This window comes from Ammospiza caudacuta, chromosome 1 (assembly GCF_027887145.1).
Source record: "Ammospiza caudacuta isolate bAmmCau1 chromosome 1, bAmmCau1.pri, whole genome shotgun sequence".
In the NCBI taxonomy this organism is placed as follows: Eukaryota; Metazoa; Chordata; class Aves; order Passeriformes; family Passerellidae; genus Ammospiza; species Ammospiza caudacuta.
The window spans coordinates 27,606,727-27,858,699 of NC_080593.1; the positions used below are offsets into that span (position 1 = coordinate 27,606,727).

At 36.3% G+C, this 251,973-nt stretch overlaps 2 protein-coding genes across 6 annotated transcripts; one reads left to right on the forward strand and one right to left on the reverse strand.

The window, feature by feature from the left end:
* Positions 1-52,862: 52,862 nt before the first annotated feature.
* NDUFA4 (NDUFA4 mitochondrial complex associated) lies at positions 52,863-56,835 on the reverse strand. The gene is made up of 4 exons (XM_058814919.1): positions 56,636-56,835; positions 55,931-56,019; positions 55,551-55,611; positions 52,863-53,082 (listed from the first exon to the last, which is right to left on the reverse strand). The coding sequence occupies exons 1-4, from the start codon at positions 56,678-56,680 to the stop codon at positions 53,026-53,028; spliced, it is 252 nt and encodes an 83-aa protein (XP_058670902.1). The 5' UTR covers positions 56,681-56,835; the 3' UTR covers positions 52,863-53,025.
* A 21,381-nt stretch (positions 56,836-78,216) lies between these two features.
* Positions 78,217-239,727, forward strand: PHF14 (PHD finger protein 14). Of its 5 annotated transcripts, XM_058800772.1 has the most exons (20): positions 78,217-78,358; positions 78,846-78,956; positions 90,924-91,570; positions 95,803-95,947; positions 105,277-105,436; positions 110,847-110,958; positions 113,128-113,265; positions 115,109-115,255; positions 117,840-118,110; positions 118,678-118,784; positions 120,122-120,217; positions 121,755-121,858; positions 123,278-123,409; positions 131,681-131,849; positions 145,861-145,911; positions 146,069-146,190; positions 184,705-184,822; positions 205,916-206,029; positions 207,674-207,756; positions 238,937-239,727. In XM_058800772.1, coding segments are annotated over exons 1-19 (2,817 nt in total). In that variant the 5' UTR covers positions 78,217-78,357; the 3' UTR covers positions 207,746-207,756; positions 238,937-239,727. The 5 variants fall into 5 exon arrangements, with proteins under 5 accessions (XP_058656755.1, XP_058656746.1, XP_058656762.1 ...); XM_058800763.1 differs by lacking the exon at positions 207,674-207,756; XM_058800779.1 differs by lacking the exons at positions 205,916-206,029; positions 207,674-207,756.
* The last annotated feature ends 12,246 nt before the right edge of the window (positions 239,728-251,973 follow it).

The window sequence follows — 251,973 nt, forward strand, 5'->3', positions numbered from 1 at the left end:
TTTTATATATGCTACTAGTTAAGTATTTATGTCGACTAGAACATGATGCACAGTGATCTCACATATAGAAAGAAATAGCAATCTTAAAAATTTCCATAAAAATTATAACAAACAGGTCAAGTATAGCTGTCGAATATAAAATCTTTTTCCTTTTGCTGTCTCATTCTTCATTTCCTTATCATTAAGAAAAATTTCTTCAGAGAAAGGCTTGTTAGGCATTGGGACTGGATGCCTGGGGAAAGGTTGAGCCACTGTCCCTAGGATTTTTTTTTAAATGTAGCTGTAGCACTTAGAGACATGGTTTAGTGGTGGATATGCCAGTGCTCAGTGAATGATTAGAGATCTTTTCAAAACTAAATGTTCCTATGATTGTGTTCCATCATGCTTAAATATCTAAAGCTGGACAATCAAGTCTATCAGATGCAATGTAACAAGAGACACTGGATGAATTCGTTAATAATTACTGAAACAAGAGATCTAAAAAAAATCTTTGATGCCAAAAATAGTCATAACATGCACTTCTTGCACCATGTGCCAAAGCCATGTCTCTAAAACCTTTGTTTAATACCTTTACATCTGACATCATCCCCAAATCTCAGTAAGCAACTGGTTAGATTAGAAAGTTCTCTGGGCAGTGGAATTCTGCTTTTGCACTTGCATTGAATTATTCCAGTGTGGGTATCTAGATCCTTTCTAAAGGCTAAAGCTGGAAGCTTCACAGAAGGGCGAAAAACACTTAAGAGTTTTCAAGCTCATGGAAATATTCAAGGGAAACACAGCACATGGCCCGCCTATGCTAACACTTATGCTGAAATATAATAGTAGTAATACTTTTGGTTAAAATTCTTCTTTTAAAAAGAGAATAAAAAAATGCACAATTTTTTATTAACAGACAAGTTTATTTAAACTTAACCCTCATAAATTGCATCAGGCCCAAATTTTTCCATCAAGATTTTGGAGTCTCCATGAAGCTAAATACTACTGTCTCATCTATTGCAGTATTCAACACTTTAATTAATATTATTAAAAAATCAAACGTCAGGCCAAGGGCTAATTCTAGGACAACAGATACTTACTCTCTCATTTTGCTAAAAATGATCATTGAGCTTTATTCTTCTTTCTTGTCTGCCGAAAAAATCAGAATAATTTCTCCTTTTATCTCATATCATCAAACACAATGAATGTCTACATGTCTTCAGTTCTATTTTCTCTTTTCTCTCCAATTTGTAAATTAATCTGAATAATTTAATTTACCCCACTCACTAATTTTCTATGTTTCATTTGCTTCTGGTTTCTATATTTCCTCCTCTTTACAGGAGATTAATATTTCCTATTTTGAAAGCATCAGCCATATCTCTATATCAGATTAGCAGCAACAGACTACATTGTTAACATGCAGGTAACACAACATGGTGCCCTAACTACATCCAAAAGTGAAAATTCATCTCTTCTGCACCAAATATATTCAATTCTGTTCATCCTTTGTGATGCATAATGTGAAGACAAATATGGCCCATTGATTACCTGGAAATTATCGAATGCTAAACTTTCTGTTGCCACAGTAATATTATTCCAACTTAAAATACCTGCTACATATATCAATATGTAGACATATTAATTTATGTTATGTGACATAAAAGCCTTCCTATGCTGTATTTCTTTCTTTTGAAAGACAAAATTAATAAAATTGCCTTATATAAAGTCTTAACTAAATAGAGGTTAAATATATATACATGTGCAATCTAGATTTCTCTCCTTTACTTCAGCATCACTGACCTATTATATAGATCCTTGCCTTTTCTTCCAGTGCCTTCTGTTCCTTTGTTTCTGGCTTTGGATCTCATGAATGGCTATGCAATTTCCTTTGCTATATTAAAACTTGCCTCTTTTTACCCTCCTAGTGCAACACAACCAAACAAAGGACAGTACAAGGACATAGAAACCATCACAAAATGCCTTTTATTTCGCAGCTCTTTTCATCTGCTTAACAAATAACAGAAACCACGGTTAATCATTGCATACTTCTGGTTCCCTGGGCACTCATGGAGCTCTCCATATGATCTGTTCAAAATGGAGGCACTTGCATATATCAGATCTAAATTATGCAAAAAATGTGATCATATAGTGGAACAGAGTAATAATAGAAAAGATACCTACTCAATAAAAACAGAAACCTAGCTAATAATCACTCTACATTTCCAAATCCCAGGGTAGTAGAACATTGTACTAAATACATAAATCTCTATTCTGACATTAATTTCATAATATTTAAAACATATTCACTCTTGAGATTTATATAATGTTCCTTCATGCAAGAAGCCCAATAGCACAATAAATTGTTTTGTGTTTTCATTCCTCTCCTCTTTTTGCCCTTTTATTCACCTTGCTCTTGATATGACCAAACTCTTATAGGTTCTCTTCTTTTTATTTACCTTTTCTTTTGCTTTCCATTCTCATTATTCTTTTCATTCTTTATTATTTTACCACCTTTTTTTTAATGATCATGGCCTAAGATAAGCAAGGAGTCAAAGCAAAGATAATATGTGATTATTGTCTAGAGAGAAAAGTTGAAAAAATTTTTGCTCATGTGCTATAGGCCTTGCGTTGAACAGTCTGTGGAGAAGGCTACAGGTGCACGTTTCTGGTGAGCCAAAGTTGTTGTCATTAAACTCTTTTTCTTCATGTTCGCTTTGCTTCAGGTTTTGATACGGTAAATTTGTATTTTGAACCTGGGATACTATTAACTAAAGAGGGCAGGCCAGGACAAATAGATGAGTCCGTTCCTGGTGGGCAGAAGGAGACCAGGCTCATAGCTGGTGTAAAGAAGCATCCAGTCATTCTCAACGCAGCTGCAAAGTTGGATACCAGGCTTTGTTATCAAGGGCAACTGACTGATGCAATCACTGCTAGACATTAAAAGGAAATTACTATTAAAAAAGGAACATGGAAGAATAGTCTAACTGAAAATTCAGAAATCAAGAAATGACAAAACTAAGTTTTCCTTAGTTTGGTTAATTCAGCCTGCACATGCTATAGACTTGAGGCTTAGTAAGGTTAGTGTCAGCACCTAGCTCAGCAGGATAACACTTTGTAGGCTGAAAAGGTGTGTGGAAATATTATGTGTACCTTAATTAGGAAAGTAGCAAAGACTGAATTTTCCTATAGAGATAACAGAGAACATGTGTTATTGCAGGGTCTCAAATGGTGTAACCACATACTATATCCCATGGAACCTAAGCCTTTTTCAAGACATGAGATGGACAGTTGCCTGTACATGAACCAGAGCTGGGCAGTGGTAAGAAGAAAAAATAAGTGAATACAGCTAAACCTTGTGTCAAATCCAGCAGATAAGCTGGTGCTTTGAGATTTAAAGGTCTAGAAATAGAAAGGTTAAAACAGCAGTTCCTCAAATACAAACTTGCTGTTGAATACCTACTCCACACTGACAAAGGGAATGCCAGAGATGTCTGCTGATAGGATTTATTCTGATACATTTTGAAGATGTTATATATGTGTTTTAATGAGGTAGAATCTCCTATTGTGTTAGAACCAGCAAGGTTAGCTTGTCACTTTTGTCAGTGGGTTAGGCAACATTGTACTAAATGAGACAAGGCAAATTCCCTGCTTTTTATTCCTATGGCCTTGTCGGGAGATGCCATCACCTGATGAGTGCAATTAATTAATTGTTTGTGCAGCCCAGCCCACTTTCAAGAACCAGGAAGGAAGTTTCTGAAACATCTCTCAAATTGGTTTTGATGTTGATTTATTAGAAAATATATATTAAATTTTGTATACCTGTTTTGCAATATTCATAGATTTTCTTGTTTTAAAATTCCATATTAGAAAAGTAGACTTTAGTTTAAATAAGTTTATATTGGACTTGAAGGTCTAAATCATAGTGTAATTTTTTTCCTAACCCAAGTTTCTTGATAATGGAAGACATTAATTTAGGATTATGTACTATTAAATAGTAATTTATTAAATAGATTTACACAGTAAATCTGAGGCCTTATATAGTCTAGCACGTATATTCAGGAAATACCTGGGTAATTTTCTTTCCCTTAACAGCTTTTAATGTGAAACTTTTCTTGGTACTGCCTGAAAAAAATTTACCTAATTGTATGCATGCATGCATTGTTTTGTTTTGATGGGAACTTATGATTTCAGGAAGCTAGAACCAGTTTTAAGACTTATCTCTCACAGTGTCCCCTCATCCAGTAGAAAATGGAAGAAAGACTTCCTCCTTTTCCATTGGATGCATCCTGCAGTTCTTCCTTTTACATTGGATGCATCCTGCAGTTCAGCCTCTCAATGGATAACTCCATAGCCTTGAAATGCAGATTCACTGCACTGGAATGTACTTTCATTAGCTGTTGTATCTGTTTAACATGTCCAAATAATTTTTACATGTTTAATTTTAAGCTTAACTATCATTGGCACTAAACACAGATAAGACAATTCAGTTAAGACTTTAATAAAGTAGGTCTAAACATGCAAGGGACTTAAATTGGGAGGTTCTTTTATTTAGATTTGGTTCTTCAGCATTCAAATGAAAGTTTGAATTTCTTATCCTCTGCTTGGTACAATGCATCTTTCTGTCTCAGGGAAGTTTGGATCAGCTTAATTAGACAAAAAAACCTGTATTCTCATGAACATCACAGTAATGTTGTCACATAGTTCCAGTCCAAGACTAACATATAAAGAAAAAGTCTGCCTACTAATATTGCAGGTTTTACCAGGTATAGTATTAGTACAGTTTGTTAAATGCAGTTATGTCTGTAGACCAAGGGATTATTATATAGCTTAACCAGAAGCTAGCCCCTTTGCCTTAAAATATGACTAAAAGAACTGTATCCAGTCCTTTATGAGTTGTTTTTACTTCCATTTTCCCTCTGTAGGATTATCACCTTTTTGTGTGTGAGCAGGAGCCATGTTCCACGAGTGTCTGTACCCACAGCCAAACAGACACATGGACACACAGACACTCAGACAGGCACAAGCACACACACATGCACACATCCCTCATATCAACAACAAGAATGTGGAAGCAGAGAGACACCATGGGACTCCACAGTAAATCCCCAGCTCCTCTCCCTGGCTGGAGCTGCAGCCCCCTTGCAGCACTCTCTATCCTCTCATCTTCCTTCTTCTCACCTACTTACATCTATCTGTTTATCTGAGGTTGATTGCTTATAAGCCATTTTAGGAAATTAATGTTATTTCCTTTTTCAAAAACTTCCTATGGGACGTTCCTCTGCTCCAACATGGTAAAAAAAGTGGATATTGTTTCCCACCTGGTTTTAACCCTGTGACTCTCTTTTAGGGGCCCACATATTTCTCTACATGAAAATAGTCTCGGAAAGACATTGATTTCCTAATTACTCTGTGCATTTTGTTTCAAACTTCTGAACTGGACATGACAATACTAAAGAATCAGCATGGAGCTGAATTCATTAGAAATATGCAGATATATACTGACTAGGACTGCAAATTGCTACATTAGAACTGAGCCGGTATTTTAGCCAAAAATCTACTGAGACGGTGTTTTAAAGACCTTTTTTTTAAAATATATTCTTTATTAACAGAAGGAAATGTGCTTTATTAGCAAAAGGAAGATAAGCCTAAGGTTCTCAGATATGAGTTTTAAGAAAGGCTATGGTTAAGAGGGGAGAAAACACAAAGAACTAATTCAAGGTGAAAAAACCCAGGCATATGGAGCCATATGGAGGATAGCCTAGATAAGAACAAGAGAAAAAATTCAAAGCAATTAGTTGTGAAGCTCTGGGAGAACAGCATGGATATGAATTTCTGAATGTTGCTTGTCTCAATCTCAATTTGAATTCAATTTATCCTTTATCCCCTTCTCTTCCTACTTGCTTCAGTAGTGCAGAATAATAAAAAGAAATAAATCTTCCTACTCTTTTTCTATTTTGAATAGGAATTAATCAAATTGACCGGTTGTTCTGCATAATACATTTTGTTGTGACTATTTTCACCAACACATGCAGATTTGATGCATTGTGTGATTACTGTTTCTGCAAATCTCAGACACCTAATCGTTTCTTTCCTTATATATAGTCAGAAGAGATAAGATTCAACTAGAGTCCTAAGAAAAGTATGTGAACTTGAGCATGTTTGGTGCAATGCTTCAATATTATACATATACATTCTATACATATGTGACATGCTTCACTGGAAAAGGGGCCTGAATCTTCTTCTACTGTTAAATTGATGTCAGGAAAAGCTTTTGTTGAGCTGAATTTAAAAGAAGTTCCAAAACTAGCCCATAGGTTATCAAAATATTGTTGTTAAATTATACGTATCCTAAGATTGAAATTTTCATATTGGCTTAACAAACTCAATTTTGATTGAAAAAACCCAAAAAAAGTCTATACAGAATTGCATTAAAACAATCAAATCTGTTTAAATTCATGACCTTTGCAATTTCCATCATGAGTTTGACAGGCTCTAAATCTAAACACAACAAAAGCCAGGATAAAGGAAATGGAATACTGCCAGGAAAGGTACAAGTTCAGTTTCTAGTTATCTTAGAAACTAACTGTGTGGTCTCAAAATATGCATAACTAAATGGTACTTTCTCAGTCAGTCCCCTGTTACCCCAGGCAATTGTGTCATTTGGTGCCTATGACAGACTAGGTGATCATCTTTGCCTCTAATTTTATTTACATATAAACCTCAATAATTCTGTATACAAACATGTCAAAAGGTTTAAATAATATCTGAAAATGTTTTGAGCTCTAAGATTACGGGTACTAAGGAAGTCCAGAACATTTCAGAGTTGTAATAGTGTTGTGTTTATCAGTGTTTTTCTCTTTACTTTGATCTTCAGAGTCACTTTCCATTTCAAAGCAAAAAAAAATATTGAACAATTCCCTCAGAGGGAGGTTTCTGCATAAGAATTCTCAGTTCTTTCTGAGACACCCTGCACTGACATGCCAGCCAGCATTGGGATAAAAATGGCAGATGGCTGAATTGTGATCAATCAGAATTGTATAAATGAAATCAAAAATATGACAACTGATTTCCATACGTGCTCTGTATAAAGTCACAGTTAAGAAAATAGCTCGCATTTCTCTTTACCCAAAATGGGATTTGACCAGGGGTACTAAGCTAAAGAGCTGCTTAATTGCTTGGCTAATCAAGACATTAGGTATATAGCAAAATAGAAGACAATAAAGCTGTACAACAACATGCCTACATTTCCCTTTGTATTTGCCAGCCTCCATATAAACTTACAGCTTACCAGAGACCTCTTGTTTTTTGTTTTGGATTCCCAGACAATGGTTGTGACGAATTCACTGAAAGAGCAAATGTCACTCATTGTTATTGCCTGTGTGGCTCCATTATTTTAAATGGACGCACTTACATATGTAAGGTAAGAAGCATTTGGCCCATAAACTGCTTACATTCAGTACAATAAATCTTTAATTTTTCAGGAGTGGCTCTACTAACACACAGAAAAAAGAGAGTTGTATTCAGATATAATATTTGCATACTATGTAATATATTTGCGTATGTTCATTTTCAGTTGCACAGATAGCAAAAATGAAGATGCATGTTGCCATAACAGTGGCAATATTGGAATATTTCTCCAGCTCACTCCAATGTCTGTATTTAAATGCAGAGGAGAAATATCATAAATACACTTCTTGAAATAGAATGGCACATCAGTAACAATGTTTAAAGAGCCTCTGTTGCAAAAATGAAATGTTCATTTCATTTACACTAAACCTGAGGTGTTTTTTTGGTTTTGTTTTGTTAGGAGGGAGGGGGAGAAAAGAGGGAATGTTGCCAAGTGAGGGAAGATGGGGATGGTTGCAAAGAAACATTTAGTCAGTAAAACACCATGCTTTCTCATAATGTCATGCATCTCACTCACAATAATTCTTTCTTATTAACTGCTTGGGAACAATTTATTTTCCTCTCAGGCTATGAAGGCAAGTGCAAGTGTAGCAGACTCTGGTTGGAGCTGATAAGCCATCCTATAGAAGCAACACTGCTGGCATGATGAGATTTGTTAAGAGGACAATATCCCATTGGCTCAGACAAACCATGCTGTATATCAAACCTATCAACAATAATATCTGCAGAATAATGCCTTTATGTATCTGCCAACTGCCACAGAAAGCTCTCCAGCATTCCCTTGGAAATGTGGTTTGATTTTTTAATTTTTGTTCTATTTGTGCCACTGATGTGTACAACAGCTGAAGGCTCACCTAGTCTAACTTAAATTTTACAGTATTTTAAACCCCATCCTCTAAAGACACTAAGCAGAAAACTGCACTAAAGAAACCATCAAGTGATCAGTCATTGATGTAAAAAAATCAGTCTTTATGATAAAATCATAAACAAAAAGACCCAACATATTTGCGTTGTTAAATTATTGCTATCTCAGTGTTTAGAATGTTTTAACTTTCTAAACACAGAGCATAAATAAAACAAATAACTTTTAACCTCATGATTAAAACTTTATCTCCTTTATCATCATCAGTGGTTTTGAAATAATTTTTTTTTCTTTTTGATTGATTCTGTTTGCTATTCATAAAACTGTTTCAGATGTCATATGTTCAAACACTGTCCTTCTTAGATTTTTTTTTTATATTAAAAGAACATCCTCAACTGTTTCTAATGAAAATTTGTGTTGGTCAAGGTCATTGGGGAAATACAGTTTTATTTTGGGAAAACTACTATCAAAGGCAGTAGAAGTTTGGTCATAGGAAGTAAATTTGCATCTCAAAGAGTTATAAAAGACAAAAAACAAAACTTAAAGTTATCTAAAACTACAGGCAGAAGATTACTTTTATGTACTCAATATTCACATTCTGGCAGGAAGAATAAAGATATCATAAAATTTCTGGGAGATTTTTTCCTGCTAAATCAGTTGGTAAGTCTCAAGCTGAACCGTTCAATAATTGTTTGAGTGGCAATGTCATGAACAATGCAGACAGAAATTCTATTTCTCTCTCTGCTTGTTTCATTACAAATATTTCTAGGAGATCAGTACTTAGCTGAGTGGGCTGCTCAGCTTAGATCATGAATGCTGGACTCCCTGTAGAGATTAAATTGTGTAAAAATAAAATCCTTACTGCAAACTTTGCTTTCCACTCTGAAGGGCGACTTTCATATCTATAAAAGGGGAATAGGAGTATTTTTGCACTGGAGAGTAGAGAGGGTGGATGTGAGAATTCAAGTATTGGATATACAAAGAATTTGTCCCACTGTTCACCAGGACAGTGGAAGAGCAACCTGCAGGTAGATGGACAAGCAGACATGTACGTCCTCTTGCAATGAAAATTAAATAATATTTTGTTCTTTGTCAGACACAGTTTTCCCAGGGTGGCCTGAAGGTGCCTCTCATGACAGTACCTGAATTCTCATTACAGTATTGCAGCTTCTCTCCAGTTCCCAGATGTCCCCTGACAAAACTCATCAATCAGAGTGAAGCTGCAACTACTTGGATCTATGTAAACAGGAGATGAGGAGTCAGGGATTACTGAAGAAGTAGGACTAAACACACTCCTCAGCTGAAATCCTATAACATGTCACCATTCACACATGGAAATATCTGTGCTCCTGTTTTTCAGTGATCACTGTGGAAGTCAGCCACACTGACAAGGGCCCAACTAAACAAGGTGTCAGGGGCTGTGTATGCAAGCTGCTCTTGCACCACGCATGGAGAACACAGGAATGCACGCATGCACAGGAGAGGAAGATGGATAAGTTCCAATAGACAGTCACTTCAGCAATTTTCCTAAAAGAGAAATACTTTGTTTTCCTTTTATTCTTTTTGTTTTAAATTTAAAAACTGGTAGGCATCTCCATGGTTACAGCTCACTGTCAGTCCTCTACATTGAACCTTTTATGCAAATCCATTCAAACGCTGGAAGCACCTCTAGCGCTTTCTTATTGTCCCTCCAGTTCCAGCTCCAACAGTATGCAGGGCTGTTTTACGCAGGGAAGAGCATGCATGCCATAGTCCCAGCCTTGCAGAACATGCTGATAGCTGCTTCCACGGAGCTTGCATGCCCACAGATCAAAGCAAAATAAGGTCTGCCCTTTCCAGTGGTCCCAGACAACAGGTTTTGACCATCGGCTCAAATGGATATGATCCATTTAATCATGATGCACAAGGACTGAGGCACTCAGCTCATAGTGTTTCACACAGCCCATAATGTGAAAAAGAAGAAAAAAAAGAAGAAGCAGTGCTGCATGAAGTTCAACATTTACACTGCTGATTCAAAAGCTGCTTTGTCCTGCTTCTCCACAGATATCCAACACTCAACACATAACAGAGCCTTAGGCAGCTCCACCTCCTCCTAGTGGGATCTACTTGTTGGAAACTGTTATTAAGAAGCTTTTAGCTCCTCTCAATATTTGCGCTGTGATCTGCATCCCTCTTTACATGGGCTACTCAGACGGAAGAGGTTTTTTTATTTAACTTAATAAATAAATAAATGCAGTCTTTTCCAAAAATGAAGCTTAGCTACTAATTAGCACTTTTTGATTAATGCAAGCAATTTATGAAGATTACACTCACAGCGTTCAGTTCAACAAAACACTTAAACTCATGCCAAACTTCAAATTCATCTCCAGTAAAACATCTTAGGAACCTTATTTCCTTCCTGTGGCAGAGCTGATACCAAGAAGTAAAAGCAAAACTCCCTCTTTTAAAGGACATCCACACTACAGGAATACTATTGACAGCAAGCATTTATGAGCAGATTGAAAATTATCTGCATAAAGAGATTAAAAAAAGTTAACCAGCAAAATATTTTTTTAACAATCACAGCTTGATATGACTCAATGCACTGCAGCCAAATTCTCAGCACAAAATAACATTGGGAGATGGTGTGGAATACATGTTGCTGAAATCATGTATTGAATTCCTTTCATAAAAGTACAGCCTATGCATTTAGCTTCAGAAGAAAATATTATGAATATTCCCGGACCCCAAAGCTTGTGTTTTGCATTTCTTGTAAAATGTTTCACACTGTCCACAAAATACAAGCTGTCCTTCCTACTCCTAAAATATTTCTTAGTTTTTACTACTTGTCTATAACATCTTTGGCATTTATGTCAGTAAGTAAAAATCCCAAGAGGTAGGCATTGACATCTTCATTACATCATTCAAGCAATGACCTCTGCAGAAGAGACTCTATTTTAGTGCCATGCTCAGACTGCCCACCCGCATGTATCTCCAGTTTATCCCAAGACCCAAAGAATTGGCATACAGCACTGCTAACAGGCATACTGCCACACTGACAGATGTGTATGAGCTTAAGCAGCCAAAAGATGGGGTATGATCTCTAATGTTCATTTCAATTGCTGCTTTCCCAGCCAGGAATATCATATCTGCATCTTGTTCACAGGGTTTATGCCTATGGCTAAGAGCATAAACCAGCACTAGCTCAGCTCTGAGGTATATTCATTCAGAAAACTAATGTCTGTTGCCCCTGGCATGAGACACGGTTTCAGAGATCTAGTGTTGGCTTTGTATTTGAGTCTCTATCAATGGGTTCCATTGAACTGTCTGGTAAAACCTATAGTACATCAACTGCGAATGTGAAGAAAGGTGTCCAGAAATACTAACATAAAATTGAGCTTTGAAGCAAAGCTCTGAATGAATAGTGTGATGCAAAATCCTTAATATGCCATCAAATCACAAGGAATCACAGAGAGCCTGTTAGGATTGGATGGACCTCTGGAGATCATTCGGTTCAACCCCGCCCTGCTTAAGCAGAGTTAAGTAAAGGTAGGCCAGAACCATGTCCAGACAGTTTCTGACTGTCTTCACATCATGTCTGGGCAAACTGCTCCAGGGTTTGACCATAATCACTCATTTCTTGTGTTCAGATGGAATTTCATATTTCTTCATTTTGTCCATTGATTCTTGTCCTGTTACTGAGAAGAGCCTGGCTTTCTCTTCTACATTGTCTTATATCAGTTATTTTGCACAGGGATAATGTCCTTGAGCCTTCCCTTCTCTAGGCTAAGCAGTTTCAGCTTCCTCAGCTTTTCCTCACAGTAGAGATGCTCCAACCCTGTCATCATCTCTGTGGCACTTTGCTGGATTCTCTCCAGCATATCCATGTCTCTCGTGTACCAAGGAGACCAGAACAGGAACCAGAGCTTAGCATGCTTCCTCACCAGGGCTGAGTAGAAGGGAAGGATCACCTCCATTGACCAGCTGACAACATTCCTACTGATGCAGCCCAGGATGCTGCTGGTTTTCTTTGCCATGACTGTGCAGTGCTGGCTCACAGCTTGTTCATCCACCATGATCCCAAATTCCTTCTCTGCAGAGCTGCTCTCGAGCTGGTGGCCCCAGCACACAATGGCACACATTCTTCCACAGATGCAGAAGTTTGCAGTTCTTTCTGTTGAACTTTAAAAGGTTCCTGTCAGCCCCAATCTCCAACCTGTTGAGGTTCGTCCAGATCACAGCACAACTCTCAGCTGCATCATCCACCTGTGGCAGCAGCTCTCTGGCCACAGAGAGCCATGCACAACTTCCCAGGCATTGTCCTGGGGAAGGCTGTGAGAAGATCAGAGAAAAGAATGATAAATAATTCTTATCTTCACTTGCTGCTCCTGTTGTTGTGAACGCATGGAATGTGTTAAGGAGATTTGTTTGCCAAAGGGTGATTTCTTGATTGGCCAATGGTGATGGTGTTTAGATTGAGGGATCAATTAGGTCCACCCATGTCATGACTGTCTGTAAGGGCAATGGGTTTCTTAATAAGTATAATGAGGGGATTGATCAGCCTTCTGAGAATCATGGAGTCAATGCTAATTCATACCAGACTGGGGACCTGAGGTGACATCCACCCATCCCAGATTTGTTTTCTGTACTAACTTGCTGAGGGCACATGCTGTCCCATGCTCCACATCACCGAGGGAGATGTCACACATCACTGGTCCCAGTCCCAACCCCTGTGGTACACCACTAGTGCCTGGCCTCCCTGGGCCTGACCTCGTTCAGCCAGGTTCCATATCTAACATCTGCTTGTTTCCAGTGAAGGTTTTTAGAAGCAGGGTCCTACACTCTACATAGAAATTTGTATAGTCGGGGTTTTTTCCGGCTGCGGTATACGCATCTTCAGAATTTAAGCCTTACTACTGAGTCCAAGCAATGCATAATAACATGATTGTGCCAAGATGTATCTTTATAGAAATAATTCACTTAATTCCTAGTTTGTAGTTATTCTAATTCTGTTTTCTTTCTTCATATACAATTGTGCCAAAGTAGGTGGTAACTGGGTGCAATTTAACTTTCCATCCATACATGAGAATAAACTAGAGCAAACAGTTTCATCCCAGAGAATTTGGATTCAGCTGCCAAACACAAGTGGAAAATTGTGAAATGTGATTTGCTAAAACAATTTCAGTAGAAAAAGATTAATTATATGCAAAATGAAATTTCTGATGGCTCCCACTAACTAAAACTCAACCAAAGGGTTGTTATAGCTCCGAAGAACTTATCTTTCTCTTTCAAATTTAAACTGAAATAGATAATTTAGGTGACATTTAAGAAAATATTATTTTGTTTTTTCACCAGATGAATAACAGTAGAATTATAAGGATACTATGGACTCAGTAATGCTGCCATACATATCACTAATTTTGAAGATACCCATCAAAACGTCAAATTTAATACTGCTATTCTATGCTTTGGCCATGGGTTGGGTTTTGGGTATTTTTTTCCTGAATTTGAATTCATGAATGCTTTCTGAAACAGCACTGTTGTTTGTTTTCAACTCTCTGCAGCTCTGGATCACTAGTTTAATACTCTGCACTGCTTTAATAGGAATCCACATCAAAGTGGTAAGATTCCTTCTGCTGCACCAGACAATGGAGTTGCTAAACGTTAACAATGCCCCCTGGGAAGGAAGGGAAAACACATTCCTAAACTCTTGTAAGTCAGACCAAAATTGTAATATTCTCAGTATTTGAAGGCAGAATAACATCAAGAAAAACTGTTGGAAAGGGACTTGTCAGATACCAAACACAAAATTCAAGGTATCAGGATAAGAAAAAGTTTTATTTCTATTTGTTACAATTTCAAAGCAAATAGCTCCACAGGGTTAAGAAAAAGCAGCAACTTTTAAATGGGAGAAGAAAACCCCGTATCTGGTGAGTGAGTGTATTTCTTTTTTACATTATACTTGGTAACCCATTTGAACACACAGTGTTATAAACACATCGATTTGTCAAATTGTATATATCAAAGCAGTCAAAATAGTCCTCCACATAGGTCTTTGAAATGATAGCACATTGTATAGTATTTCTTAAATGTAGCAAAAGAGACTTTCCATTTTTTTTTCTGCTATACTAAATCAACAGCTCTTAATTCTTGAGGAAAACCTTACAAAAGACAAAGCTGCAAGAGAAGACATAGATTCCCATAACCCTTTGTCCATCTTTAAGCTTTCAACCTTCTACTTCTTTTTTTTCCCCTCAGATGAAGTGAAATGTGTCAAATCCAGTTCAGTTTCTGCCTTTTGAAATACCAAAGGTGAAAAACAGGGAATCTGTGGATAATGTGGTAAGCCAAAAAAAAATCTCCCTGAGAAGGGAATCTTTGTTCTGCATCAGCCATTGCCAGAATAGAGAAGATGTTCAAAATGAGAAATGAGGGGTTACTTTTTCCTTTTAAATATAAAGGACAATAAGGTCTACAAAGGTGTATGTGTGATATGTACATCTGCAGTGAAAAAGGTAGTGTAACAGAGGCAGGGAACAGGGATGAAGATGGTTATGGTGATAGAACAAAGGCAGAATATTGCTCATGGATACACACATCAGTGTCAGTCGCTCAGACAGCACCAAAAAAATACTTAGAAATTACATCTGAGGATAAAACACCATGGGTATTTTGCTAAGCAGTTAGCAATAATTAAGGCACTTAGTGGCTAAATTTTTGCTAAGATAAATGCTTCTGTGTTTGGCTGCTACACTCACATTCATTTCCAGTCTCAAGGAAGGTCCTTTACTAGAGAAGACTCATATAATCTGAGCATTTGCTGCAGCCCTCTCTCTCATCAGCCTGACCTTTCTTATGGTTAGTCAATCACATTCACTGCTTTTAGATACTGTCCTGTTCTCCATCGTGCTCTTCAATGAACAATCAGGTCAATTAGTTCAATTACCATCAGAAAACCCTATCTAATGGCACTAATCTCAACTCTCTTCAATATTCCAGCTAAGCTGGGTTCTGGTTTTTTTGCTATGTGTGGATTTGCACAGATTTCCTATCACTTCTTATAAGAACTTTGTCTTCCCATATTGACTAAGCAGACAAAAAAATCAAGTCCCTTTTATTTTCATGTACTTGCCTGCATTTCTTTTCCTTAGTAAAATGACCAAGTCCTGGCCCAGCATAATTGAAATAGTGCCTTTTTTTAGTATTTAAATAGAGCTATAATTCTCCACTAGCAGAGAATGAGAAGAATTCTACCTCTTTATCCATGCTTAAACTTCCTTCCTCACCAATTTTTATAAGTAATTAATAGTAATTGATAGCAAGCTATCTCAGTATTGAAAATGGGTGGTATGATCACACATTAAGGCTTGTCCATAATTTGACAACCAGCCATCAAACAAAAGAGAAATGTTTTTCTTTGCTTTTGCAGCCTTTTTTTGAGCTGAAAATACACAACCCTGGCAATTCAATCACTTTAATACGTGCTTATAAATTTTTTTTACATGTCACAAATTACTGCATGGAACCTTACTACCTGTTTTTGAAAATGATATAATAATATGTGCATATTCTGGTTATACTTACTGTTCTCAGGTAGCTACTGAATTTGAGCATCTTCTGCTGGAATTCAGGTTAATTTTACAGTGATATAACATATTGGCTTTCTAGGATGAACCACTCATTATAAAAGGACCTCAGAGAATGGCTGTTATTGAGCATAAACAGGAATGGAATACCTTCCCACTTGTTCCCTTTTTTCTTCCCTTTTTCAAAACTAAGTATATAGCCACTTCTTTTTGAAGGGTACTCATGTTTATTTTCAAACCTCCAAAAGGCATAAAATCAATGTGTAGAGATTTTGTTTGAATTCTCCCTTTGTGTGTTTAATACTTTAGTGGAATTCAGTGGATTGATACCAGAAGCTTTTTTGTTTGAACATTCCTGATGCCTTTTGGAATTTGTCAAAATTCGGTTCCTCAACACAGAGCTCACCCAATGGTTGTTCACCCTTACTGAGCTCTTCATTAGAGCACTTGTCAACATACCACACCACAGCATTTTGTGTTGACATGTATTCTATTCATGTGATAATTATTTTTTTTTGTCCTTTATCAAGCTTTTATATTTTAGATCGTCTTGCCTCTATTCAGTGACTTCCCTGTAGAATGACCTTACATTATTGGGGTTCCTGCTCCACCTGCTTTATCGAGCTAGGCAAGTGCTGTCGTTTGCATCGTTCTATCAGTCTCCTGGCATTTGTTTTATCTTGATCATATTCATCAGCAGGAGTCTGACTCCTGTCCTGAACACATGCTGGTCTTACACCGTTGGCAGACTGTGTACATAATTAACCTTTTGCCACTCAGTTTTGCCCACAAAAGCAGCTTCAGAAAGCATTTACTCTCCTTCCTTTTGCACTTGCCCAGAGCACAGAAATCAGAGCCTGGATGTCTCTGCTAACCTTCTCACAACATGATACTAGCCACACTGGAATAAACCAAAGTTTCATCCATCAGCCTGATCACAGAGCAGAGGTTACATGGGCTTCACGAGGCACCCAGAATCCAGACAATGCCAAGTGTGAGTTTTATCCCTCTTTCTATTTTCAAATTTTAAGCGGAGAAGCAGCTGAGTAATTTTTGGCCAGCTGTACCTTCCACAGGTATCTTTCTGTTTAACTACAGTGCAGTTTAAAGCATACAATAAACCCTTCATCTGTTCAGACACAAACCTATGAAGTAACATGCTTTTCTGCTCTTCCCCATATTTCTACCTAAATAGATTCTGGAACTAAGGATGCAACGTGGCTTTCCCTAAATAGAGAGTGATCTTCACATGGGATATTAAAGCAACACAGTTCTACTGATACCACTTCTGTCAGCTGAGAATCTGGCCTTTGATTCTTTATTGAGACATGAGTGTAATCAGCGCCATTAATATCTTGCCAGAAGGCATTAAACCTTCTTTTACAGTTTATTGTTTTTGTAATTTTTTTCAATTGTCTTTGCTGCTGATTGGAGGAGGATGTTTGCATTAGTGATTTCAATAAGGCTTAAAGGAATAAGGAAGCAACAAAAGAGGCTCACATGTGGACATGCTTCTGAATTTATAGTAGATTTGTTGGTTCATCTCAACTACATTTGAGAGGGTGAATTTGTCTGTAATTTGGGATAATTCTGTGAGCCACTTGTGCCATGCATAATTTTACCATCAGATAGAATTGTTCTTTACAAAGTTAGAAAGCCTCACACTCTTCTCCACTTATTTAACAGGCAACAGTAAGCAAATGGAGAAAAAAGCCAAGTGAAATATTAAAAAAAAGCCAAACAGGTTATTATTCAACTAACAAGTTAACAAATGAACATTATCTAAGCACAAGTATTGTAGAACAACAGAAAGATGCTGCTGGGTAAAAAATAGTTGGTTTATGGATAGAATTGTACTCTGCATTGTTCTGCAGCACCCTGACCTTAATTCTGCCCTTTTTCCTTTCTGCCTCTAATCTGATGTTCCCTCTGTAAACGGTGGATAAACCCCATGTTGTTTCTTTTGTTTTTTCCCTACTTTTCCTTTTCTTCCATCAAAACTGAGTATATATCTTGATTTATCTTCATTACATGACCAGTTTTCAAATGTAAGCACTTTTTTAATGCCGCCGTTGTTTCTGTATAGTGGCATTTTCACTCTCGAACAAATGAGGTTGCACTTGCACTACCTGGTTATAGTCAGAAGTAGGAAACTGAAGATGACAAGTCCTAAGAGGAAGACAGGAAATCCTGCAGACTTTCACAGGATCTGTTGCCCTCAGAATAGCTGAAATAGCTGAATTTACTCAGTTGGTATGAAAACAAGGTCCTGAGCATGCATATTTCCCTCCCCACAACCTACAGCACCCATGCTTAGAAAATGTGGGACACATTTTTCATGGAGAAATGCATAATGTTCCTACTAAAAAGGTCACCATTTTCAATCAGTTTGAGCTCTGGATCTCCCAAATTTCATCCATGACAGGCAGACTGCTAACCAGAATCAGAAAACATTTTTTTGCTATTGTGGACTTTACCCAGTAATATCCAGCACAAATATCCAGTACCTTGTTAAAGTACTAGCAAAAGCAACATGTTACCTGGTCCACTTTCTTGAAGAATACTGTGAATTCCTCTGGAAGCCCATGAGGACTTTCACTGGTATTTAATTAATTTCTCAGTTTGCTGAAATGGGGCAAAAGTTCAACAACTCAGCTGTAATCCAGCTGTTTAAAATACAAAATTGTGAAGGATTTTTCTAAAAATCATATAAACATATATATATAACACAGTAAATGACGCCAGCCTAATTCATGTTCTATGTTCTCTGCTAGGAACACTGTGCCTTTCCCCTTTGATTTAATGGAAATTAGTTTCAGTGACATACAGTGAAGTGGAGACACCAGATTCTTTCTTAAATTGGGGAAAATATGAGCCCTGTTACCTTTACATTTTATGAGCTGGTTGCTCTTTAGTGTTTGGCAAGACAAATAGAGTTACACACTGTGAGTGACTTGGAACAGAACTTCACTATCAATCACCTGCCTGACTCTGCACAAATTCTGTAGGGCATTCAGGACATTTTGCTGCCTATGAATATTTCAGACAAGATGAATCCCTAACAGATTCCTGATGGATTAATACTGGAAAGCAAGACTTTTTCTTGTTTTATAGCAGTTTGTCAAAATACTATTGCCACTTAGGCTCTGCAGCAGCATGTCTCTTTAAAGAATAAACTAACCCAGAGGAGGGAGTATCACTGACTGCCTTTATCACAAGTCATTTGAAGAAATTATATTTAATATATTAATACTGTATGAACTGCAACAGCATAAAATGAAGAGCTATGGTGTTTGTTTTAGCTTTTAAGTCTTTAATTTGGCAGTAATGAAAGTGAATTACAGTGGATGCTTTAATAAAGGCAGCTCCTAGGCAGAGTCATCCAAGGGTGCAGGCTATGGGCCTGGATCTCTGGTAAACTTCCAAAGGTCCCCAGTGCTGTGGGAGAAGGGTGTCTAATACTGAGAAAACTGTGGTTCTCCACAGTCTTTTCATAATGACAAGCCATCTTTCACTGCTAGAAACTCTAGAAATGGACTATTCTATATAGAGAGATGATTCTGATATCTCCTACTCACATGCTCATCATTCCAAATTGCATATTATGGAGAATTGTTCTGTGAACACATTTACCTGCCCAAAGACCTCCAGTCACTACTGCAAACAAGACCTCCAAAATGTTTAAGATGCCCCTACCAATAGTGAACTTATGATAGGAATTTACCTTATCTTCTCTATTGACATCTTATTACCTGAGCGCTAAGATGACTGCTTTATTTTAAATACATATTGATTCTGCTCCTCCACGCATCCTTAAGAGACTTTTGCAATACTAGTGGTATAGATTTATTCTGATTTGTGATTCTTTTCTCACATTAGGGAAATCAGAAGAATCTGTTAAGTACACAATTTTTATAAAAATAAAATTTTATTTGCATTTGATTAATTAATTATATGTCCATCTGAGTAGATTGAAGGCATCTATTAGTTGTCTGTTTTTCTAATCAATCTGCAACAAAATACAGTTATCATAAGCCACACACATGAAATCATAACACAGTCACAGAGGATTTGACCTAATGTCCACCTTCAACTAACCTTCAATTCTATACTTTTACTACAGAAATTTCCTCTTGATTTTAGCTCATCTTCAGCCTTAAGCTGTGCTTCCACCTCCTGTTAAACAGCTGCTACATGCCAGGCCAAGGACAGCTGCATTTCAATTCATGTGAAAAAATCCTTTTATCTCCCATGACTACTTCTCCAGGTTGTTGTATTAATTAAATTTTGCAGAGGACTTTGAGGTATTTGGATGCCTGCAAAGTGTCATTAATTACAATCTCATGCTATAGGCAAGTATCTTCAGGCTTACACAAGGCCATATGTGCCTAAGTATTCTTGAACTTTGCAGTATTCACAAAAATATATGAAATTTGGAGGTCAGGCTTACCTTCAGTCAGAACCTGAGCCTTTGCAGAACAGAAAGAAAATACACCAACTTTTCTCATTTCAGACTTTGTCAAATGACAGAATATTTTTCTTTATTAGCACAAATATTAAACATGATCTGACTAATATCACTGCAGTACATCTGCTGTTGTTATGGATATGAGTTTGCCAAGCTCTTCTCTCATTTTTTGTAGCAAGAATAAAAAGCCCAGCCCATTAACAAGAATGGGGTAAATGATCTCACTTCATCATTTTCAGAGGGACTGATGGAATATGAAATGAGCTTCATGGTAGTAAAGCATCACAGTATTACAGGATTGTTTGAAATTACATAGATAAGTGGACAGATAGCTGCAAAGCAGTCCCTTGAACATTTGAGCGCCTACATATTTATATACGTCTGCATATCTATACAGGTGCACATTTATATTTACATTTTAATACAGAAATAAAAGAGTACTGTTTCACTTTTATTATTTATACTCATGACCCTGTGTATGTCCTTACCAGACACATACTCATCCTGTGACAAATCAGGTTGGTACAACTGTTGTTTTCATCTGCCAAGGATCTGGCACTGCATGTGGGCACATATGAATGTCTATATATAGATATAGATGATATAGATGATATAGATAAAGGTGCTTCTGTACAGAAATGTATAAGGAAACTGGAAGCAAGAGCACCTTTGGTTGTCTTTTTCCATTATAAAATATTCTATGGCCTTTTTATATCTTCTACCTCCTTTGATGCAACATGAAAATACCAAGAAAGCAAAGAGAAAATCCTTAGGGGAAAAAGAAAAAAAAAAAAAAGGAGATTGCTTTGAAATAACAACCTTAGCTGGATTTATTTCTTTATTTATAGAACATGGGTAAAATCAGGGTTTGTCTTGCAATGGCTGGATTCCTCATAAAACTTTGGGCTATCTTCCCAACAAATGTTCCAGAACTCGTCCCCTTATTTCATGCCATACCAGGGATGCTATGAAATGCTGGAAGTTCTACAGCATTTCTGGACACAAACCCAGGCTTGTTATCCCTTCAGAAAAAAAATTGCCTTTTTTAGATTTAAAGTGATAAAAGGTGCCAATTAAGGTTCTGGTCATCCTAACATATTTCCTGCAAAAATACAATGAAATACTAGCTTTCCCTTGGCACGTGGTTGGAATACTGAAACTCAGCCCAAATGGGTCACAGCTTTCAAGCTCATAACCAAATGAGGAAAAATAGGATTGTGCAGTGGTTTGAAGTCTTTCTTTTTAAAAGAACTAAAGAAATAATGCTTTAAGTTTTGCTGTAAACAATGGAGGGCTAGTTTTCAAAACCACTGTTTCATGTTTTAAAAGTGCCGAATGTGCATTTTCTGCTTCTTTATGTAAAAATCTAATGATGGCTTAACCAATTTTACATTCTTTTTACATAACACTTTGTCTTTCTTCCATGCCCAAGTTGTTCACACAGGGAAGGGGAATGAGGCTAACAGAAGCAGCTGAAGTATCTTAGCGCACCCCAATTTCCATGAATGTGATTTTGCAATCTAACTAATTTTAAATAGATTTCCCCACGGTCTTACATGTGGCACAGCATAAATGCCTCTCACATCCTGCTTTGCTGCTGGCTCCCTGTAGCTCAGGGAGCAGCAGGCCCTTGCTGTGCCCTGGCAAAAGGGGATTGATAGCTGTGAAACTGGGATGGATGCCTCTGGCAAATACCATGCTGAGCTTTAAAGGTCACCAAAGAAGAATTGCATTCAGATTCTCGCTTGATAATCTAGCAAAATTACTTGTATTTGAGTAAGAAAAGTACTTTTCTGTTAAATCTGTTACCTTTGTTTAATTCAGATTCCCATAGAACTCAATGAAAAATATGGAGATTTTCAGGAGATATGGCCAAAGAAAGGAAAAGAAAAAATTGTTATTAATAACAAATTGTAATCAACACTTTAATGCTAAGATAAGAAACTAGGTAAACACCTTCATGCTAATAGAAGATAATGTCAATATTTTAGACAGGTATGCATCAATTTTCAAGATGCAGACTATAATCTACCAAGTGTAAATGTGAAATGATCCCCTATTTCCTAAAAATTATAGCTGTTCATTGCAGCATACTTCATGTCACATGATTTATTTTCTAATATTTTGCAAAGTAAATGTATGAATACATATCCTTAGTTGTAGTGTTGAAGATGTGAAATTATTCCTCTATTTGCACGTGGCTTTGATTGTTGGGGATTTAGAATATCCTGAAGCTTAGCTGGGAAAAAAAATTGCTACAGTTGAATTTATTACTGTTGAAGTAATTATTCAACTGAAGTTGAAGTAATCCATACAAAACAAGAATAAAATTAAATAGGTTTTTTACAAAATTTACTATGCAAAAACAAACAGTGGTTTTTTTAAAAATACTGTTTTGGGAATTCAATGGATTTTTAAGAAACCTTTGTTTCAGAGACTAAGCATGGTAGTGTGTTTCAGTTCTCATAGTGTCTGAGCCTCCTTCACATTGCAAATTCTCCATAATAACAAGATTATTTTGTTTACAAAACCACAGTATTGCAAAACATTTGCATCACTAATGTAATTAAGTACTTGTGCACATGCTAATGTGTTCTACCTAATCTTAGGTTTGCAAATTTTCAGTTCTGTGTAAGGGGTAGAATTATAATTTTTTCCTTTCAGTAAAAGCTTCGGGGTTTAATGACAAAAATTAACCGGATAGCATTAGTATATTCCAAGAGACAAAGAAAACTATGCTGCAGGAAATTATCCTGCCACAAACAAACAAAAAATTTTCCCATGTAAATTTTGTGACTAATGTTAAGCATGCATTGAGCTTTTAAGCAATTAAAATGTTGTGCTATGTTCAGCCATCATTTTATGCCCTGAACACAGATAAAGAGAATAGCTGCTGATCCAATAGTCCTAATCCAAAGCTGATTGATGTCACTGGAAACACTGTAGTTATCTGGCCTCCTAAGAAAGTGTAAGAAGCTCTTTAAATGCATAGGCTAAAATGTAATTCCATTTGAAATGTTTTTATTGAGTCAAGGTGCTGTCTGTTAAAGCAAATTAATTTTAGTCATCTGTGCTACACCTTAAGGTGGAATACCTACTCATTGTTATATTAAAAGCTCATGAGTCCTAAACAGATCTTTCATTAATTACTGCCTAAGAAAACAATTGTCCTGAGCCAGAGAAAATGCAGATTAATTATCACTGCTCAGTCACACGTAGGACTGGATCCTCAGTCTCAATGTGGCTATATAATACACTGCTAATGAGGCTTCATTAGAAAACACCCTGTCCCAGTCTAAATAATTTCTTTTATCACATTTATTATAAAATAAACCCTGTTTCTTTGGTTTTCAGACTAGTCCTTTCTGTATTTTTACCTATGAAAATCCTAAGCCTCCCACTTATTTCTGCACATTTATTTACATGTAACACTTAAAATAGCTGTCATTTACCACACAGGGTAATTAAGAAGAAATGGATTACTTGTCCATATCTTCTTTGTCTTATTCTTATAATAAAGAATTTCCACAGTAGGGGTAGCAGTCATATAACTAAAACATGATAAACCTATTAGCAGAAATAGCAGAAAGGAGAAGTCTCAACTCTTCCATTATTACCAAGCTCTAATCCATGCAAGGAGTGAAGGAACAGGATTTAAAGAACAATAAACACAACTACAGGCCACCTCTAGCATTTCTTGTTTGACAACCTAAAAACAAATATGTCCCATGTAGACTCCTTCCCCAGTGCTTAGCCCGCCTGGGCTGGAGATCAAATGACTGGATTTGCATCTCTTCAAGATGTCACAGTATCGGAGTAGCCAGAAGACAACTTAGAAATCCTATTTTCTCATAGACTTACCGTCTTTTATTCATGAACTTACAGAGACAATTATTGCCACACTAACAGTTTCTGAAGAATTTTAGTGCCATGTCCTGGCAAGGGAGCTTCTAATGATTTAATGCTTCTGAAGATGAAAAGATTATCTAATGGTTAAATTTAGAGACTAAATATTAAAAATCCATATTCATAAGAATTTTTGAACACTCTCAATTGTCCTGAACATAACATTGATGTTTCATTAGTTGCTAGAAGTGAACACTTTCTGAACAGTTTTTTTCCTGGTGTGTGTGCTTGGTCTTGGTACAAAGCCTCAAATCCACATTCAGATGTCATCCACGAACCAGGATAGTCTCCTGATTACTGACTACTCCTTAATCCAATCTATTTTCTTTCTTGTGGTTAAAATGGTACCTAATTCAGGTGCAAAACCACTGCCACTTTAGTTGAACAATTGATTAAATTTCTAGAATTAATATTAGCAGTGTACATGACTGAACTGCGTTCCATTTATTACTAATTATTTTAATTTCCAGAGACTGCTAAAGCAATACATCATACCATCACTAATGACTGTTAGAAAGGTGACCACTCAATTGCTTAATAAGTGACTAACAGCTGAAAGGGGGATAAATCCCACTGCACTCTGGAGTGTCTTTACTTGCAAACACTTGGCTTTATAATCTCAGCATTGTTGTCTTAACATCTTAGATTTTTTCTGTAGAGTTTTATAATGAAGATTCTTCTTGAATATTTAGAGCTTGTCATATCCACTTAGAGCATACTTAGGTATACTTCAGGCCACAGCTGTATTCATCACACTCTAGAAGTGGAAGACAAGTACTTAAGGTTCAGTAAAGGCAAAGCACTATAAAATTGCCACTTTTAAGAAGCCCATATGAAAGGAAAAAAATTTAGTATAACTCATATTTTAGTAAAAGCTGCTCTCATAAGATATGTACCTCTTCTTATGAACTTAATTTAAATAAGAAATAATTTTTATAATAAATTTATTTATTATTGAAGTAGAAAAAATAACCCTCCAATAAGACACCAAAAATATACTACTACATCAACATCAGCATTTCACTGTTCTACTTCCCTATGCAGTGATGTTAATAAAGAGTAGATTTGTGTTCATAAAATGGAGTTCAATATTTCGTTAGTTTCTCTGATGCATGCAGTTAACAATCAGTGCCAAATTAAGATAAGCTTCCAGCCTGGTTTTTCCCATTGATTCCTGGGAAAAAAGTCCCACTGTTATCTTTCACTGCTTTGCACTATTCACCACAACAGTAATTTTCCCATTTGTATCTTCACAAAAGCCATATAAAAAAAAAAGTCATGAAAATTTATGATGTTTCCAAAATGAAACTCCAGTGCCCAGTTCATATTTGCTCTCCTCCCTCCTGTAGTTCTTGCTTACAGTCTTCTCCATAACTCATTTGGCAGCCTGGTGAATGGGATCACCCCTCTTAAGGTTTCTGCCATGGCCCTTGGAAAAGCCTTCATGCCCCTGCAGAAAGGAAAAGACCTGTATCTGCAGCAGACTGAGAAAACCAGCAGGTTCAAACTGGATCTTGGGCAAGGAGAGAGGAAAAGAGAGAAAATGAAAGGCCCTGTAGGAAGACATTTGCACAGGCTCGGAGCAGGAGATATGTGCCTACACCAGGCACAGCAGCTGTGGGCTGACCCTACACCGAGCTGGGCATCTACATGAGCACCAACACGGTGTTAGAAAATCCCCCTAATTCATGTTGTTTGTTTTATATTTTTTGAGAACAGAAAAATCTTAAGGAAACTTAGAGCACTTGCTTTATACCTCATCTGTTATATATGGTTTTCATTATTCACTGCAGCTTGAAATTCCTGTGTCAGACTCTTCAGGATTGTCTCTGCCTTTTAGAGCAAAGAAAAAGCAATGCTAATTGTAAAAAAAAAAACTTTCATTATTCAGACATCCATGCAGAAGTTGATTTATTTTTAATAGAACTGCTGTACTTTAGGTTTAAATCATATTAATGTAAAAGCATGTTTCCTAGCCCATTAAAGCTTAAATTGTGCAGATTAATATACTACATCTACTGCTGCTCTATTTTGGAAAGCAACTAAATTGAAAATGCAGTTCAGTCTGAAGCAAACATATTTTTATTATCATCTTTGATATAACTGGCCTTGCTACAAACAGTATATATTGCCAGTGTAATTTGAGGCAATTGAAACAAATGAGGGTATAGTTATGCCAGATAAAATACAAGACCATTTCGTTTCCTCTGTGAAATGTCAAAGTTTATGATTCTGATGTCTAGAATAGAATAGAGTTGAGATAACCACAACCCACACACCAGTTTCATTTGTGGATTGCAGACACTTCTTGATCTGTGCCAACAGATTACAGTAGTATGTTTTTAAAGAGCTCATCATTTATATAAGAAGACAAGAGTTGAAATGAAAATGTGTAGATGAAAACAGCCTTCATAAAGTGAAAGAAGCCCAAGATAGCTGTAAGGTGACATAACATCTATCAGTGAAATGGAACAGCTGTCTCAGGCAAGACAGATAAAAGTAAATGACTTCAAAGCAGAGGAGGAAAGTCAGGACCAACCCTGGATTCCTCAATCCAGAGAGATATCCATAATGGAGAAGAAGGTTTGAGTATTAAACATAGGATTTTAAAACCACTCCACATCTGGAGCTGCAGGACAAGTACTGGAGTAGTTTGTGCATTACAGGGATTCAATATGGTAATTTTTGTCATTCTTTGTGGGTTTGGTATGTATATGACAAATCAGATTTATTAGAGAGAACTTTGAAGTTTTTTTAAAATATCACACAATCACAACAAATGTTGCAAACATTTCAAGCATTTCTGAAAGTATGTTTTCACCTAAAAAACCTCTCTGTTGGTGACAGAACAATATGAAAAAATATTCAATATCTGTCTTAAACAAAATAGATCATCATGAAAATTTGAAAATTACTGCTGAAATTTTAAATATTTAAATAGTACAAAGTTGTAAATATTGGCATTCCAATTCAATGAAGAATTAGTGCCTGTTCCCTTAGTTTCCCTTGAAATTAAGCAAGTGAACAAGAACTAATGCAGTCTATCCTAGCAGGAAATATAATTTTTAATACCCTGTAGCTGATCAACCAAATATTCCCATTTCAAACAATGTCATTAGAGTTGATTGGAATTATTATTTTTTTATTGGGCAAAATATTGCCTCACACCAAAGTTAATTATCTGCTCAGAAGGAATAAAGGAATGAGGTTTAAAATTGTTGTAGGGTGTTGGGTACCATTTTTATGTAAAGTGAAAACTGTGCACTTACAACCATGTTTTATATTTCTCATTGTATGAAGTCCTGATCTCCTACATTTGCATGTGAGCTTAAATTTCTGACAAAGTTCTGAACACCCACTGATGAACAAGTTCACCATAGCTTGTATAAATAAAAATGAAGGTGCTTGAACTCTCCATAACAGTCAGAGAGATGCAATTAGACCTGCAGCACAATGCGCCAGGAGGGGTCTGATTGACTGTGAGTTATAACACAAGTATTTTTCTGTAAACAGGCCACCAGATCACTGGAAACAGTAGTTAAAGGTGAAAGACTTTGTTTGCTTTATTCTACTCTTGCATTTGTGCTGGAGGTGCATTTTGCCAATTAATTTTGCGCATCAGTTATTCTTCAATACAAACATAATTTGCAATGTTCACGCAGTGTCATATATTCATAAAAAGGAAATTTAAAGTATTTTTTTCTTGGAATTATTTTATTAAAGGCAAGCTGCTGTAGTAGCATGGCCCATTTTTCTAAATACTGTCTTGCATATGAAGAAATTATTATTTAAGACAAGACAACTGACATAGCAGTGGAAAATTTTGTCTACAAACCAAAGGCCTGGTGCTTATGGACCAGCACATGCTAGTGCTGTGACATTGCCAGTGAGGTTCAAGGGGCTTCATCTGGAAAAAAAAGCAGTAATGTGCCAGTCTCACAATCTCCACCCTTGACTGACTTGATTGGGCCTTTACTCATCTGAGGAAGATAGTGATGAAGATGATGATGACTGTTCAAAAAAAGGCAGCAAGAGAGCTCACTGTGAAAACTTCACTTCAGGCAGTGCGTTTCATAGACCAAGCAGCTGCTCTGCCTCCATGCAGCCAGATTCCAAAAATCCTGCTGATGCTCCTCCAGCCTCAGCATCTTCTGTGAGGAATACTGTCCCCATCAGATAAAAGACTGCATATTTGCCATCTTGTTGTTTGCTAATGTCTTTGATATCCTGAAGGACAATTCATTGTTTTAATGCATGATGTAGTGCAATTCATCATGCAGCAAGAACAATGCTAATCCCCTTTCCTGTTTGCATCAGCCATCACTCTCCAGCCCCTATTGTATCTGAATCAATCTGAGCTCATTTATATTAATCATGAGTTGTTTGTACAGAAAAAGGCCAGTTGCAAATTGTATGCATAGGTACCATACAGATGAGAAATAGAGACAGAGTATTACAGAAGACAAAAAGAGGAAATGAAAAGTGTTTTATTTTTTATGTTTATAAAGCAAATAAAAAGGTTAATCAAACAGTATATAAACAGATATTACAGAAAAATAATATTCAGGAAATAGAATGTGAAAATGCAGATAAGCTTATTTAAAGGAGATTGAAGGAGAACTTTCAAACTGCCAGAACACTTAAAATTCCCTTACAATTTGCACTCTTGAAGAACAGCAACAGTAACACTGTGATGTTGCAGATACCTTCTCAAAGGTATAGTCTCTCTGGTACAGTACCAAGTTGAATGTTTTTGCACTGAAATTTACCAATCTTCCCTCCTAAGTATGCAAGCTGACATTTGTCATTTCCATTATTAAGGGTTTCTTAGGTTGTGCATCAGCTGCTAGATTGGCTTTGACTCTTCAGTTTAGAGTTAAGCCTAAATAGAAATTATTCTTGCATCTATTTGTTACAAAACACATGCATTTGTTACAAAATTGTGCCTTTTTAAAAATAATTTTTATAAAATAATTTTACATCCAAAATAGTAACATTCAAGCTAGGTATACCATCAGAATCAAACTATATTCTGAAGTAATTCACTGATTCATAGCTATCATATTTTTCCATGGACATAATATATAACAAACCAGTATATTTTAAAAGTTGACAGTACAAAATAATCTACATAATATGCCATATTAATATTTCTCAAGGCACAGGAAAAAAATCCAGGTGTAAAGATGCCATTTATTTATTAAATTTATTAAATTAATTAAATCAGAATTATTTTTTTCTTTAGCTGTAATATTTATTAACCTTTCAAGTTGGAGGCAAGCCAAAGGTGATTTGTGTATTTCTACTAATGACTAAGGAATTTTCTTTTCCAGTCTTAAATCTTAGAATTGAATAGCTCATACACAGCAGTTTGAGACAAATATAGGAGTAATCCAAAAGTACAGTTAAGCTACAACCATACTTTTTACATCATCAGTCCTGTTCCAAAGGATCAGTTCCCCCAGAGCATTTATAAAATTCCCTGCAAGGTTAATGTCTGTTGTATTCTTGTTGTATTCATATTTCTCAAGTCCCATACTGTACCAAGCTGTTCTCTACAGCACAGTCCTTCATGTGTCTTCTCAGGGGCTCCTCCTGGGCTCTCAACCCACCCCTATTTATTCCATTTACCTTCACGAGCTGCAGCTGCTGCCCAACTAAGGACTTTGCAGCTGTAGCTCATTTGGAGCAACTCGGACCCACACATAGATCTTACAGGGACTCTCTCCATAAGGACCCACTTATTTAATACATAGATCTTAACAGGGACTCTCTCCATAGCAATACATATATTCAGGCCCCCACATTTCCCCCCTTTTCTTTTAACAATTATACAATTACAATATACATACAGTCCCAGCTCTCAGGCTGCCACAGCTCTCAGCTGTCTTTAAACACATACTAGTCCCTAGATGTTCCAAGGCTCTTTTCCTTAAAGGCCATATTCTTACAGCTTTCTGCTATTACAGCTCCTTAATTCAAAAGCCATATAATATTCTAAAGTCCCAGCTCTCTGGCTGCCACAGCTCTCAGCTGCCCTATCTTCTATGTTGTCAAGGGGTTCCATACCTTCTCTCGATGTTTGGCTGCACGTTCTTCATCATGTCGGGGTCACCAATTGTTGTATCCTTGTTGTATTCACATTTCTCAAGTCCCATACTGTACCAAGCTGTTCTTCTCTACAGCACAGCCCTTCATGCATCTTCTCAGGGGCTCCTCCTGGGCTCTCAACCCACCCCTATTTATTCCATTTACCTTCACGAGCTACAGCTGCTGCCCAACTAAGGACTTTGCAGCTGTAGCTCATTTGGAGTAACTAGGACCCACACATAGATCTTACAGGGACTCTCTCCATAAGGACCCACTTATTTAATATATAGATCTTACAATACATAGATCTTAACAGGGACTCTCTCCATAACAATACATATATTCAGGCCCCCACAAATGTCCACTATCTAATAGGTAATTAAAGGGGGTATACAACCAGTCTTGATATCCAGGCAATATTTATCAGAAATCTAGTCTAATGTATAGCAGAATATTAGCGTTAAAATAATTTCAAGAAATGAAAGAAGGAAAATGCACTATTTAAGTACTGACATTTAGCTAACCAGATGTGGTCATGGTGTCACTTTGAGTGCTGTGAAGATACCTTGATTCTTTTGGGTAATTTTTCATTTACTAAACGGTCACAAGATACAGCTACTTCAAAGATATTCAAATCTTAAATTTTTACCTACGTGTTCTCAAATACGTGATGCACGTAAGATAAGGACTCAGACTAGGTAAACTACCGGAACCCATTCATACTGGAAATCTGGTACTGCAAGGATTGTATTTTTGTGTAAACTACTTCATGAATTTTTCATTATTTGTTTGTTTGCTTTTGGTGGTTTTTAATGCAGAAAGAAAATAAGAGGCTGTTTCATTACTGTGGTATGTGTGAGGCTGAAGAAATAACATTGGCAACTGCCCTCACACTGAGGTAAATAAGAGTGGTATCTCCAACAGTATGATTACACTGGACTTCATCTTAGGCTGAAAATGTCAAGAAAACAGTAATAAAGGCATTTAAGATGCAGCTACAGTCTCATCTACAGGTTTCCTGGCATGACTTATGGTAGGTAGCAGACAGTTAAGTCATGCCCTGGCCTTTTTCATAAAAACAAAATATCATAAATGTTCAGGCAAAAAAGACCTGGTCTGAGAGGTATGAGTATTGATAGGAATTATTGAACACACAGGCAAACCATTAGATTATTACAAGATATAAGAAAGTCTTTAAAGGATTCATCCATCTGAAACAGGATCAGAAAAATATTGCTGAAGACACACTTTTTGAGCTGGATATATGTTCTGTAATATGATTTATGGAATAGGAATTCCATCATCCCTTTATTGTTCTGCTAGCTAAAAAAAATTCTTTGAAATGGCAGTTTTCTTCTAAAATTAAGATTTATTGAAGGGATAATCAGAAAGATTAGACTTGTCAATGTCTGCTGGATATATGGTCTAAGCAACTCATTTTTCATTTTGCTAAACAATGCTTTAAGCTTATAACAAGTTTTCTAAAAAACACCCTTCTTAGTGTGAAGCCTTATTTCAGTAACTTTTTCTTAAGAGAATAATGAGGCAACCACCAGGTTTCTAAACAATCAGAAGCAATCCAAGACTCCTAAGCTTTCTTATGTTGCTTGCAGAATTATAACATGAAAACTTAGCCCTTATTCAGTATTACTTCTAGTAATTTCTATATTCAATAGCTTTATGTAAATATATATATAAGAAGCCTTGATAAAATTACATGTTGTATTTCTCAAGTAGGACGAAATTCTTCTGGTATCCCCGCTGTTTGATGCATTGTATTAATTAATAAGTCTTGTCACATAGTAGTAGCCCTGAAACACGACAGGAAAGTAAATTCCTCATTTTAATTAGTGGCAGGATATTTACATATTTATCCAATTTTTTTTCCTCTTGTCTATAAATATATTCTTGCTTTACATGAATTTTTTTGTTTATAACTTGCACATAGTGTTTCTGCCTGAATATCAGATAAAAGCTTAAAGGAAGGCTTGGTCTTTTAAAGAAAATCTCTTTTCTCACTTAGCAACCATTCATCATCTAAGCCTAGGGCCTCCTGAAAGCTGCTGCAAAGAAAAGGGTGGATGTTCTGTTTTTTCACTTGCTTTCTGCCTGTCATTTTTTTATTAGCAGCACTACAGGGGACCAATTATACCAAGAATAAACAAGATATCTACTTGGGTATTACAGCGGCCTGAGTGGGTCGCTGCTGGTGAGAGAGAGACGGTGAATCTTGTATCTTGATCAGAAGGCTGAATTTATTAATATATGATATATAATACATTATTACTATACTAATAGAATATAGAGAGAGGTTTGCAGAGCTGCTAGCTAAGCTAAGAATAGATAGAAAAGAAGAATCCACAACAAAGTTGTGTCCAGGGACTCAGTCCCCTGGCTTGCACTGATGATTGGCCCTTAATTATAAACATAGAAAATGAGCCAATCAAGGTGAATCCTATTGCATTCCACAGCAGCTGATAATAATTGTTTACCTTCTCTTCGGGGGCCTCTGGCTCCCGAAGACACAGAAATATGAAAGAAAAGGATTTCTGTGGAGAAATGTCTGCGACACTTGGGTTTTTCATTATTTGGCTGCTGAAGTTCCTTTTCCTCCATTAGAGATTTTCAGCAGAAAATACCCCATGGTTTTGTCTATAAACAGGATTTTGGGAGCATATTTAGAGTAATAGTATTCACTGGTGCAGAATAAACACAATCATAATGTTAGAATTATAGAAATTTCTCTGGGTTTGTGTCTGCACAACTCCAAGCTTCAGTGTGAATTTCAGTCTGGCTGCACCTTATATTACCCTTAAAAGAATAATAGCAATTCTGCCTTGTTTCAGAAACTTTGCCAGAAGAGAACAGCTTTAGCCAGTGGTCCCTTGCAGAGCATTCAGGAGATGTACTTGAGTTAAATAATAGCTGTGCCCATTTGTGTAAGTCAATGTTGTCAAATTTACAGCCTCTGACAAAGGCAAGGCCAAGTCTTGGCTTTGTTGGCCCATATGACTTATGAGTTACCTTGGATATCCTTATGGCTTTACAGTATTTGTCCTACTATAACAACCTTGGCAATGAGGGAAATCACACAATGCACTCAGACAAAAAAAGGAGTTTAAACCACATTAAACCACATTAAGCCACAGGCTAGTGAGTGGACATGAATATTTGGAGATGGACCACAAAAATGAATTAAGTTGTTTGTTATTTTGACACTGAAAACAGATGCTGGATGCAGTCCCAAGGTTTGTTCTTGCCAGATATGTTTTTGATGATTGTGATTTCAAACACAATTTTCTGTTAAAGCTCAAATATGTAATACCATATGGAGAAGAACTGAAAATAAAGGCAACTACTCACACATCTATTCACAATAATTAACACTTAGAAGATATGTGAGAGCCTTTGAGTAGAACTCTTCATTTTTACTTTCATCTTTATTTTTCTTTTTCCATTAAGTTCTCTTGCTTTTAATGCTTATAGGCTTGCTGAGTTAGCTTGTCTCAGAGCTATGTTTCTCTATCTGTGAAATATCTTCCTTGCCTATATATGTAGAATTATTTCCTCAAGAAGACCAAAAACACCAACCTACTTATCATCTGAGTATTAAAAAACAATGACAACATTCATATTAAATGTCAATAATAATGTGAGCACTAGGATAAATTACTGTCCTTGTTAAATGTAATTTCTTATCCCTCACATGTATTTTATATATGTTATAAATCTTCTGGGCATGAACCCTTCCTCTGTCTGAAAAAAGTGAAGAGTTGTAGCTGCATATTTGGATAAATGTAGGGCAAAGATAAGAGTGAGAATGGTGCTGTGGATGTGCTCTGCACATCACATTTTTTGAGTATAAGTTGAGAGCTGATGGTTTTGTTGTGGTGTGTATGTCAGACTGGACATGCACATACAGTGTAGGATGCCTGAATCTGAGCTAAAACTTGTGCAGGGAATGATGATAGCCTTGAGGAATTTCAGCATATTTAACTACTATTGAGCTCTGCACTTGCTTGAAAATACTTGTTTCTTTCCAACTTATTATAGACTATTAAAATAATATTTTTTCATAGAAGCTTCAATACAAATAAGCATTTCTATATTATTTATTTTTTGTCAAGTAGACTTCACATTTATATTTCACAATCTCTACAACCTCTATACTTGATGAAAGGCATGAAGGAGTACAATGATTCTGTTTCAAATCCATTTGAAATTCAATCCAGCATTGAACTTCACCCAATAGCACTTACTAAGTTTATGAGTGGGCTTAGGGAGTTAAAAACTACCTGATCACGGTATTACCACATGTTTGTTAAGTCCTCTCTCTGACTACTCGAAAGGAGGCTGTACCAATGTGGGTGTCTAATTCCAAATCTGAATTGCACTTTCCCCTGATGTTTCTCACTATTTCTGTAAAGAAGAAGGAGTCTAGACGGATCAAAAGCTCTGAGCTGCTTTGAGAATGACATTCTGGAGTCCTTCATCCTGAAAGATGGGTATTTTATATTGTACTTAGAGAGGAGACTTTTGTACAAAAAATTAATCAGTGAATTCCCTGAACAATAACAACAAAAAATGTCTATTTGCAGTTTAAACATTGCAGACTAAACATTGGTATTTCCGTAAAATAATCAAAATAATCAAAAGATCAATTATTTCAGTACTATTTTGACATGAAATAGAACACTTGGTAGCAATGATCCATCAGAATACAATAAAGAACATTTTTGCTGATGTAGGAACTCTTTTTCTCCGACAAAACTCTCCAAAATATATTGGTCTGATGCCTCATGGATGGCCTCATGATTCAATTAGAACCAGGGGTCTCCAGGACAACTCATAATAGATTATGAGCAGTATGATGCTGCACTAGTTCCTGAAAGCTGAACGAATGACAAACCTTTACCTCCAGGTAAAGGTCCATTGGGACAGAAACCCTGTGAAGTATCCTCCAGTACAGCAAATTTCACACAGCAATATGTTCTTATTACTATTCCTGCTTTAAAATCCAAATCTATTAGACTCTCCCCACTGCTGAGAAGCACTTTCTTATTCTTCCAGTGCTTAAGAAGTACTACCCTGCTTGATTCAACTTAAACAGTGCCTAAATAAATAAAATCTGTCTGGTAATCAATTGTGCTTTGTTTCTAATCAACTTCTGAAATAGAATTAAGGTTTCTCATACAAAACAAATTATCACCTTGTTTCTATATCTGCCCATCTCTTCTTCTCCACTAAAATGTAGATCTGTTGATCCACTTTGTTACGAGACTGAAGACTAGCTTAAGTTTCTACAATGATTAAAATACTACAAACTTCATGAAACCTGTCTGCTGGAAAGAGGAGACCCAACCAACATCTCTGAGGTTAGGGAGACAGGAATTCAGGCAGGAGGAGACAGTTGTTGACTGTGGCTGGAATCTGACAGATGGCTGCACAAGCACACATCTAGGACCCTGGCTAGCCACAGCACGTGCTCCTGGTGCATGTCATGAGATGATGGAAAACTTGTGCTCACTTTTCTTGGAAGAGTTAGGGGACAAGATTAAAATCTGTACAAAAGGAGTTATTAATAATTCTATGACCCACAAAATAAATTGCTTTTATTGTGTTTATTCATGCACTTGAAAGTTCAAAAATGTTAGGGAGTTTTTTATTTCAATGTGAATATTTGTTACAAGTGCATAGCAAACAAATAAAATGTTCCTGGAATAAGTGGATTTCAATGGGGTACTTTCAGATTCACAGAAAAAGTAATTCCTAACAGTAAGTAGAGACTGTATAAAAGAAAAGAAGATGTTATTTTCCCAAAAGAGAATTCTCCATCTCCTTTCCTCACTGCAGAGCTTCTGACTGTAACCTTTCCCACACCTCCTTCTCCCTAGTTCATTACAGCAATCTTAACAGAGTCAGGCTGATCCTTTTGTTTGACACGAAAATCTTTTGAGATAAATACTGAATTAAAGAAAAAAAGGAGAAAAATTTGAGGGGCAAGTTTGCTTGACTATTACTAATATTATTTTTACTACTATACTACTCTTATAGCTGCTTCATGCTAAGAGCTAAATAGATAATAAAGCAATTTCTGGGAAGAAAGCCCTATTAAACAGGATTTTTTTTTCAAATAATTCACCACTTTTTTATGTGTAATATAAGAAAAGCTTTAATATCATTATATATATGGAACATCGATCTACTCATATAGGACTAGGAAATTAGACTATAGGCTGCAGCTCTGACTTATTTCCTTCCTTCCTTCCAAAATGCTGAGATTGGTGATGAAGCTACCACTGTCTCCCTAATGTGTTCCAGTATGATCATTCTCATGATGAGGCTATCTGACATAATTACTAAATTTCCAAGGAGTTGCTTTGGATTTAGAAACACTGCTCTCATTGCTTTTAACAAGATTACTGAGACTACCACATGCAAATCTTTGAAAATTTAATTAATTACATTAATGACTACAATGGTTAGACTCAAATATATTGAAACTATTGAAATAATATTACCATTGTGTGTCACCAGAATTCTATGGCAGTTTTTTAAAAAATAAAGAGTAATTTCTCAAGGACTTTTATTTTGTCTTTCCTTCAAATATTCTTTTTTGTTGTCACCTGTCAGTCATGACAAACATTTCCCACAGTTCACTCCATTGGTGTTGTAGAAATGGGCGTTATTTTGTTTCATGCTCTTTATAGAGAATTGCAGGTATTTTAGAGCTCTTATAAGCTATTATTTAAGTGTTTGTTACTGTGGTATTACAGTTAGTGGTTGGTTCTAAAATATATACGCATATGTGTAATATATATATATATATATATATATATATATATATATACGTACATATGTCTTGAACTTTGAGGAAATAGAAAAATAATGAAGGAAAAATGAAAATTGGTGAATTAGTTCTAAGAATATTTGTCTTAATGTTACAATGGATTATAAGGACGGGATTGGGAAAATTTGTGGGAAGAGAGTACTGATTTTTTTGATGAAAGGAAATAATGAAAAAAAACCGAATTGGGGCAACAAACCACAGTGTACAAATCTTGAAAAATAAATGCCAGCCTTTACTCTGATAACTGAGAGGAGACAGAACCATGGTCACCAAGAAGTCTGGAATCAGAGATCTTCTATGCAGGGCAATGGGAATTCCGCAGTGAGATGCACACATCTGACTGCAACAGGGAATGAAATAATGTTGATCCCAGTATGGAGCTAGCAAGGGAAGAATAAAAACAGCCCAAGTGTCCATCTTCTGTTCTGCTCATCTCTGCCTGCTCTTGTCCCTAACACCTCTCTCTAATAGCCTATCTGTGGATACTTCCTGAGAAATCTGTAGCTATCAGCTGGAAGTCTTCAGAAGTAGAGAACAGGAAACCTGTTGTGATTGCTCAGTGGAAGAGGTGTATGGATGGCACTGAGGAAAATGTAAATACAGAAGAAGACGATGACTTGCTATGCTGTTGTTTGCTCAGATGCTCTGCTCTCTGATGAAAGCATCATGAGCTCCAGTGCTCCTACAACAACTTGCACAGAAGAGGATTGACTTTTCAGGGATAACAAAGCAATTCAAGCCAGCAGAGTTTCCTGTGCCACTAAATAACTGCACTGCAAATTTCACATGTAAAATAGTTGGAAGAGATTGCAAACTAAGTTCTCTTGGTTGACTGCTCAGACATGGGGAAGCAGAAAAAACCGTGAACATTACATTATTACACAAATATATCTTTCATCCTTCATTTTCTGAGCTTTCATAGGAAGACATCTTATTAACACCAATTTTTAAAATTGCTGTAGTGTGTGACACATATAAAGTGCTGAAAGTCTCTTGTGGAGGGTGCAATGATAGGCAGTTTGAGAAGACAGTTTTGGGTGAACAGCACAAATGATTTTCAACCACTTCAATGTTTCCATACTCAACAACCCTGCTCCCTAACCTGTAATTCATCACAAACCTCTACAAATATTTGAGGCACTGCTGATTTGCTGCTGGGATTTATGCACTGAATGATGGGATGCACAAGCTACATTGTGCTTCATGGCAAAAGACATTCTTTATCAAACAATTACATGAAATTTGTAGTTGGAACCAGCTGCACAGTAGCTACACTTCAAGGGTTTGATCCTGTGGAAACATACCCGAGCAAAGAACTTGCCTATTGATGTAAGGGTGCATGTGTTGGTTACAGAGAGGCTAGTCACACAAGCAAAGCTGTGCCCATTGTTTTGCATATATTAACTTGGATCTCATGTCTCAGTTATTTCTCTCTTCATACAATATACTTAATATTCTTGAACAGTGTTACTGGTTATACAAACCAAAGAAAAAGCCACTTTACAAAATAAAGTTCCCCACATATATTTCTATAACTCAGCTAAATTTCAAGTAGCTGGCTTCCCTTCCCCACTTCTGTATTTGTCATTTAAATAAGCAAACAAACAGAAAGCATTGCTTCTGGACTTCATTTTTCTGCAATTTTTCATCTTCTAACAAGGATGCTTATGTAGTTTGGTAAAAGTTTGGCAAAAAGATGCTCTAATTGGTGCAGATGGATAGCCACAAAACCATCAGTTTATCTCCACAGCCATCACTAAACAAGGGAGTTTATCTATAGACTGCAGTGTTTCCTCCAGAGTTAGTTTCATTCTGACATTTATTTCCATTTGTACTCATTTTGCTTCTCACTGACTAAATTATTTCCTAAATCATCTTATTTTTTCCTCATAATTTCTTATAGTTAAGCACTACTCAAAAAATTGGTTTGGTTCAATTTACATACTAAATGCAGTAAAATGCGTTACCCCAGAAGTACATGCCTCAGTATGTGACAACCTGAAAACATGTAATTTTCTATGTTAAAGTGGGTTCAAAAACTGTGAAGTGTTTGTTTTTATTCCTTTTTGCTAGGCATATGAATTTGCTCTATTTTTAGTCCACCATAATAATTTCTTGAAGTAATTTTTAAGCATTTATCTCACAGCAAGAGAAATGTTTTATTTTAAATAAGTTAGGCTTTTAAGTTAAAAATTGTCCATCTTGGCCTAATTATGTGGTTATTCAAAACACTCTCAGAACAAGTCAAACTGGTGAAATTGCACTGAAAAAAAGCAACTATGCTTTAACTTGGCCAGAAAACTAAGTGAAAACTGTAACTTCACTGTTGAATTTAATACAAACTTCTAGGTAAAATTCCCAATGTTTCAGTGCAAGTCAGCTAATTTGAGTTAAGCAAATCCATTTAGAACTTATCATTATTAAATTTCTTTTGATAGTGTAAGTACATCTAAGACGCTGGAGACCATCGGGCTCATCACCCCATTTTTTGGCTACTCATTCTCAGTCTATTTCATGTAAGAAGGATGTGCCTGCTCCTATTTGGGTTTGAACTACAAGACAGGAGCCATTTAGGGCTTTAAAGTACCTCCAAACCTTTAATGATGACCCTTCAGAGCACTCATATTTCTCTAGCCCTGTGTTAGGCTTATCAAAAGAAAGGTCTGAGTGTATCTGGACAGTGTGGGCATTTGGTGTGATTGGCAGGAAAAGGAAGTTGCACTGAGACAAAACCAAGATGCAGAAGAATGGAAAGTTGTGTTATCCCAAGTATGAAAGATAAAAAAGAAAAAAATGAGTTAGCAACTTTTCTTATTTAATGTCAACCTCTTCCTTCAGACAAAATTCTACTTGTTCTATCCATTTCTAGAAGCAAGGCTAACCTGAACCTCAGCTAACTGCACACATCCAGGGCCCCAAATGTTGTATACACAGTGTATTCACTGATGGCAATATATGTGTATATATTTTTACATATCATTCTAAAGAGAACTTTAACAGAATCTATTCACCATTTTCACAAATGCAATTCCTAATATCAGACATGAAATTAATAAAGTGAATTCCTTTCACTGATTTGGAATTACCTTGTAGGTATTTAGTAGATCCACAAGTTTCAAAATTTTAAGCTGTGTAATGTTTTATTAAGCCACACTAAACTGTGTAAATACATAGTGAACTCAGTGGTGCTAAGGCTTACACACAAAAACTGACCCAGACAGATACAGTTCACAGGATACTCATATATAGACAAGTAACAAATATCAATAAGTTCTGGAAACAAAAAAAAAAAAAAAAACAAAAAAAAAAAAAAAAAAAAAAAAAACCCACCAAAATTATTGAGTTCCTTAATAAATTGACTTCCATTAATTGGTTACATTACTATTGAAAAAGAGCACATTTATTTTTAGTATCTAAGTATTTTGGTTTGAATCACAGCTAAAACAACACATTTTTATTTTGTAGTTTTTGTAGTTTTTGTACTAATATTACCCTATTTCCTGTTTTCCCTTGTGCATGGTATAAAGTGGAGTGCTTTAAAATACTTCAACAAATTATCAGAAGTTGAAGTTCTATATTGCCTTAAGTTTATCAGGAAGAAGTATACCTAAAATCACTGCTTAATTAGAATTCAATATACAATTCCTTGGGATTTCTCTTAAAGGAGTAAAAACTCACCACGAAGCTTTCAGATTTTCCATTTCTCTCACAAAGAGAAAGAGTCATTGAACAGAAATTTATCGCACTTTTCCCCACCTTGACAGCCCCTGGAGATGGAAAGCAAGCCCTTGAGCCTGGCCAGGCATCCAACAGCTCTGCTTATCGTGCAGTTTTCTCCTCAGCTCCCTCTTCCCACAGTGCATAAGGGCAAAGACTATCTGCATGCAATTACAAATTTTGGCATGTCTTACAGAGACTTTGGTTTTTATGTGCCTTGTTTCAGGTGCATAAGGCTAGTGGAAAAATAGTCAACTTCCTATGTCTGTTGGACCCTTGACAAATAATTCTCAGCTTTCCCCACAATTTATTAGGTACTCCAGTTTATACTTTGTAAATGGCACAGACACTAAAAGAAATGTTTTGAACATTTTCTTAATCAGCAGACTTTTTACAACTTCATATTCAAGGTCTAGGAGTTTTTTTGTTTCTGCAATAGTAACTGGGTTTCTCTGTAACATAACAATGCAGTTCTGGTTATTGTCTGAACAATTTGTACTTAATTAGATATAATACTTTAGTTTTTCCTCACAGAATGAGTTGCTTGAGATAAAAAATAATGCAGCGCTAGAAAAGGAAATGTATATGAGCTTTGTAGAGGACTTAACGCTGTGCAGGGGTGGTGCTGAGCATAACCTTCATGCAAAAGGGCTCTTCACAGTTCCTGTTTCTTAAATAGAACCTCATTTTATTCCTCTGCAGGTCTAGAAACCCTTTTCAACATCTATGCTATCAGCTGGATTTTTGCTGTCTGGCAATTAAGAAATTGCTTAAAATCAAGTATAAAATAAGAAAATACTCATTTCTTCCTTTCCCCCCCTCCCTTCCACTCACTATACTTGCCTCTGTATATAATCTATTTAATTTACTTTTCCTATTCTTTTTATTCACACTATGTCCACAATGCTGAGTTTAGGGTTGAGGCAATTTTACAATGTTTATCAGTTCTGATGTTAAAATGAATTGGACCAACTTGGTGTTTTCAGCTGTCAGAGTTCAAAAGTGAGAATTATAACCATCCATGCTGGGAACCAGAGATTTGGTGAACTCTAAGCTTTTCTTCAGGCAGAGGAAGCTACACTCGTGCTTGTCAAGGAGATTAAGGAGAAATCTGATTGAGTCTGGAAGACTATTGCTGCAGTGGATTACAAGTTTGATCTTCTCTTTTTTCAGGGATAAACAACCTCAAGGGCTAGGACACTGGCACAGAAAAGCAGATTGTATCACTGGCTGTGAAGAAAAAGTGTGGCCATATGGCAGGCCCAATAAATGAAAGCAAATGAAAGTGAAGCAATCAATTCAATAAAAGAATGGTTGTGTGCTGTTGTACAAAATTGACACTTTTATTTTTGTATGTGTAGATTAACGTGCACTCTTTCTCCAGCTCCTTTCTATCTTATTTATTCAGACTGTATACTCTTTTGGAAAGGTCAGTCTAGTATTAGGACTATGCATTGGATCCTGGAGCTGCCATAGTGCAAATGTTTAACATTGAGTCTTTGAATAATAGATTGAATAAACACAGGGATAAAGATTTATAGCTGCTGGTAGAATGTGGAATTTCTAAAACTGCATAGTACACTATACAAAAAGGAGGGAAATTAAGGAGAATTTAGCCGCTGATAAAAATACATGCCCTCTAACTCTTTGATCTCAAGGACCACAAGGATATTCAAAGAAAAATTAACAACTAAAAAGATCATACAAAAATTGATATTAAGATTGACATAATTGGAAATTTCCCTCTATGTGTTATTTTTTCTTAAATAGGTCTTATTTGTGAATATAAAAACAAACAAACCCCACCAACCTAGAAACAACAACAAAAAATAATGACACAAAAGTATGATTTCAAAGTTCTCCTTTGTAATATTTATTATATTCAAAAGCTGTTGCAAGAAAAAAATATCACACATACATGTATATATACTATATATATTATATAGATACTTATTTGCAAAAATAGGGCTATCCTAGAGCAACCAGTAAGTAAAGTAAACCACAGTAACATCCAACAGCATTAATTTCAGTGATAGCACATCTGCACTAAAAGCAGCTTTCTCCCTTCTCAGTGTATGCTTTCTGAGCAAGATCAAGAAAGGATTCTGATGGTTTTAACTCTATCCTAAAGCAAGATAATCACTAAATCAGATAAACTATTAATCTGTTTAAAGCTTGTTACTCCTGTTTTGCCAAGGCTGAGATGCTTTGCAGAAAAAAAAGCAGCCTGGTTTCTTCCTGCCAAGAATCAGACATCTCATGCATGTTTCATAAATGTTTCTCCACTGAAAACTCAATGATTAAGCAAACACTAGTTCAGTTTGCAAAAGCTTCCACTAATGATTTTTAAATAACTCAGAAAGAAATCTTGGTCTCATTTAAAGCAACCGTAAATTTTACCTCTATCCTTTAGCCACAATACAAACCCTTTCAAATTTTTTTCATCTTTCAGTGCACTGAATATGCTGATAAGTATTTTTGCCAAAACTGTTAAACTCCTAAATACCTAGATATATGGCTTTTTACTATTAAGTAAAATCTCCTTAAAATTTATATAGAATAATCCATGCTTACGCCTGCATTGACTGTTCATAGAAAATATTCACTTCAAGAAACTAAGGTTTCATAATAAAGCTTTGCCATTTATAACATCACCACACCCTAAAATTTTGTGTGAAATAGATCAGCTCTCAAGTAGGCACCTTTTATAGCAAGATGAAAAACATTTCCGCAGAATAGCAAAATTGTGTATAAAAGAATGTTGATAAACAGTCCTCTTTTACTTAGAAACTCATGAGCTTCATGCAAGAATGGAGAAAGATTAATAAACACCAGCAAGATTTACTTTTCAAGTATGCTGGAATACCAACATGGAATATTAAAACACGCAAAGAAATAGGCTTATTGCCTGTAATGCATTATGAGCATAATCATTACACCTCACACACCTCACACAACTGGGAGCTCAGTGGAGAGGAGATAAAGAGAAATTTTCCTTTCCAGGCAATGAAATGGCAAGAGAGCTGCTCACAAACAGCCCCTGGGTGAGTGCAGTAGCCTCTGCTGCTGTAATGATGCACAGATGTAGGTGCAGCTGGAAGGGCTTGAAGGGCTGGCACAGTGCAGTGCTCGGTGGACCATTTCCAGCCCCAGCAACACAGAGCTCATCTGAGAAATCCTGCCTTCTGCTTCCCCAACATGAGGGACTCTCCTTTAAGGACTGATGACCCAGTAGAGATTCAGCTGCAAAAGGACACACCATGCTTATGAAGTAGAGAAAACCATATGCCATTTAATTATCACAGGGTATGTAAGCTCTGTAGTGGCTGTGTTAATTAATTAATGTGGAACATATCACCTGAAGGGCAAATATTAAAAAGTATTTCATGTGTGTACTATATCTATATATAAAACATGCCCTGTGTGCATATATGTGCACACTTTGGTAGAAAGTATTTATACTCACAGCTGTACAAAAAAATCACTTACTTGTTATGAATGTTCTGTATCCTGTTTGCATTTTGTAGTTTGCAAGCATAAAAACACAGAATTCCCATGGTTCTTTTTTCATGAATGGGTCTAAATCCCTCAGTCTTGCCCTTTAAAATCATAAAGTGTATTCCAGACCACATAAATTCACAAGACAGAGGGCAGTGCTGCACTGCAGTAATTGAGATGGCTCTCAGAAAGCCTGGACACAGCAGCCGTGGCCCTATGGCAGTGTGAGGTGCCTGTGCTGGCTTGAACAGATGCCGTGTGCTGTGGTCATGGCTGGACTGCTACTAGTGTGAAAAACAGGCTTGTTTGCCCAAAGTCACACTGCTGTGGGGCACAGGACTTTGCTGAACAAGTTTCCTTAAGGCTTAGGGTGTACTTGAAAGCAAGCTGTGTGGTCTTTTAATTGACAGCATTAGCCAGAACATCCAAGTACACCTCTCACTAGAAATCCCAAGTTAATTTTTCTTCTCTGTTGGAAGTTGCATGCATTAATTATTCCTAAGAAAATTATTATAGTCAGGATTGCTTAAAAAATGCAAGGTTTATTTGGCTTAGGAAACAGAGATAAAATGCAAAATAGTATGCATTCTACGGAATTAAAATCACTGAATCAAAAAATTGTGTGACAACTGAACTTGCTAACGTTAAATGTATTTGTGTGCATGCACAAAATAGTAAATATATGAAGTAGATCTAAGAGTCTTCTCTGACACCTTGCATTTGTAAAGCAGCTTTTATGAACCATCTCTACCTTTCATGGGTTTAACCTCAGGTGGCAACCAAGTCCTACACATCTCCCTCATTTTCCCTTGGTGGGATGGGAGAAAAAATCAGAACATTTAAAACAAAAAAACTCATGGGTTAAGATACAGACAGCTTAATAGGTAGAACAGAAGTCACAAAGAAGGAATTCATTCACTGCCTCCTTGGGCAGGTAGGTATTCAACCATGCCACAAGAGCAGAGCTCCAGCCCACCTAACCATTACTTGGGAAGATAAACACTACCCCTCCAAACATCCCACTCTTTCTGCTCCTTCCCAAGCTTTACAAGCTGGATAGGATGCCATATGGTGTGGAATACCCCTTTGCTCAGGTCAGATCAGCTGTCCCAGCTCTGTCCCCTCCCAATTCCTTGTGCATCCCCAGCTCGCTGGTGGGATGAGGAGCAGGAAAGGCCTTGACTGAGCAAGCCCTGCTCTGCCACAGCTAAAACATCCTTCTCAACGTTGTTTCCAGCACAGATCCAACACACAGCTTCATACTAGATACTATGAAGAAAATTGACTGTATCACCACCAAATCCTACTGAAAATCCAGTCCTAAAGGGAAATGCTGATCTCATTGTACTACAGTGACATATGGAAATGTCATCATTCCTCACAGAACCCCAAAATAGTCAACAAGCTCTTAATACAAAGCCTGCTGCAGCTGATGGGGAACTGTCTTTTAATTTCAACAGGTACCTCATACAATAATACAAAATCTGGTTTGAGACAAGAAACACCGTATGTGTCCCTTCTGGATCTACAAAGATTTCTACTTGGTATTAACAGTCTTTCAGTAGAAAACAAAACAATACAGAAGACAGATATCTTTGTGTCCTTTACTCTTGCATTTTTAAATAGAATATTTACTATATTCTTTCTGTATATGGCACTAAATTTATTTGGTTTTATGCTACCAAATAGCACACTCATACAATCTTGAAAGAGGTGACAATGTTTTATCTGTTTAATGTACAGTGATACTGTTCTTCCCAGGATATGAGATCTCATCTCTTTCAGAGAGATTAGGCTTCCATCAGATCATCCATTTGTTGGTAAATATTTTAGAGAGGTTTCTATTGCAAATTCTAAAAAGTTTTATTTGGATCACTTAACTTTTCTGCTTACTCAGAAATCCATGACACAGCTGTAATGAGATGTTGATGGGGAAAGGTGCTATTTCTTTTTAACACAAAAGTAGCCAGTGATTCCAGCATGTCAGGAAATAGCATAGCCTCACAGAAGGAAAGCTCCTGACAAGAGGAAGATATATGAGTGAAGTGGATTTCTCAGGGTAGTAAGCAGAAACCCTGGCTATCTAGCTGAGGAGAAGATGAGAGAATAAAGACTGAAGACAAGAAAAATGGAGACCTTAAGCAATATACCTATACACATTCATATACTGCTGTCACTGAACTTTTCTCATTTTCAATAAATGCAACATACAAACAAAAAAATCCATCCAATTTTCTATGTCAGAATTCATGTACAAAAACATTTCCCTGTGACAATAATTTGTAATGGAGAAATTCATTATGCTTCCACTGCACATTTTACATCCTCCGCTTTCCTATGCCTGAGTGAGTAGGCTGCTTGTTTCTGTCTCTCCATTCTCCTTGGTTTGGATGTAACAAATCTCTCTTTCTAGGGCCTCCAAAATCTCATTCTTCTTTCACATAAAAGCTCTCTGTAATGACAGAGAAACAGTAAAACACATCCAAATAGAATTTCAGATACAATACCAGACTGTTTATTTTGCATTTGATGTGCACACAGGTAGATAATGGAATATTAAGCTTCATTCAGAAGAGCTCCACTGTTCCTGAAGCAGACTGTTGAAACTCCATGAGGCAGTAAATGCAGCTACGTGACTTATTTGACTGCTGGGGCAAGCACCTACACTTCAGGATTAGGAGGCCTACTGCTAGGTACAGTATAAATCATGTCTGCTGCCTGACCACTGCATACTGTGCTCTGTGGTCAAAATAGTTATTTGGCAAAGTGCTCTAAATTTGAGGATCTCATTTTAACTTTGCCCATGGTTCTCTATGCATTATCAGCCCAACACAGGTTAATAAATTGTAGAATTTGTAAAAACTCAACTCTTTGCTCCCGCTACCAGGCCAGCTGTGAAAGATTTGCTTTGATATGAGAAACAGGAAAGGTTTGAGTCATCTTTTTTATCCTCACTCTGTAAACACTGCTTGGCAGTCTAGATCACTTTTAAGTACCCAGCTGTTGTAGTCTGGGCCATTAGTCAACCCCTGACCTTATTCCCCTCTGCCAGGGATTGACAAAAGCAAACAATTGCCAGGGACCTGGATAAAAAGGAGGTCAGGTAGTGGTTCTTCAGAATCCATCCATCCATCTGTGAAAAAGAGTACTTTCATATTTAGGTGTTGTGCCACCAGCATAAAACAGCTCCGGGAAATTTTCTCTCTCCTTATTTTGGGGAGAGTCATACTCAACTGCCTCCTTTGCTACACTTCATTACAGAAAAAATGAGAGGGTACCTGCTCCAATGCTTTGAGTAACAATCTGCTGAAAAACTCTTTCTGGTGATGCAGGATTTAGTTTTCATACATAAAAATAAAATTAGATTTAAGATGAAAGATCTTCTGAAATCCTTTTGTATTTGAAAGCGTAAGACAAGTTTTGTCCAGAAACAATAACATAGGTTGAGACGTAAAATACTATGAGCTTAAACTAATATAAATGGTTACTGAGAATTAAGTCATTATGAGAAAGCATAAACTAAAATGCATACAGTTCAGACACAGTTCATGTGTTTATTTTACATTGTTGGAACATTTTCGAAACTGTGCTTCTATGAGGCAATGCAGAAAGAAAGAATGCTATTTTCAAAATGACACATAAAATTGTTTTTTATTTTTATTTCACACTATGGCACTAATACAAACTTGTCATTAGTAATCTAAATTCAGAAGACAGTGCACCAGATCTTGTTCTGCAGTTATTCTGCTACTGCTTTATTATTTTGCACAGTAATTTAAACCCATTGGAATATCATGCTTTTGTCTTTACTCTCAGCCTAATTCTCACTGCATCCTAATAGGCCAAGCAGTCATGGCTGGTGTAATAAACAACTTCTGCATTGACAAATGTATGCAGAAATTGAAGGACATAAACTAAGAAAGCTCCTGCACTAAATCCAAGAATTTACTGTAATTGATGTAAAACCTGATGCAGTTCCATCTGTCTATCCCATCACATGTCTGTTGCTCTTTTTTTTTCCTCCTGGAATACTTCCTGAACTTACCTAGCTTTCATAAGGGGGTAGGAGAGAGATGACTTTCACATGAAAATTTTAAAAAAAGGCTTCAATGATCCTTGGTCATTTTAAGCATATTATCTTTATTGCTGGGCTGAAATTTTCTCCCTTAATCTTCAAAAAAATCTAGGAAGTTAAATTTGTTTGACCTAACATGAAGAACATCTGAAATAAATCATCATGGAACTAGACCAGCAAGTTTGAAACTGGGATGAAATCCCACTTTCTTCATGTTAATAACAAGTTCTATCTTCCTGCTCTCAGTGTAGGGAGGAAAAAAAAAGCTATCAGTACTGAGGAAATCTTATTAGATTCAACCCTATTTTTAAACAGCTGGGATCAAAATCTTTATTCAGACACACTGGTGCCACTCCATTAAATTCCAGCAGTGGCACCACTGGTAGAAAAAGAATGGCACTCAAATTTTTCACCATTAAGTAATCTGTTTTCATTACCTTCTCAGCAGTTTGTTTCATTTGCCTGCAGTAGAGAAACTAAAATTAGAAAACATTTCATGTTCATAGTTAGTTTGCTTTCAATGTGAAAAAAACAAGTCTATAAATTTGTCTATTGGATTATGGCTTGTGCAGTTCTCTTGTGAAGTTGTCTTTACATTATAGTGATGAACTGTAAATGGTGTAGTGCATTATTTTGTCCAAAGTAATTCAAATTAATGACCCTAGAAATATTATTTTAGGTGACTGTTATAAAGCATTGACAATACCCATGAATATTTCCAGCAGAATTTCTTTTCTTCTTTGCAATGTATGCATTGCCATGTCTTAATAAGCTATTTTCTGATCATCTTCAGAACTTGCTGTCTCTTGCTCTCTCTTCCACTTGCCAGTCTTGTGTCAATTCTAGTAGGAAATGAATGTCAGGTAAATGCTGATAGTAAACCATCAAAAGTTTGAATATATTTTTCTTGCCTTTACTTGCATACTCATGTTCACATTACCTAAAGCACCACTGATTCTGACTAAAAATAGAAAATTGAAGAATGGTGATCTCCTAGCCTCTTCACCTTGTTTCTGAGAGAATTATGTTAGCTTAGAAAGTCTAAACATTACTTTATATTTTCGATTAAATGAAACTTTCAAAAAGGAGAAAAATAAAAAAAAGCAAATTATATTTCTGCTTCAGATAAACATTATTCTGGATGCTAAAAATGGATTTACTTCTCAAGAATGGAAGAGGTTTGTATCTCCTTGCTCTATACTGGTTCATGTCATCCTTAGAAAGTGTTAAGCCTTACCAATCACAGATAGTAGCACTTTGAAATTATTGGGAAAAAAAAAACCCAAAACAAACACAACAAATTTCTTCCAAACTGCACAGCACCAGGACCAGCACACATTTGGGAAATATGGCATCATAGCAGAGTCCAAAGACAGTCTTAAGAAGCCTAAAGATCAGAGGAGGATATGAAATGATTTGAGCTTCACAGAAACTTCTCATGGCTAAATACTGATTTCAAGACTACTTCTAAGGAAAAGTGAATGGAACACAAGAGCAACAAGTCAACCAACTTCTGGATTTCAAAAGAGAGGACTGAAGAGTAAGTTTTGTATTAAGTAATATTTAAAAACCCTACTGTGGCAACAATGTTAATAAACACCTCTTTTCTGTAGTGGTCACAGACTTGTTGGGCTTCACTTTGTACTGAAGAAATGGTTCTACAGCTCATGCAGCTGCATCCATAGTAAGGCTGGCCAGTCAGTAGAAACAATAACTTTGTCTGCACTTGCACATCTCTAATTTTTTCAATTAGCTCACTCAAAATACATTTCTAAAATTCCTGTAATAACTTCTCAATCTTTCTTCCTGACAAAGTTTTAAAAGTGAGTCAGCATTAAACATACATTTCCTTATTTTAAAGGTCATTCAATTGTCACACTCCAAATTAACTTTAAAGGTAAAGCAGAGGTTGAAAACAGATCTGAAATGTATTCCTCAGATGACATTTGCCTATAAATCCTACAAAAAAATTAAATTATTCTTTTAATATCAGGCACGCCCTTCTAACTTCTTAGAGGCAGCTAGATATTTTATACTTTCCTTACTGCAGGCAAATAAATTTTTGAAGATGTTGTATAAAATATGTGTGCCTGTGCCAGAACAACAGAACCCTGTAAATTTTTCTATCCTAGATGGGCAGAATTAATTTCAGATTTAATCACCCTGCTGCATAATCATGATCACTGATAAGGAGGCACAGAATGACTCTGTTAACAGAAATCTGATACAAGCACAATGCTGTAGCATGCACAATGCTTTAATGCAAAAATAAGAGATGACTCTTCTGTATGTGACTCATGAAAAGGACATGAAGACGAAATCTACACTCACCATTCCAAAAAAAATGTGCCACAAACGAAATCAAGCAGCTGTATCCATCTCAGTTGAAATCTAAGATAGCAGAATATCAGCCTCTTTCAGATAACACATCTGCTCAACAAAATTACAAGCCATGACGTTAATGAAGGATTTAATTTTTCCTACTAAAGATGGGATTTCATTGTTTCATAAAAGTTAATAGCCAAAGGTAAATGTAAGACGTAACCCTAAGATTCCAAACTGCAGTCACTTCTTCATGGTGTTTTCAGGGAATTCCATCTTTGGCTTCATGAAGAAAGAGGTAGGTGATGGTTTTAAAGAAGCAGTTCTAAAGATCCTTGAGTATTTTAATGCAGACAAAATATTGCCAAGCTGGCTCTCTTTCAACAGCATGCTACAAAAGAAAGGGAGGGGGGGAGGGAAGGAAGGAAATGAAGGAAAGGTTATTATAATATTTATTACTTTTAAGTTTGGCAAATAATGGCAACTATTATCCACTATATTTAACATAGAACAGAAGTATACCCCTACAAGAAAAAGGAGGAAGTGTCCCCTCAGATTAATAACTTCTAGAATAATTAAACTTAGAAGACTTTAAGTTTTGTGTATTTTTAGGAGCAAGTATGCTGTAATAGGCAAAGACAAGTAACACTGAATTAATTGCTTTTTGTTTTTTAGTCTATCTGTATTTAAAGATTTAAATACCTTAAGCACTTGTTAAAATATATTTTTAATAAGCATTGAAGTGCCTTTATTAAGAAAGACATGAACCTCTGCTTTCATCAGCTGTGTACAAAAGGAATAACCTTTTCTCACCCAAGAATCAGATTTACTTCCTGAATATTGATCTTTCTAAATGTTCAGAGAATCTGTATTTGAAGGGATAAAATTCAAATGAACTGCCAGCTATCAAGTTATAAAATACACTTTCTGTTTTTACAACATACTTTTAAAATTGAACAAGTGTTGCAACAGTTCTATTTGGATCCAGAGAGGCACCATTCCCCAATGACACCTACAGGCTTTGCCCACCACTGTAACCATGCCTCTTGTCTTAACACACATTTTCTTATTCAGACTTCATGAGGGCCTTTCAAGCAAATGAAAACTGGGAGTGAATCCAGTGGTTCAGTTCATAACAAAAGGAAAATATGAACTGCTACCAAATAAACCACATCATTTTACCTACAAGGTCGTTCCATATAAAATATGAAGTCTTTGCAAATATCTGTTATTTTGCAATTACCACAGCATAGTCTTGCTTCTTCAAGTTCTTGCTGCTTGACTTGACTTTATTACTTGCAATAGTTGCTATAGTTATCTATATTCTTGGAGTCAACTTTAAGCAGAGAGTATCAAGAACAGCTGTACTCTGTCAGAGAGTCCAGAATTAGTACCCCTTATCCAAGGAAATAAAGCACAAAGAACCCCCCATAAGTTACAGACTTGAAAAGATATTTTCTTTTAGTCTCCCTATAGCAAGACTCAGCCAAGTACTAAAGTATAAAATTCTGCCCTTTCTAAAAGGTGTTTTTTGTTCTTACATAAATAGCTAATTATTTCCCAAAACCTGTACCCTCTTCTGCTACGTGCTTCCCTTCATTAAGGGGAAGCATTCATTTCCTGATCCACAGGAAACCATGACAATGTTTTGTAGAAATTTTTTTTTAAATATTGAAAATTGTCTTTCTGTTTATTAAAAAAAAAGCTGCTTAACTTGAAGAGAAAAAAGAAAGAAAAGAAACACAACCTTTTGGAGAGTTCAGTGTGGTTTTTTTCTTCCCTCCAGCAACATATGGCAACATCTGTTCCCTCCCTGATGGATAATGACTTGTTGGCATTGACTTTTCTGCAATCACAACTTCTTAAAAGGGCAAGTACATAAATTTAGGTATATTGAAAAAATGTATATGCATACATATAAATACATTCTTTCAAGTTCTTGAAGTTTGGTATAGCTGCATGGGTATGCAGTTATTTTTCTGAGATCAACACACTGAGCATAACTTCACACCAACTTTGATTTCTTGTAGAGGAAACATGAATTGGCTTTTGCTTATTGACAAACCATACAGCAGAAACTGGTAACAGGAGGATATTGTCATTTTGCAAAATGAAAGAGCAGACACTTCAAGTTTTAAACATTTATTAAGCCTCATCAAAACACTTTTAAACACATGACCTGGTGCTGTGTGAGGCAAATTTACTTATTTCCTGGATGATTAAACATGACACTTGTGCGAACAGCTTCCGGAAGACCTTTCTGTGCAGCTTATGGATATTGTTGTGTTTTCAGAAGTCAGGACGGTCCTTTTTGAGGCGACTGTAATCCATATTAACCGCGACAAACTAGGAAAGAGAAGGGAAAGAATATTAATTAAGAAGTTTGATTGCACATTTTCCCTGGTATTTACTAAAAATATACATCATTGAACTTACACCAGGAAACTGAAAACATTTTTTGAGTCTGTGAACCGGGCACTAATAAATAAACAAAAACCTTTGATAAACAGTAACTTTTTACTATTTATTCTATACCCAGTATTAGAAGCTCTGCATTTAAAATGAGTGGTCATGTCTTCCACTAGAAGAAACCAACAGTGTCTCCTCTTAACCCCCAGAATTAGAAGCCCATTCAGAGGAACTTTTTACAGTACTGATGAGTTTATCCATTTTGCTCAAAATCTATGGCTCCTGTATACTGAAGGCAAAAGCCAGCTTGCCATGTGGTGCAAAGCACAGTATCTGTGAACAGACAGTGGCACAAAGGAGCATTTAAAGCATTGCTACAAAAGCCAAGTTTGGCTTAGGTAGCTGCATCTAGAACTGCAAAGGATGACAAGGAGGAATTAAAGTCAGAATGGATCCTCTCACATGCTCAGTTTATACTATTATAATTGGATCCTGTTACAAGCAATCCAGAACAACCCAAAAAGTGATGGACGACAATGAGTTTACTAACTCATATGCATGAGAGACTAACTGCAGACAAACTGCCTATTTTGGCATCCCAGCCTGACTTGACAGCAAGCATGTGATAGCACAGTTTTTCTAAAAAAACCAAAAAGATGAAAAGCACATAACTATAATTTTGATTATTTTTAGTTACACCCAATTTTTAATATTTTTAAATTTTCTTAAAGAAAACACAACAGCCTACAGCACATTCAAATTACTGCTTTGTCTGCAACTCCTACAGTAATGCTCAGGTCATCAATTCTTTTCTTTGGAAGAAGAGGGAGGAAGTTAATATGACAAAGAGAAGTTTACAATAGAAAAAAAATCCCACCAAAAGCAAGACTTGTATTGCAAGAACTTTTTACTAAAGTCATCCTCAAATTAGAATATATGTCCTTTTCATCTCCCACAAGGCAGATTTGGAAAAAATGTCCCCAATGATTCTCACACCCAAATATGGCAAACACTGAGGCTGTGTTTGTATGTTAAGGCAGAAGGGGAATGCCACACAAGTCATGCAGTCTTTAAAAGAATTTGTGCTGTGCACTATGCAGGATTTGCCAAGTTTAGATATTTACAAACCAGCAACATTCCAGAACTGGCAATGAAAACAAAGAATGAAATTTTATTTTTGGACTTTTAAGGGAACTGCAACCTGTCTTATTTTGTAAGTGTGGGATTTTTCTACTTATTTCAATGATTGGCGTAGTAGTATATGGTACCAAACAAGACACTAGCTTAGAAAACACAGTAGGTTTGCTTTTTTTGAAGCTTGAAAATAATCTTAAAATATTTTTAACAGCAATCAAGTAACATAGCACTTCTGTAAAGCATGATTAAAACATGATTCATGTCCAGAGAAGGACAATAAAGCTGGTGAAAGGTATAGAGAGTAAATCAAATGAGGGGTTATCTGAGAGAGCTGCTGCTGTTTAGCCTGGAGAACAGGAAGCTCAGGGGAGGCTGTCACTCTCTACAGCTCCCTGAAAAGAGGATGTAGCCAGGTAGGGGTTGGCTTCTTCTCCCAGGCAACCAGCAACAGGACAAGAGGAGGTTCATGTTGGACCTCAGGAAGAATTTCTGCACTGGAAGGATTGTCATACATTGAAACAGATTGCCCTGGGTGGGGGTAGAGTAACCATCTCTGCAAGTGTGGAAGAAATGACTGGACATGGCACTTAGTGCTATGGTCTAGTTGACAACATGGTGTTCAGTCAAAGGTTCAACTCAATAACCTTGATGGTCTTTTCCAACATAAATGAGTCTACGATTTCAGAACACCTGTAAACTACCAAAAGTGTCAGACATCTTTGCACGCTTCCTCATTAGTTCAATGAAATTAGCTGAATATCAGCTAAGGAACATTTATATTGCATCCAATTACTTACTGGATATTAATTTTGTTAACATTGTTTTGTTTTCAAAAAATCAAGACCTGCAGACCTGAACTCATGGTTACATTAAACACTGACATTTTCCTGCACTGCTTCTCATGAGTAAAGGCCAACAGCTTAGAAAACTGTAGTTCAGTTCTTCTGGGGTTTTGTCCTTCTCCCTGTGGTTTATTTCTGAGCATTAAGAGCCAGTAAATTCTTTCTCTCACTTATAGTTTCTCTTTTCCTTACAGTGCAATAAATATGACTATTTTCATACATTCGCCTTTCACCCCATTATCAACCACCATTAGGAGAGTTTTAAACCTCAAACTCAGCCATCTCTGTTCAGAGTTCTAGAGACAAATGCTGCACAAAAGGAATGCATCACTCATCCAACTACTTTCCCATATAATCAAACATCCTATAGCAGTAGGCTACACCTCTAATATGATGCTTCCTGCAAATCTGTATTTCGCATTTTACCTTGTACTGGTCATTGGGAGCCATTTTGTTCCAAGGTTCTGGGTTATTTTTCTTGTCCCAGCTATTGAGAGAAATGCAAGATGTGAGAGAATATTAACACTATCTTCAAATTGCAAAAAAAAAAGAAGTATGTACTGTGGTTATTAGGTCATCGAATCACCCATCCAAGCAAGTTTCCGCAGAAAAAGGCACTGTCCTTTGTCAGCAGTCTCTAGGTATCATGGTAAACAAAGAGATCTCCAAATCAAGGAAAGCTCCACACACCTAATGCCAGGTGATACTGGACCAAGACTTAAGTTGTCCAGAAACACAAAACCCAAGGCAGTGGAGAGTGACATATGCAGCATGAGGACTGGCACTGGGAATTACTGAATACATACCTGACGTCAGGGTTGAACATTGCCAAACGCATCAGATACAGGCTTGCACCAACACCTCCAGATCCAATGATCACAAACAGAGGGATCAACTGGAATAACAACACAAAAAAAATTAAGTATCATCCTGCAATATAGCAAAATAGTATTGATACACAGCACTCCTGGCATCAGCTATGGCAGGCTAAAGAACAATCTTACGGATTTTACAAACACGTGGCCCTCTAAACCCCTGGGATAAGTTCCCTTTTCGCAAGGTATCCCTGGGGTCATTGAAGAACTAGCAGCTATGAAGAGGCAGGGATGAGAAAAACAGTCCTACAACAGAGACGCCAAAACAAACCAAAAATTCCGTTACATCGCGTTTCTGCAACAGACAACCGTCCCTTACCGCCAAAATGGCCCCTACCGTCTGTGCTCGGATAACAAAACCAAAAACACGACAGGGCGAGAGTGGGGGGAAATGGTGGGCAAGAAGATCGGAAAAGGCCACCTCAAGCCTTGCAGCACGAGCAAGGCCGCAGAAACCGGTGGATCAAAGGGACCTGGCCGTGTCTGCTCGGCCAGCTCCGGGCAGTCCAGGGGTTCGACACGCACAGGAATGCCAGAGACGGATGGGCCAGGAGGAGGCGACCGGCGCGGCCGGGGACACCGAGCCACGGCAGAGAAGGGCGGGCGCGGGGCCGGGTATCGGGTTCAGGTACTCACGGCCGGGTGCTTCTTCGCGTGGGTGAGGATGGTGCTCAGCACCATGGCGGCGGTGTCGGGGTGGTGGTGGTTTGGTGGGTGCGGGCGAAGGTCTCGCTCTCTGCGGGCTCCGCAGCGCTGCCTCCCCCTTCAGCCACCGAGCCCCAATGTCACCGAGGCCCCCGCCGCGGCAGGTGCCGCCGCCGCAGCCCGGATGTAGCAGCTCTGGCGTTCGCCTGCGCGCCCTCCGCCGACTCGCACCGGCCGCCGCGCGTAGCGGAGCCCCGCGCCGGCCCCGGCACGCTCCCCGGCCCGTGTGACCCCCGCGTTAGCGCGGCCCCGTCTCGCCGGCAGCGCGGGCACCGCGGGCGGCGGCAGGCACCGACCCGGGCACCCCGGGGCAGCCGGGCAGCGCCGCCCCACGCCGGCCCCTGCCGCGCGGGCAGCGCCTGCGCCCGGGTAGCGCCTGCGCCCGGGATGCCCGCGGCAGGCAGGGCCCGGGAGCCGCGGCCGCCCGGCGCGGAGGGTCACCCGCCTGCTGCCCCTGTCACAGAACGGGACAGGTTGGAAGGGACCTCAGTGGGTCATCTGGTCCTCCCTGCCGAGCAGGGTCATCCTAGAGCACATGGCACAAGATTGCATCTCGACGGGTCTGGAATATCTCTCGTGAAAGAGATTCCACAACTGCTCTGGACAGTCTGTTCCAGTGTGTGGTCAACTGCACAGTAAAAAAGTTTTTCCTCGTATTCAGGTGGAACTTCCTGTGCATCGGTTTCTTCCCGTTACTTTATATCCCATTGCTTGGCACTACCAAGGAGAGCCTGGCTCCATCCTCTAGATATCCCTTATAGACGTCAATTAAGTTCCCTTTCAGTCATTCTGTTTTGAGGCTGAACAGGCCCAGCTCTCCCAGCCTTTCCTCTTAAGAGACGTGCTCCCCTAATTGTCCTCAATAACCCTCCACAAGACTCATTCCAGGAGCGACCTGTCTTCTACTGAGGAGCCCAGAACTGGACACAGCATTCCAGGTGCAGCCCTCGCCAGGGCTGAATAGAGGGGCGGGATCCTGTCCCTCAGCCTGCTGGCAATGCTGTTCCTAATGCACGCCGGCATACCGCTGGTCTCCTTGGCCGCCTGGGCACGCTGCTGCCTCATGGACAGCTCGTTGTCCACCAGGACTTTCTTGGTGCTGCCCTCACACCGCCCAAGAGCTGCTGCCTCTTGGGGCAGAGCCTGCCATGGCCTCGTGAGGCGCCTGCCTGCTCCCTTCTCTGCAGCCATGGGTACCTGCACGCCTGTGTCTGCCCTCAGCTGGGCTCCCTTCACAGGGCCTGAGCACTCACCAACCTGGGTTAAAACTCGAAAGGGTGGTTTAAAGGTGAGGCAAAACAGTTAGGTTTTTGGTGTTTTTTTTTTTTTTTTTTTTTTTTTTTTTTTTTTTTTTTTTTTTTTTTTTTTTTTTTTCAGATTGCCAGAGTTTAACCTGGATCACAGCTAAGTTCAGGAGCTTGTACAAATGGATTTGACAAGTCATTGTGTGTCACAAGAAAAAAAATAGTTTTAACAATGTTATCTTTGGAGCAATGCAATTCTTTTGCTTGTCTCCTTCTTTTGTTTCAGAGTTCATAAACAGAAAAAATGTATAGTTGGTGTGCTCCAGGAGTCTGTTACTCTGTTCCAGTCTTCATTATGTCACGACAACAGTACTTTTCCATTTTTTTTAATGGAAAGAATATTTTGCCTATGTTAAAACTATGAAAATAATACTATTGCTGCTATTCTTCTATAAAAGAGAAATGCATGAAAGAGTAACTTGGAAGGTTACAGTGCTGCCTTTCTAGCAGAGTAGTTGAACTTTTCACCATATACCTGGATTGCAGGAGATGCCAGTTGCTGCAGGAAAACCAGGGAGCAACCAAAGGGTAGATGGATAACCAGAAACTGGGGCTGCTCAGCAAACCTCTGCTCAGACTGCAAGAGTCTGCTTCCTTATGCACAGCCAACATATGGCTAAGTGGGAAAATTTGGAGACTACAAGTATCCTGTTTCTACACTACTAAGGGAAGAGCATCAGAGGTGCATTATTTCCACTAGGCTATGTCTTGAACACATATTTTTAGGAAAGACATTATGATTTTTATATGCTTTTCAGTATAATTTTTTTCACAGTGATTTATAGTTTTTCCTGTCCTATGCTTTTATGAATTTAAAGTGGTGTAGTACCTGATCAATTTGCAACATTTGTCATGTATTTCATGGGCTTTCATAAATTTTTGTCATTTTGTATGTCAGCTTTTATTGCCTAGGTCTGTATGGCTCAGCTGTTTTGTTGTTCATATACATGCCTTATTATTTATAACACCTGGAATTTTGGGTACGGGAATGCATTTTGCAGACATAAAAAAATTACAGTTTAAAAACAATCAGAAATCAGATATTTTCATTCTAATTTTGAAAATTGCAAGTTAATATTTTTAAATTTCACACAATGCGGCACTGCTAAAAATGCAAACCCTCACTTGCATCACTTGGCAAAATACAGAGTATAAACTCAAAGTACCTCATGGCATCTTGATGATGGATCCGTGGTTCTGAGAAATACCTACTCAGCTGCCAAGTTTGAGTGCTTGTACTATGCTATGGTTATATAAATTGTATGGGTCAATTTATAGTAATGCTGTCAATAGATTAGCCATACTTGAAGATTAGCAATTTTCTGTGACTTATCAACCCTTTCCCAGAAAGACAGTGAAACACTGGATAAAGGTGGATAATTTTGCCACTCTCTTATCTGTCACTTAGCTACACAAGCTGAAAGTAAACACATTTATTCCTTCTTAAGGTTTTGTACCTTTATGTTCACACCTGACAATTAAATTTATTAATAATAAATTTATTATTAATAAATTTAATAAATTTATTAAATTATTTATGTCTTTACTTAGACATGTTGCTTCCTTTAATCTAAGTAAAGTTATTTTTGTGTAGATTTTTGCTTTTTAAATAAGTGGATGCATAAATGCTTCAGGTAGTTTGGCAAGATTTTGTGATGAACCAGCCCATTAAGAACTAGGGGCTAAACGTGCAGTAGTGCTCAGCACTGCTCAAAAATCAAGTCCTCAGGTTATTCTGATGCTTTGTCATTTATTTTTTCCTCTTGTCTATTGTTCTCCTGTACAGCCTCACGTCATGGCTTCTGTCTCCCACTGTCCCTCCTTGATTGTCACTGTACCTTGTTCCTGTGCTTAGGCTCATTTGAGCTTTTGACTTCTGAAACTTTTCTTCTATTCCAGATGATTTGTTTTAGTTTTTGGTGGTCTTCCTGTTTCTAAAGTCTTAATTCCTCAAACCTTACCTGCCAATATGAATTGATTCATAGAAATCTGCAGATTTCTAATCTGTTTAACAAGTATGGTATGTCTCATTTTTCTTAGTTTAAGGCAACTGATTTTAGCCACAAATGTAATCAAGTCTGATCTCCCGAAGAACAAGAATCAGATAATAAAATCAGGTTACTTGAAGAATTGCACTTTTAAGGTTTGACAAAGTCAGTTCATTAAAAAAAAGGACAAAATTATAGTCAATTTGAAGTTACTTATTTTACTTGGAGGAAAATAGGAAGGAAAGATTAGTAGATTTGGAGATGTTCCAACTGGTTAGTGCTCAAGAAACTAAATTCATTGTGAATTGTCCTATAGCATCAGGACATTTCTCTGTTAATCTGAACAATAAACTGAGGATTTCTGTAGGCCTCACCAGATTTTTTAAAAAGGCAAAGACTTCTAATGTTCTTAGCAGAGAAAAGGAATTCTAGGAGAACAAAATATATTAAAAACCCTCAAAAATATGTAAAAATGTAAAGCGTAGCTTACCTGTGATAAATACACAGGGATTTTTGTGATTTTATTTTATTTTACTGTTTTTATTTTATTTTTACTGTCTGTTCCCTCTGTTGTACATACTTATATTCCTTTCTCTGTACTTAGCAGGAGGCAACAGCAGAACAGGATCTATGTGTGCAGACCTCTGCCAAGCCCATTGGGGTGACATCTTCCTTAACATCTGACTCATATTTGGGCTCTAACTCTGAAATGGAATGGCTGCATATTCTGTTCTTGCATGCTTGGTCTAGTGGCCATAAGGAGACATGGGGGACATGGATGGATGGATAAAGGCACTAACATTTGAATATAGCAGTTTGTGATAAAATCTTCCATTAAGTGTAAACATTGCAATTGTTCTGAAAAAAAAAGGCTTAAGAATTTCATAATGTTAGTTAATTGAAATGCTATGCTTATAGGAAAGAAAAAGTAGAAAGAAAAAAATTAAGATTAGAAACAAGATTTTTTTTTTAAACTGCAACAAAAATATGTCTAGCATTTAAGAAACTACGGTGAAAGGAAGCAAACTACTGGAAATTTGAAAACTAACAGCACAAGGGATATAACAAAGAAGAAATTAAAAATTATTGGTACTGAGATATAGTATGGAAATATTCTACTTCTCTCATTTATGTCTGTCAAAAATATGTATTGATAAAGGTTCCTGTCTCCATATATCCATTAAAAGTGCACAAAATAAAGGACAGGGCAAAAGAATAATAGCCAATAATCAAATACTTAAATTAATTGTGGTCCTTGTTGTTGCTTACTTTCTAGGTTCAAAATAGCAAACGAAAACAGCTGATGTTTATATTTAAAATATACTTTGTTTTAAGTTATATAATCTGCCAAAACTTAGGATGCAGAAATACAGGCCTCACACAGCTTTCACCCAACTGGATGGCTTGAATGTGACCAGAAGACTGCAAAAAATTACTGGAATGGTCCCCCTAAAAACTACACTGATCCAGTACCCTTTTACAGATAATCTCTTTCATGGAATTGCATCCATAAATGGTATTTCCCTGTAAGCTTATCTTGTGTTTGATTTAAAAAACTATCTGGACTCTAAAAATAAAAGATGAGTTTAATGGATCAATAGAAATTCCAAATCTTCACTAAAAATGTAAGCAGGACTGGTACCTGAAACTCTTTTTAACTAGATGCTGCTTCAACTATTCAGCAACAGCTTACTGGAGGTAAATTAAAGGTGCTTCTAGTTCCTGTCATTGTCTCAAGGCTTTTGATCTTTCATCTTAATACAGAAGGTTTAAGTATGCTTTTTAGTTTCTGCTATGGAGTAAGGAGCAACATGCTTGAGTAATGGTTCAGGACCATTCTGGGTAATTTCTTCTACATATGCTGGAGAAGAAATAGATAGTTCTTATGAGTCCTCTGCTCTCATTTTCAAAACTTAAGCTGGCCTTTGGTTCATCTTTTGTTTGCTCATAGTTTTAGCAAAATGTACTCTCATCTCAGCTGGTGGGGTTTTTTTGGTAGTTTTTTGGTGGTTTTTTGTTTTGTTTTGTTAAATGCTGGGAATCTATCCAACTGAGACAAGTCATGGATTTCCAGGTCTGGCATGACAGTGTGAGTGACACTAATAAAAACTATCATATTTCATCAGCTATTGGCTAATGATTTCTAAAACTTTGATCAGGGTTAGCTCTTTGATTAAAGCTGTTCTCCTTTGCCAGAAAATAATAGTTTGGTCTTGACAGCCCTTTCCAGGACGTAGTGCTGCTTAGGAGAAACTGCTGCAGATGCCACAGGAGTGACTCAGACAATCTGGGAACAGAGCGAACTGCTTACAGGCAGCTTCTGAAATGTAGAAATACACACACACACAGATACAGAAAGTATAATTGTGCAGCAGGAATGATACATGAGGTCACAAATTCACTATACATTCCAAATATTAAAGAGAACAATATAGTATTAACAAAGAAACATGAAAACTGCATGTTTATAAAGTATAGTCTTATTGCTGTGGGACTATCTGCAAAAGCTGTGCCAACAAAGGATTATGCAGTTAGAAAAGAATAAATAGATTTTGTATTCTAATTTATTTTCCTGTATTTTTTAATGCCATGGAGAAAGCCAGTACTTTTAAAGGAACCACAATTTGTAGAAAGAATAAGGCTTCGAAATCTAACAGTTTCAATAAGCCAAAACTTGTTCTCATTTACGACAGTGATAGAGCCTTTAGAGGACAGGATGAGACATAATTCTGATCAAGCTATTTTCCACAAACCTAGGCTGGAGAAAAATCTCATCTGTCTTCCACTAACAAGAGCTGCATGCTTTTGGTTTATCTATGGACAGGGTAACAAGGGATTCTTGCAATTTAAGAACAGGACAGATACTGCTATTTTGGAAGTAAGGATGTTATTCATGTACATTATTTGCCACTCTTTTCTGCTGTATGTTTAGAAGGAGGTTAGTATTTACAAACTAGACAGGATTACTGAGTAAATATCACTATAGAATGTTTTTCAGGTAGTTGAGAAATCCAGTATGTTTTATGCATTGCAGCAAGAAGAGATAATAATTCCAGCTGCTAATACCAGATGACAGAATTATTATTGATTACTTTAGGAGTCTTTGGATCATGTTGCAGATCCTGGCACTGTTGGGTAGCACAGAGCCATCTGAAAAGGATGGGTGTGGAGTGTGTTTTGCATGTGTTTCAGTGAGTGACAATGCACTGGGGGTAATGCATTCTATTAGAAATGCAAAAGTTAGGAGTTTAGTTTAAGCAAGTTTGCTTCTGAAATCAGTAGAAAGATATGGGTGGTTCCCAGAGGCAATCCAAGGTAGAATTAGGATAAATCACTCTTTCAGGAAGTCATATTTGGCCTTTGCCAAAATCACTGGAGATAAAAGCTGATGCACAGGGATAGACTTCTATTGCATTTGAGAAGATGTTTCTGGGTAAATCTCATGCTTACATTATGCTTCAGAGCAAACCCAAGATATCTGCAGTATCCTGATATGAACCTGGGGAGACTTGGAGTGCTTGTGCAGAACATCTAATAATATCTGTTTCTTGCTATTTTCACATGGTTTGTGCTGTGCAAAAACATTGGTTTTAGGGTTCCTCCTATGAGGGCTATGACATCAGACACTGCAATGGCTGATGAGTTTTGTAAGAGGCCTGATTTTACAGACATGGCATATAACTGGGGAAAAGCAATTGGTTAGCAATGTTAGCAATGGTTTAAACCTTTCTGTGGCTTTGCCAGATGAAGTATAATTTGGACATAAACAAAATTGGCATGGGAGGGCTGTGACAAGTTCTTGTAAAGAAGCTCTAAGCCATTGTTTTTTTTCAATATCTCAAATTATTACGTTTTTTTGAATGGTTAGTACTTTATGCAGATAATTTCTGGCATAGTGGAACATGAAATCCAGCTTGTCTCCTTTCTGGGTAAATAATAAATAAATAAATAAATAAATATGCTGTACTCTCTCTATTTGGGAGAAGGAAGATAGACCATGTTTCAGCCTGGATGCAAATTCAAGTGCTGCATCCACATATTTTGAAGAATGACATTTTTTGTCTATGCTTTTGTCTAGATTAGTATAAAACTTAATGTTCTAATCTTAAGAATACAAAGTATCCCAATATCTCTCCTTAATAAATATATCAAAAAGTGCATGAAAGTAATTTTTCTGGTTATTCTTGAGTTTTACTTACTCTTTTTTGAAACTCCTACTTGGTTAAAAATGTGTGATGTACCACTTATCGAGAAGTAGTATTTCCATACTATCCTTTCTTTAAATACAGCTTCATTTCAATGTAGGAAATTGTGTTATTATATTTATGGGAAAAGGATAATAATGTGCTTTGATGTCGGACTGAGCTCATCCTTCTCCTTTGAATAATGTATACAGCATATCTGTAAGATTCACATTGTGTGATTGCATGAAATATATAACTGTAATCAGACTTCTGAGCAGGAATTTATTTTATTTGAACAGCAGACTGCTGACTGAAATGAAAATTATGTGAAGGGGAAAACTACAGCATGTCTTGATATTTCTTCTTGTGTGTACTAAGCCATCAAAATTTTTCTTTGGGAACGGGCAGAACATAAGAGTTAGCATATTTAACTACAAAGGAGTTTCATAGCACACTTTTTTTTTTCTGTAAAAAGCTGTTTTCTCCTTACATTACACAAGAAATCAGATTAAAGACAACAGAATATTTTGTTTGTTTATTGCTGGTTTCAGAACATATGTGGTCCAGAACAGTTGACTCCTGTCTTTCACTAACCTATTTATTTGTAACCTGACAAACTTACAAGCTTGTATACTTTGAGATGTTACTCCATTGGTGCTGTCTTTGCCCATCTGTTTTTCCACTTTGGGACTTGCCCTGAAGAAACACCTCTTTCAGGCTGCCTTCCTACTTAAGGAGACATAAACAGAATAGTAACACTATGTGAAAGAACTGTCTTAACAAACACATGTAGTACCCTTTAGAGGACAGGATGAGACATAATTCTGATCAAGCTATTTTCCACAAACCTAGGCTGGAGAAAAATCTCATCCAAGCACCCAATACTTTTGACTTTTCTCAGTGGAATGCAGAACAGATGCAGATGAAATTAATAAATTTTAAAACCTGGTATCTTCTGCAAGCATAATTTAAAAATGCTGGAGCTCTAAAAAGTAATAAACTTGTCAAAAATATAGGGATATATTTATACAACCTCTTCTCAGCAGAAACATTAACTAATTTAAAAAAAAATCCTGCAAGAGGCCAGTCTGGAGATGAACTATTTTTTTAAAACTAAAATAAATAAGTCCTTACAAGAACAATCTGTCTAATCAAACTTGAATTCAGTATATTTGTTGTTTCATTAAAAGTTGGCCAAATTGAAATAACTTGTGATTTTCAAATCAGGACATTCCAGTGCAATGAGTCTTAAAAGAAGTAATCCACATTGCATTTTTAAATAAACAAATCAGTACAGTGGGAATTTTTGCTCCATGTCTCTACGTCTCTGCTCTCCTATTTGATTTGGAAGGGGAAGTAGAATGGTTTTCACAGTTGTATTTTTTTAGATTGATTTGCTGGTATACAGTTTCATGACTGCAGAATCTGGAAGAGAAAGAAGAATCATTTGAGGAGCAGTAGAAAAGACTGCATTGTGAGTTTTACAAATCATTTTTCTTTAGAGCCACCTTGAGTCACAGAATGCAAATAAATAATAGTGAGAACACGGACAGGTATGCTTTTATTAAATGGAACAGTAAAAGATGCAATGAATTGCTTAGGCCAAAGTGACACAGTCATTTTAATTCACAGTAAGCTGAAAGTGCTACTTGGAGGTAGTTTTATCTATCCTTTGACCTTGGATGCTCATGTTTCAGCACCAGTTCACATAAGGCTGTGCAAAAGAGATGAACAAAAAGGTTTTATCTGGACCAGTTCCAGGTCAGTGCTAATTGCAAATGTAAAGGACATAATTGCAGGAAACATGCAGGAGAAGTGAATGGGAGGGGGTGATGGGGTTGTGTTGTCTCACTGCAGGCCTGACTGGTCTGCCCGTGGAGCTGCCAGCAGCTCTGTCACCTGATCTGACATGGGCTGCTCTCGCCCTGGGCACTCCTGGCTGCTTCCCTCTCATGTTCCTGACCCTGTGTCCCTGCCCCTGGCTTGCACTGGATCACTTGGTCTTAGACCCACAGGGCTCCTTGGTAGGGTCAGATCTCAAACTGGCTCAGTGTGTGGTTTGATAATTGCAAAATTTGGTATCAGTGAATGGGAGGAGGCCATGGGGTCACGTTGTGAGAATGGAAGATACCAGACTTCATATGAAACTGCACCCTGCCATCATTGGGACTAAGAAGACATCTTTGTGGCTGGACATTCTCATTAAAAAAAAAAAAAATCATGCCAGTGTAAGTGAAAAGAACCTTTCTATTTTAATTTTTACAGAATTTTTAAAGTCTGAAAAATAATTAAAGCAATCTGGAAATCAATTCCGTTCCCTATAATTGTCATGGTTACTAAATCTGTAAAAGCATAAAAATTATCTTTGCTATAGGATGTTATTTAGCATGAAAGTATCTTCATGGAAGAATGGAGTAGATTCTTATTGCTATAAGTCTTGTCCAAGTTTGGGACTGGCGATGTTCATGTCTCTTCAGGATTTCTGCGTAATAAACTGTCACCGACATCTTTTTGTGAAAATCCTTTCTTAGGATTTTTTTCCCTTCTGAGAAGCTGAGGCCTCAGAAACAAAATGTAAACAATGTTTGTCTGCTGCTGTGGAATGCAACAGGTGGATTTTTTGATTGGCCCATCTTGGATGTTTATAATTAATGGCCAATCAAGGCTGAGCTATCTCAGACAGAGTCCGAGAGAGCTGCCTTTTGTTATCATTCTTTTCTCTTCTATTCTTAGCTTAGCTAGCCTTCTGAGAGGGAATTTTCTTTCTATTCTTTAATATAGTTATAATGTAATATATATATATCATAAAATAATAAATCAAGCCTTCTGAAACATGGAGTCAACATTCTCATCTCTTCCCTCATCCAAGAACCCCTGTGACCACTGTCACAATAAACATCACAATTGCAGCAGATTCCCCATCCTTCAAAACGGCATACTGCCAAGCTAATTTCAAATGAGAAAAAATAAGTATATTTTTTACATCAAATGGATCATCACTCTTAATGTCTGGTTCAAGCAATATGACAGTATGAAAGAAAATTAGCAGTTCTTTTCAGAAGTTCTGCAGCTGCAGGATTTCATCACAGTTCTCAATAAAAACTTGAGACCAACCTGTAAAAATATTATTATAATATTATTTATAATAAAATTGTTGTTATTATTAGAGTATTATTTCTCAAACACTTGTACACATTTAAATGCTATTATTTCTTAAAGATTTACACCTTGAGAGTTTTATTTCACAGTAGCACATAAACCAGAATTACATCAAGACCTCTGAAGGTCCTGCTCTAGCATGGACTCTTCTGGGGGCTGTGCCATCACTCAGGAGGGTAAAATCTCTTTCTCTTTCACCTTCCCAGATCTGTTTTCAGGAACTTGTGTTTCTTGCCGAGCCACGGATGGTCACAGGCTGTAAGAGGGGCCTTCACGGTAATCCGTTTTCTCCCCAGCCCCAGAATGAGCTCAGATCTACCAGTTCTTGCTGTGTTTTCCAGGCAAGGTGCCAGTAACTTTGCCATATGCTGCCAGCAGGGAACCTGAACAAAGACATGTCTTGGCGATTGCTTTTCCCTTTTAAAAGACAAAGGAAACTGTATATATGTCTAGATGAAGGGGAGCTCTAGCATAACTGATTGTCTTTTCTTCTGCAATAAATTGGATCTTAAATCAGCTCAAATTCTTAAAATACAAATTTCCAAGAAAAAAACCTGCACAATTCGGCAAAACCAGATTAAAAAGAGATTAGATGCTATAAAATGTTATAGTAAAAGACATCTTCTGTGTTTGCTAAACATTGTGCTAATGAGTGATATAATGAATGTTAGAAAAAACAGCAAATTGATTCCTAAATGTCACAATTACATTTTAACAGAGGACATTAAAAGCAGTTATTTCCTTTCTTGATTGCTTAGAGGTTTTATTATTTCATTATAATTTATCATACAAATCCAAGCCAATCAGCTTCTTTGTTTACAGATAATAAGTAAATAGAATTTAAAAGGAAGCTATAGAAACCCCTTCAGTAGAATTTATTTTACAGCTATTCACAAAGATTTTTGTCAGAACAAGTGAACCATTTTTTGTCCTCAGCAAGACCAAAACAAGATTGTATTGGAAAAGCTTTATGTGAGAAGGGCCATTGGCACTCACATTCAAAGTAATTATTCTTGTAAAATTAATTAACTTTTTTTTTTTAATCCAAACCCTTAGAATACTTCCCATTAGTAACAGCAGGTCTGTGCTTTTTATGTTCATTGTGGCAGATGTTCTTTACATCCCAGATTTCCTCAGAACAACAGAATGGTTTGATGGATGAAAGACTACATCTGGAAAAAGTGTATCCGTCAGCATCATTAAAAGCCTGAGCCAGAGCCCACTGAAATCAGTGGGAATCGCTGGCTTATGTTCACATTTTTCATATCTTGTTAAGAGGCAATAAGTCTTGATTATTAAAAAATAATGGAATGACATTCTTTACTTGTATTGCCCATAAGTTCTTTCTCCAGCAGTGAGGAAGATAAAGGTTGTATTGGCAGAAGAATCTGTCATGGCACTTATGGACAGCTAGGCTTGGGATCCCATGAGACTTTCAGGTTTGCACAGTGACTACCAGCTGGCAAACACCCTTGGGGAGTCTGCAAAGGCTCCTAAGACCTGCTGGGAAGGTGTTAATCAATATTACACCACTGCCTGTGGTGTACCAGTACTACTGACAAAAGGGAAGAACATTTAAGCAAACAAGGAAGCTAAAGACTCAGGTTTCTATGACAGCATTTTGGCCAGGCCAGGGGTAGTTTTTGAAGTAGCCAGGAGGAGGGATGGCTAGCATGTCGGGAGTTTAGTTCAAGCATGGCTTAAAGAAAAAGGCCATGAAGCCATGCAATTGAGAGAAAAGTAAAAGGTAGTTGCAAAGCAGTTCCAAAAGCAGTTCCCAGCCTGATTACTATAAACAATTAGACTCTATCAGGCATCACTCTATAAACAATAAGGTTCTCAGACAGTCTTCCCATAACAAGTGTAACACCCTCTCTGGGAAAAGATGGCACCCTGGGAACAGATGTGGAAGTTTTGGGAACCTTTCATATCACAGTGGGAACACTGGTTTAGTTTTGTGTAAACAATTATCAGTATTGTAAAACAAAAGGAGTGGTTAGAGTTTTCTCTGTCAGCCTATCGTAAACCTGGATTTTGGAATATGCATGAAGTTAATTAACACTGTTATTTAAAGTGACTGATCGATCAATAAATCGGAGTTCGATGCATTATAGGATGGTCGTTCTCCCCCTCACTTCAACACTAGCACCTGAAGGTTATTCTGTAGCACCTCACATTATTTTCTGGAGACTGAGGAAGGGTCTCACTTCCAGGCTGGGGAAGTATGGTGTGGTCGGATTGGGCCCTGTGGTGAATGTTTTGCACGTGAATCACTCATCTCTTTCTTGTGCATTTTTTGATTAATATTGTTGCTGTTACTGTTTATTTTCTTGTTTCATTGTTGTTTCCAGTAAATTGTTCTTATCTCAGCCCATGATCTCTACTTCTTGTGCCTCCAATTCCCCTTTCCAAGGATAGTCCAAGGAATAAAATTCTGATGGGCATGTAAGCTACTGGATGACACTATACTGGAATCACAGCATTAGTGTTTACCACCTATGGAAATGAAAGAGGAAATATAAAAGGAAGCCGAAATCACTTTTCAGCAAAGTTAGGGAGACTACTGTGAGCAGGAAGGAATCTTTCAAATTGTATTTAAAACAAGAAAATTAAAAGAATATAAGGTTTAATTTATTAAATGTCAAAATATGATTAATTTGTCAAAATGGAAAAACAATTTGCGAATCAACAAGATAAAACCATCAGATTTAGTCATAAGATATATTTGAAACAGGAAAAAAAGAGGCAGCATTCATTGCCCCAGCAGATAGTTTGTATGAAATGTACTCAGAGAGATTAATTTTGTCCATCAGTATTTTTCATGAAAAATAAATGAAGATGTTCCCATGCTAAAGTACAGTCCTCTGGGTGGAGAGGGCTCAGTGGACAATCTGTCTGAATTTGAAGTTATTGTGAAAGCAGCTACAGATAAAATATTTAAAAAAAATATAAAATGGTCTCATAAAATACATAGAAACCAGCACAACCACAAAAACTCTAAAAGAGTTCAGGAATAAAGTGGTTCATCTACTAGTGATGTAAATTCTTACTTGACTGGACAGTAAATAAAATAGAAGATGAAATTCAATAAAGAAAAAGGCAAAGGAAATAAAGTGCAGTATAGATAATGTGAAGAAACCTATGCTTCTGAAGACAAGAAATCCTAGCTTTGCACATAAAATGACGATCTCTGAATTGACTGCTTTGGCTTAGGAACAAGACCTTGGGATCATTATGGTTTTATGGAAGTGTCATTTCTGTGCAGTCAATGTTCCCTTAATGCCCCAAGAAAAAAGAATCTAAAAAAATCACATGGAAGAAACAGAGAACAAAAACCAGATAACAAAAGAGAAAACATTATTATTAAACTGAATAAATGCACTATTTGCCTGCATTCCAGTGCTCTCCTCTCCCTACCAAAAGGCTGTCTATATAGATGGGAAGAGTTCATTGAAGGAACTTCAAGGCATTGGAGGAATTGAAGACTATCTCAGACACAGAATTGACTGTGTTGGCTGGGATTCTTTAGCTTGGGAAAGAGATGACTTGAGAGGTATAGTATAACATGAGCCAGGTTCAAAGCAAACAAAGCAATGTTTTCAAACAGAAAATAGTAGATTCTGTGTAATAATATTGAGGTATTAAAGAACTCTACATGGGTTACAAGGGAGAATGGACAAGTTTTAAAAGAAAGACCCATTACAGGCCACTAAATGGACAACCTACAAAAGAAACAAGACACAACATAGAAAACAACCAGAAGTTGAGAAATTACTGTATAATATCATATATACTTGCTCTGTTCCTACTTCCCTCTGGCTGTCCACTTAGGATAGATATACCTTATAATCTGAACAAGAAAAACACCTGTATAATTTAAAATTTTCATAATACTTTGTTTTGTTGTTGTTATTTAGTATTCTAGTCTCTTTATACAGTGTCCCAATATTTTAGGACATATTTATATTTTTAAAACAAGAAGAACATGGCTTATTGGATGAGCTCATTGTCTGAAAGTCACATGACAAAATTATTAATATTCCTCTTATAGCTTTTATGTCTGGGAACTTTAATCATGACTCAAAATTCTGCCACATCTGATATAAATCATAGACAGAAAAACTATACAATAATTGAAATACTAAGTCTGCCCCAAATGGTTTGGTAATACACACACAGAACAAGAATCAGAAACTGAGGCAGCTATAGCAGCATATACTTGCTACACTGCTACATTTGTATAACAGCTCTACAAATAAACGATGGGACAACATGAGACACAATATTCATTTGGTTGTACAAAATTGTTAGGGAGCATGGTGGTAGAAGGGTATTTGTGAGGAAAAATGAATACCAGTTTGCAGGTATTTACACATTGAATACATTTTAAATATGATGAACGATTAGAAAAGAGCCCACAAATTTCAACAGCAAACTAGAGGCTAATATATTGTGTTAAACACATTTATATGGCAAATCTCATCTGCTGTTAAGAAATGGCAGATGTAAGAAGGAGTAATCTGTGAAATGTACTGAAATCAAACTCAAAAAGTTTATGACTGATGTAGCAGAGGCAGATTCACCAGAAAGATAAAAATGGAAAAGGAACATGGTAGAAGCTGAGGAGAATCATTACAATAGATATGGCAATATCAGAGCTGCATTTTTGAAAACCAGAGAAAGAGAAGATTGATGGAAACAAGAAGGGAGATGAGCCTAGACAAGAATTTTAGCTGAATGGGAGATAGGAAAGCTGCATGTGAGGTATGTTTTACATGGAATGTTTCAGGCATGACTTCAGTGGCAGAATCTGCAGTGAGGTTTGAGTTGAGGATGATGTCCTCTGTATGGGTATGAGTGACAGTGACAGTCTCATAGTGGCTAAGTAGGTAGGCATACAGCCAGGGTAATATGTATGCAAATATATCTATATTGTTCAGAAAGCTTTTCTACTGAAGATGCATACTGTTGGGTTTTACTGGGTTTTTTCACTTTTCCTGGACTCTTTTACATGTGTACCATGTAATCAAAACCCCCTCATAATTAATTGACTGAGGCTGAGCATTCCTTAGGAATGCAAGAAATCTCTCAATGTCCGATGGGAACTTTTCCTGGTAGTGTTTGACTGAAGTAGACCTTGTCTGCACTTTATTTCAAAGTCTTATTGTTCAGAGACTGTTCATACTGAATTTTCTCCCCTTTGTAATTTAAAAAGCAAGAACATCTGATTCAGTCTTTTTCTCTTTATATTTTACCATATAATACTAGACAAAAGTGATCACTGAAAGACTTTGCTGTAATGGCACAGTTAAAGTGTAAAAGCTGTAAGATTTCTCTTTGGAAAGATATTTGAAGAGGTCAGTCTCCATGCTAAGCATGGTGATGTTTGGATAGACAAAAAAAAGAGTCTGCCATTTGGATTCAGACAGGTAGGTCATGGCTTTAACTGTCTGCTCACTGAAAGGAAAAAAAACAGATACAAGATTTCATACTATTATTCTCCATTTACAGTTGGCAGATAAGTTAAAAACAGACTTACTCTTGAGTTTATCCCCTACTTGAGGAAATACTGCACTTTTTCCTTTGAAAACTCACCAATTTCATTAAACTAAGAATAATTTATTTGAGTGTGACTGTATTTTCTGCTGACTTGCTATTGTGTAAGTCCTTCTAAAATAGTCTTTATTGAGCCACAACAAAGATTCCTTTTTTCTTAAGGCAAAAGTACATGCAGAAGATACTGTTTTCTCTCCTTCTCCAGCAGTTGAACAGCAGCACTGAAATGAAAATTCAGATATCTACTCTTGCAACAGGCTGCACACTGAAGGCTCAGCCTGAAGACAACCACTGGAATGCTGAGATAATTCAAAGACTTGATGTGTTTGACATGACCTGAAATACTGAAATATTTCTAGGCATTTTTTAGGCATTATGTTAGTGATGGAGCTCCCATGACATTTTCATACTAGATATACTATTTCAGATCTTTACAATATTCCGCTAAAAATTCTCTTTTGAGATGAATTTTTGTATGTGCATGAGGGTAGTACTTGAAGGTGCTAAACTGGCAACACTTAGAATCTATTTAATGGATATATATAGCAATGTCAGCTCCCAGCAGTTTGCCAGTAATATCACATTTCTTCTACCAAAAAGGCAACTGAACATTTCAACATCCCAGGGTTTCTGCTGAGAATGGCAAAGGCCTTGCAGAAATAAAATCAGACATTCTGAATGTTTCTTTTATTTGGAGCATGAATTTTGCCTTCTTTTTCCCTTACTTGAAATAATCTGACTCCACTAGCATCTACAAAGGGGGAATTACATTTTAATAGTTGTTTTAATAGCCAGAAACTTCCAAAGAATGATGAACAAAATACAAACTGGTAGTTCTACTTAATTTCTGTGTTGTATGTTTTATTTACTTCTAATTACTACATTTGGATGATTTGTTAGTAAGCCCTGTCTTTGCAGTGCTCAGAAGGTTAGAGAAACAGTGAATAAATTTTAGGCACTTTACAGTTCTTTTCATTTTATTGATGTGGGTTTTTTTCCTGTTGAGGAATGAGGGCAAGCATGCAAGCTGACTACAGAAGATAACAAAGAGTGTGTGTATGTTATTTTCAGAAATGAAAGTGTGAATATGCCTTTGGGGAGGGAAAAAAGGAGAGGGAAAAATATTTGGGACAAGAAAAAGTAAGACGGGCTAAGAGGGCTTGAGTCATGGGACAGAGTACAAAAGAGAAAAGGAGGAAGGAGCAGTTTAGGAATGTGAGGTGCTACTGAGGAGCAGAGGCAGGCAGCCATCAATTAACTTCTGTTTGATTTTTGGAAAAGAAATGAAATTTAGCAAAATGTTTAATTATAGTGAGTTGTGTGTGAACTGGTTTGTTAAAAAGTAGTTTTGTAGCCGTTGAAAGTGTGTTGGGTTTTGTGTGTAACCTAGCAGGTAGTCTTAGGGATTTAATAAACATTTAAACTAGTGCAGGAAAGTAAGAATGCTAACCTGTCTGGAGGCAGCATACAATGCTCTTAGAATAAGATAAGCAGAAGATTAATGATCTTGTTTGTGAACCAAGGAATGTATCACAAGGGGTCAGTGACCAGGCAAGGGGAATGGGGAACTGTTTCTTGGAGACTTTGTTGTGAATCGCACGTATAAGAGGGAAGCACCCATACATGAAATCGGGGGCTCGGGCTTTGGGACGTGAGTCCCCCAGCTCCCTGGGCCCTTAATAAAGCACCCACAAAACTTAGCCGAGTTTTGTGTCATTTATCAATCGGGCAACATGATCACCTATTCCTGCCAGAACTATATCCTTAGAGTCTGGAATAATCCTAGCATTGCAGCCTGTCCCAGAGGGCTGAACTGAAAGTCCATACATCTGCTTTGACATTCTTATTTAAAGGATTCATAAATTCCTCCATTGTTCTACAGGGTGCTCCTCTCCCACTGTCTGTGCTGAAAACTCTCATTCATTGAAGCTGCCTGCACTGCTCAGCCTGAGCTTCTCTGTGGGCCAAATTTGGAGGCAGTTCTTTTTACTGTTCCTTCCTATTATATGTGATTTGGGCTGTCGTGCCAATCAGTGTGCATGGGACAAAAGCAGAGGCTTGTCCATTGGCAGGGAGGAGATTCAGCAGAACGTGCTGCTGCACAGTACGTTCCATTATCATGGATCTGAAGAGTCTCAACAAAAGGATTGAGCCCTGCTACTTGTCTCTGAAGATTGAAATGGTGTGTGAAGGGAAATAGTAGGATAGGGATTGCCAGTCAAAAGGGAAAAAAAAATACACAAGGAGTGAAAAGCTGACATACACAACTCCTCATTGAACAGGAAAGCTGGTCAGTTTGGAAGAAAATACTAGAGTTCATTGGCCAATAGCATATTTGGGTAGGGCTGGCAAAACCAGATTCAGGAAAATAATTCACTTTGCAGCCACACCTCCTATGTAGCCAAAGAATTGATGGAGGGAGCAGGAGCAGTGTGAACACATCAGCTGTGGATGTAGTAATATGCTACAAAAACTCCAAGAAACTCAAGCATAGAATTAAAACAGAATTCACACTTACCTTTGGAATTTTCTGTCCTTCCAAAATACTCAAAGTCAGAGACACAGAAAATTATTGTTGAAAGTATTTCAGCTGCATAATTATATCATATACTAACCAGCCATCTCTGTGCTATATTTATACACCACCAACAAGCTTACTCATCTTTGCAATGCCAGGAGGAGTTTTGGCTCTGGTACATGCAGCACTATGCTAAATGTAGCCCAAGCTCTGGCCACAGAACATATACTTGCCAAACTTTATGTCCCCTCCACTCTTCACCATGATAGGGAAGATGTGTGCTAATGTCTTTACAAACAATTCCATGAGTGAAGGTATGGGTGAATTAGAGATTTTTGGAGTTCACTTGAATTAGCAATATGAATTAACATCTTTGAAATGGGTCTTAATGTCTCTACTAACTTCAAGCACGGTTTTGTTACAAAGCCCATTCAGCTTGGCTCCTGGAACAAGTGGGAGTTTCTGAATTGTTGTAATGTGTTGTTAAGTTTTTTGTATTGCTCCCCCATTTTATGTATTGTTTCCCCCCTTTCCAATGTAAGATGGTTCTGTCCTCCCCAGTTTTCCCGCCACAGCCCTCCTGACAGTTTTGTTGCTATGGTTACCCCTGCCCATGGGTTTGTCAGTCAGTTATGTGATTTCTCCTCCCTTATTTCTCCTTATAAGTAAACTTTTTCTCCTCCCTGGGCCCAGTCAATCACCCCCCACTCCTCCTAGTCTTCGAGAACCTTCTTCTCTCTGGGGGTTGTGGTTGGCTGTGGTCCCGGGGCCCCTCCTTTACTTTGTATTTATTGGATATTTCTGTATGCCCATTATGTTAAGTTCCTCCCTATACCTTTCCCTATTGGTCTGCTGTGAATCCCTCCCTTATCCACCCCCCCTATCTTTAAAACCCTACTTCTCCCGCTCCTCGGGGCCATTTTGCTGGTTGGCTGTTCCTCGGTTGGTGCCCCTGTGTCATCGAATAAACCGACCTTCGCCCCCAGCAAGGTGTGCGGCTCCTTCTTCTCATCCTTAAGCAGTGAGTCCAGTCCGCAATCCAGCCCAGCCTGAGGCCAGGACGCCAAAGGGGGTTGGCACTTTATGCAGTTGGGGTGTCGGCCACCTCAGCTAGCCGGACTTCGCCTTAGTGGCCACATACACACCGCTGCACTGAATTTTGAGCAGCAGATTTGCTACAGAGCCCAATTTGACTCCTGAAACAGAGAAGTCGGTCTGCACAAACCTGAACTTCTGAACTTTGGGGTGAAATGACTGGTTCAAGGGGGGAATGTGTGGTAGGCAGTTGTACCTCCCTAGTACCTCAGCCAATGGGGAAAGGAACAGAGCAACACACAGCTGGGAGTTTAGGATAAGAGGACGCTGTGCCCTCTGAAACCCTGAGAGAGAAAATCCTGCGGGCTTGTGTGCCCCAGTGGACTGTCTCTCTTTATTTGAATAAAGTTACAGATTCCTGTGTCTCCTTTATGGATACTGGCTTTTCATAGCGTGATTTTCCGTACTGCCACAGAACGAGTTTGGCCCTACATTTATCCATCATTAAACATGTTATAGATGAGTGATGAGGCAGTTGGCTCTCACAATTAAGGGGTGAACATTATATGTATTTAAAGAGAAGTTTTGTAGATGCATAGTTATGTTAATGTAATATGTCCTTCCCCCTTGCATTGTTATCATGGGATGGCTTTGGTGGTAGGGCATCTGGGGAGGGTTGGCTTGTTACTATAGTAATATCGACCTCCAATCAAGATGTAAGAAAGTGATCTCCACCACTAGACAGCAAGGAAGGAGTCAATTGGCAAGACTTTAGGAGGGGCTAGAGGTATAAAAGGCGAAACATCCATTTTGAAGAGCATGTGGCTGAGTCAGAGGGGCTCCCTGCATTGTAATTTTCCCTTATTTAGTCTTTTTATTATATTTTTTGTTAAGGTTTAAAAAAAACCTTTAAAATTTTAAAAAGTGAGCAGTCGTTTCTCAGACACACATTTTCCAATTTTAAAGCTATTACAATCCTATTGGAAGCTTTCCTGTTTAGTACTATTCCCAATTCTCAAGCTCTTAAAAATAGCTGTGAGCCAGAGCATCAGTTCCTTTAAAACTTTTGTGCAGGTGGCTCATTTTGGTGGTGTGCTGGGAGAGGCAAAGGGGACTCTGGAAAGTGTGCACGCAGGGGCCAGAGACAGCCCTGGCAACCGAGGCAAAGCTGGGACTCTTGCAAAGGCAATGGCCCACATTGCTGGCTTTGCTGTCCACCTCTAACTGTTTTGTGCTTTTAAATTTCCAGACTCATGTGATGTGGTCAAACAATTTGTATTGTCATAGAATCACAGAACGATTTGGGGTTGAAGGTACACTGAAGGTCACCTAGTTCCAACCGCGGGCTAGGACACCTTCAAATAGACCAGGTTGCTCAGTGCCCCATCCAACCTATCTTTGAACATCTCTTCCCAATTTTTTTTTCTCTTCCCAATGCACTGGATTGCTGTTCTTCAAAAGTTCAGGAATGAGCTTGCCAATGCAACAGAGCCCACGAGAAACTCAGCTCCTCGAGCAGGGGATAAATGAGAACAGCTGTTTTAACGCTTTCTCGTTTCCACACGGGGAAATGGAGCAGTGCCGGGGTGGTTTTTAGAGCTGTTTTTGACAGGCAGTGCCCTGACAATGAGCGGTTCCGCGCTGAGCGTGTGCGATCAGCGCCGCTCCGGGCGGCCCCGCCGCCGCCACCCCGCCAGGCCGGGCGGGCCCGCGGGCACCGCCGCTGCCCGGCTTCCCCCCGCTGTGCGCACGCGCCCGGGCGGCGCCTGCGCGGCGGGGCGGGCGGCGGGGCGGGCGCGGGTCTGCATCCGGGTCGCCGCCGTGCCCATTGTCTGGGGAAGGGGCCCGGGGCTCGGCGGCGCTGCACCCGAGGGCCCCTGCCCGCCCGCCGCCCACCCGCGCAGGCTTTAGTAAGTGATCCGCAGCGGTTCTGCCGGCCGCGCCCCGCGGGGGCGCCGCCGTGCCCGCGGAGCGCCCCCGCCCCCGGGGGAGCGGGCGCATCGCCGTCCCTTGGGCGTCCCACGGTCCCGGTGCGCGTCTCGCTGCGTCTGGTGCCCGGCGGATCCCGCCGCGGCTCGTTCCCGGTGGATGCTACTACCATGCTTCTACCATGTTCCCCAGCGCCCGCGCAGCCCTGCCGGGGCCGCGGCAGCCCGCGGTGCGCGGAGCCGGGTGGTGCGGGGCGCCTGCAGGGAGCAGCCGCGCTCCGCCGGCGGGGCCGACCCTGCCCGGCCTCACCTGTGGCGGCGGCTGTCCCCGGACCCTGCGGCTGCATCTGCCTCCCGCTCTGGGACTGCCCCTGCCTGGCACGCCCGTGCTGCCTGTAATTTAAATGCCCTTAGCGGTGCTGAGCGCTCTCTATGCCAGCCAGTAACAACACTGTTTTTTTCCCTGCAGTGGACCGCAGTTCGAAGAGGAGACAGGTGAAGCCTTTGGCAGCTTCGCTGCTGGAAGCTTTAGATTATGATAGCTCTGATGACAGTGATTTTAAAGTTGGAGATGCTTCAGGTAAATATGTTTTCTCATCTCCTCTCTTCAGAATTATCTCATTTTTGGTTTATGGTTGCTCATTTAATATCATTTAGGAGGCAGAATTGTAGTGAGTCTGCTGGGACTTGGAGCCCCTTGAAGGGAGTGACTTGACTGGATAACTGGGAATCAATACTTCAGTCGTGATTATTTTTTTACAACAGAAACCTCATGATTGTGAAGCAAGTTTTGGTAGAAACATTTGAGTAGCTTTTGTGCAGACTGCCTTAACTGTATTTGCTGCTTTTGGGTTCTTCAGTGTAGGGAAGTTTTTGGAATAGTCACTGTATTTAGTATTGAAATAAGAACCTAAAGCCATTTTGTTTTGAACAAGTCTGGATAATAGTTTGTTTTGGACTTATGAACTTGACTTTTTCTCAAGGTTAATTCTATTCGGTGAGTAAGAACCTAAAGCAAAAAGATAATCTGTTCTGGTTTTTATTGTTTTTTTACAATAGACTAACTTAAGATGTCCATTCAGATAGAAATATGCAGAAAAGTGTACACATTTCATACTAAAAGGAAGTCCTTATCACAGAGAGTTGTTGCTTTGCAGTCTTCTCTATATGTGCAGATTCCTATATCTGCAGTGAGCATTCACAAAAACTGAAAATAGACAAGATGGCCAAAATAAAATCAGTAAACTCAAGTATATTGAAGGAAAGGGGAGGAAGGGATAGGACCACGTTGGTCAATAAACTGCACATTAGATGTTCTGTGGTGTATGCTGAGGGAAATTAACAAGAATATGCAGGATGTATAAGATGTGAGGGAAGCGTTACGACAGCTTATCAGATAACTTGACTTTGTTATTTCTGCATTTGGGATGCTGGTGTATCTTTTGTGTGAATGTATAGTGCAAAAATATTCCCATTTAAAGGCTTATTCTTTAGCATTTGGCAGGTTCCTCTGCATTCCTCTGATGAAGTTAAAAATTCTTAATAATAATTCACCCAATGTCAGGTTTAAAGTATGCCCTAGTGCTCCTTGTTTGTTTTGGTTTGGGTGGTTGGTGTTGTTCTTCTCAGCCCCTTTTCCCCTAGACTTAGATATATTTCCCTTGGTTGTTCTGGTAAGCAGGCTGCAGTGGCTTAAGAGAGTAAAACTGATGTCATCTTACAATTTCATTTTCAGACTTTTGGGGGCTTGTTTCATCTACTCTTTTAATTCTGTTCTGAGGCTTTTTGATCCTTTCTTTTGAATTAGGATATAATTTGCCATGAAAGAAAATGATTTTTAATTACTAAAGAAAATCTCTGTGTTTTGGAACAATAATGTAGGCAGGATTTAAGGGAAGATGAGGATTGGAAAGGGAGTATGGGTGATGAACACATGATTCAGAGCAGTATATTAGTTGGTCAAAGGACAGTAATTTATTAAAAGTAATGTGTACAGCTTTCTGACTCAACATTTTGTGAGTGCAGAAAATTAATTTGTAATTGCTATCCTTTTTGACTTTTAGGACATTGTATATGTACAGAGGGGGCTGGTCAGTATCTAGCCTTGAGTGTATTTCAAAATCAATTTCATTTTGAGGAAGTTGAATGGATTTTCCTTTAAATATGCAACACTGAATTGAAACAAGCATATGAGGAAAAAACCAAGTTCTACTAAAAATGTTTTTTCTAATTGCTGTTTTGCATTGCTATATCTCATGAAGTGTTGTTTTAGCATTTCCAAACATATATCTGTCATTTGTAGGAGAAATTAATGTTCTGTCTAATAACACTTTGAAACAGCAAGAGAATTTGACATCTTATACTTTATATGAAGATTATCAGTGTGGAAAAGGAAATTTGTGAGGGCTTGGAGAAGTTGGGGGATAGAAAGTTACTACAAATAAGAGTTTCTTACATGTAATACAAGTTTAAATGAATAGTTGCAGGAAATCTGAATCAGAACATCTGTACTGGTTTAAAATGAAGCTGGTATAACATACTTTTAAATTTGTTTACACTTAGTCAATTTCAATTTGGCTGGAGGAAGTGATTAAATAAAGGGATTTTCTTACACACACACACATACACATATACACACACACATACAAATATAGGACTCTCCATGAGCAGTCTGTTGCAAATCAGTGTTTAGTATTTGTTTGAGTTCAAAATGACATTGTATAGTTTGCTTACAAAAGGAAGTGTGTCAGAAGTAAGAAACAGTCTGCATTGAGTATGAGCATTAATTATACTCTGGTAATTCCACAGGTCCATGACATAGGTTTATGTTTATTTCATTCACAAATGCACGTATAGGTGTTTAAAACAACAAAAAAATTTGAAAATTAGGTTAAAGGATTATTTAATTATGGAGTTAAAAGAATTCTGAAGTTGTTTTCTCCCTGATGTCTGTGTTGTGTCCATATGTGTGAGCTTTAGGATCTCCTAAAAGTGATATGTACTAGTAAATGATACTATGCAAATGTATAGGGACCAAACCCAGAAGACCTCAACTTTTACACACCTTCATTGTTCTGCCAGATTTCTGGCAATATGCAAGGCAGTAAGGTTTGGAGAAGTTGCTATTAAGTATTTTTAGGAAGCAGCAGGCATTTCTGATTTTTTGTTTTCAGAGTCCTGGCACCTTGGTACATTTTTTCATTATAAAAAATATATCAAATCACCTAGCCCATATTTCCACCAAAAATTCCACAGGCAACATGGACTTTTGGTTTCAGTGTAATTAATTTCTTTTCTTTTGGATTTAGGTCATACCAGCAATCAGTTGGCCTTTTCTGCTTAAAAGATCTCAACATTCTGACATCTCTTTATAGAAATTGATTTAGAACTGTTACATTCTTGTAAATTTACTTAATGTAAATAGTTTTCAAGCCTCTGGGATTTTCATTATGTTTATACTGAACAAAGTAATTTTTAATGGCTTCTCTGTTCCATTAGTGATGCCATATTCTGAAGTGGTTTCTGTAAACATTTTGAAAAAATTGTTCCATTAGAAAAACTGTCCTATGTAATCTTAATATGGGATCAATCAAAAGAACTGTCCCTTTGGAGTAGGAATGTACAAACATGTGACTTGAAATGGTGGTGCTGAAATATACTCAACCTAAAGCTTTTAATAGTATCTTTTACAATACATGTCAGTTATTTGAAGTTTTTCTTGTAAGTTAACTACAGCATGCTTTGGGGAGTCCTTTTTTTTTTCCTGCATTGCGAGCAGCTGGAGATACACTGATGTCAGAAATCAGAGTACTGGTTTAGAGTAATTCCCAGCAGGATTGCAAAGCAAGAATTTACCACTTTTCTTCTCTCTCATCAGTAAATTCAGTCAGTTTTCTCAGTGCATTTACTGAAATTGAAATCATACAGAGGAATGTAGTGGTCCCTGAGCAACAATCACGCGTGAGTTTAAGGACTGGTTCCTATTGCAGTGTAGCTGAGAAAAAAATAACTGAATGTTGCCTGTGAAGAACTCAATCCTGTCACTACTTCTGCTACTAGACTTGTTGACTAAATTTTTTTTTTTTTGGTGTTGAGTGTGAAGCCTGATATGCATATATATTATGTACTTATGTACTTTTCTTGCAGTTGAAGTCAGTGGAAGATCTGTTTTTAAAACAAGAAATGATCTACATAAATGCATATATTATCTATTTTAAAAAACTGTGTCTTGATCTAGAAATAAAAAGTTGCAAATATCATTATCTTTATGTAACTTGTTTCCTTTTAGCACAGTGGAGATTACACTTTTCCTTTCCTATGCAGAATATTGTAATATAAAGAAATGATTGTGAATGATCAAAATACTGTAGTGTTTAACAGTACTGAAATCTTGATGAAGAAACAAATATATTTGTTTTTTAGACTAAAATGTTAGGCAAGAGTAAAGTTGCAAGGTGTTTAATAGACAGTGAAGTTAGAAGAAGATATTGGCCAGTTAATTGTTAGTAAATGATGATGTATTTCCATATTAATGTCTAGTTCCTGAGGCTGGAATTCACAAGAGTTTTTTCTAATTGAGAAAATGGAAAATATCAGCATATATGTTATTTTGGAGTATCTTCATTCCAGGTAAAACTTTTGTCTGTACCTATGTCTGCCACTCTTAAGTAAAACTTTGGAGTCACTGACAAGATTTTCAGCCTCCATTTTCATTGTAAACACTGAGATTTCTGTTATTCCAGGTGCTTGCTGACAAGCAATTGGTAGGGAACCCAATTTCATCAGTGTTCTAACCTTGTAAATGAGGCACTTCCTAATGACTTAAGTCAAAATTGGCAATCTTTAGTTTTGAGTGGTTTTCAGTACATCTACTGAAATGCCATGTGACATAATTACTGCTACTGTAAAAGTGAGGAAGCTGCTTACTAAATAACTTTCCTTTGTTCTCTTTCCATCATTTTTTCTATAAAACTAAATAGTTGTTTTCTGGGATGTGTAATTGTGGTTCCGTGGTCAGTTTCATCTCCTGCTCTGCCCAGTCTCCATCTGCAGTTAATAAAACTTAGATACTTCTTTTCAAAACATTATTTGAGAAGAAAGTTTCTCTCTGTAGGGCTGTAGCATCTTAATCTATAATGCTTTGGTTTTGTGTGTTTTTAATCATGTTATTTTGGACAGTTCAATTTTTTTAGCTGCCAGCACCACTGATGTTGAATTGCTGGTAGTCTGCCAGTGTTTAATCATCATATGCAGCAAAATAGCATAGAAAGCCAGGGGCATGTATCTAACTGGTGTGTTAGATTCTCTTTCTTGGAACTATGTTGCAAGTGAGGTATTAAGCCTTTAGTTCTTGCTTATAGTTTTATTGATTGTAGCATAATGGACCTCTGTGTCGACTAGTCAAATGTAGTCACGATTTTACCAGTTACACAACTCTGCCTTTGGTAATTTAAAAATTCTTTTTTTTCCATACATGACCTAGGTTTTCCTGCCTCCTTTTTTCCCAGTTATTATATTGTAGCTTTCTAGTTAGTTTAAGCATTTCCTTGAGGTATTATGGAGTCTTTATTTGTGATATCTAGATCAGATGTGTAGGAAGTATAGCTACTTTTGCATGTTTGGTATGGCATCTGTGCCAAAGATATTTTGTGGTACTGGAGCTGTTTTTCTGTAAGGAAATTTATGGCCATAGGCTGTTGATAAACACTTCAGTAGTGCTTTCCACATTTCCCATCCATCAGGATGCACCTGGGTGGGGGTTTGTACGTGTTGCTTGACATGGTGTTTTAGCAGAGATCACCAGGTAATTTCACATATCTTGTCAAAGGCTACTTGTTTGCCTTGTGGTGGGGGAAAAAGAGGGTAAAGGACCAATAGATAAGATGGTGGTGGTGGTGGTGTGACATTAACCTCACCTGCATCCTGGTTTTTGTCATTACTCTCAAAAAGGGAGTGTAAGGCCACTGTAGCATATTTGTCACGTGGTAGCTGGATTATTATTGAATAATATTATTTAGCAGCAATAACTTGGTAGTTGCTTTCTGTGTTGCATGATGAACTTTTCAACGTTCCAGGATCCTTGATTATATTTGTTGTAGGTAGCTTTGAGAACTTCGGAAAGACTCAACCACATAGGATTTGGTGCCAATAAAAGAACTTCCTAAAATGATTCCAAGTGCTTCTTGTCTACTATTTGGAATTTGTTAAGCTTTGTTAGTGGAAGAGTCAAGTCCAAAATTGAGTCCATGATTGCCTTTAACCAGCTTATCCTTTAGAGTTCACTTAAGACAATCAATAAAGCTGTTTTTCAAAGAGCTGCTTATTAAGCTAAATACTGCATTGAAGAACCAGACTGTCTCCTGTGAGTGGTTGGCCAGGTACTTTTGGAGTGCAGCTCTTGCTTTCTGCATGCATTAATTTTCTTAGAATGTTGAAAAAATACCTGGAAATTGTGGGGTGTCATATTTAAAATTATAAAATGGTCCTGCGAAAAACCCTGGGAGGATTTTTTTTGTTGAGTCATGTAATGATTTCAGTAGGTTTACCCTGAAGTCTTGTGCCTCATACATGTTATATACAAGACTCCACAGCAGAGCAGAGTGTTTCTTTATTACACTTCTTTTTTTGCATGTTAGTTCTGTAGCATAATGTTCTGTTCTTTTCAGGATTATCCTCTTTAGATTTGAGTGCCACCTGCTGTTGTGCTTAGTACAGCCAAAGATACGAAGTATAGAGGAATAAATGATGTCTTTCTCCCAAATGTTATCTCTCCTATTTGTCCTCAGTGGAACTCTGTATTCTTCACTATTTGATGGTGTATCTAGCCCCATCTTTCACTTAGAGTAGCTTTACTTCTCTCCTATAGGGAATGACATGATATGGTTGCCAATTTGAAAGAGCCATTCTTTAAGCATTTCTTTCAAGGAGAAAATTGTATACTGCAGCCTCTTCCTCAGTAAAAGTGCAGCTGACAGAAGAAGACCTGCAAAAATTGCTGTTATCACAGAATAGCTCTTTCTAGAAAAGCACCTATCACAGTGGATGCATTCAGATCAAGGAGAGATATCTCTTACTATAGATATCTCTGGTGTGTCTATGAATGTATAAAGGAGAGTAGAAAGCAAAATGTGCAGGCAGAAGGCAAGAGAAATTGAAGGAGAGGAGTGAAATAGTGCTTATTTGCTCTCTGCTTTAAATTATTGCATTGTGTATTGTTGATGTACATGAATCAATGTTAGTAAATTAGAGGGCTGTTAGAGGTCGAACTATACCAAGCTATTCCCTCCAAAACAAAATGAAAGCTTAAATTGACAAGAAATCTAAGACTATTTAGAAATGCATCAGCACAGTTAAAGCATCAAAACAAACGTCTGTCATAGATTTACAGTGGGGAAATAATGAAAGCTAAGTTAAAAATTTCAGTTAAATTTAACGTGACACAATTTTGTATTACCTTATTTGCAGTAAGGCAAATAGTGCACATAGGCACTTGGCACCTGTGAAATGAGATACAAAATACACTGTGCTTTGAGCATACAATCTGTGATATGTCTAGTCTGAGAGTATAGCTTTAGGAGTTACTTGTAAAATGTTTATGGGAACTGGCGAGTATCATAAAATTTTAGAATTGTGTACTCTGGAAAAGACTTTTTGAGGTAGAGTCCAACCATTATCATAGCACTGCAAAGCCCACAACTAAATCATGTCCCTAAGTGCCACATCTACACATCTTTTAAATATTTCCAGGGTGGTGACTCAGCTGTTTCCCTGAGGAGCAGCCTTTTTTGTGAAGTTTTTCCTAATAACCAACCTAATCCACCCCTGTTGCAACTTGAAGCTGTTTCATATTGTTCCATCATTTGTTACATGGGAGGAGAGACTGACCCACCCCTTGCTATGCCTTCTGTTCAGGCGGTTGTAGAGTATGATAAGGTCTTTCAAAAATCCTCCTTTGTGCAAGACTTCTGCTCCAGACCTTTCACCAGCTCCACTGTCCTTCTCTGGACATACTCCAGCACGTCAGTGTCTTTCTTGAATTGAGGAGCTCAGAACTGGACACACAACTGGATTTGGGGTGTGGTCTCACCAGTCTGAGTAAAGGGGACAGCAGCTGCCCTGGTCCAACTTGCTTCACTATTGCTGGTACAGGCTAGGATGCCACTGCCCTTCTTGGCCACTTGTGCACATGCTGGGTCTTGTTCAGCCAAATGTCAGCCAGCATCCCCCACGCTTTTCCACTGAGCAGCTTTCCAGCCCCTCTGCCCCAGTCTGTTGTGCTCTGTAATCTTGATGGCATTCAAGATGATGTGCTTCCATGACTTTCCAGGGTCAGGCTGGCAGACTGACTGGAGTTCCCTGGATACTCCTTCTTGCAATGGGTATCATATTTTTTTTTAAACTCCTAATCATGTGTAACCTCCCTGGTTAGCCAGGATTGCTGGTAAATCATTGAATGTTGCTCATGTGGGCCCACAGATGTGTGTGCATCTGAGAGATGTAGCAGATCACTGACCATTTCCCCTTGGGTTGTGTGCTTCATTGTGCTCCCCGTGTTGGTCTTCTAGTTTAGGGAAATGCATATGCAGAGAACAATGGGTCTTGCTGTTAAAGACTGAGGCAAAGAAGGCATTGAGTACCTCAGCCTTTTCCTCGTCCATTGACGCTGCTTCCTTCCTCGTTCAGTAAAAGGTGGATATTGTCTTTAGTCTTCATTTTGTTGATTATGTATTTATTATCTTTTGATTATGTATTTATTATCTTTTATAGCAGTAGTCAGATTAAGTTCTAATTGGTCTTTGGCCCTTCTAATTTTTTCACTGAAAATAATGTTTCTCTCTCACATCATTCCTGTAGTCCTCTTGTGTTGCCTGCCCCTTCTTCCAAAAGAGCCAAATTCTCCTTGTTCTTCTGAGTTCCAGTCAAAGCTCTCAGCTCTCTGTTCAGTCTTCCTCACTGCTGGCTTATATTTCAGTGCATAGGAATGGCTTGATCCTGTCCTTTCAAGATTTCCTTGAAGAATGTCCAGCCTTCCTGGACTGCCTCCCAAGAGACTGTGTGCTGACCAAGCCTCTCAACAGGGCATCATCTCTCTGAAAGTCCAGGATAGAAGTTCTGCTGACCCCTTGCTTGCTTCTCTGAGAACTGAAAATTATCATTTCAAGTTCACTCTGCCCAGAACACCTTCCAGTCATCACATCACCCACAAGGCCTTCTCTGATCACAAGTAACAGGTCCTGTGGGCAGTCTTTGCTAGTAGGCTCCCTCATTGTCTATGTCGGGCAGTTACCTTCCACATGCTCCAGGAATGTTCTGGACCAGTTCCTCTCTGCTGTATTGTGTTTTCAGCAGACATCTGGTAACTTGAAGTCCACTGTGAGAATGAGGGTTAGTGGTTGTGAGACTATGGACTGCTTATAGACTATTTTGCTTTCCTCTTCATCCTGGTTGGGGTGTATTTAACAGACTCCCGCCAGTATTGCCTTGTTGGACTTTACTGAGTCTTGCCCTTAAACAGCCATATTGTTCTTACACCCTAGACAGTCAAAACACTCCCTAACATATGGGGCTACCCCACCACCTCTCCTTCCTTGCCTGTTTCCTCTGAAGGGTTTATAGTCACCCAGTGCAGCACTCTGGCTGTCCATGTTATCTAATGTCTACTGCGTGGCAGCTGTGTCATAGGTTTACTGGTGCTCAGTGGCTTTCTGCTCCTCCTGTTTGTTACCTATGCTGAGTATGTTGGCGTAGAGGCGCTTCAGCTGGGCTACTGATCTCTCCAGCTTTTTGGGGGAACAAGCTCTAAGTCTTACCATGATCATTTTCAGTAATTATCAATCTATGATATTTTCTAACATGTAATAACCCTTGTGTCTTTACTGCTGGAGGGATCTCCATTCCCTACCTCCACTGAGGTGACAGACCATGCTAGACCTTTCTAGCATGTTGTTCCCCAAACAGTGGTGTGCTGTCCCCAGGCATATCTCTAGGGAACTTGGATTTACTCCTTTCCCCCTTCAAGTCTAATGCAGCCTTTCAGTGAGCCCTGCTAACTATGCAAGGATCCTTTTCCCCCTCTTTGTATCTGGTGTGCCCTGTCTGTTGCCAGCAAGCTTGGTATCCTATAAACTAACCCATGATCAAAAAAACATTAAAGATGAACTGAGTCAACCCCCTGCCTTGGTCAGAAACTTACTTCACTGACCAGGTTGTTTAAAGCCCCATCCCATGTGGCCTTGAATATTTTCAATGATGGGACACCTACAACTTCCTTGGACAACCTGTTACAGTGTCTCACCATGCACATTGAAATGTTTATTGTGTCCAATCTAAACCCTACCCTCTTTCAGTTTAAAACTGGTTCCCCTTTTACTGTCACCACAGGCCTTAGTAAAAAATCTCTCTCATAAGCTCTGGTCTCCCTGGAGCCTTCTCTTCTCCAAGCTCAACCACCCCAACTCTTTGAGCAGTTAGACTCCTAAATTTATGTCTTCATGGTGTGTTATAGCCTTCTCACCATTTTTGTGGTGTTTCTGTGGAGGTACTCTCTCTTAATGAGGAAAGGCTGAGAGAGCTAGTTCGGGTCATCCTTAAGAAGAGACGACTGAGGGGGAACCTCATCCATGTCTGTCAGGATCTGAATGGAGGGGGTTGAGGATTGGCCAGGCTCTTTTGTGTGCCAAGCAATAGGACAAGAGGCAATGGGCAGAAACTGATCCACAGGAAGTTCCACTTGAATCTGAAGAAAAACTTCTTTAGTGTGCAGGTGGCTGGGCACTGGGCAGATTGTCCGGAGATGTGGTCTTCCTCACTGGAGATACTCAAGAACTGTCTGCATGCCATCCTGGCCAGTGTGCTCTGGGATGACCCACTGTGGTCCCTTCCAGCCTTACTCATCCTCTGATTCTGTAGCCAAATAAATTATTGTAACTTGAAAGCAGTTATTTTGGATTGCCTGTTAGTTAATACTGGTTTTATTTCTTGTGTATGCCTGATTCATGTTCTACTCTTTGAAAACTTCTCTTAATTATCTTGTACTTTGATTACTACAATTAAGGCTAATAGGTATGGAGAAATGACTGAGTTATGTTTTTGTCAAAGACTGTGGAAAAAACTTGTGTTTTTTCTGGATCTCTAAATGTTAGAACATATGTTGGAAACTTCTAGTTTTTATTAGATGGTAAGGGGATGGATAGTTTTGTTGTCCTGATCAGTAATAGTAGCACTTAGGGCTTTTTTTTTTTTTGTCAGTAGTTATATAATCTCCTCACTGAATGCTTCCACATTCAGGCATATGCAGAAGCAGGCAAAACTGACCATTATTTGGAAGTAACTACTTGCTAATCATTGGCAATGTTCTTTGGGGTGGAAAAAAATGCCATAGGAAATGACACACTGTGCACACCTACCTCAGTGTCTGTTTATTTGGATTTATACAGAGCTGAGTGTACAGAGAAATTCTCTGTGTAAGGTGATCCTGAGCGGTGGAGATTTTTTGGGTTGCAACTATAGAAATTAAGTTTGTTTGGTTTTTTTTTAAATTTGTGAGTATCGACATGTCCCATCTTTGCATCTGCATGACAGTGGATCAAGAACAGTGCTGGCTTTGAGCAAACTGAAAACTGTAGCCACTGCCTAATTAATCTCTGCATTGGATCAAGAAACTATATTTTCTTTTTAAAATTAAAAAAAAAATATTTTGAATTTTCCTTCATTAAAACAATACTATGAATGAAAAACAGTAGATTCATATAAGATGAGAGATAGCAAGGTGGATGCTGTTTATAAGGTTTAACAAGTTCACATGTAATTTTTCAATATTTTTTACATATGCTTTATAGTAAAAATGTCTCTTTTTTATAGAAATAATTTTCTCTGTTCTTTTCTGTTGCTCATGTTGGTGTGTGTTAATTAATGAAATAGTGAGTACATGCAGAATAGTACCATATGGGTAGTGTAAGGTTAGTGCATTGTAGTGCAGCTGCAATGTTGAGTGAGGCATAGTTTATGTGGGATTAATAAGTGAACTAACCTTAAAAATTAAACGAGCCCTCAAACCCAGAAAAACAAAGATGTATTAAAAATTAAGGTATGGGATTATCTGTATTATTATTAGAACTAGCTATATAATCCATTCATTTTGTAATTTCAAACCTCTTCTATTGGATAGCTCTTTTATTTTGAAGATGTAGAAAACACCTCCAGAAATTAAAAACTGGAATGTTCTTTCTTTAAGATGTGACTTCACATGGAAATTACTGCTACTGCTTTTTGTTAATATGAGCTACAGTTCAAAGGAACATACAATGCTCATTTAATAAGTTCTACCATCTTTTTTTTTTTTTGCATCTTAAAGTGCACACATGTTTAACAGATTCTCAACATAGCACTCGAAATAGCAATATTTGGACATCAGCTGAAAAAATAGGTGGAATACCTTATGAGGGAGGAACATGCATCATTCTTTTGTTTAACAACTTGCTTCAAGAGATTTTATTTTTGGGGGTTCATTTGTGTCGGAACTTTTTTTAAATTTTCATATGCTCAACAGATTCTGAAGGAAGTGGTCATGGGAGTGAAGATGCATCTAAGGACAGTGGTGAAGGTTCCTGTACTGAATCAGAAGAAAATATCTTGGAGGAGGAACCGGCCGAAGAGAAAGTAGAAGAGCAACAGCCGAAAGCCTCCACTGAAGAGGTGCCAACAACAGACAAAGAGGTAATTAAAACTGAAAAGAAAGAGCAGGAAGATGAAGAAGAAAAGCCAAAAAAGAAGAAAGAGAAGGAGAAAGCAACTGAACCCGATCCTGTGGCTGATGAGCAAACAAATGAACCAAAAAAATGGAATTTGCGCAGGAACCGACCGCTGCTGGATTTTGTATCGATGGAAGAGCTGAATGATATGGATGACTACGACAGCGAAGATGACAATGACTGGCGGCCTACTGCTGGGAAAAGAAAAGGAAAGAACGCGCTGAAAAAAGAGGGGAGTGATGGAGATAATGAAGATGATGAAGATGACGGGAGTGGAAGTGATGAGGATGACAATGATGAGGAAGCTAATGAGGAAGATAATAGCAGCACGGCTAGTGATGGCGGATCCAAGAAGAAGAAGAGTAAAGTTCTTAACAGGAATAATGCAGATGATGAGGAATTGACAAATGATAGCCTGGCTCTTTCACAAAGCAAGAGTAATGAGGTAGTGCAACCAACTTTCTATAATATATCTGTTGACAAATGGAAACTACTCCCCAGTAGCTATGCTGTTAATATTAGGAGTTAAACTGATTAGCTGGACTTGTGTTCACACAATAATAAGTGAATAATAAGTGAAGCAGGAAAGATTATGCTAAATAGGCACTGCATATTAAATAACCTTGCTTGGACCATTTGACCAATCTAATGCCACTAAAGTCAGTAGTGGGACTTCTCTTGGCTTTACAGAGATTGGACTAGTACTAAAACAAATAGGAGGTCCAGTATGCAAACCAACATATGTTAGCAAGTATTCTGGTTCTGTTTTAGTATAAGTGTTGTATATGAAAGTTAAAAGCATCTGTGACATAATCATAAAATAGATGAATGAGGCATTATTCTTTGCGACAAACATCAAAGTCTGAATAAAGTTCACTTATGGAAAAACGCACACTAGGTTTAAAATCAAGTAGAATAATTACGATAATTTATGTTGGATTTGCTCATAATAGTCACAAATGAACTAATATCTTACCATACTAAAGCATTTGGGTACTAGGATTATTATATTAAATATTTTCTGATTGCAGAATGTGAATATTATATATATGTTTAATAAAGTAACCTTTTTTTCCCTGTGCACAATTACAATTGCCCTGAAGATTGTGCCTGTGGAAAAATTAAGATACCAGGTTGTCACTGTGGCTGACTTCATGTTCTGCAATAGCAAAATTCTGAACAAAATAAAAAGAACTGCTATAAAATCTATATTCAGTTTTTGGGATATAATCACAATGTCAACATAACCTTTGAGAAATGATAGTGATATGATATTATTAAAGGTTCTGCAGTTCCCTTTAAACTTTATTTTAATGTGTAAAATGACAGGGAACTAAACAGTGTTTGGATTTGGTCCATTTTAGATAATTTGATAGGTATTATATATATTTATATTTATTTATTATTGCAAGTGAGCTGAGCTGTTTTAGCTATTAGTAGTAATTGGGATTGAAAAAAAAGGATGATTTGTTTGATTATTTTTTTTCTTTTTTAAACTTTTTGTATAGGCATCTTCTTTCCTTATCTTCTTTCCTTCTTTCCTTAGGCTCTGTGATTCTCTTATTATTTCCTCCATTTTCTTGGCTCAGGAGCTGAAAGTACTCTACCAATACTAATGATCAGAACTTGTAACAGAGAGAGGCAGTTTTCTTGTAGAGTTGCTTCCCATATCAAAGTGGAGATGTGCAACTACATTTTTAGTGATATATTCTTCAGTTTAATTTCCATTGGCTTGGAAAAGCAGACCTGTTTCAGAAACCCAGAGTTGTCTCTGATGTATCTTCCTTGAAGCTTCTTAGTAGATGCATCGATATCATATTCTGTTCATGCCTTAGATTTAGAACAGTGATCAGAACATAAAATCAAAGTTGAAATTTTGAAGTTCAGATTATAGTTTTGTAACTGATAATTTATCTTTTTTGCATGTTAAGTGCTGTACTGTGTATATCTGTAGACTGAATTCTAGACTGGAAGGTTCAGATTTCTGATACTCAGTAGACTGTATTGCAACAGTATACTCTCCACTGCTACAATATTTTAAAGTAGTAAAAATGGAAAAGAGTAAAAAACATCTTGTCTAGCAGATATATCTATCAAAGTCTCATCACACTGCAGAAACTGAGTTCTTAGAAAACTGAGTTCTTAGTCAAATCCATAATAAATTTAGGAAAGAATGTCCAGGTAATTAGTTCTGAACATATTGTAGTGTCCTTTATATGCATTCTTCCTTTCTTTCCTTGGCTTATTTTTGGAGGATGGAAACCAGGGAGGGTGTTGGGGAGGGGTTGTTCTTGTTTTCCTGATGTTTTTATTTGTTTTCATATTACAAGAGTATTTTGATTTTAATGTACTGTAATTAAATACTACACACTTCTCTATTGTATTTTGCACAGAATATAAACTTAGCTTTCTTCCCTAATGAGGTCAAGCATCATTAGTAGGTAAATGGTGCTTTTCTGTTTTTATAATTATGACCACTTCATAATTATAGGACCACTTCATATAAAAATAGGACTCTTCTATTTTCAGCGAGGTGGTGGTTGTATTTTTAATTTTTTCCCCTTTAAAGTTAAAAGTCTGTGGGCATATAGCTTGAAAGGCTCACTTTCTTCATTAATACCACAGAAATGGGAGTTACTTAGTGATCCAGCTGAAATAATTTCTCCCACTTCAGTAGGGAGCAGGACTTGCTCAGAAGTTGCAGCAGTTACTGTTATATGTACAAGTTTCCATGTTTTGGATGAGTCTCAGGTGCTTATATTGACTAAAAGCAGAGGAGAGCTGCACACTTTGCAGATCATTCCCTCTCCGTGCCTGCATGAAAAAATAAGCTGCTCAGCTGGTTTGTTTGACCTGGGGTAGCTGTCTTCCCATGAGGTGAACCTTAATGGCTGGGGATCCTAACATTAGAACAAAAATGTGATGCCCTTTCATCATTGCTTTTTTGTTTAGGTTTTTTGGTCCATGTTTTTTGGCCCATGTTCTCGCTGCCTATACAGCTGGTGTTATTTCAGTGTTTTTACAATGCATTGCTGTTTCTTAATTTAAAGTAATACTTTGGTTTTTTTTTTTTTTTTTTTTTTTTTTTTTAATTACCAGACCTTGAGCTTCTATAACAGTAGAGATTACCAGTGTCTTTTAAACTTCTCTCGGTGAAGCCAAATAACAGTTTAAATCAAAGTTACTCTCAGCAAAAGCTGATCTGAGTTGTGACATGGGTCAGAGAAATCTGTGCCATGGCACAGTTAATCTGCAAAAGTTAAGGACATGCACTGCCATTTTCCCATCTGTAATGTGGGTGGTAAGCTGAGCATGGGTATTTTGGGTAATGATGGGCTGCAGTAATGTCCAGGTTTATTTCTTTCCTCAAAATGCTTTGTCCTAAAAGGAGGATGTTGGGAGAGATGCTCCATAAGTCTGAGCTCCATATCAGGGACTCTTCTGTTTTTCACTATTAGTTGCCTTCCTGTAAGCAATGTGACTCTGTGGATGTGGATGTGGACTTCTTTTCTACTTATACATCAGCTCCTGTTCCCTGAGGCATAGTGTTGGTGCTGTATTTTATAAATGGTGAGGTGGAAACAGAAAAAAATGTTTGAGAGGGCATCTTTCACCCTGATTTTTTTTTTAGATGCCACAGCAATTGTGGAATATTTTCACACATTTTGAATGTGTGAAAACTCATTCAAACTCTCAGCCTCTGCTTTGAAACTATTACTGTTATTTTTCTATTTTTCTATTTTTCTACCACAGTGGTTATTTTTCACTATTGTGCTTATTTTCGTACTTCCTTATATGCCTTCATATTAGCAATAAATGTAGTTCAAGCTCAAGTATAAAAATAAGTGAATATGTATGGAGGCCATGAAACTGCAGTAGAGACAGTGGCCCTGTCTCACAATGGTAATAGTAAGAAGGCAATGTTTATTAAGAAAACTAATTTTACATTAAACTTTGGTTTATGAAGCACTTCTCCACGTTTTTTTAGAAAAATTCCCCATGAAAACCCACAATCTATTTAAGAGCTGTGGTTCATATTGTAGGTTGCCAGAACAGGGCAAATCCTTACTCCTGTATATGTAATCGGAAGAAGAACGTATAGTTTTAACAGATTATTGTATGGTTTTGCACAGATATGCATAAATTTGCATTAGAACAAAACCATACAGAGTCAATAATTTGTTGTATTTTTGTAAGTGAAAACTTGGCAGGTTTGCATTAGCTGTGTATTCTTGGATTTTTCAGAGCCATGTGATTTTTTTTAAATTTAAAGAAGATGAAGCAACTTTTCTGAATGTTGGAACTTTGGCCTTTTTAAAATTTTGATTTTAAATGGCTTCTTAGATATTCCATTTTGTAGACTATAAATGGTTCAAAGACATACATTTCTGTCCTGAGGATTCTGTATTGAGGTTTCTGTCTTGACTCTCCTCTGAGCTCTGGATCTTAACAGGTCTATAGGTTGCATTGACATCCATGTATCCCAGCTCTTGTATTCATGGAGGAACTGTTTGAGCATTTTGACAAGAAAGAAGCTTCTAGCCTTTGAAAATAATGTTCCATGGTTTTTTGATTGTTGTTTAAAAATTGAGCAAATAACAGCTCTTCTGCTTGCTTTAAATAAAATTGAAATTCCTGACATAACCCATTTTCAATATCTCCATTTTTCAATATCAGGACTCATTGATCCTTGAGAAGTCTCAAAATTGGAGTTCCCAGAAAATGGACCATATTTTGATTTGTTGCGTTTGTCTTGGAGATAACAGTGAAGATGCTGATGAAATAATCCAGTGTGACAACTGTGGAATTACAGTGCATGAAGGTAATACAACCCTTCATTCTTGTTGCAGAAGGAAAGCATATGCTTTGCTTTTAATAAAATTTTGACTCACTTTCTTCAAACAACACCTTTCAATACTGGGGGGTATTTTTTTGTCATACTGTGTTGATTTTTTTAGTGTTATAACACCCATCTTCTACTTGGCAATGCAAATATAAGAACCTGTGGGATGGGATGTAGTCTACAGATACTGACACAGTGAATGACAGCGTGCAAATATTGGAGCTATACACTGTATTTTCTCTTTAGGATATTCTATTAATGTGTTTTGTCTTACCTGTTTTAGTATATGAATTTGATAGCATAATTACAAAAGGTAATTATGCTATCAAATAGGAGATAGGAGAATAGGAGGCCTTCTTAATGGAAAGGTTATTTCACCTATATTTGTGCTATACCAAAATGGCATAGAGGAAGGGAAGAAGAAGGGTATTCTCCATGGCATGCATTTATAAGTGAAAACAGCTAGTCTTCAACTTCCTCATAATTTCCACTGACATTGTGAAAGAGGAGAATTTTGAAGTTAGAACATATTCAAGGTGTTGTTTTGCTAATTCCTTCAATATCTGGACTGTGTGTGTAATAAATGTAGGTGATCTGGTTTTACAGAAATACTCTAGAATAATAATTTAGGTGAATGTATGGAATTTTAACAGCTTTATGTGGAAGATAAGACTGTATTGTGTGTTATTGCTCTTTCTCTTGAGGTTGGACGCTAGAGAGACTAACACAGAGAGGCACATCTTTTTTGTTAAAAAGCAAAATCTTTTTTTTCCATTAATCAGGTTGGGGCTTTTTTCCTCATATCCTGTACATTTCAGGCCTTCACCCCTTTTTTTAAGTTTTCCCAGGAAAATGAGATTAAACTACTTCAATTCTAGAAATAAAAAGAAAATAGGCTTTTATTTTTCTGAAGCACACAAAGCATTCATTTAATGTGACTCCCTTAATTTATGGGTTTTTTTACCTTTTTAGAATGTCTTTCTAGGTAGGAAGTGGTTTTATAAATCCCATACTCACACTTCAGTTTTCTCATACAAGATAGAAAACTGTTTGAGAACAGTAGCTGTCATGCATTGGGATGTATTTCAGTTCTTTGCTTGATGTCACTTAGGAAACCAAGGATGGAATTCCTGTCCTGTTGTTCACATGCCCTACATTGTGTGTCCATGTGTGCTTCTAGCTCTTGAACCTGTTGTGGTCTTTTGAAGAGCTAATCCATACTGCCAGTGTTACTTAGAGAGCAGTTGACACCTACTTTATGATGAGCTGGGTCACACTCCAAGTGCCTTTGAGGGCATTAGTCAGGTCTTACTGCCTTCTAGAAGTGTTGGACTTCTGAACTCCTAAATTTATGTGTTGTGCAGAATTCCTTCTTCTGTATCCATGAAGTTTTTTGGAAAGTAATGTGTAGAATATATTTCATCTGAGATACAGTAAATATCTAAAAGTCAGTTTTATAGAATCTTGATAGATCTTATTTTTCCCCTAGCACAGTCTAATATTAACTCACAAGGAACAAAAAGAGGATCTTTTGCTGATAGTTATAAATGCATCCTTGAGAGTTCCCCAAACATTACATCCAGTCTATACATCCAAACTCTAATGCTCTGGAGCTCCCTGAAAAATTTTCCATAAGATTTATTAAAAGATTGTAATAATTACTAAAGTAAAGAATGATTGTGATAGAAAAATAATCCTTTGCCACTTTAGAATGAAATGATGGCAATTTTTTGTTTTTATTCAAGAGGAGTACTTTAAAAATCTCCAAAAGATCACGTCCTCATTTTACTTAGTTTACTAAGCTTCTGTGCCTACAAAAGTAAGATTATAGCTGGCTTTCCTCTAGACGAAAGTAGTCCCATAGTTCAAAAGTCATTAAAATTTTAGTAGTTCAAAATCTGATTAAAAGTAATTGCTGCTCTTCTTTTTCCAGTGTTCCAGGCAAAGATTCCCTGTAGTCCCACTGATACAGAGAGTGCAATGTGTGTGTTTCTTTTGTTGTCATTGCAACAAAGTAAAATAGATTAATTAAAAATATTTAATTTTAGTTTGTTCTGATAAGTTCTACAGTGTGTACCAGGTAATTGGCTATACATGTTGGTTAATTTTTCACATTTGTGGTCAAATGTTTAGTTAGCTCTTTGCAATTAATTTTAACAATGAATACTTGAAAGTGTATATGAAGCAGTTGCGAAGTTCTGTTTGAATAGGTGAAGTCTTAGAGAAAAATAAGCGAGCTGTATATGTGAAAGTAAATGATGACTGTGATATAAATGTAAATTTCCACAGCAACAATTTGAAGCTGAGCAATTTGGAGTTTTACTTGACACTTTGTGTGTGTTTCATTGCTACATATGTATGACTGTAGTGTCAATAGAAATGGACAGTTATTTTGCTGTGTTTTTCTGTACTTGAATATTTTATAATGATAAGTAAGGGCAAGTGCTATTTTAAATCTGAGCTTTTTTCAGTAATTTTTTTAAATATTTGCTTGCAGCAAATAAAAATATTCCTGTTGTGTTTAAACCCCTCTCAACCACCAAGCCCAATACAGCCACTTCCTCATTTCCCTGCTGGCAGGATCAGAAGATAATGTGAAGGGTAAAAGCTGGAAAATTTGTGAGTTGAGTTAAAGACCGTTTAATAGAGGAAGCAAAAACCATGCACACAAGCAAAGCAAAACAGGGAATTAATTCACTGCATCCCATGGGCAGGCAGGTGTTCAGCCATCTCCAGGAGAGCAGGGCTCCATCACATGTAACGATTACCTGGGAAGACGAACTCCATCACCCTAAACATCCCTCCTTTCCTCCTTTTTCCCCTCACTTTGTATGTACTGAGCATGATGTCACATGGTCTGGAGTATCACTGTGGTCACTTGGGGTTACCTGTCCTGGCTGTGGTTCCTCCCATCCTGTCATGGACCCCCAACGTCTTTGCTGGTGTGGCAGTAGGGGAAATAGAAGAGGCTTTGGCACTGTGCACATCCTGCTCAGCAATAACAAAAGCATCTCTGCATTATCATCACTGTGTTCAGCACAAATCCAATACATAGCCGCATGTTTGCCGCTGTGAAGAAGATTAATTTCACTCCAGCCAAAAGCAGAACAGTTATTAAAAAAAATGGAACCTTTGAAGCTTTAGTTTGACCAGTGGCCTTATATATACACATATGTTCAATGACTTGGAGATTTCTGCACTCCTGTCCAGTGGTCACTGACTGACTATTTACTTCTGAAGACAGCCTGTCATTAAGAAGTTGGAGTCAAAACTAAAATGCAATGGAGCAGTTACTTTTTGGTCCTGTCTGCCTAACCATTCAGTTTTGCTGATTTCCAAAATAAATTGAAAAGTAATTGAAAAGGTAATTACTATCTAATCATATAAACATGGCTTGCAACTTTGAGAATTATATTTTTTAATGTTAATAGAAGCAAGGTTTACTCTTAATAGCATTGGCTTTGATCTGTACTTTGGAAATGTATACCCAGACCACAGACATAGACTGTATTTATAGTCCTTTGTATTCTCATGTGCAGCTGCTTGGTAGTTTGAAAAATAAGTTCCAGAAATGAGCGAGTGTGTTTTGTAAACACATTGAAATCCAAGAATTTGGTTTTATTTTTTCCTTTAGTAGATATATTGCTGTGGCTGCAGGTATCATGCTGTGTCCAGAAATTTGTTAAAATATTTGAGCTTTTGAATTTTTCAGGGCACAGCATTGAGGGAAGAATCTCCTATTTATGAATTGGATAGAAATCAATGTAGTGATGTTTACCTGTACTTAGGAAGAGAAATATGCCAATTTCCTGCAATCTGATTTATTCCAAAATGCCCAAAGCAAGCTGGTGGAATACCACTGGGGTTTTCTTCATAGTTTTTATGTGCAATTTCAAGTTGTGTTATGAATGAGCCTGTTTTCTCTTCTTCTCTATAGCATGGTAAATAATTATGTCCTTTCACACCCTACTGGTGTCCCACCCAGGGTCCCACATAATGATGGTATTGACAATTTCTTGTTCTTCCCCTGAAAACCTTATTTTCTCCTTCTCCTTGTTGACTGCTATTTTCTTCACTGGGAGGGGTTCCTACATGCTTGACTTACGCCTTGGTGCTCTGTTCAAGTGAAAATTTCTGTCCACATAACCTTTCTGGTGACTGAGAGAGATTTTTCTATGACAGCCACCTCAGTTTTAAAGTGAAGTTATTCATTAGCTGAGAAAATACTCCTCTGAGTCAAACCTACTTCTTCTGGACACCAGGGCTCCCTCCTGGGTATTTGATGCTACCACCTTTTCCTTTTGAGGGCCTGGTGCAGCAGCTGCCTGTTGAGTTGTGACTTGTATTCCTGTTGGATTGCTTGCTTGCATTGATGAGCTGTTACATAAGGTCTTCCATGGAAAAAGAGGGATGATAGCTCCTCTGGGAACATGTGTCAGAGCTTACATGGAGGGAGCAACATGGCCAAGAGTTCGAGGGGAGTTTTCATTCAGACCTAAAGTCATGGACCTTTAATAAACCTTTACTTGACTTGCTGATTGAATAGTTCTGAGATTGTGAGAAATTCACTTTACTTTCTAGTACAACTGTTTACTCTGTGAGGTTCATATCACTTGCATGGCCTCCGTCACTTGTCCAAAAGCTGTCTTTGCACTGCAGACATGTGTCCAAAAATCTGTGGTTAGTGGAGTAAATAACTGGTTTGAATTGTAACTGCCTTTAAAACTGCATAAGTAGCATATGTGTAATACTAATTTCATACCCACTCTTACACAATGCATTCATCTGTTAGTTTTAAAAGCCTGTAATTAATTAATAAGTCCATCAATTAAAAATGTGTTCTCATTTCACATATCAGCCTATCGCTGTCACATCTTCCCTCTCCCCCCACACAAAAACAAGAAAAAAAAATCATTCTTACTGAATTTGTATAGTTGCTTTTCAGAATTTTTACTTCTGTATGAAGATAATTGTCATTTCTTTTTATAAAAGTCTTCTTTAGACACCAGTCTGTCATTTTGGATAAACGCATTTCTGCGAAGATCTTGTAATAACAGGACACCTCCAACTGTGTTGTCAGTTTTTTTGACATCTTGATTGCAGTGTGTCTGAAGATGTCTGGCACACATCGTAGCATGTGGCACAAGTGTAGGTAGCATGCCTGCCAGTTGTTGTCCTTGGGTTAGTTGCTGTGAGTTAAATGAGAAAAGTTCTACATTTTTTGAGCGCTTTCTTTTTCATCTCCTATCTTTGTTTCTTACTGTACTTTGATGTGTATGTCAGAGACTAAAAATTCTCTTGCTAAAAGCGAGTGTAGTTGCCATATGCTCTACAGTGTAGTAAAACATTTCTGCATTTTAATTTTGCCCCTTACTGTGGTCTGCTGCTGTCTGGTATAAAAATCCATTTTTCAAAATCACATACTTTAGTACTCTCCATTTACTAAATAAAAATATTGTTCTGAATTTATGATGTGTGAAATTATTAATGTATTTATTTTGTACTGTTGGTCCAGTTAAAATTTGAATGAAACATATTTTGAATACTGTGATCTCTCAACATTTAATTCTGCAAACGTAGGGTTTACCGTAGAGTTTGTGTTTCAGAGTATATCTAGATGTAGTTGGTGCATATCCTCCTTGGCAAAAAAATTACCTTCCCAGAGAAACAGAGGACAAGCTGCAGCCACAAAAAGAACTAGGTCTCTATTTCTGTTTCTCTCAGTGCTATAAATTTCAGAACAATTGTTTTATTTAATGGTATTATTTTGGAGTGTGTGCAATTTCTTTTTATTGACAATCACATGAAAATATAAGCTATTGGCCGAGTAAAATGACATCAAAATTAGGGAATAAAAAGGTCTGTTTTCTGTATCTAATGACATACATTCAACAGACAACTTGGCTGTAATTGTAATATATAGATGGCATTAATGGAACTCTAGTAAGTGGTGTGAAAATTTTACCTTCTTGAATTTCATGTATTTGAATTCATAGGTTAGTATTACGCTAAACTGGTTTTATTGTTTAGTGTTAATGGTGTTCAAAGAGGTGTCAGAAATGGATTTATGATGCAGAAATCTAAGAGTATGCAGGCATGAGGATTTAATGAACTTAAGTTCAAAAGGAGCTTCTAGGGGTGTTCTGCAGATCCAGACTTCAGAATTTTTGTGAATGTTAAGGAAAGGCAGCATACATTTCAAGCAAAGTTTTTAAAAGTTACTTCATTTTCTTCAGCATATTTTCCAGTCAAAGGGGCAGCTGGTTGACTTAATGCCAAATAGGTCAGAGGTGCAGTGATAATACTTGAAACCAAAAATGTCCTTTACAGGTTCTGTATCCTTCCCCCTTTGTCCTTTCAGGCCTGAAGTTGTCACACTGTCTGTACAACTGGGTTACTTTTAGAGGGAGCCTAAAGATTACCTCCTGATGCTTTTACTAAGTAAGCCCTTAGGTTGCTTTCTGTTCCAACACTAGCAATTCCCAATAATTCATTCAGAATCATGGGATTGATCAACTTTAAATTGATCTTCAGTATAGGATGGAATGATTTACCAAGTAGCAGCTTTGTATTTGCATATCTATGCATTTTGAAGTCATGAAAATAATACTTTTTAAAATTTTGTTAATAGGAACAAAATAATTTTTCCAGCATGGCAAAATAAGGCAGGTAGTAGTAAGTTGAACCTTTGTTGTATTCAGCATTTTAAGGGTTCTAAAATGCTAAATTTAATTTATATTTATATTAATGATTTATTTAGACTTTGGAGGATACTGAAATTGGCTCTTACCAGAAGTCACTCAAGAACAATTACAAAGTATCTTCTGTGAAACCTAGCTTTAGAGCCAACAAGGTTTTATATTGTTTGATTCAGCAACTTTATATGGCAGCATACACCAGGTCAGCAACAGTCTTACATGCTAGATTTCCTTTCCTTCAGCTTTGTGGTTGGACCAGATTGTTTTGATGTTTTTATCAGCAATGGTTAATGGTAATTTAGTTTGTTTTCTCCAGCTAAAGACCACTCCTTTTAGTTGTAAGAATGTGGTGTTTAGCTTTTACTAAATGCCACGTAGGTAGAAGAGTAAATGTCTCCTTATCTGTCAGAGATCTTAAATTCTTTAAAGCTGACACTAAGATTTATATACAAATTGGGGCAAAAAAATTGGGTTAAAAATATGGACTTTTTTTTCCCCCCACTTTAAAAACTGAAATATGTTTATATTGTTATAGAAATAATGTTTAATGCCAGCACATGTGATAAGGATCTAAATAATTGCAGCACATTTGTGTCATTTTCTAGGAGGAAAGATAAAAACGATCAGGTATAAATGACTGATAAGTATTATAAAGCAACCATTTCAGAATGAAGGTAAGACAGTTTGGGGAGGTCATCATTCTAATTTTAGTAGACTGATGGCGCTTAGGCTAGAAAAGCAAATCTAACTACTTTCAATTGGTGAAGAAGCATCAGCGTTTGAAAGAAACTGATTTTATTTTGCCATGTGGATTGAGGACAGAATTGCTTCATTGGTAATGTTAAGAAATTTTTAGTGAGTACTTTTAAGAAAATGTTAACATGTTTTGAAGTCTAAAGGAATTACTAATAGGTTCATTAGCTCTATGATATCAATGGACCATGTGTTTGTACATTAGTGTTATTGCTGAAAAGGAGATTTGCTGGCATCTATTCCAAATTGTGTTATTAGAATTAAAAAAAATACTTTGTGGAATGTTGCTTTAAGCTGATACCACATTATAAGGAAGATGGAGTGACTCTATGCATGAGCTATATGATCTTGAATATCCCTAATGAAATTTGTCTGTGAATGCACTTCTGCACATGACTTGTCCTTTCATTCTAGGACACTTTTTATTATGAAAAGAAACATTCTGTCATCTTATTTTAATTCTTATTGATGAGGCTCATCCTGTAATGGAAGACTATGTTTCTTAAGTGGTTCCTGCAGTGTTGCTTATTTCAGAGTGTGGTTGCAGTATATTATGCAGACCTCTGTTTCTGTCCCAAGGGGAGCTGGAGCACTGTTGCTATTTTATTACAGCCAGTGGGTAATGAAACAAAGTAAAAAATCATGTTGCTATTTAATTGCACAATTGAGTAATTTTACTGCTTTGAAAGCACAAATTTTGTCTTGATTGCTGCATTTGATAAATAGCTGAATGTAATTTTTTAGTAAAGTCTTCACTGTGTTTTAAGTGTTGACAATTAGGTATTTTTTCTCTTATTGAATAGCAGCTAAATGTTCAAAATGTGGGATATGAAAAAACAGTTTTGTGGTGATTAGCTTTAGTATCTTTTTGTCATTTGTAGTAGTACTAATACAACTTTTGCACTTGTGCAAAATTTAAGTAACAAATCATTTTAAACAATCTGTTTTCCTAAATTTGTGGTAATTGAGCATGCAGAGGTGCCTAAGCAGTCATAAAGAATACCCTAGTTGTACTGAAGAGGAATGGAGGAAGTGAATGATTGAGCCTAGCTATAATTTAAAACCAGGTATAAATGAGAGTGCTTAAAAAAATATATATATTTCATCAATCACCATTCTGGTGTCTCAGAATTGTAAGTTTGTACTCCACAAACTGTACTCTGGTTTTGAAATTGCACAAGTGTTCTTAAGGTCAGTTCTACAATTCATAAAGTAGGTAAATAGTCTTTATTTCATGTGTATATTCTTTTGTAGTTGATTTGTGTGCTGAATGCAAAGTGGAAAAGTGGAATGCATATTTTTGACTGGATTCTACTGACATAATGAACCTCTAGAAGAAAATCCAAGCACTCTTCCTTCCCTCCATAAAATGTTCATTTTCAGGGAGAAGAGCTTGTTGCTTTTTTCTTGAAATATATTTCTTTACTCATAAAATGCATTGAGTTTTTAAAAAATATTTAGTTGCTTGAAGACTTGTTTTCTTACTTTTCTTCCTAATGGATATTCTGTAAGAACACAAAGTGTAGCTAGAAGAATAAAGTGAAACAGTCTTCTTTCTTCTTGTTTTTTAGTTGTAATCTAATACAATCATATAAAACAGGTGTCTTTTTAATGTAAAGGAAAATGTAAAATTTTTAATGTAAAGTAAAATGTAAAATCACTTTAAAATGTAAATTTTGCTCTAACCATAATAATTTCAAAAGTAATTGTAAACTTTCTTGAGTATCTCAGTATTTCTCTTGAATTGTTCCCCCAAATCTGTGTATGTGTATGTTTCCCTCTGAAGTTATAACTGGCAAGTGGCTGCTTCTGCAATTGTCTCTTCTTGTATTGATCTTCCATTTGTCCTGTGTGTAGGTTGCTATGGGGTTGATGGAGAGAGTGACTCTATCATGAGTTCAGCTTCAGAAAATTCCACAGAGCCTTGGTTTTGTGATGCGTGCAAATGTGGTGTCACACCTAGCTGTGAATTGTGTCCCAACCAGGATGGCATCTTCAAGGAGACTGATGCAGGCAGGTAAGACTGAATAAATGATGTTTTGAATTTGGTGTCATCTAACCCTTAAAATATTGGGTTTTTTCCTATACCTTGTAGAGACTCTGCTCATCCTACTTTCAAGTACGTTCCAAGTGGGAGAAAAACTGCATGTTTTTATTTTAGTAGAGCAAAGGACTGGATCAGTAATGCCAGGCAATGAGAAAAAGTAGCATAACAAAATTATATTGAGAATGTGCTACAGGTATTCAGACAGATCTTGTATATTATGATTATTTAGAATTATGAAGATTTTATTCTTGATTTTTGAGAATATTCTTTACTTCTTTTTAGGATTGAATTCATGTCTAATTTGAGAATAAGCAGATTAATTCTCATGATATCTTCAGTTCCTGTCACATTTGAAAATAAGATATACATATTAATGATAACTAATTATCTGTACTAAAGGCAAAAGCTGCATTATCAGTGCTGGCTGATTTATGCTTAGTGTTGCTAGGTTTTGCTGCATGGTTTCATGGGTGTGGTTTTTTTAAGGGTTTTTTTTGTTGTTTTTTTCTTTTTTGTTTTTGGTTTGCTTTGGTTGGTTTTTTTCAATAGACCATGAAAATTAAGTTTTTTTTCCATACACTTTATTGTTGTGTAAATTGCTTGTGTGTGGTAAAAAGCAAAGTTTTCCGGTGCTGGGCTTTTCATAAGCTTAAAAAAAAGTTACACAAATGAGTCAAGGTTTGTAGTGAAAAATTTTGAACCTTGGAGGTATTAGTGCTTTTTTAATGCTTTTAAAAAAGCAATAAATAGGTTTTAGGGTTCAGATCCTTGTTTCTGGTCTGTAGTAGGTTTAAGAATGTATGTGCATCTTCCTTATAAAGCCTTTACACAACTAAGCAAGTTGTGCTTTTCCAGTTGTTTTCTGTTTTGATAATAATGCTTCTATAGGCAAGAACATTACTCTTAAAGCCTATAAGTCAATTGTGTAACAGGAAATGTGAGACTTGATATCAGCTGGCAAATTTTATTTCAACCTTTTTATTCCTGTGTTCTACAAACAGTTTAAGCCCTATAAATATAGCTTTCCATGCTATCCTAGTAGAAATTATAAGTCAGCATTTTAACAATTACTTAAATTTTTTCCTTGTGAAGGGGTAGTATTCTTTTAGTTAACCTGGAAGTATTTTCTTTGTTACATTGGTTGTCTGTGCAGAAGCACATGCCTGCTTTGGTGACAGTGGGCATTATCACAGTATTTTATTATTGTTATTGTATCTTTATTTGGTGGATAATAATGATATTGCTATCCTGGGTAAGTTTATTCTCCCAGATGAAAAGGTTATATACTAGAAAAAAACAAATATAATTTGCTGTTTACTAGTTGAAATGTGAAAATTCCTGTGCTCTCTTTTTATTATTTATTTATAAATTTGGATTCTCAAGGGTAGGGGAGCACCATAGACTAGGGGTAGGGTCTTGGGGCAGTGTCTATTATGCTTCCATTATATTCAGTTAACTGTAATCCAATTCAGTGCTATTCTTGATGTGTTAGGAAGGCACTGCTGAGTAACAGATTCCTTTACCTCACCATTGCTCTTCATCCCCTTACCACCTTTTAAAAATAAATTCTCCATACGCATCAGTGCTCAAAATAACACAAACCAAACCTAGTCAGTTTCTCTTCATAATTGAATTGGAATAATTTCTGTCTTTTTACATGAAAGGTGAATAATTAGAATAATGAGGTGCTTAATTTCTTAGCGGAAGTCTTTTCACATTAATCTCTCAGTTTCACAAGTATAAATGTGAATTTATGAAATTTTACTTCTCAAAATGCTATTATCCAAAAATATAAATTCTGTCCTTGTTTCAGTGTGGAGTTTTTCTTCCTTCCTAATCAACATCTGTCATCATCGCTCCAAGCTAAATGGATGGTAAAGTAACAAGGAAGATTATTCTTCTTTGATTACCCAATTTGTCTTAATTACAAGCTTCTAAAACATGTGCAGCTAAATAAATGAGCAGGAAAATATTTAGAACTGGTATTAAAAGCAGCTGAAACTGCCTCAGCTGTGAACTTGACTGACTTGTGTATGTTTTTTAATAAAGATTCAGGTCTGAGTTCACATATAGGTGGTTAAAGAAATGAGGCACTTGTGTGCCAATCACACAGAAATGGCAGTTTAAATCTGTAGTGCTGCAATACTTGGGTGACATGTACTAAAACATTTTGAGAAGGTCAGTATGAAGCAAGCAGCCAGTTGTTGGGTTTATCATAGATAAACTCCTACAGAGTGCAGCAGCATTAAATACACCAGTGGAGCATGAAAAAACTGTGCAAATTAAATTGAGAAAGCAGCTGCTTGTAGATGTGTATCTTTATATTGAATTTCAGAGAGTATGTTTAGTAGACCGTATTAAAACTTACTATCAAAAATCTCCAACCAGAACCTTGGATTTTTGTTAAGAATAATAATTGTGGGAGATATAGAACTTCTGTTTATAAAGATTTGTTCTGTATTACACACCTTAATTTAAAGGAAGAGTATAGAAAAGAAGCTGTACAGAATTCAGATGTTTTTATTTACAAACAAGAAGTCTATTTATCTCAAGGTTGCAGGTCTCATTCTGTGTGTTATATTTTGCTTTTTTTTTAAATTTCCTTTTAAAAGCAAGTACAATATGCCCATGCCAATGAGGTATTTATTTTAGTAAATCATAATGTTTACCAAAATGTGCATTTAAGCACGTACATATGCATTTTTTAGTAGAGGAACATTTCATAAAAGTATGGCGGTGATTTAGGCCAAGCTGTTGCCACTCCTGGATACAGCATGGAAGGGCAGAGGTGGTACCTGGTGCTCCATTGCTCCCCTGCAGGGATAGGTTGTGTCTCCACTGGTTTTCTGGAGAGTCAGACAGAAGATGTACTTTTTATCTACTAATGAGAATAATCTGATATTTTACATGTGACATTGTATTAAGTTAGAGATTTGTGGGGGCATGCTGGAGTCTTTCTACTGTAATAAAACCACTGATGAGGTTTTCTCCCTTTCTGAGCAGCAAGAAGTTTGGCAGAACACTTGAGTGTCTCAGCTTGTTCTCTGGCAGCTAGCAGGCTGCCATATTTGTACTAGATTGTTTAAACACAAGGTTGTAACTCATCTTTAAGTTTTCTTTGCTTCTTCCTATGGTAACAGTGCTGTGACCAAATAATTTTGTGGATGTGAAGAACACTAGTAAAATTTGTGGAGGCAAAACAATGCAGTTCTTGCATATAAATGTGTATTTGGGATATACATCATTCTAATTGTTTTAAGTTTATATGTTTTAAGGCAGTTTACTACTTAGCATCCCACATGTGAGTGATTTAACCACAGAATAAATACTTGTTTTTAAATACACAAGTGGAAAGAATCTTGTCAGATATGACACAAGGGATGAGTCAGTGTTGAGGCTTGTTAGATTTACTGGGAAATTTCTTACAGAGTGAAGCAATTTAATGGCTTTTAAGTAGTTTCTTACTGTTACTGGGATTTTTCTGTTATCCAGTTAATATCTTGGACTGTTTTGGGGGAAAATGGTAAGTAAAGTCTATTCACCAATTTTGTAAATTGAAAGATCATAGTTTTCTTTTGTAAAGACTGAAATATAAATGTATTTTTGAGCTTGCTACAGAACCTTTCACATTTTGGTTTTTTTTAATTTCTGACGGGATATGTGATTCATAAATAACATGAAAATTAATAAATCTGAGTGTGATAAAGACCAGCATTGTAGGTCTAAGGATCATTGATGAGAAGTGTGCTGCTTAGGGCTACATGGAGCTCCTGAATTGTATAACCATAAACTTCAGTATTTCTCTCCTCTGTAAGCATCTAGTTAATAACAGCAGCTGTTTTACATGCACTTGAACCCAGGATGTTATTGCTGAATAATTCAGTATAACTGCATTTTTTAAATTGACGTATAAAGGAAGGAGGAGGGAGAAGACATAGGCTAAACAGTGGTAGAAGATTGGGAAAAAGAGCACAGCAGCACAGGTGCAGATTTTAGCAGGTAGTAACAGGTCTGTACTGAATCCCTGTAAGAGAGACAAGGGAAGAAGTGTTTCTCACATCATCATGAGTCTTCTTGAATACAGGGAGTAGATTCTATTATTTGATTAGAACAAAAGAGAGTTTTAGTCTTCACTAGTGTTACATTTACTGTTAAACAGTAATGACTGGGAAGATTGTAAAGTGCTGAATTAACACACTTGCTGAGGCTATTTCAGCTCAGTTATGTCTGAAGTCTCTAGTTGTATTATATATCATGTGAGACTTTATAGGTTCAGAGTGTTAGCTACAATGTCTGCAATTGAAAGGCCATTTTCTTGCATATCTTAAAATAACAAAAAAATAGCAATCTTGACCCTCTGTCTATTAGTTTTTTCCCACCTGATGCAATGAGTAGCAAATGCTTCCTGAATTTTGATAAAACAGTAAGATTATTTGCAGTAGTTTGTCTCAGTTAATTTGAGTCATGCATGCTGTGCAGAACAGATTTTGAATTTGTTGCTAACTGATGGTTTGTGACAGTGAGAGCTGCATCTTTTAGAAAGTGTTCATTACAAAAACAATGGAAGAAGAAGACTAAGAGGAAAATTTTTCTTCTGCTGCAAGGCTATTTTTGAGTAGCTGAGAGCTTCAGGAGGTAAAGAAGATGCCTGTCAAGAACAGTCCTGAGGCTAAGTCTTTACCATTGTGTGGCATTTGATTACTATGCTCTGAGGTCCAGATTCATTTTCTGCCACTCAGGGCTGAAGATTTAGACCTCCTACTCCCTAGATTTTTATGGCCAGTGAAGAAGGGAAACTAAGTCTGTTTATCTGAGTTTCAGATAGGCCTTTCTGTTATACTACTCAGATGTGTTTATTCCTGAATGCAAGTCTTCTCGATGTTGCTTAAAACTAGTTTGTTTTGGTGAAACTAACAAGTGCAACAAACAGTGGAAAGTCTGTATTCTAAGTGCTTCATGGCTAGCTGTGACTACCTGTATAATTTTGTTTGTTCCCTTTCTACCCCCTGCCACATTATGAAAATATCTGTCTGCCTTAGCTTTATAAGTAATATCAAAATCTTAATACACCTTTCATGTTCCTTGAAAAGTGTGTGGAGCCCTTGGGAGAACCATCAGAATGTAAAGGTGGTGGTAGCCCAGCCCTTGATCCAGACAGGCAGAGCAATCCCAGTGCCTTTGAAAGGCCTTACTCCATGGTTCAGTGTCTGAGCTCCTGAATTCCAAATAGGCACTCCATCCCTGCTTTTAATCTACTTTCCTTCAAGTCTTTCAGCTAGCATCTGCAACATTTACAAGGCACTTTGAAATCTGAAAATGGTGAGTATAATATAGGATCAAAATGTTGGTAACAGTAACCTAATTTTGTCTGCTGTTTTAGGTGGGTCCACATTGTTTGTGCCCTCTATGTTCCAGGAGTGGCATTTGGAGATATTGACAAGCTGAGGCCAGTAACACTAACAGAAATGAATTATTCCAAGTATGGTGCAAAGGTAAGTTTAGAAGAGATGTAGTGGCAACAAGTAGCTATATTTTATGTTTTTGCATGTAATAGAATAAAATGCATCTTCCCAACTTTATTTTTCTTTTTTTTGGTAGCAATTTTGTAGTGTGGTTAAGGACTAAAAATGAGATAAAGTTTATTAAATGGTTGTTATACCTACAGCCCACCTGCTCTTCCCTCTATCTGTTCCATTCTCCATAATTTCTGTCACTGTTTTTGCTCAGTTTCCCTGATTTTTTACAGAGGTGCTAATTTCTTTTGAAGTCAGTGGCAGATTGACAAAATGTGAATGGAAAGCGAGGAGGATTCATAAGATGAGAAGTGGGAGGTTAAGTTGGTTAAGAAAAGGGCAGATGTACTTCGGTAAGAATGACTTTAGAGTTTATATGTAAGCCAGTATGCATACAACAGGCTGTTCCAAAGCAGTGTTTACCAAAATCCGCAGCAACACAGGGCCCTCAACTTCAACTGATACATGGTTCTAAAGTTAAAATTGTTTTACATGTAAATGTTTTCAGTCCAGATCAAAAGAAGTAATGAACAAACCATACAGAAAATCATTGTGGTGGGCAGAGGACATCACTCATTAGTTTGCTAAATACTGTTTGGCTAATGGAGACAGTGTGGAGAAGCCATGTCTATCAGGCCAATGTGAGGAAATGTGGTTGGTTTTGAGTCTGCAGCTCTAAAGCTTCATTTCTGCCAAGTCACTTTTGTTTTCTTGATTTTTTTTCTACTTGTTAAATAGAATACTAAATGAAAATATGTAGTGCAGTTTTAAAAATGGATACAATATATAAAAAAAGTAAAACACTTTGGATTGCCCGTGTACAATACATCTGTATCAGGAGCCTGGGCCTGCTGAGGCATTTAGCCTTGTTTAGAAATGTTTGTAAAAGGTTGGGGCAAGCATGCCAGACTCTGCCAATTGTTGTTGAAATGAATGATACTCTTTTTTTTTTTAAATAAGTGATGTATAGGATCAGGGAAAAGAATTTGGGCATCTTTTCTTGCTGTGAATAAGGTGAGAGTGACCTGTACAGGTGAAGAAGACTCATTGCTGTTGGAAAGCTGTAAATCTTGTTTGCTATATTAAGTGTGGAAGTTACAGCTTATTTTGCTACATTCCCCCTTCAAAACCAGCTTAATATATTAGGTTTTTTCATTTAATTTCTTATCTGTTAAGTGTTGCAGCTACACAGCTAAAGGGTGCCTTTCTAGTGGAGCATATGTGATGTTTTGAGATTCTTCAGTCACTGAGTTTTCCTTACCATTCCATTCTGTTGTTTAACTTTCTGCATGGAGATATTTTCTCTAGGTGATAGACAGCTTTGCTCTCTATTCAGCAAGTAGAAGTCTAGGAAATGCATGCCTGTATATTATGCACTGGATAGCAGCCCTGCTCAAGCAGGGTGTGTTCCCATTTCCTGCTTATCTGCTCATTTCTCTAGATTGCTGGCGCAGGGATTTGTCTGAAATTGTGGAGAAAGACACTGAGGAATTGATCTGACTGAAAAACAAGTTAATTGTTTTTTTCCACGTTGCATTTGGGGACGTCAGTTGGTTGTTTTTCAAGTGACTGTGCCTAGAATGCACATATCTGAAGCCACGGTTTCTTAATTAAGTGAATCACATCCATCCGTACTGATATTTATGATTTTTGAGTGTTTGTTTCTGCACTGTCACTTGTTTACGTCTCTGTCATTGCTTATCAAGGGACATGTACATAATTATCTATGGTTTCCAGTCATTCAGAGCTCTGCTCTTTTATTTTTGTTTGTCTTCAGAACTCGTTGAACATTTGCTGAGGAGTGGTGGTTTTTTTATACTGTGGTTATACAACTAATTGTGCTTGAATTGCTTTGATGGTATTTTGTTGGTTTGTTGAAGGGGCATGCAATACATGCAGCTTAATATAAAAATTCATCCAACTTGCTGTTTAGATTATTTAAGCATTGTTGAGAATGAAATTAATAGTGGGAGTTGAGAAAGCAGAAAGCTTTAAGTAGTGTCAGCTGTTGGGAGCATACTTGGTTTCTGTACCACACAGGAGTCACCTACCAGTTTAGTTTTTTCTATATATGACGTAAATGATCAAATCTTAGGCAAAGTGCACCTGAAAAATTTACTGTGGCCTTTTCCATTCTTCTTTATGAAGGAGTGCAGCTTTTGTGAAGATCCTCGTTTTGCCAGAACTGGTGTTTGCATTAGTTGTGATGCTGGGATGTGCAGAGCTTATTTCCATGTGACCTGTGCTCAGAAGGAAGGCCTCCTCTCAGAAGCAGCAGCAGAAGAGGTAGGTATGGAAAAGATAGAATCAAAGATCTCTATTGAAAGCTTATGGAGATGACTTGAAATGGTAACTGTTTTGTTCACAGGTCCTGAACAAAGTTTTTAAGTAGGTAGCAAGTGAGGGAGTAAGGGAACTGCTCAGGGAGAGCCCTCCACCAACTTGTCCACTCTGAGCATTTTTTGAAACAAACTGGAAAAAAAGGACAGAGAAAGTTAACACAGAGGTTGGCTTAAGAGACTGTCAGTCAATACAGACAGGCATTCTATTTCCTGGACTTCACATCAGGTGACATACTTACCTAGCTGTTTGTGTACTACAGTAATCTCTGTTTCATACCAAATAGGAAACTTAAGAAATTAAAAACATTTCTGATGCCACTTTTTCATGCATGTTTTTTAGTATTTACTTCAATTTTAGTACATAGATATGACTTTCCTTGTTGTAACATTAATCTTTGGAATCAGAATAAAAAGCAAGTATTTATAACCTCCTGATAACTTCCTAATGTCTTTTCTTAACAGTTTTTTCCCTGTAATATGATCTAAAGCAATTCAGATTAGAAGTTCCTACTTCCTCATTCATTTTTATGGTATAAGTACTTTTAGGTTGTCCAGTTTCATCCTGATATGTATCATTTGGATTAAGCCTGTCATATTCATAGCATCACAATCTCCTTTCTTACCTTAGGAAGTGGCACAGATAACACAAAAACAAGCATTACTTTCACTGTTGATATTGACACTTTTGTTTCTGAAAACAGTGGACCACTAAGGAATTCATGAAGGAATCACAAAATACGTTCTTCTGTTGGACTGCTAAATAGGAAGATAGCCTCGTTGTTGTTGTCCTTATTAGATTATGTGTAAGGTTGAGTCTTTAAATTCCTTATGTGAATTCCTTCTGGATATATGTATCTGCTTGCCTTTCCACCTTAAAATTTTGCTACATGTTGTCTGCAGTCAAATTTTTAATCAAGGTCTCACGCAATCTCATTTTAGGACACAGCTAATTTTTGAAGTAAGCTGTCTCATACTGTGAAAATCTTAAATTAAAATAAAATGTGCTTGTAAGGAAAGTCAGAGTAAATTTTATTACTCTATGTTTTATAAGTGGTATAAAGGAAAATTTGATAGGTAATTTATTAATATTTGTATTACTTTATGAAGGAAAACTGCTTTAAGTTTTTGTTAGTCTGTAGATTTATGATGTTGTTTGTACACTTTTGAAATTACAAAGGCAATTAAATGTGTTTCTCAGACCATGTCTCCTCATGGCTCAGATATTTGTAGTCTGCTTGCAGGGTTTGCAGATGCTGAAGTTGCTATAAACCTAGCCATGACAGTGTGCAGATATGATGGAATAAAAAATAGGAGGGTATAGCCACCAAAATGGTTGGAAAAACATTATAGAAACCAAATATATTGCCTTTGATGTTATTCAGAATTATTAAGCACTTGTAGGATTTCATTTAAAAGGCACAGTGAATCAACAGGAAATTAATACATGTTATATGTTGAAGGAATTTGTATTTAAGAATTTATTTTGCTGGGATTTTTTTCCTGGCAATGCAAATGTAGTAGAGAGATTGACTAGGAGAGAGTTAAATCATTAATGCATTTAGAAACGTTTAGGATCATGCAATGAAAACAGTGGAAAAACACCTTATATTGTAAATTACATAAACATGACAAAATTGATTTAGAAACATATTTTTTAGTTGTTTTTAAAAACATGCCCATTTGAACAAGTGAACTGATTGCCAGAATGTTTTTGCTGTTCAGAGCCCTTTGGCCTTACTTTGTCTCACTCTATTTTCATTCCTTCCCCTTTGTTTTTTCTGAAACAGGATATAGCTGACCCTTTTTTTGCTTATTGTAAACAGCATGCGGACAGGTTAGACAGAAAATGGAAGCGGAAGAACTACTTGGCTTTACAGTCTTACTGTAAAATGTCCTTGCAGGAAAGAGAAAAGCAGCTTTCACCAGAAGCTCAGGTATTGTATTCGTGGCAAAAATGCCTCTGTATTAATCATCCACTTTAAACAAGACAGAAATTAAGAGAAGGTAAAAGTGTTATTATAGCAGAAAATTAGATGTGGAATATATTGATAGTGCATGGTCATTTAACAGCACACTGAACTGTTTGTAGGGTTTGGTCTCTAAGAACAATTATCTCTATATTTAATATAGTTATATATCATATATATTATATATCTGTTTCAATAAATATCAAATATCTGTGCTTGTCTGAATTTAAAAATATTACTTTGCTTTTGAGGTAAAAAGTTGGTAATCACTTTTTCATTGTAGTTCATAGATTTTGTTTAATATTTTCTTCAAGATTCTGAAGAAAAAAGGCCAGAAAAAATTAGGCATTTCTATTTCTATCTAAATTTCCAATTTTGTAGGTCTAAATGGAATTCTGTGTGCCAGGTGTTTTCATAGTAATGACTTCCTAGGAAAAGAAATAATGTATGCAAAGAAGTGAGTCTGTGCCACTGCGTGGGAGTTGTCTGAAAGCCTTAGGCAAGTCTATATCCCTGTCTAGTGACAGATCCATTTAAAACTGTTTAGTTACTGCAGAAGCTCAACTGATAAAAGTCCTGTTGATACAAAGGTTTCAATTCCTTTGAGGGAATCTGCATACTTTCAAGTTTCAATGTGTGTCTTTTATTTTTTCTGATTCTGAGGAATTTCTAGCATAGTTTGCTTCACTGCTTAGACTGAACTCCATTCCGTGGAAAAATCACACCTGTGTAGAAAAGCAGCTTGTTACCTAAACAAAACCTGCCTGATTTATTTGTAGAAAGTAGCAGATGCTGTAAATAATGGAAATAATTTATGGGAGAGGGCTGTCTGCTTTTTTTCTGAAGTGAGAATTATAGTGTAATGATAAGAAAATATTGTTTCATAGTATCAAACTTTTTATTTAAAAATATCTTGCCTTTCCAGTTCTTCAGAGATCTTTGAATAGCAGAATATTAATTTAAAATTATCTGTGCTGTTGAAAATGAGCATGAGCATATTCGTACTGTAGAAGAATTGTGAATAAAATATTTTTTGGAATATTGAACTTCATGTAGCTTGTTTTAAAACTGGTTTCATAATGCTTGCTGAATATAGTCGGCTCTCAGTTATGTGAAATGCACCTGTGTAGTAGAGACATTGCAATAATATGAACACTGCCCAGTATAATGGTAAGTGCTGGTTGTGCAATATCTGTTTGGATCCAGCAGGGCATATTAGCTCTGTTTTCAGGCATGTATTAAGCAGTGCTGATAATGCTGATAAGTTCCCGGCATTTCCCTTTCTCTCTCCTCTTTTCCCCACACCAAAACTTTGCAATTTTTTAAGATTAATTATTTAGATTAAATTTTTTGAAACTGAAGAATGACTGCTGAAAACTGCAGGTGCAGTTACTTGACATGGTGTCATAGGCACCTTGATGCAAGTATGACCACTTGCATACGTTTTGTACAACCACATGTTTTTACTCTTGGTGGCTTTGGTGTTGTACAGCAGTGGCTGTAGGTAGATCTGCACCTGTGGATCCAAGAAAAAAGCCACTGGGGTCAGAGCTGGCCTGTAAGCTCTATTTGGTTTGTTTCTTGGTCATTAATGTTCAAGACCTAGTTAAGGTAATATGTTCAACTGTCTGCAGTACTACCTTCATTGATTCTTTTTGAAATCAGAGATGTTCCTTAACAATAGTGTGTATGTATATGCGCACCTTTGCTTTTGTCTCAGGAGTATCTTACACCATATGGTGGGGCAGTCACATTAGTTTAGTTTCTTTTTTGTGCAGGAAAGTAAACAGCTTCTAACTGATAGTCAGCTGGAGTCTTGCCTCTGAAGGTTTGTATGTTGATGTCAGTTTCTGCCAGAATTGCCACTTCATAGAGTTCCCTCAAGACAGCATTTTCCAACTGTCAGTAACAGCTTGATCTTCTGGGGTAGATCTCCCAGATGGTCACAAATATACAGATGTCATCGACAATATATATTGTGAGCTTCTCTTGTCTGCTTCACTTCTGTTGGGTTGTGTTCTTGACAAATTATAATCAGTATGTTTAACATTTATAAAGAGAAGTGGCATTGAGAAAGGAATTCCTACAAAAGTACGTCAAATATGGTACAAATGCTCTTCATCAACTTTTGTTGCTCACATAAACATCAATTTAATGTGTATCTATATGCATATGTGGTAGGTCAACCAAAGCTTCTACCAGTTATGAGTTTTCACAGTCCTATCAAATTATCATTATTTGAAGGGGTTGTCTCAAAGCCAGCAGTCATCTGTTGCTCTCATCAATGGGGAAATCTCATCCAGAAGTGTGTACATAGCTCCAAAACTCTAGTGAAAGGAGAATGTTGTTTGTGTGTGCACATTGAATTAAAATGGAATGTCTGTATCAACGTCTGTTTCTTGAGTTGTAGAGCTCCGGAGTGAAAATGGCATTGATTAGATTGCACAACACTTAAAATGAAAATAAAATGCAGATGTGTTCCAAATTGTAGCTCAAAACTAATTTTGAATCATTCCTTGATGTTTTTAATGGGTGGAATTCTTCCTTGCAGGCTCGAATCAATGCCAGGCTGCAGCAGTACCGTGCCAAGGCGGAGCTGGCGCGCACCACCAGGCCCCAGGCCTGGGTGCCCCGGGAGAAGCTGCCGCGGCCGCTGACCAGCAGCGCTTCGGCCATACGGAAACTCATGCGCAAGGCCGAGCTGATGGGAATCAGCACAGACATTTTCCCAGTGGACACTTCAGATACAAGTTCCAGCGTTGATGGAAGAAGAAAACATAAACAACCGGCTCTCACTGCTGACTTTGTGAATTATTACCTTGGTAAGGGTGAAAATAGCTTATTGTTCTCAATAAAAAGGTACCACTTTGCTACATTGTGCTATGCTATTTCATTGGCTTTTTTATTTTCCCTGTACTTAATTGTTTATAGCAGATAAATGTGAATTATGACTTCATTTTAGGTCAGGTATGTTATTGCTTGTGGTGTCTGTTTACACAGAAACCTTTTTTTTTTAAAGACACTTTAGAAAAGAGTAAAATCTTTCAAATATAAACAGAAGACCAAACTGTCTTAAGAAGGGAGTAGGTAACTTTTGGTATAATATTTTTTCCTTAAATTCTTCTCCATTTTTATGTGGAATAGCATGACTTTTTGACTCTTTGCTAGATGCTGATCAAAGTTCATAATTTAAACAACTACAGTATTTATGCAGCAAAATACAAATAGACTGTTCATTCTACTCAGTCTTGTATTAAACCTCTAGGCCATAGCTTTGTGTCTTGGTATTGCTATAGTTTTTTACTTTAGATTGCATCACTTTTTTTAGCGCATAAAACTTGAAAATGTATATTCAAGAGTAGGGAATAATGCCATTTTCTTTTAAATAGAGAGAAATATGCGCATGATTCAAATCCAGGAGAATATGGCTGAACAAAAGAACATCAAAGATAAGTTAGAAAATGAGCAAGAAAAGCTTCATGTGGAGTATAATAAGGTAAAGAAAAAGAGTTGATAAACCCTTGTACCATTTTAGTATTGCTGCTATTAACTTAGATAGAATTTTTCTTTCCATGGAAAAAAATTCGGAGAAAAACATAAGATGCAAACTATTGATATTTTCAAAGTAATATTTAAAAACTTATTTTTTCTTCTAAAAATATTCAGTAGTCTGTCTTCTCCCATGCAAATAATACAAATTTCTGAAATGTGATATGTTGACTGGACCCAAGTTCTTTAAATGACCCTACTGAGAGCTCCACTAACAAATTGCACATGGACCTGTTTGAACCTGCATGATTCTCTGTTTGTAGCCCCACTTGATCACCGGTAATCTGTGATACTCAAAAGTGTTATTTATTTATTTATTTATGTCAACTACAACTCCAGTTGGGCTTAGGTTTAATGACTTGACTAATTTTTCAGACAGAAATAATCAGTATTCACACCTCCACAGTGTCCTCTGCATGCTTTTTAGGGTATAACAAATTTGAAGCCCATAAATTACGGCTATGCTCTCCCATAGTGTTGCTAATATAATTTTTTTATGAACTCATCCTTATGATTAAAAAAGAACTTTTTGCATTTTTACCAAATATTTTATTATAAAGTTATTTTGAAACATAGATATACTGTGCCTTTTGTGACAGATGTCATGCTGCAGTTCTTGCTGAATTCAACAGCCTATTAAGTGATAGTTAATAATGTTACTATGGTGTTCCTATTAATTCTTAAGCTGTTTGGTGTGTGTTTTAAGTGAGAACATATGGAAAATGTAGCAGGAGATCCTTGTGAACTGCCCAGGGATGATAAAGGGAAATGAAATTGTGTCTGGGGATTTTAAACAAATTAACAGTTACCTCCCAAAATACACAACCTAACAGTTACTTCCAGAAGAAAAAGAAACTTTTTTTTTTTTGCTTACAGCCTTTACTTTTAAATTTTCTTTTTCTGTGAATGTGGCAAAAGAAAATTTGGATTTATTTATATGTTCACTTGTTACAATCTTGCTGCCTAAGTAGTGTGGACTTCACATATAAGATGTTCCTGCATTTTTGTTTTGCTTTCCATTTGACTTCATGAAACCTTATTTCCATGCTGAAATACTTCAGTACTTCACAAAGCAAGTGGTTGCTCTGGATTCTTGTTTCATTTCTGTTAAATTAATGAATGGTTCTACTAATCTCAGCTATATTGATATGAGTTTCATTGTTTTTCTAATCCCACAATAAATTAATGCACCCTTGGTAAGTAAGAGACTGAGTAAATTTTATTTAATAACTCTTAATGGATTTTCCTTCCTGTTGCCTATTTTTTTTTCTTTTAATTTTTCAGCTATGTGAGTCCTTGGAAGAGCTACAAAATATGAATGGAAAACTGCGAAATGAAGGGCAAGGAATTTGGGCTCTGCTAGGTAGAATCATTGGACAGGTTGGTTGGTTTTTTGCCCCACTTTACAGAAAAAACCAGTAGAACAGGTTTTCCAAGAATAGACCTTTTAGTTTCTGCCACTTCTACGGCCAAATAAATTTATTTGATTTGATCAGACCCAGGTTTTACTCAGTGGATAATGCTTCCTGATTGAGGTACCTAGACTTCTGCAAACCACCTACTAGGAACATGTAACCTAATTTTGTTGTTGTAATAGTGTGATTGTTTGCAAAATTTCTTTCATTTTGGTGCAAGTGATTGACCTGTCATTTGTGATGAACCTTAGCATGAAGCATGAGTTAATCCTACTGATTTTTATCTCCAGTTGTCTTTATTTACTGTAGACTTCAAATGATAAGTTAACTCTTAATGGCTTTTATGAGATAAAAATCCTTTTAAGTGCAATATGTAATGATGTGTAACTAGGCAGAGGAGAATGTTTTGATCAAATGAATATAAATATCTAGGACAACAGAAGATGTGGGTTACTTCCTTTTGACAGCAATTATCTTTGTTCCCATTGACACGGGCAAAAAGAGAAGTGAAGATTTTTGCAGTGTTTTCATACATGTTTATGTCAGAGATATTAAATGTCAATGGACATTTTGGATTTGAGAGGGAGATTGCAATGGTTTCCAGTTATGATTTAAGATTGAAGAAACTGTTCACTGTGGAAATGCAGACATAGAATTACTCACAATTTTGGTACACCCTTTATTGCTGTTGAGTTTGTGCTGCTGTTCCAAAAACAAACCTTACACTTTCTTTATGCCGTAATAGTTCCTAAGATATGCAGGCTTTTCCTAGTTCCATTTGTCTGCCTACCTCTCCTGCTTGCAAAGAAGAATTCTTGTATAACATATCTTTTAAACCAAGATTATTTTTCCTTCCTTTGAGTAAGTATTCGCAAATACAGTTCCTGATGTAAATGTTACTCAATTTGAAAAAAAAGGAAAGAAAAGCTGAGCAGAATTCATTTACACAGCTTGCATGACATTTTTTTCCAGTTGGTTGAACAGATGCAGACCCATGGGGTTGCTGAGAAATGACTTTGATAGATGGTTACTGTCTGAGAAGCCAGCACACTGCAGATAGTAGAAACCCAACGAGGGTCTCGTCTGCTTTGTGAATAGCTTGGTCCAATAAGATAATTTTTCTAATTAACCTGTCGAGCACCAGTGTAGCTGCAATGCTGGGGAAAATAAACTGCCTCAGTATTCTGCCACTTTCATGAATCTGCCATTGCTTGTTTCAGCTTCCTAGAGAAATGCATCCTTGTCCATTCCTATATTGGAAGCTTGAAGAAAAATTTTAAAAGCTAGTCTTCTGTGTGTTTCTTACTGACTTGAAAAAATTACTGTAAGGCTACTTTACTTTATTTTACAGAGTCATAGTGGAATAAATGTGTAGCCTGTAAAATAGTTAGCTAAGCAATCTCCCACTTGTTATGTGTCTTGTTCTTCATGCATTGAGATGAGAAGAATATTCTTTAAAAGTGTCAAGACTCATGTGTATTGCATTTCTTCAAATCCAATAGAAATTGAACATACCAGCAATTTTACGGGCTCCTAAGGAAAGGAAACCGAGTAAAAAGGAAGGAGGAGCACAAAAGGCATCTACACTTCCGGCAGTACTTTATAGGCAAGTAATTAAATTTTAACGGCATAGATACAGTATCTAGTAATTTATAGTTTCAGAAAAGTGTTCTGAGGAAATTGTTTATTTCAGGTTTTAATTAAAAAATGCTTTAAAGTTGTTGACACATTTTTACTTATTTTTGAAGGCTAAGTTGGATAGTAGTCGATTCTTCACCCTATCACACATGAGTAAAGTTTGGATGTTTTTGCTAATTTGATAGCAGTGCTTTAAGGACAAAACTGTCTCCTTGCATCTGAAGTAGAAGAGTCCTTTGTTTTTTTTGATGTGAAAACTACCTGCACTTTGTTCTTTGAATGCAGTCATCTGAGTGGATGATTTTGAGAACAGTGATGATGCTGTTCAGTCACGATTCCTGGGTGCACAAAACACTTGTCCACATAAGAATTCTCACTTTTTGCTTGTGCTAAATTTCGCTACTTCTATTTTTTTATTAATTCCCAAGGTTATGAAATGTATTGACTTACTCTGCTGTAGCTTTTTTCCTCTTCCACAAGCGGTGAAGCTACTGACTGGGTTTTTATTAAATGTAATAGGATCCCAGACTGTGACTGTGCAAAATACTCACATGTCATCTAGGTTCTTCTTTTCTCACCACGGCTGGGGAGTGACATGGCCTATTGCTTATCTAGAGAGCAGCAGCAAGACATCCAGCCACAGCAAGTAGTGTCTTGCCCAGCTAGAAGGCTAAGGGGAAGAGGATGATTTTTACACAAGCAAAAGTTAATTTTAGTGCTGCCAGAGATAGAAATCTTGAAAATGTGGCAGTGGGCTGAGGATTTGGCAGTTTTGATGTACACAAATAATTGGAGTCTTGCTTCACCAATTCTGTTTCATTCGAATGCACTCAGTTCCTCCCATGTTGTAGTGCAATCAGTGAACACCTGTCTTTTCAGAATAACTAAAGTTTCAGTTTCACTAAAGTAATAACAAAAAGGAAGTGTAATTTCTAATGAATAACATTGCCCAGCATACCAGCAGCGCAGACCTGTTTCAAGGTGGTTACCTGAATAAGTAAGTGTGTGATTGATTACCAAGACTGGTACTAGCAGCATAATTTTCTGTTTAAGCATTTGTTGTATTTTTTTTTCACTTGCCACTGGTATATTTTGCTGAAGTATTGAATGATTACTAACTTATTAGAAGTCCTCCAAAATTTAATTGAAAGCCATTTTTTGCTAACACTGACTAGTAGCCTTTTATGCTTTTACTGTACATAGGTAGAAGCTCCTTAAAAAATCTCCTCCAAAATTAATCCAAAATGTAATTATGCAATTAAATGCATGATAAATTCAAATTGAAGTTGCCAAGTGTTTGTATTAAAACTGGGGAATGTGCTGGGGTGTATAGTTTGTTCTTTATGAGTATGTAATTATAATGTTTTTCTGCTGCGTGCATGAAAAGTTGTGGAATTTGCAAGAAGAACCATGATCAACACCTGCTGCTACTGTGTGACACTTGCAAACTTCATTATCATCTTGGTTGCCTGGATCCACCTCTTACAAGGATGCCAAGGAAGACCAAGAACAGTTACTGGTAAGAACACAGTTAATGTGCTGTCCTGTGCTGTCTCTGTACTTAAAGTAGGATGTAAATGTGAACACACTTGCAAATTCTGAGTGGATTACACATTGTTTTAATGCAGTTTGAGGAGTTTTTTTATTTTCAGGTTATTAGCAGTGATGTTTCAAGGTTAAAAAAAAGAAGTTATAAAGATTTTCTCATTATTAGCCACTGTGTAAAAATAGGTTATAGCTGTAATTTTCTTGGGTTTTGAATTCATCTGTGATTGTTATTACTGCAGTATAATAGCAGTAGGAAATTATAGGCTAATACTTTTGGGAAATGAAAGACTTGGTTTTCTGTTTATGGTAGGACTGAGATAAGCAACTCTCTGTTGAGATCTTCAGGCAAATACTTGTAATATTTTTAAATAAACTTGTAAGTAGCTCTGTTTATTGCACTATGGGAAGTATTGGGTTTACTGCTGTCTTAGGACTCAAATGTACAATGACAGATGTTCATAACTGTACTTACTGCAGTTACAGTTCCATGAATTAAAGTTCTTTCATGCTTGTGGAGCAGAACAAAAGTTAAGTTGTGCAGTGGAGAAATGATAAGGTGGCAGAGAATCTGATTTCCAAACTGTCATAAAATTAGCTTGCTCTGCTCTATAGTGTTAGCAGTCTGCATGTTTTAACTGCTCTGAAATGTGTTACATACAGCAAACTCAGAAACAGTTTGTAGCTGGCAAGAAGTTAGAGTACAGCATCTCGAGGAGTCATTCACCACCTTGTCTGAATGTTAAGGTACAAAGTCAGAAAAGTATAAGAATTTCTTCTAAAACAGTAAAACTATTTTAACAGAAAAAGAGTAGTTTCTGTTTTTCTTCATGTGTCTCTGAATTTTCTATTAAAGAACTTGCATAAAATATTTACTTCAGCCATCTTTTTGGCTAGTTTTGAAGATTGTGTGCAGAACAAGATGGCCAGTATATGACATGGGAGGCCTCTCTTTTTTGTATCTTATTGTTACAAAACCTGGATTTACCTCAGTAAATTTGCCTCAGTAAATTTAAAAGATGAAAATCTCAAAAAGGTTTCCACCATCACCAATACTTTCCTGAACCTAATTTTCTTTTAATTATTTAATGTATTGTATTGTTAGACTTTTGATCTCTTTAGTCAAATTTGCCAACTAGTTATTTTATGTGGAAACTTTTTTTTATATTTTAAATTTTTAGATAGCTTCTTCATTTACACAGGAGATTTGATTTTTATTCTGCTTTTTAACAAAGTTGAAAAAGCTCACTAAAAGCTATCAGTACAAAAGATATAAGACTAATTCTCAGTAGGTGTTAAAGGAAGGATAGGTCAGGTTAGGTAGTAAAGCTCTTTCATTTCAAAGCTATAACTTACCTTTGTTGTAAATTTCATGCTTCTGTTATATCTCAGATCACAAACTTGGCTTTTACTTCTAATTAGCTCAGGCATATTCTGGAGTGTGAGATGATAGCAGACAAATTGAGCTGCATTGATTGCATTCTTTTCATCATTGAACATTCCTTTATGTATTCTTTTCAGGATCAGTGGAGAGCACATAGAACAAACCCTTAATCCAAGTTTGAGTTCAGCAGGTTTTTCCTCCCCTGCTGTTTTGAATACAATTTTTATCTTTTGATTAAGATATCAAGAAAAGGACATATATTTTTTAGATGAGGGCCATGTTATTTTCAGATATTTGTATAGGATGTAATAGGAACATAGCAGAAAAATAAAATTGGTGTAGTGGGAAATTCCGTGAAACACTAGGCAGGTTGAAAGACTTTAAGAGTGGTTAAAAACATTGAGTTTAGTTCTTTTTTAAAATAGTAATCAAGAATCAATTGTTTCTTTGTATTTTTCTTTCTATTCCATTATCCCTGCTAATAATTTACTGAGAATACCTAACTTGAGCCCTTGTAAAAGTTTTTATGATTACAGTCATGTACTTTACTAATTTATGTTTATTTAAACAATGAGTACTTTAACATGAGTTTATTCCATCAGCTTCACCTTTTATATTGTGTTTGAGGATGCTAGGCGATACAGGTTATGTGTGTGATGTTACATAGAGTAATTTGTAGTTATAATTTTTATCCATTTCAGGCTCAGCATTTAATAGTTTAAATTACAGTTTACCAAAAAGGGTTTTGAAATTGTTAAATTAAACCCAATAGTATATAAGAGGAAAAACTTTGAGCATATTATGTATTTAAAAGCTAATTTGTTGAAGAAAGCACAAATTATATTTTGTTACCTCAGTGTTAAATTTAAAATGAGTTAACAGTTTTAGTCTTAGTGAAATCATAGTAAGAATTTCTACCTGGTGAGCACCAGTGTTTCATGGCTTACTGGTTTAACTGGTTTAAAACACTTAACACTAAGAATTTTCCATGTTTGGAGGTGTAACATTTTTATTCAGGGTAACAGAACACCCTGCACTAGTTTGTACCATAGTAAGTTCAAAGCCTGTACTCATTTCAGATAGATTTGAGATGAGGAACATAGAAACTATTTTATATAATAGTACATTAAAGCATTAATTTATGCCTGTTTTGATGCTGTGCTTTTAAAGTACAATCATAGAATATCCTGAGTTGGAAGGATTGAGTCCAGTTCCTAGATCAGATTTTTTAACCATACAATGAAAGGGTGTGGTTTCCTTCCATTTAAAAATTTGTGATTTTCAGTTTCTTAGAAATTCTATTCCTTAAACAATTAAATCTTTTTTTGATTAACATGTTATCATAATGCTAAGTCTTATCATTCTTGTGTGTTTTTATACTCCTGACCATTCTGGATGTATTTTCCTGGTAGAGAATGTTCTTAACTGGTACTAAAGCAATGCACAAGTGTTGGCAGACAATATAATGAATCAAAATCTAATGGTAAAATATTGGCATTTTCATTAAGAAAATACTTGGCAGCTACTAACAAGGATTAGCTTCGTCTATTGGAATGAGATTGCTGAAAAAAGGTGATAACTTCTGGTAGCATATGCAATATTGGGGACTGAGATGGACAAAACAAGGACTAATGGTTGTATTAAGGTTGGTTGGTTTTATTTTTGCTCTAGAAGGCCAAGTTATTTTAGTGGTGACTGCTGTGGGGAATATTGGCCACAGGACAGAATGAGCTGTAGAGTTCCTGGCCAGTACTTCCATGAGCACTCAGGTGGTATCTGGACATTCATTCATATTCCTGACCTTGTTCATTCAGTACTGATCCAGCCTCTTCATCCTGAGTCACTGGATAATGATATAAAATTATTAACTTGTATAAAGTTAATAATTTTATATAATAATTTTTGTGCATTTTAACATACATTTAATATAATATACATTTTTACATGCATTTAATGTAATTTACATATTTATATATTGTCACTTGTCCGAATTGAGGGATGTTTAGGTTGTTGCAAATGGCAGATTTTCTTTTTTTTTTAAAACTTTGTAACTTTACACTCTGTAAGGTGCTCTTTGAAGCTTTTTGACAGCTGTATTAGGTTCATGTAAACTGCTTTTATCTCCAGAATAAAAGCAGCCCTATCTTTTTTCCACCTCCACCACTGTCATTTACATGTGTAATTTATAGGTGTCATCTTGAAGCTGTAGTCCATGTTTCTTGTGTTCAAAGTGACTTAATTCTTTGTAAACATGGTGAGAAGTGATTTGTCAGTGTGTGTCTGGGAGACCTGTGTCTTCCTTTTGAAAACAAGCTCTGCTTATTTTCCTTTTTAAACACCAAACACCAGTTCCAGTACTGTTTTCTGGAAGCACTGTAGTGGTATTTGCTAAGCAATTTGAATATACTCTTTCCCAACTCACTGCTACTGACTTAAGATGTGTGTGAAGTCAGAAGTTATCTCTGATTCTTATACCAAGATAGATTGAAGAAACAACAAAATCACCCAATTTCTTTTTTCTTCTGTAGGTTGTTAGTGCTTAATCAGACATTCTGTATGATTAAGAGATTTCAAATCAGTACTGAGAGTTCTTGATGGAACAAACTTCCAGTAATTTAGCAGCGGGCACATTTTAGAAGTAGGCACATTATTGCCTGCTACTGATTTTCCCTGTGGGTCTAGATTAGGCAAGTCTAGACTAAAAGCAAAACAAAACCTGTGTACTGAAAGTTGAGTCTTTGGCACCATTTCTCCTGCTGTTTTGTTTATGCTGCCTAGCAATGCTTGCTAACTTAGAGGTAGGCAAAGATTGTTGCAGTAGTTCTAAAGGTGACCTGCTGTGACAGGTTCTCTGTTCACTGCTTGTCATTGAAGAGCTGAAATTAAGTGAGCATGACCGTGGCACAGCCAAAAAGAAGTCATGTGGCTGTTTCCTATTACTATATTGGGATTAAACAGCAGAATGGGAAGAGTACTTCAAATTCAAGAACCGTTTTGGAATAAACTATAAGAAGAGCTGAAAAGAGATTGTTTCCAAGTCAGAGGAGTGTGTATCTGTAGTAGCATTTCTGTGGCTCTGTGGGAGCTAACAGACAAACCGCTTTGTCTGTTTTGTAAGAGGGATGATGGGACGTAGTTGACTATAACAGTAGAGCCTATTCTGGTAAATCAGGAGGTTGCTTGTAAGTTGATGTTTATAACTCCTTTCTCCCTTTACCTTTGATATATTTGTTATATAAAGTTTTGTTATGTGATTCACACAACACTCTCACTTCCATCATAGTATGATTTTGCTTTTCTTTTCTAGATCTAGGTTTTTTGTAATTTTGATTGCTTTTCATTTTTGACTGCTTTCACACTTGCACAACCTGTTTCAGAGCAAGCTTGTTCATAAAAACAGAATTTAAGTAACTTGAATGCAGTACCTCATCTTTTGGTCAAGATGTTTTATGTCTTCCTCAGTAACATAAAAGTTACAATGCTTCACAAACATATTTAAATAGGATAATAGTGCAGCTTCAGGATTTTAGTGATCTGCATGGGTATTTTCTATAGAACTGTCTGAACCTAGGTAGCAGAAAAATGGTGTCTTTCCCTTGTAATAACAGAGATAAAGAAGAGTAGTTATTTAAATCATACAGGCAGAGTGGTGGATCCAAGAAACTGGATTCTCCACTCCAAATACTGTTGTAAAACCCTATGACTATTTGTTTCTCTTTTAACAGTGTCATTTTTAGTGCAGCTCTTAAGTTATGGAGGCTTTTTCTTTAATTTATACACGGCACATATTTTTACAAAAAATAAATGCTTTTTAAGAACAGCTCATAGAATTTTTGAGCATTTTCATAGAAATTGCTTGCATCTGCATAAGCAGATCATAGTAATTACTTTCAGTTGTGCTTTCCAGTTAATTAATAAATTAATTACATAAATTAATGACATGACTATTTCTGCAGTGTTATGAAGGGCCGTGCTCTCTGATGCTTGCTAAATAGAAATTCACCTTAAAGCTGTGGGTTGGACAGCTTTAAGAACAATGCATCCATCCTATGAAAATAAATTCAAAGTAACTTATAGGTAAGCAGACATGAAATATTTGGAGAGAATATTGTTACTTAAAGCTTCTCTCTCCTTCATCATTGGAGTGCCTTTCTCCATAAAATCTTTAAATAATAGGAGTTTGGTCTATATGTGCCCTTATTGACTTTAGTGTATGTGGATACATATTTGTGTGTGTATATTCACACAAATTTATGCAAACATATAACTGTAGAAAGTGGCATTGTGAAAGCTGTTGTACCTTATATTTTTCTATATTCTAGTGTCTTAAGGCCTGGAGGTGTTAACAAGTACTGTGTGTGTAGCAAACTGAGACTTGTAAAGAGGAGTGTGCTCATTTTATCAAGCACAGAGAACAAAACTCCAAGTAAGCTACTCCCTTTTGTCGCACCCCTTCTGATAATGTAGGAGCAATGGGGAGAGATTTACTAAAGCAAATAATAACCACAGCAATATTAAATACAAAAGGTATATGAGAGAGAGAGGGTTTTTCACACAAAAGGGTATTCACCTCTGGGTGCAAAAACAATGTTTCCCAAAAACAGTGCTGCTGGACAAAGGCTTTAAGCTGGACAAAGCCCTTGCAGCTTAGCCTTCCCCTTCCCCAGTGTGAAGAAAGTAGCAAAGAGCCAGGCTGAAACTCAGAAGCCAGATCCCAAGTATTGTGCTTCCCACTGGTTTTCCCAGAGCGCTGTGCTGGGCTGTGTTCAGCAGCGTTTGCCCAGCTTGACTCGGTGCCACGCGCCCGGCACTGGCACCACTGGCACTGCCAGCTCTGGCCGTGGTTTCGGGCTCTGTCCGGCTGTTTCTGCAGCATCAGCTTGGGGGGGGTTTGGGATGCAAAAGGGGACCAGCAACGATGGAGAGAGGGCTGGGGCCTGCTCATGCCAGCACCTTCTCTCTGGACAGATCCAAGCAAGATGGCAAATTTTCTCTTTTTGGTGCTCGGCTCTTGCTGCCAAACCCACGCCCCCAGTGATGATGTGCATGGTGGGGAATTAAACAGTGCTGAAAACTCCATCCCCCTTTGCTCTGTAACCAGAGCAAGGAGGAAGAATGCAGGACTATATTCTCGTATGCTGGCCCCAGACGTTTGAAAAGGATATAAACTGTCTTGCTTGTGCTTTGGCTTTTCATAAAGACTCCATACTTACATGAGAGAGGGGAGAAACTGTTATCTTTCCTGAAATCTACCCTGTTCTTCTGCTTTTCTAGACCAGCAAATATTTCAAGTACTTTCATTGGTCTTATTCACCCTGTCTTGAGTTCTTTTGAGATAAGAGGTAATAAATGTTTTTAACATTGCAATGTAGACACAATTATATAAAATTTACATATGGAAAAGTTAAAGGAGAAAGTTCTTGAGTTAGTCAGGGTTGCACTGATCTGTTACCCAGTCCATGACTAGATTCCCTCTGTTCTGACTTGGTAGCCACTGGTCTGTGTAGCAAACCATGATGATTCCTGGTGTCCTTTGGTATAGTTAGGAGAGATCTGAGACTGTACTGCTTGGATTACTTCGAAAGAACTAAAAAACATAGAAAGTTGATGGACGTGATATTGTGTTAGCCCTCACTTGAAGTTCACAGGAGAACTATTCCTGTTGAATGTGTAAATTGCAACAAATAGACTCAAATACAACATGTGTATCTGACTTTGTGCTTTTGTTTATATAGGATGGATATGCCTTCTTGTTGGAAATGTGTATTAAAATTTAACTTCCAATAATTAAATACATGGGGTTTTTGTTTTGTCTTCTTCCAAAGCAAATTTGCTCTATCATTTAGATAATTTTAATGTGCTAATCCCTGTTAATGCCAATTAATAGCACAAGATTATGTTGATTTTTTTTGGTTGGTATTATTAAAAAATTGTTTAATAGAAGAACAGTGATGAATTGGACTTTATTTGAATGGACTTGTAATTTTTTGAATGGGAAGTGTAGTGTGAGAAGTAATTAAAACTGGCTATTCCAGTGAGTATAATGCTTTTACTGAACATCCACATTTATGACTTGCATAAAATGATTTTTTTCAAATAAAACCAAATCCTGACGAATTCCTGTCTTGTTAATAGAATTACTTTAGAATCCCTTAATTTTTGAAGTTCTGATGCTGATTTTGTATTTTTTTCAGAAACTGAGTAGGCTTTTTTTTTTCAATTTAGCGTTCCAAGTTTGTTAATATATGTGTTTAGCTTCTTTATTTGTAATTTTCTCCTAACTATTTTTTTTCAGATTTAAAACACACTCCCTTAGGGAATGCATATTAAAATTTACTTTCATAAGAAACATGTCCTCCAAATCTCTGCCACTAAAGCATACTCTCATTGGAATGAATTGAGCACCGTGTCATTGTAAAGGTTAACAACCTAGTCTGGTGGAGGGTGCCCCTGCGCATGGCAGGGGGGTGGGAACTAGATGATCTTTAAGATCTCTTCCAATCCAAACCTCTGTATAATTCTAAAATTAAACTGCAGCAGCAGCTACAGTAATTAATAGATTAGAGATCAGTGGGCAGCTTTAAAAATGAAGATGTGGTAGAATGAAAATAATGAAATAGGGGACATTTTTCCTGAAGATTAATTCCTACTTTCAGAATCTTGGTTTTCAAAGTTAAGTACTGTCAGGAAAATAAGAACATCTTATTTGTGTTTTGCTTGGTTGCTTAAAATGTACATTTTAGATGTCCATTTGATGTCTTGACTTTGACTTTTGAATTAATCTTAAACACAAAACTTCAACATGTTTCTTTTTCTGCTCTTGTGACTGCAGTCTTAAAAAGAAAATCTTCTGCTTTGCAGGCAATGCTCAGAGTGTGACCAGGCAGGTAGCAGCGATATGGAGGCTGATATTGCCATGGAAACCTTACCAGATGGGACCAAAAGATCAAGGAGGCAAATTAAGGAACCGGTGAAATTTGTTCCTCAGGATGTGCCAACAGAACCGAAGAAAATTCCAATCAGAAACACGGTAAATGATGGTGGAGGTGATGTGTTGAGGCTCATATTCATAATATTGTTTCACATGACCTACATTGTGGACATTTTGAATTGAGGGATTTCAATTAGATTGATGTTCTCTTTTTGTTATGTATTCCATTTTCTCATTTTAGTTCTTTTTTAGTTGTGGTAAATACTGTTTAGCTAAAATAGAAAGCTGGGATAAACAGTACTTAACTGAAGAGCTGCACAAGCTTAAGGAAAAATCCAGTTTGCCCTTAAACTTAGCTTTAATAGCTGTTCTTCACTGTAGTAGTAAGGACACTTGTTAGGGTAGATTTAAATATATTGAATTATAGCTGTAAAATAATTGGTAATTTCCTTATCTACAGGCAGCCTGCTGATTGACTGCACATTTTATGACTGTCACAAGACCCTGTTATTTCAGTTTGTTTGGCTTCCTAGTCTTACTAGTCACTGTATATTTTGTTAAACTTTCATGGTGGATAGAATTTTGAGAAGACAAGCAAAACCTCTTGCTTCCTGTACTGATGAAATATTTAGCATCTTTCCTTCTTTTGAAAGCAGTGCTTTATTATTGATCACTGTACATTTTTCCTTAAGTTTTTCTCTCCTACTTGTTCAGAAAACAAGGCTTTTCATGTGTGATGTGTCATACCACCTATAAAAAGAACATAAAAATATCAAAGGGCATTTAGGTCCAGGTTATGGGATGAGTAGTGTTCCCATATCCCTTCAGACATAAGTGGTTCATCTTCCAGTATATTTCTTAATATCAGAAAATATTGCAACCTCTCACATTAGAGTTAGATAAACTTCATCTTTCATGCAGCACAACTTTATTTTCTTCATAAATCTTTCTAGGCATTTTATGATTATACTAGCAGATACATTACTTAATGTACACCGATAGGATTAAGCAAGTATTTTCCTGACCCAGTCTTAAATGTTTGTTTTAATTTTGGGCCACAGCTTTGATTTACCTAATGGCTTCTCTTTCCTTGTCTGTGACTCAGAACTTTAGGAATGACTCAAGCCAAGCTGATTAATTTAACTCAGACTGTTAGGAGTGTGAGTAATCCAAAATTAAATTTTGAGAAACTTCTTTATTTTCCTCATTGAGGCAAAGTACCCTTTCTCCTAAAGCATAAGATCTCATAGAATCTTACAGCTGCCTGGGTAGGTTGAACTTAGTGTTGTTATGCTTATGTTCACACAGAAAGAAGACTTGTCTGCTGTTCTGCTTACTGAACCCTTTGTATCTCATATCCCATTTTTCTTCTTTCTTTCTCTTCTCTCTTTTTATACCTGATGTAGTGCTCTTAGGGTGTGGAGAATCATGATTCTGGGACTAAAGAGAACTAAAATTATTGCCGGAAAGATATTCATAGTTGTAATAACAAAAGGAGTAATATAAGGCATTGTTCAGAAATCCATAGGAATACAAGATTGATTTGTTCTAAAGCCTATGTAATAACTGCCAAAGTTCTTCTGTGCAAAATGGAGACAAGTCTGATTGCTCTGAAGTGTTTCCCTCATGCTGTGGTGTGTTACATAATATATCTTCACACATTGTAGTATGTAATAAAGAGATTAATTGACTTTCAGTGGCATACTGTGTTGTCACTGTATGGTGTTGCACTGTGGAAAAACACTGCTATCAGTCTAAGAAAGATTTTGTTCCTCTGCTTGAATTTTTGGTCTTTGTTTCAGTTCTCTCCAGTTCTTTGCTTCTCTTCAACACACAGTTTGCAAGATAACATCTTTGCTGCCCTGTCAGCAGGGCTTCTCTGTAAAAGACAAACATTGACACTGACTGTTCCCCCCTCCAATGATTGGCCCCCTTCTGGGTAACTCCCCCAGTTTATATACTGAGCATGATGTTCTGTGGTGTAGAATATCCCTTTGGTCAGTTCAGTCAGGCTGTCATGGCTGTGCTCCCTTCCAGCTCTTTGTGCAGCTCCTCCCTGGCAGAGCATGAAACACAGAAAAATCCTTGATTTGAGGTATACATAACTTAGCAACAGCCAGAACATCCATGTGTTATCAGCATTATTTTGTCAGCATTGCTGATACCAGGTTAGCTCAGCTGGTCAGAGCAGGGTGCTAATAATGCCAAAGTTGTGGGTTTGATCCGTGTATGGGCAATTCACTTAACAGCTGGGCTTGTATGATCCTCATGGATCCCTTCCAACATAAAATATTCTGGGATTCTCATGCTAAATCCAAACTCCAGAGCACTATACCAGGTACTCATAAGAAAATTAACTGTATCCCAGCAAAAACCAGACCATCTGGCCAGAGACCTGTGACAATTGGAGCACACTAGCGTTCACAGCTTCTGCATGACATTAGAGACTTAGTTTCCTTCTGTAATTTGGAAGTGTGAGAGGACTAATACTGAAGCAGAGTTATTCAGTCAGGACAAGTGCTTCTCCCTTGTACAGTCCTCTACATTAATTGTGTGCCAGAACAGTGTTTTGTATCCTAATGCTAGATAAGCTTTCTAAAGAACCCCGTGAGTGCTCTATGTATTTCTATCTCTTACCTTTCAAATATTTCACAGCATATTTATATAGACTCATAGATTCACAGAGTGTTCTGAGTTGGAAGGGGCTCACAAAGATCACTGAAGTCCAGGCCCTGCATGGGTCACCTCCAAGAACCATACCGTGTGCCTGAGAGCATAGTCCAAACACTTCCTGAGCTCTGTCAGGCTTGGTGCTGTGACCACTTCCCTGAGGAGCTGTTCCAGAGCCCAACCACCCTCTGCGTGAAAAACCTTTTCCTAATATCCAAACTAAACTTCCCCTGACCCAATTTTAGGCCATTCCCTTGAATCTTGTCGCTGGTCACCAGAGAGAAGAGATCACTGCCTGCCTCTTCTCTTCCCCATGTGAGGAAGCTGGAGACTTCAATGAGGTCTCCCCCTCCCCAGGCTAAACATGCCACTCCTTTAATGTCTTCCCCTCTAGGCTTTTGCCATCTTTGTAGTCCTCCTTTGAACTTTTTCTGATAGCTGTAATAGCTTTATCTTTTTTATATCACAGTGCTCAAAACTGCACACAGCACTTGAGGTGAGGCTGCCCCAGTGCTGACCAGGGTGGGACAATGCCCTCCATTGCCTGGCTGTGCTGTGCCTGATGCCCCCCAAGACACGGGAGGCCCTCCTGGCTGCCAGGGCACTGCTGAATCATGTTCTGCTTGCCAGTGACCAGGACCCCCAGGTCCCTTTTTGTGGCACTGCTCTCCAGCCTCTCCTTCCCCAGTCTGTCCATACATTGAGGGTTGCCTTGTCCCAGGTGCAGATTCTGGCCCTTGTTAAGCTTGATACAGTTGGCAATTGCCCAGATCTCTCATTTAGGACCCTCTGCAGGGTCTCTCTGATTTTGAGGGAGTCAGCAGCTCCTCCCAATTTAGTATAATTGGCAAGCCTACTTAGTATATCTTCAAGTCCTGTGTCCAAGTGGTTTTTGAAGATGCAGAGAAGAATTGGGCCTAATATGAAGTGCTCTGGAGCCTCACTAGTGACAGGTCACCAGTCTGATGTCACCCCCTTCACTATAACCTAAGGAAATCAAGTTGGACAAGATGAACTTTCCCCTCATTAAGCTATGATGGTTCTGACTGATGATTTTGTTGTCCTTCGAGGGTTTTTCAGTATCTCCCAGAAAAATCTCCATAATTTTACCAGTCATTGAAGTGAGACTGACAGGCCTGTAGTTTCCAGGGTCCTCCTTGCCCTTGAAGACTGGGATATTTGCCAGCTTCCAGTCAACTGGGACCCCTTGGATTCCCAGGACTACTCAAAAATCATCAAAAGAAGTTTTGTAATGACATCAGACAGTTAAGTATTCTCTAATAAGGCCCCATCAGGCCCCATAGACTTACAGGGATCCAGCTGGAGCAGTGAATCCCACACAAATTCTGGGCTGACTGGGAATTCAGCATTCTCACAACCATGGTCTTCAGCTGAGGGCACTGGGACCCCCTTAGCCTGTTGTTGCTGATGAAGACAGAGGCAAAAAAAGCATTAAACATCTCCGCCTTGTCTGTGTTTCTCTTTGTGGGAAGACAGAGAGAAAGCCCAGCCATTTGCACTCCATTGTTTTTCTGATTTTGAACTTCCCTTGACCATATAAGTGAATATACAAGGGTAAATTTAAACAAACCATACTTTTACTCTGTACAAATGAATGTAAATAAACAAGACATTAAGCTTTATACTTAATTCTTTTTTGTAATGGCTGCATTTGCAGACAGAATTTAATGAATTGTTTATGCTTTATACATTTCAAGCCATATGTAGAGACCTTTTAAAGATTTTTTGCATTTCAGTGCATAGCTTTTAAAGCCAGGTTTATTTAAAATCGTTATAATTTTATCTTTATCATTCCAATTTCACACTTTTATAAGCATCACAAATCATTATTTCTGCTGCTAAATAATTTCACAGAAATTAATAGCTAATGATTACCATGTAGCTAATAGAAATCAATAGCTAATTGCATAAACCAGATATCTATTAACACCTTCCTTATATGTCTATATTTCTTATAAATCTGCATATGTTTTTTAACATTTGCTTTTCTACGCTGTACCATTTCTTTCACTTTTTTTCCTCATAAAGATTATAGAATAGATTGTTTCTTTGGAAAATACTCTAAAGAGATGCAAATAGCATTCTCAGGAGTAAATTGAGAGGTTAATGGTTTTACTCTATGCTTTTAGTCTATGGTTTTACACAGCTGTGTATGTACAGATTTTCAGAGTCTATTTGAGGTGATCTATATTATAAAAACACAGCTTTTAAAAATATCTTGACTTCATTTGCTATCCTAGAATAAAAAAGAATACACAGATTATTTTTTTATCAAACATGTCATTGCTAAAATAGTTTTGTTAGTCTGAGGTCTTGCTTTTGTAAAATAAGAGTTTTCCCTCTGTCCTTTTGAAAAAATGAACTTAAGTATATTTTAAAGGTTTCATCACCCATGCTTTCCCTACAATGTATGCAGTTGTCTGGAAGTATGATTCAGTTCCTGTATTTCATATACATACAACATCTTCTGTAGAAATTTTGTGCTGCTGGGGCTGGCTGTGTGCTCTAAGAGTAGAAGGGACACTTGATGTGTCCTTGGAAGTAGTGTTTGTGTTGTTGAATATTCCATCTTCCAATAAATGCTGTCAGATCCTGGTACTCTTAATGAGGATATTAGAGGGTTTTTTTGTGTGGCTTGTTTTTGTGGAAATTCCATTTTGAATTCCTTTTTATTGAGAAGCATCTATCCAGCTAGTGTTACAAAGGTGAAATAAAAGAATTTTGGGAACTTAATTGTTGAAGCTTGTAAATGAGGTATTCTGATGCACTGATACCAAACTTATTTTTGCTATTTGAAACCTCAAAATCTTTTTTCTGTAATTGCATTGTATATAATCCAGAGAAACACACAGTAATTTTTCTGTTTAACAGTAAAAAATCTATGTTAGTTATGATTGTGACATACAGAATTTAAAGATTAATTGCTGTCAACTGAACATAAGTACTCTAGAAAAAAATCGGTATTCAGTCAACTTTCTGAAACTTAAAGTTTTCATTACAATGAAAGTCGTAAAATAACGTTGTTTTCTTTATCAATTAATAGAAAAGCTCAACTGAAGCTATGACACCATAACATCATAGACCTCACAAATATATAAACTAATTATTTCAGCTTGCCGAATACATGGACACATGATAATATAGGACTCTCTTTTGGCTTCAGGTCAAATTCAGAATAGAGTGAAGTAAGATCTAGCTCTTCCACGATGCTTGAAGCAAATGGAGTGTATCAGTTTGACTTTTTTTTTCCCCTTCTTTGTTTTGTTTTGCTTTGTTTGGAGTTTGGGGATTGTTTTAGTTGGTTGGTTTGATTTTTAAGAAAGCAAGAAAGAAAAAAAAGACCTGCAGATGAAAAATCACTTGCTTTTCATGCAGCAAAGGCATGGAGAAATGAATGTATTCCAAATGGTATTCCAGTGGTGTCAATACTGGTATCTCTCTACCAATGTATCTGTCAATTCTGCAAATAAGTTCTCGTAAGTTGAGTTTTCCAGGAAAGAATCACTTGTTTTATCAACGCCTGAAAACTGAGCTTTTCTGGCCTCCTTGTCTTTCTGCTTGTGTTTCAGTTCTCTAAACATGTACTTTGGAGAAAATTAGTGTTAAAAAGGATAGAAGTCAATCCTGCTCTTTCTCAAGTTCTGTCACTTATTTCAGCCTGAGAAACAGTAGTTACAAATTATTTGATAGACTCAGTGATAGTTTTGCTTGAAAGCAGGAATGTTGCAAAATTTTTGATTTTCTAGGAAAAAAGTTCTCAAGACAATGGAAACTTAAAAAAAATAGAGAAAAATTGTAATTCTATGTAATTAAGCTTAATGGTTGACTTGTTTCTTTTTATAATGATATTTTGATTAACTGCTGTTTCTTTTCATCTGACAGTTCCTTTTTATTACTGTCATTTTCCTGGAAAATTTAATAATTATTTCAAAGATATTTTTTGAATAGGAACGATATATACCATTTAAGATATTCACTGATCTGTACTGAACAAGTGTGCCATCTGGTGTCTACATAGCAGTCCTTACCTCTCTTTGAAATTGTTTTATGCCTATGGGCTGCCATCAGTTGAACATTTCTTCTGCCTTTTAACAAAGCAAGGATAGTCAAAAGGATTTTTTCTGCAACTGGATTCATCATAACCTTTTAATTGGCAAAGGAAATTTGCAATTTCTAATTTTTCATAAGGAATAGATGACATCATGAATTAATAATTGCTATCTTGGCAAAATGATCATGGTCAATGTGTAACAGGATAGAGAATACATTATCTGTGCAGTTTCTACCTGTGTGGCTTTTTTCACAGGCTTTTGTGATTTGTTTTGTGCACGCTATTGATAGTACACTGTTTTCATTAAGTCACTTTTTTAGTAGAGTGAAAGTTTCCTCACTTCCATTTTCTGAGAGTGTTCTGTTTGGCTTGTGTTTCATATCAGAGTTATCTTCTGTTCTGTAGTGGTGTAATTCCCCTGCGTTGACCTCTTTGTTTGGAATGATTATATAGCATTCTAATGTTTACTGATTTTCTTTTTGTTTGTTTGTTTTTGGATTATCCCTAGCAGTACATGATAAAGGCTGCATAAGTGAGATGGTTGAGTTTTGGAGGTTTTTGATATGTGTTATATCTATCTATGAACCATAGTTTGATAAAAGGTAAAAAAACAAACTGTGGAAGTACATCATTAATGTTAGTGTGTCAGCTACAACTTGACATAAGATAGAAATGCAAATGTCTGAAGAATTCAGATAGGATCCAGAGTTAAACCATGGCTGTAATCTTGTACTGATCCTCTTTGCTGTGCTTGTCAGCATGTGTAAAAGACAGCTGTGTGTCTTTTTCAAGTAGTCACTGTAGCCACAGGTCTGGCAGGGAAATATAAGTCAATATGTGCTGTTGTTTCTGACAAGAAATGTGGCGTTTATAGATCTCCAAAAATCAAAGCACCTAAAGTGTTTCACATTTTGCCCTCTTAAAACACAAAACAACTCCTGCAGACTTTCTGCAGAATAAGGAAATTACTGTAGTACGAATAGTTTTGAAAGTCATATGTATCTTAAATATCATTGTACTCCAATACCTGCTACATTTATATTTTCTTTCTCAAGGAATGTTTTGAAAAAACTCAGAAATCACCATTGATCTTCTGAAAAACTGTCACACATGAGATCAAATACAGAACCATACTAGTTCAATTTATGTGGACTTGAACCTTTGCCACTGACCACAGTTGTTTTCAGTATTTCATATTCTTTTCCATGTATTGTTAACATTGTTAACTCCTCTATATCTTCTTGTGAAAAACAAGAAATTAAATAGGTGACGGTATGCACTTTTATCCTCTAGGATCACTTCAAAAAAAAGCTCATGAGGAGCAAATACTTCTGACTTTCGGGAGTCACCTCTCCTATTTTGGTTGGTTTACAAGTTCTGGATCAATCATGTTGGGCTTTTTCTTCCAAATGGCAAAGCAAAGTGCTCCAGGGGAACATCCTGCCTTCTATTGCTGTCTTTGGATTAACTGGTTTAAGGCACAAACAGTGAAACATAACAGTGAGGTTTGGTGACAGCCATAGTGGTCTTGGGTCATGTGGGCACCTATTCTGTCCTGTTCACCGCTGGCTTTCCCACCTGGAAGCTAACATGTCAGCTTGTGGCATCTCTTAGTGATGCCAAACAGACTGTTTCCTTTGCAGCTTTGCTTTGCTGCTTTGTTTCCTTTTACAAACATTCTGTTTACTTTCAACAACTGTAGGGTTCATCTTAGGCTTTATTTTTGTTTACAGATGTCTTTCATTTGTCTCCTGTATAGAATTAATTTTTCTGAGAATATTCAAAATCTTTTAGTCAATGCATTATCTAATCTTCTTCATTTTATGTGTTTCATATTGTTGCTTATAAACAAAAATACAAAATGTAAGCAGTCACTTCCAGCTTTTCCAAGTTCAAAATGGAGACTGTCACTTCAGTCTTTCTTCTTCTCCTACTTTTAGGTTTGAACCCATTGTTGATCACACTTTCCCTCAGCATATTTTCATTCCATTTTGGACCGTGTTCTTTAATGTTGTTATTTTTGAAGTGTCTTGAGTTCACCATTTCCTCCCATGCATTACCCCGTGTCCGTCATTCATTTGATTTATGTCACATTGTATCATTTATGACTTCATCATTCATTATTAATTTATTGTGTTGGTATTGTATTCTGCTTTTTAGCCATTTAAGTCATGATTCTTTTAATTCCCTATGCCAACATGCAAGTTTCCACTCTCTAACAGCAGAATGCTGCACAGCTTATATGGATACTTTTGTGACACAAAACACAATGGCTGAAAGAAACCAATTTTTTATTTATCTTTCCCTTGGCTGTGGAAGTGTATGCTCTAATTCTCCTATTTTTTCTTTGTTTTTCCAAGGCTTTCTCTAACCTTCTTTCTTAATTGTGTTTTGTTTCTTGCATTCTATATTGTAGAAAGATACATATTTTATGGAGTATTGTAGAAACTGTCAAATTAGATCATTACAAATTAGATTAGACAGAATGATCCAATGTTGGATCTTTTCCTACTGCTCTTTCTTTCCAGATTTGATAGCTGTTTGCATGTGATGCCCACCACTGCTTCTCTCTAGGGACTCTTGTAATGTTTGTGTGAATTTTTAAAACGATAAGCAAGAGAGGTAGGATTTTATCTGCTCCAACTATTAAATGAAAAATCAGGAGTTAATGAAATAACTGAAATAAGTGAAATGGGAAATGCCTTAATACTGTGGGATTGTTCTCTAACTTCCACACATTGTAAGCCTTGAACTAAAAGACAAAAAAGGACATTGCCAATTTTTAAGTTTCATTTATTCAGAACATTGCTCTTTTCAGAGGACAAGCATTAAAATTGCTATGAAGGGTAAAGCTTTGGTAAGATATTCTTGGAAAAGATGGCTTGCTTTCATCTTGATGATTTCATTGAATCAAACAGTTCAATTTCTTTACCCAAGGAAAATAATCTTACAGGATTTTAAAGAGTTTAATTAGCAGTTTATTTGATCAGGTGTGTTTTTCCCCTCAAAATGTTATGCTAAAAGAGACTAATAAGAAGAATTTAATCTACTTTATCTTTAGCAATTTTAAACTTTTTTTATCAAAGTGTTTCTTTTGTTCTTGTTTAAAAATAATTCTGTTTTATACTGGCATTTTAATTTTAATTCCTTGACCTTTCTTGGTCTGCTCAGATTACTTTGGGTTGTATTGCTAATGAAATAAGGTACAATTTTTCCCTTTCAATTCACTGTAAGATATGTTCTTTGTGATGCAACAGCTAAATCTGTTTATTTAAAATAATTACAAGTTTTAACTTGATTTCCTAAGGAAAATAAGTTAGTCATTTGTCTACTACTATAGTAGCATTGCCTTTAGTAATTGATAGATCCATTATTGCAATATTTGATTGAGAGTTGTGTATGCTAAGGTTATTAAGTGTTGGAGTGTTTTTTGGAGCAGCTGAATGGGAAGGATGAGGTCTGAGTGTAGAAAAGGTTCTCACTTTAGTTGGGGAACACATGGAGAACTTTGGAATGCATTGGGAGGTATGGTTTGGATGCACTAGAGAAGAAGTTATGCCACTAGAGAAGGGGAGGAATAGAAATGTTGTTTCAGGAGGTCAAATTTTATTAATTCAACTGGTTTTAGTGTCAATTCATTCCTTTATTTGAATTATTTCACTACCATAATTGTGAAGGAAATTAAATGAAAAATTTAGTCTGCACTTGTTATGACTTTGGCATGTTTTTCTGAGTTTTTGGGGCAGTTAAGATTATATAGAATCAGCCCTTAGCTATACGCATCTAATTTAAAATCCTCAGTTGCCTGTGTGGTAAGCAGAACTGGATGGTGATTGCATTCTGATGCTGTGGGCTCCAGATCTCAGTGGCTGGAGTCTCAGTGTTACTGGTAAGGGAAGTGTCTGAGCACATCACACACTTTGCCCTTACTGGAGTGCCCACTGAATGAATTCCAAAGCTGTGTCAGTACAGAATTTTGGATGAGACACAACCAAAGACTTGCCAGTCAGCAGTCATTAAATGTCAACATTTGAAATAATTTTTCACAGAAATCTTTTATTTCTACATGAAGCAAACTTTATAGGTACATATTTTGAGCCACTTTACATTGTTTGGTACTTTTTTTGAAATTAGTATTCTTGTTTTGAAGTGTCATCTTGTCACAGTTGCCTTGGGGGGGTTGTATCTCTCTAATCCACACCTTGCTCTGTTTTGATCTGGACTGAGTTGTCTGTCCCAAATGGTGGAAGTTTTACAGCTTTTCTACCTTCTACAGTAAAATAAAAAAGCTGCTGGGATAGCACTGGCATTAATTGAGATTTTGCTTGAGTGCTGATAACATGACTTTGCTTTCCCAATTTACTGTTTGAACACTTTGGAAATGCCAGGACAAATTTCACAAAACTGTCTTGCTCCATTTTATGGTATAGGGAAATCCTCAATTGAAGGTATCTCTGTAGTATTGAATTGGCAGGGACTGTGATTTTTAAAAAATCACTGTCTTTATGGGCATATTTTTCTGGATTAACATCACAAGTTTTGAATATAAACAAGTTTATCTCGGTTGTAATATATGTCATTTAATAGCAAAGTTCCCTTAGCTGCTTTTAAATAACAAAACTTAAATTGTTTATGGCAAGTACATGCAGCACTAATATTTTATATTTGTAATCTCTAATGTTTTCGTTCTGAGTCTGCTAATGACAGAAATTATTAAGAACAATTTAAAACACAATACTTGAGGCAAACAGCACGGAATAATTCTGAATAAAGTAATCCAGATTTAAATTATTCTTTCCTGCTGACCTGTAAGTTAACTTTAGTGACAACATATTTAAAATTACAAACATCAAGTTACTGGAGGGCTGTTGCTGAAAATCAAAGAATATTAAATTTTCAGTTGTTAATTTGATCTTATTTTTCATCTTGAATGCTGGCAATAGTAAAATAGTAAAAAAACGTAGTAATTATCTGAGTAGAAGCATTGAAAATATTTTTAACTATGGAGGCCCATTTGGAAAAAAAGCATAAAATTGCTATTTTAAAAGCATGTAAAATATCCTGCAAATATGTGTACTAAGGTGTTGATTTTAATGTTTGTTTCCTAGTGATTATTGAACAAACTCAAGTATGTTTGAAGGTTTAGACAGCTGATGAAAGCACAATGAAAATATAATTTAATGTGACATTCCTTGTCATGTGCATCATGCATTATAGAGCAAACAGGTGAAAACCAACATTGTCTTGGCAAATGTGACTAAATTGATTATAAACCTTATGTTTCCATTTAACTGAAGTTTAAATGTGTTTCATTATTCCTTAAAATTGACTTATTAACTTGTAATACTTTCTATTTAGAGACAAAAGTAATGTGATTATTACCTAGATTTCCAAATTTTGTGTAAGTTTTCAAGATAGCATTACTCTGATGGTGCAAGGCATGCACTCCTTGTCTCTTGCTGCTTAAACATGAAGAGTGAGGACCTTAATACTGCCTTCATTGGCATGCACCGTTATACCGACTTCTTTATAATCTTTACACAGCTGCATTCAGGAGGGCATCCATAGCTTAAAATTGTCCAAGTTTGTAAATGTTCTTAGGACTAATTCCAGAGGCTGAAAGGAGTAAAATTGGCAGTTAGTGTGCTGCTGTCTGATCAAACTCCTTTTTTGGCTAGTTTTAACTTGCAGTGACCTTGAATTGTGTAACATGTAGCTGACACATAGCCCATGTTACATTAATACCTCTAATATTACACTGATAAATTCAGTTTTCTGTAGCAAATATTTTTTTCCAAATTTTGGTGCTGCTTATGGATTGTGGAATGTAGAACACCTCAATTACTAGATGCATAGTAAATATATGTATTAAATAGATAAGGGTTTACGTTTTTTTATAAATCACCCTTAGGGAAATGTGAAAGAGAATCCTAATGGCAAATAAAGTATTCTAGAGAGCCATGAAATAGACTAGAATTTTCCATTCCACTACATTCATTGCTACTACAGTATTAAATCTTGTCTAAAAATCTTCCCAAATAGAATGTTACTAACATACACAGATCAAAATCTGCAGAAGTATAAAGGTATAGATGTGTTGAAGTGGCAACTTTATTTGCAGTGTAGCAGTATTTAAATCTGTAAAACAGTTAAAAATAGAGAACTGTCTTCAATTTGAAGCTAGTACAAATCACCTTTAAGGAGGACCCAACAGGAGAAGCATTATACTGTTAGCTTCTTTGGAATTGAATTTATGATTGCTTGTGCTTCTAAACTGGTCTAAGATTTTTTTGATGAGTTGTTTTTTACTTCTTCGGAAGTGAACACCAGCTGCTTCAGAAGAAGTTTTAAGAAACCATAAAGTAGACAGTGCTTTTCTTTATCATATGATAAATTACTTCCTAATGTGGTGATTTTTTCACATAAAAACAAGAATTTTCATGGTTTTTTATGTATTTATGTTATTTGTGTCTGCGTGTCAGACACAAATTTTGGGTTACCGGAATAGTCTCTGATTTCCTTCCACATTCCTTCTAATTTACTTCCCTTTTTGTACAAGAAGGAAAGAGTGATATTGTCAGCTTGTGGCAGTTTTATAACACTGGCGGGTTAGTAATGCTGCTGTTTCAAAGATAAAATGTAGTGACTGAACCTGAACTCATGCACGTTGTATGTAGTAACTTCAAAGGTGCTTGTAAACCTTTGGTGCTTACTGGTACACTCCATGGATACCCCTTGTCTTCCACATTGGTGGTATTAATACTTTTTTTGCCAACTGCAATACTGAAAAAATTTCTGGTTCTTGTGTAGAATCATAAGAAAGATCTGTTGTGTACCAGTCATATGTTGGTATATGCTACAGCTTTATGAGCGTTTGCCATATACCCATTATACTAAGCTTGAAGTTTTAATTCTTGTTGCTCCTCAGAATCTGTAAGGTATTTTGCCTTCCTGTTTTGGTAAAGTTCTTTATTTCTTTTTTAGTTTTATCACTTGGCTTCTAAATAGAGCACATTTTAGTGCTCAGTGAGTGATTTTAATACACTGTTCATATCAATATTCAAATTACTAGTTTTGGGAAGTTTGTGCAAAGTCTGTAAGAGATTTGTAATTCTAGTGACAGTCTTTTTAAAAATAAGACTTACCATACTTAAGTGTATATATTTACTTTTTGGCTTGTTATATAGATTTATATTCAAAATGTGAAACTATCGTCCTAAAACTGATTAGTGTAGTTGTCTGGCAGTGATTCTGTAGCAAATGCTTTAAATTATTTCCTTGTGATACGTTTTTGTTGTTAGGAATAATAGATAAATAACAAAAACATTCTGTTACCTAACATTGCATTTTAAATATATTCTCTTCTAGAGAACTAGAGGACGAAAACGAAGCTTTGTGCCTGAAGAAGAAAAAGCTGAGGTTGGAATATAGTGCTTTGTTTCTTTGTTTTTTTAACAATTTCACAAAAAATTAAACTTGGGGGTGAAGTGTTACTTTCCATGCCATAATTGAAAATATTTGCTTTCCTTCCCTCCTTTCCCCTCTATTCCTTTCTTTTTGCCTTCTGCTGTGACAGGAACGTATTCCCAGAGAAAGACGGCAGCGACAGTCTGTGATGCAAAAGAAGCCCAAGTCAGAGGATTTAAGGACTGAGTGTGCTACCTGCAAAGGCACTGGAGACAATGAAAATCTAGTCAGGTAGGTTTGATACTCTGACCTTATGGGGAGTTAAAGTCCCATCTTTAACACTTGTCATGATTAAGATGAAGAAAATGTACTTTTTGAAAACACGATACATTTCCTCCCCTTATTTAGGAGTAACATTACATTAGAAATACTGACTTGATTCGCTTATTGATCTGCCAAAAACATTTATATTTTAAATAACTAAGATAATCTGGTTTTCTAACACAGGAGAATTAATTTGCTCTCATCAGGGTGAATTGTCAATGTTTTAGAGCAGGTGAGAAAGATAAACCAACATTTTAATGATATTAAAGCTACATGAGCATCCTAAAAGTAATTAAATTAAAATAATCAACAATTTTATGAGCTGAAATGTGGATTGTGAAGAATTTATATTTTTAAAAAGGTATTAATGCTACCTCCATTAATGCAGATCATGAAAGGGTTTGATAATCATGTTTCTTATCTGAAAAAGAAATGAAAAAAGTCCATTGAATGATGTTTTAGTAGGTGCAGAAATCTAATTAAAGTATAGAATAGCTGCTGTTAAATAGCTAGCATTGACCACAACTTCTGCAGATTTTTTATAGCTCACATTGTAGTATCTTTGCAAAGCTATAAAAACTGTTCACAATTCTTGAAAGAAGAATCATGGACCTTATCAATGAGAAAGTGGGTTTAAAATGCATCTACAGAGATTTCATTAGGATGATCTTATAAGTTCAAATTTAAAGAAGTGTATTGTACTTAGGTACTGTATGCTTCAATGAGATTTTTCTGGACAAGTTCTTCTCTTTAGGTCAGATATAATTGTTGCTTTTAACTGGAAGGAGTACTCCAAAATAAGCACTTTAGTTTATTTCTGGGAGTCACAGTTATGAGAAAGGTCAGAGTCACTAATGACATAAGCAAGCAAGACACAGCTTTATAATCAGGATGTGTCACAGGTACAGATGCCTTGTACATACTCAGAATAGCTGGTTTTAGTATCAACCACAACATATGATTTACCATAGCAGTTGATAAAATTCCAAGGTTGTGTGCCAGAGTGTATTTGTATTTCCAAATTGGAGGCAGAGTGCCTGTGTACAAGCTCATCAGTAACTGTGACTCTCATATACAGACAAGCCACTGCTGCTGGGTAATCTTAGATCCTGCTCAGAACCAGACTGTGAAAGAGAGGGGGATGTTACAGGGATTGCTCATGCAGTTCCACTGATGAGGACTGGTGGCAGCAGGTTTTTATCTGCCCGTGACAAGATAAAGGGCTTTCTTAAGCCCTATGGTTTACAAGAAATAAAAGAGACAGGAAGACTGTTTTGTTGTGGGAAGGAATCTTGGTAAAACATGTGCTGTGTTTTACTGTGAAAAAGGCAGTGAATTAGTTTTTTTTTTTTCCAAGATTTTTTAAGAAATGTAAAAAATACCACACTGGAGGACATAAATGATAAGATGACAAAATGGCATGAGGAGCTGTATGTTTAAGTTGTGATTAAGAAATAATGGTAGAAAGAACTGCTGTGTTTTCCTTACTACAGGAAAAGATTTTAGGAGTAATTTAGATGGGCCAGAAATAAACATATTACATACCAAAACCCAACAGGTTCTCTTAAAAATCACCCTCATAGTTAGGCCAAGTAATTACTAAGTACTGAACAGTACTCCTGCATAGGAGAAGGAGTTCATGTTCTAATCCTTTGTTCATAATTCTCTGAAAAATATTTCCTTAAGTCTTACTATTTTCTCTATTAATTTTTAAAAATATTTAAATTAAAACTTCCTTTTCTTCAAATAATATCTATAAATAGCTTGAACTTTGTCCAGTTTAGGTTACCACTGCTTCTAAAGAACTGTGGAGACTTACTTTTGATAATTTCTAAATTATGTTAACTCTGCAGTCTAAGATGTAGGGGAGTGACCCACAGTGTTGCTATGTCAGAGAAAGTTTTCAGAAGCTTCTTTTCTATTGCATCATAACAAAGTGATCTGAGTGACGCTGTGCCTGCTCTGGTGCTTTTTCCTCCCTGTTCCATCATGCAGGACTCCTTTGTGGTGGTAGAAATAGTGTTTTAAATGCAAGGTTTTAGGACTCCTTGCAAGCAAGAAATGTTGAGGAGGGAAAACAAAGTATTTTTTCAATATCTGTTTGTTTGGCACTATCTGTTAGTAAAGCCCAAAATTTCTCAGATCTTTATTATCATCTTTGGTCTTCACTAAAATTACTGGATTTAATTTTCCCTCTTTCTAACCCATCTATAACTAAGAAAAGGGGGGTTGTGGTTATATTTTACAAGAGATTTTTCTGAATATAAAAGTTCCTCACTAACTTAATACTTTCACAAGTATGCAACTGGTGAAACTGCACATTTAGGGAATAGTCTTGAAGAGCCTCCTATCTTTGTCTGCTGTCTGTTACCACAAACAGGGCTGGTTACTTGACACTTGGGCAGTCTGCTTTTAAAAATTGTAGGTTCTTCTAAAGTTTATTTGTCCCTCATTCCAGATTTGCTGAGTAACAATTAGAGGAAGATAAGGGATTTTTTTCATATTTCAAATAATGCAGCAGAAATTTATAATTTATAATAATAATTTATTTACCAATGAATTTGGGGTAAAAAATATAATCTAACTAGTTCTTACTGTATGACTGTTGGAATTGTTTTTTAGTCACAATTTCAAGTGCTTCTGAGTAGCATTGGGTGGTTAAGGGATTATTTGCTATATGTTCAGTGGCTTTATTTAACCTGTTGTTCATATGGTTTAAAAAAAATAAATATGAAAGGATTTATCTTTAAAAAGTGCATTTCATTCTGATGCATCATGCTTTATTAATTGACTAAATTATGCCTTAGTGATTATAGTGATAAAAATTAGGATATCTTTAATTATAAGCTTTTGTCTAAAACTTATTGATTGACATGTTGCTTTTATTTATGCTAATAGTTTAGCATATATATTATTATAGACATGTCAAGATAGTGCCTATTTAATCAAGGATATCAGATAATATAGATAGGCTCTTTCAGTATAGTAGCATGCACTAGAACTGAAAGATTAGATTTTGTGGTTTTATCCACTAGAAAGGACTAGTCTTGTGATACTTATGTGAAAAAGTAGTAAAAGATGGAGGTTTTAAAATACTTTATATTTGACACAGATAGGTTTGATATGGGGCAGGCATGAAGATGCAGCACTTTATAAAAAGAGAAAAGAAGTAAATTTTCTGAGAAACTCAGAAAATAATTTTAAAGATTGTTTGTTTTTAGAGCTGACCTTTGCTGTTTGTTTCAGAAGGCATTTAGATATGATGCTCCTATTTTCATTTTGTGACTATTTGAAGTCATATATATGATTTAGACATTTAAAAGCTTTCCTGAGTGCTTAATTACAATCTTGCTTGAATTGCTTAGAATGATAGATCTTGCAGAGGAATTGCTTTATTTGTAAGTACCTCCTGTTTAGGTTTGTTTTTTTTTTTTTTTTTTTTTTTGGGCTTTGGTTTTTTTTTTTCCTTAATGAGGCTGTAATTCACTGATGCAAATCTTTAAAAGTAGCTCTCCAATAGTTCTCTTTAGAATGTTACCATATTTAGTAGCAACATGGATAAAGAAATGTCTTTCAGGTGGCTCAGTATGTGATAGGGAAAACCTGCCCTCCATATGGTTGCATTGTACAGACAAAGTGCTTCTAGCACAGTATTACTGTATAATCTCCTTTGGTAAAATGAAAAATTAAGATGAACTTCTCTAATTTTAATGTGTAGAATAGTTTTGTAAAGAAGAATCCACAAGCTAATCCAGTTAAAAAATTTTCAAGGGAGGACTTCTGAATGATTTCACTTCTAAAGAAGTGGCCTCTTCTCAAAAAATAATCCAGTTTTCAACTGCTCCTATTAAAAAAAATTAAATACAGTATCTGTTGTTTGCTTTAAGATATACTTGAGTGATATTTTGGAATGTAGTGCATTAGATAAAATTGACATCTCAATAGTAGATTTGAGAGAAGGAGAATCATTCTTGTATGGGACAAAATCAGGTTAAGGAAATCTCTGAGAAATATTCAATTTCTTCATCCAAAAATTTAGAGCAAGCATATTGTAGTACATTCTTTTGTGGTTTTTGTATTGAGTTTTTCTGCTGTATTGTCAATTAACTTAGAATTTTCTATTTCATTTGATTTGCAGTAACTGAGGCAGAATTGACTTCAGCATTATAGAGAGAGTACAAAAGATGAAGGTCATGTATTTGAAAGAATAGAAAATAGAATTTGTTGAAAACATAGATTTGAATGCTCGTTATAAAGTATTCAAAAAACATAAATCTGCAAAGGAAATTATCAAGAATGTATGTAGTACTTATATTTAATCCATGTATTTACTAGGAAATAAGCTAAATGTAAAAGTACTTATTTTTTGCAGTATACTCTTACTTTTTAAGCAGTCTAATGTGCTGCACATATAGTCACTGTATCAAGGCAGACAGAGAAAGTGAGAAGAAAGAAAGAAAAAAGAAAATATATGCAGTTTCATATTTACTAAATAAAAAATTATGGAGGAAAATAAACTCTAAGGTTGACTGCAGTATGAGTTATCCAATCATACTATAACTGAAAAATCTTGTAAAGGTGTGTGACCTCTGTAATTCTGGTGCTACAAATGTATGTATCACAAGTTTAGGATGATAATTTATACTGTGCAAAGGATTGCATGCTTAGCTGCACACAGTGGTCAGCTTTAATTCTGCTTTGACAGAAAGTCTGTTCTAGACAGTCTGTTTTGAATCCTCTGGAGGTATTCTGTCCAAAAATGTCTCTCACCAGATTTTCTTAATTGTATTTGTCTTGTATAGGTTTATCTTCACATTTTTATTTCTTACATTTCCATGCAAAGGAGCATGCCAAACTTCAAGTTAGGGATTTCTTCCTTATTTGTTCAGCTGTTAGTTTTGAATCTCTTCATGCGCCAAAGTTTATTCCAGAACAAGTACATTAATTATTCATGACTTTAAATGCATTGCAACACAATTCACAGTCCATCATAGTGATTGAAAGCCTATTATTTACAGCAGAAGTTCAGGACCACTAATGTAGGGATTAATCACAAGGAAAAGGTTAGTTAAGGCACAGTTTGCAGCAATCTTATGTGTTACAGAGGATTAGAAATGCATTATTTTATTGGAATAAACTAAGGGAATGAAAGAAAATGTAACATTCAGTTGTATAGTTTATTTCTGCTATATCATTTACTGGGATTAATTCTGTGAGTTAACTTTTCTAATTGCTTGGCTTACCTGTTAGATCATTTTTTGCGTAATTTGTCATTGTATTGCCTTCTGAAAAGTGTTTCTTTTTTATTCTAGATAACAGGGTAGTACATACAATGACAAATGTGCATTTTCTTCACAGAAGACTTCATTCAAACCAAATTTGCATTGCATTGCACTTTCCATAAATTCATATGCTAGAGCAGACATTAAAAAAAAACCCTGTAGGCATTCTGAAGCTCTCTTGCCCAGTGCCTACAAGTCAGTCATAGGTCTGGAAATAAAACTTGTACTGCTGTCATTCAGGGCTTCTCTAGAAGCAGACTGCTGGGTGCATTTGGATTTGGGCTGTGCAGCTGCCTGAAGCTGCTCATGTCTGGAACATTTGCAAAAAGTGCATGGCAGACCCTTGGGTTTTCTGTTGGTTAGGCATCAGTCCATTTACCTGGTACCTGCTGGATTTCTTTAGTATGCTTGTATGTTGTTTTCCTGAAATGAGACAGCAAAATATGAATTGAAGCCCAGGTTACTATTTTCCCTTGATTGTTTTGCTGCTTAACTCTTAGGGAAATTTAAACAATCTAATGAATAGAAGTTCAGGTCTTTGGTTATTGATTATCTTTTGGTTTTTGATATATATTCCATCTCTGGCTTGTTTCTTGATACTGGCCTGCCATGCCTTCTGATCAAATGCAGGTACAGCAAAGGCTGCTGTAAAATTAGAAAGTGATTCCCCTGCACGCTCCACAAAAGGGGTTTTTTAATTTATTTTTGGGGGGGTTATTTAGTGACATTTCCTATTAATACGCTGGGAAGAACAGAGGAAAAATGAATATTTGTCTTTCTTCAGTGTTAGGAAAGTTCTAAAACCCTGTTGGGGCATTATTGTGATATTTGATTTGGTTTGTTGGTGTTCCTCTTAGAAGGGAGTAGGAGAGATCAATGTGAGCATTCCCCAATGGTTTTTCTTCCTATTTTTTTCTGGGCTGTTTACTGATCTGTCAGTCAGACCTTATTGCGGTTAATACTGGGCTTTAGTCTGTTGAAACTTAGTGACCAGTAGAGGTTTATTCTCCTCAGGTATTAGCGTAATTGTAATTGTAGTTCTTAGTATTGATATTGGAAGTATGTTGATACAGAAAGCTTCTGTACCAGTGTCATGAGCTTCAGAAATATGCAACAAGATAACCACTTGTAAGTAAGAGAATCTTTCTACAAGTTTACTTTGTTTTCCATTAATAAATAATGTTTTACCATTTTTTCATTATTGAACTTTTAATATATGATTATCTTTTTTTTCCCTTCAGTTACAGCTGCTTGACCAAGTCTTTACTGCAATCATGGGTTTGTAAATTACAGCTTGAAACTCTATTTTGCAGTTGTAATCTGTTCCCCAGACAGCTATATATCTCAAGATTAAATTTACTATTTTTCTGCTTGCCCTAGGAAATGCATGTATCAGAGACCTTTGCTCCTTTTCTTGTATTTAATAACTACTAGGATTTATAATAATTTATAAAATTAAAAAATACAATATAAAAGTTCCTGGCTATAAGTAATGAGTGAATGCTTTAGATGAAGCAGTCACTGAATGAGCTGTTTTTTCAGAAGATTAAAATTATTTCATGAAAAAAGATGCAAATTTTGAAATTGCAGTTTGTGATGGAAGAGGAGAGACTGATGACTTATCAAATTATTTCCCAGTCTGGTTACCAGTAGTACGTTATGACTGCACAAATACCTCCCTGGATGGGGTCAGCAGCTTCTTATTTTTGTGGGTATTCTTATGACTTTTTTGTTACATCACATTGCATCAAATAATTCAGTTCTGTTGGGATTTGAATGTGTCACTTACTTTTTTGTTCTGGCCAACCTGTTTCAGTCACTTTCAGTGCAGCGAGCTTATCCACATCAGAATATTTCATAGTACAGCATGCTCAGAAAGCAAATGTCAAATTCATTACCAATTCAGTTGTTTTGCATTGCTAAACTGAGCCATTGCTTCATAAGCCACAAGACTGAAATTTATAGTTAGGAAATTTATGACATGAGAATTTTCATGTCCAGGTAATAAAATGATGTGGTAGAAGACTGTGGCAGGAGACAATAACCATTTAAATGCTGTGTTACAGCATCAGTTTTGACTTGTCGCAATTAGTGTCAAGTGAGCATCTGTGCAGTCAGTTTTCTGAATTAAATATCTCTTCACATAACTGTAGTGTAAATTATGGGCTGTCTGAGAAGGAAATCTTAATATGCAAAAGAATAATGTTTTCTGTTCCACTTGTGTTTTTTACCATTTTTGTTACTGCTACCCAGTACTTCTCCAAGTCTTTGATCTGTGGTTAGTTAGATCTGTGTGGGGTTTTGATAGTAGGTGACCTGCAGTTTGGGTGCAAAACTTCAGCTACAGTATTCAAAATTAATTTTGTCTTGGAACAGTGTGAGAGTGGGGGGTTTGTGTGTTTTGGGGTTTTTTGCTCTACCCAAGAAGCCCATATATGAAAAGCAGCTAGAGTACAGTGAGCTTAAGGATATTGAGTCACTTTTCTCAGCATTGACCAGAGCTATTCTTCACATAATTAATATGGCATATAATACCATTATATGGTTTTAATTGCATTAGTGGCAATAATTTCATTAATAAATCAATGCAGCACAGTTGCATACAATTTTTTGCTAATTTGGGTGTAAATTAAGAATCTTACATATAGTAGTATTCCCTGAGAGGCTGTAGATAATCTACATGTATTTGGGATATTATTGTTGTTTTTCGCTTAAGTGTGCTATAGGCAAAGCTTCTTACTGGAGAAAATAGTTTTAAACAGTTAAAAAAACTAAAAAGAACAATAAATACCCCATTTAGCCGTAAAGCTTCTTCAGTGTTAGAATATATTTGGTAAACATTGGTTTTTTGGCAGTGTAAATAACAAGAAAAAAATCTGGTTTTAATATTGAACTTTATTTTGAAATAGCTGAAATAATTTACCTATAAAAGCATCTAAATAGATAATTTGAGTAACGTGACATTAATATCAATGTTCTTATAAAATGTCTGGTTTTTGGGAAAAGGAATAGAATTGTAGGGTTTATTTCCTGTACTTCAGCATGAATTTGATGTCCACTAGATTTGGTCTACTTGTCTTACCATAGTTCCCTGCTAGTGTGGTCATTGAAGTTACAGATGGAATAATCTAGACTAATGGCTATTACTAAAGTAATACTTTTTCTGTACGCAAAATTTAGGATTTGGTAAAATAGAGTTATATATTTTTCATTTCTTTTTCTGCCTCGTTATTAGTTTTGTTCCTTTCTTTTGCATAATTTGTAATTTTTGTGGATTTTTAAAAATTGATTTTAATTTCTTTAATCTGTGCCATATACAAGGTTGGATTCAGATTTTGCTTTGCTTTCAATTAGTAAAACAATCTCGTTTACAACAGCTGAGACTATTACTATTACTTACTCTGTGTCATTCCTTAACATTCTTGTCTCAATGAAGTTAAATTTTTGCATCTGATTTGCTTCAAGCCACTTAAAATGCCAAAGACAAGATTCTGTATTAAGATAGGAATTTAGTATCACTGAATATTCCAAGTAGTACTTCATTACCTCGTAACAATCTCAGTCTTCTTGAGATTTTTCTTCCTAAATATCTACCCTTGAATAGATTTTTTCGTATGTTGTCATTTGAATAAGTGTTTTTTGAATATTGTCTTGTGGAAATGAGAAACATGCAGTTTAAGAATTTTGCCACTCTGTCTTGCGTAAAGTTATAAAGTCACAGATAAATATTTAAGCCTATCATAGATTTCATCTTGAAAAAGGGCTAAAAATTCATTTAATTCTGAGAAGAAAGGATATGGGAAGGATATGCAAGAAAAAAAGAAGTAAAGCTCACATTTTCTTCAAGAATATGAAAAAGCTCTTAGCAAAGACTAATATGTTTCTGTTTTTCATATCAGTGGTTGTAACAATGCAAAGGTCAAGTGTAAATTAATGTGCAGTGCTTTGATTAACTAGCTGAGTTCATCCCATTCCTTCCTGCTCCTTCCCTTACCCAATTGTCAGTTAAAGTACATCAGTGTTACTGCACTGCACGTGCACTTACTGCTGAGGAACAGGAGCACTGAATCCCTCTAATTCTGACTTGGACAGATCCCTTGGACATATGATGTGATGTTGTATTAGGGAAACAGTAGGTAAAGTGTAAGCTGACATTGGAATATGGTGTAGTAACTGACTTTTACCATTGCACATAAACAGAGTAATTATTCTAAATCATAGCATCACTTTCAGATAGATAACCACTAAAATCACTGCACTGTGGTTTCCTGAAAATGCCACAATCCTTCAACTGCCAAATTAAGCCCAGGGAGAACAACCATCGGTAGTGCCTGCACAGTTATGTAGAAGGATGAGCCCTGAACCAAATGAAAAGATATTCTGGAAGAACAGTAACCTTTCCCATGATGTGCACATTTTCCATTACATTTCTGACACAAAATGCTGTGAAATGATTTAATGTTGACATTTTGTTTTGCTGACTTTTTCCTTTCTTATTAAAAAGAAACAAAAGTTGGGTTAGGAAAGTAGTGGGAGGGTGGCCAAGCATTTGAATTCTAATACAGAAATCTCTGCTTTAAAGTCAAAACCAAAAGCCCTCTAAATATACATTGTTTCTGACGTTGGATTGTACAAATTGTGGGGGGAAAAGAAATACACTTATCTCCGGCATCAATATTGAACACCTTGATCTGTAAGATTAATTTATGTTGCTGCTTTGCAGTTATTACACACCAAGTATGCTAATTCAGTAAAGTATCCTTTCTAATTAACAGTCACAGAAATCTTACACATCAGCTATATAACACAGCACATGCAGCACAGTTATTTCTGCCTGTCATTTTTGATGTATATTGCTAGAAGTGATTGTAGAAGGGAGCAAACCATGGGCAGACATGATACAATGAAGGGTCAACACTTGTCATTTGGAAAAGGATAAAATTTTATTGACTGAGGAAGCAGAGAGCTGCTCTCCATTCATGCTGTACAGGAGCTTGTCTGCATCTAAAGTAATACATGTAAGAATACTCGGACAAAAGAATTACTTGTCTAAAGTGTGGTTCATGCATCCTTTGGCAGCTTTCTATTTCATGTTTCAGAGCTGATGAAAAGCCTTGCTTGTTTCTAGCACAGTATAGAATTTTATCTTTGAAAAACACAGCTTTTGCTTTTGTTTTCTTAAGGATGTGTGAAGTTTTCTTGGCACCTCGTTTATTTTATCCTTCTCCCATCCAATTTCAATGTGTTGGATGATGGTTCTTGTCATTGAAAGTTAATCGGTTTCCATGAGGGGGCATCTGTGTTTATTTTCAGTGACTGCAAAGTCACTGAAAATAAACAGAATTTTGTATATACAGTTAACTTACTTGAAAGAAAATGTGTATGTTGGAATATATTTGTCACATTATTTAATCGTTGACCAAAAAAGCATGCTGACTTTGACAAATTCAAAATAGTCTTAACTTCTGGGAAGAGAACCTCAGTTCATTGTAATTTAAATATTTGTAACTAGAAGTGAAACACTAGCAACTAGCTCTCTCCTTCTCCTGAAAACTAATGTGTACATTTGGATTTTAAAAGTAGAATTGGAAAAACTGCATGGCATCTGGTAACACTTCAGGACTTTCTAAAAGCTTCAGCATCCTACATATGCTAAACCAGTTTTGAGGAGTTTGTTTTTGTTTTTGAGAGGAAGCTGAAATGGTAGTGATAGCCAAAGGTGAAAGTGGTACCAATACTTAAAAGTTGAAGAATCACTCAGTTTTAGCATGAGAAGTAAAAACAAATATAATTCAGTGATATTAGTGGACTGATAGTTAAATTATTAAATTCTAAAAAATACTGTTGTAATAAAGACTAAAGTAATTGCAAAAATCCTAATGGCAGTAAGCTAAACAATAGAATTTGTTGGCATTTATTTGACCATAATATGTAAACAATAATTTCAGAGCTGTTTTGTGCAAAGGACTATTAAAAATGAAATAGATGTTATGAAATTGTTCTGGCAGCCTCTAGCTGTTTGCTAACAATTTAATACAGCAATAAAAGCTAGCATAGCAGCACCAAAATTGCATAGCAGAAACTTGATTATAATTTGGTAAGAAAATATTGTATGGATTTAAATGCTCACTTCAGTGTAAACTGTGGCCAGAGTTTATCCTTGGGTTTAAAAATCTCATAAATTTGAATAGCTTTTTAAAGTGTTCTTGTTAGTAAAAGTCAGAGACAAATTATGCCTTGTGCTGATGTTGCTGCCTAGAGAAATAGAGGAGAGGAGTTAAATCTTTTATTCTATAAGTATGCCTGTATTAAGCCTTCCCAGGACTCAAAATGGAAGTCTCTTTGGACCTTTTGATATGGACTTCTTAGTTAGGCATTCCCATCTCTGTTCAGTGTTCCTGGTGAATAAAACATAACAGCTAATGGATGGGACTCATGCCTGCATTTTTGCATCCCACTGAAAACATGCTCATTAGCACAACCAAGTCTGAGACTTGTCTTGTCTGAGACCCAGACTTGTGGTTTGTGCCTGGAGAAAGGCAAATTAAAGAAACAAAAAAATTTATCTCTAAACTCTGTCTTTATGAAATTGTGAGGTCCATTGTAATTGTGAATTTGATTCTCATTTCCTTTTTAGGGCTATTTCTGAGGGAACAGAATCTATATGCATTTCTGAATTGTCTGTCTTGTAACTTGTATAGAAACTCTGACTACATGAGGAGATTTGTGGAAGAATTTTCTGGAAGTAAAATGTGCTTTATAAGTGCTTATTGAACTTGGCACTAAGTTGATGGAATAGAATATTCCATCTGCTGACTTAATTGGCAGGAGTCTGTGCAAGTCCATGGAAATTTTTACTTAGAACCTCAACTGGTTTTGAGACATTTAGGATATTTAAATTATATTTCTATTTAAATTATATGTATTTCTTGAAGTATTTTTAGAAAAATGGGAAAATATAGAAATGCTGCCCAAGACAGAGCTTCTGGGAAACTGAGAAAAGGAAATAAGACAAAAGAAGGGCAGAGAGTAAATGATTATTGAATGGAGGAGAAACGAGTTTTCAAATCCTGTAAACCTTGAAATCATGAACAAAGATCTGAAAATGCAAAAATTTCACATGAAAGCTAGAAGAGATCCAGTCTAGACCCTGCTGAGGACAGCTTCCTGGCAGTGCATATTCTGTGTTAACATTGCACAACGCAGGAATTGAGAAAAGGAAAAGTTAAGTTATTTGAGAATGGTACAAAATGGGACAAAAAAGATCAGCCTTGAAAAAGAACAGTTGATTTTTGTACATGTTCAGAAAGAGCAACAAACAGGATTCAGTAACAGCATAAGAAATAGTGACAAGGATAACCTTAGTTGTTTAGCTGTTTGCTTCAGGATTGAAGACCATTTTTTAATAAATGACAGGAGGAGAAAGGAAGTTTTAGATTTTTTCCCCTTGATGAAGCTTTTAACTGCCATAGTGTATGTGAGTTTGTAGAGGGATGTTTAAAAAAATCACTTGAGGAAAAAGTACTTAAATGTCCTCTTTTGAAAGAAAAATGTAATATCTGTTAAGAAATTAAGGTTGCTTGAGTAAAATCAGTACTGCTAGCTTTAGTAGTTTTATTGAGTGATGAGAACAGTAATATTTATTTGAAGTGTCTCTGCATTTTGGAGAGAATGTGCAACTATGGGTATGTAAAAACTGCAAAAGCAGCAGTTTAATGTCTAAAAAAACAGAGCAGATGAAAAGAGGAAAAATAAAAGCGCTATTTTGTCATAGTAAAAATTGTTTAAATTTACATAAAAACAGCCTGTCTGCTAGTATCTACTGACAGTTCTTTTAATAACACTTGCTGTGAAAAAGAGATAAGAAAACCAGTGGGCTTTTAAAACTCTAGTGGTAATCTTAGTTTTTCACATTAAAGAACAATAAGTAAACTGCAGGACTTCAATTTTCTTTAAATTTGAAAGGTTTTCTAAATAATTTCTGCTTTTATTAAGAACAGAGTCACAGAATGCTTGAGATTGGAGAAGACCTCTGGAGCTGGTCTTGTCTGAGCCCCACAAATCAAAACAAGTCAGATAGCAGGTTCCTCAGGGCAGGATCTGGTGGGGTTTTGAATATCTCCAAGGATGGAGTCTCTGCAACCTCTCTAGACAACTTGTTCTGTTGCTTGTTCCTCCTCAGAGTGAAAAAAAACCCCAAAGCATTCTTATATTTAATAATCTCCTTTATTTCAGTTTTTTGCCTGTTGCCTCTTGTCCTATCACTGGGCACCCCTAAGAATTGTGGCTGTCTTTCCTTCCCCTGACCGGTATTTTAAACACTGAGGAGATTCTTGCTGAGCCTTCTCTTCTCCAGACTAAATAATTTCCAGTCTTAGCCTATTCTTGTGTGACATTTACTCCAGCCAGTCATCTTCATAGTCCCTTTGCTGGACTTACTCCAGTAACTCCATTATGTTTTTTGTACTGGGGACCCTGAAATTGGATGCAGTGTTCTTGGTGTGATTCCACCAGTGCTAAGTCAAAAGAAAAAGTATATTTATTGTCCTTAAAAGTAAACCATTTAAAAAAAATCTGTTATATATAAAAGGTAAAATTTAGTTTGTTATGAAAGAAACATCTTCCTGTAGTCAATATAGGAAGCATTCAGAACACTACTGAAGAATGAGAAAGTAATTTTGCTTATTAAATGCATGTCTTGGGAAAGTCATGTCACAGCTGTAGTTTGTAGTTGTAGTTTAAAAACTGAATTAATTGAGCAATATTCTCGAGAATTATCAATGCTAATGTTTATGGTTTTCCACTGGAAGTTGCATTTTATTTTGAGGTTCCGCTATGTAGGTTCAGGTAAGACATCCACAGTTCCACTCCCTTCCTCTGCTCTCTTTGAAAAGTCAATTTTTTAAATGCACTTCTAAATTCACTATATTATAATATCACCCTAGCAATAACTTTGAGGGGTCACCTGTCAAATTGTATTAAAAAAAGCCTCATCACCTAACCTGGCAGCACACTGAGACACCAAACTCAAAAAACTCAACAGGCTCTTTGCCAATTCTGCCAACCCCAGAAAATCATAAATAATGTCGCAGCTAAAATTCCACACTTAGCTAAAAAAGAAGTGCGAAGTACGAGGAGGGAAAATCTGGTGGTGGTGCACTAGAAGGATAAGGTCCCTCATGGGGCATGGAGAACATGAGGGCAGGAGGATTGTCAGCCTTTAATATCCTTTGCATCCCTTGTTGTGGGTTCTGAAGTAGCCCACAAAGTAGGGTAGTAGGTGCAGTTTTTACACACACTAAGCATTAAACTTTCTACTCTCTTAATTCCAAGCAAAGCTGGGAATACAGCAGTTGGCTTTCTGTGGAGTGATGGAAGAGTACTAACAGCAAGGTTTTTTCTTCTAATTCCTTGGAGACCTGATCTGAACACTTTGTGCCGTGAATTCCTAAACTACCCCAAAACTATTGTGGCCTCTTTTTCACATTGTAGGTAGAAGCTTATATCTCTGTATAAGCTTTTTTATGTAGTATATAATAATTATTAGTTAAGCTGTTGGTCTGCTTAATATAGAAAACAGAAAGTTTTAGCTTGAAATACTTTTATGTTGAAAACTTTAAAAGGCTTTTATTTTGAAACTTCATGTAATATTATATGTACTTAATTCTATTTAAATTGAATAAGAACTATTAAGTTCTTATTGTCTCATCCCCATTTTAAAAATACTTTAATATTTCATTCAAATCTAGTTTCACTGTTTGACAAGATGCCTCAAAAAATTGCCATGCTTCCTCCATTTTTGTATTTAAGTTTGTATAAAGCGTATCTATGGGTGGTTAGTTTTTTTGTTGTAAAGATTGATACAACTCTGAAATTAAGCAGCGCAGTATTTTCAGTGTAGATTAATCCATGTTCCAGATTTTTGAAGTAGGTTTCCTTTGACAGTTACATGTAGAAAAGTTCATGTGAAGCCTGGTAGGTTTTATAAGTTAAATTGCTAAGGTTCAAAACATAATTTTAGTCACCATAAACAAAATTAATGAGTTGACAATGAGCTTAATACATACTGTTAATGAGTAAGTTGAAGAAAATGGAAAATATTTAATATTGCTGTAGTTGTTTTTTTCAGTAGCTTGAGTGTATTTATGTTTTCTGCCAGCCCCAGAATTGTGAATGTTAATACAGTCTTATATGTTATTTTTAATTTCGCTATTTTGTGAGAGATAGCACCATTGTCATTGTTTATACAAATGGCAAAACAGGCAAAAGAATTCCTTCAGTCTTGGCCACCAGACCTTTGGGAAAGGCAGTGCTTCAGGTTATGTTGGCCTTTGTATTTGAGACTTTGTGTCTTTGTCAACAAGGGAAAAAATCTGGAATTAATTAGAGAAGTCATTGTTGAATGAGCTAAAAAATGTTTGGGTTTTTTTCAGGAGGACATTTTAATGAAAGTTTGGTTCTTCTTTTAGAATGTTAGCTTCAATTCATTTGTTTCAAATTCATGCTTTGATTTCTGTTTCTGAATTAGGGAAATCTAACCACTCAGTTCCATCAAGAATGATGGATTATGTGTATTCTAGACAGTATTCTATACAATGACAATGTTAGGAAATACTGACTCACAGCCAGCAAAAGTAGAAATGGGGAAATGATCAAGCAAAATGTCCATGACTGGAACTTAGCAAAGTTCCACTCTCTGGAATTTTTTAACTAGTCTTGATACAGATGAAAGTTAGTTACACTGGGAAGTAGTAATAATTGTGGTACCAGACCCCATTTTCAGTTTCTTATTTTAAAACTTGGAAAAACTTGTAAAACTTAAATCACTTGGACTCAGAATTCTTCATGTCTCTTATGTATCTTTTAGGCTTTTAGGCTGGATGTTTTCAGGCAAAATTTTTAAGGTGAGATTTGAGTAAATGTCTTGTCTGCCCAGGTGTCCTTCTCCCCATACCTTTAAGAAGAAAAGTGAATTGAAGTCTTTGATCAGTAAATTGAATTTTGGCGAAGACCTCCCTTTCTTTCCCAAGGACAGAGGAGAAATTTATTCATTAAATCTGAGAAAAAGGAAACTTTGAAGGATGTTGTGATAGAAATAGTTTCAGAGTCCTGGTATGGCAGGTTTTAGATCATTTGTCGTTGTGCTTGGTGTGCTGTGGGATGTTTGAGTGTACTTATCCCTACAGTTGGAGTTGCTACAAGACTTGCAGGGAACAGAAATGTAGATTGAGAAGAAAGATGTTAAGGACAGTATCCATGACTGGTAATGCTGCACTAGGTGATAAGAGTAAAGTGGGGCAGTGAATGTTGAGACGTGTGTCACTTCCCTTCTTTTGGGTCATCTTTTGTCGTTGATGAGAGATGTGAGCAGGATGTGCAGAACTCAAGAATCCACAGCAGTCGTTTGTGGTGAGGAGTAGCATTTTGCTAGGCTAAGCATCAGTATGAATATCTCACCCAGTGCTGATGTGTGATGTAACTTTGCTGGTCAGGCAGTGTTTGGTAAGGTGAAGATATTTCAGCCCCTGCTGCTCCTTGGACCAGGCTGATCCTTACCTAGCTGAATTGCCATCCTCCGATTCTCCACTGTATTCAGGGTTTAATGTTCATGGGGTCTTTTGTTTTGTTTATTTTTCCTCTTAAGTCACTACTCTGTATCATTTCATATCAACAGGCATGGTGAAATTTTTTACTCACCTACCAGAGTTTAGCATTTGCACTAAACACTTGTTTCTTCAGTAAAGCTAAGCCAAAGTCTTGCAGATGTGCTGCATGAAACAGGGCCTTGGGTTACAGACAGACAAAGCTTAGAGCTGTGTTTGTCTGGTACAGCCCAGTATGGAGATCATGGTGGGACTAGGACTAGAGAAGGACCTGAATGTGGATGGTAAATGTAAAAAAATAGAATTTAAATAGTGTGCAGAGGCAGCAAAATCCAGGCTATTCAAGCTTCAGGACTTGTGCAAAGTTGGACTGATTAGAGAAAGACACTGAAACAAGAAAACCACATAGTCAAAGGAGGGAGGATACTGAAACTGTTTAAAGAACCAGTGAGGGATAGTTGTGGATAGGCATCCTCTGTGAAAATGAGAAGTTTGCTATGGTCAATACAAGTCAGTGACACTGAAATGGGGAGTGGGTGACTGGAAAATGATATCTTAGTAAATTTTTTTTCACTACTTCACTGTTACAGGTAGCAGAAGATATTTATTATGATTGCAAAATTATAATAAAACATTTACAAAAGTAGCAAAGAAATATTTATTAAAAAGAAAAAAGTATGAATAGCAAGCCTTAATGAAAAAAACTGTGCTAAAGCATAATTAACATTACTTATATAGTTACAGTTCCAATGTATTTATTTTGTATACTTTAAAACTCTTTATTCTAAATGCAGACCAGTGTTGATATACAACTTCATTCATTAATTAATAAATCCCCACCCCTCATTAAAAAGGGGGTTTTTTCTGAAGTTCCATGTTTTGTTAGACATTTTCCTTGATGCTGCATGCTGTTGTTCATCTATCTTGACCTATTAATAAAAAAATAACTTAGCTGAGTAGTTTGGAATATTTTCATTTTTTCTGTTATCCTCTGTTCTCCAAAAATGAGTATGAGAGGAGATATTTCAGAAATTAGTAAAGTCTAGTCACAGATTCAAGCACTTTGTAGTTTTCTGAAATTGAGTTCTTCAACTTCTTTGTTTCCATCATTTTTACCTTTTGTCTGCCTTTCATTCTAATGGGTTGATAGAGTCACATTCTGTGTTATTTTCTTCTAGAGAGGAAAAAATACTGAAAAGGAATATGGAGGAGCAAGGACATTTCACAATGACTATGACCACTAATAAGACAAAATGCTAAATCTACCCTGTAGTTCCAAAGTCATGGAGGATGATAGATAATATTCTTTTTATTTCATTTTTTTCTCACAAATTAAAGTTTTAAAGATAGAAATTTTTATAGATGCATTGTTTGAAATTCATTTAAGCCTAAGCCTCCTTTTGATTGCTTTTAAAAGTTGTTTAATTTCTGCCTGGACTAAAGATCTGACATTTTTTAGAGGGAACCAGTGTTACTGATCTGACTGAAAGTGCCCTACAACAGCCCTAACAAAAGTTTAGGAAAATGGTGAAATTAAATAGCAAATGGAATAATTTGATTCACCTTCTGCCCAGCATGTTACAGGGTGAGACATTCCTTCTTCCTACTGGTTTCATTTGGTTTAGGTTTGTTACATATAGATTTCACTTCCAAGACATAATATAATAGGAATATGTATATCCAAACAAATTATTATTTTCCTATCTACAAAGGTAGTTTTCTCTTTTGATTCAGTTGAAACAAACTTCATGCTTTATCTAGACTAGGTTATTGGTGGACGTGCTGAAAGTAATATTCTCGAATACAGTTGTGTATGTGGTAATGACATTGCAAAAAATCTGCATAATATTTTACTTGACTTTCACTTTTTGTCATGATGAAATAATTTTCTTAAGGGTCCTTTATTGTATTATTTAAGAAAAATTTTAAGTAAGCTTGTCACTAGGGACATCGTGGTATTTGATTTCACTGAACTTTTTTAGTTCTTTTGAAAGTGATTTCATTAATACTTAGCACTGAGTTTCACAAACAGAACATCTTATTGGCACACTGTTCCCAAACTTCTGGCATGGTGTTAAATGCTATTAATTAATAGGTTTTTGTATATAATACAATTTATCTTTGTCATTGTTTTTAATATGGATGTATTATGTCTGAAATTTATTTGCATGCATTCAGCCACGATATAGACAAACTGTGTTAAAACAAATGTTGTTCTAAGTATATTGTTGAAATAGTCCTTTTCAGGAATGCTTTTAGGGATTTTTAATCAAGCTTTTAGCTTGATTATGATATAAAACAAAATGCATCCATTCTTTATACCTATTGGTTAACTTCTGGCTTCTTTTGGAAAAAAACCTAAATTTTGCATGCTTAAGTACTAGTGTGAAAGAAAATCATAATTCATTTTTTGTGCATTTTCAGAAATAGTTCATTTCCACTTAGAGACTGTTATCTTTATAGAAAGTTTTAATACTGAAGACTGAAAATTAACTATGAAATTATGATGGAATATATGAAATGTTTGCTTTGTAAGTTAAGCATTTTTACATCTGTCAGTCAGCTTGAGAAATTTTATGGCCATTAAAAAAGGTCCAATGTTAAGGTGCTTATTTTAAAATTTGTATGAACTTTTCTAGTGAATGCACTAAATTTCTCCTGCTTTTGTTTTCTTACTCTTTATTTTGTTTGTAAACACATCTGTGAAATTATTCCTTAGGCCACTTTATGTGTAAAGGTTTTATTGTGGACTTGTAAATATAAATGAATAATAATAGTTTTCTGTGGGGTTTTTGGCTTTTTGCTTGATTGGTTTTTTTGCCTTTTTTTTTTTTTTTTTTTTGTTTTGCTTGTTTGGTCGGTTTTTTTTTTTTTGGATGGCTATCAAAATGCTTTAGATATGCTTCCAGTTAAAAAACTTATGTGTATAACCTCTTCTGGCTTTTATTTGATGAAATGTTTATAGTGTCTAGGTTTCAGTAGAATATGAAATCATCTGTCAGTCTTAAGAAAAGGGCCTTTAATATGACTAGTGCCATTGAATTTTAAGATGGCATCAAGGACACAATATTTTACTAGTTGTGCACAACAGGACTGATTATAAATCAGTTTCCAGTGCCTCTTATAGTGCACTATTGTCTTACATAGAGCCAGATATTATCTGTAAGAGGGTTGGAAAGGAAATTTCTTATCCCTTATAACTGACAGAAATCCACTACTTACTCATGCACTGGGCATCACAGGATTTTATTCAGCATCATGGCTTCCCATCCTGACTACAGGAACTGGCAATGCTTTCTAGTGCTGGAAATGAAGGCTTTTAGAATATCAAGGACAAATTATCGTAGCTTCTTATGTGTTTGTTCCCACAGAGCTGAGACATAAGTACCCCAACCTCACTGCACAATTCTTTGTGCTGAAAAGGCATCTGCTGATGTCCCCTCTAAACTTCCTAAGCTGCAGGTTGTGGCTGTGAGCCCTCGTGGTGAGAGCCCTCCCTCTCTCAACTAATGAGAGTTTGGTAGCACTGTGAGCCACAAAATCACAGAGTATGCTGAGTTGGAAGGGACTCTTAAGGATCATCAAGTCCAATCCCAGCCCTGCACATGACCATTCCCAAGAATCACACCAGGGGCCTGATCATATTGTCCACACTTCTTGAACTCTGCCAGGTTTGGTGCTGTGACCACTTCCCTGGGGAGCCTGTCCCTGTGCCCAACCACCCTCTGGGTGAAGAATGTTTTTCTAATATGTAACTTAAACGTCCCCTGACAGAACTCCAGGCCATTTCCTTGGTTCTGTTACTGGTCACCAGGGGGGAGATCAGTGCCTGCCCCTCATCTTCCCCTGACAAGGAAGGTGTAGCTGCAGTGAGGTCTCACTTGCGTCTCCTCTTCTCCAGGCTGAACAGACCAAGTGACCTCAGCCCCTCCACATACAGCTTCCCCTAAGGGCTCTTCACCATCTTCATTGACTTCCTTTGGGCACTGTCTAATAACTTAATGTCTTTCTTATGAATTGTGGCACCCAAAACTGCCCCCAGCACTCAAGGTGAGTGCAGGACAGAGCGGGACTATTCCCGCCTTGCCTGGCTGGCAATGCTGTGTCTGATGCACCAGTTCTCTCCTCTTGGCTCCCTGGGTACTTAGTTACTGGACAGCATCTACAGCTCCAGCTATTGCCTTCTGTTGACTCCAGCTGGCTTTCAACATATTCAGCCTGCCTTGTTTTCTGGTACAGGAACGTGCTGTACCAGACTGATAGAAAAGCCTTATACTGGACACCTTTGGGTGTGTTGCAAGCATTGCTCTTCCCTCTTTCACAGAGCATGTCATTCGTCATTTCAAATATGAGCAACCCCTCTGCCCTTCTTAAATTTTTGCTGAGTGCTCTCAGTTACTTTCATGTATTTGGCAATGGATCCCTTGATCTTTCCCAGTACAGGGACAGGGCTGACCAACCCATGATTTCCTAGGTACTGCTTACTATAATTTTTTATTGTGCATATCTCACCTCTTTAAGATGGGCTCATCTTAGGATTTTTCAGTTTTCAGAGTCCTGCCTTGGCTGCAATGGTGTTTCTTAGATCTTACACTGGAATCTGACAGACATGACAAACATCCATTTCAGAAACACTGAATAATTCCTGTGGACTGGAATATATCCAAATGATCTAGACCCTTGCTTTCCTGCTGTGGGCTGAGGTCTCAGGCCAAATTTTCACTGTGCTTGTTGATGGATTGAGCTCAAAGGCATCACATACATATAGCCCCTTCTGCTTTATTTCTCTGAGCTCTGAGTAAATTTTCTTCTAAAAATGCCCCTTTCAATGGGCAGCCTTCCCTCTCATGACAACTTCCTGCAATATTCAGCCTAGCAGTGCCTTTGATAAGCCAATACTTCCTCTTCCAAAACCATGATACAGCTTTCTGTGGTCTTCCTTATGCAGAAGTGGTGAATTCTTCTGTAATTTTAACCCATAGCAGTGGTAAGAGATTGTACTTACACCTCATTTCGTTTCTAGACTCAATGTTCCAATAAGCCATAAAATATCATTAGTGTCATTAATATTTTCAATCTAATTTATAAATAAAAGTGGATCATAATTGATTTCTTAAGCATAGGAGCACAGGTTTTGACGTGGACTGTGATATACAGAACTTGATGAAGAGATTCCCTGTGATCCTGTAGAGACTTTTGAATGTCTCACAGTAGAACTGTTACAGTTCTAAGGCTTCTGGGAGTGGGAGTTTTGAGAGGAAAAAACCCTTATAAATATGTTGAAGAATGATTTACTTTGAAAGGAGGAAAAAAATGCCCATCTCCTAGCCCTGAATCTGTGTTTTATATTTGTGCTTGGTAGAGGAGCAGAGCAAGAAACCAGAATTCTAACCTTGACTTGCTTTGTAGCATTTGTGATAGTCATGCTTAGATTTTAGCATATTGAAATCATACAGAAGTTTCTAAATGCTTCACAGATATCAATAAACTATCTGATAACTGATGGCTAACTTAAAGGCATAGGCCTGTATTTTCACAGAAAACAGTATGAAAACTGTACAGTCCAGTGACTTCGGTGTTGACTGTCCAGTGTTGAAACTGAAACAGTGAAGTTAAGTAAAATTTAGATTTATCTGACAAAATTCATCCCTACCCACTGATAAAGAGGCAACCCAATAAATTACTTAATCTACTTCTCTGTAAAAATAAAGAAAACAATTATAATATTATTATATAATAATAACAACTTAAGACTTTGATTTAGATACTGAAATGGGGAAAATATCCTTTCCACCATTTCTTTTATTTTAAAAGAATCTATTCAGGTTTTTTATTTCAAATGAATATTATAATCTAATTTATTTATACGGCTCTGCTAGTTAAAATGTTTCTCAAATTATGGTCTGTAAATAATAAGCAAGTTCTGCATTCAAAGGAAGTTTAGATTTTTATTTCCAATAAAATATTTGATCTGTAAGATTAATGGTATGCTAGTATATATTTATACAATACTTAAGAAGGGGTACAGGGTCTTCATATTAACAGAAACAGTTACACTGAGTGACAGTACTCATAATACAAAGCTGTGTAATATATAAAATGTACATATCTTTATTGAGCTTATGCTTTTGAGTTTACTGATAGATGAAGTCATAATTACTTACCATTTTTGGAACACGTAATTTTACAGAGAAGATACTCTGTATCAATTACTGTCAACAGAACTGAAAGTGACTGGTACTGAGGGTCAGTTTGTTTTCTCTGAAAATGTTTCTGCAGGCATGTCTGGTGTGCATTCAGGGTGGCCTGAATGTTGCTGCTGCTATAGACACCCGAAAGCTCTTAAACTCTGGAATTATATAGACTAGACATAAAAAGTGAAACTGAGCAGAACTATCATCTCCTGTGATACGAGATGTTGGGAAGGCAGTGAAGGACTGGCAGCTGATCTTTAACTCCATTTTCGTTGCTCATTAAGTTATCAGAAGAAAGCTCGCATTTATGTCTAATCCAGCGAATCGCGTTTTGTTAGCCAAGCATGTTTTGTGTGCACAGACAGTATAAAACTAAAGCTGGGTGAGTAAAGGGCAGCTTAGCTCACCTGTCAGCTACATATTGCTGGCAACATCTAGGGCCACATCCTGATTCAGTTTCATTAGCATATAATGATGATTACATTATTTATCAAAACTCCTCTCAAAGCTTTGTAGCTCCCTATATATGGCTTCCCCCCCCCCAGGTTTTATGCAGTTTAAAATTAACTTAAATTGTGAGGTTCCTAATGGTACACTTATTTTCTGTTACAACTGTGGAAAAGTGTACTTGATTTAATATATAACGTAACCAATTATTAATTATTATACTTATTGCATACCAAGCAGGTGTTTTTTCTTTTAAATGTAAGTGCTCAACTGAAAAAAAGTACAGTCTAATACAGTGTAGATTACATGATAGTGTGCAGTTGGGATTGTGTTATACAAACCCTAACTCAATATTTTCAGTTCATTATAATAATGATGATAAACATAATGCTCTGTGATCTGTTTTTCTACTTACATAACACGTATGCTGGCAATCAAAAGACTCAGTTGAATTCATGGGTTGGCATTCAGTTGAATGTATTTTTTTTTTTTTTGCAGTGAGTACAGAGATTAAACTCGAAAATGGGCTCCTCATGCTCATTCAAAATAATAGCAGGAGGAAGGAAGGGTTTTGCTTTAAGTGGAAAGGGATAGTCACTCCTTGCAGTTTAAGCACTGAATCAGATAGAGACAGCTGCAGAGGCAAGATATGCATTGCAAAAACAGATCAATTGGAATCAGTCCCATCCAAACGAAATTACATCACTCAATAACCTTCCTTTCAAGCCATTGAAGTCTTGTGGCCCACATTTCTCTTGTCAAGTCACTGAGTTTTGCCAATGATTAAAGTATCTTGAAATTGCTTCGATAACATCAGGGACCTTGTTGTGACAAGGTCTGTAAATGCAGTCATTTAAAAGAGAAAGCTGGGTTTCATGTAGGGTATTGAGCGTATTGATTGTGTATTTTTCATGGGTTCTCAGAAGCTCGTATTTTCAAAGAAAGTACAGAATGAAGTAAAATGACATATCCTATACAAAAGATAAAATAAAATATTGGTATCATATATGTGAAATGGTTTCAGCTTTCCTCTGAAGTAGTTTGAAAATCTTTTCTTGTTTTGAAGTGGGCATAGAAGTACTTGGAAGACAGAATTCTGTCAGTCATGACAGTCAACATGTATATACAGTGACCAGCACTAAATGTTGTTATTTATGTTACCATAAATACTAAGTTACTAAGACAAAGCATGGCTCTTCTGTTCCATTGATACCTCAGATACTGTGGTCTTTTACCCTGCAGATAACTTTTTTACAAGCTAATCAGTGTGTATATTAACAGATATAAATCTGTAACTGTTCAGGAAGCATTTATTAGTATTTATAACATGATCAATACTGAGAAAACGGAAGTGATTAGCAATGTCTAGAATCATTGCTCATCATTGTTTTCGGGGTCTGATTTGGGGTATTTTTCCCCTCTAAAGACCTCAGTCATTCGCTTAATAGAGCTGCTGGGTACAGATTAATTTCTGAGATGAGATAGACTGAATTTTAAAAATGCATATTACTTAGCATTTTTACTTTGTGAAAGCCATTTGCAAATACCCCAAATTCGTCTTTAGTCTTAGCAGACTTAACCTGGTGGGAGATTCCTAATTTTTCAGAGTTGCTAAGGTACACTAATGCAACTTCTTGCCTTCAGACCCTTGAAGATATACTGATTTTACATTGTAGTTGAAAATGTATTTTTACTTGTGCCCTGTTAGCAGCCAGAAACATTGCCCTTACAATAGCCGTTGAGCCTGATGAAGGCAAGTATTAAAATGGCTAAAAAATAATCAGGATCAAAACTGCTGGCATAAGCATGAAGTTTGTCTGTGATTTGCAATTTTCTGTGTCTGTTACATAAATGAAGACTACGAAGTATTGAAATAACTTGTGGGGTTACTTGTCCTATAGTCTTTTGAAAAGGAAATTTGCACATAGATCTTAGACACCTGCCCTTTACATAATATTTACTTAAGTGAGGAAACAGATGACATGTGTGGTTAGGGAGGAGAGAGGTTGGTATGTTTCTTCCTCCTTGTACCAAAATTTGAAGGAAAGTGCTTTTATAATTACTTTTTGTCTTGGATTGAAGGAGAGCTGGGAGAGAACAACTCTTCTAAAAGACCAAATATGCAATTGAGAACCTTCCTGTTCAAAGCATCTATTATGGCATTATCTGTGATGCTTTTTTCTTTCTTAATATTTGTTGCATCTGCTGGTAAGAGAAGAAGGCTGTTCAGTTTTGCTCACCATCCTTATTTCAGATTTTTGTGCCCACTAAATCCTTTTCCTAAGTGAGGCTGTAAATACAAGTTCAGCTATTGCAGACAACTCTGGGTACTTCAGTCAGTAAAATTTGAATGGATGTACAGGAATGGGAGCAGTTCTTTGTTGAGGAAGGGCTGGCAGATGGTGTTTAGGGATGGGAGAAGAGCAGAAGGAGAGACTAGAGCAGGAGAAATGTCATCAGTGTGAGTGGTCTCAGGGCAGTAGTCAGTTATCAGATGAATTTGCTGTTGTGTTACAGTAATACAATTAACTACAATAGTTACAAGCTATTGTATTTATTCATTCATATTCCTTTGTCTTTTACCAATATTTCACTTGCTAGAACAAAACAAAAAAAATCTTTAAATAAAGCCAGTAGTGATTTCTTAATTAATAATGCTTCAAACATGAGAGGGGTGAAGATAACCTTAGAACATGTGAAATAAATGATGTCAAGTTAAATTTTCAATAGTGTAGAAATGGAAAAATTGTCCAACTATTAAAAAATTAATTTTCCTATAATATATGAGTAAATATTCTAATATCCTTTTAAATTTCTTGATATGTTTTTACCAATAAAAATGTAATAGGAATAACTAGTGCAGGTGTAGGTTACTTACACTTTCTACTTGATGTCTGTGTTCTTACAGCCTTACCTGAAATGCTACAAAATATTAGGATCTTTTCTCAGTAGTTACAGGTTTCCTCTGAGATCCTTGTTTGTACTTAATTACTTTTATTTGTGAGCTTATTAAAATGTAACTGATTATTTTATTGGTTCAACTGTGAAGCTGTTTTTTATATAAAAACATGTTTACATGGATAAAATTTTTATATAAAAATAATTAATAAATATAAATTTATATGTAAGTACATTTATATGTAGTCATACATACATGTATATGTGTGTGTATACAGATATTTACATGCTCACTGACTCATTTTGAGAAACCAAAATAAAACCCCTAGTATTTGAAGTATGGGTTGCTGTATTCCTGCCCAAACCTTACTAGCCCAGATGGGGCAGCCTGTCACAGTCTGATGACCTGACTGAAATGGTGCAGTTGTCGCTACTGACATTGCTGTGAGGGGGTAGAGGTGGCACAGAGACCTTCAGTTTATCTTGATTTTTTCTGCTACCCTGTAAGCTTCTGCATTTCAGTGTGCACCCATGTCAGCCTCACCCACTGTTGCACTAGTTGCACTCAGTAAGGGAAGGTGATTGTAATGAGATGAATATGAAGAGTATTTCTGTCTTGCAGCTAAGCTTTTCTTCAGTTTTCTTAAAAAGTTTAAAATTGCACTGTAGATTGCAGTTCAAGACACCCAATTTAAAATTTCAATCATGTCTCAAATAAGCAATGAAGTGAGAATCGGGAGTGGATTTTCATATAGTACTTCTTCTTAGAAAAAGTACTCTCTAATTCTTAGACTCAAAATCCTTATACTCAAAACTAAAATTAAGTTGCAAAAGATTTTTTGTTTGAACATGTGGCAACAAGATGTCTCCTGTTCATCAGACTGTTATATTTTATCAAAATATAACAGCAGTTTATTTTTTATTTACAATTATAATTAAATACATTTCAAATTTTAAAAAAACAACCAAACAATAAACCACCAAATGTAGTGATGGAGACTTTTTATTGATCTTTCGTTCAAAATGTATCTGCTCAGCTTAAAGACAACATAGATGTTTTCCTAATTGAAATCTCACAATGCTCTAAGAGACATTCATTTGCTGTATGGCAAGTACTTTAAAGAGTTTAAATTTATAGAATCAGCACTTTAAATTGTCTTGATTTTTTAAAAAGTGTTCTTGACAAGTATGTATGTCATGAGTGTCAAAAGACAGGAAATACGAGTAGGAAAAGAAAAAGTTGTGAAGGCTTTGGAATTATTGGCTCAAGGACATTTTTTCAGAAGTGACTAAAGCCTTTTATGTGCTGAATTATTACAATGCATTTTGAAAGAAACCGTGCCTTACTTAGTCCTTCCTAAATCCTAAGACTTGTTTTCTTTCAAATGCTATTCTATGAAGCAAGCATTTTTTAAGATTGTAACATAGTACCCATGTTTGTGCTTGTAGTCATTCTCATAGCTGCATTTCTGTGGGTTGCAAATCTGAGTAAAATGCTAGCTTCACAATCAAGCCTACTTCTATTAAATTGTTGCTTTCATGATAAAAAAAAAAGAAAATTCTCTGTCTTGTGGTGGACTGCCTTTGTTCTTTGAGCTGTATTGAGAAAAAGTTATAAGAGTTATAAGGATGCTATACTAAACTCAGTTTAATGTTTTGACACTCGGAGACTTGAAAATTTGGTGTGGGTGTCTAAGTATTTGAGCATAAACATTGCTTAAATTTAGTGTGATATTAAAATGTTTCATAAGACAGAGGAGAGCTGCTATGATCTTTCAATGTTAATATTTTTTTCTTATCACTTTACTGTGTAGATACCCTTCATGAGACACAACTCTGCCACAACTCATCCTCGGAGGCAATCGTGGAAACCTTTTATAATAGGATTTTTAAATGTGGATAAAGCTCTCAATAGAATACCTAAAGTAAAGGAGAACAGCTACCTTGTCTCAACTATAAGCTTATTATGACAAAACATTGAGTTTGCTTGTCAGGCTTGGATAGAATGTAATTGATTGGTTTGTTATTTGGACTGACAAGGTAGTTAATTTGCCTGCATTTTTTGCACTATTCAGGAACATTTTGTATGTGCATCGTTGAAAAATCCCGGATAAATGTCTTGTCAGGATTGTCCTATTAAGTAATGTCTCTTTCCCCTGTGCTTCGTTGGCAAATGATGTTATACAATGCTTGGATTCATTGAAGAGTGACAGAAGCCTGTGGGACTTAAATATTGTGTGTTCCTCTATGGTGATACTGAAAGAAATAAGCAATGGTTTGCCGTCTGCCTGCCACTCTACTTATTTTCAGTTTAATAAGAACATTTCTATATAGAACACTGTGTTGTACATAGACCTTACTGTAAAAAGGATTGTTTCCTAAAACAAAATAAATGTTCAGTGATAATGAGACCTGTAAAACACTTGAGACTTACTATTCTGAAGAATAGATTTGCCATGGAAAAATTGATTTTATGCTTATTAGTATGAACTAATTGTTTCTGACTCCAGACACTTGAGTGAAGAGAACTATACCTATACTTCCTGCTGAAAAAATTTTTAAAAATAAGGAAAAATTGAGTATGTGCAGGCATTTGTTTCATTTGGCTTACTTCTCTGGCAGTGTTCAGTGCAAGCTTATGTCCTCCCAATACAAACATGAAATTGTTTTGTAAGTTGGGGAAGGAATGAAGAATTGATCACACAGCGTGACAGCTGAGATCTTCGTCTCCGTCCGTATATATCCTGGTAGATGCACACATAGTATTTTGAACTTCAAGTGGTACAGATCCAGTTCTTAAATCTGCAGTATCAGAGTGTTGACATCTTCATCGTTTTCATCTTGAACTTGCTCGGAAAAACTCTGCTCAAATGCAATCACACTTGTAACTTTATGACCTATAATCTTTGAATTTCTTGAGATATGGTGGGATTTGTCATCTATTGAGGCACGTTTCCATTTGAAAGTATTTTTTAAAAATTAAAAATTAAATGCTGTAATAAGTAATAGGAGAATATCCAAATTTATGTGTACTTATCTACGAGTCTTATCTTACCAGGGCATTTCATGTTTCAATATTATATTAAATAAAAGTACCCTGATGTCTAACACGTCGTTTCATTTTAAAAAGGGGATGGGAGAATCTCAGAGTTAAGATTTTTGTTGGAACTATCGGAAATGCTTATCATTCTGTTTTGGCAAAAAATACAAAGACACCTTAAAAATAAAGAGATTTGCACTAGGCTTAAAAATAAAGAAATTTGCACTAGGAAGTAGATGCTAATGCAGGAATTTTACCTTTGAGGATTTGTGAATCCTTTCTAGGAAGAAAAGACCCAGATTTATTGACCATTTGTGCAGTATTCTGAAAGTAAAAGGTTGTGTCCAAATGCTGTGTAAGCAAAGGGGGAAAATATGTTTGCCCATATATCATGCTGAGTTTATGAAAAAAAAAAAAGAAAAAGTAATGTTTACTTGGATTAGTGATCGTTTATTAAACAAAAACAGTCTAGGTATTGTGGATAGGAGAGAATGATAAATGTGGCTTATCTTGGCATTAGTAGGACTTTCAAAAAAATTCTGTGTGTGACAGTCCTTTAAATAAGTTAGAGACTGTTAATTAAGCTGCAATAAAATATGTAGTTGATTAGGAAAGTAAACCAGCTACCATGGACTCACTGTCAGATGATACTCAGCTCTCTGGGTTGCAGTCAATCTCTCCTGGATTCAGTATTACAATATTTTTGTTAATTTTTACTTTAGAATATTAGGTATGAAATAAAGTGTTTGGTTACATTTGCAGGTGATGACAGTAAGATGTGAGGAAGTACAGTGTTAGAATTTAAAAGAAAATTTTAAGAAAGTATTCACAAAAGCATGCAGTGCAGAAAGGAAAAGGCAGATCACTGTGATTATGGTATCAGGAGTGACTTCAAAAAAAAATCATGGGGGATTCTGAATCACAGATCACAGAACATTCATCAAACTGATCAAACCTGATACATACAGAGAGGGGTGTTGCATTTAACACATTGAGGTACTCCTGAATATTCAGAAGACCAGTATCTCACCCTTTGAAAAGTCTCAGCTAGCATCCTTTCCACTTTGGTAAAAAACAAAGGGAAGGTCCAAAGCAAACTGAAGTGGACGATAAGAAGACCACCGGAGACAAGAATAAAAATAGCTTAAAATAGTAATATTTCTTTAATTTAGTGAAGGTAGGAAATCTGTTAAAAAAGCCTAAATTAATACAAAAATTTAAAAAAAGGAAGTTGGTACAAAGAAGGAAAAAAAAATATTCTTCAGAGTTAATCAGACCAAAAATAAACTACATTGTAGCAAGAGGATTTAACCAATAGAAAGGTTTTTTCTAGAAATAAGAATACTTGTACTAGAGATTCTTGTTAGGGAACTTCTGTAATCTCTGCTACTGGAGGATTTTAAGGACAGATTAATGCATGTTAAATACTATTTCAGGTGTGGTTGATATTTTCCTGGGCATGTTTGAAAACCTTAGTTGAATTTCTGATGTATTTTTTATGTTTTTCCCCAGTACAGATTCCTTGTAGGGTTTTGTTCTGTCTCTTTCTCTCCCTTTCTCTCTCTCTCTCTCTCTCCCTCTCTCATCCCTATCATCGAAAGTTGAAAGCCGGATGCTAACACTTGATGTTTCACCTTTTGGAAGATGTTTCATGGCAATATTCAAAACTATAATGGACTTTTCTAGAAGTTCATAAACAGTACACATTCAGTAGAGTAAATAGTCTGAACACCTGAGAGTGGCACTATAGATGCAATCATGTATTACTAGAATATAACAAATGCAGCATTTGGTAATAGCTTCTTAAATTTTACACTTTTCAGTTTGTCAAAGGACTGTTTCAGTGTCTGTAATTGGTGTAGCATTCCTTTAATGCATTGTCGATTTATCTTTGAGTCATTGTCTTCACAGAAATTCTTAGTTTAAACATTAAAATTCTGTAAATAGGAGTTCTGTACTGTAGCTGTGTATTAACAAAAGCAAACACATCTGAAGTAGTATTCATAACATTCTATTCCACTTGTATAAGTGGGCTATTAATGAATTTTGCAAACTAATTTCACAAAGCCATGTGTTGTGTGGTTTTGCAGTACTGAGAGAGAGAAAAATTAATTTCTTGCTGAAAGAAAGCTGTTCTCATACAGGTATAGTAAATACACCTTTTTTTCAGCATTCTTTGAATTCATTTTGTTCATGGAAACTTAAGTTTCATAAACCAAATTTTTTGCAGACAGTTCAGAAAATATCTTGGTTACATAAGAATGACATACAATGATAGCCTTTGCAGATTCTTCCTCACCCATGAATAATCAGTGTTAGGTTTTTGGATATAAGGGGGGGGATTTGATTTAGTATTAAAATAATAATTTTAATCAGTTAAATTAGTTAGGTGGCAATTTTGGGTTTAGCATAATAAATTAAGCTACACATATGTCTGCCCAGATTAATGCTTGCTTTCTTTTGCTGTTTTGTGGTATAATTGACTTTTTTTTTATTATTATTATTTGTTTTTATTAATGCCATTGAGATTGGACAGAAGTTTAAGTAAACAGGAGATCAGACAATTTCCTATGTCCAAAAGCACTTAGATACCTTATCGTGAAACTACTCCTCGTTGAAGATCAGTGACCTCATCATGCTTTGACAGGCTTTGTGTCCATCTTGCCATACATGGCCTTCAGCAGCAGTAGGTAGATATAAAAAACAAAATGCAATAGTCACTCCTCATCTGGTATAATCTCTCACCTTTCAGCAATAGCCATGGCCTCTCTCTTCCAGGCATAACAGAAGAGAGTGATAGTCTACTCTGTCATCTCCCATTATAAACTATGTAAATAAGAGATCTCCTTTTGTATACTTGCATTGTACCTGGCATAATAAAAATTAGAAAGTGACTCGATTACTTAGTGTAAAACCATAGCATTATCCTTCCCAGAAAAGAGTATTTCATTTACCTGAATCAAAATTATGAAAATTGTGAAAATATTAGAATCCAGAAGTCTCTGAAGGACATCTGTTACAGCCACTCAGTGCATGCCTGACTGCAAAGTTAGATCTAACTTTGAAATTGGGTGAAGTTCCTTACAGTTTAATGTGGGTGAACTTTTAGCATCCATGAAGATAGAGAGCCTTTCAGGATAACAAGTACCTGTGTACCTGGGTGAAGTGACATACTTGGGCTATATCCTGGTCTACTAATCAACCATTTATGCATATACAGTCACATAAGAATTTTAGTGCAGAAATGTGTCACACTCCTGGTAGTAAAGTCACCTAAAGCTTGACTGGCCTATGTGAGAAGACTTCTTAAAACTGTTCTGTAGAACAGAACCTGCAAAATGACCACTGAGTTTTAGTTGTTAGGCCATTTATAGGCAAGGGGAAAAGTGTAGCAATCAGGAAAAGGAGAACGAACTTTTTCTGTTTTATACCTAATAGAGTATTATTATTTTGTCTTTTTTTTTTTTTTTTTGTCTAAAAACAAAGGACTAGATAAGAATCTAGGTCTTATAATCCAGAGTCTAAATATAAAACTGTATCACTTCTGGTTTGCGTTTGACTGTGACATATCACAGCAAAATGAAAGTAATTTGTTTTGGAATTAATTGGGCAGAATTGAAGAGTTTTGGTGTAGAATGGTAGAGTAAGACACAAAGTCATACCTTTGCTTATTTTCACTTTGTTTAAAGAAATGTCAGGTAAAAGATGAGTGTTATCCTTATATTCTGTAAAGAAAACATGCTACATTTTTGGGCTCCTCCCTCAGTAACTAGAATAAATGTACTTTTTGGACAGCATTAATAACAGTGCACTAAATGGAGGACTATACATTTATTTCACTATTAGATCTTGAATACTGTTTAAATAAGGGCACAGGAAAGTGACTTCATTGATGTAGCATGTAAGAGTTGCTGCTGCAACCCACCACACAGTGTTCATTCTTGCCATCCAGAATTTATCACTCCTGTGGTCTGGTTGCAGTGAGGTGTCAGAGAGAGCACTCCTCAGCTGCTCCAGGCTGAAGTAATAATTTTATTTCTAGAGTTTGAATTCACTTGAGCTACATTGATTTACTCTGGGTTTTTGGGAATGCTTATGTGCTTCTTTCTGTTGTATATTGTACAGCTGCTAATACGAAACCAAGTGTTGACAGTGACACACTGTCATGGCTGGTCTTAAGTTGCTCATCTGAAATCAAGAATGTCCTGCAATTTAAAATGAACCCCAAATCATGTCTATGTCTGTTTGCAGTTCCAGAGTGACTCAGCACTTGGACATTGAGGGATTAAAGGGGAGAGAGATCAGTGTCTGAGAAGAAACCTCTGTTCCTCAGATGTCTCTTCCTAAGGTGCTAAGAGCCTTTAGTCAGAAATGGGGTCCAAAACATTTCAGCAAAGGATGATGCTTATCAGTAGTTAAATCTACACAGGTGCTGGAGTAGCCATTATGTGATATACCTTCAGCAAGTGGGTATGTGCACATGCATCCCACTGCAGTTCCCTTGGAGTTTAAAATTCTGGATTAGCTTCCTTCTAATTTTTTTCTGACTAATTCTGAGTTTATCGAGTAAGGCTTATATGACAAATTCTCTACTTCTATTGGTGAGATATGTATCAATGTTTTCTATCTTTTTTTTCTATTAAAGTAAATCTTTCCAAGCTGTTGTGACAAATGGGGAACAGTACATATATATATCTTGCAATTTTGTATTTTGTTCACCACGGTACCTCTTGGCACGACACTGCAGGCGGTGTGCAATGATGCGTACATAAGTGAGATTTTTCTGTAGTCTCTGAAGCATATTTGGAAAGTTGTATTTAAAGATTAGCTTATTAATGTTGTGTTTCAGGGACATGTAGGTAATTACTTTCACAGCTATAGATGGGTGATGCTGTCTCGTGAATGCAAAATAGGTTTCCTCGCTCTGGCTGAATCAGCTCTTTGTGGTTTTGGATGCTATTAACCAGTGGCTTACAAATGTGCCAGTGACGGGCGGGTTTTGCATTCACTGCTCCTCTGTAAAAGCACAGGTCTTTTTCCCCAGTGCTTGCAGGAAGATTTCTGCAGGCCAACTGATAAGACTCTCTCCTGTGCAGGTAGATGCAATGTAATGAAATTGGATGTGTGTGCTGAGCTTTGTAAATAAAATGAGATTGACCCCAGCTATTATCTCATTTATCTCATTTACATTGTAAAATCAGTATCTGCACTATTGATTAGAGCATAATTAGTTAATTATGAACACGATAGGGCTTGAGCACAGCTAGCTGTACTGCTAAAAAACTAATAAAAACAATCCAAGGGCAAGAGCAGATGGAGATCACTCTATTAAAGAACAAAGCAAAAGTATTTCAGGTATGGAAATCCCTAATCAAGCTTTCTTGCTGTGAAGATGCAGCTGACCATTCCATACTTCTTTAAGTAAAACATGTTTGTTTGGGTTTTTTTAAACTTTTTTCTTATCATAACTACTTCAGAATTCACCTTTCTTCTTCACACTCCATTTTCTCCTTATTTAGTGGGCATGTATCTATCCTCATTAATTGCTGGAATGAGGAACACAGTGATTTTTAATTTTGATGCATAAAGTAATTTCAGGCTTGTTATAACAGTGATAGTAAGCAATTACCTGTCAGCTAGAGGTAATTTAGTAGGTTAGGTTAGGTTGTCTTTGTGTGGAGCTCTGCTTTTATTTCCACAAAGTTTTCAGTACAGCAGCTAACCAGGCTGCTGAAGATGGTTCACCACTTAATGCCTTTTGTAAATCATGTGCTTCACCACAAAAATAGTTATCCACAAATAGCAGCAAGATAAAATATTTGCTAGTTTAAATTTGAATGTGTGACCTTGAATGCACAAGGATAAAAATTTCAACAGCCTGTAATATGGAGGAATTGGCTTCTTTCCCTTTCCCCCCTGTCCATCCCAACAGTTTTGTTTGCCCTATTAAGCCAAGTTCAGGATGGGAGGATGATTCTTGTAAATGATGGTGCCACATGACTCCTTTGGTCTGTAGGTGCCCGGAATGTGATGGGTCTGTGAGTGCATTTACTGACAGGCTGTGAGACTGGCAGCATGACATCTTTTGTGACCCAGCAATTTCATTCTCTCACTCATAACTAAGTAAAAAATGCACTGTATTTTGTGTCACTTTCTCATTTTCTGAATGTGACAGTGGCATTTCTATCATTTTTATGTTGCTAGACAAAAGAACACAGCTAATAGTATACACCTGAGGGATTAATCTTGTTTTATTAGTGCCATTTTAACTTAGATGCAATGTTTGCTTTTGGAATTAGGAATTTAGAATTGGTTTGGTTTTTTTTTTACTGTGATGTGTGTAAGCTTCACATTTTGTCCCCAGTCAGTCTCAGCAGACAATGATTGCCAGACAGCTAGAGCATCATCTTTAACCAAGGTACAGTGGTATTCATCCATTTTCCCAGCATCATGCTCTGGGAACTTCAGAATCAGTGCATTTCTGTTTTCCAGTACAGAATTCATATTCCAGTAAAAAGCAGTAGGAAACAAGCATTTAAAAATATTTGGTTTACTTAGTCTTTTATCACCATGCAGCTTTTTGTGTTTTGGTATCTGAAAATACTCATTTGCATTTCCTCAGCTGTGCAGATGAGGATAGAAGTTACTAGTATCTGAAAACCTTCATATGGATATTTTTAACTCATTCTGGGAAAATGCAAATTTTCTTTTACCGAACTAAACACTCTGAAGTGATAAAAATTGATGACAATAAATATTAAAAACATCGCATTTTAGAATGATATTTAATTTCACAATGTCATGGTTATTTCAACCCCGCTTTGCAAACTCCCTCAGCATACTCTGAGGAAACATGGATGAAAGTGCAGTCAGGAAGTACCACATTCTACATTAAAAATGGTAAAAATGTAAGAGATGCCAAAGTGTAATTTTAAAGAAGAAACGTTTTCTTTTGAACACAGAAACATAGAAAGCAATTACTTCATAAAAAAAAATCTAAATTGACACTGTTTAAATTATGTAGATTTGAGGATTAAACTCTGAAAATACCCTAAGTCAGTCAGAAATAGTATGTTTCTTTATTTTCAGTTATTTAAGAGAATCCTTAAGTTTATATGAAGGGAGTTCTGATAAGCACTGCTCAAGTGCAAGCACTTACATGCATAAGATTCCAGATATAGAACTAGGTTAGTAAAAATATACTCCTTTACAGATGAGAACATTGAGGCCCAGAGGAGGCTTAATCTTTTGCTGAAGGTCACATACACTGTTGGGATTTAGGAGTGTGACCTATCTCATCTCCCATTCTCAACCTTTTTATTATTTTAATAGACCTTTCACAGGAAATAAAACTACATGTATTCCTGATGTTATGTAATATATTTCAACATTAAAACTCCTCTGTCTTTAAAAACTGAGGATGGTTTTCTATTTTAAGTGTTTGCTTTGTGCTGGAGTTAGATTGAGTCACTGCTAAGCAATCTTAAGGATATATATTGCAATATGGTATATCTCCTTTTTAAAAAATTATCAAAACCTTGTCAGTCCAGTGTTGAATCCTGTGAATAGTCAGATTATTGCTTTTAATTTCTGTTACATGCCATACCCTTACCAGTGCTCGTGTGTTACCTGTGACTGCTAGCAAGCCCAGCCTTGGCAGCAAGGAAAAATATTTACTGAAGTTAAGCAATCATCATTGAAAACAGTTATTTGTTTTTATTGAAAACAGTTATTTGTTTTTATTGGGAGACTAATCCTTGGAGCAGCCACATGAACATTTTATTCTATTAATGCAGCAGTATGTGCTGTTAGTTGAATCCTCTTCCTGTGATGTTGATAAACAGAGTGTTATGTCCCTCTGTCTTTGATCTGATGATGCCTGTGCCATGCTATTACTGCAATTCTTGGACATTTTTGTGTTTGCACATACCATAGAGGAAAAATTGAGTGGCCAGGAAAGCAGAGAAAGAGAGGGGGGGGGGGGAATTTCTTTTAAAATTTTGATTTTTAAACATATACTCTTTCCTATTTTTCAATCATTTATATTGGCTTTAATTCAGACTAAGACTGTATAATGAAGAGACTGTTGCAAAGTAAATTTGAAAAAAGCTTTCCTTTTCATACAAAGGAATACAGGGGGATATGCAAATAAAGAGAAATTCAGTAGGGTATATGAAAAACTCTATAATTTGCTTTAAAAAAATCTCTTTCTCATTTTGAGCCTATTATTCTGATTTAAAAATCCCTTCATGAAACACTTGTTCTACTGTAGTATTTTTTCTATTTATGGTACATTAAAAGTAGGTTAACAATAGCTATGCTGTATGTTTTGAGCTTTTTGTGTGGACTATGCATAGTGCAAAACACTAAGGAAGGGCTTATTAAAAAAGAATATAAATTTGTTGTGTGTACACAAAGCACTTTTATTCATAAGTGAGAGATTACAGTGAAATCCATTTAAGTTAATGCCCTTCCCAGAAAATTCAGTGTGAATGAGAAAATATTTTGTACATTTGTTTATCAACCACATAATCCTGGTGTAAAAAAATGTAATTCATCACTGTAAATTATACTTGAATTAGTTAATATGTTGGTGAATTTTTCACAAAGCTTTTCTTGAAAAACAACATGTGCAAAACAGTGTCTTAAAACTATGAAAAATAAATATTGTCACTGTCTAAAAAAAGTTAAAATCTCTGGGGGGAAAAGGCAGTGAATGACACTGAATTATCTAAAAATGTAAGCAAATTTTTTTAATTGATTTGCAAGTCTTTGAAATGTTGTCATTTATATAAGATGATGATAAAGGTGATATGTGAGTGTCTGCATCAGGATACTCCAGATTAAGCAGAATCTACTTGAAGTGGCTGTTTAAAATTGTCCCTGATAGAAAAGAGATTTTCTTTATTATGATAATGAATCAGGAAATCTTCTGCTGAGGATTGCAGGGAAGCTCAGTCTAAAATAGTACAGAAGTACCATTTAATATAAATATATATTTTGTTTTTCTCTTGCAGGTGTGATGAATGCAGGCTTTGCTACCATTTTGGCTGTCTCGACCCTCCCTTGAAAAAGTCTCCTAAACAGACTGGCTATGGATGGATTTGTCAGGAATGTGACTCTACATCCTCCAAAGTAAGTTAATGCACCCTAAAAATAGTTGAAGTATCCTGGTTTTCACAGTTTTACGTAGTGTATGGAGTTTTTTATGAAATGATGTGCATAGGTTTGTTCTTGTAGAAGGTCATAAAACAAAGATTTCTGATTGTCTTCAAAATCAGTATTAAGAAACCCAGAGTGTGTGCAAAATGGATATCTTCTTAATCAGTAAAGAAAATTTTACTATGCTAGTTAAATGCTTGTTTTTGATGTGCTCTGTGTGAAATGTGTGAGTACAGATACTGTATCAGCATTGGTAATATTGACAAGAAAAAGTGTTTCAGGAGTACTACAGAGTACAAACCTCTAGGGACAGAGAAAATGCATGTGTTCTCTAAACAAAGGAAGGTGATTTGAATTACTAAATCTTTTTCTTTCACTGAAAATTCATATGAAGGTTATCAATACCTTATATTGATTGGCATGCCTTGTTCAAATATAACATTGTCAAACTAGATTTTTGACATTAGCTCTTTAATAATTACTGAAAGTAATCACATTCTTTTATGGTACTGACTTTTCAAAGAATCAAGATTTTGATTCTTTCTTTGTCTGCACAGAAGCTTCTTTAGCACTGGCATTCTTTTCTGTCATCACCATAATCTCTGTAGAGACACTTTCCAATTTATTTCATATGTGTATTTATGCATCTCCTAAGCTTATAAATGCATCTGATACCTCAGTGTAAAAACAAGAGTATTCTAAATGTCTTCAAGATTTTTATGTTGCTGCCACTTTGTTTGTATTTCACAGAATCTTTTACCTAGTAAGTGCCTCAGTATTTGGATACACAGGGACACAGCTGTGATGAGATGTTCTCATATGTTACTTGTCAGCATTCTTGGATACCTAAACTCTGTCATGCATTTACTTTTAAGATTGGCACATACAGAATGTTCAGGGAGTGGTATCATTTTTTGGCTTGCTAGTGTCCCTTTCCAATTGCAAAAATATGTTATTCAGTTTCCCCCTGGGGGATTAATCAAATTGTTCTTTTGTAAGGAGGTAGGGAGACAGAGACAGGAAATTAGCTGTCCACCACAGTTTGGACATCAAGCAATCTTTCTTGAGTACCACTTACATGCAAGAGACATTCCAAGAGTGAATTAAAACTGTTATTGAATTTCTGTCACCTGATTTAAGTAAAATGGGGTCCTGATAACATGAGTTAAAATCTTGTGTTCTTGACTTACAAGTAAACAGAAAAATCCAAAGGTTTGTGGTTTCTAGTTGTGTTTTTCTGGAGATTAGTACATTGTGTATCAGGTGCGATTTTTTAGCTACTTTATGAGTTAAATTAATTATGATGGACTTCACTTCCTGCAGGATGTGTGTTAATTCTAAGGTGTGTTGAAAAATAGAATGTTTTAAAGAGTAAACTAATTTTTTCAGTAGAATGGTTATACATTTTGTGTTAATCAGTGACTATTACAAATTTAAAAAATGTTCTTGTGTCTGATTTTCATTCATAAAGATTTTTAATGAGTAAATCAAAATAAAGTCTCTTGCACTTTCAAGTACAGGCAAGTGGAATTGCATTTGAGGTAATATGTGATGAATATGAAAGATACTGAAAAAATTGTCTTATGGGGACTCCTTGTGGTTTTGTTTAGTCACTTTCATGTAGCTTTTCTAGAAAGCTGCGCAGGGAAATTACTCTGATAAAGCTGTATTGCCCTATATGTTCCCCAAAGCCTTTTTTGCTAGCTTTTTTCTGGTTTATAAATTCAGTGTAATAAATTCAAAAAATATGATAGCAAATTAAACTCCTTTCAGCCATAATGTGAGCCTATTTTTAAAGGATTAGGGCTTTGTCTTGTCAGCACTTCATAATTTTCAAATTCTTTGTTCTGCATGGCTTTAGGATTGTGTTTTGTATATCTGTGATTTTTCACAGCCAGGAGGAGCTGATAAGTTAAGGCTTTTTCTACCCCTCCTCAGAGGGAGTATTCCCTCAAATGTGTGCTTGGAGCTCAGAAGTGAAGAAGTGTAGAGAAAGTTGGGCCCTTTCCTGCACTCTGCCTGACCTGTGGATGAATTGCAAGCCTGAGCTACTGATGATTTGAGTCTCTCAGTCACTCACTGCATCCAATTTTTGATGTGTCACAGGGAGGTTACTAGTATAGATTATAGCGGCAAAATGGGATTGAATTTTCTGCTTTGGCCAAGGAGACTATTGTTTAGTTTTAATTCTTTTGACTTTGTTCATCTGTTTTGGTTCAGTTTAAATCCCTTATATATACATGTTTTAAAATTCCCCAACAACATATCTTCATTAGCACCATAGGGCCTTGAAAAGAATTGGTAGGTAAATGACACTGTTTCAATGACAAGAGAGGTCATAGTGCTGAGCTTATAATGGCTGTTAGTTTTTACTTCTAATTATGAAATTCAATTTTAGATGTTTAGGAAAAGTTGCATTCTGCTGACAGCAAATAATGCTATTTTATTTTCAGATTTTGCCAAGCACTTGCAGGTGTCAGCAGTACAAGGCATGTAATTTAGCAGTAACAAACGTGATTTAAATTGTTATCTAGCACAGACATTGGACATGCTACTTCCATTTTGCTCATTCTAGTTGCAGGACTCTCCTGCAATTGTGTCAACTTTTCCACCAGCATAGCATATTCCCATATTACCCTGCCTGTCAAATAATAGACAGACAGTGACTTTGCTGTAGGGCATGAGGGCAGCAGCTTCTCTGCTGGTAATACTTGCTGTCACTTCTTTGGAATGGGTGATGCTCACTACTAAGGTCTGACAAGCTCTCTCATCTCAAAAACATTGTAGATTTTGTTATATCACATGAAAGCTGAAATAAACTTATAGGGTCTCCATTTCTATAACACTGTCCATTCACCCTGTGAAGGGATTACAGTGCACTTTCAGCACTGTAAATCATTATTTTCCTGGTAGTTTTTATTAGTGGTATTCAGGCTTAATATAGACACTTGTTTCAACTTGTTTTAGTTGAATTTAAGATAAATAGAATGTAAACCAAATAATTCAATATCATGACATGGTAATATTTGGTAAGAATAAATGTGGTGTGACTATTTTTTCAATTATGTACAAGATCTTACTATGAGGTGTCATTATTATTAGATGTGGGCTTCTTTCTATTGCCTTCCAGTGAAAAAATACTGTTTGAAATATGTCCTCCAATTTTAATCTTTAGCAAGGACCAAGACAGTAAGGAGTTTAAACATGTTATCATGGTGGTTACACTGACCATCCTAGCTAAGTTTCTATCTGCTCACCTTTGCATGTAATCTGTTTTGCAAAACACTGCAGAGTGTATGTGTCAGGTCATTATTTGAGTGCTGCAGGATCAGCTGCCTCATCTCTAGACTTCTGTTTAGCTTCCTTTTATTTCATTTCTTTACTGTACTGCATTTTTTCAGTGGAAATAAATTGTCAGTATACATGTCAGCAAGGAATTCTCATCTAAACCCCTCAGGAAATATTTTCTGGAACTGCAAATACACAACACACCAACCCTGGCAAGTAATATATTTTTGTACACATTTTGTGTTCAAAAGAAATCATGGATGATTTTGCTTTTTAGCCAGGTAGAAGTATTTCTTTGGGTATATTTTACTTTCACACAGTGAATATGCAAATGTATTTGGACACTGTAATATTACATTATTAAATGTTTGAAATAATATTTTAAGTTTAAAAAAAAAATTTAATATGCAAAATGTATTTCAAACCTTTAAATTTGATCAGATGAAAAGAAAAAGTGCACAATTCAATTCCTGTAGTCCATGGAATTTTATTCCTATCAGAAACAAGGTTGGTGATTAAGAAAGTCTGTGAGGAGTGCAGAAGTGTCTGATCTACTCCTACATTGTGCAGGTGACAATCTCATTATGGTTTATGGAATTTTATCTTTTTCACTATGACTTTTCTCTAAACATGAGAAGCATTTCCTCACATATGTAGTTTCACACAAGTGTGTTGAAAATTAAACAATGAACCCAAAGACGTAATGTTAACCTCCCAAAATGTAGGAAATACCGAAGTTTGGGGTGGCATGCAGTGCTTTAAGTGCTTTTTTGGCTATGTGTGACTTTGCAGCCTTTAATCACTTCATGCTATGATTTTTTAATTTTCTTTCATAAGACTCCTGCCTTTTCTGATTTAGCTGTTGGGGGTCACTAAAAGGGATTAATTTGGGTTGAGAATTAGGAGAAAGTCTGTCTTTAAAGTTTGCAAGGCATGAGAACTAAAGCAGTCATTTCAGAACTTGGGAAAAAAAGGAGTTTGACCTTATGTTTGAAGTGGTTGAGTTGTTACAAACAAATTGAATTTTATCTTCATCTCACCTCAGAGCTGCAGGAGTGCTAGGCAAAATTAACATTTTCAAATGTTTGGTAATTTCTTCTCCTTGTTTTCTCTTGCCCAACTTGTATCCCTTAGCCCAGTGTGTAAAAATGCTGAATTTTCTGAGCTGAAGTGGGAGGCAGTGTGTATGTATACACAAGAAAGCCCTATTTGAATGTAACAGATGAGGTTGGCATGCAGTAGTAATGCAGTAGTAATATAGTGCTTAATCTTGCCCTAAATAGGTTTTGCATGTGCTTATTTTATCATTCAATACAATGCAATTTTACACAGTTGTATCTAAAATACATTGTAAAACTATGAAAAAAAATCTGTACAGGTCTTTTGAATTAATTCAGACTTGCTTCAGTTACGTATTGTGACAAAGGATGACCCTCATTTTTTCACCTTAAATCACAGAGATTGTTGCACCTTCTTTTGAGGACAGAACATAGAAGCAAATGTACTGTCATCATGGAACCCAGCATTGCAGCTGAGAAATGATAAAAGAATACTCCTAATAAATCTGCTTGCTGCTTCAAGCAGAACATAATATAATGGGAAAAAATGTTCAGTTTCTATGCAACATTTTTCAACCAGAACTTAGGAGTATTTTAAGGTAGTTTACAGAAAAAATTACATAGTGGACTTCACTAGCTGTATTTGTCTTCTACAGATGTGACTGTTATGATCTATGTTATGATATGGGCATAAAGAATGATAGAGTTAGACATTTTTGTGTTTATTTATGTATTTTAAAGTTTCTTGATGAGAGTTTAATTAGCACTTTGGTTTCCTGTGTGACGTAGAAAGAAAGATGTTTTTTAATACAGCAACTGGATAATATTTGATTATTTTGAAGTCATTGTTGTCTTCCTAGGTTTGTGAGGAGCAGTAAAACATTGTCACTGGAGTGATTTCCTTAAAATTGAGCAAGAGAAAATAAATCAAATCTGTAAGGCCATATGAAAATTTAACAAGTCCTTACACCACTTATGCCCTGTTTTAAGAACAGCACAGAAATGGGTTTCACTACCAAGATGGTTAAAAAAAAAAAAAAGGTGGACTTTTAGTGTACTGCAATATCACCTGGCTGAAGTATTGCCAAATGTGTTTTAATATTTGCTTCCCAGGTATCATATTTAAAAAAAATGAGTTGGCACAGCCTCTGTTATTTTCTGGCACACAGGTACCATGCATCTATGTAATGAATAATTTATACCATAAAATGTTCCAAAAATAATCAGCCTTGAAATTAACTTAAGTTGGAACTTGATTTATGAATAGTGAATAAGTTCGTTGGTAGTAAATCCCCAAATTAATCCTGCACTTAGTTGGCAGAAGATTCCCATAGTCTAGGTGGGAGGCTTAGGTTTTAATAAAAAAAAAAAAAAAAAAAAAAAAAAAAGGTTAAGCACTGTAAAGAATTTGTGGAACAGATGGTTACTTTTAGTATTTTAATTCTCTGCATCAAAATCAATTTTACCAGTTCAAATATTTCCTGGTGCTGACTGCCAGCCCATAATGGACTTCTAGTGCTTGTACTTTTTGGGTGCAGCTTAACTGTATTAAAAAGATGGTCAGAAAATGAAAAACACAATATAGCATTGTCTTTCACATGAAAAAACATTGTCTGAAAAAGTCTCTCTTTGAAAGATGATAGTGCAGCTAATACCAGCCAGATGTTTAAAGAATGAAGAAATTGTAATATAGGGCTATTTTTTAAAATGTATTATTGTTGTTTCAAATGCAATACCAAATTTCTGATTCTGAAAGATAACACTGGGATAGATCAAAAAAGTAATCTAAAAATAAATTGCCAATTAGGAGTGCAAAGTAGAATACATAATTTCTTTTTTGCATTAAACTTTGACAAAAAACCAGCAGTTAAAATAAACCTGCTAAGAGTCTCTTTTCCCTGTGGTATGTTTGTAGAAAATTGAGATTTAAATATGCACTGCAGTTTTAAATTACACTTTTTTGTAAAAAACAACAACAAAAAAAAAAGAAAAAGAAGAGAGCCATTTTAATGGGACTTGGTCCAAAATGTTTTTTTCATTTACAAGTTTGTTTTCTTCCCTCTATTTTTTGTTATGCAGAAGAAGGAACAAATCCCTTGCTGCTTACCTTTATTTGCTCTTTTTCATAAACAACCCAGCAATACAGAGTTTTCTCCAAAGCTGAACATTTGCACAGTGTTCTTCGTCTTAGTGTGAGAGCAGTAGTTCTTGACAAGCTGCTCCATCCAGCTTGTGTCCCTCTCCACAGGGTGCAGTCCTTCAGGATCAGACTGTTCCAGTGGGTTCCTAAGTCCTGCCAGCACACCTGCTCCAGAGTGGGCTCCTCTCTCCATGGGGACACAGCTCCTGCCAGGAGCCTGATCCAGCCCAGGCTTCCCACAGGATCACAGCCTTCCTTGGGCATCCACCTGCTCTCGTGTGGGGCTCCTCCATGGGCTTTGGGTGGATCTCTGCATCCCTGTGACCCTCCCTGGGCTGTGGATGGATCTCTGCATCCCCGTGACCCTCCATGGGCTGTGGGTGGATCTCTGCATGCTGTGGATGGATCTCTGCATCCCCGTGACCCTCCATGGGCTGTGGGTGGATCTCTGCATGCTGTGGGTGGATCTCTGCATCCCTGTGACCCTCCATGGGCTGTGGGTGGATCTCTGCATCCCTGTGACCCTCCCTGGGCTGTGGATGGATCTCTGCATCCCCGTGACCCTCCCTGGGCTGTGGGTGGATCTCTGCATCCCTGTGACCCTCCCTGGGCTGCAGGGACACAGCTGCCTCACCATGGGCTGCACCATGGACTGCAGGAGAATCCAGCTCTGGCACCTGGAGCACATCCTGCCCCTCCTTCTACTCTGACTTTGGTGTCTGCAGAGCTGTTCTTCTCACCCCTTTCTCCAGGTGCTGTTGTGCAGGTTTTTCCTGCTTCTGAAGTACATTATCCTTGAGTACATTATCCATGTTGCTGATGGGCCCAGCCTTGCCCAGCAGTGGGTCCCTCTTGGAACCAGGTGGCGTTGGCTCCATCAGATGAAGGAGAAGCTTCTGGCAGCTTCTCACAGAAGCCACTCCTGCAGCCCCCTGCTCTGCTGCCAAAACCTTGTCACACAAACACAATACAAAAATGAAGCAGATTTATTTTTATGAGGCTTTGTATTACATAAATCAAATTATGACTGAAGTAGTCCTACTTTTCAAAAGTTGTCTTGATCATTTTGCTTTGTTGTGATGAAAAATACGTTACTGAAGTAAAAAGCTGGATGGCTGAAATTAGAAACAAACTCATTTATTAATTATTGCTTTGGTTAAATACACACCCAAGTCCAATTGCCAGTGGAACATTTAAGAGGTACCTGATTAATATAATACTGGAAACAAATCATAAACAGTATAGAGGTTGTACATTTTTAATGCATGTAATCTAAACATACACAATCTAATATTTAATTTACTAAAGCTCTAGTTTATGTATAATAAATATTACTTACTCTAAGGCAGTGAATAAGGAAGCAAAATCTCTTCATGGGCAGCTGTTCAAAATGCTGCTGCTACTCTGCACCTTCTTTAGGTTATGCTTCTAAGAAAATCTGCTTACAGTTATGGTTTATCTGGGTAATAGCTCTGCTGCTGAATCGTGACTTACTCTTCCTAAGCCATGACAAAATGAAATTACAGCCTACGTGGCCTGTTGCTGTAGTACGGAGTGGTGAGAAATTTCTGCTGGGAGCTAGCTGCAGTTGACAAAAATCCAGAAATCACCTAGTGTCATGATTGAAATAAAGCCACCAAATGTGGTTTTATGCTAACACAGCATGAGAGAATAAAAAACAAAAGCAGTTTTTGAGCTCTGAGCAGCACAGCACAACAGGAAGATTTTATACATCCTCTTTGGTGTGCGCCTATGCATATTCTCAAAGAATGTGAGAAGGCTGAAAGAGGAGTAGTGTATAGGAAGGGCAAAATAAACAAGGTTACTTGCACCTTACAGAACTGTAGGCTTTCTCTTTCTTGCTTTTGAAATTTGATTTCTAGATATGTACAATATTGGGAAGTATTGTGACAATGAATTTTTCATATTGAAGGTGCTATATTGAAATGTAAAAGACAGGAAATACGGTTTTTAATGCAAATTTTCTCCATTTTACATTCCTTTTCAAGTGAAGCCACAAAAGGAAGATACATATGTGTCACAATTGCTTCATGGTAGCTTCCCAAGAATCATAGCTTACAGCACTGATGTACATTCAGATTTACTTTGTCAATCCAGTTCTCTTCCTACTTCTAGAGTTCCTAAAATAAGGAGCTCTTTGGGTATTGATAATAAGGGACTTCATGCTGACAGTGGAGCCATAAACAAATTTAGCAATAAATTGTAATTGATCATCACTACTTCCAGTTAATACTCAGTTTGGAAAATTAATTGTTATACTTAGTTAGTAGAATGTGTTGAATTTGGTAATGTCTGGAAAAAAAGTATGAATAAAAAGCTTGTAACTGACTTGAATTTTTAAACCTTTTGGATCCTGATTAAATTCTTGAGTTAGATGAGATAGGCTTCCAGGACAGCAGCATTAAAAAACCCTACATTTCCATTGTGAGTAATTCTTGAATATTCATCAAGAATCAAGCAGTCAACAGGAGATTGCAAGGTGTGTGCTTTGCAATGACATAAACAGGGACTCCTGATGTGCAAAGGTATGTCTGGAGGCTGGTGGCATCCTGTTGCACCCTAATGTTGCAAAGTGCTGTTCTGTTTCTTACAGATTTCTGAAATAAATTTCTTAACCTAGGAATATATTTCTTGTCTTATGTTTTACACAGAACTAGAAGGTATGTAATTAAAGAAGAATTATATATTTAAATTCCTCATTAGTCCAGCTTTATTACCTTGCAAATTATTTTAGCACATCACCTGTAATCATATTCTGTATGACAGAAGAAGAATTAGATCTTTAATTGTTGGTCTATGTATAAGATTTGAACACATTATCATAGTTACCCAATTAAGTGCTCATGTTTACTCTCAAGGTTGATTTTATTTTCAAGTCTTTCAAAGAAATGTAGCCATATATGTCACTTTAAATAATGTGTCACTCATCAGTATAAATTGCTAAAGCTGCCTGGGCCAAATCTAATCATATTGAACAAGGAAAGAGAAAAGTGAGAGGGAAAAACCAAAAACAGTGCCATTTTATTAAGTGCTAGGTAAGTAATGGATTTTAGTACAGCCAAGATTTGGTTTTTGTCATTGTGTTAGATAGTGGAAGTGAGGTTCAGTTGCCATTCTCAAACAGAAATTCTCTTAGTGGTAGCCACATTTAATCACATTTCCCAGAAGACAGCTGGATATTGCCAATTCGTGCTGTGTCAGCCACTTTCTCTGCAAAGGAGTGTCTCATCACTTGGATTTTAGCATTCTGTAGCAGACAAGTTCCATCCTCTTAAAATTGGCTCAGCAGATAGATTGTGTGGGAATATAACTGCGAGAGCATTACAATCAGTTCTACCAAGAAAATGCACAATAATTATATGGAATTTTAAGATGGCTTTTGAAAAGATTTTCACAAAACATTTAAAATGTATAGAGCATTGTTAAATTCTAGTAGCAATTAAGTTTATCTTAGATGTTTTAGTAAATGTGGCTTTGGTAACTGTTGAAAATTATTATCTGGTTCAGTGGTTTGAAACATCTTTGTGCGTGTTTGAAAAGTCTTAAGTATATTTCAGCTGTGACAAACATTACCAAAAGATTTTATATGTGGAAAACCTTGGAATCTGTAGATATCAAAATTTTTTCTAGCTACTAATCTCATGGAGAGGGAAGGGCAGATGGTATCCTTTCAGATGTGATATAAATAGCCAAAGAAAAGTGTCAAAAAGAAGATAAAATAGCAGGATAACTCCATATCTATGGAACGTACCCACAAGTGTACTTCGAGTGAGGTAATCACATCACATACTTATTTTTGGAAATAGAAGGGTGTCAGCAGAGTGATACAGTCATTGGCATAATGAATATTAAATCTGTAACCAGTCCATTGTAATAAATAAGGATACATACGAGGTACTAATATTTACAAGCACATTTTGTATCACATGAATATGCATTTTCCCTACCACATTTTCCTACTGCATGATATTTCCACTGCTTGTTTAGTTAAATGTATTGCACAAGACAGGAATTGCAGAACACAGTGATGTTCTAAATACTTTGTTTTGTAACTTGCTGGTGGTAAGAAACTTCTTGAATGTCTTTAAAATCTTTGTTTTCATGTAATGATAACTTCAAGAATCTTAACATTTAAAGGTAATTATGAGAAAAAACAAAAAGATTGAGATTTGGGAGCTGTAGTCTATTAATCTGTTAATAGTTCTCTCACTGAATGAGCTATTGACCTGTGATTGTTCATGTGCTTTCTGGGTATAGCATAGACAGCAACTGAAAAGCTCCTGTAAATAAAAATAGTAAAATAGTCAGAAGACAATAGATATGCTGGCTAATAGACAATGAATCATTTTACCTACTGAGTCATCCCTCCATGCAAAACAACCTGCTTCAGCTAAAGAGCAGTAAAATGGTTTAGGCACTCCCTTGGGGATATTATTTTGAACCCTTTTAAGAAGAGGAAGAGGGAAGTGAGCTGAGATATTCCCTGTGATATGGGATGTGTTCACCAGTTAATTCAGGACAGCAGTCAAACCATTGTCTGAAAATAAGGCATAAAATATATCTGTCTCTCTTTTGCTTTAACTTGGGAAAAATTAAAATGGACAAAAGTGGGGACAGAGAGTTTCCAGTGAATCTGAGGAGGAGTAAGAGGGACTGTTGATGATCCAGGGTTACGCTGCTGTACTCTGAATAAAGCTAGTATTTAAAATACCCTGTTATTTTGGAAAATCCTATTACTGGCTTAAATGGTCCTACATTCTGGTATGCTGATTTTGATGGATTTTATTTTGGTTAAGGTCAGAAATGCATTTTTGAAAAGAATTACCAAGTTGCCACCAGTGATTCTGCTTTGTTTCATATTATGGAGTGGTTTTAAAGTGTGCAAAGTGAGTTTCTGTCAAGGGGCACTAAAGCCTAGGATCTATTCTGACTGCTAATGGGCATGCTGTCTTCATGACCAAACCAGCTGTATCTTTGAAATGTGTTCTGCATCTGGCTGGTCCTCAACACCAACTGCTTTGCTCTAAAGAGCTGCTCCTGTCACACCACAGTTTCCTAGTATTAAAGGTATATTTGTGTTTCAGTTTCATCTATTAAAATTGTGGTTTTATTCCTATTTTGATAAGATAATTTTGTGGAAATCTGTATTAGTAGTCTCAAGATCAAAAGCCTAAAAATTAACACTCAGATCTCTATTGCTAGAATACCAAATTTCATCATTTGTCCATTTGTATAAGCACTGTATGCTTTGAACTGAAAGCATCTGATCTACAGTGATAAGGAAACCATATTTAAGAGTAAGGGACTTGCTGTATGTTTTCTAGTACAGATGAGAAAAAAAAGGATTTTTGTCTGGTAGGAGTAATCTCTAGGAAAAAAACACCACTGGGAAAATATAAATATGCTTCTAGGAATGAGGCAGTAAAGTTGACATTTTGTGTGAATTTAGCCTCATCATTCCATGTATCATTTGCAGTGTTCTTAATTAGGGAGGAATGAGGAATTTCCAGGCCTTTATGAGGGTACTTTAAAGCGGCAGCAATAGTTGTAACCTTTCAATTCCTATGAGCTCAGCAAAAGATGCCTGATTAATGTCACATCTTAAACTGTGTCAACTGGGCTGTTCATTCCCTTTTTTAGTAAACATCCTGTTGTCAGGGCAGCTCAGTGTGTCAGCATAAAATATCCTAGTGTTTTAGCTGGCTACTTTAATTAATAAGTCTATGTATCTCTGTTTACTAGTATAAAGCTAAATGGAAATTTTCTTTCATTATTCTATTGACTAGCATGAATGAAAAAATCAAGGGCACCCACAAAATGGTGTTGCTGACATATGTTTGAAGCTTCTCAAAGGACGTAAAGGATATTATATTATTATATTATATATATAATATATTTTCATTATCATATATATTATATATGATATATATATGACATAACATAACATTCAGATATTAGACAGATCTCTAATATTGTGTAGGAAATATTTTTATAGAAAGCTTTTTATACTTAATTCATTCTTTTAAAGATGTTAATATAGCTTTGAATTAATGTTTTGCTTTTCTGCTTTATCAGTTGAAAATAAATGATGGTAGTTTTTAAGAGAGAGGGACAGAAAGAGCAGGAGTGAGAAAAGCATGAAGGCAAAAACAATGGGACTACAAGAAGTGCCCTTGGCATAAAAGGAGAGCTCTAAGCACACACACATTCATAAGAATGAGAAAATTCCACTTGGAAAATGCACAGAAACCCTTTCAGGGGAGAATGGGATGAATTAAGAAATAGGATTGCAGCAAAGTGGAAAGGAGGATTTTGAGGACACACTGAGAACTTTCCCCTGGAGAAGTGTAGAGTGCTTATAGAAAACCTCTGAAAAAACAGGTGGGTCCCATGTAGAGTTAATTTAGAGAGCTATAAAACTTATGTAATAAACTTAAACTGCAAAAAAGGATGTACTGAGCAATCCCTTTCTTTTCTATTCGTTTTTATTCTGTTCCCTTTATTTTTCTATTTCATCTTGCTACAGGAAGAAAATTCTGGAAGTGGGGAGAGATGAAAACAAGTCTTGATTTAAAAAGTAGCCTTTGACAATTTTGTGATTCTTTTGGTGATCACACATTTTAATGTAACCCTGTTTTGCATTATGTTGGGAAAATCTGGACTTCAAGGAGTCGAAAAGCAAGAATCAGTGCTGATGAAGATGTAAGGAGCTAAATAAATATTACTTAAAGGACTTCTCTAAGATGAAAAAAAACCCCCACAACCCTATGAATGTGCTGACCCTGTCTTGAGAATTAAGTTAGATGGTACAATTTAAAGCTTTGTTCCAACATCTGACAGACACACTCTGCATGCTGATGCATAATATCTGAAGATTGTGTGCTTGAAAGAAAGCCTTTTTTGAGCTACATTCTATTTTTGTTAGAATAAAGCAGCTGCTTTTTGGAGCAGAGATCTTCTCAAGTGTTCAGTCTTCTCATTCAAGTTAAGAATTAGCCAAATATTGTGAGCAAATTTTGTGTATGCTTTCTGCCAAGCTGCTGAAGTAGACTAAAGCAAACTATTCTGACCATAAATAGTGCAAATGTGCAGCTTGACCCAAAGAGATGAAAGTAAGTTTTCTTCTGTACCTTACTCCCAAGTTGTCACCACCTCAAGTAATAGAAAAGCACAGAAAGTTTGGAGCATTTTAAAAATGGCTTGAAAAGAAATACAGCTGGGTAAAACTTTCTTCTAGAGAGACTATATGAATGGATGGTATGATCTGCCCCTGATCATTTCTGAAGGAATAAAATTAAATAAATAAAGAAATAAATAAAATAAAATTCCTTTGTTTAAGGAAGGAGACAATTGCAACCCCAAATGTAGCCTTACTAATGGAGTTATTGTAGCTGCAGCACTGCTCACTGGGAGTGACCAGATGATCTTGTACATCTGCTGTTTAGAAAGTCTTGTTTTAAATGTTGGGTGTAAAATGCCCATGTAGTTTTGTAAATATGTCCAAGTCAGTAATTGCAATGCTGTCTAACATACATACAACCACACAGTAAACATGTACCCAGAGTTATACCCCAGTAAACATGTACCAGATGAATATTACATACACTTACAGTGTGTGAACTGCACATCACCTGTGTGAGAGCAGCAGAAAAATCAAGAGTCCACGTTTACTGTGGCTCTAGATGCTTGGGCTGTGCTTGAGAATTAATTTTGCAGCTCCTGAGGTTTGGGTTTGGGAGGTTTTTTTTTTGGTTGGGGGAAAAAAAGATTGCAGAGGTCAGAGGTGTACCAAACAGGCACAGGGAAAATGAAATATCCTGATCCAGCTGTAATAAATTAAGTGTGCACTGTCATTAAAAGCTTTATGAACTAAATAAAATAATATCTATAAACTCCGTCAAGTATAAAATGAGGACAAAAATAACTTTTTAGGCTATAGCATCTGCCTGCAACCTAATTCACAATACAAATAATATAGCAGAACAATGCATAGGAAGGAAGAGGTGTGGACAAAGAAAGGGAGAAAGTACTGAATTACTCTTACATGCACTGATAATAGCATAGTACAGCAGTCTTGCCATATATTAATATCCTGCAAAAGGATATTAGTATAAAATCTGTTATTGTGGTGCACCAGATAATTACCAAACTATGCAGGATATAGGACATTTAACAAACATACACAGAAAAAGATAGATATTGAGTTTTTTCCTTTAGAAAAGAAATTCTAAAAATTCCTGATGATGACATACATGTTCATACAGAAATTTCTGGCAATAGTTTAAGCTGTGCTATATCTGTGGTCAGTAGTTTTAATCCATGGCAATAACAGAGAAGTTGTATTCCTTATTTTATACACACAGGATGAGTTTAGTGTTTTGAGTGGCTATAATTAGAAGTTTAATTCCCTTTTTGTGTTCTAATGTGGTTTTATTAATTACAGCATTTTAAGAGATAATTTTTAATACAGTTCAAAGACTTCTGGGATCAGAAAAGGCAGCTATTGAAAGGGTATCTAAAAGAATAACTTTTGAATGTGGGGAAATAGTGAATGGTGAGAAAGTAAAAAGGAAATACAATAATCCAGGAGACTTTGATTGAGAAGGTGGAGAATTCAGTCCCACGAGAGGTAGGATTAGTACACTGAGTAATGGAAATGTAGAAAATATGTGAGCTGGAAAGGGGAAACTAATTCAGGTTCCAGAGGTCAGTGAATGATAATACCTTCAAACAGTAAAATGTTCTTCTGTTTTCTGTTTCTATTTGCATGTGATAAGGTTAGAAGAATAGATAAAAAAAACTTTTTGAGAGTGCTCTTTTTAGCTTTAAATATATGTAATTTTTTTTCTATTTGAAGAAGGCATCCAGAGAAAACAGAAGACCCTGTTTCCTTTGATAGTTTAATCAAACACTTCTAGTAAAACACTAACAGTAGTAGCATGCTTATTTTAAAACAAAAGTTAAAGTGGGAATTCACCTTTTGCACTTGGAAAGCTGGGTAGATTTCAAAGATGTAAGTATACTTTGTCAGTGCTGTAGTTTATTGGAAGATAAAGGGATAATAAATTGGAACAGGTGGGTATTTAATGGAAACTTTTACCTTTATTAAGTCCTTCATATTGCAAAAGGAGTTTGAAGAAAAAAGCAAAACTAGTGTGAGGCTAAAGAATGTAATTTAATTTCTATATTTGGAAAGCAGATAATTATAAAAGGTTTTTCTTTTGTTTCTGTTTCTAAAAGAAGGCAGAAGTTTTAGAGACAGCTTAAGGTTTATTGCTTGACTGAGGTGGTTTCACAGTGAGCTGAGAAAGAGACCTTGTTGTGTTAACAGTGTATAAACATAGAAGTCATCATCCCCTTCTCCAGAGAGAAAAAATAGCCAAGGACATAACAACAGTGTTGTCTCTGTGACTGGGCAGCATAGGAGGTTAGCACACGAATGTTAGAGGTTGCATTTGTAATTTCCTATCTTTGGAGAGGGCAGAAGAAGAGAGGATATTGTCAGATGTTGAATAAAAGCAGCATGAAGAGAATGACAAAGGCATAATAAAAGACAAAGGGAAATTTTACAACTGTGGAGCATGACTTAAAAGTTTAAAGCCCATATTCTTGCTTCATTAACTAACACAGGGTAAAATCTGAGGAACAGCAAAGTGATTGATCTTGCATGTGAGGAGATTGAGATGAACTCTGTGTTTCTCCCTGGGGATTTGCTTTGGCCACCTATGAACTCTGGAGCAGATATCTTGTCTGCAGCAGATCTTCTGAAATTCTGGCTAAGATGTTGCAAATACTTTCAAAGTATGCCCCCGGGGTGTGAGACTAAGAACAGGAGGAGTGGTTGCTCTGCTGCTGGAATGGTGTTCCATGGTCTGGGCTGGAGAGACGCTGTGAGTCTGACCCAGGAAGGCTTTTTCTGTGCAGTGCTGGAAATGACACTCTGTGAGCACTTTAGCACTTCAATAAAAACGTGCTAATTTCATCCCATAGTGCTTCAACTGTAAGAAGCTGTCTTCATGTTTCAGAAAGGCCTTTTTTTCCCCCTCACTTCTGTAAGTTTAAAGGGGGACAAGTATTTCTGCTTTGTTGCTGTTGGAAGTCTTTGTTAGTAACTTTGGCGTCCAATTCATTACTGCAGTCATGTTTTCACAGCCTGGTGTGAGAGATAAACCCTCTGCAAATGAAGACAGCATCCATTTTCTTTCTACCTCAGGCCACACAGAATTGATTGGGGTAATAAAATGACAGTACGATGTAATATACTGACGGCTCTTTAATTTGAAAACTAGTTCCAGGCTGATTCAAAACTTGTTTAAAGCTTATTTATGACTTGTGTAATTCTCAACTGGACCAAGGTAAAGGATGATAGATGAAAAACGATGCAGAGTTAACATAATGTATTCAAACCTGTCAGCTTGAAATCATCTATAAGGGGTTTGTTTCAATCCTATTTTAGTTTTGTTCTAAAGAAGCATTAGCAGAAAAGGTAGTGGCTGTTAGGCTGGTGTGATCACTGTTTAAGACACTATTTTTCCATCATCGTATTTCAAATGGAAATTCTTGAGCTTTTTAGGAAAATATTTTATGCATAGTTTAAAAATATAAAAATATACACTGGCTCTTCATTTTCTTTACAATAAGAAGCAATGTTGGTTTCTATTTTGTTAAGTCAGTATCTATCTGTGCTGACAGTAACATGGATTGGTAAATACAGCATTTTGCTACCATGATGTTCACTGTGTGTTTTGACTGTATATGTATATACAGACTACACATGTTTGTATATACATATCTGCATCCTATTTTCATCTACCGTGCATACCTGTATATGTGTCTCAATCTGGAATTAAAGGTCTGGTTTTTGAAAAGCAAAATGTGAGAACAGTGAAATTGTTAAATTAAGCCACAACATCAGCATAGCATAAAACCTAAACATCTCCCTTTGAAATCTATCACTTTCATGTGGCTTGCAGATGAAATCCACATCTGTTCTGTATGCATTATTGATTTTTCAGTATACTGTGTCAGTGTTCCTTCTGCACAGAGAAGCACAAAACTGAAGGCACAATGTGTGCTCCTGTATGGTAGAGGCAAAGAGTAAATACACCAATTGGACTGAAGGGAAGAAGAGAACTGAATACTGAAAAAACTAGTAAGCAGATTCCATCCCAGGACTAGACTATCTGATTTGTTATGTATTTCTGTCAACATGTAATTAAAATATAATTTTTTGCAGAAAAGAGATTGATCAAGCCTATGCAGTTGTGTTATCTTAGACTGCGTGAGCATTTAGGTCACAGGAAAAGAGTCATTGTTAAAAGCAGGGATATCTTTCTTGCATAAACATAGCAAAATGTCTACACATTTCATTTCCTCTTCAAGGTTTTGTAAGTCCAAGAAGGTTCTTATTCTGAGAAGCTTTGATCAAAATCTGCATTTTTCAGGAAAAAAATTATTACTGAGAATTTGGAATTTTTTTTTATAATGCACTTGTATTTTCACAAAGTGTTTCTACATTTTAAGGAAGCTGAAAGTACCATTTAATGGCTTTCCCCCATAGTTTATTAATTAATATAACTAAATACTCTGATCCATTATAAAGCTATGTATTGATCTGTCTGACGTGAAAATACAGATTTGTGATTTTTCCTGTGTAGTTTAGAACATGTAATAATGAGTTAATGAAGTGGGAAGAGCTTAAGCACCAGAAAAGACATGTACCAAAATAATTACTGTGATTAAATGTCCATAAACCACCACGTCCATTACTACTACAGCTGAGGCTGACAGATCAATGATAGTGTCATTGTTTTCATCATGCAGGACATTGAAAAAAATAATAAAGTGATTTCAGGAGAGTAAATTTTAATTATTTTTAAAGTATATTTTTCCTTTTAACACTTCTGTGGTAAAAATATTGATTCAGGTCAGTGGTAGTGGTTTCTCAACTTTCCAAGTGTAAATGATGCTAATACTCTTTCAGAGCAGTATTCTTGCCAGAATACAAGTACCAGGATTTCTAACCAAAACTGTTGCTCACTTGGCCACATATTCATAACACACCTGGGAGCAGCTCTGTAAAAGTTCTCATTTGCACCTTGCAGCATTTTTATTGGTACCATTGGTATCATGGATCCAAGAAAGGATCTCATTCCACTTACTGAATATGTCTCTTTCTGAAAGCTGCACTTCACATGTTGTCAGACTAGTTCGCAGCAACACAGATTGCCTGTGATGCATATTTAGACTGCAGAATAGTCTGGATTGGAAGGGATCCACAAGGATCATCAAGTTCAGCTCTTTAAGTGAATGGCCCATACTGGGATCAAGCCCAGGACCTTGGCATCATTAGCACCATACTCTGACCAACAAACAATGTGAAAAGAGAGAATAAAACCAGAGCAATTGGGAAGGGAGGCATATTTGCTTGGAATGGTTTCTGAATAATAAAGCAAATTAGGTTTCCATCCATCTTTCTAAAAATAGAAGTATTAAATTAGCCAGCTGGTTCTTAGGAGAAGGATAGCCAAGCTGCTGGAGAGGAAGATGCTCAAGATTTGATGTAAAAAAGAATCCATAGACTTCTTGAGACAAAGAAATGTAACAGGAATGTAAGCTTACCAAATTGCAGTTGCTCAGATAATTTTTGAAAAGCACTGTTTATTACTTTAAAAAAGCAAGTAACTGAAAATGGTTGCCACCATCATCTGGCCACAGGTAATAGCAGCATAACAAAAGCTTGTTCAGGTACAAAATACAAGCAGAATTCAAGGAGAAAAATCACTGAACCAACGGATTCAGACAAGTGTATAATTTTCTTCCTGCAGATGTGTTTGTTACTTTTGTTTTTGTTAGAAGCACAGAAGTGCTTCTGGAAACATATTGAGCTGATAAGTGGCATTGATTTAACTTTCTCAAGGAGAAAACAGTACTGTTCTATACTCAGAGTGAGCTCATGGCTAATTGGGTAAACAAGAAAAAATATCCTCAACATCATAGTTCACTGGGACCAAACTGAGGTGGCCTTTGAGAGAGAAGATGCTTGCCTGTACAAGTCCGGGGAAACCAGTGAGCTGTCAGGATAAACATGCTGTAAATTTCCTTTTGATTGCATATATAGCATGGGAAAAATCAGACTTTTATTATTTGAATGCTAGAGATGTTTCTTCTTGCAGCTCACTCTGTTTGGCAGATATTCTTCCAAGATACCTCCTCTTTTCTTTTGTTCCACAGATCCAGCATTATGCCCATAAAACAGTTCAGTGCAATGGCAGTTGGACTTCACTGTTAACATTTTAATTGATGGCATTCTTTAGTCTTCACTAAAAGCTATTTTTTTCCTAAAACATCTTCCTCATACCAAACCTGAATTTTAAAGTGTCATGGCACAAAATGGTCCAGAGCATCCTTTTTCTAAGTCTCAGGTGATACAAGGAGAAAGGTGTAAAAAAAATCTTTATTAGAAATATTTAAGCACAGTAGTTTTTCCACATTATAGTCTTTGGGAACTCCCTCCATGTGTTAATTCTTTTACAGTGTCTAGTCTCACCAGATGTGATTCTCTGTGTGATTCAATAATGGTTGTTGGACCAGTGCTCACTTTTTCCCTTTCTATGCAATGGGCTAAACTGCAATTGCTGAATATTATCATTATGAAATTTTAATTTACTTCTTACAGGTTGTTATGTTTGAAAACTTAATATGAGCTCTGCAGCTTGCAGTTTCCAAAAGTATAATCTTGATTTCCTTGCAATTAGTGAATGTAGAAAGAAGGTGATATATCAAAAGCAGATACTCTGCTTGCTAAGCGATGACATCTAAAATACTTTCTGTAATGAGCATTACAAGCACAGTAGAGATTGTACTGACTAATGGATTTTTTTCTCTGCATTAAAATATCTCAAACTATGCTGTTATCAAAACCTCTGTGTGAAGCAGTGAAGGTATTAAAGTGGGTTTTTTGAATTTTTTATTTTGAATGATTCAGTCATGTTGTGTGGCAAAATTGAGGCAATTTGGAAAACAGAATGTAAATTACTTAAGAATTTTTTTTTTTATTTTACTGTAATGTTAAATTTACTAAAAGATAGCAAACTCTACTAACTTCTTCAGTTTTACCAGGTTGTGGTTTGCAGTGACTGGTAAAATACATTTGTTGGGGGCATTTCTAGCATGGCTCCAGCTGTTTTGCAGAAGCATCCATCTGCCATAAGTGGACCAAATGTAATATTCCCTTCCGTGCGGTTCAGGAGCAGGGGTAGGTATGGGTAAAAAACCATGTTTATTCAGAACTTTGCAATTCTGAAATGCTGTAACTAATTAATAGTCTTAAAATTCTCTAATGGAGAAAATATTATTATTTCAAAAGAAATTATATGACAGGTGCTTTTGATTCAGGCGTAAGAAATTGCCCAGAATAAAAAGAATAGAATTTCAGACCTCAAGTATTTTTTATTTCTCTCGCTGTGCTTAAAGCACAGTTCCTCTGGGAAGTCTCATTTTTTTGGCGTGCCACATCAACACGCTGCTGAGGGGTCTGTTTGTGTCTGTTGCCCTCAGGACTCCGAGCCGTCAAATGAGGTGGTCTCAGAGGCCCCAGGTAACGTGGTACCCTCTACCTCAAGAAGTAGCTCTGAAGAGCTGATATCGGTGGCACAGAAACGTCCAGAAGAGGTAGGACATTCTGTGTCTGTTTTTTTCCAAGATTAACTGGTGGGGAATACACATTTGCCTCTGTTTTTCATGCCTAGTGTTGTACTACTAATAGCAGAGACTTTTTAAAGCTACAGTTCTGTCTTATACTCCCATATAAACAGCATGCAAGACCAAGGTAAAACTCAGAACTATTATTAATGGTACCTACAAGTATATTCCATAATATGTGCTACTTTTTAAATACTGTTTCTTACTGTGAGTAATTAGGATTTTTTTAAATCCTTCCTATCTGTCACACCATGACAGTAACAGGAGCCCTATTAGATTCTGGCAAAATGAACTTCATTACATTGGAGAGTGAGAAATAGAATCTGTACATTGGAATGTAGGTAGATATAAACTTTTATCATCCTTCACAAAATTTCAGTATGTCTTACTTCTGATTTGTGCAAAGGAAAGACTCTTCCTGAGATTGGGCCTTTCTTTGTTCTCTTGGTTTCAAAAAGTGATGTCATAGTAGTAGTAGTGATGTAGTCATAAGTTCATACTTCCTGGTTTTGTAAGCAAAGGTGCTTGTAAGGTAGGGCAGCCAATGACTCAGGGTGTTTTCTGTTCCTGCTGTGCATCCCAATCATAGTACACTATAGCTGCAGGAGATGTTGTCTGTGGAATTCAGACTCATAACTTCATTTCATGGTGGCAATCATCTTCCCAGGGAACCATTATTATCCCTAAATTAACCTTTCCTGTGAGATGTAAGTCCTTCCTTTGTAGTAGCCTTAACACTTAATCTTGGCTTATTCAAACAGTTTAGTTGGTATTATTACTATTCAAAATACATCTAGTACCAGGTATATAAAGACGAGTCTTTGCTGGGTTTTTTCTGAGACTTCTTTTGACTTTAATTTTCAGAAGAAAGGAGTATGAAGTGCTAGTCTTAGGAAATAAAATGCCATTTATTAGTTTAGTGCAGCCTTTAGATAAATATCTTCATTTTTCTGATAGTCTTGTCACTTTGTCTGAAGAAGAGGGAAGGTCCAGAGTGTGAAGCCAGGAGAATTCTTAAGAGTGTCTCCTGGAATAAGACCAAGTAGATTCACTTATTTTGGGATATCACTGCATATTCCCAGATAAAAAGTCAGGTTGTCACATATAAGCAGTCCTGAGGACAGAGTAGTGCCAGCTTTTGGGAATAATTTTTTGTGCATTTCTAAGTAGCAAAGAGACCTCTGTGTGTGGAGAGCTGTGGAATCTGCCTCTCAGTTCACAGCTTTGTCAATTTACCTCACTCCACTGGAGAAATTAAAATTGAGAGCAGAGCGGATGCTTAAAAATAAAAAGAGAGGAAAAGTCCTACAGAAAGAGGAATGAAATATGGTTAGTTGGTAAAAGGTGACTAAGAGGAAGATGAGTATACAGTTTTTGGTTTTGTGGAATAAAAGCAGCTCAGCTGTGGGGGAGAGGAAGCTTCAGGGAATCAAAAGATGGAAATACACCTCAAATTTTACAAATAGTTCAGTAGTAGTTCATGTTGAAGCTGTTTTACTGAATGTGGGGTCATGTGGTTTATAAGGGAATGAGACTTTCTCCAATCATATTTACTGCAGTTTGTACAAAAGAGAGAGAGGCGAGTCAGAAAGAGTTTTGTGGTTGGATTTGCAGGGAACCTTGAGAGGGGAGCAGCAGTATGCTGAATTTCCAAATTCAGAACCCACCATGAAACAAACCATCTAAGTTACTGATGGGTAAGTGAGCATGATAAACAAACATTTGTGAATTACACCCTAAAAAAGAGGTCCAAAAAGTGTTTGCAGAGCTTGAATTAAGCTAATGGCTTTTTATTTTAAATTTTGTTGAAGTCTTCTGGTACATCTTTCAATATCTGCTTAATGAGTTAATATGTGGAATTGACTACTGACTGGTATATATTTGTGTAATTTATGACTCATCTGAATTCAAACCATCAGCATGGGTGAGAGTTGTTAAAGAAAAGCTCAAATGCAGCTGTGGAATAGAGAAATATGAGAAAAGAGTAAAGAAGGCTGGGTGGCTAACAGCAAAGGGTTTCAGGAAGGTGCAGAAAATTTGAAAAGGTTGCAGAGAGTGGTGTTCAAAAAGAGTCTTGGGCTTGCAAATGTGAGGACACATAACTTCTAGTAGGAGAAAGTATGGAAAATCCCATGAACTGCCACATTAATTTGGATAAAGCACTTCTATTTCCTGCTTACAATTTGATTTCCTCTCAGATACGACAGTCTGAATCTTACCCTCAGTTACTTGTGTCATCAGTAGGATATTATTTGTGGGATGCAATATAATCACTCAAATGAGGTCTTGTTTTGTTGTCTAGTCATTTCTCCTATTAGAAATGATGGTCAAATATTGAGTTCTCCTCAACAGGAAGACAGAATGGCATCCACTCCTCTTACTGCTGTCCTTCTTCCCAGCCACTTTTGGTGCTTCAAAGTTAGATTTAATTCTATGTTGGATCAGTTGTGAATTTTCTGTGAATTTCATTGGTGTCCTGAATCATCTGTTAGCGATTTAGGAAAGTGTGTGTATTTATCAGTATATTTCACTTGCAGAAACCTTTTGTGTTATAAAGTAACTCAGCTGACTTTAAAGTTAGAAAGATAGTTTATTGTCTCTTTCCAAAAGCTGCGCAAGCCTCTGTAAAATTTAAGTTGTATAGATTTGAATGCTTGAATAATTTTAATTAGTGTCCATCCTAAAATAAGGATGTGATTGATATTTAATATTGTATATATTTCCAGAGGGATTTTAAGCACTGGATTTGAAAAGTATCGTTGAAAGAAGAATTCAGTGCATTTGGAAGGGGAGAGACGTGTCTCATCCTAATTTCAGTGTAATTTTGTTAAATTTCCAAGGAGTTTATATAGATTCAGCAGTTTTCCTCCAATAATAATACTTAGGATAGAATTTTTGTTCCCACAAGACTTTCAAAATTCAGAACTACATCACTGTTACATTGGTATGCCCTTTTTTCTCTGATACTACACATTCTTTACCATCAATGGATGAAAGGAAATTCTCTGGATGTTGTGATTATTTAAGATGCAAGCTTTTAAAATGTTTTAAATGCAGAAATGCACTTTCTTGAATAACACTGCAATTGTTCAATAAAGTTGAAAGGTTGGTGTATCAGCTTTCATGACCCTTATTCTGTTTTCTGTGGTCAGCTTCACTTTGCATCTGGCAGTTGTATTGGTACATACATTTACATTGGTTTCTGATGGATATACAGAAATGCTGAAGAAAGTGGAGATTTCTTGCTGAAGTAGTTTTACTTTGCCTTTTTCATGTGTCTGAAGAGCAAGATGGGTGGGCTTTGTCTTCTTGATAGCATTTCTCATAAGCAGCCCTTTAGTCCATGGGGGATGATGGTGTCAGTGGTTTGTTATTTAAGTAAGAAAATACTGATTTTGACAGTTCCCTGAAATGTGAGTCTCATAAGAGGCATATTCTCTTGTTTAATTAGAAGTAAAATAGAAGTACATGAGTTATGTGTATTAATTTCCTTTGCCAGTCCTGTGGCAAATTAATTAATCATGTTTTAATAGTGTAAGCCTAGAGGCTAACAGCTGATCTTTCTGAATCTGAATGTCTGCATTGCAGAACAGTACAGATACAGAGGAAAAGCTGTCCTATCCTTTCTCTTGTATAGAAAAGTGAATTCAACAACCAACAAGCCCCTACCAAAAAAAAATTTAAAAGGCACATATAAAGCATGGAGCACTTTAGGGTAAAATATAAATTATATTTTCATAGCATATGAACCAGAATAGTTGATGCGTCTGTGGTGCTTTTTGGATGCTGGATTCAAACTATAAAAGCTGTGCAAATTTTTGTGGTTCTTATCTAAGGAAGGATTAAGATAGGTACCCTCTAACCTGGTTCTGAACTATTAGACATTCAGTGCTTCCAGTTTATCTGGATAGAGCCCAGACATTTTTCCATAAGTAATGTACAGCTAAGGTATAGTGATTTGTTTGATAGAAAAAGACGTGTCACACACTTAAGTCATCTGCCATTAGTTGTAAGGATGGTACAAGCATCCTAAAAGGATTGTATAATTCAGTTTTAACTGCATTATTTCCTATACGAGGGAAGGAGATGTTGCATGATTTCTGTTAATACAATTGGCTGCTGATATTGTCTTTTGTTTCCTGATTTATCCTCCTTCCTTGATCTTGGGCTGAAACCTTTCCCAAACAGTCCCTTTTGCATTTCAAGTTAGTACAAAAAGAATTTTTTTTTAACCCAAAGCTATGAATTTCATCATCAGTGTGTCCAGTCCATCCTTACAATATTTTATTACACTGAGGTTTTTACTTTTTAAACAAAGTATGATCTAACATGTTCTGAAATGACTGAATTGAAACTAATTCCATGGGAAAGTTTGTAATAATCATCATGTGATAATTTTTTCCATCTGCTATTATTAGACTATTGAATAACTGAATTTCCATCACTGGCATAATTCATTTCTGAAAATAATCATCATGAAGAATAAGCACCATCAAGAAGTAGAGAGATTATTTGCACTATTAAAGAACACAAGAATGTATTAGATAAAATATATTTGTGTTTCTATCTGTATGTATAAATGCACAGCTGTTATGCTTGCACTTGTGAAAAGCCTGTGCATTCTTTTCTAAATTTCATTGGCCTAACCGTATATTCCCTCTATTCTGTGTAGCTGCTGGCTTGAATGCATTTAATACAAAATTTGTCAGACAGTTGTTGCTATAAATGCATTCTTTCTGACCCATTGCTAATTAAAAAAAAAAAACTAGTGACAGACATAGGGTGAGTTGGACTCATATTTAATCTTGACCACTATTTTTTTTTGTTTAACTTCTGAGGAGCTTCCCCACTATGAAAAATACTTGTAAATGTCCATGCTGCATGCACCTAACAGTCTGTTTCCTGATTAAAAATCATAAGTGATAACTTACTTGTTATTTTGTATCATAAGTAAATAATTCCCCTTTATATCAGTAGTGATACTGGAATGTGATTTTGTACTCTGACCCTGCTGCTATACTGAGATCTGCAAACAGACAAAACACCACAAAGAAAAAAACAAAAAAACCTTGGCATATTTTAACAAAGAAGGAAACATATTGGGTCATCTGTGTCATCCATATCCTGGTAGACATAGGATGGATCCTTCCAGTGCATTTCTTAGTACTTCTTTCTGGTTTTAAAGCTTCTGAGCAGTGGTGGTTCTCATACTTCTGGGTCTTTTCCTTTATGCTCCTTCACAGTAAACATTCTGAAGGTGTTTATTACATAATGTTTATTACACTCCTCCTTTTTGTTTTCTCTGAGTAACAGCAGAAGAGTTGCAGCAGATTACAGACCTGGGATTGAAATGCATTTTGAATATTTTCTGGATCTAAGTCAGATTCGCTGTAGAAAAGACTGATGTTTGGTTCCTTTGCAGAATTACTTGTGGGTGATTTGGCCCATAATCCAACTCTTGTCATAGTGTGTGTGTCTTCCAGTCATCAGACTCATTTATCAAAACAGGGGAGTTGAGTCACATTTGCAGATCATTTGGCACTCAAGAGATTTGTTTGATTTTACTTTTCATGCTTCTACAAGTAATTATTATTGTTACTGTAGTTCCCATTAATATTTCAGAACAGAAGTTGTAAGCCACTTGCTTAAAGAGCCTTTAAGTCTAACTGTATTAAAAGTGAATTAATAATGAACTGAGAAAAGGAACATAATACCTTTGACTACTGAAGTGGTTCTTCCATAAAATAAACTGGGAAATACAGTTAAGCATGTAAATGCTCTGGAGTTAGGAATTCATATTTTCCTGCTAATCTCTTCACATGACTGTTTTATGTAATCTTCTTAATAACTAAGTATAAAGGTCGCAAGATGGCTGGAAAATGCTGTCATGCAGTTCTGCTTTTGAAGTAAAAATTTATTTATGTATATTTAAGCGTTAAATGGCCTTATGAAATGAGGGTTCTTCTTAGAAGAACATTATTAATTTAAAAAATGAATTAGATCTGTTCAAAATTTCCACAAATCCAAGACATTTTTTTATTTAACCTTTTCACAGTCTCTGCCCTTCTTTAAAGTACATTCAGTCCTATATCATCTGTTACTCAGGAAGGTATTTAATACATGAGTGGGCATCATTTGCATTATACAAGAAGATTAACTTTACAAGCTCTGCTATTAATCTGAGTAGCTCTACATATTGACCTATGAAAGAACATAATTAAGTTAGCTTAATTAAGTTAGTTAATTGTTACACTCTGATGAATTTACTATTGAGAGGAAATTAAAGGCAAATAGAAAATGGCATTCATTGGTTTGAAATCATGTTTTAAAGGGTTTCACAAAGATACTTTATATATAGATGACTAAAATATCTATTGTGTAATAAGCACAGCAGATGCCATTGAAATCCCTGCAGTTTTCTCCTTTATTGCCTGACATACATCCATATTTCTAAAAGAGATTTTAAAAGCGTGCTAAAAATTTAGAAAATAACTGTTGTGAGGTTTTTCCCCAATACCCAAAAAATTGAATTCAGAAATCCTGTCTACACATGAACCCCAGAGAAAAGTACAACATTGAAGTTCATTAAGTGTTATAATGTGATACTGAAGCCTCCTTTGGGGTAGAGAAAAGAATTTAAAAACCCCTAGAGCAGTAAGCAATACCCCATCATCTGTACATTCTCACACATCAGCATAAGAATGTCTTTCTCATGCAGTGATGGAGGGGAAAGGAGAGACACTCCAGGAATTTACTCTGTCAGCTGCATTTCTGTTGTCAGGAGTGCCTGCAAGTTCACTGCAGGAAAGCATTCAGGGTTTCAGCACAGATCTGTGCATGGATGGACCCTCCACATGACTCCAACATCTGGGATGCATTCATCAGTCTTGATAAGCACTGATAAGTACCCTGGAGATCATCAATTCCAAGTAGATGCAATTAATAAACAGTAAGAAAAAATGGCCAAACATGCAAAAATGTGCTACAGTGATTGCTGCCAAATGAGCAGTTTATTAATCTGTGAGATTCATTAATATTACAGTGGCTTTATTTTGAAATTATTTTCTGTGAACAATTACTCTGTTCCTTCTTTTTTTTTTTAATTTGCCAGGTCTATACATTTTCTAGATGGCATTCTCAAAGATTTTAGGATTTCTGCTTTCTTTCTGTTGTAAAAATTAATATTTTAACTCAAGTGAAAACAATATTTTCCCTGAGGTATTATTCTTTGGCATTTCCAGATCATATGAAAGGGTCATTGATCTGTGGATATATTCTCTGGAAAAATAGCAGCATTGAAAGCAGGAAGGCAGTGGCATTTAGAATCACTTGTGTACAAATTTGTATTCGTATTCAAAAGACAGATAAGTTTGATATGCATTCTTACAAAGAGCAAAAAAAGTCTTTCCTTAAATAATGCTTAATTCTTTTCTTATTTAAAAAAATCTGAAACAATTTAAAAATTGATAGGATAGGAAGAATCAATTAAATTATAGCTACTGTATATTTTATGAGGCACATTGTTTTTCTTTAACAGCTTCTGCAATGAAATATTTAATTTTTGTAAATTCAAATTTAGTTTTTGAAAATTCAATTTGAAATTAGCATGTTGTTACATTTAGTCCCTTCAAAATATTATTGGAGCTTTAAACAACTTGCTATATTCTAAAAGTAAAGAAAGCTTTGTTTTCAGCTTCAAGACATGCTTTAAATCATGATTTATTTTTTTTATAGAGGAAGAGAGTGGAAAATTGATTGGAAAATTAGAATTAAGTGAGCTTTAGGTGGGAAAACAGGAAGAAGTTCAAGTTTAGGGCATCCCACCTGCTGAGGATTTTGATGGTTGTACTGATGTCAGTGAGCTTCAGTTGACCTGTGTGCACTATCTGGTCAGCTTTGACTGTGCTGCTTTGAGATATCCACGATGTGGCACGGTGCAATGTCACGTAAGCCACTGTTGTTATTTCCTGTGTGTCCCATCTACTGCACAATGGGAGCTCTTTCCTGGAGGAAAGTAAGTGTAGCTTCTCTCTTCAATATGTTGAAGGGCACACTCTTAATGTTCTGGTTTGTTGTTTTTTTTTACTTCCTGAGGGATTTGTTGTGTTCTCTCTTACCTGTAATATTTAAATATAATATTTCAATATTATACTATTTAAATATTATATTTAAATATAATATTTAAATTAGGCTAATATATTCTTTGGTCATTGCATGCGGTGTAAATATTAGAGCTCACACTGCACTACATGAACAAAACAGTGATCCTTTTTGTAGATGATAAATAATATCAGAAATTTCCTAATTTAATATGATAGGTTGAAAATATCATCAGAACCCTTTTAAGTTATTACAGGCTAGATTTGAGATAATGAAGCTTGAACAGAGTCAAAGATTCCAATGTCCTTAAGGTAGTGAAGATAAGCAGAGGTCAGTCAGTAGTCATTAATAACGTAGCTTATATAGATTTTCTCTACCCAGTTGCTTTGGGGTTATCTCCAAACTGCACTGCAATCCCAATAGTGTCCCAATGCTGCTTTGCCAAACTATTGTTACTTTACATCCTTCTCACTGTTAAACAGAATATTTACACATTGAAGAGTTCATATTGCCTAAATATTTCAGCACAGTAGGATCAGTGATTTATTATTTGTTAGAGTACATCTTTTTGCTGTTAATGTGTATTTTTGTGATAGACATATATACATTAATCTACCAGAATATAAAATCTTTTAAAACTAAATTTATGTTATTTTCTAAAGACTATCAAGTAGGTTAACATGCACTATTATCTTTAATAGCTGTCATTGACCTGCTAAATCCTTTTTAAGTGAACAGTTTCCTATATTTAATTTTTAAGTAAGGCTACATAGTTATCATAGTCTCCCATAATCTCTAGATGACCTGGAATATTCAGAACTACATATTCTATATTCTATGCTGTAGTTTCACTTAGAAACTGAAGGTGTTCCTGAAAATTCAGTTAAATTCAGAGAGACTTAGACTGTGATGAGGAGTAGTGTGTTTGGAAAGCTGGTTTCCCATTAGTGTTTTTTACTCTGGTGAGGTTCTTGTTTAAGTGATTGGAATCATCCCAGGAAAATAGCACATACCTCCTGTCAATTAAGACACTTCAGTGTCCTCTCATAATGACTGATTTGTATTATTCTGTAGTTCTGCATATGCACAATAAAGATGGAGATATGCCTACTGCATGACTTAGCTGGCTAAAGCTATTTGCCTAAAACTCCATAGATTCTGCCAGTGCTTCCAAGGCAGATACTTGCAGAGGAGTTCCCAGGGTACCTGGAAAAGGCTTTAACCTAGAGGTATGGCTGAGATGGTTTCTGCAATTCAGTGGCCACCAGACTGAGCCCACGGTGCTGCTGAAAGGGCAGGGTGTGTTCACAGACTGCCTGCCCTGCTGCTCTTGTTGGAGCAGTAGATGGGTGAGCTGGGTCAGTGCCTGGAGGGATATCCATGGGGGTGGCAGACCTTGGAGGGATATCCATGGGGGTGAAGGACATGCATAGCTGTGGACCATGAGCTCCCTCTTCAGTATCAGCATCTGCAGTTCATGGTCCAGGGCTGACACTGAGATTGTGTTGTCATTTGGGTGCTCTGGAAAAAATAAATTAGAATAATCTTCAAAATACTCACTAGTGTTTCTGGATTTATTGTATTAGCCAGTTCTCCTGTACTTTTCCCTTCAAAAGGAACACTTTTTCCCATTTAACAGCCATATTCCAGATTACCCCTCAAGAGTGGGTTTGTCATATTTGGGTTTCTCAGGAGATTGACGGAAATTAAGAGCTAATGTAACTAATGGAAATCCTGATTTTTTTCTGCAAATTAGGATCAATTTTTGCCAAAGATGATTAGTTACACAAAATTTAGACTCCTATTTGGTATCAAGAACGACAAGGACTGGAGTTCACGCAAAGCAGTGATGTACCTGCTTGCATCCTTGTGAAGCTTTTTGTGATAGTTATCAGGAGAAATCTTGTCAGACTATTAGTGGGCAGAGGCATATCCACACTTTGCTTGTTGAAAAACTACCAATGTTGATCTGGATTCATCAAGGTACAGGGAACCAGGTGTGTCCTGCTCTTGGTCACAACAACCCAATGCAATGGTACGGGCTGGCTGCAGAGAGGCTGGAAAACTGCCCAGCAAAAAAGAGTCTCAGGGTGCTGGTGACAGCAGTTGAATATGAGCCAACAGAGTGGCCCAGAAGGCCAGTGACATCCTGGATTTAACAGGGTTACTGTGGTCAGCAGGACAGGAGAATGACTGTCCCCCTGTATTTGACACTGCTGAGGCCACACCTCAGGTCCTGTGTCCAGTTTTGGGCCTTTCACTGCAAGAAAGACACGGAGGTGCTGGAGGGTGTCCAGAGAAGGCAATGGAATTGGGAAGGGTCTGGAGCCCAAGTCTTGGGAGGAGCAGCAAAGGAGTTGGGGGAGTTTAGACTGGAGAAAAGGAACCTTGGGGGGACCCTAACACTCTCTACAACCACCTGAAAGGAGACTGCCCTGAGGCAGGGTTGGTCTCTTCTCCCAGGTAATAAGAGACACAACCAGAAGTGGCCTCAAGTTGTGCCAGAGGGGGTTTAGATAAGATATTAGGAAAAAAATGTCCTGAAAGAAAGATTCCTCAGGGAAATAACTGAGTCACCATCCCTGGAGATATTTAAAAGACTTGTAGTTCTTGAATTGAGGGACATGGTTTACTGGTGAACTTGGCATTGGCAAGGCAATGGTTGGGCTTAGGCATCTTAAGGGATTTATTCCACTTAAATGATTCCATAATTCCATGAGTTCACAGTTCAAATCTAGGATTATGACCTGAGAATTCTATCTGAAAGCAGAAAAAAAAATCAAGTACTGGCTTCTAATCTTTGGGAGACTTATAATCAAAATTCCAAAATGAGCTGCCAGTGGAGAAAGTTGCCTTAAATCTGTACAGCTGACAATAGAACCATTCCCCGTATATTTTCCAATCCTTTGATTATACTTGCCTACAGTTGCCCCCAAATTTTCAGTAGACTTTTTGTCCACTGCCTATAGGCACTAGCTATAGCTAAACTCTGTTAATCCAATATTGTCACATGAGTATTATGAAAATAAATGTCTAGAGTTTAGGAGCATAAAGACAGGCCTTTAGGAAATACCCATTACAGAAATGTAAAAAATCAGTTAAAATAAAGGTGTAGTTGTTCTAATATATCTCTGAATCTGGGAGATATAATGCTCAAAATAGGAGTCAAGGTACTAAGTGATGAAGAAAGACAACATAAGGGAAGGAGAAGAGACTTTGAAGGCATTTTATATGCTTATTTTTATTCTCATTTTCTAACAGTCTTTATTTATATATTTAGCTCTGGAAAAAAAAAAATCTCAGTCAGCATTTAAAAACAGAATCACCCACAGACTATAATTTGTGTGCATGCTGTGCAAACTTTTAGATGTTTTTTCAGCAAAATGTTGCCTGTTTTAACAGTCTCTTTGTGGTTTCAAGGGTGATATTTGAATTGGGAATTGAGGCAAAGATGATAGTTTTGTTCAGTGTGTAGATAATCCTAAAGTCACCATTTTTCATATTGTAGCCTGATAAGCCGCAGAATAAAAATAACCCAATTTTTGGTTATTTTTTCTCAAGTCATGGTATTACTTGAGAAAGCTTTTAGTGTCAGCAGAGGCATCAAGATATTCAAAAAGGGGAAGCACATTAAAACCTTACCAAAAAATAAATCCAATTACCCTGTTACTGTAGGAAAGATGAAGTAGAGGAAACTTCCTTCTCCACAACATGCATGACTGCAAGATCTCTCTTATGCCATGGAGTGAAATACATTTGATCCCCCCATCCCTGCCTTAAGATCTCGTGCAAAAGCACTAAGAACTCAGAGAAAATCTGAAATTGACATTTATTTCAATTATTTTATCTCAAATCAAAAGGTGGAAGAGCTTGGTGTGTTCTTTAAAATACTATTCCTAAAGCCAATGTTTTCTGAATTCTTCATAAGATACTAAGTGTTTCAGATGGAATTTCTTTATCTCTGAAGTACTTGTATATAATATTTAATTTTGGAAACAAATATGGGTAAATTTGATTTATTCATCCCTTCATCATGCAGTCTTCTGCGGGGCCATTGTATGTGGCAACAAATTGGAGTAGAGAAATATTTGCTGCTATCCATTGTAGCTTCTTATTTCTTTACGTCACAAGTTAACCTGCCAATGCTCATGTGCAGTGATGAAGCCAAGAAATCGTGCCAAAAATTAAAACTTTTCAGATGCAGTATTGCAGATGTGCTGTGCTGATTCCAGGCTGGATTTTTTTCAGCTTAGCTAGCATCTGTGAATTGTGATTTCTTGTTTAATACAAGCGTAGCACTTCGAGAAAATGTCTTAGCCAATTCTCCAGAGTACTATAACTTTACAGCTTCCTTATTTTTTATTTACTGAATTAATGTTACTTTCTTTTCATTTAGATCAATATGAATTGAATTTAATAAGCACAGGGTTTCAGAGTTATGGTCTGTGAAGCTCCCATAACACAGATTAGCAAATAATTCTGTGCAATTAAATATTATACTTTCCTTGTGGCAAACTTACCCCAATAACTTGTAATTTTGGGTATTTGTTTTTAGCTCCATAATTTGTGTCATGAATGCATTTCAGTGTTGCAGTCAGGGCTATATGGTTAAAATCACTGAATCAAAAAGAAGAAAAAAAAAAGAAAATAATTACCTCAAGGAGCTTTCATTTCTAGTGTGAAACCCAACATTATGGATCCAAAAAATAAAATTTGTTTAGTTATTTTTACTCCATTTTGGTTAGAATTTGGAGTTAATAGGAGAAATCTAATTTTTTTTTTTAATGAAAGACTGATCATAAAATTGATAATATTTTTTAAACATTTGGAAATTTCACATGGAATTCTTTTCCTACAGTGTTTATTACTAAGCAGGTTGTAATAAACTCTACTTCTCTACATAATGTAGAAACTTAAGTTAGTAATAGAATCAAGATTAAAGACGGTGATCACAGAATGGAACAAATTAATTCCTAGTCTTATTAATTGGTTAACTTAAGCTTAAACTGGAGAGATATTGCACATATCAACCAGGAAAATGGAAGGTTGTTTGTATAAATATTTTTCCACTGTTAAAGCACATCATTAATAGGCTTTATCAAATCAGACCAAGGATCTGTATCAAGAAGCTTCATCATCCATAGAGTCATGAAGTGAATGTCATCAAAAATCACTGGGCCTAAACACTTATCAGTTCACTATGATGAAATGACTGCATTTTTATTTGCACAATAACGTCAAATCCTCATATTAGAAAGTGGCAATTTTTTTTGCCCTTTACTGTTCTAAGTGTGACACATGTAACAATTATTCATCACTCCATAATGGATCATTTTTATCAGAGTCTTGTGTCTTTTCTGTATACATAGAATAAATATTTATGTTTTCTCATTTTTCTGAACTAGAAGATACTGATAGAATAGGTTTGAACTGTCAACTATAATTCATTGCATGCAAAGAAAAGCTTTATACTGATATTGTGCAAAAGGAAAAGAATATCTAAATCATTTCAGCAGCAAGCTTATAACCAAGATAATATCAGCATTTTCCTTCTTGAAAATATATATGCCATAAATTAAAGGAGGTCTTCAGTATTTTATTAAAATGCTTCAGACAAGTTTAACCCCATCTTCAATGGGCATATATGTATGAATACGAAAACCTTTTTTAAAAAGAAAATGAAGGTCAAGTCAAAGTTAAACCAAGCTTGCAGTAAACTTCCTACTAATCCTGCAAATATTTTGTTTAGAATACATTAGAAAACTATGATGCACGTTTAGTGTCAATTTAAAGGTGCCCATTTTATTCTTACAGAAAACTTAAAATATATCTAGCACTTTGCTGTTTTGTACAATAGTAATGTGGTGTGGGGAAAAAATACAAAATATGTGTATACTGAGTGTATTTGAATGACCTTTTAATTTAGTTGAAATTAGCCTTAGCAGTATATGTAGTAGTGGAGAGGTACATATCACAGTATATAATTATGTTTAAATAAATACATAGAAAAGTAATTAGGTTAAAAAGAATATAATATAATAATTGGAATCCAAAATACACTTGTAATGAAGCATTTTATATACAAATCCTACAGTTCTTTTAAGTACTATGGTATCTCACCACATTTTCAGTTCTGCTTCCAGCTTCTTTAGCATGAAAATGCAGGGAAGTGTTGGTACTATTTGTAAGGAAGTAACAACAGAAGAGAAAAGTTGTATGTGATGAAACCCTGCATCTGTTTTGTGGAATTTGCAGCTGTCCCTTTGTTATTGTTTTAAACCCATTTGATTTGTAGTACTTTAAAATGTCATATCCCATGTTTTTCTAGTCTGTTGAAGGGTGAGTGGTTAAGTTTTGTGCTTTTGGCTACTATATCCCTAATTCCAGCTGTGGCTTTGGAGTCTTCTGAGAGAGGCACTCTCCAAGGTACCTGGTCAGAAGTGACATTGCTTTTTTTAGAGCCAGTCCCATCACAAAAGACCCAAGGCATCTATCACATCTTTTTTGCAAACAAGCAGAAAGCTGAAATGAAGTCTTATTGTTTCTGATGTATGTGAGAATTTTACTTTGAACTCCAAGTATTGTCTTCCAGCAATAAATTTAATCACTAATTAGTATCAGATCATGTTGATGATGAAATAAGCTGGGAGATTTAGTAAGGTCATGTATTTAATAAGAAGCATCAAAATATAATTTTGTAGGGTATACCCAGTGTTTTGGTTTAGAACTGCTGCCTAGAAATGTGATAATTGTTTTCTTCAGAAATCAGATATTAAAGGACAATGTGAGAATGAATCTTTCTATGACAAGATCACAGAAGCAGTCCATTTTAGAAGCAAGTTAGTACGTTTGAAAGGTCATTAATGTAAAGCTGTGAATTTGTCCCCACATGTGACATGGATAAGTGATCTTATGGTATTTGCTGCTGTCAATTTGCATTAATATCTAAGGCATGATAAGAATGTCATTAATGTGAAACAAAAATTAATTGCTATGATAAGGCAGTAAAGTTTGTTTAATACTTCATGATCAGTAGCTTGAAAGCAACTTGCAATTTCAATTTTAATTCTTTCAGTAAACATTTCCAGTTCCTACAGACTCTGAATCTTTACCTTTTGTGATTATTTGCAGACAGAGTGCAATTTACTCTTGGATGGGTACTCTGTAGAACAGCTTGCCAACTGTTCTTGTCAGAATGTTTGTAGCATATGTATTAGGGAATTTTTGCATTGTTGCATCCTAAAATCAATATGGAACATAAGGATGATGAGTTATGTTCTACGCATTCCTTCTGTTGTCCATCAAATGCATCTTGTGAAAGCAAATTTCCAAATTTTCCGAGAGCTCAAAGCAAAGAAGAATTTGAGTCACAATCATTGAAATTAACAGTGGTTCTATATCTGAGTATATTGAAATTAATTGATTACCTTTGGTTATGCTTTGTCTTAGGAAGCTTTTTTAACATTATATTTTTTATGTTCACTGGTCAGCCATGTCAGAGGGCTCAAAATAACACAGTACTTCAATCCAAAGAGCTGTCTACATGCAGGATAAGAACTTGCTTTAACTGGTAGGTTCCGCTGCTTTCTGGTTCAGAATAAAAGAGGTGCTGTATGAGGATATCAAAGTGTGGGATCCTATCCTTGGAAATCAGGCACTTATTTAGGCCAGCACATCCATTTGGCTTTTGGCTATGAAGAACCATACTGACAAATTTACATTCACCGTGCATCTTCCAAAATATTGCCTTCTAGATAGTGTAGGAAGAGTTCATCAGACAAAAACTGAATTAGGCTATTAATATGTATAGCTGCACATAGCAGAGGCTTTTCTTGTTGTGGTAAACTCAGTATCTTCAGACATCAGATGCATTTATTTCATTACTTGTCAGCTTTTTGTGCTTTGAAATGAAAGTCCTGAAAGACCTTGGTTGTCTTCATCCCTTGCAGAGCCATGAGGTCCTGTCTACTTTGCAGAACAAATGTGATGTCTTCATAGCAGATGGAGCAGGCATGCTGACTCCTGGTACCTCACTCTTTTCAAACATACATCAGTACTTCTGAGGCAAGCAAACTCCAGAATCATAAAATCTGTTAAACTTTGATTTGATGGTGGCTTCTGTTTTCCAGCATCTTCAGAATGTTTTCAGAGGAGCTCACTTCACATCTTCTGGCACAAATAACTTCATTAAGGAAGGTTGTCACGTTTCAGAAGTGAGGTCATATTGGTCTTTTCATGACCAGCATTCCAGTTAGCTGCAAGTGCATGGCTTAGAAATTTCAGCGAGTCAGCCAGCCTTGCATTTGAAAATGGTATTTCAGTGACACTTTCAGGAGAGATACACCTACAGCTTTCTGAAGTGAAAGTTTTTTAAGCAACATATCCTTGACAGTGCCTCTCAGAGAGTATGAAAAAAATTGTTAACTGCAGAGTATCTACTGCTTGATTTTGAAGGGCTTGATAGATCACTGCTCCATAAACATTCATGTAGAAGGCACAAGGCAAGCTTTTGAGGAGGTCTGGCCTTTCATTTGTTTGGACAGGCATTTTGTTGTTAATTGACTCTTCTCATCCTTTCCTACCATGGGTTATGAAATCATATGCCCTAAGGAAATGAAATTCAATTATGCATTTAATATATTTTGGATTAGCGGGGCGCATGCATCTGGCGTGGTAAAAGCAAGATGTATTTTATGTATAGAAATTAGTTAGAAAAATTATCTCATTTGATATAAATATGATCACAACCTGCTGCACTCCTGAGAAAATGTGTACCACTTGAGACAAAAGCTGCTGTTATTACTGTTAGAATCTGTTGCATTAAGAGTACAGAAATTTGGCAGCAAATAAACACCCTAGCTTTCCAGCTCATCCTCAGCGATCAGAGGGGCTGGGTGTGGCACATCTCATGAAATCCCTTTGCTGCATATCTCATGACATGTGTCATGGCTTAGGCCTCATTCCTGTGGAATCTAAGAAATTTTTCTGAGTGATGAAACATTAATATGATGAGAGTTCTAAAATATTTTAATATCTGGCTTCTGAAAGTGATAACAAAAATATGTCACTGTGTTAACATGGGTAGTGGTTGTGTGGTCGGAACACAGTCACCGAATACATTTTAGTTGTTTATAGAGAGAGAGGGGGAAACGGGTGCCTGTTTCAGTTTCTTCATTTTAGTACTCTTAAATGTAAGATTAGAGGAAACATTATGACTCTGAATCTTAAAAAAGCAAAACAACTGCCAGAAATTTCCTTTCTAGGGAAATCTATTCAGTCCTCTACCTTGAACATACCTATAAGTGGAAAGCTGTTACGTCTACCTTATTCTTGCACCCAGAGATGTTCTTTCAAGAAAGTAGATGAAGAACAGCAACATAGAAAGAAAGAAGAGCTTGTATCTAAAGGAAATGATACTAAGATTTTAACTGTCATCCTAAGGATCTCCAAGAACTTTCCTGGTTAAAAGATGATAGTTCTGTGAAGTAGGCTGTGAAAGCTAGAAGGAAACAAGCCTGAAGGTGGTGAAAGTAGCCTAAGTATGAAGTTCTACACGTATTAAGAAAGCAGTTTGTGGGTGGAAAGTGGAGCAACATTGAGACATGTTATTTTCATCAGCTTTTGTCTAGTTGTCCGCTGAAAGCAACCAATTGAGCATGAAGAAAATTCCCTTTTATTCTCTGTATCAGTGGATAAGACCTTGGAAATGAAAAAATGTGTTTGGCACTCGACCCAAGGAGTAGAGAAGGGCTGTGTTGCATTTAATGCATTATTCAGACAAAATAAAAGTCTTATCTGTCGCCTCAGTTACTCAGAGAAATAACAGGAAAAAGAGAATCACAGACACAGCCTGTATTTTTACCTAGGCCAGGGATGCAAATCCTTTTCATTAAGCAGTAAGGCTGGCTTATTACTGGGACACAGTGCAGGACAAATGCAGTTCAAATCATGTTGGAAAGAATATTACCGGGAATGTGGGTTTTGGGTATTCTTCCTCCTTCTTGCACATTTTTTTTTCCTTTTACCAGCATAACTTTGAAATGTCCTTTATAGACAAAACCTTATACGATGTGAAAAGTTACAGAAATTATTAAGGAACAAATTTACCTTTCTGTGAAGAGTGTAACTCTGGCAAATTTGAAAGAAACTACATTAAGAAAATGTTTGCTTCACAAATGATAGAAATTTTTAATATGGGTATACACCATTTTCTTTTTCCTTTTTCTGCCCAAGACATGTTAAAGACAAACACTTCTATGAACAGATCCTTGCTTGGCTATGATAAAAAGGTATGTGGCACTGTTGTGATAGGAATATCTTAGTGACATGCTTCCATCATGTTCAAGTTTCTTAAAGACTGTTGGGTTTCTATTTTTTTTATTTAAATCCCTGGTTAATCAAAGTCTGTCATCATATTCAGAAGCAATGAGCAGCAGCTTTGTGCTGCCTTTGAGACATGAATGGACCCAGACTTTTTACAAGGAGAACATGGGAATGCTGGTTTTCTGGCCAGGACACATACATGGCAAGCTACTGGCATCTGCAAGCATCTGTCATTTTCAGGAAAGAATCGGTTCAAGAAATAAAAGACAAAAGTAGCAATGTTCATTGTCTAGGAGATAACTGTATTCTGTGATGGTAAACTGTTAATAAGGTTTTTCTGAGTGGTCTCCTGCCTGCTGTGGGGTGGCTGTTTAAGGTACATGTGGTGCTTTCACTTGAGAGGTGACATAACCTAATGACAAAGCGCTTGCTGAATAGGAGAGCTTATACTCTCATGGACTGCACTAGCAAAGTACCTAATGCTGTAATAACCTGCAAATCTGAGCTATTCAACTTGGGATGAGTGTTACAATCAATTATTGTAGCTTTCAGTAGAGTCACTGTTCCTTTTCTTGTCAGACTTAGCCTCTTACCTGCCTTGTTGAGTCATGTCTTGATGTGTGAGAATTATTTCCAGTCACAGCTAGTGCAGAATGCTGGTTTGTATAAAGCCGTCTGTGGGTCAGACATCTCAGTTAATGAGAAATGTGCTGTGTGGGATTGGATTACCACCTGGATTAGATTTCTAATGCAATAAATTTCCAGGCATCCTCTTCTAGTATTTTCACAACACTTCAGTCTATATTATGGTGGAAATTGGATTAAAAGGACAAAGCATGAAGTCATTTGCTGAAGCAAACAGGGTGTTAGTGCCAAATTTTGTATAAAAGGATGCTGCTGAAAGGACTGCGTGTCTCTCTTCTAATCCACAGAGAATCCTCTGCCTGAGTTTAAGGACTTCATTTCCAAATACAATGCACAAGGGGGTACATAAACCTCTGTTAAACAGTTCATTTTGTGCATTCATCTCTTGTTTGCTTATGGTATTAAAAATGTTTTTGGCCTGGAACAATCCCATTCATGTGGAAATCACTTTGTAAATTTAAATACTGTAGTAGTGACAGTTCTGTTCAGTGAAAGTTCTTTAATGTGTCGGGCAGTATCAGTAGTGATCCTTCTGTAATTAAAGTTTTAAATATATGAAAGAAAATTCTGCCTTTTATTTCTCTCAGTGAAATAAAGATTTTCAAGAGAAAATATGGGTTATATAAAGAGATAATGCTGACCATGTCTGAAAATGTGATGTTGTTCGGTCAAATGAATGATTGCTGTTCTTGGATGAAAGGAATATTGTGTGTGAAATGTCCCCTGTCCATTGGGTAAAGTTTGACTTCTAGGTGCAAGACAGGACATAAATGATACTTTTTAAAAATCAAAAATCAGAAGGTGCATATCCAAAAGTTTCTATTCCCAAGGATGTAATTCTTGATCAGTCTTAACAATTTTTAGGCCATGTTGCATCAAATTATGCAAGATGGCCTTAAAATGAAAGTACATTCCTGTAAAAAAACTTACCCAACTTCAGATTGCCAGTTTTCACAGAGAGATGACAGACCACAAGTTAAATTCCATTAGAATGTGGTCCTCCTTGGAGAGCAGGTGGTTCTCCTTCTGGGGAGGAAAATGAGACACATCTGTTTCAGTTGATCCTACTGGCTGATGTACTAGCACAGACTTGATAGTTACTTCCTTATTACATTATATTTTAAAAATTGACTCCATTCTCTATTCATTGTTCCAAACCAGACACCTTTTTTATATATTGCTTTCTGATTGCTCTCAAAGCATCTTTCCAATTAAATAATTTCCTGGCAAAAAACAAGTTTCTATGAAGTAAAACTGTTTTTCATATACTTTATAGGTTGCTGCATATTATAAATTGGCATGTATCATAAAATTCCTGCTGTTGATGGTTGTTTACTTTTTCTAGACACAAAAAATAAGCATCAGAACTTAAAACCAGACAATTTCTTGCAATAACTACACATTTTATGTCTTCTTTTCTGGCTTCAGAAAGAATGGGTGATGTTCTGTGCTAGAAAAGTTAATGCTTTTAAAGTCTTCTGTACTCACTGAATGTAATAACAATGACAGCACTTAGCACTTACATAAATCTTTTCATGCATAGAGCTCTGTCCTGACATTGAAAGTATTATTATTCACATTTTACGGATAAGTTCTTTAACATTCTAGTGGTGAGTTCAATTTCCACACCCTCCAGGCCAAGCAAGTATTATAGTAGGGGTTCAAATATCAGAGATACCAGCTGAGAAATTCCTCATCTGAGTCTCAGACCTTGCTTTAGTTTTATGCTGGTTTCTGTAAGTGACTCTCCTTTAGATTAGAAGACCTGTTAAGTACCACTTCTCCATTTCTACTTCTTCTTCACTGACATTTTCCAGAAATCCAGGAGTTTGCTCAGCTTTTCCTCCAGAGGGAGTTTTCCCCATGACCTCAACTCAGAAGGACACCTCTACAGACTGACTCAAGCCTCAGTATTGTTTTGATAAAATAGCTACAATAACTGTTTGGGGTTTTTTTGTCTGTCCTGTACAATCAATTTGTTTTATAAAAAATATAAAATATTTCTATTTGAAATAGTTTTATATACATTTTGATGCTAGCCACTTTTTAATCATTCTTCATTTATTAGCCATACTTTGAACCAAAATGGGATTAATGTACATGGCCATTACCCTGACCTACTTAGCTTCCCTGATATTTTACTTCTTGTTTTTCTTTACTTTTGTTTTCATAACTGATTTTAGACTCTACATGGTCAAACTCCCCAGATGTGTTAATATAGCATGTAGTATGATATGACTTGGCCAGATTTTGATTGTTTATTAATATTATAGCAAAATAAATATTATATATATTATTACCATTATATCTATGCATTATCATTTTGAACAGCAAAACCTTCGAAGGAGGCCTAGAGACCTTCCTATATCTAGGTCTTAAAAAGCATCATTTGGTGGAATTTTCAGTGGATAGGGGAAGCAACAGCTAACAAAATTTTTCATTATTTGCACTTTTGAGAACTTACATCCTGAAAGATTTCCTTGAGTGCAAATGAATTGAGAATATCTAAGTCCAATTCAAGTAACAAGTAATTAATGCTACTTTCACTGATGTTAAGGAGAAAATAAAAACCTCAGTTAATGAAGGAAAACTAAGATCCTTGATTTGTTGTCTGCCAAAACAGATGGTATTTGCTCTATTTTCTTCACCGTCTTATATATAGTTAATAATAATATTTAAAAGTTACATTGGCAGAATAAGTAGTAAAGTTATCTTTTTTTTTCTAAATTTAAATGCTGATTTAAATGGCAGTGCTGCAGGCTTCTGTGGTTCTTGATTTGTTGGTCATCTAAGTTACATGTAGAGGAGAGGAAGTAGCAGAATGGGCTGTCTTGAATAGTAAGTGGTATTTGCCAAAGAAGAACATGAGTCTGTTTTTCTACATAACCTTTTTTTAATATACTACCTGTTAAATTTTGTGAGTAAAGGAGACACATTAAGTTTATCTTAAATCATCAGTAAACAGAAAATATGGAAATAGCTACTGATATAATGATATCCAATTCCTGGAGCTCCTGTATATGCAGAAAGAGAAAAACTAGTGAAGTAAACCAAATAGATTGCAACTAAGTAAAATGAATGCAGATGGAAGTTTTAGCTTGATGTTGTTAGGTAACACTGACAGGTACAGGAGCAGCTGTTGAGCAAGAGCAGAGAGCAGCAAGTACCAAACATCACCATGGGGCCGTAGCTGACCCTCTGCAAGGTGACAGACAGAAACTCTGTAGAGACAGTTGAGTGGCTACACTAGGATATCAGGAAAACATAAAACGTCTGAAAATAGCTCAACTTCCTCTTAAATGCCCATAATTAAATTACTCTGCTTAATTCAGGGGCTGTTTAAACTTGGTATCCACTCCAGAGAAGCATTTTTCTACAGTGTAGCTCATACGTAGCCCTAGTCAGTGGTAGTGTTCCACTCAGTAATCAGATGGGTTAAATGTAACAATGCATGTATGATTGCAAGTTGTGCCCCTTAATGTTTAAGAATATATGGTGAAGAATATTATGTCTTGGAAACACTGTGATATCATGTAATGGGAGACAAAAAGCCTTCTGAGGCATAGAGTTTAGTGAGCTTCAAAAGGAGTTTCAGTGAATGATATTAAGTGACTTCAGACTGTCAAGGAAAAAGTACATAAACAACAATTTATAATGTAAGCTCTATAATGAGCTCTTCTCTCATAAATATGCAAAACACTAATTAGTTATAGCCAAATTTCCCTAGCTTTGGGAATCTTTTGGAATATAGCTTTTCAGTAATTGAATCACATCAAAGTATTTTTTCTCCCCCTCTTCTAAGAGTGTTTTGTGTGATTTGTTGGAGGGTAGGCAGAGATGGAAAGCAAGCTGTTGACAAACCAAAAGATGACTTTGATGTGGTTTAGTGAAACAGTGACTTACAAATTTATCAGAAAGCAATGCACAATGAACATATAAGAAGCCCTGTTTGCAGCGACTACCAGCACCACGATGAGGTCTGTCAATTTGATTCTAATTTTCTGAAAGGCAGCTATGTTTTTTTCCATGAAGTGTATAAATATTGTTAGATATTAAGTTATAACCATGTGTTGTAAGGTTTTGGAGGGATTTCAGAGTATGTTTGAAGGCAGATGCTGCTTTTACAGGGCATTTTTTTGGTAAAGTTCCTTTTGATGATGTTTGAAACCTTAAATGGTTGGACATCACCTTATTTGTAGTTGAAAGAATTTCATTTGATTCTGACTTCAAAAAATTACAGTGAAGCAACATCACTATCATAACAAATTACCAAAACATTCCTCAGTATACCCACTGAATTAAATAACATTTGGCTTTCAGTCCTCACTTGGAAATGCAAAGAGGAAAGGAGTTTAAGGAGATCTGCTGTTAAATCTGATACTTTTTCTTTCTTTCTTTCTTTCTTTCTTTCTTTCTTTCTTTCTTTCTTTCTTTCTTTCTTTCTTTTATTTTTTTTATTATTTATATTTTATATATAAATAATATAATTAAATATTATATTATTATTTATTATAATAGTCATATATAATATTTATAATTTATTATTATATATTAAATTATATATAAATTATATAATTTTATAATAAAAGTTATGTTCGTATTTATTTTATTGTTTATTATTTATTTATTTGTACTCATCAGTCTGAAACTGTTAAAACCTTGGTATATGAAATGTTACAACTTTGTTTCCAAATTGACTATGTGTTTTTTACCAATATACTCTTGATGCTTCTAAGGCAACTGATCTGAACTATTGTGTGAAACAGGACTGTTTAGGCATGATTATAGGCTCTGAACAGGATCCTTCAAATAGAGCAATAAAGTCAAAATATAAAAACAAACCTACAACACTTCCTTTGTCATCAAACCAACTGAAGTCCAACCTTTAAAACCATAGATTTATTGTCTTGTTAGGTTTCAAGTCTGTGGCCAAATGGATGAAAGGAATAATTCTATGATTCTATATAGTCAAATTAAACTGTGTTTGTACATCTTGGAAAGTAATGATTTTGCCTTCTGGGTAGGTCTGTGATGCTTGTGTTAATTCAGATTAAATGAATGAGGACAGTAGGAAAAGAGTAGATCTTCCATGAGAGATGGAAGGGACTGCTAATACGATGCTACAGATCTGGTCCTGAAATGCACTTTTGGGGATTTTAATTAATTAAAGTTGTTGAAATAAATGAAACATTTGTTTAGTTATAGTTGTTGAATTCCAAATTTAAATAGCAGTATGTATTTGGGGGACCTGCTGAAAGAAATTTTGAGGGGTTTTGTTGCTTGTTTTTTTTTAGGCAAAAGTCTTTTTAAATGCTTCAGCAGTAGCACAGATTCTGTGTGCTCTCACAGTCTAGCCTTCATCTACTTCTACAGCTGTATTCATTTCTATCTGTCTTGTTGACAACTTCATGAATTGTGACTAAATATAGGAGTTAAGTATTACAGCAAATATAAAGTCATTTCTACAACATTTACTTATATCACATTTTGCAAAATAAATGACAAAGTGAAGGCAATGTCATCATATTAACTCCATTGAAAGTTCCAGCTTTTATGCCTTGAACCTGAACAGAATTTCATGGCTGTAATCAGGTGAAATGTTCCGATGAAATAAGAAGAAAAAAAGCTTTCTGAATTTTTATCTGTCACATTATAGCAATATTTTCATGAATTCCCAAGTTATTAAATTTATAATACTGCAGTATGTTTTTCCAATTAAATGTGCATTTTCTTTTGTCATATAGAAGGAAAAAACTTTAGTTATGCTTTTTACAGTAATTTAATTAAGCATTTCCTGTAAGTTCATTTCAATATCTATCATGGCTCACTAAAGTTGAAATTCAGTACAGAATGGTAGATTAATTGCCCTTTGTCTTCGATGAAATAAGAATCCTAAATATGCAGAGTCATGAAATTTAATTGTGTTCCTCAATTGCTTATTCAATGCTTTGGAAACCTGAATCAAGAAATACAGAAGAAGAGGGCCAAAGGTTGTTAAATGTAGCGAGTAACACAGATTTTGAACTTTACTTAATGAACCGAATGTTTATTACTATGAAATAAATGCACCATTTAAAGAATTATGGAGGCAATGTAAAACATTAAAACTCTAATTAATTTTGGTCAGAAGCATGCAATGCACTCATTTTTCCTAAAACATTTTCATTAGGGTCTGTATTTTCTCTGTTACTGAGATAAATTTATTCCTTTCATATGGTAGTGCTGTCTTTTTGTGTTATAAATGTGTCCTTCAGTGATGTTTACAGTGATGTCTTTCAGCTGCCTTCAACTTTAGGCAGCCTGGCTTGACAGTACCTTCCAGAAGCATTTTTGTATAATTCAGTTTTTATATTGAAGTATGTTAATACTTTTCCATTTAATGTTAATCATTTTTGGAACAAAGAACATTCAGACCTTCTGATAACGGGCTATAGTTTTATATATATAATATGCAGATTATATTTCACAAACTTATTTGAGCAAACAGTTAAAGCATGAAAAAATCTTCAGCTGCCATTTAGTACCTACCAAGATACATGTATAGCCTAACAATTGATCTCTTAAAAATTAAACTTGTGCTTCTTAGTTGTTTTTTTTTTCCATTAAATAGTACTAAGAAATAGAGCTATTAATTCCTTATTGTTGGCTAGAGCACCTTTTGTTCTCATGTAACTATTGTAAGAGGAAGCCATTTTATTTCTTAGTATAAAGAATACAAACATGAATAAGGTTTTTTCTTATAATTTAGTAAATATATAGTGTAAATATGGTGAGAGTATAACCATAAATATTTAAAATTATCTTCATTATAATATGCATTTCTAGGCTATGAAATATTATTCTGTAGTAGTATTGCAGAATATAGTATATATAGTATCTATATTATATGCACTATATATAGTATATATAATTATATATACTATATAAATTATATTATATATATTATACTAATATACATATATATATAGTGTGTATATATATATATATATATTAGAACTTTCTCTTTAAAATTTACAATACATAAGAATAATTATTATGTTGCTACGTAAGTAGTGCTATTTTGCTGTCCGTGTATGTGTTTATATATGCATAGATGCCATTATTATAATTGAAGGACAAATTTCCCTTAGAAATTATCTTATTCATGACAGTGTCAGATTTAAAAACTAGAGTGCCCTCTCACTCTGGAGTGGAAATTAAGAAGACTGGTCCCACATGGGCATGGTACAATCCTGTTAAAGGATTGTACCTGCTTTTCATCTCTTTCTTAGTTGATGTTGCAGGTTTGTGATATCTAAGCATTTATAGGTTCAGTCGAATGTTCATAAATCTGAACCTTTAGAGACTCAAATTCTTAAAGAGGAAACATTTTCCTGTACTTTCTTCAAGGAGAACCAGCTGAACTTGTAAAACAATGGTTGGGTTTCAAGCACCACCTGCCCTGAAGAGGATCCCAACTGTAGTGGCAGTCAGCCAAAGGGACCACTCAGTGGAATGGTTGCCTCCTAAAAAGGAGAGGAACAGATGGAAGATTTGAAATCTGGCATGAAATTCCACTTCTGTACTAAGCGTTAAATGAAATTTAACTGTAAGGGCTCTTGCGATGGTACATTTATCTGTATAATCAGAATTAGCAACAAGGAAGTAGAAAATACAGAACACTGACAAACATTTCCAAAAGACTTTGAAAGTTCTTCTAGCAGTGTGAGTTAAAGGAAAGAGTTTGTGATAAACATGCAGCTGCTTGTAGCTTCTTAAAGAGGAGCTTTAGTGTAAAAGTAGTTCTGCTGGTCTTGCATTGCCACCTAGAGCTCAGCAGCTGGCACTGCTTGGTAAGGAAACTGCAGCATTGCTCTTTTCACTCAACAAAGTGGGGTGGAGAGCTGCTTCCAGTTAATTGATGTCATGTTTGCTTACATTGTAATGGCTAGTCCCTTCATAGCCTCCGTTTTATAGTGTACTGATCAGCAGAGATTGTGCTGTAGGACTTTGGTGGGCTCTGACAGTAAGAATTAATGGCAATGCGCATTTAAAGGTACAACTGTCAGATATCCAGTGGTCCCAAAGGGGGCATTTTCTTGATGGCTGCTTTAGAATTCTTCATGAAGCAAATGTCAAACTTGTCAAGGCTGTCACTATGAAAATGATCCATGTAGCAAGGGTCTCCTTTTCTTGGGAAGCAAACAGCTGCCTTATCACTGCAGAGCTGTGGTTACAGAAAACTGTCATCTATCACAAGAAATTTATATTTGCTACTAATATCCATTAGTAAAGAACTGTTCCATTTGTACTCTTTTTTTGCACCATTGTTCATTACAAGGGTTGTCAGTAATACTATTGAAGAAGATAACATAGGCTTTGGAATTAAAATAACTTTTGAATTTTACTGCTGGATACTTTCCTTTTGGTGATTTAACAGAGACACTATCTTAGCTCCCAGTTTTTCCCTGACACTCGTTTTCTTCCAAATTTGGCCTGTGACTTTGGAAGCTAGACTTTCAAAGCACAACACAAACAAAAGCTCTAGTATTTAATAAATTTTTTTCTGTCCTGATCTATTTTTAAGAGTATTAAAGTATTTTTACCTACTTCCAAGTGGTTTTTTCCTAGCTAGATTCTGTGAGGCAGGAGATGAAATGCCAGCTGGGGATCCTTAATAATTTAGTCTGTTAGTTATATTACAGTCTTTTGGGTGAAGATATTTTAGAAAGTACTGGTATTAGAATTTGGCCCTGGGTGCTTTTGAGATGCTATTTCTAGATTATGTACTAGCAGAGACAACTCTTTAGTCATTCCTCCTTATAGCAAGGCATTTTTGTGTTTTGCATACTTTCTTATTATTCAGATGATTCTTTACATAATCCTTAATGTATAGGTGTTTATTAAGTTTAGAATATCGATTACAGTTGGCAAAATAGTCAACATTGTAATGCAACTCCAGATATTACAGTTGTGGTGCAATGAACAGAACTGGGAATTGATGCATGCCCTGGCACAGTTAATTAAGGTGTGATCTGTTCTATTTGCAGAAGAGTGTCAGATTTCCTGTAGAGTTAAGAATTGTCTAATTCACTGTCATTTTCCAGATTTCATTTTGTTAACTAATGGAGGAAAAATAAATTCTCAGACATTTTGAAGGAAATTGATTGGAGGGGGTAAAAAGCAAAAGGGATACTCAAACCCCTATTTCTAGGGGTTTTTTTCTTTCTTTTCTTTTTTCATTCCAGAATTTTTCTACAGGGGAATATTCTGGAATAATTACTACAAAATTAACTTTCTGTCTCAGATCCACTATTCTTTGGTCAGAGAATAATGTGGTTGTCCTTAAAAATGCTTTCAAAGGAGATGAAATTGTATCACAGTCTTTCTCAACTGTCAGCTCAAAACTTTAGAAATAGAATTTAAAAATCAGACTCTTACCTTTGGTTTTTGTCACCTAAAGATATCTAAATATCGAAGTGCTCTCATTAACTTCAGCAAAGCTATTGAGTAATTAATACTTCAATAGAACAAACATTTAATTATGAGGCAGATTTTAGTCTCTCGTTTCTAAATTCCTGGTCCCATTCTGTTCCTGTGACTCTTAAATGCTCAGCTACCAAGTATGGACTAAAAAAGAAGAGATGTTCATAGGACATTTGAAAACACCTACAGAGCACCCAAAGGACTCTTTAATCCAGTACCTTGTTTCCATCAGAGAAAACAAGGATGGGATTCCAGGGCAAAGGATGTAAGAAAACTAATGTGGAACGTCCCTCTCTCCACCAATGTCATCAGGATGCAGATGAGCTGTCCAGTGGCTTGAGGAGCTCCTGAGCTGGCATTTCAGTGCAAAGTGTTGGGTTTAGCAGCACTTTGTACTTTTCCTTATCCCTGTTGCTTTTATAGGTCTGTAATAACATCAATTCCAGACTAGTAAACTTCATTCATTTCAATATTAAAATAATCTTTGGGCTTTTTCATTAGGAGTAGGTAGTACAGTCTTGAGGGATTCACATCCCTTGGCTATTCCAGTCATCAGATCTGTGCAGAGGCATCTTTTTGGTGAGTGTATTCACTATATAATATTTGAAAACTATGGTTTTCTGTAGTCACAAGATACTGAGATAAGTTTGATTTTTGGCATCCGACAGTGAGAACTACTTTAAAAGCTTGACTTGTGACATCTGCCAGAAAAAGCTGCTTTGATTTTAGGATTTTTAGAGCAGAAAGCACTAGCTGTAAGAGTCATAAGTGGCTGGAAGAAAAATAAATAATAATATAAAAAGAGATGTGAGGTATTAATAAAAATAATGTGAACTGAATTTCTGTGGGCAGAAACCAGAATTCAGTATTTTGTCTGCTGTGTAGCTGCTAGTAATAGAAACTTTGCACACTGCCATCATGGACTGGTTTTTAACAGATAACATAAAAATAGAAGGTTTTCCTTTGCTATTCATCAGAATTAAAAGCATTATAATGATAATGATAGGTGGTAATTACTAAAACAAATATATTAAATATATTTAATCTGCAGTCTGTTTTGCATAATTTCTTGATAATTAGGCTATATAGGCTATGTAGATGAAAATTCAAACATTATTAATGACATTGGAAACTCCAACCATTTCATTATTCTTTGTGCAATCATCAGGCTGCCTCTTGGGCTACTATAAAATAGATAAAGCATTTCATAGAAATCTTGCATTGTCAGCAAACTGAAATAATAGTGGGTTTTCACATCTTGTGGTATGGTTAATATGTGCCCAAAATTGTCAGTTCAGATCTTCCTCAAGCATACTGGCAGTAATAGAACACTTCTTATAATTTGTAGAGGTTCATGTCCCAAATTATTCTGACATTGCCATTCTGAGGCCTCTGCTGTCACTTCTTTTCTGGCAGAAAGCTGCATGAATGCCAAAGCTGGTGGTTCATAATTTCCAGTTTTCCCCAAAAGTCCTTTCTGCCATCTTGTTTTTGCTGGCACTGTTGTTCATGTGCCAGTGCACAGCCTGGGAACTGATCTGGCTCAGGGCGTGTCTAACAAAGAAAATGTTTTCTCCCCTTACTACGTCATGTTATGAGAAAGATCAAACATCACTACTCTGAGCTTTGCACAGCAATCCCTGTGTTCAGAGATACCAAACTTTTGTCTCCAAATGAGGTGTGTTTCTGTTCTTGGAAAACAAGATGGAGTGAAAAACCTTGTACAAAGTTATGATGTTTTATATGGAGCCTGGTTCAGTGCAATGCTAGTCAGACAGTTTTCAGGCATAAAAATGCAAAAAACCCAATAAATTAAAAAAATCAGCCAGGCATCTGGATGACTTGTGCAATGGAATCTGCCCACATAAGTCAAATTTATGTTCTACTGGTAGATTTTACCTGTTTGAATATGTTTTACTTGTTTGAAGTAACAGGAAATCAATAAAGGAAAAGTATTAGTTCTGCAAAATATTCCAAAGTTGATGCTTCCATCTGGAGTATTCAACCTAAGCAAATTCTGGAGCTGCCATCACCAAGAGCCATCATTTCTGCATCTCAGAATACACTGATCACTGCAGCTGCTCTGTAACCTGGGAATTCTGCCAGAGTGCAAGCATGACCTTTTGAGCACAGAATTAAACATTTCAAATTTACACAAAGGCAGAAGATTCTCTAAAAAAAGCCTCATTCATTGGATAAAAAACTTCTTTGCCATCGAAAAAGTCAGGAAGCCAATATTCAGTATTGAGCCTAATGTGCCTTAACCCTCTTGTAGTCCTCAGTGAAGGTATGGCCCTGTTGTCTCTGAAATTGCTGCATGCTCCATCCGTGAGGAGAGGAAGCCTTAAGCAGTATGTGGAGAGTTCTGGGAAAGAATGATATTGTAGGGTTTATATTCCTGTATGAGGGAGCACAAGTCAGGGCATCAGAATAATGTCAAGTTGAGTGCTAGGAAGGTGGATTAATTGGCTCTGAGGTCACCTGGAATACAACTGCTGTAGGTAGGGACCTTCAGAAACATGCAGATTTGCTGTTCTTTTAGTAACATGTTCTTCATTAAATAACCTGGCTGGTTTTCCATAGCAGGCAAAAGCTTCTGTGAGTGTTTTTTCATTCCACAGTACTCTTTTGAAACCTGTAAGCAGTAAGCTTGGTACATTCTACTCCTTTGCTGTTTCTGATTCTGCCCTGCGTGTTTTCATTTGAAGTTTGACCTCTGTATGGATACTATACATTGCACTCTCTTTAATATATTCTACACTTCTAATTTCAACAAATCTTCAGTGTTTGTTTTCACACACATGCACAGACTTGTTTTCTCAGCTAAATGAGAAGAGCCACAGGGAGCACTACTTGTTTTAAAGGTAACTGAAGAGATGACAGTCCAGAAAGAAAAGAAAAAAAGCTTTTAGAGGTCAGTTATGTAAAGATTTCTCAGTGCCTAGGCAGACTCCTAAAGGGGCAGAATTCAGAGGTGGGATGGCTTGGAGTATCTGCTACTTGAACAGAACAACTAGCTTTCCCATTTTATTACATAACAGATCACATTTTTAAATGAAATTTTCTACTGCCATTCTATTTTGTGCTTCCGATGTAGTCTTCCTATATATTTTCTACCTCTAAATATTATACTTATTGTTACAAAGCATGCTTTGATGGTGAAAGAAGGGCTAGGATGCAAAAGGATAAAGTTATTTTCCTACAAGAATGAAAATGTTCTTTTAAATCAGGAAAATACACCTCAGGTTACAGGGTCTCACCTAAATGTCCCTGGTGTTTCCTTTTTCTCAGCTGTTGGTTTGTGATGAGTACTGTTACAGCAGCCAGGATGCTTCTTCATTCCAAAATGTCTGTTCATTTCTTTTTGGTGTTATTGGAATGTGGAAGATTCTCTGTAAGTGGAATTAAAATGCAGACTAGAAAACTGGTCATACTCTGAAATTGTGATAAGGACTGTTCATGATGTGATGAATTGCAAGTTGTCTTACAAAACAGTTTTCTCACTCTTCCATAATTTTTACTTTGGAGGTCATGATTTTGTACTGGACACAAAATAGGATCCATTCCTATGGAAACAGGCATTATGATGTTACTTCATTTTTTCAGTGAGATCCAGAGGAACCCATAGTGAATTATGAGCCTTACTCTTGGGGCTGAAGCTGTAGAATATTGTAAGCATGCTGCTGCCTGACATGCTCATGTTTCCTATTTTAGACCTGACTGATCTTCAGATAACATATGGTGGTACAAGTAATTGGAAAATTGGCAGACCTGTCAAGAAAATATGCTAGATGGGACAAAAATACGATGCTGCAGCACATAAAGTGTCTCTGAAGTTAAATTTATTGTCTTTTATCAAATGGTGAAGTAAACATATCTGGTCGCAAAAAAATGAAACATTTTTCAATGGCAGATGCTTTTCAAAAGTAATTTTTAGTACAATGATGAAAGTTCTTGCATTCAAAACTTATTTAGTGGGAACCTCTGGTCAAGAACAAAGGAAAGGTGTGTAATACTTCCTGCTGTAGATGTTTGAATATATTGTCATCTGTGTGTGATTTATAATTTCTTTATGTAACTGTCCAGTAAAATGGTCAGCAGAATATTTACTCATTAAATTTTTTTTCTGATATAAATGTAGGCAATTAGGTTTGTTTAAATTTTGTATCATTTTTATTTCAACACTTGAGCAAAATCAATCACTTGAATAAAGGACTTTCTGCTTATTTTTATGCTCATTAGTCAGGCAAAAGACTGTACCAAATTCCATACATCTGCATAAGCAAAAAAAGTACACTTTTTCAATAAATTGATTAATGTTCAGGTTTTCATTTTCTTTTACAGGAAGAAGAAAATGAAGCTGAAGCAGAAAATCCATCTCAGGAGCTGAATTTGGAACAGAAGAAATCAAAAAAATAGGAGATTGCTGTCTGGTTTGAAATATTTGCAAGTTGTGTAACAGTGGTTATAGTTTCTCATTGTAAAATTAAGAAAAAAGTTCTCAATAAAGTCATTGAAAATTAAATTCATGGTGCACTGGGGAATTAATTAAGTAGCTCCTGGTGATATTCTTGATTACATTAAAAACTGAATTATTAGAACTGAGTACTTTACCAATAAAATTCTGAAAGCTTTTTGAACACGTTATAGAAAGCTGATGGGTTATTCATCACATGTAGCATTTACTAAGCAAATAGGGCAATTTTATGTTTTACTCTGCAAAACAGTGTTATCCTTAAAGGATAGTTATAACTCAGACATATTTTGGTATTTCTGAGCAAGAGCTTTGATTCTTAAAAGTTAGATAAATATGTTCTGCTAAAGGAGTTCTGAAATTTCTCCTGATCAGTGATTAAATGTTTCTGAGGAGTAGGTAGAGGCAAGAATTTTTTGATATGTATGGTACATTTTCAGAAGTAATTACTTTTGCATTTGTATTGTGATTTTTAATCGATTTCTTGCTGCATTATACTTTTCCTTATGTAAACCTTTTCCATCTTCATGTGATCATTGTCTTTTAATGAATGTCAACTTTTTGTCTTGATTAGGCCATCTTACCCAGGTCTAATTCCCTCATGCCATTCTTTTCATTCTAACAAAATAAAATAACTTCTTTCTGTGTCATTAGACCTTCAAGTGAGTAATAAACATGTAAAATAACTTTTCTTCCTATAGTCCTAATTTTGTTTTCCAATTTACCTTTGCTTTTCAGCCTGTGCAGGTCACTGAATGGGAATGTACAAGAAACTCAGAGGTATATTTATAGCCTGATAGCTTCACAGATTGCAATGAAAAAAAAATCTCACTTTTGAGTTTAAAACATCACTGACTGAAGTCCCTTCAGTGAAGTTTATCATAGTTGGGAGAAATAAATTATCTTCAGCTGAAAAAATTAACTTCTTTTCCTACTCTGCTATACTTTTACTTTTTGCATTGAGTGCTAAATCAGATTGTAAATAGTGTCCATCCCAAATTTTATCCTCTCTGTGTAAATTATATTTTCAGATATTTTAAAAACAGCATGCCTGTGCTTAAGCAAATATTTTATGAATTCTTTCCTGGTTTATGAGGTTCAAATGTGTGTAGCTCATGGACAGATTTCAATCACAATTACTCTACAAGAGTTTAATAACACTAGATCTCATTTTAACGAATGCAGCTATCATGTAAATAAACATTAAATAAATTCAGCATTGGTCCATTTGGTGCAGATCAAACACTGTAGCCATCTCAGAGAGGAGGGGGGCATATGATTTTGTCTTCACTGCAGTGGAAGAGACAGATTTAGGAAAGCCAGAAGCAGAGTTTTGCCATGCAGGACCTGTTCTCTGTGCAGCGGCATGAAGGATCACCGGGTAGGTGAAGGCAAAGGGAATGTTTTTCATTTCTTCAGGCTAACCCAGAAAACCACAGTTCTCAGAGCTTAGTCCTCATCAGGATCTGAAGAAGGGGCAGGGTGTCCAGTGGAACAGGCTGAAAGGCCTCTGAACTTCAAAGGACAGAACTGGTAACTTAGAAAAAAAGGTAAGAGAATGAAGTTTTACATAGGGGTTTCACAAAGGGCAGTAATGACAGGGGGAGATACTGACTGAGATGAATCGGGCTGGACATGCCTTGGCCTTTCAGCCTGCACTTGATGCACTTGATGTTTGGATTTATCCGGCCTGAAATTAAGAGATAGGGCCTCAGTTGTGCAAAATATTTGAATCTTTACATAATCACATTTTCTTTCAGTCCATGGTAGCACATTTGTCCATTTGCTGTGAGTCTAAGCTCTGGCAGCCCAGGACTGTACAGGTGTGGGAGAAGACAAGGGTGGTTATTTGCTGTTCAAGTTTTGTGTGAAAATGCATTACTTGGCTCTCAAACACCCAAGTGAGAAAAACAGGTCAGACATTGAAGGATACTATTTGCTTCCATTTGATGCATAACTCTGATGAGCCTTAAAGGACTATTTCCGTATCTTTCCTAAGCTCTTCAAAAATTTAATGTGAAAGTATAAATACATAAGCCATACTTTTAGCTAGCTCCAAAGTACATCACCAGAAGTTTACAGTCAGTGTTAATAATCTGTGTCTTGGTCAAGTTATTTACTTCAAAATGGAAACATGGGAATTTCGAAAAACTTCACTGAAAAATAATAACCAGTACTTTTACCATAAGTAAACCTGGGGTGGAAATTGAGACAAATTGGCTGAATTGAAATGCAGTCCTACCTTCATCCCTGCCAGAAAAATGTTGGAAACTGATTTTAATAACTTGTTTGTAGACATGTTTACTTAAGGGGAGAGGTGTTTAACTGATAAAGATCAAATGGATCAGATAAAGGCTATATCAGATGGGTAGCTTTGTTTATTTTGATTCTGTTCTCGTTAAAATTTGCTGCTGAATTGATTTTTTTTGTGTATTCTTGAGTTTTCAAGCTACCAGTATGAATTACATTTTCATTATATTTTTTTTTCTCCTCAGTGTCCAGAGGATTTTTTGATACAACAAACTGGGTAAAGCAGATGGCTGCAGCGCTGCTACATGGCTCTGACATGATGCTTCTGAGTGTTACCCTTCAGCAGAACTAAGGTCTAAACCTGATGCAGAATATTGTGACTTTTATTACAGGTGTGTCCAGGCTGCAGTGAAACACAAGCCAGCTTGGATACTGTAAACACCTTAGCCCCTGCAGAATGAAGTTCAAAGCTTATCTGAAAAAGCTCAGATGAAAAAGCTCTCAGCTTAGAGATGGGAAGAGGAAAATTGAGACAGCTTTAATTCAGCTGACTGCAGTCACTTTTGTGGAGCAATATGTTCTTTGTATGCAAATACACACAGACACCCCTCTGTACATGTGCCCAAGCACTCAGTTATAATGTCCTTTTTATTTCTCTTCCCCTCAATTCTGTTATTTAATACTAAGAGTTACATGCTGTTCTGAAAGTCTAGATGGAGAACTACTTATTTCCCACTGCATCCCTCTCATGCATGACAGTAATGATGCTCCCCAGTTGGGAATTGCAGTTTTCTGGATTGCATTAGTGATAGCTATTTTAGGGTGGCTTAGGGGATAATTATGTTTTCTGTGCTTGAGGAAAAACTGTCATTTTCCTCATATTAAAGCAAATTCACTGCTTTTGTGCAGTTAATGATGGATTGCTGTTAGTTTTTGTTCAATCCTCCATGTTTGCTCTTTTCTCTCCTGTGGAACAGTGGGCTGTGGAGAATTTTTTGGACTCCAACCCTGTTTTCTATTACAGACAATTACTTCATCCCCAAAGAAGAGCAAATTTCTCTATTACTATTATTTTTGTTCTTAAAAACTAATGTCTAACCTTTCCACTCCCTCATGCGAGGATCAAAACTTCAAGGTGTGGAAGTTCTTCACTTAGGGTAATATTTCTGATTTATGAGAGTGTAGGTTATGTTGTGTTGTAGATATATGTGCAATAGTTTGTTACTAAATTAATCTCTTTAGTATATTACCTAATTTTTGTCATGCAAGGATTCTTACTCTGAATGCTGTATAGGACTCCAAATGATTGGCATGAGCTAAAAAAATCAAAGCTACTTTCAAAGCAGATGCTTTTACTTCCCTGTTTGTTGCTTCACTGGGATTGAAATACTTGGATCTAAAATGTTGTGTAGTCGTAAGGATTCTGGACAAAAGCAAATATATCTTGGTATTTTAATCCCAGTGTATGTGTAACTTCTTATGACTTAATGAGAATCTACAGTATTTTGATTTTGTCTTAATGATACATTGAAATGTATTGCTACACTGAACATTTGGTGCTCATTTAGGATCTATCTCCTGAACAGCACAAATTGTGGTGCTCTATGTGCACAAAGTGTCATATACAGCGGCTAACCCTAATACAATATCCATTTTCTGCTCATTAGAAAGCATTTCTATACCTGTAAATTAAGAAAACTATTTAACATGATTATTCTCTCAGAGAAGCTTCAATATTTGCACAGTAGGAATTTTTGAAGGGAGAAAACCATACTGACAGAGAAGTATCTCACTTCAGTGCTTCTTATTGCAGTCCCATAAGCAGGCTACCTCTTGGTTGGTTGTTCTGCATCACTCTACAGAAACTAACTCTCCCTGACATTAGTCTGGATAGGTTTTACCCTGGTTTTACTCTGAAAAGTGAAGATTGATTAGAAACTGACTCTTTTTCACATGACCTAATGAAAACAATTTTTACAATGAGCAAACCATTTCTATCACCTATCTAAGGCTATAGAGTGAAATCATGGCAGGTAATAAATGTTTCCCCATGGTGAATTCAGTGTGGATTCTGCAGTGATGCTATCTGGGGAAGGAAGTGAAATGCTGAAGGCAACAGCATGAAAATGCACGCAGCTATGGCATAATTCTGATTTGTTTGGAAGAACTATTAATTTCCTTTTTACAAAGCCAAGTAAGAGCAACCCTTTAAAACTGTTGAACCATGAAAGCCATTTCCTTAAGGGTTTTAAATTTGGGAACAGAGTCATGAAATTTATAGCTTTGATGAGATATTCTTTGCCTGCAGTCAGAATGAGAGCTAGATCATTGGTTTCCCAGCATGACACCTATGTATTCTTGTGTGCAGAAGATATCATTAGGCTCATAATAACACAGCTATCATCACATTAACGTCTGAAAGGTTCAGTTTTGATGCTTGGTTTAAATCTCATTTATACCTACAGCATACAAAGCAGCTGAATAAAAGCAAAAGCTGCATCTTACCTATATTGTGCTACTGTTATGCACTTTAACCAAAAATACAGTAATTTTATGCCTGATCAATTTTTTTTTTTTATTTTTCTTGCCAAGTCACATTGTTTTGAAAGAGCTGCAGTGATGAACTAATTGCATGCCATGAATGCAGTAGCAGATAATGGTACACTGACACCACTTTTTTTCTGGCTCATGCCAATAAGGACAGTAGGGAACATCATATACATATTGGCCTAATAATTGTAATTTTCAGTATATTACTGAAAATTTATGTACTATGTCTGCCATCTTATGGTAGAAGAGAAGTGTGTCAGAACAAGCTGTTAGCACCTCATTTCTTGTATTCTTTCAGGTAAAGCAGGGCAGACTGTCATGTTCTAGCAAGGCACCAGCAGTTGGAAATCACACAAAAAAGGAAATACAACTGAAAAAACTGCCCTGCTACATATTCTGTGAGTTTCTGTTGGAAAAATATAGTATATCTCTTTACAGCATAAAGTAGTGCTGGTTTTACAGTGAATATCATACCATTTGTATCAAATGAAATTTGCAGAGAGAGATACCAAGAGAAATCATCTTTTGTTCGCCCTGTGACTGAACAATTGGAAAGAGTTTGGGAGAAACATCTTTATTCTCATAATGGAGAAAAGGAGTCTGCAGAAGCACCAATGTAGCAAGTCCAATAACTTGTGGCAAATTACTTACTACTTTGATCTGAAAAGTTTTCCCCAGATCAGTGTCAGAGCTTTCATTTCTGTACATGGGAGAGAAGCCTGCGGGAGTTCTGGCAAGAGAGAGTCTGCAGATTGAGGCTGTAGCATTGAGTTAAAAGCAGCCAATTCCAAGCAGTGGCTTGGAAATACAAAGACAATTTGAATCATCAGAAGTTGGGAAGGCTACATGAGACAATATTCTGCAAGAGCTTAAAAGCCTTGTGGAAGAAGAAATACTAATTAGCAGCTAAGGAAATGGGATTTGTAAAAGATAGAGTATAGCAATAATGTTTCCCAGAAGAAAGACTTCAGGTTGTTTTCATTTTAGATGTTAAAATACAGTTTTTTAGTATTTATTTTAAGGATCACTGTGTCAGTCACCAATATCCCAATATCTGAATATTTTTTACTCAAACTCCAAACTTCTGTTTTAACATCTTGTTGTGAAAGATGTATTATGAAATAACCTTTTTTTCTTAAATATTTTAGGGACCGGTTGAATTTTTAATGTCTTTATATCTTCATACATCAAACCCTTTCAAATATTGAATCGACTGCAGTATTATGAAATGTTTTGTCCCTGAAAAGGAATACAATATTCATTTCTAGTTACTAACTTAATGCCAAGTGGTTAGGTGAAAAATGCCTTTTTCAGCCCACATTTGTTCCATAAAAGTACCTTGACTCTTTTTTGAATCCAAGCACAGTGTAGAAAATACATGGCATTGCTGAACTGACCCTTTAAGCTGCATTGTTCATGTTACGGAATTATCTTTAATTGCCAAGTAGCTTGCCTATGTAAATCACACCTGGTGAAATCAGACCATTGATTCCCACTTTTAGGATTTGGAGTCAAAACAAAACTGTTTGTTTGTACCTTTTCTTCCTTGTAGATAAAACCTTTTTGAGACCAGCCAGGGGAATTGTCACCTTTCAGAGAAGCAGGGCGAGGCACCTGCCAGCAGTATGGGACAGCAGCACAGAGAAAAGACTGCTGTTCCCCAAAGCTTTGTTTTCATCACTGAAGACAACAGCCTGAAAAGCCAGGCTGAAGAAGTGATATAGCTTGGCTCATGTTCTTGTAGCACATCCCTACATATTCAACTGTATTATTTTGGCCTTTGTTAAGAGAGAAAGGAATACAGGACTGCATTGCTGAATGCTTAAGTTATTAAGAAGGCCACTGTACTGGGTTTGCAGGGCCAGGCTTTGGTGGTGGTGGTGGGGCTGCAGGTGTGGCTTCTGTGAGAAACTGCCAGAAGCTTCTTCCATGTAAAACACAGCCAATCCCTGGCAACTCTGAAGATGGATGTGCTGCTGGTCAAGGCTGTGCCAATTAGAAATGGTGGCAAAGCCTCTAAGAGATTTAAGAAGGAAGAAAAAAAATGTATATAGTACAGTTGTAATTGCAGCCAGAGAAGAGCAGGGTGAGAATATGTGAGAAGAACAACTCTGCTGACATGAAGATCAGTGGAGAAGGAGGGGCAGGAGCTGCTCCAGGCACCAGAGCTGGATTCCCCTGCAGCCCATGGTGCAGCCCATGGAAGTCCACAGGGATGCAGAGATCCACCCACAGCCCATGGAAGAGCCCCCCACCAGAGCAGGTGGAGGCTTGACAGGAGGCTGTGACCTTGTGGGACTGAGAGGAGGCTGACCTTGAAGGACTGCATGCCACAGAAGAGTGACCCATGCTACAGCAGGTCACAGGGAGCTTCTGCTTGTGAGATGAACTCATGTTGGAGAGGTTCATGGAGAACTTCCATGGGAGGGACCCCACAGTGCAGCAGGGGAATGACTCTTCTCCCTGAACATCAGGACAAAGCCATGAGTGATGAACTGACCATAACCCTCATTCCCTGTCTCCTTGTGCCACTGGGGTAGGAGGGAGAGCTGGGAAGGAGGGAGAGGTGGGGAAAAGGTGTTTTTAATGTTTTATTTTACTTCTCATTATCCAGTTCTGATTTTGTTAGTAACAGATTATCTCTAATTCTAGCCCGTTTTGCCAATTATGCTATTTGGTGAGTGATCTCTCCCAATCCTTATCTCAGCTCATGAACTCTCTGTTATATTTTCTCTCCCCTGTCCAGCTGTGGAGGGCAGTCACAGAGAGACTTTGGTGGGTGCCTGGCATCCAGCAAGAGTCAACCTGCTACAGCCACTATGGAGAACAAAAGACAGACCTCTTCTCAGTCAATACTGGCCTTGGGTCCAAGCAGTTACAAAATTTCTTCTGACCAACTCATTTCCCAGGAGGAAGCTTGCAAACACTGTTTTGCTTGTGGCTACATACAGTAATTGACACACGCTTTTATTGCAGCCGTGCAGATGTGCAGAAAGATTCTTAGAATAATCTTTTTGGGTTTTTTTGTAGGTCATCAGCACACAGTAATTCATAATGAATAAACCTTCAGAGACAGACCAAATCTGTTCAGTAACAGCAGTACCACCCATATGCAGGTACTGCTGCCTTGCAGGTGTTTTCTGAGGAGTGGACTAGGCTGGAATTCAGCAGCTTTGCTCCTCACAGCCCTGGGAGCATCTCCTGGGTGGTTGTGGGCAGTAACTCCTCTTGGATCTGCTGGAGCAGTGAGCTGTGCCGTGGCCCTGTCGTGGCTGCTGCTTTGTTATCCCAAGCCAGGGAGTGTAGAGGATGAAATGCAGCCTGCTGACCTGTCTGGTAACTCAGTGCCTCAGCCAGAGTCCAACAGTGGTTGGAGCATCAATAACTGTGAATTACCTATAGCAGAACTGATGTCATGGTGAAAGTCTGGCATCATCAGCAGAGAATTTGGCAGCAGTAATAGTAGTCCTTTAAACTGAACTATCAGTTTTTCCATTAATAACTGGCAACTATGTCTTTAGACCCACATTTGGTCATCTCATCATTCCATTCTAAATCTGGTCAGACTTTGCTGCCCACACTTGATTAGGAAGTTATATTTTGTTGATGTGGATATCAAACCTGTTATCATTCCACTTTTAATCAGGGATAGAACTCTGTGTAACATTAGACCTCAAAACTGGTTGAAGCCCAAGTAAAGGTAGAGTCTCACTAAAGAAGGACAAATATACAAATCTCTCATTCTTGTTGGTGTCCGGTATCAATGTAAATGCAGTTTTATGGACAGCCACACTGCTTCTGCCCTGTAGCCTGGGACTGTCCTTTTTGCAAAGATTTCCTCGACTGGGCATGCTGCCATTGCTGGAGTCATTCAGGCTCACTTGATTTAGGTTCCCTTACTGCAAAAGACGACAGTTCCATGTGTTTTCTGAAAGGACACTGAGGCTGAAATAATTTCCTACCTTCTTGCTGTCCAGTGCTTGTTAGCCATCAGAGATTAGCAGAGTTTTGCAGTAGGACAAAACTCTCCTTCTTTCAGGCATGAGAGAAGGCTGAAGATATAATCCTTTTAACAAGGAAAACAACTGCAGCTTTGCTATTTTGAAATCTCACAGGAGCAAATCAGAAGGAACAAACTTCAAACATACCATTACAAATACCACAGCACCTCATGATCATGGTCTCTAAAAATGGAACAGTTAATTTGCTGTTTGCCCAAGGTGTCGGGAAGAGCTAGAGGGTTGCAGCAATTAAGCAACAGTTTTGGAATCAGTGCCTTTGAACTTGTATCACTACATTTTATAGATCTTGATTTTTTTAAGTAAAGATATTTTCTTAGTAGGAGCAAAGTGCCATTAGAAGTCAAGTTATTATAACATTTGTGAATTATATTTCACTTAGAAATTGTTTTTCCTTTTCTTTTAGGAGCACTGTTTCATCGATGGCACAAGGAGACAAACATCACTTTTGTTTGCCTCTTTTACAATGAATTCTAATTTTGCATCACCTGTTTAGCACATGTATGCCCTAACACCTGATATTCAAACCTTTTCTGAAAATGATCAGCTGCTTTTCCAACTTTAGGTATCAGTTAAATATAGTATTAGTTATATATATAAAAATCTGTATTTGTTTCCTTCAGTTTTATAGTTTGTGCAGTCTCCATCCTTAGTAGAAAATTCCCTAAACAAACTGGTCTGATCTCAAGCTGACCCATCTTTGAGCAGGAGGCACAACTAGAGACCTCCTGATCTGCTTTCCCATCTGAATTATCCTGTGATAAGTACTTCATGTTTATATACTTAGCAGCTTGAATGTGCAAATAGAGAAGGTAATAAAACACTTCCATTCTTAAATCCAAGTGTATTTGTTTTGCCTCTGGGAATGTGAGAGAAGATGTCACTTTCCAGTGCAAGACCCTGAGCTTCACAGTGCACTCAGCTGCCCAGCTTTGGGCAGAATCCAGGCACTGCCCTGGGCTCTGTGTCCAGGTGAGCTCTTGGGGCTCAGACAGATACTGCCTTCTAAAATGTGACTTAGAGTGCAACTTTCCTGCTTCTAAAAATTAATAGCATATTTTATTACTCTGTTTCAGAGTGTGCTGGCAATTTGAGTATTTGAGTTTATTGATTCATTTTTTATGCCTTCATAAATACATGACAATGGAGATAGATTTGAGGGTTTGGATTCGGTTGTTTTTTAACTTTTTCCCCCCTCTCCTTAAATTTTCAACTCAAACATACACAGACTTAGGTGGAGCTTGTGGAGCTCAAGCTGGCACAGTTAAATGTCACTAAGCTCTGACAGTGATAAGGACTTCAAGAACTTTTTCCAATGTTTTTGAGCTTGAGTCCTGCTCTACTGACCACCAGTTCTGTATTTTTGAAAAGTCACTGACCTCTGGACTTTATCACAAACCATACCAGCTTAAACTTGGAAGGTGATACACATACATGGCAGTCTCCAAGATAAACCTTGGAAGGGATTAATATTTCTGAGTTTATGACTAGTGTGCAAGAAAACAGGGTTAAAGTTTTATTTTTCTTCTATTGTTCTTTTCTTGTTTTACTTCCATCAAGGTAATTATTTTTTCATCTCTTCATTTTATCTCTCACCATAGATGAAGCAACTGATTATTGCCAAGTAAAACAAACTAACAAAAATGGATAAATTTGTAGCAAAAAATAATATTTCACCTTTAGAAGATCATTTATTAGAGATTTCATCCATGATGTATATAACATGTTAATAAAGACTAAGGGTGTAGTATTTATGCAAGGAAAGTGTGGTAATCCTCCAGTGAAGCAGTAACTTCAGGAGCTCCAATTCATCAGAATCTTTTTGACATCTTTCCCTTGGGCCAGGTCAATTGAAACTAAAAGCATTGCAAATGTCACATACTGAGGGCTGTTGAAGACAGAAGTGACATGCATTTACAAGCCTTTGCTGGCTGGCTTATCTTTGAAGCACTATTGATTACCTCCTGAGGAAGAGGCTGTATATTCTTTCCCTTCTGCCAGAGTGAGGTAAGTTATGTGGGCACAGGTAATAGAAGCAGTGAATTTGGGAAAATTCACTGTAAGTAAAAAAAAAAAAATCACTGAAGTAAAGCGCAGTGGACATGCTGATGTCAAGAAAGGTGCTGTGATAAAAAAAGAGAGGGGAATGATCAAACCAAGAACTCCAGTGAGTTAACCTATGTTGGTGTGGCAAGCAACAAAGCCATTCATATGACAAATTATTGTACCAGCTGGCCCGTTTTGCCTTTCTAAATTGTTCTATGCCCATGTCCTTTGCAAAAAGCTGATTTTCTGTGTCTTTGTAAGTACCTCACCATGGCAGAAGGGTGTGGTCATATGTCTTCTCGTAGCTTTACCTAGGAAAGTTCTTAGTTTATTAATACAATTGTCTTTTTGGGGATATAGAACTTGGGAAACATTTTGGTGTTCTGTTCCTGCTGAGATGGTAATGTAGACTTCTAATAGTAAGAAAAAGTAGATATTTCATGACAACCTATCCAACCTATATAAAATTCCCATTAAAAACAGTTTAGACATTTATGTCATAAAATGAAGTTCTACTATGACAGAACTCTAATCAGATTAAAATTATTTTCATTTGGCATAAAAAGACATTACTAATTCCTGCTGTTTATCAACTTAACTTTGCTAATTGAAGGAAATGGTTTTTATGTCCCTTAGAGGATATGTAAAGCACATTTGTGTTGCCAAATCAGCCTTTTCAAGATTGCTGCATAGTAGTAGCTGTTCAATGGCTACAGAATAATTCTTCTATATTTAAAAACTGCTGCTTCCATTTCTTTTCTTGTCTAAAACCTAATTTAACCTGTTGATTCAACTTAAATTTATAGCAAAGCAAGTAAATAAACCGGACAACAATTTTTTATGCTATTATACACTGTAAGCAAAGAGGTGCATAATGGTTAAAGGGTATGTAAATAGTAAATTTTTGGTATGTAAATAGTAAATCTTTGGTATGTAAATAGTAAATTTTCATATTTTTACTATGTCTGTCCATAGACCTCTATACAATAATAGGACTGCTGTAATGAGAAAATTGTTTGTTGCATATAGCAAATGTCCATTTAAATTTCACATACATTTCACAAAGATGTGAAATTTGCTTGCTTGCAATGTTGGTGAAACATTTGCAGTGTCTCTTTCTTGATGTGATTCTGATTTTTTTTAAAGTTTTATTCTATAAAATTACTTCAGGCTTCTATTTTGACATTAGATGTTTCTTAATTTTGCGAGTCACTACACACAAAAGAATTTTCATTCCCATGTGAGAGAATTCAGCAGAGACTGATTTTAATAGCATCAAGTATTATAACAAAACATTTTTATTTCAATACTGCCTCTATTTATCCCAGCAGGAAAGCTCTTATTTCTGAATTCCCCGTGGAACTAGCTCTTGTACTTGCTAATTGCTGTACCACTTCCCTGAAGCCTATCATCACTGAGGTCTAAGTTTCTCACAGAGAATTTGACTGGAAACAAACTCTCAAATAAAGGATATTTTCCATTAAAAACTAGTAAATTATAGTCCACCTTCTCATAATGCCTGTTATCCTGTAAATATGTTCACATGTACACAGAATGTAATTACCCCTGGAACTGCAATAGGAATGTCAGTCCAGTGGTGCCTTCTGATTTGCCACTTGGGTGTTTGTTTAGGAGCATGGCATGAAGAGCCACATTGGTCATATACAAGGTCTGCAGTCAGGTTTTGATTATTGAATGGTGAAAATGTATGCTTGTATTTTAACCCCTTCCAGGGCAATGTTTTTAAATGAATAACATATAAAAAATCCTAGCAATTTCCCCACATTGATTAATTATTAATTTCTGAGGGCTTTTACATGGGATCATGCATTTAGTACAAAATAAAAAACTATTTGCATAATGGGGATGTTGTAATAAATTTGATCATATTCAGACTGTGATAGTGCCTTATAGCCCAAGTCCTTTTATACTGAATAGCATCAAAATCACATAATGTTGGTTTTTATTTTTCCTATGGTAAGTATATCAGGACATTATGTGAAGCAAGAAGAAAGCAGAAATGTCAAACTAATACTATTTAT

Coding starts and splice junctions, on each gene's coding strand:
- NDUFA4 (XM_058814919.1), bottom strand. CDS start 56,680: ATGGTGCTGAGCACCATCCTCACCCACGCGAAGAAGCACCCGGCC. Junction 56,020..56,635: donor ACGCGAAGAAGCACCCGGCC/GTGAGTACCTGA, acceptor TTGTTATTCCAG/TTGATCCCTCTGTTTGTGAT. Junction 55,612..55,930: donor ATGTTCAACCCTGACGTCAG/GTATGTATTCAG, acceptor TTCTCTCAATAG/CTGGGACAAGAAAAATAACC.
- PHF14 (XM_058800755.1), top strand. CDS start 78,809: ATGCCAGCCAGTAACAACACTGTTTTTTTCCCTGCAGTGGACCGCAGT. Junction 110,959..113,127: donor ATTCCAAGTATGGTGCAAAG/GTAAGTTTAGAA, acceptor TTCTTTATGAAG/GAGTGCAGCTTTTGTGAAGA. Junction 146,191..184,704: donor GACAATGAAAATCTAGTCAG/GTAGGTTTGATA, acceptor TTTCTCTTGCAG/GTGTGATGAATGCAGGCTTT.